This window comes from Bos indicus, chromosome 7 (genome assembly GCF_029378745.1).
Source record: "Bos indicus isolate NIAB-ARS_2022 breed Sahiwal x Tharparkar chromosome 7, NIAB-ARS_B.indTharparkar_mat_pri_1.0, whole genome shotgun sequence".
NCBI lineage: Eukaryota > Metazoa > Chordata > Mammalia > Artiodactyla > Bovidae > Bos > Bos indicus.
In genome coordinates, this window is record NC_091766.1 from 3,631,076 (window position 1) to 3,874,868 (window position 243,793).

The 243,793-nt window shown below is 52.9% G+C and overlaps 10 protein-coding genes, 1 long non-coding RNA gene and 1 other non-coding gene across 24 annotated transcripts; 5 read left to right on the forward strand and 7 right to left on the reverse strand.

The window, feature by feature from the left end:
• Nucleotides 1–1,013: 1,013 nt before the first annotated feature.
• ATP13A1 (ATPase 13A1) lies at nt 1,014–16,596 on the forward strand. Its single transcript, XM_019963759.2, has 26 exons — nt 1,014–1,414; nt 3,559–3,648; nt 3,728–3,918; nt 5,318–5,390; nt 5,562–5,717; nt 5,820–5,889; nt 5,967–6,073; nt 6,589–6,718; nt 6,836–6,891; nt 7,308–7,434; nt 7,517–7,654; nt 7,734–7,854; nt 8,254–8,411; nt 8,715–8,890; nt 8,963–9,073; nt 10,054–10,179; nt 10,959–11,067; nt 12,532–12,731; nt 12,815–12,911; nt 14,062–14,222; nt 14,295–14,409; nt 14,497–14,693; nt 15,562–15,704; nt 15,847–15,958; nt 16,041–16,184; nt 16,268–16,596. The coding sequence occupies exons 1-26, from the start codon at nt 1,034–1,036 to the stop codon at nt 16,376–16,378; spliced, it is 3,600 nt and encodes a 1,199-aa protein (XP_019819318.2). The 5' UTR covers nt 1,014–1,033; the 3' UTR covers nt 16,379–16,596.
• Nucleotides 16,597–22,155: 5,559 nt separating this feature from the next.
• GMIP (GEM interacting protein) lies at nt 22,156–31,957 on the forward strand. The gene is made up of 21 exons (XM_019963760.2): nt 22,156–22,290; nt 23,302–23,386; nt 23,885–23,960; nt 24,071–24,128; nt 24,401–24,526; nt 24,619–24,683; nt 24,793–24,900; nt 25,336–25,416; nt 25,501–25,671; nt 25,755–25,892; nt 26,278–26,465; nt 26,715–26,821; nt 26,894–26,983; nt 27,315–27,392; nt 27,466–27,620; nt 27,812–28,000; nt 28,097–28,234; nt 28,337–28,533; nt 28,862–29,249; nt 30,983–31,049; nt 31,182–31,957. Exons 1-21 carry the CDS (start codon nt 22,272–22,274, stop codon nt 31,553–31,555), a joined length of 2,898 nt encoding a protein of 965 aa, XP_019819319.2. The 5' UTR covers nt 22,156–22,271; the 3' UTR covers nt 31,556–31,957.
• A 362-nt stretch (nt 31,958–32,319) lies between these two features.
• On the reverse strand, nt 32,320–32,928 carry LOC139183903 (uncharacterized). The gene has a single exon (XM_070792204.1). It carries the CDS (start codon nt 32,926–32,928, stop codon nt 32,320–32,322), a length of 609 nt encoding a protein of 202 aa, XP_070648305.1.
• On the forward strand, nt 32,464–36,305 carry LPAR2 (lysophosphatidic acid receptor 2). Of its 2 annotated transcripts, XM_019963762.2 has the most exons (4): nt 32,468–32,915; nt 33,101–33,261; nt 33,897–34,638; nt 35,418–36,305. In XM_019963762.2, exons 3-4 carry the CDS (start codon nt 33,897–33,899, stop codon nt 35,729–35,731), a joined length of 1,056 nt encoding a protein of 351 aa, XP_019819321.1. In that variant the 5' UTR covers nt 32,468–32,915; nt 33,101–33,261; the 3' UTR covers nt 35,732–36,305. The 2 variants fall into 2 exon arrangements, with proteins under 2 accessions (XP_019819324.1, XP_019819321.1); XM_019963765.2 differs by lacking the exon at nt 33,101–33,261 and having other exon boundaries at nt 32,464–32,915.
• A 3,217-nt stretch (nt 36,306–39,522) lies between these two features.
• Nucleotides 39,523–97,255, forward strand: PBX4 (PBX homeobox 4). Of its 6 annotated transcripts, none has more exons than XR_011567441.1 (8): nt 39,526–39,785; nt 61,303–61,376; nt 86,426–86,670; nt 86,923–87,113; nt 87,357–87,492; nt 90,963–91,129; nt 91,467–91,573; nt 96,563–96,580. XR_011567441.1 is itself a non-coding variant. In XM_019963768.2 (8 exons), the coding sequence occupies exons 1-8, from the start codon at nt 39,634–39,636 to the stop codon at nt 93,698–93,700; spliced, it is 1,149 nt and encodes a 382-aa protein (XP_019819327.2). In that variant the 5' UTR covers nt 39,527–39,633; the 3' UTR covers nt 93,701–95,006. The 6 variants fall into 6 exon arrangements, 5 of the variants coding, with proteins under 5 accessions (XP_019819325.2, XP_019819328.2, XP_019819327.2 ...); XM_019963768.2 differs by lacking the exon at nt 96,563–96,580 and adding an exon at nt 93,614–95,006 and having other exon boundaries at nt 39,527–39,785; nt 90,963–91,119; XM_019963767.2 differs by having other exon boundaries at nt 39,528–39,785; nt 90,963–91,119; nt 96,563–97,255.
• LOC139184329 (U6 spliceosomal RNA) lies at nt 52,722–52,828 on the reverse strand. The gene has a single exon (XR_011567906.1). It is a non-coding gene; the product is annotated as a U6 spliceosomal RNA (small nuclear RNA).
• On the reverse strand, nt 87,488–94,971 carry LOC139184024 (uncharacterized). Its single transcript, XR_011567442.1, has 4 exons — nt 94,889–94,971; nt 94,383–94,450; nt 93,114–93,160; nt 87,488–89,182 (listed from the first exon to the last, which is right to left on the reverse strand). It is a non-coding gene; the product is annotated as an uncharacterized lncRNA (long non-coding RNA).
• A 13,388-nt stretch (nt 97,256–110,643) lies between the features above and the next one.
• Nucleotides 110,644–120,193, reverse strand: CILP2 (cartilage intermediate layer protein 2). The gene is made up of 8 exons (XM_019963770.2): nt 119,518–120,193; nt 118,536–118,634; nt 117,184–117,456; nt 116,454–116,609; nt 115,102–115,380; nt 114,110–114,218; nt 113,752–113,909; nt 110,644–113,528 (listed from the first exon to the last, which is right to left on the reverse strand). The coding sequence occupies exons 1-8, from the start codon at nt 119,579–119,581 to the stop codon at nt 111,193–111,195; spliced, it is 3,474 nt and encodes a 1,157-aa protein (XP_019819329.2). The 5' UTR covers nt 119,582–120,193; the 3' UTR covers nt 110,644–111,192.
• A 9-nt stretch (nt 120,194–120,202) lies between these two features.
• On the reverse strand, nt 120,203–129,742 carry YJEFN3 (YjeF N-terminal domain containing 3). Of its 2 annotated transcripts, XM_019963772.2 has the most exons (6): nt 129,229–129,432; nt 124,576–124,684; nt 122,560–122,670; nt 122,237–122,350; nt 122,004–122,154; nt 120,203–120,445 (listed from the first exon to the last, which is right to left on the reverse strand). In XM_019963772.2, exons 1-6 carry the CDS (start codon nt 129,285–129,287, stop codon nt 120,240–120,242), a joined length of 750 nt encoding a protein of 249 aa, XP_019819331.2. In that variant the 5' UTR covers nt 129,288–129,432; the 3' UTR covers nt 120,203–120,239. The 2 variants fall into 2 exon arrangements, with proteins under 2 accessions (XP_019819331.2, XP_070648543.1); XM_070792442.1 differs by lacking the exon at nt 124,576–124,684 and having other exon boundaries at nt 129,229–129,742.
• A 127-nt stretch (nt 129,743–129,869) lies between these two features.
• On the reverse strand, nt 129,870–138,130 carry NDUFA13 (NADH:ubiquinone oxidoreductase subunit A13). The gene is made up of 5 exons (XM_019963774.2): nt 137,985–138,130; nt 131,998–132,076; nt 130,708–130,779; nt 130,255–130,324; nt 129,870–130,063 (listed from the first exon to the last, which is right to left on the reverse strand). The coding sequence occupies exons 1-5, from the start codon at nt 138,076–138,078 to the stop codon at nt 129,944–129,946; spliced, it is 435 nt and encodes a 144-aa protein (XP_019819333.1). The 5' UTR covers nt 138,079–138,130; the 3' UTR covers nt 129,870–129,943.
• A 64-nt stretch (nt 138,131–138,194) lies between these two features.
• TSSK6 (testis specific serine kinase 6) lies at nt 138,195–140,202 on the forward strand. Its single transcript, XM_019963771.2, has one exon. It carries the CDS (start codon nt 138,931–138,933, stop codon nt 139,750–139,752), a length of 822 nt encoding a protein of 273 aa, XP_019819330.1. The 5' UTR covers nt 138,195–138,930; the 3' UTR covers nt 139,753–140,202.
• Nucleotides 140,203–143,052: 2,850 nt separating this feature from the next.
• On the reverse strand, nt 143,053–241,511 carry GATAD2A (GATA zinc finger domain containing 2A). Of its 6 annotated transcripts, none has more exons than XM_019963775.2 (14): nt 241,169–241,509; nt 224,727–224,786; nt 202,239–202,327; nt 179,592–179,860; nt 156,335–156,467; nt 156,102–156,233; nt 154,775–154,864; nt 154,009–154,140; nt 153,705–153,872; nt 151,853–152,132; nt 149,283–149,581; nt 148,568–148,642; nt 148,055–148,250; nt 143,053–146,468 (listed from the first exon to the last, which is right to left on the reverse strand). In XM_019963775.2, the coding sequence occupies exons 3-14, from the start codon at nt 202,251–202,253 to the stop codon at nt 146,338–146,340; spliced, it is 1,920 nt and encodes a 639-aa protein (XP_019819334.2). In that variant the 5' UTR covers nt 202,254–202,327; nt 224,727–224,786; nt 241,169–241,509; the 3' UTR covers nt 143,053–146,337. The 6 variants fall into 6 exon arrangements, with proteins under 6 accessions (XP_019819334.2, XP_070648541.1, XP_070648540.1 ...); XM_070792440.1 differs by lacking the exon at nt 241,169–241,509 and adding an exon at nt 227,210–227,443 and having other exon boundaries at nt 179,592–179,855; XM_070792439.1 differs by lacking the exon at nt 241,169–241,509 and adding an exon at nt 227,210–227,435.
• Nucleotides 241,512–243,793: the final 2,282 nt, after the last annotated feature.

Consider the following 243,793-nt stretch of genomic DNA (forward strand, 5'->3'; position numbering starts at 1 on the left):
TAAAAGACGCTTACACCTTAGAAGAAAAGTTATGACCAACCTAGACAGCGTATTATAAAGCAGAGACATTACTTTGCCAACAAAGGTCCATCTAGTCAAAGCTATGGTTTTTCCAATAGTCATGTATGGATGCGAGATTTGGACTATAAACAAAACTGAGCGCTGAAGAATTGATGATTTTGAACCACCACGGTTGGAGACAAGTCCCTTGGACTCCAAGGAGATCCAACCAGTCCATCCTAAAGGAAATCAGTCCTGAATATTCATTGGAAGGACTGAGGTTGAAGCTGAAAATACAATACTTTGGCCACCTGATACAAAGAGCTGACTCTTGGAAAAGACCCTGATGCTGGGAAAGATTGAAGGCAGGAGAAGGGGACAGCAGAGGATGAGATGGTTGGATAGCATCACCAACTCAACAGACGTGAGTCTGAGTAAACTCCAGGAGTTGGTGATGGACAGGGAAGCCTGGCGTGCTGCAGTCCATGGGGTCGCAAACAGTCGGATACGACTGAGCTGAACTGTATCCTGTCTTGAAGCTCCTCAAGCTAAACCCAAGCCCCGAGGGAGGGAAGCCTCACCCCCTCCCCATCCACACAAGCTCCACCCTATGATAAACCCCGCCCACACAGCACCGGCGCTTCTTTGGTTCCGCCTCCGCAGCGTCCAGGCTCCACCCTTCCCGAGCCAGACAGTGCAGACTCCGAGGAGAATTCGCTTCTTCCGGTTTAGGTTGTCATGGTGGCGCCCAGCCCACTTTGCCTCGTCTTTTCCGGTCTCAATCCGGCGTGGCAGAGTAGGTAGGCGGTGTTAGTCATTTCAAGCCCTCTCTATCATGGCGGTGCCCTGCGTCTCCTTCCGGGCACAGCCTGTCATGGCGATGCCCTGAGTAGCCAAATTCAGACACAAACATCTACGTTTCCTGGGCTCTTCTTCCTCCCATGTGTCATGGCGGCCCCCAGGGTTTACCGGAAGTAAAACATCGGAAGTGAGCCGGTCCCTCTGCCCGGAAGCGAGCGCGGCGGTGGGAAAGATGGCGGCGGAGGCGGTGGTGGGCAATGCGGTTCCTTGCGGGGCCCGGCCCGCCGGGCAGCCCAAGCCCAGGCCGCAACAGCGCACGCTCCTTGCCGCTGGGCCGGCACTCATACAGAGCGGCGACGAGCTGGTCGCCGCTGTGTGGCCGTACCGGCGGCTGGCGCTGCTGCGGCGCCTCACGCTGCTGCCATTCGTGGGGCTACTCTACCCGGCCTGGCTGGGTTCCGCAGCTACCGGCTTCTGGGGCTGGGGCAGCAGCTGGGCGCAGATCCCCGAGGCCGCGCTGCTTGTGCTCGCCACCATCTGCCTGGCGCACGCGCTCACCGTCCTCTCGGGGCATTGGTCCGTGCACGCGCACTGCGCGCTCACCTGCACCCCGGTAAGTGTGCGCACCCGAGACCGGCCACAACCGTGGTCAGGCCTCACCGCGGATCTCAGCTTCTGCGTTCATGTCGGTCCCCAACCCAGCCGGGGCTGCCTCAGCCGGTCCCAGGTGTCGCCGGGCGCCCTGCATCCTTTTGCGCTGCTCGCTAAATTCCGACAGGTTACTGACTTAGCTGTACGACCCTGGCGCAGGTTACTTCCCTTCTCTGAAATTCTTCCCTGGTGAGGTCAATTAGATTCGGTAAGGTACCCTGTAAAAAGCTTAGCGCAGAGCCTAGCAAATGTCACCATTTGCTAGCTCCCATACTATCGAGTATGAGTCTCCTAGAATCGGTCCTGCCTTCTTTGTTGTCTGTCTCCTACCTTGTTTTTCAAAGTGTGAGACTAGACCTGTAGGATGGATATCCCTGTCTATGCATCTTGAGAACTGAGCATCAGTCCTGCTGGCCAGTGCTGTGAGCCTCCACCCCACAACGACTAAAATGAGCTTGAAATGCAGTTAATTGCAGCGTTTAAGAGAAGCAGTGGGTATTTGTGAGCAAGTGACTTAACTGCTCAGAGACCGTTATGTCTGTCTGCAAGGGTATGATGTTAAGGAGGGCCGCCCTCAGAATACAACAGCACGCTATTACATGTGACCTTTAGCATTGAGGTCTGGATGAGCGCTGCCCACTCAGCAGCTGACTGTCCACTTCCCTCTGGGCCTGCCTCATGATACCAGCAGGTGTGGAGCCATGAGGACTGAGGTCAGCCTTCAGCCAGCCTCCGCTCTCATCCCAGACCTGTTTGCTAAAAGAAGAGAGAAAGGGAACAGCACCAAGGGTTCCAGAAGGAGAAAGGGAAGCAACAACCCCACCCTACTACCTGTCTGACTCCAACTATGGACTGAATTCTCTCTTTTGAGAAACTGAAATATCTTATCCCAGAAGGGAGACTCAAACTTCTGGGATTGGTAGTTTCCAGTCAGTGCAATGAAAGACCCCAGTGAGGGACAGAAGAATGGAGGGAAGTTGGGGGAGGTGACACCCCCAAACTTCCAGCTGCCTGTTAGCCTGCAGCTAAAAAGTGAGACTTACTAACTTCCTCTCCAGAAACGGAGAGCTCAACAGCTGGAGGTTAGGACCGGCAGATCTGAGTTTACATCAGAGATCTCAGATAAGGGTGCTTCTCCTCTCTGGGTTTGAGTTTCCCCTAGTGTAAAGTGAGACCCGTAACACTTAGCTCAGGGTGCCAGTGTAAGAAGAACCTGAGATGCCGTCTGCAGAGCACGCGGCGTGCGGCTGGTCCCGTGTACTGCTTTGCACCTTTCTACCTGGCGGTCCCAGGGTTGGGAGTTCTGTCTTTTGTCCTTAGTTTCTGCCTGCTCTGGGGACCATGAACTCCTGGAGGGGCAGGGCCTTGCTTCTTAGGATCACTGCTGTGTCCTCCACGTGCGCCCCCCCCCCCAAAAAAAAAAAAACAGGGCAACGCAGGTTCTGGTGGAGCAGCCGTGGAGTGGATGCAGCTCACAGCAGAGAGCGCTAACACGGCTCTATTCGGTGCCTCTGTGTCTTAAGTGCTGGAGAAATAACAACAAACAAAACAGACAGAATGCGTTGCTTTCATGGTGTCAGTGGGGGAGATGGAACTCCACAGTCAGTGCAAAAGGGAAAACCAGGGCACGGGTTCCGTGAGGGAACTTGAGGTGGTGAGGAGGAGACATTTGAGCAAAGGCCTGAAGCCGGCGGTGCGACCATGCGCTCCAGGCAGGAAAAAAACAGCATGTGCCCTTTGCTGAAGCGAGGATGAGCCTTGTTGTTCCTTGTCACTCAAGAACACAGTGAGAATAGTAATGGGCGGCAGGGGGTCAGCGGGAGCAGCAGGCCAGGTGGGCTGGGATGGGGCCTGACTCACACAGATTGAGAGCGTACCTCGTGCCAGACAGCGTTTTTCCTGTTAGAGTTTGTCTTCGTCAGCAGAGCCCTGGACGTTTGGCACTGTTCATGACTCTGGCTTTATGATATGGGCGGGACCAAAGGCCCAGTGAAATGCTGTCCCTTGTCCCAGTGGTAACCTGGGTGTGGCCAGCCCAGTGGCATGTTCCAGAATGTGGAGCTGGGACTTGAGGAGGGCTCAGCAGTGGCACTTTGCCTCTCACAGGAGTACGACGCCCGCAAAGCGACCTTCGTGAAGGTGGTGCCTACTCCCAACAACGGCTCCACCGAGCTCGTGGCCCTGCATCGCGATGAGGTAGGGACCACCAGCTCCAGCAGGGGCTCAGATGGGGTTCCCAGACCAGGGGCCCCTGCCACAGACTCACCTCCCACAGGGCGAAGACGGGCAGGAGGTGCTGTCCTTCGAATTCCAGAAGATCAAGTATTCCTACGATGCCCTGGAGAAGAAGCGTTTTCTCCCCGTGGCCTTTCCAGTGGGAAACGCTTTCTCATTCTACCAGAGCAACAGAGGGTTCCAGGAGGACTCAGAGATCCGTGCCGCCGAGAAGAAGTTTGGGAGCAACAAGTGAGTCCCAGCATGCTTGTATATTGCCCCTGCTGAGACAGGGCTGGGGCTCTGCCCTATAGTCACAGGCCGAGTCCCTGCTCCAGTTAGTGGCACCTGCCCCGTTTATGTATGCTCAATGGTCTGGGGGAGTCTGCCTTTCAACAAAATGTCCCAGGTGACTATGTGGCAGGTGCCCCTTGAGAAAGATGTTCTAGTCTGGCCTCTCCCAACTTGCCTGCTGATAGGATCCCCTGAAGGGCCCACAGCTGGGAGCCTGGCCCGGGGCTGTTCATCCTTGCCTTGTGTTTCTAATTCTCTTCTTTGTTTGAGATTTTGTCTATAGATGTGAATTCTTGTCACTCTCTTACGTATCCCAGCAGCGTATGAGTGATAATAAGAAAAAAGATGGTGGTGATCAGAACAGCTCGTCTGTGCCAGGTGGAATGCAGACGCTCTGTTAGCACTCTCTCCTTTCATCTTCACCAGAACCACCTGTGTCAACACCAGGCTGGGTGGGACCAGAGCTGGGCTTCAGAGCCCCCATCCTGCTGGTGATTGTCCTTGACTCGAAAACCCTCAGAACCTCTAGGAAATTATTTCTTGACCTAGCTGCTTTTCAAAAATTACAAACGTTACCGCACCCAGCAATCTAATCGGAAGTCTTGCCGGAAGCATTTATTGATTCTCCTCCCACCCCACCCTGGTCAGTGTGCCAGCAGCCTGGGGTGTCCCGTTTCACACCCCCTTCACTTGGGTAAAGGCACCCTGGACAGTCCGGGTCGGAGCTCAGTTTGTATCACAACGTAGCCACTGTGCAGTTTCTTTTTCTCAAGTCCCACATCCTAGACATCACTGCAGTTCTGCAGGGCCAAACAGAGACAGCCCAAGTTGACCTGGTTCCCTGGGCAGAGCCAGCCACCACCCAGAGCACTGCAGAGCGCACCTTTCAGCCCTCCTCCAATTCCAGGGCTTTCATCCAAGGAGTCTTTGGGAAATCGCAGCTCAGACCGCCCCTCTCGATAGTAGGGTGGGGTTCAGGCGCGTTGTTTCAGGCCCCAGGGTGCCCCACAGCCCCCAGCTGCCCAGCCTCCTCTGCAGCCTCAGGGCTCCCAGCCCACAGTCAGCCTTTCCTCCCCCCAGCCTTGTCCCCCAACCACCTGACAGGTTCTCGTCTTCACCAGCCCAGCCGAGCGTGTGGCCGCTCCCTGAAGTGCCTGTAGTGCAGATTCAGAGGTTTCATCAGGGCTCTGCAGAGCAGAGGGCTAGGGCAGTCAGCATGCCCGCCTCGGCGCTGCACAGTCAAGAAGACGGGCTTGAACGGAGCGTCCCGTTGCCCAGGGAGGCCCTCGGTGCCCCCAAGTGGAGGAGTCAAGGTGGGGCTTCCTGCCTGTAACAGGGTGAGCCGTCTGTCTTTCAGGGCCGAGATGGTGGTGCCTGACTTCTCGGAGCTGTTCAAGGAGAGGGCCACGGCGCCCTTCTTTGTGTTCCAGGTAAAGCAGCAGTGCCTGTCCTTCTCCCCACCTGTTCTTGGGGCTCTCCCAGCCCACCTCCAAACGTGAGAACTTCCCCTGCCCTCGTGGGCAGAGCGGCCCTCGGCCTGCCGGCCAGCCCGCCTCGGGCAGTCTCCCGCATCCCTGGGAACAGACGCCCGTGCCCCGCAGGTGTTCTGCGTGGGGCTCTGGTGTCTGGACGAGTACTGGTACTACAGCGTCTTCACGCTCTCCATGCTGGTGGCCTTCGAGGCCTCCCTGGTCCAGCAGCAGATGCGGAACATGTCAGAGATCCGGAAGATGGGCAACAAGCCCCACATGATCCAGGTGCAGCCAGTGGGGCGCTGGGCGGGTAGGAGGGTCCCTGTGGTCTTGGGGGGTGCAGCACGGGAGCATCCCCAGAACTGACGGCACCCCGTCCCCGCCCAGGTCTACCGAAGCCGGAAGTGGAGGCCCATCGCCAGCGACGAGATTGTTCCCGGGGACATCGTCTCGATCGGTGAGGCCCAGTCCTGCTCCGCCCCGAGGGAGCCTTTGCCTCGGGCTTCAGTCCAACCCCCCCGCCCTGCCCCACAGGCCGCTCCCCCCAGGAGAACCTGGTGCCCTGCGACGTGCTGCTGCTGCGGGGCCGCTGCATCGTGGACGAGGCCATGCTCACCGGGGAGTCAGTGCCCCAGATGAAGGTGCCAGCTCGGGCGTCGGGGGGTGGGGGACATGCACCTCCGTCTACTCTGGCCTGTCAGCATCACACTCACCAGGGAGGAAACGGGCCAGGGTCCTGCCCGGGCTTGACCCAGGAGGGACGGAGCCTGGGAGACAAAGGGGGCACAGACGGGGCTCCTGGCTTTCCTGGTGGGTTAACACCCTGGACTAAGGGAAGCCTGGTGGTGAGGAGGAGAAGGAGGAGACGAGAGGCAGCAGCATCAGTGGGGAGTCAGGCACTCTGGGGTCTCAGGCTGAGGTGGGCTGAGGGAGAAGTAGAAGGTGTGACTCCAGGGTGGGGCTGGGTACAGGGTCCCAGGGAGTCAGTACTGTGCACGAAGGTAGAAGACAGACCGGGGCCGTGACCCTGGTAACACGCACCAGGCTGGATGCGGAGCCCTGTAAGGGTCGTGCAGGCTCCCTGCAGACTCCAGACCAGGGACGAAGGCCAGGGTGGGATGAGCCGTTGACTCTGCCATCCTCCCCTCCTCCCCAGGAGCCCATCGAGGACCTCAGCCCCAGCCGGGTGTTGGACCTTCAGGCTGATGCCCGGCTCCACGTCGTCTTCGGGGGCACCAAAGTTGTGCAGCACATCCCCCCACAGAAAGCCGCCGCAGGCCTGAAGCGTAGGTGCCTCGGGCGTGGGGGGTCCCCGCCCTGCCACCCCATACCCGGGTCTGCTCAGCCCCGAGAGAGGCCCAGGGGGTGCAGGCACTAGTGACGCCTGCTCTCTATCTCCCCAGCCGTGGACAATGGGTGCGTGGCCTACGTCCTGAGGACCGGATTCAACACATCCCAGGTGTGGCACCTGCCCCGTCCTGAGGGGGGTGGTACCTGGGCCGACCGGCGGGCAGCTGAGGTGGCAGCCTTTCCAGACCCCAGAACATACAGCCCATAAGCGCTCTGGTAGCAAATGCTGGGCTGGGGGCAAGTGCAGAGACAAGCCCCAGAGCAGGTCCGCTTTCCCTGGCTGGGGCTCTAGTGGAGACCCCAGACTGTGACCCCACACAGCTGGGGATCACAAACAGTCTGGGCCAAGTGAACACTGAAGTGGCTTAAGGATTCCTTAGGAAAGATGATGGTCAGCTCTCCTTCTGGAGAATTCAACCCCTGCCCCAGTCACAGCCACTTCCTTCCCTGACCCCCATCTTCAGTCGCGGGGCAGGAGAGGCTGCCGCCCTCCCAGGAAAGACCTCTGCCCCTCTGTCCCTATAGGGCAAGCTGCTGCGCACCATTCTCTTTGGGGTCAAGAGGGTGACGGCGAACAACCTGGAGACCTTCATCTTCATCCTCTTTCTCCTGGTCTTTGCCATTGCGGCAGCCGCCTACGTGTGGATCGAAGGTAAGAGCCCTGACCCCCTGCCCCCGCCATCTGCTCAGCCCCAGGCCTGAGGCCCCCAGACTGGCAGGCCCTGTCTGTGCAGGTACCAAGGACCCCAGCCGGAACCGCTACAAGCTCTTTCTGGAATGCACTCTGATCCTCACCTCTGTCGTGCCCCCTGAGTTGCCCATTGAGCTGTCTCTGGCCGTCAACACCTCTCTCATCGCTCTGGCCAAGCTCTGTGAGTCTCTGGGGCAGGGACGGGGTGCCAAGTGGGCTGGGGCCCAGCAGGACCCCTGACCCTGGCTCCCACCATCCAGACATGTACTGCACGGAGCCCTTCCGGATCCCCTTTGCCGGCAAGGTGGAGGTGTGCTGCTTCGACAAGACAGGGACCTTGACCAGTGACAGCCTGGTGGTGCGCGGTGTGGCTGGGCTCCGGTGAGCATGGGGCGTCGGGGTCACCAGGTGCCCACCAGGAGTGTTTCTGGGCACTCGGGACAGAGAGCTGCCTAGCCCAAGCTTTCAAAGTGAGGGCCTGGCACAGGCCCTCCCACTGAGGCCCACTCCAGGGGTCCCCCCAGCAGCTCTTAGTGTGAATCACAGTGACACATGGCGTGGCTCAGGCCTCAGGCAGCCACATGATATCTGGGGGCATCGTGAAGCAGGCGCAGACGTTACAAGGACCAAGGCAACACCCTAACACCCTGTCATCGTTGCCCCCTTCCCTGTGACTGGAGTGGAGTGTGGGGGCCCATCCCTCGTCCTGACTGGCAATCTCCAGGGGCTCCTCTGCCCACTCCCGTCCACTCAGTAAGCAGCGGGTCCTCCTCCTTGCAGGGACGGGAAGGAGGTGACTCCTGTGTCCAGCATCCCCATAGAGACACACCGGGCTCTGGCCTCGTGCCACTCCCTCATGCAGCTGGACGACGGGACCCTCGTGGGTGACCCCTTGGAGAAAGCCATGTTGACGGCCGTGGACTGGACACTGACTAGAGGTGAGGGGCTGGAGCCTCGGGCACGCCACCAGCTTGTACATCCCCGGACAGGCAGCGGGTACCTGTCAGATGCCTGTGTGTTCAACTCAGGGGCAGGCGGGTGGGCACAGGCTCGCCTCTGACTTGGGGCAGGATCCTCTGTGCCCAGATCGCCCAGCTTTGACCCCTCCCCGAGCCAGACCCCGTGTGTGGAGGTGCGGGGAGGACAGGGGCGGAGGGAGGCAGGGCACGGCGGGGGCGGGTGGGGGCTTGGCGGCCTCTTTGGAGCGAAGGCCCTCAGGACTCGTGCTTATTTGTTTCCAGATGAGAAAGTATTCCCCCGAAGTATTAAAACTCAGGGGCTGAAAATTCACCAGCGCTTTCATTTTGCCAGTGCCCTAAAGCGAATGTCCGTGCTCGCCTCCTATGAGAAGCTTGGCTCCACTGATCTCTGCTACATCGCGGCCGTGAAGGGGGCCCCCGAAACCCTGCACTCCATGGTGAGCCAGCCCCGGCCAGGGTCGGGAGGGGGGTCCAGGGCGGTCGGTGATCTCCCCCTGCGTTCCCTGCAGTTCGCCCAGTGCCCACCTGACTACCACCACATTCATACGGAGATTTCCCGGGAAGGAGCCCGAGTTCTGGCGCTGGGGTATAAGGAGCTGGGGCACCTCACTCACCAGCAGGTAAGGGCCCAGGCCCCCCCACACCCCAACTCCCCGTGCGGATCACCCTTTACCCACTGTGGTGCCACCACGAGCGATGGTGGCAATTTCATCGTCTTCCTCCCTGACCTCTACCTTTGGAGGCCCCAGGTGGCACTCCATCTGCGGTTTCTTCTTCTCCCCAGCATGCCCCCTCCCCTACGGGACCCCATCCCATCCCCAAATCCAGGGCTGCTCCGGGAGGACACACCCAGGTCTCACCTCCTGTGCTCACACCCGCCTTGAGGAGGCCTTGGGGCACCTCGGGTTCCCCAGCTTTGCCCCTGCCCCGCCCAGCCGCCTGGCCACTGTACTGTCTTAGGGTATCCCCGGCCCTTGGTCACAGCCCACATCCTTGTAGCCTCTCCTCCCGCCCCCATCACCAACGCTGCTCCTTTGTCTGCTTCCACTTCGCCCTCATCCGAGTGGCTTTCATCTGCTTGCACCCAGTGGCCATGAGATCCTTCCCGAAAGCACAGCAGGTCACACCTCTGTGTCCAGGCCTCATTCACAGACCTGTCAGAGCCCCCGAGCCCTGCGCAGCCCACGCCCCTCCGCCCCACCCCCTGCCTTCGTCTCTCTCCTGGTACTCTGAGGGCAGAGGTTTTCTGCTTTCTGTACGAGGTGAGGAGGGGCAGCTTGCGCTCAGTGGTTATCAAAGGGGAGTCCAGACTCTCTGGTCCTAGAAGTGGACTCACAGGGACTTTGTGCCACGCTGTTGTCTGTGATAGAGGGTAGAGGTGCTGCTGGGGAGCCAGGACCGCCCAGCCACTGCTCAGCCCCTCTGCCACCAGAGCGCCTCACCCTCCCCACATCTCTCACCTTCTGACCCTCAGGTCCGCTTCCTGCAAGGAGGGGGCTGTCTCTGACCCCCATTCCCAGCTTGTTGTCATGTCAGAGCTTAGGTATTGGGGAAGGAGAAGAGAAACAAGTCTTTAGGGCCCCGGTGTGTCCATCCACAGGCCCGGGAGGTCAAGCGGGAGGCCCTGGAGTGCAACCTCAAGTTCGTCGGCTTCATCGTGGTCTCCTGCCCGCTCAAGGCTGATTCCAAGGCTGTGATCCGTGAGATCCAGAATGCCTCCCATCGGGTACAGCCACCGGCCCCCTTCCTGCCAGCCCCTGGGTGGCGGTCTTGGCTGCTCCTTACAGAGGGGATGTGACAGTGGAAGACAGTTGGCCCTCCATGGGGCGCCCAGGGGTGGGCGTCTGGGCCTTGGAGCAAAGAGCGTGGCTCTTGGCTGAGCTCCACCGTGACTTACACTCATGCTGACCCATCTTGAGGATGCTCTAGGACCCATGCCCACCCTTCTCACCTCACTTCATCAGGCCCCCAGCATCCCTGGGAGATGAGGGCTCTTCCCCCATTCCACCCCATCTTAGGGAGACATTGAGACTGGCTGAGGGGATGTGGAGACCACACCCAGACAGGCCGCGTCCGTCCCGGTGGCTTTGCTCTGTTAGTCCTGGCAGTTTGTGTCTTCTAGTTGGGGGTTCAGGATGCGGTTTTAGGGTGTGGGCGATGAGCTGGAAGTGTCAGGGGGTGGTGATATGATTCGTCCTCACCTGGCCCTCAGCAGTCGGGGCCCGTCTTCCCATCACCAGGCTCCAAGCCAAGAGGGTCCACACCAAAGGCTGGTTCTTGGTATATATTATGATTAAAGGCTGTGAGTGTCCTCACAAAGACACAGATACGTATACTATTTGCAGAAGCCGCTACCAGACGTTACGGCTCCTGGAAGCCCAGTCCCCAGTAGGAGGCCAAGAGCTCCCTCTGCGGCCTTCCTTAGAAGAGACTTAGCCCCCGTGTCTCCAGGCTGCAGTTCTGACCACTGAGCCCTGCTTTCCTGAGCGTCTGCCTTCTCCCCAGGTGGTCATGATCACAGGTGACAACCCACTCACTGCCTGCCACGTGGCTCGGGAGCTGCATTTCATTGAGAAGGCTCAGACGCTGATCCTGCAGCCTCCCACGGGGAAAGGTGAGGCCCCTTGTCTCGTGAGCTGGGGGGCCTTGAGTCTAAGAGCAGCTCCCACCTGGTGGCTCACCCCTGTGCCCGGCCTAAGTGAGCACGCCTGGCATCCTCCGGCACCTGTGATACAGGCCTGTTGGTCACAGCCCTGCCTCATAAGCACACTCGGGCTACCCAGCCAGGGAACTCCACAGCCCGCCCGTGCAGCAGCTTGCAGATGACCCCTGGCTCCAGGACCGGCGGTGACTTGCAATCTTAAGGCGATGGGTTATACTCACAGCAGCCCACGTTTCATAGCCTCCCCCACCTTGGGCCCGGCTGGCTGCCTGAGTGCTCCCATTGAGAGCATGGGGACTGCTGGTGCTCGTGTTTGGCGTGGCCAGACCCAGGCCGGAGACCTTGGTTTGCTTCACCAGGTCAGCCCTTCTGCTCCATGTGGAAGGGCCTGCCATCCCCGCACCACGTAGGAACCCAGCTGGATCAGTTGTTGGGGGTCCCTGCTCTGTAGATAAAGAAACAGAAGTGAATCCTTCCACCTGGGTCATTTGGAGACACTGTGACTAAGGGTTTGAACTCAGGTCCGGAGCTCGTGGTCTCTGACGTCTCCTGAGTAACCGAACTGGTTGTGAGCGGTGCTTCAGAATCAGACTGGTCAAGAGGCACATCCAGTTCTCGCACCTCCAGCGGGTGGGGTGGAATCTGTCAGATGCCCTAGGGTGGCACCCAGCACGGGGCCTGGCTTGGGAGCAGCACGCAGCAGGGGTGTCACCAGGCAGCAGGCCAGACGGAGGAGGATGCTGGCGTGGCCCAGCCAAGGGGGCTTCCGGAGCCGCCTCGCCCTTCTCTCGGTCTGTGTTGTATCCCAGATCTCAGTTCCAGTCCCAGGCACTGCGCTCTTCCAGAGCCTGGGAAATCATAGGTGGGTGGCCCAGAGGTACTAAGACTGTTAGTTTTCCAGCCAAGCTACTTTAGCAAAACAGCTAGAACAGAAGCCAGGTGGAGACTGCTTTTCCTCCAGGCTGAGACAGCTGAGGGCCAGCTCAATGCTGCAAGGGCTGGTAGACTGCCCTCAGCCGTCCTTGCCACTCAACATCTGGGCCTAGACCTACCAGCTAGAAAGGGGAAGTAGATAGCAAGCAGTGTCTGGCCTGAGGAAGTGACATGGGGTGCCCTGGCCTAGAAGAGCAGAGTTGTACGTAAACGCTATCTGGGTTTGGATCTGGCCTCTTCTTGCAGTCTTTAGTGGCTTAGGCCTTAGGTTTTCCGATTCTTTGTATCAGAGCCTTCCATGGATGATCTCTGTGGGGTGCTGAGAGTCTAGGGTGCAGGTTGGTGTGGACCTGGATTAGGAGGGGTAGGAAGTAAGAAGGTACTCCAGAGGAGGAGGACAAGGATTGCATATGTGGGGTCCACGTGAGAGGGTCCACCTGACAGCTGAACCCCCCGCCCTGACCCTGGGCCCTGGCTCTGCAGGTGGCCTGTGTGAGTGGCGCTCCATCGACGGCAGCATCTCAGAGCCCCTGGCCCAGGGCTCCCCCAAGGCCCTGGCCCGGGAGCATGCTCTGTGCCTCACGGGCGACGGCCTGGCCCACCTGCAGGCTGAGGACCCCCAGCTGCTGCTTCGCCTCATCCCCTACGTGCAAGTGTTCGCCCGAGTGGCCCCTAAACAGAAGGTGGGTACAGGGGGTGGCAGAGGGCAGGTGGGGCGTTGGGCATGGCACAGAGCCCTCATTCACGCTATTTCTTCCCCAAACAGGAGTTTGTCATCACCAGCCTGAAGGAGCTGGGCTACGTGACCCTCATGTGCGGAGATGGCACCAATGACGTGGGTGCCCTGAAGCATGCCGATGTGGGTGAGCCTGGGGTTGGGGGAAGGGGGCTCTTATGCCATCACTGGCTTACCATCAGGGGCACGCCACTGAGCCAGTTCTGTAAGGCAGCCGTGGTGAAGAGATGGGGCAGGGACCGGTGGGGCTGGGGATCTGAAGGGCTCCAAGGCCAGGAAGGGATACACGTGCCTGGGAAAGAGTGTGGTGGGGGCCCAGGCAGGTTCCATGGGACAGACCCAACTCGGTTTGTTCAGCCCTCCCCCCAGGCACTGTGTGAGCACCAAAAGCCAAGGCCAGGAGAGTTTACCACCTTGATTCTGTGTCAGCAGAGCACAGATAGCAAGTTGGTGTTTAAAGACAGTTTAACTTCGTTTCTTTCATGCATGCGTGCTAAGTCGCTTCAGTCATGTCCGACTCTGCGACCCCATGTAGCCCACCAGGGTCCTCTGTCCATGGGATTCTCCAGCCAAGAATACTGGACTGGGTTGCCATGCTGTCCTCCAGAGGATCTTCCTGACCCAGGGATCAAACCCAGGTCTCCTGCACTGCAGGCGGGTTCTTGACCACCAGCACCACCTGGGAAGCCCCACCTTCTTTCAGTGCTTCTCAGATACTTACTTGGTTTATCAGCTTCATTTCTCATGACCACAGGACTCTTGGCAATGAACTTCTCTGGGAATCACTTTGGACCTATATAGTGTCATATACAGAGAAGGCAATGGCACCCCACTCCAGTACTCTTGCCTGAAAAATCCCATGTCTGGAGGAGCCTGGTGGGCTGCAGTCCATGGGGTTGCTAAGAGTTGGACACGACGGAACAACTTCACTTTCCCTTTTCACTTTCATGCATTGGAGAAGGAAATGGCAACCCACTCCAGTGTTCTTGCCTGGAGAATCCCAGGGACGGGGGAGCCTGGTGGGCTGCCCGTCTGTGGGGTCGCACAGAGTCGAACACGATGAAGTGACTTAACAGCAGCAGTGTCACATACTTTATTTGGGTATTGCTTTTTTCTTGTTGTTTTTCTATAAGTAGTTTGTAGAAAGTAGGATGGATTCTCTCTGAGGTGCTCACTCCTTGGGTTGGGTGGGCAGGTGAAATGGGGGGGATCGGTACTGGGCGAGCTGCGTTGAGCAGAGGCTCCATGCTCTGGCTCCTGACACACTCTTACACCAGGTGTGGCCCTCCTGGCCAATGCCCCTGAGAGGGTCGTCGAACGGCGGCGACGGCCCCGGGACAGCCCCATCCTGAGCAACAGCGGAGTCAGGGCCACCTCCAGGGCTGCCAAGCAGAGGTCAGGGCTCCCAGCCCCTGAGGAACAGCTGGCCTCCCAGCGGGTGAGTCTCCAGAGGAGGACAGGCACCAGTGCCCCCTTGTGGTCAGGTCTCACCCATCTGCCTGCTTCGTAGGACCGCCTGAGCCAGGTGCTGCGGGACCTAGAGGACGAGAGCACGCCCATGGTGAAGCTGGGGGATGCCAGCATCGCCGCGCCCTTCACCTCCAAGCTCTCTTCCATCCAATGCAGTGAGTCCTGCTGCCTGCTCCGCCCGCTGCCCCATCCCTCAGCCCGTGCTGCCTGGCCCCCACGCCCACACCTGCCTTCCCCCGCAGTTTGCCACGTGATCAAGCAGGGCCGATGCACACTGGTGACCACGCTGCAGATGTTCAAGATCTTGGCACTCAACGCCCTCATCCTGGCCTACAGCCAGAGCGTCCTATACCTGGAGGGCGTCAAGTTCAGTGACTTCCAGGCCACGCTGCAGGGGCTGCTGCTAGCTGGCTGTTTCCTCTTCATCTCCCGCTCCAAGGTGGGCCAGGAGCTGAAAAGCGGGGGCTTCTGCCCCAGCCCCAGGGTACCCTCTGCTTCTCTGAGCCATGATTCCTGCCCTGGAGGTCTTGAGAGGCTTCTCGGATTGCTGGTTGGCCATCAGTTGACAGTTGGGCCACCCAGGGCACGCTGTTAAAGGTGGAGCCGCAGGTCTGACTTACCTGCACAGCAGCCCTTGGGGTGGGAACTGTCACCTCCAGGTTTCAGGTGAGATCGAGGGCAGGGTGGGCGCCCACTTGGGTTCTTCAGAGTGAAGCATCTCTGGCCCAGCATTGTCCACAGGCTGGGGTCTCAGGTGGGCCACACAGGTGAGGACAAGACAGATGGGGAAACGATGATTAAGACCACTCAGAAAGTGCAGTGCTGGGAAGAACACCAGTGGGGCCACACAGGCTGTGAGGAATGGCCTCGGGGCCGGCCAGGGAGGCCTGTACCGACACTCAAGTTAGCACATAAAGAGCAAGAGAAGCAGCCGGGAACCCCACAAAGATCGCACGTGGTCAAGGGCTGGTGCAGGAGGCCCTGGAGGCCAGAGGGCATGGGCGGTGGTCTACACTGACCGTGCCTGCGCCATGAGCAGTAGTGGGGGCGGGGGGGCTTTACGTTTATTCTAGAGCAGGGGCATGGTGGGTCATAAGACCCCTGTGATAGCCGTGCAGCATGTGGGCATTGAGCGAGGCTGGGGTGGCATCTGGACTGAGGAACTGGAGGAGTGAGCAGGGGACTGGTGCCGACCTGCAACCCCCAGAGTTCAGTGACCACTCTATACATAAGGCCTGCCGGGAAGCAGGGTAGGTTGGGTGACCCCAGGCTGAGCCTGGGCCCTGACCCCCAGCCTGCCTCTGCAGCCCCTGAAGACACTGTCCCGAGAGCGGCCCCTGCCCAACATCTTCAACCTGTACACCATCCTCACTGTCACGCTGCAGTTCTGCGTGCACTTTGCGAGTCTCGTCTACCTGTACCGTGAGGCCCAGGCCCGGAGCCCTGAGAAGTGAGTGCCCGCCAGGGCCGGGGGGCAGGAGGGACACGCGCAGACGTTGGCCTGGGGTGGCCAGGCCAGCAGAGTCCTGGCTCTGAGGGGCAGGGGGTGCAGCAGGGGTCACAAAGAGGCCCAACCCCCCGTGTCGCTGCAGGCAGGAGCAGTTTGTGGACCTATACAAAGAGTTTGAGCCGAGCCTAGTCAACAGCACAGTGTATATCATGGCCATGGCCATGCAGATGGCCACCTTCGCCATTAACTACAAGGTAAGGCCCAGCCCCTAACAGGCACCCCCTGCCCACCCTCTGGGCCCCCGTGACACAGCTCTCTATCCGTCGGTCCCCACAGGGCCCACCCTTCATGGAGAGCCTGCCTGAGAACAGGCCCCTGGTGTGGAGCCTGGCCGTGTCCCTCCTGGCCATTGTGGGCCTGCTCCTCGGCTCCTCACCTGAGTTCAACAGCCAGTTTGGGCTCGTGGACATCCCTGTGGAGGTGAGTCGCTCTGTAGACATGGTCCCAGGACTCGGCCTGGACCTGTCTGGGCACCTGACTCACCAGCACTCCCTGCCCCACAGTTCAAGCTGGTCATCGCCCAGGTCCTCCTCCTGGACTTCTGCTTGGCGTTCCTGGCCGACCGCGTCCTGCAGTTCTTCTTGGGAACCCCAAAGCTGAAAGTGCCTTCCTGAGACAGCAGTGCTGGCCCCTGCTGCCACTGGGCAGGAGCCCCACGAGGGCCCCAGGAGGGAGCACTGCCCCCACAGCAAGGCCGACTTGGCCTTGCCCACCAAGACTGAGCTGGGACACCCCCCGCCCTACCTGCTATGGCTGTCTGAGGGCCTGGCTGGCGGAACCAGCCCCGGGCCAGCACCTTTGGTAAATAAAGCAGCATTGATGATTTTAAGAAGTCTCACCTGCATCTCTGTGCCACGGAAGGGGTTGTCAGGGTCTGAGTGGTCCCCGAGGAAGGTCCTGGCCCGAGGTTCTAACCTTGCTCTGCAATACATGTGGCACTTGGACAGGCCAAGCTCGGGGCCCAGAGCATTCCCTGTGTACTTTCTAGTTTCGTAAGCATTTCCGTGTCTCCATGGCCTCGCAGCTTCACTGTTTTTGACACCTCAGGCACTCAGGTCTTAGGATCATGGTGATTTTCCTTTTTAAGTAACATGCAAAATAACAGCATGCCTTCGTCTCGTGGTGTCAGATACAAGGAAGTTGAAGTCATTACAAGTGCTGAGTCAGGCCGCAGCCCTCAGGATCCTGCAGCACACGGGTACCAGCACTAGGTCACATCCCAGCCGGGGTCTGCCCTGCAGTCTGGCTCTCAGTACTGACACTGTCTTTCCTTCCAGAAAGCGTTCACCCACTACAGTTGAGGAGCTGTGGGCTTGGTGGCATGAAAGCTAAGAGCCACAGTCAGAGATTTCTTAGCTTTTCAACAGCCAAAAAAACCTAGAAAAAGCCTTTTATTTCCAGTCAGAAATTCCAGAGTGTGCGGTGTGGGTGCCTTTGATAACTGACAAGCTGCATGTGACGACCTCAGGCCACGGAGCCCAAGCCCAGGCTTCTGGACAACTTGCTTCCTCTCCCCGCTCATGCTCAGTGAGGGACTCTACCCTGTTCTGCTCCTGCCTCATGGTCATCCTTAGCCACCCCACCCAACAGGCTTCTCCATCAGAGGGGGTGTGGCCCACAGCCCACCGAGAGCCCTGGAAGCCAGAGCGAGGAAGGGGCTGGGACCGGCTGTGAGCATCACATGGGCCCTGGACACGCCACGGTGTCCAGAGGGGAAGAGGTGCCTGCTGTTCTCTGCTCATCTCCCAGCCCATGGCGTTGCAGAGAGCTGGACACCAGTTAGCGACTGAACAACAACAGAGGTGCCAGACCCCATCCAGCAGAGGATCCTTGAGACCATTTGAGGCACTCGGGTGGGGAAGGAGAACACTCTGGATGGGGGAGTTTGCTGGGAATGATCAAGGGTTCTTGTACCCTCCGTGCATGAGAGAGGTCCAAGGGGTGCTCTGACTGCCCTGACAATGGGCCCTCCCGGGCGTTCCCCAGTAGTGTCTCCAGCCCCAGCATGTTAGGGCAGAGGTCCCCAAGCCCTGGGCCTCAGGAACCAGGCTGCTCAACAGGGAGTAAGCGGCAGGTGGGCAAGAGAAGCTTCATGTGTATTTACAGCCGCTCCCCATCTCTCGCATTACCACCGGAGCCCCACCTCCTGTCAGATCAGTGGCAGCATTAAGAGTCTCTGAGCATCATGAACTGCGCGTGCAAGGATTCAAACCGAGATCCCTAGGTTGTGCGCTCCTTCCAAGAACCTAATACCTGGTGTTCTGAGGTGGAGCTGAGGCGGCGGTGCTAGCACAGCAAGCTGCTGCAGATCCAGGTTGTCAGTAGTAGAGAGGTTCCACAGAGACCATACATCAATTGCTTGCAGACTCAAATCCCTATCAGTGAGTGGCAAGTGCCAGTTAAGCTGCATCTCTTAGCAGGATTTATAGTGGCCAGTGAGTTGATGTACTTCGATTATACAGCTACTCTGATGGCAGGCTTAAAGTCAGAATCCGACACTGTTTTAGTCTATGTGTGGCCTGCCCGTTTTATTTGCCACTTCTGTCTGTGCCTCTTTCCCGAACTGCACTCACAGTTTTGATAAGCCCACAAGCTGACCCTAGCCAAAGTGTGTAGAAACAAATGTCCCTGGAGAGCTTCTCTGTAAGGGAGGAAAGACCCAGTGGTGAGACAGCAGAAGACTCCAAGACTGCCCCAAAAAAAAGCATTTGAAAGAAAAATTTTCAAGAGTTCTAGTTTGGGAAGATCCCCTGGAGAAGGAAATGGCAACCCACTCCAGTATTACCTGGGAAATCCCATGGACAGAGGAGCCAGGTGGGCTACAGTCCATGGGGTCACAAAAGAGTCAGACACACCTTAGCAACCAAACAGCAGCAACCAAGAGTCCTAGCAGAGTTAATTTACGAGTTCATTGTAACAGGTGGCTCACACTCTCTTAAGACCATGTTGTATAATATGGGCAACTGGCTATCCAACAAAGCCATGAAGACTTCGAAACTGCTTTGCCACATGGAGACCAAGCACCCTGTGTTAAAAGACAAGCCTTTGGAGTTTTTCAAAAGAAAAATTAAAAAAAAGTGAACCGAAGAACAGAAGCAATTATTGAAGGCCACCACTTCATTAAATGTGTCTGAACAGAAAACATCGTTCTTAGTGGCTAACCCTAGTGCTAAAGCTAAGCCCTTTACTGTTGGTGAAGAGTTGATCCTTCCTGCTGCTGAGGACATTTGTCATGAACTTTTAGGAGAGGCTGCAGTTCAAAAGGTGGCGTGTGTGCCTTTTTTGGCTATTGCCTTAACTAGAGGATACCATAATTAGGCTTCCCTGGTGGCTTAGACCTGCAATGTGGAGACCCAGGTTCCATCCCTGGGTCAAGGAGGTCCCCTGCAGAAGGGAATGAATGGCAACCCACTCCAAGATTCTTGCCTGGGGAATTCCATGGACAGAGGAGCCTGGCGGGCTACAGTCCATGGGGTCATAAAGAGTCAGACACGACTGAGTGACTGGCACTTTCACTTTTCAATTTCATAACTAAACTAACTGATGAAATAGAGAATATTAAGGCACAGTTGTTAGGATTAACAAATCGACATGGTACGCAATCCAGGTTGACTAATCCACCAGTGTGACAAGGCAGCAGGGTTTGTTCTGTATGTTTTTCATGAGAATATGTTACCTGCACTTCAGTTGCCAACCAACACCACAAGTCTGAGTAATTATGTATCAGCTCACTGTATCAGTATATGCATGAACTGAAGGGCTGCCGTGACTAAAAGGCTTTCTGGTTTCACTGCTTGGGTCAAAGAGGTCACTTCTGAGTGTGAGTCTACACGCTGTATCATCCATAAAGAAATGCTGGTAGCCGAAAAATGTCACCTGAACTTAATATTTTGTATGATGTGATTAAAATTATCAACCACATTAAAGCACATGCCCTTAACTCACATCTGTCCAAGCAGCTTTGTGAAGAGACAGACACAGAGCACAAGCATCTCTTGGGCACAGAAGTGAGATGCTTTCTCATGGCAGATCACCCAGACTTCCCTGGTTGCACAATGGATAGGAATCCACCTTCTAATGCAGGGGGCATGGGTTCGATCCCTAGTCCAGGAAGATTCCACATGCCAAGGAGCAACTTGGCCCATGTACCACAATTACTGAGCCCTCAGCTGCAACTGCTGTAGCCCATGGGCCTAGAGCCTGTGCTCTGCAATGAGAAGCCCGAACACTGCAACGAAGGGTAGTCCCTGCTCGCCGCCACAAGAGAAAGCCCACACAAAGCAACGAAGACCCAACACAGCCAAAAATAATAGATAAAAATAAATTATGTAAAAGTAGACCCCTAGCCAGAGTTTTTGAGTTATGGGAGCTGCTCTAGAGATTTCTTCTAGAAAAACAGTCACCACGGGCAGCATATTCCAGTGACAGAATGGGTTGCAAAATTTGCTTATTTGTGTGACATCTTCAACCTGCCCAGTGAACTCAATCTGTCACTTCAGGGGCAAACAACTATATTCAAGTCAGCAGATAAAGTGGCTGCATTCAAACCCACACCAGAATTATGGGGGCAACGAGTGAACACTGGGGATTTTTGACGTGTTTCAAACGTTAGCAGAGATTTTGAAAGGGACTGAGCCAGGGCCTACTTTCTCCCAGCTGATGAATGATCACCTACCACAGCTTTCAAGAGTTTGAGCACTACTTCCCAACCCCAGAAAACCCCCCAATTGGGAAGGAATGGATCCTCAACCCATTTGTGAAAAAGCCAGGTGAACTGACTTTGTCCATGCTAGAAAAGGATCAACTGCTTGAGATCAAAAATGACGGTGGCCTTAAAAGTATGTTTGAGGTCATTTCAAATTTCTGTATGTTCTGGATGGACTTTCCTGGTGGCTCAGATGGTAAAGAATCTGATCCCTGGATCCAGAAGATCCCCTGGAGAAAGGAATGGAAACCCACTCCAGTATTCTTGTCTGGAAATTCCATGGGCTGAGGAGCCTGGTGCGCTACAGTCCATGAGGTCGCAAAGAGTCAAACACGACTGAGCAACTAACTAGTAGTAAAGAACCTGCCTCCAGTTCCATCCCTGGGTCAGGAAGATCCTCTGGAGGAGGGCTTGGCAACCCACTCCAGTCTTCTTGCCTGGAGGATCCCATGGACAATATGGTCCATAGTCCTTAAGGTCCGATACAACTGAAACGACTTAGCACGCACAAGTGTTCTGGATTAAAGTCAAAGCAGGATATCCTGCAATTGCCACAAAAGCGCTGAAAAACCTGCTTCCATTTCCACTTCTATTCCATCTCATCTTTGTGAAGCAGGGTTTTCTGCAGTGACAGCAACCAGAATGAGATTCCAGAGTAGACTGGACATAAGCAACACAACTCAGATGTCATTGTCTCCCATCAGCCCCAGATGGGACCATCCAGTTGCAGGAAAACAAGCTCGGAGCTCTCACTAATTTGCATTATGATGAGTTGTGTAATTATTTCATTATGTATCACAATGTAATAATGAAATAAAGTGCACAATAAATGTAATGCTCTCCAATCATCCTGAAACCATACCCGTGCCCTGACCCCCTCTATTCATGGGAAAATTGTCTTCCAGAAAACCGGTCCCTGGTGACAAAAAGATTGAGGACTGCTGTGTTCAGTCAGTTCAGTCGCTCAAGTTGTGTCCAGCTCTTTGTGACCCCATGGACTGCAGCATGCCAGGCTTTCCTGTCCATCACCAACTCCGGAAGCTTGGTCAAACTCATGTCCATCGAGTTGGTGATGCCATCCAACTATCTCATCTTCTGGCGTCCCCTTCACCTCCCGCCTTCAATCTTTCCCAGCAACAGGGTCTATTCCAATGAATCAGTTCTTCGCATCAGGTGGCCAAAGTATTGGGGTTTCAGCTTCAGCATCAGTCCTTCCAGTGAATATTCAAGACTGATTTCCTTTAGGATGGACTGGTTTGATCTCCTCGCAGTCCAAGGGACTCTCAAGAGTCTTCAACACCACAGTTTAAAAGCATCAGTTCTTCGGCATTCAGCTTTCGGAGACTTCAGATTCAACCGGAATGGGGCAGAACATCAGACCACCACCAGGGGGCTCCCACTGAGTTCCAAGAGACGGGCAGGGGTGTCACTGGGTCGTAGAACGGGAAAAGTTTGGGACAGGCTCCTCTGGCCACTGTAAAGGGAGTATGCTGGGGTTAGGGGGCCCCATAAAGATCTGGGAAGAGGAAACCCTGGCCAGGATGGAGTTGTTTCGGCCGGTCACTCAGGAGTCCTGAGTGCACCCCCGGCCGCTCCGGCAGGGGCCGTGGTCCGCGCGTCTTTGCCTGGAGGGTGTGGCCTAGCAGCAGAGGCGTGGTTGGGGGCGGGGCCTTCGCGAGGCGGGGCCGCGCGGAACCCCGGCAGCGGCGGCCGAGGCAGGAAACCGGGGCTTGGCCCCGGCGGCGCCGGCGCGCGATTCCATCCCAGTCCCCATCCTAGCCGAGCGACCCTAGGGCCGGAGCATGGACTCAACAGAGCCGGGTAGGCGGTCCGGGACTCGTGATCCTCGAGGGGCCTCTCCCGACCGTATCCTACTTCCTAAATCAGTGAGAGTCCCCTCCTGACCCTCTCTGTCCGGAAAGCTGGGAGAGGAGTTCCTGAATGGGGAGGACGCGGGAATTCTCCACTGTGGGGACTCCCAAGCTGAGAGGGGGTCCGGGACACCAGCCCCTGACCCCCTCCCCCGTAGGAGTTCACCCCGGATGTCTGGGGGAGGGGGCCCAGGAAGGGGAAGTGGCCGCTTCTGCTTCTGATATTTGTGATGGGGGCAGGGTGTCACGACTGCTGATGGAGAGGGCAACGCGGCAGGATCCCCACCCAGCTACTCCATTGCCCAGGGAGGGGAACATGCTGGTCTGCGCCCCCTAGAAGGGGTGCCTGCAGCAGAAACGTGGCGAGGTCCGACTTTGTTTCCGCCAGTCTTTGTGTCTCTGATTTGCATATTGAGTGTCATTTGGTCTTTATGCCTCTCCGGGTTTCAATCTGCCCGTGTGTGTTTCTGCCGCGGGCCCTGTGCTGGTCTGTCCCACGTGTATTTCCATCTGTCTGGCCTGAGGTCCATGTGGCTCCATTGTCAAGCTGTCTCTGTCCCTGGAGATAGTGTGGCTGTATCTAGGACATCTGTTTTGTCACTTTGCTTCTAGGCCCATGCATGTGTGGGTGTCTCTGCTTCTCCAAGCCGCGGTCTCTGTGTTGGGTTGTGCCTGAGTCCGTCTGCCTGTCCTGAGTCGGGCCCCACCCAAGCCCACACTCCCGCCATCCCAGCTCAAACACCCACACCATCCTGCACTCCCCATGGGACCAGAACTCTATCTCTCTTTCTTTCGTTTCTCTTTCCCTCCACCCTCCCACCCCACCTCCCCTCCCCCATCCCCCCACCCCCGATCCCACCCCCACCCCTGCTCGCCATCCTCACCCTCCAAACGACCTGCCAAGGTGCAGTGGGTGGAGAGAGGCTTCTGTTGCCCCATGTGTGATACTCCCCTCTCCAAGGGTTACCCCCGGCTCCTGAGAGCAGGAAGAGGTACAGTGACATCTTCCGAAGCCTGGACAACCTCGAGATCTCACTGGGGAACGTGTGAGTCTGAGCCTGAGTCACCCCAAATTCTGCCAGGATCCCTAAATCCCTAACCATTTAGATGCCCAAAGCCCCTTTAGGAACCTGCAGCTTCTGGATGCACTTACCTAATAACCCAAGAAGCCTAAGAGAGGGCCTTCAACACATCTGAATATCCCCAAATTCAACCCCCTAAACCCACCAGCAACCCCCAGAGCGATCCTAGGGCCCCCACGTATCCTTGTGATGCTTGTGATCCCTTAAAACATTGGAGAGCTTTATAATGCTACTCTAAACCCCAAAGTTACCCAGGATCCTTCAAATTCTATCTCAAATTTCATTAAAAAAAAAAAAGCTCACTTACTTCCCTCCCTAAAGTCCCATCCCTCAGGACCCCCAGATATGACAGATGTCACAGAGGTGATATCTAGGACCATCCCCAAACTGCCCTGGGGTCCCTAGCACCCTAGGTGGGACAGACTCGGTGGAGGGTGGCATCCTGACTCCCTGACTTCCCAGGACTCTTGAGATGCTGGCTGGAGACCCTGTGATTTCAGGAGATCCAGAACCTGACAAGAACCCCACAGCCGCTTTGGTGAGAGATGGAACCCAGGGGACAGGGAGAAGGGGCCTCAGAGGACAGACCGAGGAAAGTGGGGCACTTGCACTTCGTGTTCCTGAATGCTGTCTCCTCCCACCCCTCAGACCAGTGAAACCAGCCGTTGGAGTGGCCCCTCCCCAGAGGATCCTGCACCCCTTACAGGTAGGGGGCTCTGGGCCCAGAAGCATGGGGGCAGAAAGGAGTCCTTCATCACCAACTGCCTGTTCCGTGCACCAGGGACATGGCAGTGCACACAGCAGACATGAACCCCTGTCCTCAGGGAGCCCCAGTCTCAGCAGAGAATTCGTGTAAGATAGCAACCTGGATACGTAAAAGCAAGGCAGTGTTTGGAGAAGCCATAGGATGTAGAACAGGGTTCACTGGTCTGGTCTGAGGGCTCAGGGAAGTTTCAGAGGTCCACCCATCTGCCCCAGGGGAGGAACTGGACTTGCGGCTCATCCGAACCAAGGGGGGCGTGGATGCAGCCCTGGAGTATGCCAAGACCTGGAGCCGCTACGTCAAGGATTTGCTGGCCTGGACTGAGAAGAGAGCCAGTTACGGTGAGGGCTCCTTGGGCCCAGTCCCAGGCCCTGCGCTCGACCCTGCAGTACTCGCACCCCACCTAACTCAGACCCCTGCTGTCTACCCCCAGAGCTGGAGTTTGCCAAAAACATCATGAAGATTGCTGAGGCTGGCAAGGTGTCAATCCAGCAGCAGGTAGCCCTGAGCAGACACTGGCCCCCAGAGCCCAACCCCTTCAGAATCCCAGCTGGGCCCTCCTAGATCCTCAGCATCCTCTAACACCAGCTGCCTCTCCCCTCCCCAGAGCCAAATGTCATTGCAATATATCTACCTCCTGTTTCTGGAGCACGACCTCAGCCTAGGAAACCTGGCCATGGAGACACTGGCCCAGCAGAAAAGAGACTACTACCAGGTGAGGGGGCCCCTCATGCATCATTTCTCTACAAGCATCCGGGGAGGCATCATTACCATCAGCACCATTTGCTGATGAGGAAGCCGAGACCAGGGATGCTGCGGAACTTGCCCAAGGTTACCCAGCAGAGATTCAAACCAGGCTTCCTGTGTGATTACAAAACTGCTTTTGTTTGTCCGCGGGCCATGGGGCAAGATGCTGAGTGTACTCAGGAAGAGAGCCTTGGCATCCCCAGCTCCAGACCCAAAGGATGGAAGTGACCACCGAGATTCTTTGCGGAGAGGCCACGGGGGTAGGGGAGGGCAGATCTGGGGGAGAAGACCCAGGAGAGGGTGTAGACCTAGAAAAGGGTCCAGAGGGTGAAAGACGTGTGGCCCCGGTGAATGGGATGACCAAGCAACCCAGGCAGCATTCCTCATTCCCCATCCTTCCCAGCCCTTGGCTGCCAAACGGACTGAGATTGAGAAGTGGCGGAAGGAGTTCAAGGAGCAGTGGATGAAAGAGCAGAAGCGGATGGTGAGGCCTAGGGTTGCGGGCTGGGAAAGCGGGTTGGGGGAGGAGATGAAGAAGCCGGAAGACTCGTCCCTCTTCCGCCCCTAGAACGAGGCGGTGCAGGCGCTGCGGCGGGCCCAGCTCCAGTACACGCAGCGCAGTGAGGAGCTGCGGGTGCGTTCCCAGGTATCGCCGGAAGACCTGGCTCTCCAGGCCTCACCAGGCCCCAACAAACAGCAGGAGCGGCGGCGGCGCTCTCGAGAAGAGGCCCAGGCCAAGGTGGGGACGGTGCCCCGCTGCGCTTCGGCGCCCCCAGCCCCACGGATCTCTCCCATACACGCTCCCTGCCTCGGTTTCTCCAGGCACAGGAGGCCGAAGCGCTGTACCAGGCCTGCGTCAGAGAGGCCAATGCGCGGCAACAGGAACTAGAGGCCGCCAAGCAGCGGATCGTGTCACACGTGCGCAAACTGGTGCTGCAGGGGGACGAAGTGCTGAGGCGGGTGAGACCCTAACCCGACGGCTGCCCGCCACGCTCATTAGCACCACTGGGCCTCACCTGCCCCTAGACCGCCTCTGGTGCACCAGGACTGGCTCCCTCTCCTGGGACAGCCAGTTCCCGCCCCCAGACCCTGACAGCACTTCCTTTCTCGTTCCCCACTCAAGGGGTCCTCCCCCGAGGTTGACCCACCCGGGTTCTGATCACACCCCTATGCCAGCGGCAGGCTCAATCCCTCAGCCACCTCCCACTGCCCTGCCCGGCCCCCAAGCCTGGACCAGCCTGGATGGAGCTGGTGTCGCTCAGGGTCAGGCCACGCCCCAGGCTCCCAGGCTCTGCCCCTCTCACACGCGGGCTCCGCCCCTCTCACACGCGGGCTCCGCCCACAGGTGACCCTGGGATTGTTCGGGCTTCGAGGGGCTCAGGCAGAGCATGGCCCCCGCGCCTTCGCTGCCCTGGCCGAGTGCTGCGCTCCCTTCGAGCCCGGCCAGCGATACCAAGAGTTCGTGAGGGCCATAAGGCCCCACTCCCCACCGCCCCCGCCACCCGCCTATTCTTTCCAGGAGTTCACGCACAGGTGGGTCCCCAGGAGCAGGGTCAAATAGGAAGCCAGGGAGACGCGGCGGCGCCAGGCATTTGGGTGGGGTTGTCCTAGTCGTGGGAGGGTTGGGAATTTGGGGTTACTGCACTGGGGGCGATGATGCCCATGGCCATAAGGGCTTGCAGACCTAAGTCCTTGAAGTTGGGTCCTAAAAGGGATGCCAGGGGTGATGTCAGTCCCAGGCCAGCTTCCTGATTATCAGAGCCCTCAAACCTCTCCTCTCAGTTCCCCCCTGGACACAAGAAAGAAGCTCTCTGGAGCACCCCCTCCACAGCTGGATGAGAGTGCAGCTGAGCCAGGCCCTTGGGAAGACACAGGCACAGGCTGCCAGGGTGAGTACCGTGGAAGGCGGGCAGGAGTGGTGTGGGGAGAAGGCCACACCTGACTGGCCTGCCCCTCCCTAGGAGCTCCGGGCCCCACTGTGGGCAGCGATGTGGACAGTGTGGGCGGCAGCAGCGAGTCTCGCTCCCAGGACTCTCCCACTTCCAGTCCAGGTGGGACCATCCTCGGCCCCTGGCCAGGCTCCGACCCTCAATCTCAAACCCTCTTTCTTTGACCTCTGACCTACCCTGCATCCCTGACCTATTTTCTCAACCTCTGACCCATTCTCTTGATCCAACTTGGAACCACCACTACCCTCAGGTTACTGACCTATATTCTTCAGCCCCTAACCCCTGATCTGTCTGACCCCCCTGACCTCTGACCCTTTCCCCAAGGGCATCCGTGGGTGCTTTGGGAAGGCTGAAGACCAGGAAGGTCTCCTTAGCCTTGGAGCTTCCCCCATGACCTCTGTGACCCTCACCCTCTGTAACCTTCTGACTCCAGGCTCTGGCACAAGGCGGCTGGTAAAAGTGTCATCCATAGGCACCGAGTCTTCAGATGACTTTGAGGAGCGAGACCCTGGTGAGGCTGGAAGCAGGTGGAGGTGGGCTGGGGATGGATTAGGCACTTCTGACCCCTGTCTCCCTCCCTGCAGACCTGGGAGATGGGCTGGAGAACGGGCCAGGGACCCCCTTCAAGAAGTGGATACTATCCAACGCGGCCCAGACCCACCGGTTGCGGCGGCTGCGGGGCCCAGCCAAGTGCCGAGAGTGTGAGGCTTTCATGGTCAGCGGGACAGAGTGCGAGGAGGTACGGCCTGGGCTGACGACCTAATGACTTCTGCTGACCCCCAGTGACCTCTCTGACCACAGGCATCTCCGTGACCTGAGATTCCTAAGACCTTCCCATGAGAGGCCTGCCCTGATCTGATGCTCCCCTATGAACCCCCTGAGTATCTCTATGACCTTCTCTCCCCACTGACCCTCATTACCGTCCCTCAGTGCTTTCTGGCCTGCCACAAGCGCTGCCTCGAGACCCTACTGATCCTCTGTGGACATAAGCGGCTACCAGCCCGGACGCCCCTGTTTGGGGTCAGCTTCCTGCAGCTGCCCAGGGACTTCCCGGAGGAGGTGCCTTTTGTGATCACCAGGTGCACGGCCGAGATAGAACAGCGCGCGCTCCACGTGCAGGTGCTGCCTTGACCTTTGACCACCCCCAGTAGTGACCCAGCCCTCTCAATGGCCAGACTGCAAGCCAGGTGTCCACTTCCCACCCCTGCCCTGCAGGGCATTTATCGGGTCAGCGGGTCCAGGGTCCGCGTGGAACGGCTGTGCCAGGCTTTTGAGAATGGCCGAGCATTGGTTGACCTGTCAGGGAACTCACCTCATGATGTCTCGAGTGTTCTCAAGAGATTCCTCCAGGAGGTGGGTGCTCAGTGGCTTGGGACTCATGGGCCAGATGGGCTCAGGCTGAGGACCCTCTGCAGCCCACCCACACCCATATCCCCCCTGCCATTCCACCCCCAGCTCACTGACCCCGTGGTCCCCTTCCACCTCTACGATGCCTTCATCTCTCTGGCTAAGACCCTGCATGCAGACCCTGTGCACGACCCTGGGACCCCCAGCCCCAGCCCTGAGGTTATCCGCTCGCTGAAGACCCTCTTGGTGCAGCTGCCCGACTCTAACTACAGCACCCTGCGGCACCTGGTGGCCCATCTGTTCAGGTGTGCACTGTCCTTGATCTTGACACGTGACTTCTGATCTGAGGCTCAGACTGTTGTGCCCTCCTTAGACATGGGACCACTGACCCCTGACACTGACTTCTGACCTTTGTATGTGTTTTCTGAGCTCTGAAACTTAATACATGACTTCTGACTTTGGATGCTGACCCTTGACCCCCATCTCCAGGCTTGTGGCTACTGGTCGCAAACAATGACCAGGACCTCTTACCCATGACTTGAGCAAGTCGCCACTAGCCTGGTTTGCAGGTCCTACCCAGTGACCAGTAATCAGACACTCAGGGCCCTGATCCTTCTGCTCCTTCTGCTCCAGGGTGGCTGCACAGTTTGAGGACAACAAGATGTCTGCCAACAACCTGGGCATTGTATTTGGGCCGACGCTGTTGCGGCTGCCCGACGGTCCAGGGCCAGCAGGTGCCGGGCCTGTCACCTGCCTGCTGGATTCCGCACACCAGGCTCAGCTCGTCGAGTTCCTCATTGTGCACTATGAGCAGATCTTTGGGCCTGACGAGCTCCTCCTGGCCACTGAGCCCCTGCCCCGAGACCCCAGCCCACCCCCTGCGACCCTCCCAGCTAGCCTCCAGCCACCACACTTACAACTTGTCCTGGACCCCCTGCCCTTATCCCTAGCCTCAGACCGGGACCCAGACGCCATGCTCCTTGGTGCCCTGGAGAAGCATCCCGAGGCCACGCTCCCAGAGGTAGGAACCTGCTGGGCCCACAGACATGGGGAGAACCTGCTCTCCATGTAATCCTCCCACTCTCTCTCCTGTCTTCCTTCCTTCCTTCCCCTTTAAAATTGTCTATTTTATTCCCTTCCTCCTTTATTATTGACCCTGCGCTCATCCTGAAAGGAAAAGTAAGGAATGGAGTGGTGGGAAATAATGGGATAACAACAGGGTACAGCCTTGCAGAGATCCTAACATGAATACTATTGATTCCTTCAACAGAATATTTATTGAACACCTACTGTGTGCCAAGCATTGTTCTAGGCATTACATATATATCAGCAAAATACTCAGAGTCCACCCTCTTGGTTGCCTCCCTTCTAGTGAGGAAAAAACCAACAATAAACAAGATATATGATACAAAGTTATACAAAGGTATATAGGATGTTACAAGGTGATGAGTACTCTAAAGGAAAGAAAGGGTTGGGTAAAGTAAGAGACGTCAAGGGCACCAAGGTGAGAGGTGGTGGGCAGTTTGTAACGGTAAATAGGAGGCTGTGGGTGCGTCCCATGAAGAAGATGAGTCCGCTCAAAGACTAGAAAGATGTGAGGGGGAAGTAAGCCAGGTGGAGAACAGGGAAAGGGTGTTCCAGGCAAAGGGAACAGCCAGTACAACAGCCCTGAGGTGGGACCATGCCTGCTGTGTTCAGGACACAGCCCTATGCTGTAATGAATGAGTGAGGGGAAGGTGGTAGGAAGTGAGGCCAAAGAGGGGTGTGCAAGCCTCCATTGACTGCATACCTACAGTGCAGGTGAGTTTGCATAGTAAGTGCCCTAAGAGGTACCTACTGTTAGTGAAAACCATATATAGATGGGACTCTTAGGGGAGGCTTCCTGTCCCTCAGGTCCTGATATACTCACCATTCCTGAGAGCTTGGATCTCCCCTGTAGCACCCCAGAGCCGGAAAAGGGGCTGTGAGTGAGGTGTGGGACTCAGAACTTCAGAAAGTGCTCAGGACCGAGAGAGAGCATTCCAACTGCTATTAGCATTTAGCGAAAGGATAAACTAAAAGGTACACAGATAAGCTAAAAAAGCAGGCCTAAAATTGCAGAAAGTATAGCAGGATGGAGATCAGTAGTTCACCCCTTCCTAACGGAGAGATGGCTGTCACTTTCCAGGCTGGTCCTCTGCTGCCTGTAATGCGGGAGACCTGGGTTCGATCCCTGGGTCGGGAATATCCCCTGGAGCAGGGAATGGCAACCCACCCCGGTATTCTTGCCTGGAGAATCCTGTGGCCAGAGGAGCCCAGTGGGCTATAGTTCATGGGGTCGCAAAGAGTCAGACACAACTGAGTGACTAACAACCAACAACCTCTGCTGAACAAAGACATTCCCACTTTACAGAGCCCACAGTTGAGATTAATGACACCTCTTCTCAGGAGGGCAAGCAGTACATTCTTGAGGGCATCATCTCTCCCCAAATAACAAAACTGAAACGAGGAGCTTTGGCATGTTCAGGAGTCTCCAAGAACTGGGATTTTATTGCTGGTTCTAGAGTCTCCAGTGTTCTTGCCTGGAGAATCCCAGGGACGGTGGGGCCTGGTGGGCTGCCGTCTACGGGGTCGCACAGAGTCGGACACGACTGAAGCGACTTAGCAGCAGCAGCAGCAGAGTCTCCAAGAACTGCGATTTTATTGCTGGTTCAAGAATCTCCAAGAACTGGGATTTTATTGCTGGAGGTCTCATTCCTGGGTTTCTTCTTACAGATTTCAACTCTGCAGAGTGAGCAGGAAGAGGAAATAACCGAAGACATCAAAAATGAGGGAGGGGAAGGTGAGTGTGTTGGAGGTTAGCCCAGGGTTCTGGGGTTGCTCCTGCCCTGGGGTCGCTGGACTTTGTGATGACAATGGAGGGTGGTATCCAGAGGACTTTGGGGTGCTTAGCATTGACCACCCTATCCCACAGTGTCCAGCCAAGGGTCTGAGGACTCACCCCTGGGGACACAGCCTCGTGGCCACTTCAGCCGCCAGCCAGTGAAGTATCCCCGGGGAGGTGTGCGGCCTGTCACCCACCAGCTGTCTGGCTTGGCCCTGGTGGCTTCCAAATTGTCCGAGGAGACCTCCGTCACATCAGTGCCCCAAGGGAGCTTGCAGAGGCGAGGACCCAGCCCTGCCGCTACCATCCGTGAGGACAGCCCTCTGCGCCGCACCCCTCTGCCCAAGCATTTTGAGATCACCCAGGAGACAGCCAGGCTACTCTCCAAGCTGCACAGCGAGTCTGTGCCCACGGCCACCTGCTGCCCAGACCCCCAAACTGAGGAGGCTGAGGATCGCCTCTGACTATTCCAGCACTCTGATCAAGAAGGCCAGGACTGAGAAGATGGGCCCAACTTCCCAGGAGTTAAATGTTGGGGTGTCTGGAGAATTCCTCTGAGGAAAGACTACATGGCCTAGTGGAGAACTAAAACTCTTTTGGCGGTACCAGCTTACCCTCTACAAGACACAGGTCAATGTCAAGTATCAGGGCCACTCAGGTTCAGAGGTTACTCAGGGTCAATATAGGTCATGGGATCCTTGAGACAGGGGTGCTTTTTGCTACTTTGGTTGTGGCCACTCCCCCATCTCTGTCTGCCTCCTTAGCTGATCCCAAGTGACCAGATCTTGGAGGGTGTGGCAACCCAGACTCAGCATCCTGGTGGTGCCTGGGGTCTGGTGGCCTCTGAATAAACTGTGTCTTTTATATCCTTGAGTGTCTTTCTTTGCTGGGGGAGGGTGACACAGGAGAGGTCGGTAAGGCAGCAGTCTTCCGCTTCATTTTCACCGACTACAGAAGCCAAAGCCCTCTTATTTTCACCTCAGAACACCGCCGAGCACGTACAGGCGGTAGAGGCTGGGCCTGGACACCTGGCTGAGTCACAGGGGCCGGCCCTCCCAGAGCTCCGCGTGCGATCCAGTCCTGGGAAATCAAACAAAGTGCAGATAACCGAGACAATAGGGCTGTGTGCTCTGGGACGTGGGAGTCCAGGGCTGCCACGGGCGTGGGCCGGGCAGGGAACAGCGCTGAGGAGGGAGGCATTCCGAGAAACCTGAGTGCGACAGGACAGTCAGCTGGGGCCAGGCGAGCGGTAGCTCTGGGCCGGCGAAGCCAAGGAGGGGCTGGGGTCCGGGCGAGGGGAGCGGGGTCGGATCAGGGCGTGGCTTGGAACTCGGCGACGGATTGGACGCGAGGGAGCGGGCGGGGGAGGGTCGGCGCGGGGACGAGGACCAAGCGACCACCAGGACGCGGCCCCGGGCGGTGCCAGGTCACGGCGGGAACTCTCGGCCAGCCCCGCGAAGGCCCACAATTGCAGGCGCGAGAGGTGTGCGGGGACAGGAGGCGGGGGTCCCGCGCCGGAAGTGGAGGGGGCGGCCGAGGGGCTGCGAGACGGAGAGGAAACGGGGAGCTGCGGTTCCGGACGCCCCTGTCCCCGCCGCGGCCGCGGAAGCAAGGCTCCTCCAGGTGGCGGGGACGGGGCGGGGCTCGCCCAGGTGGTGGCTGCGGGACGCCGCGACGGGGGCGTGGCGGCGGGACCCCGCCTCCCGCCCTTCCCCGGCCGCTCCGGCCCGGCGCTGCCAGACGCTCTTCTGCTCCCGCTCTGGTCGCCCGGCCATGGGTCTCGGGCGCAGGGCCGCCCAGTCTGCGGCGTGACGGGCGGCTCAGGTGAGGCCGGCATCGACTGGGGGTTGGGTGCGCGCGGGCTCCGGGGAGGGCGCGGCACGTGCCCGCGGGGCCCAGGCGCCTCACCCTCTTCTCCTTCCTCCTTCTCCTCCCCCAGCCTGGGTCCCACCCCCACCCCCCCTAGGCCAGGCCTGCCACCGCCTTCCTGACAGCCCCTTTTGTCCCAGAGGCCGCCAGCGTCTTCACTCCCACCCGGAGCGGCCCGACGCACCGCCTGCTTTGGGAGCACTCGCGCGCAAAGCAAAGCCCGCCGCCCAACTCATGGAGCTGCCTCACTGTCCAATCTGATCGCCCAGATCACCACACCCCAGCACCGACCTCCTGCCAGGTCCGAGCAGTGGCCCCACCCTGCGAACACGCCCGCTGGTTTCTGCTCCCTGCACTGACCCCAACACCAAACTGATCCTCCCTTGTCTGCTTTCACGGCTCACACCCCTTTGTCCTGCCCTAATCTACGCCCCCCACCACCACCCAACACAAGTTGGTTACAGATTGGCCCCGGGTGGGCAAATGAATTTTGTTTTGCTTTTTTCAGTTAAAAACAAAGCTGCCCAGTCATTTGATTCAGGGGCTATCTTTACAAGAAGCTTATTTGTAATTAAGCAACAGCCGCCCACCCCCCAACTCATGGAGCATTCTTTCCAGGTCAGCCCTGTCCACTTTGCCACTTTGCCATGAGGCATCTTCCCTGGCGGTCAGACATCTAGTAAAGAATCCGCCTGCAATGCGGGAGACCTGGGTTCCGTCCCTGGGTTGGGAAGATCCCCTGCAGAAGGGAAAGGCTACCCACTCCAGTATTCTGGCCTGGAGAGTTCCGTGGACTATACGTGGACTTTCGCTTTCACTTTCATCTGAGTTTGAGACGCTTGCCCTTCCTGTCTTAACCCTCCCTCTGGCTGCTGCTCCCCTCTGTGTCCTTCCACCAAGGACTGCCCGTACTGACTTCCCCTTCTCTGCCCCCAGATGGTCACCATGGGCCAGTGCTACTACAATGAGACCATCGGCTTCTTCTACAACAACAGTGGCAAGGAGCTCAGCTCCCACTGGCGGCCCAAAGATCTGGTTGTGGTGGCGCTGGGCCTGACTGTCAGCGTGCTGGTGCTTCTGACCAACCTGCTGGTCATCGCAGCCATCGCCTCCAATCGCCGCTTCCACCAACCCATTTACTACCTGCTTGGCAACCTGGCCGCAGCTGACCTCTTTGCCGGTGTGGCCTACCTCTTCCTCATGTTCCACACAGGCCCGCGCACAGCCCGGCTGTCACTCCAGGGCTGGTTCGTGCGGCAGGGCCTGTTGGACACGAGCCTGACGGCCTCCGTGGCCACACTTCTGGCCATTGCCGTGGAGCGGCACCGCAGTGTGATGGCCGTCCAGCTGCACAGCCGCCTGCCCCCAGGCCGGGTCATCATGCTGATTGTGGGCGTGTGGGTGGCCGCGCTGGGGCTGGGGCTGTTGCCGGCCCACTCCTGGCACTGCCTCTGTGCCCTGGACCGCTGCTCTCGCATGGCCCCCCTGCTCAGCCGCTCCTACCTCGCCGTCTGGGCGCTGTCCAGTCTGCTCGTCTTCCTGCTCATGGTGGCTGTCTACACCCGCATCTTCTTCTATGTGAGGCGGCGAGTGCAGCGCATGGCCGAGCATGTCAGCTGCCACCCCCGCTACCGTGAAACAACGCTGAACCTGGTCAAAACTGTTGTCATCATCCTAGGTGAGTGGTACCCTGCTTCCCAACTGCCAATCTGATCGAGCGTGATGGGAGGGGACGATTTGAGTGGGGAATGTTCTTCAAGGAAGTGATAGCTGAGATGAGGCCAGGGAAGAGTTCCAAGCAGAGGGAACAGAAAGTGAGTGCTGCAACAGGACCAGCCCAAAGACAGAAGAAGGCCACGTGAGGAGAGGTCAGCACAGCCTTAAAGGGTACAGACAGGAGTCATAGCTTGTTCTGAGTTCCGTGGGAACTTAAGGGTTCTTAGCCAGGAGTAATGGGGTCAGTTCAGCTGTTAAATGTAGAATGAATGGTCTGGGTTGAAGACACATACCACCCCCAAGAAGCAGAGCAGCTCTTCTCAATCATTCCTTTTCCCCCACCAACTAACTGGCCAGTCCCACGGTGACCTCCTTCCCACTAAAGAATCTTCAGTGTCCAGGGTCCTGTCCACTGTGTGTGTGCGTGCTCAGTCGTGTCTGACTCTTTTCAACCCCATGGACTGTAGCCCGACAGGCTCCACTGTCCATGGGAGTTTCCAGGCAAGAGTACTGTAGTTGCCATTTCCTACTCCACCTGTCCATCATGTCCCAGTTAGGAAAGGCAGACAAATCAGAGAAAGGTTCCCCTTCTTAGCCATTCTGCCCATCATGCTGCAAAGGCAGCAAGACAGGAAGCATTTCCTTGTAAACCGCTCAGCTGTCGCCCAAGATCTAGAGATTCCCCCCAGCTTTGAGCGGTTGCAACAGCTGGCCCTGCTCATGTCAGGCTCTATCCCACAGGGGCATTTGTGGTCTGCTGGACGCCGGGCCAGGTGGTGCTGCTCCTGGATGGTCTGGGCTGCAAGTCCTGCAACGTCCTGGCAGTGGAGAAGTATTTCCTACTCTTAGCCGAGGCCAACTCACTGGTCAACGCCGTGGTGTACTCCTGCCGTGATGCTGAGATGCGCCGCACTTTTCGCCGTCTCCTCTGCTGTCGTTGCCTCCGCCCATCTACCCACGAGTCTGTTCGCTACACAGCCTCCACTCCCACAGGCACTGGCATTCGCATCATGCTTCCTGAGAATGGCCATTCCCTGATGGACTCCACCCTTTAGCTAACCTTGGATTTCAGCAGGGTACAGCAAATGCCACATCGCTGCCCCGGGCCACTGTGGATGCACCTGCGGGCCAGACTTAAAGGCAGACCATCAGTCTGACATGGCATGAACCACTGCCAGCCCTACCCAGGCACACAGCTGTGCCTGTCTCTGAGCCTGCGGGTTAGGGTCATCTATGCAACTGGGAGAGAGTTGAATGGGGTGCAAGAATTGGGCTCTGAAGTCATCTCAGGTTGGGGGGCTTTTTAACAGACACTTTTCTATTTTTTTTCTGCACATGCCTGGTAACCCCTGTGGACTGCTTTCTTGTCTGTGGTGGTGTAGACGATAAATGTGAGAGAGACGAGGACTCTCGGGCCACGCAGCCCGGGGAAGCAGGGTGACGAGGACGGACTATGGGAGCCCCGTCTGCCTGAGGCTGACTGTTTAGGGGCACAGACGGGAGTGCCAAGTGTGAGCTGGGAAAGGTCTGTGACCCCTTGCAGCCTCCAGGGGTCTTGCCTGTCCCATGAGAACTGAGGCGGTCTACAAGGAGGGCATGATTTAAGGAGTAAACTTTTCTACTCTGAGATCTCCAAAGCCTCTTCTGTTGTCAGCTTGGTCTGTCTGTCCCTGTGTCCCAGAATTGTCCACCTTGGCTCAGACTGAGCTGGAATCCTTCAACATGGCATCTCCTCGGCCCTGTTCTCATTCCCCCTTGGTCTCTTTCCTTTTGTCCTCTGTCTCCTCCACCTGTTCCCCTGCCTCCATCTTGCCACCTGCCTGTCTCCATCCTCTGGAGCCCAGAGTGGTTCCTGGCCTGTGTAAGCCTGCTGCTTGCCCTTTGGTCTGAGTCCAAGTTGTTAATAGTCAGATGTGTCTATCCCATTGCCCACTCTATCACCTACCTATAATAGATGGGCTAGGGGTTGTGGGGTCCATGGACCAGCATGCACGATTTTAAAGTTGCCATTTCTCAAGCTCCTCTGCTGTGCCTGGCACACAGATATGTACTTTACTCTTTGCGACCCCATGGACTGCAACACGTTAAGGCTTCCCTGTCCATCACCAACTTCCAGAGCTTGCTCAACTCATGTCCACTGAGTCAGTGATGCCATCCAACCATTTCATCCTCTGTCCCCTCTTCTCCTCCTGCCCTCTGTTTCCCAGCATCAGGGTACTTTATGTACATTATTTAATTACCATCTGCTTCTTGTGGCAAAGGTATTATACATATTTTTCATATGGGGACAGTGGCCCAAAAAGATTGAGATTTGGCCCATGGTCACATAGCTTCAGAAGGACACCGAGGGGGCTAGAGAGGCCCCTGTAGAAAGGGCTTCAGTTTTCCATAAAGTCTGGAATTGGTCACAAGCTCAGCCCGGCTTTGCCCACTTCCCTCTATGGTCTCAGATGTGCCAGACCCATGATGAACCCCCTCTCAGATGCTCATAGAGGCAATCTGCTAGGCACAGAGTGAACCAGAATCTGGATTCTCTGCTTCCATACCTACCCAGAATTTGAACCCAGGCCTCCCATCAGAGACCAAATTCTTAAACTACTAAAGCATGCATTGCCAAAGAACCAAAAACATGTAGGTCTTTCTACATGGAATGGGGCTGGGTTTCCCTTTGGGAAACTCTCCCGGCCCCACAACAGCTCTGTGAGGAGGCAAGAATAAACTGGGGTGCTAGGTATCCCGGGGTCCAAGGTGGGCAGTGTGGTTCCTTGAGCCTGGGCCCTGAGTTGCCAGAAGTGATGACCTTGGCCAGCGCCTTCTACCACACAGATGAGTACGCAGTCCTTGTCTCCATGGAGCTCCATGCCTGTTGGACAGGAGTATTTGTTCCAGATGCAGAGGCAGTCGATCAATTCCTGTGGGGTGGGAACCACCCCCAGTGGTCTCCAAAGGTAGTTCTGTTTCATGTGCTCTGAGCGGGCTGCTGTTGCATCAGCATCTTCCAGGTTCTAACCCACACAATTCTGGTCTCCTTTGGGATCTTGTGCCGTCAGTTTTTCCCTCCCCTGTAGGTTCTCTCCTGTCTACTAGGTGACCAGGTTTTTTTTGTCTCAGATGGTACTCATAGCTTTCAACCCCCTCCCCCCACCACTATTCTCTGAAGGACACCAAAGTTACCGACCACTTTTCAGGTCTTTCGTGTGGTCACTGCCCACTCTAGTCACTGACATTTCCATGGTCCCCACGTGTTCTAGTACTTCTGTTAACTTCTGTTTCACACCTAATGTGAAAACCATGTAGTGGTTTTCACATTAGATGGTGTTTGCATTTCCTCTCCAACAGTAGTGGGAAGAAGATTCTGAAATGTTCCCCGGAAGTTGAAGTTCCTTTCTGAGCCTGTGTCAGAAATCTGTCCCCAGAGCAAACAGGCTCTAGGAGGTCCCATGACTTTGGAGAAGTGATTTATGTCCAATAATAAATTCTTTTCTCTCACACAAGAATCCTCCGATGGTGGGAGTCCTAACAGCTAGAAACAAAGGCCTGTGAAGATTCACTCTGATTTGGGGATGCATCACAGGGTAGGTCCTCAGAAAGCATCCTTCCCGTGCTAGCGGAATGCTGTAGAGCGAAAGAATGAATAAACAAGCAAGGTCACTCTTAAGCTGAATCTTGAAAGGTGAATTGGTTTGTGCAACTGAGAAAATCACTCAGTTTTAACCTCCCAGCCACCATCACCACATACTCCTGTGCCACCCATGGAACACTAGAGCTGCAGCAGGGGGAGCCAGGAGGCTAGAAGCCCCAGTGACCTACCTGATGGGACCTAGGCTGAGGGACGCACTAGCTCACTGAGCAGGGGTCTGGGGCTCAGGATTTCTGGAGATTGTGTGTGTGTGGGGGGGGGGGCGGGCGGGGGCGGGGGCGGGTGTTGATGCTGTTCTGAAAGGCAAGGGAAGGTTTGAAAACAGAGGGTGGCTTGAAGGAAGAGTGGAGTGTCTGAGAAGTTAGGATCTGAGATGTATAGGTTCCTGAGGGATGCTCTGAGACATGGGAGCCTATGAAAAGGGGAGAGGGGTGGGCTCTGGCTCTGAGCAGGAGCGGTCGCTCTGAGAAAATGCGGAAGGCAGAGATGTGAGAGGTGGGAGTCTCGAAGCAGAGCAAAACCGGCGTCGCCCTCTCCGGCTGGAAGAATGTGTGCTTAGTCGCTCAGTCCGATCCCATGAACTGTACCCCGCCAGTTCCTCTGTCCATGGGATTCTCCAGGCAAGAATACTGGAGTGGGTTGCTATGCCCTGCTGCTAAGTCGCCTCAGTCGTGTCCAACTCTGTGTGACCCTATAGACGGCAGCCCACCAGGCTTCCCCGTCCCTGGGATTCGCCAGGCAAGAACACTGGAGTGGGTTGCCATTTCCTTCTCCAATGCAGTAAAGTGAAAAGTGAAAGTGAAGTCGCTCAGTCGTGTCCGACTCTAGCGACCCCATGGACTGTAGCCTACTAGGCTCCTCCGTCCATGGGATCTTCCAGGCAAAAGCACTGGAGTTGGGTGCCATTGCCCTCTCCTACTCCAGGGCATTTTCCCAACCCAGGGATCGAACCCAGGTCTCCCGCATTGCAGGCGGATTCTTTAAGGTCTGAGCCAGCAGGGAAGAGGGAGGGGGTTAAAATGGAAAGCGCCGTTGCTCAGCAACCTCCAAAAGAGTCCTAGGCCGTTGAGAGGGGCTGGTGGGGGCGTATCTGTGGGCGGGGTGAGGCTGCTTGGGCGGCGATGGTTGGCTGGTGGCGATAGTAGGGCGTGTCCCTGGGCGGGGCGCCATCGCCTGCCTGGCGGCGGTTGGCCGTAGGCAGAGGCGAGGGGCGGGGCTCCGGGGTGCGCGCGCGGGGCGCACGGACGGCAGCAGTTGGCTACGACGTCCGCGCGAGCTCTCCAGTCTCCCCAGCTCCTGGTTGAGCACCCGCAGCTCATGGACGCTCCCCAGCGCCCGCCGCGCCCCGCGCCGCCACCGCCTGCCCCGCGCCGCTCGCCGCCTGGGCCCCCACCGGGCTCCAACACAGGCGACGTCCTGCAGCAGATCATGGCCATCACCGACCAGAGCCTGGACGAGGCGCAGGCCAGGTGCTGGCGCGGATTCGGCGGGGGGCCATCTAAAGTCGCTTCTCTGAAGGGGGCGGGCCGAGGGGCCAGGACCGGGGCAGCTGGGGTCGTGAGGGGTGAGGAAGGTGCAAGGTGAGAGATGCTATGAGTCTCTGGGCGGAGAGAGGGAGGGCAGGGCGCATGGGAGGGGGAGGCTTGAGGAGGACTGAAGCCGGATTCTGAGGCCGAAGGGACGTGAGGGGTTAAAATGGAACGGATTGAAAGGGGGCTTATGGAGCTAAGCAGTTGAGTGATAGATTTTAAGAGCTCGTCCTGAGGTGAGAGGGATGAGTTTAAGGAGAGTTTGTGGATGGAGAGGTTTATGGTGAAAGGTGGTTTCAAGGTTTATGGAATTGTTTTGGAGATGAGGGGTTTGGAGATGATTGTTTTGGAGATGAGGGGTGTAAGGGCTGAGAGGTGGGTACACACAGGATTTGTGAATAATGGACAACGGAATGAAATCGGTGGTACTTACGAAGATGGGTAATTAGGGGGGCTGGTAATGGAGAATGAGTTGTGGGAAATAAGACTGGGGAATAAAGAGAAAGGCGATGGCACCCCACTCCAGTACTCTTGCCTGGAAAATCCCATGGACGGAGGAGCCTGGTAGGCTGCAGTCCATGGGGTCACGAAGAGTTGGACATGACTGAGCGACTTCACTTTCACTTTTCACTTTCATGCCTTGGAGACGGAAATGGCAACCCACTCCAGTGTTCTTGCCTGGAGAATCCCAGGGATTGGGGAGCCTGATAGGCTGCCGTCTGTGGGGTCGCACAGAGTCGGACACGACTGAAGCGGCTTAGCAGCAGCAGCGGCAGCAGTCATTTGATTTGGGAATGATCCAGTAAAAAAGTTAGTGGGGAAGCTGAGTGGAGACAAAGGATCCCCCCCTTTTTTAAATTAATTTGGCGAATATTTGTTAGATACTATGTGTGGGGCACAGAGCTGGGTGCTGACATAGTCACTGTTCTCAAGCTAATGGTTTGAGAGAGAGAAAATAATAACAAAACTAAGTTGTGAGAAAAACTGTAAGTAAAGGGATGGAAAGCTGTGGGAAGCCAGGTGGAGAGGGCTCCGCACCTTCAGAAGCCCCAGGGTGGGAAAGGGCAGGAAGAAAGCAGAGCTAGGGACTGAAAGTCCCCAGTAGATTGGAGAGAGTCTGGAACCAGGATCACATGGGGATAACAAGCCTCGGGAAGGAGTCTGGGTTTTATTTCAGGTGTAGTGGGAAAATCAGTGGTTTTTATGTCTCACCTCCACCTACCACTTGTCAGCCAGCTAGGATTGGTTAGAATGTGCTTCACAAGGCAGCCCATTGTGTTTGGGGTCTGCTTGAATTATTAGAAAATAGCAAAGCACTTTTTGGAAGGTGAGGTTTTGTTGAATGGGACCTGTTTGGGGTCCCTGGGGATGGGACCAGGGTCTGGAGGTATGAATTGTACAGTGCCTAGAACCTTCTAGGGAGGACAGATTACAAAGCCAGGTGAACAGCAGCCCCAGAAACAGAGAAGGCAAGTAAAAGATGGATGTGGCAGGCATTCTTCAAACTTTCTTTCCTCTGCTTCTTATAACATGTCAATTCTTTCCAGTTTCAAGGCCTCTATCTGGAAAGTTAAGAGTGTCACATATACATACTTCCACCCCCACCCCCACCCCCTGGAGCAGTGTGCTAGGTGCTACAGACACCAGGATGGCTAAGAGGTTCTCTTATAATAAGCTCATTCAGAAGTAAGGGGTGGGGGAGACTGACTTATAACAGTCATCATAACAGCAGTGTGCTGAATAGAGGTGATTCCTGGCACAAAGAGCTGAGCCGGGAGAGGGTGCCCTTCTGTGAGGCCTTGTCTGCTAAGCCAGTCTGAGAGCAAGGGCATTGTTGTGCTTTCCTTGGTATTCCCAGGGCTGTGAACAATACCTGGCACCTAGTATTCAGTCGAGTTTTGTGGCACTTAGATTCTGAAAGGATTGGTTGGAGCTAGGGAAAAGGGAAAACGGGCTTTTCACACCCAGGAACCACAGAAGCAGTGTTTTCTTGTTTGCCAAGTTACCTGTGTTCCTTCTGTTCTAGGCCTGGAGCTGCTTAAGCAGCTTGAACTCTGCTCAGACACGGCCTTCCTCAGGCTTGTGGCACCCCAGCACAGCCCCGAGGCTGCTGCTTTTCTCTTGTCAATCTCGATTCTCTACTCCCTTAGGTAGGCTTTAGAATGGAATGCAGTCACTACTTGATGTTCTCACAGAGAGTCCTTTTTCTTTGAAGCTTAAGAAACTGAAAAGGGAGGGTATGGTACTTGCTTTACCACCACATAGCTGTTAGGTAGCTGATTCCTGTTTTCTTTCTGCGGTAGAAAGAGCGCTGGGGTTTCTATTTTGAGACTTTGGGGAGCTTCACATCTGATCTGCTTCTTGCGTAGCCTCTAGATGAGTTCAGGGCCCTAAAAGTCACCCAAGTCCAGACACCAGTCTTTAGTCCTCTAGTGGGCAGGCCACTTACTCCACTTCGGAGAAACACAGCTTGGGTGGGCCTGTTCCTTGAAAGGAATGGCTACTGACTCCAGTATTCTTGCCTAGAGAATTCTGTGGACAGAAGAGCCTGGCGGGTTGAAGTCCATGGGGTTGCAAAGAGTCGGACATGACTGAGCGACTAACACTTTAACTTCATTCCTCATAGTAAACCCAGCAGCCAGGTAGATTATCAACCTGGGCAGGGGAGCAAACTGTGTTTTCCTGATTGGCCAACTGGGTGAGACCTTTCTGAGTCATTTTGACCCTGCGCTCTCTCTGTGCCCTGCCAACCCCTTCATAGCCCCTGGAGTCCATTTAGCTCAACTGGCTGGCAAGAAAGAATTTTTCATCTCAGATTTGAGGCCCTCTCAACCGGCTTTGTCCGTGCGTGTGTGTTCAGTTGCTAAGTCATACCTGACTCTGCAGCCCATGGACTGTATCCTGCAGGGCTCCTCTGTTGTGGGATTTTCCAGGCAAAAATGTTAGAATGGGTTGACATTTCCTTCTCCAGGGGATCTTCCTGACCCCCAGATCAAACCCAGTTCTTCTGCACTGCCAAGCGGGTTCTTTACCACTGAGCCACCAGGGAAGCCCACTTTGTCACCATTGAATGTGTTTAAAGAAGGAAAGCACACCTGTCCTCCTCAAACCTGGGTTTTTCTTACACCCTTCTACGTTATTAAGAAGGCAGCTCCATGTGCCTGTGTGTGATTCATTTTGTCGTTATGGCTTCAGCTTGATGGAGTCTTGAACAGTGAACTGTGTATTGTTCTTCCTTCCGGCTACACAGATAGTAGGTGGACACCGGGGACCTTGGAATGCACCGTCTTAGTTGAAATTCAGCCCTCATCAGCTGGAGACTTCCTGTGTGAGGGATAACCAGTTTCCCTGAATGATCTTCTGACTTTCTTGGGTGATACCCTGAGGTTTTCCTGGAGAGTTTTACAGGTTCTGATTTGGACCTTTCACTGACCATGTCCTCATTCATTTCTTATATGGAACCAGGAAGGCAGAAAATGTTCTCTCATCTGCCAAAGATTTTCTGAGTATATCGCTCTATCACGTATAGCCTTATTTTTTATAATAGTACATTTTACATTTTGAAGTTTACGTAGTTTTTTCATGTGCTTCCTTTGAATACCTTTATGAATATCTTTGAATGCCTTTGTGAATACCTTTGAAACCCTCTATGAAAGGTTTATGAGATTGCCAGATTCAGGTTGAAGCCTCTTTTGTCAGGACTGCCAGGCTCCAAAGTTCTTCCTTCCTCCCAGAGTTCTTAACCAGTGTTTGAATCATGGGCCCCTTTGAAAGTCTGGTACAATCTCTGGGTCCCCCACCCCACTACCATGGCCCCAAACACTGTGTTTGTATACCACACCTTTGAGAATCCTCAGGCTTCAGGTGCCCTGGGGTCTGAAAGCTGCCAGTCATCAAAGGCTGGTGGACTTACTTTTTGTCTAGTAGTGAGATTCCTAAGAAGTCAGGGTGAAAACTCTGGACCTGGGAAAGCTGACAGGTGAGTTTTGGAAATTTAATAAAAAGGGGCCACACTCGCCCTCTGTGATGGCCCACATTCTGTCTGCAGAGTGTGCTTCTCTCTGAATCTAAATAAACCTACTTCTTACCTATCACTTGTCTCTCACTGAATTCTTTCTGCAATGAGACGTCAAGAACCTGAGCAAAAGTAGTCTATAAAAACTAACCACGCCAAATTTCGCCACTTGCCCTCTGTGATGGCCCGCACTCTGTCTGTGGAGTGTACTTCTCTCTGAATCTAAATATATCCACTTCTGACCTTAAAAAAAAAAAAAAAAGGAAGTAGAATGGTCAGCGGTGTCACCCTAGAGGCCCAGCTTCAGGCCTGATGTTCTGGGAGAAGCAGCTAAAGAGGACTGGCCTTCAAGTCATTTTGCATGTTGGAAGGATAGAAGGATTGTGCTGCCAGATTGGCAGATTTGGCTGCTGTGGTCACTTCTTGACCATTTGCTTGCAAGGAAACGCAGGTACTCGCTACACTGTCCATTGTGGTAGCCCCTTGCCATAAATTAAATTAAAATGCATTAAAATTGAGGACTTCCTTTGCATCCCAGTGGTTAAGACTCTGCACTTCTATTTCAGGGGCACAGATTCAGTCCCTGGTTGAGGAACTAAGATCCCACATGCCATGCAGAGCAGCAAAAAAATAATAATAATTAGAAATAATAAAATGCATTAAAAGTAAATAGAATTAAACATTCAGTTCTTCAGTCACACTAGCTATATCTCAAGTACTCAGTAGCCACATGTGGCTAATAGCTATTATATTAATGAAGGTAAAAAACGTTTCCATCACTGCAGAAATTTCCAGACAACTGTGCTTTAGAGCAATGCGTCTCTCAGCTGCACCTGCAGCAGATCTCTGCAGAAATCCTGTTGCGTTGCAGATTCTGATGTGCCAGGTCCCAGTGGGGCCAAAGAGTCCACATTTCTAACCATCTCCCAAGGGTGCTGATCCCTGACCACCCTTGGAGAGGTTGGACTCTCAAGAGTAGGAATGAAAAAAAAAAAAGAGTAGGGATGAGAGTGTGTCACTTACTTCAGTTTTCATGGATCATTTTACCTTGTTTTGTTGTTCATTCGATAAGTAGTGTCCGACTGTTTGCGACCCCATGGACTGCAGCATCCCAGGCTTCTCTGTCCTTCACCATCTCCCAGAGCTTGCTCAAATTCACAGCCATTGAGTCAGTGATGCCATCCAACCATCTCATCCTCTGTCATCCCCTTTTCCTGCCTTCATCTTTCCCAGCATCAGGGTCTTTTCCAATGAGTTGGGTCTTCACATCAGGTGACTGAAGTTTGGAGCTTCAGCTTCAGCAACAGTCCTTCCAATGAATATTCAGGGTTGATTTCCTTCAGGATTGACTGGTTTGATCTCCTTGAGTAGATGGTTAATCTGACAAATGGAAATTATTTTTTGAGCCCAAATTGTGTGTGGGCATAAGGAATTTAAAATTAACCACCAGAGTCACATATTAGCATTGTTTTGCCTACTTAATATAGAAAGAAAATTAGAAATGAACCAAATAAAAATCAGAAAATAGTTGATGTTTTCCCCGCTAGATGATACTTTTGATCTGGGGGCTGGGGCCCTGTTGTTTCAGGGTCTGTTTAATTTCCAGTCCAAGGAAATCAGGTTTTAGAGGCTCCAGGCGTTGTTTCTAATATTTCCTGTACATAGGAAATGGCAACCCACTCCAGTGTTCTTGCCTGGAGAATCCCATGGATGGAGAAGCCTGGTAGGCTGCAGTCCATGGGGTCGCACAGAGTCGGACACAACTGAAGCGACTTAGCAGCAACAGCAGTCTATAAAACCACAGCTCAAATTTGTGTTAGTTTGTAGAATTTGAGTATAATAGCAAATGACCAGTGAGGAATGGTACTCAGGTTTTTAGGGCAAAAAAGCTTTAAATATAACAAATGAAATATGACAAAGAGGGACTCCTAGTGATCCAGTGGCTAAGAGTCTGTGCTCCCAATGCAGGGGTCCTGGGTTCAATCCCTGGCTGGGGAACTAGATCCCACATGCCACAACTAAAAGACCCTGCATGCTGCAATTAAGACCTGATGCAGCCAAATAAGAAATTCATTAATAAATGAAAATTTTAAAAGGGATTACAATGCAACAGATGAGATTATATGATTAAAAAAAAATCACTATTATACATGTGTCAGGAGCTAGCTAAACGGCCTATGGAGTGGTGTACCTGAAACTAAAAAGGTTATATTTAGAGGTTGGCTTTTAGGCAACGTAACGGACACTTCAATTAGGACCTTCATAGCTTTCCTTAGGAAGAAACAATTTTTAATTTGATTTTTACTTCTATGACTTGTAAGATATTTTCTACTGGTCAAAATTTGTAAGACTTGCTTAATTCCTCCAGTATTTCTGCAGATTTTACTTATAATATGGATTAAGTTCTGAATATTAAAAGATGGTGATGACATAAATTTGACTATACTTAGAACTTACTCAAATGGCGAGGCATGTGCTGTCAAATGAATGGTGTGGCTCTTGTCTCGGTACCTCTGGGATACTAAATATGGGAACACAGACCATTAGAAGTAAGCATGTTAGTGCATATCAGAGAGCATTCAGCCTTTCAGCACACCCGTCAAAGAATGCAAGGAGTCAGAAGAGGAATTTATGGTTCGTAATTTCCTAAAGCCAGATAGCATTAGCAAGAGAGGATCTATTAGTCCAAACCCGGGAAGTAAAATTTCAGCGCTAAAGTTTTCTGTTTCACCACCCTTAAGGAGGTTCTGTAAATGCAGGTCACCTTGGTGCCTGGCAGTCTGTGCCCTTAGCCTGCTTGCAGGCTTTAGCTCTGCTCCTAGCTTACCGCACTGAGCTTGACTTGGTCTAGTGCCAAGGGAAAGTCTTGCTGCCCTTGGTGTACTTTTCCCAAGAGTTGGACTTTGCTGGTTTTAAAATGATTTCCTGAAGCTATCTAGGATCACAGCAAAATCCCTTTTGAAGTGGTTTTATCAGTAAGTAAAGCAATATGTGAGTGATTCAGAAAAGTTTCATAAATGAGCAGGTTTCGGTCATTTAAGTGAAAGTGTGACTTTCCTGGTGACTCAGACAGTAAAGAATCCACCTGCAAGGCAGGAGACCTGGATTCTATCCCTGGGTTGGGAAGATCCCCTGGAGGAGGGCATGGCAACCTACTCCAGTATTCTTGCCCGGAGAATCCCATGGACAGAGCAGCCTGGTGGACTATAGTCCCTAGGGTTGCAAAGAGTCGGACACGCCTGAGTGACTAAGCGTAGCACAGCACTGAGCACCTCTTTCAGAATACAGTGGTTGATGATGATGACGACAGCCATAATTTCTGTCTCTCATTTAAATCTCCCAAAAACCCTAGGAAGTGGGTGGTTTCACTGAGCTTCTAGAAGAGGAACTGGACCTGAGTAAGAACTTGCCTGAGGTCAGATGACTAGGGTGTGGGTGGTTGGAGATTTGGCCTTATTCTCTTGAACTCTGGTGCTGACCTGCTGTGCTCCCTGCTTCTCCCAGTGCCCCACGGGCTCCCTAGAGCATGACATCACTCAGAGCAGCTTGGAGCGGATCCAGTACTATGGAAGATTAGAAAGCTGGACTGGAGCATCAGAGGCTGTTTTTTAAAGTTCATTCTTAAGCATTTAACCTCAACTGCTCAGTAACCTTTCCTTTTGTGCCAGGTTCCAGGGATACAGCAGTGAGTCCCAAAGGTTCACAGTTCAGGAGAGGTAGACACTGCAGAATGCAGTGCAGGGGCGACTAGAGAGAGGGTGATGAGGAGTTGATCAGCCAGGGCAAGAGAGACTACCTGTCAGCAAGAAGAGAGCCCATGGAATGTGCACCTGGGACACCAGAGTCCAGCTGAAGTCAGGCTGGGTGTCAGAAGCATCCCCCGAGGAGATGACTGTGGCCTGGATGAGAGGCTTTGCCTAGGCCAAGGAGGCAACAGTATTCCAGGCTGGGGCAGGCATGAGTGCAAGGAAGGCATGGAACATGTGGTTCTATCAGACCTGAGTGGAGGGCACAGCCTTCAAGGAGGGGACTCAGTGGGGTGACTGCCTGTCTTCTCTGCTGTCCAGTCAACCATGAATTCCTTGCCAAGCACCAAGCAAGGAATGAGCATGAAGTTTATTCTGTTCCTTGTATAAGTACTTCTTGAAGTACTCCAGCCTTTCTAAGGTGTTGGTCCTGGATCAGAAGAAAGTTGAGTAGTCATTGGCTCTTCTCTACCATCCATTCTTCAGAAATGTCTTAAGACACTCATTTCTCTTGCAGATTGAGCCTTCCAGTGGTTTAAGGACTCTTGCTCTTAGTTCTTCTTAAAGCAACTTTCTTCTTTATCACTTTCTCCTGCCCAAGTGTAGTGTTTCCCCACCCCCTCACTTTGGCCATGTCATGAGGCTTGCAAGATCTTAGTTCCCCAACCAGGGGTTGAACCCAGGCCCCAGCAGTGAAAGCGCCAATGTCCTAACCACTGGACCTCTAGGGAATTCTCCAAATGTGGTGTGTTCTGGCCATCATCCTCTCTGATTGTCTCTCTCATCATGCAGCGTTATTAAACTCCTTAATATGTTCTCTTCATACCTAGAGCGGATGAGTGTCCAGGAGCTCAGCCCTGTAACAGAGACCAGGAAGGAGGGGCTCCCAACCGAGCCCTGTGTGCCTTTGGCTTCTCTCTCTTCTTTGGCCGTGGAAGCCACAGTCCTCACCCTAGTTTTTGATTCTCCACTTGCCCTACTTCAGCCTAGAGCTGTCGGAGCTCTGCCACTTTTCATTTCTCCTCTATTAGTTTGACGTCTCTGCCTTTCCTTCAGTAAAATTCAACAAATCTTTGCTCAGTTATTGTGCCAAGCGTGGTGCTGGCCTGGACTTCCTGAAATGTGTAAGTTGAGGCCTTCATCATGCCCAGGCCAGACTTGGTAAGCTCTGTCAATAGAATAGAGGAGGGAGTAATGAATCCAGGCTGGGATAGGCCAAGCCATTGGAGTCTTGGACTTGACAGAAAGGTAGGACTTCCCCAAGACCCCTGGAGAAGGGAACGGCTACCCACTCCAGTATTCTGGCCAGGAGAATTCCGTGGACTGTAGAGTCCATGGGGCTGCAAAGAGTCGGATGTGACTGAGCAACTTTCACTTTCACTTTTCACTCTCAAGACCAGTGGAGGGAGCAGGTCAGAGAGATGCTGGTGAGGAGCCTCAAACACTTTGCTGAGGGGTTGACCAGATAGTGAGTAGCCATTTCATCTTGTGCCCAGAGAGATTCTCATCTCTCCATGGTTTTCAGTAAGAAATTTCAGGGCCGTGTCAATCGTGACCAGTCCACGTGTAAATTAGGAAATAAGAACATTGAAATGAGCTTTATGCAATCTTAAACTTACTCTACATAAAGGTTGCTCTTTCATTCAAGTCCTACAGAGTTTTTCTTGTGTTGTATTGAATACTTTTCCTTGTTTCCTGGTGCCAAAGTTAGCTCCTGATACAAGGCTTCATTTTGCTAAAACTGCTGTAATGATTTCCATGGTTGAACTTGGGTATCAGGACATAGTCTCAACTCCTATTTACTTAGCTTTTTTTGTTTCATTGAGTATACCTTTGTTTTTTGAATGACTGTACAAATGATTGATGGCACCTACTATAGTCTGATTCTTCCTAGTTTACTAAGAAGTTTATTTTAAAATGCCAGGGGCATCTGCCTCCTGGACTGCATTCGCTTCTGGAGCTCAGCACCCTCTGTGAGTTTCTAGGTTTTCCATCAAGATTTTATTTCCTCAGGGTAGGGACCATGTCTTCTAATTGTTGTTCTTCACCTCGGTCTGTCTCCAGGAGACAGCTGGAGCTGTCAGCTAAAACAGTTCTTCAGAAACGAAAATAATTAAGGGGATGTGATTCCGTCTTTTGTTGAGGTATTCGATCATTGTTGTTCTCAGGGAAGTTTTTTCAAGAAGTATCCTATTCTAAGGGATAAGATCTCTGGATGTATCTCTAAGTCAAATTTCTCAATAATTTAAAATGAGACCTTGTTCAGGAAATAAGAGAGAAAAAGATACATTGTGTTTTCACTTATACGTGGAATCTAAATAATAAAGCAAGTGAACAAACAGAACAGGAACAGACCCACGGAGAACAAACTGGTGGTTACCAGAGGGGAGAGGGCAGGGAGGCTAAATGGGTGAAGGGGGTGAAAAGGTGCAAACTAGAAGCTGTGAAACAAGTAAGTTATAGAAACCTGTATGCAGGTCAGGAAGCATCAGTTAGAACTGGACATGGAACAACAGACTGGTTCCAAATAGGAAAAGGAGTTCGTCAAGGCTGTATATTGTCACCCCGCTTATTTAACTTATATGCAGAGTACATCATGAGAAACGCTGGGCTGGAAGAAGCACAAGCTGGAATCAAGATTGCTGGGAGAAATATCAATAACCTCAGATACGCAGATGACACCACCGTTATGGCAGAAAGTGAAGAGGAACTGAAAAGCCTCTTGATGAAAGTGAAAGAGGAGAGTGAAAAAGTTGGCTTAAAGCTCAACATTCAGAAAATGAAGATCATGGCATCTGGTCCCATCACTTCATGGGAAATAGATGGGGAAACAGTGGACACAGTGTCAGATTTTATTTTGGGGGGCTCCAAAATCACTGCAGATGGTGACTGCAGCCATGAAATTAAAAGACGCTTGCTCCTTGGAAAGAAAGTTATGACCAACCTAGATAGCATATTCAAAAGCAGAGACATTACTTTGCCAACAAAGCTCCATCTAGTCAACGCTATGGTTTTTCCAGTGGTCATGTATGGATGTGAGAGTTGGACTGTAAAGAAAGCTGAGCGCCGAAGAATTGATGCTTTTGAACTGTGGTGTTGGAGAAGACTCTTGAGAGTCCCATGGACTGCAAGGAGATCCAACCAGTCCATTCTAAAGGAGATCAGTCCTGGGTGTTCGTTAGAAGGAATGATACTAAAGCTGAAACTCCAGTACTTTGGCCACCTCATGCGAAGAGTTGACTCATTGGAAAAGACTCTGATGCTGGGAGGGATTGGGGGCAGGAGGAGAAGGGGACAACAGAGGATGAGATGGCTGGATGGCATCACCGACTCAATGGACATGGGTTAGGATGAACTCTGGGAGCTGGTGATGGACAGGGAGGCCTGGCGTGCTGCGATTCATGGGGTTGCAGAGTTGGACACAACTGAGCGACTGAACTGAACTGAACTGAACTGAGGAATGTTATGCACAGCACAGGGAATATAGACAATATTTTATAGTAACTTTGTTTTGAGTATAAGCTATAAAAATATTGAATTACTGTGGTGTACACCCCAGTCTGGGCTTCCTAGTGGCTCAGTGGTAAAGAATCCGGCTGCAAAGCAGGAGCCCCAGGGGACCTGGGTTTGATCCCTGGGTCAGGAAGATCGCCTGGAGAAGGGAATGGCAACCCACTACAGTATTCTTGCCTGGAGAATCCCATGGACAGAGGAGCCTTCGGGCTACAGTTCATAGGGTCATAAAGAGCTGCATACCACTGAAGTGATTTAGCACGCACACACACCCAAAACTAATGTAGCATTGTAAGTCAACTATACTTTAATAAAAAATTAGTAAACAACTATCCCAAAAATAAATGAAACAATACTTTGTTCAGGAAGGCAGGTCATTCCATAATTTGGAAAAGTAAGTAATAGCTAACATTAGAGGCTGTAGTTTGCTGTTGGTAGAAGCCAGGATGTGACTGATGCTCTATTCATCGCCACAGTCCTCTCTCCTTATACAGTGACCACTATATAGAAGTGCCTCATGTCTGTCCTGTAAATATTGAATAAGTGGGGTTGGAGGGTGGTAAAGCTGAATGCTTCATTTTCTGGCATGGTTCTATGTGATAATAGTTTTGTTGCAGGTTGGTTTTAAAAGGATATTCACAGATTTGTTTTTTAATTTAGTTTATCCTCAGAAGTTTCTTTATTTAAAGGATTTATCATTTCTCATTCATTGGAACTTTACTTCTTCATAAATATTAACATTTTGTTTTGTTTTAATGCAGATACTTGGTTGGGCAGAACATGTCCTGTGCTCGCTAGAGGTGCCAACACAGACCTTGTTCTTCTGCCTGCAGTCCCCATTCAGCGCCTTGCTATCTGGCCAGTTATCTGTTGCTATGTAACAAGTTACCACAAAACTGATGGCTTAAAACGACATACCTTTGTGATCTCAGTTTCCATGGGCAGGAATCTGGGCACATATGAGCTGGGTCGTCTGCTCAGGGTCTCACAAGGCATCAGGCAAGGTGTTAGCTGGTCTGTGTTCCTATCTGAAGCTCTGGGTCCTCTTCCAGTCTCATAGGGTTGTTGTCAGAACTGTTCCTTGCAGTTATAGGATGGACGTTCTTATTTTCTTGCCAGCTGTCAGATGGGGTCTGCTCTCAACTCTAAGAGACTCCCTAGAGTTCCGCGTTACGGCCCTCTCACAACATAGCAGCTGGCTTCAGGGACGGCAGGTTGCATCCCCCAGTCTACTAAACTGGAGTCATAACATAATGTAACATAACCGCAGGCAAGACTATATCATCGCCGTTGCTGCCCTGCAAGTCACAGAATCTGCCCAAACTCAAGGAGAGAAGATCCCACTCAGTGGGGGTCACCTCAGGGTGTGTCCATCGCAGAAAATAATCCATCCTTTCTGGTGACGCCGTGAACTCCCTGGTCTGTCATACTTTATGAGATCATTAATGGTTTGCTGTCAGCTGATCACCTCTAGGCCAGGAACATGCTGGAAGATGAGACATTTGTATAAGGTGAGACTGTTCATAATAAACCACAAAAAACATTCTGTGAAATCACTTTGTGTTCATTCAAAGGTGCCTTTATACTGTATCTTTTTTTTAAAAAAATATGGAATGCTTCATGAATTTGCGTGTCATCCTTGCACAGGGGCCATGCTAATCTTCTCTGTATCGTTCCAATTTTAGTCCATGTGCTGCCGAAGCGAGCACTGTACTGTATCTTAAGTAAGATGTTTTATAAGCAGGAAACTGACCTGGGAATACACTTCCCTAGAATCCCCTTTGAGAAGCAAAGCAGCCAACTTTATTCTCTTTCCTCTTCCCTTGGATATTTAGAATTACATCACAGAGGATAACAAGCTCTAACCAGAGTCCATTTTTGTGATGATAATAACTGCTTCTATGGAAGGAAACCATTTTGGCATAATATCCTATGTGATCAACCACTGTACACTGTGTAAGAAAGACTAACATTTGCGTTCAGCTTTACAGAACGCCAAATCTCATCGCCCATTAACCTTCTCATATTTGGCTTCAGAGATGTGTATCTTAGTTCTGCACCCCAACCCTAACCTTTTGAAAGGCATCCCGCAGGGGCACGTGGTGAATTTGGAAAGCATTTGAAAATGAGGGCATGCTCCCTTGGATCAACATTATAGTGAGTTGTGCAGATGTTTGACCTTTCTCATGGTGTTAATCACATTTGGCTTCCATGATGAAGTTACTGGTTTTCAGGTACATTATGTGTCCTTGGCAGCATCTTTTAATAAGGGATGCTTGGATGACAGCATTATAGGTGTCATAATGCTTTTAAACATTTAAAGCAGCAGTAAATATTAAAATAATAGCTTTTTGTTGTTATTCAGTCGCTCAGTCGTGTCCAACTCTTTGTGATACCATTTACTTCAGCATGCCAGGCTTCTCTATCCTTTACTATCTCCCGGGGCTTGCTCAAACTCATGTCCATTGAGTAGGAGGTGATGCCATCCAGCCATCTCATCCTCTGTTGTCCCCTTCTCCTGCCTTCAGTCTTTCCCAGCATCAGGGTCTTTTCCAATGAGTAGACTCTTCGCATCAGGTGGCTAAAGTATTGGAGCTTCAGCTTCAACATCAGTCCTTCCAATGAATATTCAGGATTGAGTTCCCTTAGGATTGACTGGTTTGATCTTGTAGTCCAAGGGATTCTCAAGAGTCTTCTCCAACACCACAGTTCAAAAGCATCAATTCTTTGGTGCACAGCCTTCTTTAAGGTCCAACTCTCACATCCATACATGACCACTGGAAAAACCATAGCTTTGACTATATGGACATTTGTCAGCAAAGTAATGTCTCTGCTTTTTAATATGCTGCCTAGATTTGTCGTAGTTTTTCTTCCAAGGAGCAAGCATCTTTTAATTCCATGGCTGCAGTCACAATCTGCAGTGATTTTGCAGCCCCAAAAATAAAGTCTGTCACTGTTTCCCCATCTATTTGCCATAAAGTGATGGGACTGGATGCCATGATCTTAGTTTTCTGAATGTTGTTTTCAGCCAGCTTTTTCATTCTCCTCTTTCACCTTCATCAAGAGGCCCTTTAGTTCCTCTTTGCTTTCTGCCATAAGGGTGGTATCATCTGCATATCTGAAGTTATTGATATTTCTCCCATCTGCTTCTCCTCTTCAGATTGGCAATCTTGATTCCAGCTTGTGGCTCATCCAGCTGGGCATTTCGCATGATGTACTCTACACGTAAGTTAAATAATCAGGGTGACAATATACAGGCTTGATGTACTCCTTTCCCAATTTTAAGCCAGTCTTTTGTTCCATGTCTGGTTCTAACCATTGCTTCTTGACCTGCATCCAGGTTTCACAGGAGGCAAGTAAGGTGGTCTGGTATTTCCACCTCTTAAGGAATTTTCCAGTTTTTTGTGACCCACACAGTCAAAAGCTTTAGTGTAGTCAATGAAGCAGAAGTAAATGTTTTTCTAGAATTCTGTTTCTTTTTCTATGATCCAATGAATGTTGGCAATTTGATCTCTGGTTCCTCTGCCTTTTCTAAATCCAGCTTGTACATCTGGAATTTCTCAGTTCATGTACTGTTGAAGCCTAGCTACAAACAATCAAATTTGTATGCTGACTTCTCACATATATATACACCCTGGAGATTACTGTTATCCTCACTGTCTCTCTTGTGTTGCCAAATCCCCTCCCTAGACTGGCTTTTGGGCATATAAACATGTGCTAGTGTCTCCCGTCTTTAAAAACACGCAAAGAAACAAAAACCTCCCTTGACTCTCCCTGTCTTTGACCTGTGCCTGGGATTTGGGTGGGTGTTATTTTGTTTTTTTGGCTGTGCTGGGTCTTCATTGCCTCTCATGAGCTCTCCATTGTGGCATGCCAGCTTTTCTCTAGTTGCAGTGCGTGGGGGATCTCTAGTTGTGGGGCACAGGCTCTAGAGCACATCGGCCCGGTGGTTGCTATGTGCTTTTCCCGAGGCATGTGAGATCTGGATCAAACCCAGATCTGGATCTGCATTGCAAGACAGATTCTTAACCACTGGACCACCAGGGAAATCCCTAGGATTTGTTTTTAATCAGGTATAATAAGATGAAAGACAGAGACAACTTCAAAAGAAGAGTTTATCACTTAAAATTCCTGAGAGAAGGCAGTCCACGCCGCGCAGGGCTACATGGGGAAGTGCCATATGGGCAGACGTGAGGAGAAAGCATGGCCTGGAGCCTTTATTATGATTTGCACGAAGCGGCGCTAGTGGTAAAGAACCCACCTGTCAATGCAGGAGACATAAGAGACATAGGTTCGCTCCCTGGGTCAGGAAGATCCTCTGGAGGAAGAAATGGCAACCCACTTCAGTATCCTTGCCTGGAGAATCTCATGGACAGAGGAGCCTGACAGGCTACAGTCCATAGGGTCACAAAGAGTCGGACATGACGGAAGCGGCTTAGCGTGCACGTGTGAGAAGGAAGCAGTGAGGCTGGGTAGACAACCGAGCAAATTTGGGACTGGATAGTTTCAATAATTTCAGCAGTTTCTCTCTCCTCATCTGGTACCTGGCACCTGGGGTGATTTAGGGCTAGGGGCATCTTGACTGGTGCTGAGAGTTAAAGCAGTAGTTAAGAGTATGGGCCTTGGATTTGAGTTTGCATATGAAAGACACACTCTCAGACAAGTATGTGTGGATTTAGCTAGCTCTGGGAAAGTCCGTCTCTCCCTGCCCCAGGATGTCAAAGTCAAAGCATCATAAAAGACAGAACATGCCGCAGCTAAGACCGGTGCAGCCAAATGAATGAAGGAATGAATAAATTTTTAAAAAATAAATAAGAAAAATTCTCCCCTCCAGTATATAAAAAAATGTACACCCTTTCTTTTAGCACTTGCTGCATTTCTTTGCTGCTTTTTGTGATGATGTCAGAGTTTGTGGTTGCTACTTCCACTTCCTCTCCCACCTCCACCCACCCTCTCCCAGCCTTCTCCTCCCTCTGCTGAGTCAGTGACCAATGACCTCCATGTTGCTAAATCCAACGTCTCCTCTCCTGCTTCACCTCTCAGAGGCATTTCTCACAGAATACGCTTCTGTCTTTGAAACTGTTCTTGGTTCCTCCCACCTGGCAGTTTGGGCCCCAGTCTCCTCTGCAGGACTTTCTCATCTGTTTGGCCTCTCCAAGAGCAGATGGCTGAGCCTGGGGCCTGGGTCCCTCTATCTACATCCTCCCGTGGTGAGTCCCTCAAGTCTTGTGACTTAAAAGTGCCATCTCTATGCCCAGGGCTCCGTCTTTATATTGCAGGAAGGCAGGGTGGACCCCTTCCAGGGCCAGAGAGTGGGCTCTTGTCTAATACTAGGAAATGAATTGTCCAAGAGGATACATGAGCTGACAGAACAAGAGACTCTATTGGGAAGGGGTGCCTGGGCGGAGAGAAGGAGGGTCAGGGAACCCAGGAGGACTGCTCTGCCACGTGGCTCACAGTCTCAGGTTTTATGGTGATGGGGTTAGTTTCCAGATTGTCTCTGGCCAATCATTGTGACTCAGGGTCCATCCTGGTGGTGCACGCATCACTCAGCCAAGGTGGATTCCAGCGGGGAGGATTCTGGGAGGTTGGTAGGACATGCTACGTCTCCTGTTGACCTTTTGCATATTCTTCCCGTTGGTGGTGGCTTGTTAGTTCCATATTTCTTACCAGGACCTCCTGTTATAAAATAACACATAAATGGTTACTATGGCGCCTGGCCAGGGTGGGCAGTTCCAGTCAGTGTTTCTCCTAACATTTATGTTGTTTATCTCCAGCCTTGAGTCCATGCCTGTGTGCGATCTGCCTACCTGATTCCTCCTCTTGGGAAGCTTATAGGGATCTCAGGTATAACCTGATCAAAACACAGCCCTCCTTTCCAGACCCTCCCCAAAACGTGCTCAACGCTCAAACCCCCAAAGCCCTCCAGTCTCAACGGCTTCTTAGATATGACCCCTGAAGCACACGCAGCAAAAGAAAAAGAGATAAATTTGATTTCATCAAAATGAAAAACTTTTGTGCCTCAAAAGGACACTATAAAGTCCAAAGACAGCTTATAGAATAGGAGAAAAAAGTTTGCAAATCATATTAGCATCTAGTATCCAGAATATATGAGGAAGTCTTACAACTCAACAATAAAAAAGAACCTAATTTAAAAAGGAACAAAGGGGACTTCCCTGATGGTCCAGTGATTAAGAATCCACCTCGAAATACAGGGAACTAGAGTCTGATCCCTGGTCAGGGAACTAAGATCCCTCTTGCCACAGAGCTACTAAGGCCTCACCCTGCAGCTACTGAGCCTATGCACTCTGGAGCCGGCAGGCCACAACAAAAGGCGGAGTCATTGGAGACCCCAAGTGCTGCAACTAAGATCCAATGCAGTCAAGTAAGTAAAGGATTTGAATAGACATTTTTCTAAAGAACAGCCTGCTGTACACCTGGAAGTACGCAATATTGTAAACCAACGATTTGTGTTGTTGTTGTTGTTTAGTCACTAAGCTGTGCCCGATTCTTTTGTGACCCCATGGACTGTGGCCCACCAGACTCCTCTGTCCATGGGATTTCCCAGGCAAGAATACTGGAGTGGGTTGCCATTTCCTTCTCCAGGGGATCTTCCCAACCCAGGTATGGAATCCATGGTCTCCTGCATTGGCAGGCAAGTTCTTTACCACTGAGCCAGCTGGGAAACCCATAAATCAATTATCCTCCAGTAAATGTTAAAAATAAAAAGACCAAATACACCAGAAAAAAAGAAGAAGAAGAAGGCTGATAGGCCTTCCCTGGTGGCATGGTGGATAAGAATCCACTTTCCAATGCAGGGGACCCAGGTTTGATCCCTGGTCCAGGAAGATTTCACAAGCCTTGGAGCAACTATGCCCGCGTGCCACAACTTCTGAGTCGGCTCTCTGGAGCCCGAGAGCCGCAGCTACTGAGCCCCAGTGCCACTGCTGCTGGAGCCTGTGGGCCTAGAGCCACGCACCGCAGCCAGGGGAGCCCACACGCCTAGAACCCGTGCTCCTCCAGAGAGGCCAGCACAATGAGAAGCCTGCTCAGCGCAACTAGGGAAAGCCTGCACTCAGCAGTGAAGACCCAGTACAACCGAAAAAGAGTGACTGATAAATACTTGGAAAGATGTACAGCGTCATTAGCCATTAGACAAATGCAAATCCAAACCGCAGTGAGATACCACCTCACACCCACAGGGGTGGCTATAATTTTTTTTTTTTTTTTAAGTAACAAGTGTTGAGGATGTGGAGAAATTGAATCCCTCTTAAGTTGCTGATAGGAAGGGAAAATGGTGCAGCCACTTTGCAAAAGTTTGCCATTTCCTTAAAAAGTTAAACGGTAGAGTTACTATATGATCCAACCATTCTCCCTAGGTAAGTGGTCACACAAAAACTTACACATGCATGTTCATAGCAGCATTGTTAATAATAATCAAAAGGTGGAAATAACCCAAATGTCCATCAACTGATGAATAGATGAACAAAATATAATCTAACAATGGAGTACTGCTGCGGCTGCTAAGTCGCCTCAGTCGTGTCCGACTCTGTGCGACCCCACAGATGGCAGCCCACCAGGCTCCCCCGTCCCTGGGATTCTCCAGGCAAGAACACTGGAGTGGGTTGCCATTTCCTTCTCCAATGCATGAAAGTGAAAAGGGAAAGTGAAGTCGCTCAGTCGTGTCCGACTCTTAGCGACCCCATGGACTGCAGCTCACCAGGCTCCTCCATCCATGGGATTTTCCAGGCAAGAGTACTGGAGTGGGGTGCCGTTGCCTTCTCCGAATAGAGTATTAGTTGCCCGTAAAAAGGAAGGAAGCACTGATACACAGCATCTTGGATGAACTTTGAAAACGTGCTCTATGTCACCAAAGACCACATGCTATATGACTTCCTTTTATATGAAATGTCCAGACAAATCTGTGAAAGCAGATCAGGAGTTGCTGAGCGGGAGGAGGCGGAAATGTGGAATGACTAGTAATGAGAACAGGATTTCTCCCTGGGGCGATGAAAGTGTCCTGGAATTAGGTAGTGGTGAGAATTGCCTGTCATGAATTAGCTACAAGTCACTGAATTATATATACCCTTAAGGGTAAACGTTATGATGTGTGAATTATATCTCAAAAAAATCAGCACTAATAAAAGTGCAATACATATCACATGAAACCACCCTGTAAAATCCTCCGTCGCTTCCTGTGTTTGTTTTCTATTGCCAGCTGTGACAAAGGAACACATTGTAGCTTACAAAGCACAAATTTATGATCTTCCGTTTCTGTGGGTTCCAAGTCCAACGTGGCTCTTGTTGGGCTAAAATCAAGGTGTTAGCAGGGGATTCCTCCTGGAGGCTCTGGAGCAGTGGCCACTTCCTGGCCTTTGCCACCTGCGTTCCGTGGCTCACAGTCCCTCCGTCTTCAAAGCCCACAACACAGTGTCTCTGACTCTATGTCATTGCCTCTCTTTCACTGACCACAGTTGGGAGAGTTTGTCCACTTTAAAGAACACATGATTAGATGTAAATCAGCTATGTGTGTGTGTGTGTGTGTGTGTTCAGTCGCGTCCAACTCTTTGCGACCCCATAGACTTGTAGCCCTCCAGGCTCCTCTGTCCATGGGATTTTCCAGGCAAGAATACTGGAGTGGGTTGCCATTTCTACTGTACTTCAATTTGAAGAAAAAAAAAAGGACACATGAATTAGATTGTGCCCATTTGTGTAATCCAAGTTAATCCTTCCACTTCAAAGTCGTTAACATCAATCTTCTTGAGAGTTCTTTTCTTGTAAGTGGTTCTGAGATCACCATACCGACATCTTTGGGGGCCATTCCTCCGCCAGCCACAGTTTCCATCACAAGGTGAGCAAAAGCCAGAGTCCTTGCCCTGACTTACAAGACTCTCCGGTCAGGCCCGCCTGCCTCTCTAACTTAGCCATACGGCTGTCTCCCTCTCCCCTTACCCGACAGCGTCCTGGTCTCTTTACACACTCTTTACTGTTTCTGGCTGTGCTGTGTCTTTGTCGCCGCACGCAGGCTGTCTCCAGTTACGCAGAGCCGGGGCCACTCTCTGGCTGTAGTGCTTGGGCCTCTCGTTGCAGGGTCTTCTCTTGGGGGGCACAAGCTCCCGGGCCTGTAGGCTTCAGTAGTTGCTGCACGTGGGCTCCAGAGCGCAGGGTCAGTAGCTGTGGTTCCATGAGGCACGAGGGGGCTTCCTGAACCAGGGATGGAACCGGTGTCCCCAGCATTGTAAGGCAGATTCTTACACTGGACCACCAGGGGAACCCCACGCCTGGGGCCTTGGCACTGGCTGTTTCCTCTGCCTAAACATTTACTCTTTGGCCCTCTTCCCACCTGACTTCTCCTTGTCACTCTGATCTCGGCTTTGATGTCACCTTAGAGACATGCAAACTCCAATAAGCCTTCTAGTCACTCTAGTTTAAGTCACCAGAAAGCACCTGCCCCTGCTGATGGGGTATGTTTGTTCGTGTGGCGTCTCATCATCTCCATCCTAATTGCTCGGGACCTCATCGGTGTCTGTGTGACACTGGAATCATGTGTGGCACCTAGAAGCTGCTCAGTTGCTGCTTTTCAGTCACTGAGTCGTGTCTGACGCTGTGTGACCCCATGGACTGCAGCACGCCAGGCTCCCCTATCCCTCGCCATCTCCCGGAGTTTGCCCAAGTTCATGTCCGTTGAGTCAGTGATGCCATCCAACCATCTCATCCTCTGTCACCCTCTTCTTCTCCCCCTGCCTTCAATCTTTCCCAGCATCAGGGTCTTTTCCAATGAGTTGGCTGTTTGCATCAGGTGGCCAAAGTATTGGAGCTTCAGCTTCAGCATCAGTCCTGCTAAATTAACATTGCAGGACCCTAGGATAGTTCCGTTGGGGTTTTACTTATGCCCTGAAAGGCATAAATAAATAGGGCAACATGTGAACAGCTTTCAAATTACTGGACTTTGAAATTTCATATTTGTGTTATTTGAATTTGCAGTGTTTAAGGAGAAATGTCTTAAATATTTTAATATTACTGTTTGGATTTGGTACAAATTGCATTTATTTGAAACACTACAGTTCTGTCCTTTCATAGGAAATTTCAGCAGAACTGGCAGGCTCGATATGGAGGATCTTTACTCTCGTGCCCAGAATGACTCTTCACCTTCTCACACACGCCTCTGTCCCCTCTCTTTCAGAAAGCACGCTCTGAATTGCCATCGGATGAAGCCTGCGCTCTTCAGCGTGCTCTGTGAGATCAAGGAAAAGACAGGTAGGCCATTGAGAAGGCCCTTCCCGTGTGGATCCAGACCCACAGCCACTTCGTACCTCTGGTCCCGGCTCAGTCCTAACACGCATCCTGAGCCATCTTGCTCGTCACATCCCTCTCTGGCAGCAGTGGTTCAGATGATTCACTTCTGACTTGTCACAGCCCCACTTTCTGGTGTATTACCCTCATTTATTTCATAGTTTGTAACCGGAGAAGTACTGTTGCCAGCAAGTAACAAGCAGCTGCATTCTGTGTATAAGATGTCAGAGGCATTGTGGCATTCCGTTGTTTTACAAAAGGATCTACCATGACAGAATTCGGAAAATAGAATAATTGTGTTTTGGTTGTTTTAAGCATCCAAAGTAAGCCCCATGGAAGTTTCTGCCATTGGAAGTTCTTTTGTTTAAAAAAAAAATCTTTTTATTTTGAACTAATTTAGACTTGCAGAAAGTTGAAAAACTAGTACAGAACATTCTCATATACCCTTCTCCCAGCTTCTTCTAGTGGCAACACCCTCAAAACCGTTGTTGTTCAGTCACTAATTCGTGTCCGACTCTGCGATCTCATGGGCTGCAGCACGCCAGGCTTCCCTGTCCTTCACTATCTCCCAGAGTTTGCTCAAACTCATGTCCATTGGGTCGGTGATGCCATCTAACCACCTTATCCTCTGTCACCTCTCCCACCTCCTGCCTTCCATTTTTCCCAGCATCAGGGTCTTTTCCAGTAAGTCAGTTCTTCACATCAGGTGGCCAAAGTATTGGAGCTTAAGCTTCAGCATCAGTCCTTCCAATTCAGGCTTGATTTCCTTCAGGATTGCCTGGTTTGATTTCCTTTTTATCCAAGGGACTCTCAAGTCTTTTCTAGCACCACAGTTTGAAGGCATCAATTCTTTGGTGATCAGCCTTTTTTATTGTCCAGCTTTCACATCCGTACATGACTAGTGGAAAAACCATAACTTTGAGCAGGCCTTTGTCAGCAAAGTAATGTCTCCGCTTTTTATATGTGTCTAGGTTTGTCATAGCTTTTCTGCCAAGAAGTAAGCGTCTTTTAATTTCATGGCTGCAATCACCGTCCACAGTAATTTTGGAGCCCAAAAAAACAAAGTCTGTCACTGTTTCCATTGTGCAGTGATTAAAACCAGGAAACTGACGTTGGTACAATGCTCTGTAACTGAGCAACAGGCCCTATTTGAATGTCCCTGGGTTTGGTCCTAAATGCCCTTTTTCTGCTTCAGGATCCACGTTGCATGTAGTCATCGAGTCTCCTCAGTTACCACCCATCTGTGAAGTTTTCTCCCTCGTTGTTCCTCATTCATGACGTTCATACTTGTGCTGAGGACCGCTCAGTCATTTTATAGAGAGTCCTTCAGTTGTGTGTCCGTTGCTTCTGCATAATTAGACTGAGGTTGTGCGTCTTTGGCAGAAATCATGTCTGAGGTATGTGCTGTCAATAAATCCTACCACTGATAGTTCTGGCCTTGATCACTTGGTAAAGGTTAGTAACAGTTTGAAGGTTGGTTGGTTTGTTTGTTTTAACTTTTGATTGCACTGGGTCTTCGTTGTTGCTCACAGGCCTTTAATTGCAGCAAACAGGGGCTGCTCTTCTTTGCACGGGCTTCTCGTTGTGGGGGCTTCTCTGGTTGCAGAGCACAGGCTCTAGGCACGTGAGCTTCCGAAGCTGCAGCTCACAGGCTCAGCAGTCACGGCTCGTGGGCTCTGGAACATGGGCTCCGTAATTCTGGCACACAGGTTTAGTTGCTCCACGGCATGTGGAATCTTCCCAAATCAGGGATCGAACCTGTGTCCCCTGGGCTGGCAGGGGGATTCTTATCCACTGGCCCACCAGGGAAGTCCCCTAAAGATAGTTTATAAGAGAAGCCAGCAAATATGGTGAAGATATCTTTAAAACTAAAGTCCTCAATAGAAGGGTTGTCACTTGATTAGAGTGAGTTGGTCTCTTGAGAGCAGTTATTTGAACATTGCATGTCACTTTAGAGCACAGCTCTTCAGTAAGACTGGGGCTTGTAGAAAGTACATATGTGGTACAAAAGTATGTTTCTTTTTCTATTTGTTAATTCAGTTATTTCGGGGTCCTCGTTGCTTTATGTGCGCTTCCCTTGTTGCGGAGCACAGGCTCTAGGCGTGCATGGGTTCCCGCAGTTGCAGCTGGCGGGCCCAGAGCATGCAGGCTCCGTAGTGATGGTGCAGGGTTAGTTGCCCTCCGGCCTGTGGGATCTTTCCAGACTGGGGATTGAACCCATGTATCCTGCATTGGTGGGTGGTTTCCTATCCACCAGGGAAGTTCAAGATTGGTGCAAGATTGATGTATACTTGACATGGACAGTGGCAGAGGGCAGTGACATGGCCTGAATTCCTTTTTGCTTCTGGTTCCATCACCTTGGCACGTGACTGAAAATGCTCCTGTCCCTAGTCCTTCCCTGTGAAGTGGGGACAGTGATAACACTTAGCTCATGATGACTGAAGACTGTGTGAGTTCGTAGATGTAAGGTTATGGGTGCAGTGCTGGCCTCCAATAGTTATCTGATGACTGAAAGAGAAATTCAATTTTAAACCTATTTAAGTTTCACCCAAATGCTGTAAGGACATAATATTCTTTTTTTCCTCCCACAGTTTGAATATTTTTTATTGTGATAAAATATACATAACATAGAATTTACCCCTTCAACCACTTCTAAGTGTACAGTTTAGTGGTATTCAGTACATGCACATCGTTGTACAGCCATCACCACATCCACCTCCACACATTTTCATCTTCCTAAACTGAGACTTTTCGTAAGAACTAGCCTGTGGTATGAGTGTGTGTGCTAAGTTGCTTCAATCCTTGCTGACTCTTTGCAGCCCTATGGACTGTGGCCCGCCAGGCTCCTCTGTCCATGGGATTCTCCAGGCAAGAATACTGGAGTGGGTTGCCTGCCCTCCTCCAGGGGATCTTCCTGACGTAGGGATCAACCCCATATCTTTTACATCTCCTGCATTGGCAGGTAGGTTCTTTACCACTAGCGCTACCTGGGAAGCCCAGCTTGTGGTGTATTTCTTTTTTAATTATTTTACTTTCCATGCACTCTGTAACCCAGAAACTTACATTCCATTTGGTTTACAAAGCCACTATAGTTTGAGTGGTCTGCGTTTGTTCTGATAAGCTTGTTTATGCGTGTTTAACTTTTTATTTGGAAACAATCACAGATTTACATAAATGTTCCAAGAATAGCACAAATTTTCTCTCTGCACTGTTGGAGGGTAAGTTGCTGCCGCGATGCCTCATGACCCCTGCACACTTGAGCACATTTCCAATGAACAGGGCACCGTCTCCTGTTTACCCACAGAACAACCATCATGGTCAGAAGAGGAACACTGATACGTCACCCACCAAGGAACCCTCAGATCTTGTTCAGGCTCTGCCAGTTGTCCCAGTGATGTCTTTTAGAGAAAAGGACAAAAAGAGTCAAGGCCTCATGTTGCCTTTAGTTGTCACATCTCTTTGGTCTTGTTGCATCTGTGATAAGACCCCTGTGTTTCCTTGACTCTCATGACCTTGAGCATCTTGAAGATCGCAGGCGAGCCCTCTTCCTTTGGGCTTACATGGTGTTTCCCCATGATGAGACTTCTACTACACATCCTCAAAAGGAAGCCATGCCTCTTGTCACGCAAAGACTGGTCAGTGGTGCCCACAGTGGCTGTCCCCTCTTGGTGACTAACTCTGATAACTCAAGTAAGGTGGTGTCTGCCAGAGTTCTCCTTTTTAAAGTCGCTCCTTTTCCCTTTGTAATAAGTATTCTGTCGGAGGTACTCTAAGACTACTCCTTATTAAATTTCCCATTTATTCATCTTTGGGTTTTGTATCGCTATTGATTCATGGAGTATTATTTAACACAGTGAGTTACTATTATCTCTTCTCTTTCTCTCTCTCTGTTTTTGGCCATGAGGTACAGCTCGCAGAATCTTAGTTCCCCAACCGAGGGTGGAACCCATGCGCCCTACCGTGGAAGCATGGAGCCCTAACCACTGGACCACCAGGAAACGCGCTCACTTCAGTGTCTTTAATCGCAGCTCAGCACCACAGGGTTCACTCTCTCTCTCTCTCTGGATTGGTCACCCACCTCTCTGACAGTCAGAACCCTGCGCCCGCCACCCTTGCTGCTTTACTCGTTTAATCAGTCACCCCTCCCGTCTCGTGTGTATCCCTCCTCCTCCCCACGTGGATCCCTTTTCACCACCTCAGCCCCTGACCCGGATCCCCGCCCCACTCCTGCCAGCTGCCCTCCTCACCTTCCTCAGCCTCCAACGGCCGGAGCCAGGTCGCCCTGCCCTGTGGACAGGCCTTTGCCCGACAGGCCTATAATGCCCCACCCCTGAGCTCCTGCTCAGGTGCTTCTCACAGGTGTCTGAACGTCTAGTGGTCTGTCTTCTCTGTTCCTTATTCATGTATGTTTTTACTTGTGTTCCTTATTTCTATTATGGGGTGCAGACATTATGGCTTCCAGTAAACAAAGGTTGGGCTTTTGGGGGGTTTATAAACAAGTTTGCTCTCAACGCCTCACAGCACCTCCCTCCAGAACTCTGTGTGAACCAGATAAGCAGCATTCCTGAAACTGAAAAGCAGCACAACCCAGGAGTCCCGTGGGCTGGAAGACACTGCCCTCGGGACACGTGGTGTGTGTCCAGCGCCTGGAGCTCCTGGCAGTCACGTGCTCCTTAGCACCACGTGGACTGTGTGATGTCGATCACCTTCCTCAAAATCGTGCAGCGTTGGTGCCTCTCTCTGAAGCATGCTGTCGCCCAGCCAGCCCCCACCTGCCCCTGGAGGGGAGAAACAGCCCTCTGGGGGCTCCCCACAGCCCCCAGCAGTTGGCCCTGTCGTCAGAGCGCCTCGGCTGTGTGGATCCTTGAGGTTTTTATTAACAACTTAGCTATGCAAATAATAACCAATCGTTAAAAGTCGTTTCATCAGCTGTCATCTCAAGAAGCTGTGGCTCTTGACAAGCTTTTCCCGTCAGCGAGATGCTGGGACTGATCAGAAAACTGCTTCCAGAGTGCCGCGGCTGCGCTGTCTGGGCGTATCTGCTTTTGCTTCATCTGATTCTGTATGTACGGACGTGACGACAGCCATTGGTCAGCTTCCAACTCAGCAATTTCAGGAGAAAAAGAACAGCTCGACACTTACTGCCATCAGGACTGGCTGAGGTGTCCATTTTAGCCCACGCCGTTGCCCTGGCCCATCCTCCCAGGCTGTAGGGGTCACACTCAGGACTTCTGACCCCACCCAGCCTGAGTCCCAAGGCAGCTGTGGGGCCCAGAGTATAGGCCACGTGTCAGATCTGGGCTTTTTTTTTTTTTTTCCAGAAAATCATGCTTCCTTTCCACTGATTGACTCAAACATCAAGGTGCCTGGTACATTTAGGGGCACAGCATCAGGATGGAGCAGCACCACTCAGCCTTGAAAAACACAAGCCATCACGACTGCCGAGAGCTGCCTAAACGTCAGGCTCAGTGTGGCCAGGCGTCTTTTCATATTAGTAGGAAGCGCAGTCATGGGAGTACTGTGTGTCCAACACGCGGGCCGCCGGCCTTCCCGTCTCAGGGCGGACCACAAAGGAAAGAAGCGAGATCTCAGTTCTGCCTGAGCTTTCCCCAACGCCCTGACCAGGAATGACTGAGTCCTGGCCCAGAGAAAACTGCTGGCGGTCCTGACCCTGCACTGGGGTCCTGGGGGCCTCTGCCCAGTGAGCAGTCCTGGGGGTTGGGCCTCCTGGGGCGCTCACAGCAGGAGATGGCACATCAGCTGCTGCTTTTTTTTTTAAAGGTTGATTTTATTTTTTGGCTGTGGTGGGTCTTCGTTGCCGCCCAGGGGCTTTCTCTAGTTGCAGAGAGCAGGGGCTGCTCTGCATCGCGATGCACAGGCTTCTCATCATAGAGGCTTCCCTTGTTGCAGAGCGCAGGCTCTGTGATTGTTTCACAGCACGTGGGTTCTTCCTGGACCAGGGTGGATCAAACCAGTGTCTCTTGCATTGCAAGGCAGAGTTTTAACCACTGGACCACCAGAGCAGCCCCACATCGGCTTTTTTATTTAACCCAAATTTGCCTCTGGCTAATGTCTGCGACAAGTGTTTAGGATAAGAACTAAAACCAAACCTGCACAGAGGATTTAAAGGCCCGTACCCAGGTGGCTCAGTGATAAAATAATCTGCCTGCCAATGCAGGAAACACTAGATTGATCTCTGGCTCTGGAACATGCCCGGGAGGAGGAAATGGCAACCCACTCCAGCATTCTTGCCTGGAAATCCCATGGACAGAGCCTGGCCAGCTACAGTCCATAAGATCGCAGAGAGTCAGACACGACTGAGCACAAACTCGAGGCACTGATGGGGTGTGGGCCACAGCAAGGCAGCTCCGCGAGTTTCAGCATCATTGCCCCAACCTTCCAGTGGCCCCAGGCAGACGTTTACTTTACTCCTATTTTGAAGGTGAGCATAGCGGAGTCCAGAGAGAGGGTTGCACCCCAGTAACCCATAGCCAGGCCCCGTGCTGCCCCTCCACACGCTGTTCTGGCTCAGGGAGGGAACCCTGCACCCACAGGCCCCAGGCACTGCCTCCATGTCTGCTGCTCTCGTTGGCTCCACGGCGGCTCCTGGCCTCTGGCATCTGTCTCCTCCCGTGAGTGCAGGGTCTCTGACTGGCCGTGTCCTAGGTCTCTGGCATCTGTCTCCTCCCGTGAGTGCAGGGTCTCTGACTGGCCGTGTCCTAGGTCTCTGGCATCTGTCTCCTCCCGTGAGTGCAGGGTCTCTGACTGGCCGTGTCCTAGGTCTCTGGCATCTGTCTCCTCCCGTGAGTGCAGGGTCTCTGACTGGCCGTGTCCTAGGTCTCTGGCATCTGTCTCCTCCCGTGAGTGCAGGGTCTCTGACTGGCCGTGTCCTAGGTCTCTGGCATCTGTCTCCTCCCGTGAGTGCAGGGTCTCTGACTGGCCGTGTCCTAGGTCTCTGGTATCTGTCTCCTCCCGTGAGTGCAGGGTCTCTGACTGGCCGTGTCCGAGGTCTCTGGCATCTGTCTCCTCCCGTGAGTGCAGGGTCTCTGACTGGCCGTGTCCTAGGTCTCTGGCATCTGTCTCCTCCCGTGAGTGCAGGGTCTCTGACTGGCCGTGTCCTAGGTCTCTGGCATCTGTCTCCTCCCGTGAGTGCAGGGTCTCTGACTGGCCGTGTCCTAGGTCTCTGGCATCTGTCTCCTCCCGTGAGTGCAGGGTCTCTGACTGGCCGTGTCCTAGGTCTCTGGCATCTGTCTCCTCCCGTGAGTGCAGGGTCTCTGACTGGCCGTGTCCTAGGTCTCTGGCATCTGTCTCCTCCCGTGAGTGCAGGGTCTCTGACTGGCCGTGTCCTAGGTCTCTGGCATCTGTCTCCTCCCGTGAGTGCAGGGTCTCTGACTGGCCGTGTCCTAGGTCTCTGGCATCTGTCTCCTCCCGTGAGTGCAGGGTCTCTGACTGGCCGTGTCCTAGGTCTCTGGCATCTGTCTCCTCCCGTGAGTGCAGGGTCTCTGACTGGCCGTGTCCTAGGTCTCTGGTATCTGTCTCCTCCCGTGAGTGCAGGGTCTCTGACTGGCCGTGTCCTAGGTCTCTGGCATCTGTCTCCTCCCGTGAGTGCAGGGTCTCTGACTGGCCATGTCCTAGGTCTCTGGCATCTGTCTCCTCCCGTGAGTGCAGGGTCTCGACTGGCCGTGTCCTAGGTTTTTGCCATCTGTCTCCTCCCGTGAGTGCAGGGTCTCTGACTGGCCGTGTCCTAGGTCTCTGGCATCTGTCTCCTCCCGTGAGTGCAGGGTCTCTGACTGGCCGTGTCCTAGGTCTCTGGCATCTGTCTCCTCCCGTGAGTGCAGGGTCTCTGACTGGCCGTGTCCTAGGTCTCTGGCATCTGTCTCCTCCCATGAGTGCAGGGTCTCTGGCCGTGTGCTAGGACTGCCCTGGTACCCGAAACACAGTGTACACAGCTTGTATTTTTGTTGAATTAAGAGCAGTTTCTGGTGACTGATACCTATTAAGTGAAATCCTTTTACCTTGTACATCTCATGGGATTCAGGAAGATTGGGTTAGGGTTAGCGCTCCTGAGGAGAACTAATAAACCCTTTTTGGAGATCTTTGAAGTTAGCTGGGAGGACCCAGCACTGGCCCAGTCCTCTTCCTGAAACCCTTGGGGCTGTGTGCAGGACAGGACTCTGAGGTGTTTGGGTTTCAGGTGTGTGGTGCTGACAAGGACTGAAGCAGAGCCTGTGTGAAGTGCCTGAGCCTCGGAGCAGGAACAGCCACACACTCTGGTGTGGGTCAGGCTGTACCTGCAAACTAGCTCGAGTGCCAGCTTGTGTAAAAAGCTTTGGCTCTTGGAGCGCCTGGAAGAGCTGCCAGGCATCCCAGGCAATCCGCACAGAGTGCCCTGCCCTGTCTCCTCCAAGCCTGCCTGTCCCCTGTGCTGGCCTGGAGCACACCTCTGTGCTTCACTTCGTCTCTGAGGAGCGAGACGTCCCAGCTCTGCCAGCCTTGCTCTGGAGCCGAGGAGCACCGGCAGCTGCTGTCAGCAGAGTGGGTGTAAACACCACGCAAAGGACGACCCTTCTCACTGCTGCTCCCTGGGCCTGGGTGGGAGCTCTCAGGCATAGTCATCCAGCATTTTTTTGATTTTGTTTTTTTACTTATGTTTCCCTTCCTCCTCAGCCACTCAGAGCTGTTGCAATTGTAACATCGTGATCGGTAGTTTCAGCCTTCTGGTTGGGTCTGTCCCAAAGACTGCCCTTTGGGCAAGTGTGTGACTTCTTTCGGAATCCGGGCCCCTTCTGTGATCGGCGGGACCTGAGGAGTAGTTCACTGTGGCTGCGCAGGGAGCAGATCTCCTAGAGCTGGGGGTTATTTTTCAGGTTGCTTGGAGTATCCTTTCTTGGCCCCACAGTCTCAGGGTGACTCGTGAATTGAGCCTCCAGTTCTGACCAGCCTATCATAGCTCCTCTGCAGCCATAGACTGTTCATCTATGAACGGTTCATCCCCCAGGGACAATTTACATTTGAATTGACTAAAATCAAAATAAGGCGTTCTTCAGCCACACTAGCCACATCTCCAGTGCTCAGCAGCCACATGCCTGGTGGTTCACATATCAGACAGTACAGATGTAGAACATTCCATCACTGGGGAAATTCTACTGGACAGACAGATGGATTCGTATAGACAAATACACAAATCAAGAATTAAAAAAAAAACCTCTAATGTCCATGATGATGACCAGAGAAACAAAATATGGTCCATCTGTTCGATGGACTGCTGTTCAGCCATGAAAAGAAATGAAGTTTTCTGACACAAACGACAACATTGATGAACCTTGAAAACTTAATTCTAACAACAAGGCCCTACTGTATAGTATAGGGAGCTTTATTTAATATCTTGCAATAACCTATAATGGAAAATAACCTGAGAAATATATATATTATACATATAACATATATAGTACGTTAATAGGATATATATGTTTCTATATTATATAAATAATGTATATATAACAGAATCACTTTGCTGTTTACCTGAAACATTGTAAATCAACTATAGTTCAATTAAAAAAGAAAAAACCTCTATGCTGAGGGAAAGAAGCCAGACGAAAATGTCCACATAGCATGTGGCTCCATTTATGTGAACTGTCCAGAAGAGGCGGAAGGAGATGGTTACTAGTTACCAGCGGCTGGGTGGGAGGCTGGGGAGTGACTGCTGATGGGCCCGGGGTCTCTCTGAGGTGGTGAAAAATTAGGCAATGGTTGTACAACCTGGTGAAAGTGCTGGAAAACCAGTTAGTTAGTCACTGGGAATGGGTGGATTGTATGTCACCTGAATTATTTATCAATAAAGCTTTTATACAAACCACTCAAGATTGATGGATTTTAGTCAGGGGCCCACAGCTTAAGGACTTAGTACACAGATTCTTATAAAGCATCACTTTCTTGCAGTGTCTGTACCTCTCTTGCAGTTTCTTCTTAGGGCTTAACCATTCGCTGAAATTATCCTGCGGGTTTGTCTCTGGTGTGTCTCCTGATCCCCTTCCTGGAACGCCGGCCCACGAATGCACAGACGTGCCTGCAGCGTATCCCAGCCCAGTTACGGGCTTGGCCCACAGTCAATATCGGTAAACCTGGTCATGGTGTGAAAGTGACTAACCTTTCTTGACAGAGAATGCTCCTTTTTATGGTCAACCCTCTCCAGTGTTCTTGCCTGGAGAATCCCAGGGACAGAGGAGCCTAGTGGGCTGCCATCTATGGGGTTGCACAGAGTCAGACACGACTGAAGCGACTTGGCAGCAGCAGCAGCAGAACCTGCTTGACAGCAGTCCCTGGGCCAATCCCTCAGACAGCAGTCCCTGGGCCAATCCCAGGGAGTTAGGTCCAGGGCGGGCCTGAAAATCTGATTTCCAGCCTGGGAATGGGTTGGACATGGTTGTGCGTGTTGCTGGGCTGTCACTCCCTGTGCAGGACTCGGCAAAGTAAAGGTCACACCTTGGGTAGACCAATTTCAGAAGCTTCTAGATATCGTTCTGCTGAAATTAGAGCATTTCTTGGGATAAGAAATAAGTTTGTTTAAGGTAGACAGAAGCCATCCATAAGTGCTGTTTTTCTTGGCTGTTTCTCTTAAATGTTCTCCAAGCCTCACAGGAGAGCGTGGACTAGTTTTCTAGACATGTTACTTGGCTGCATTTTCTATGACAACACTTCTCTGTCTTGTCCTTTTGCCCTGTTGCCACAAGAAGACAAAGCTAAAGCAAACTCCATGCCGTTTTTACTGAACATCAGCAGTTCAGTAGTTTATGACAGAATCACAGGCCTTTAATTAACAACTGCAAGCGTGTATTGAAATGAAAACGACTTGCATATTTGGTTGAGATTTCAGCGCTTAGGTTGTGATGTATTTTAACTAAGGATTCATTAGAACTGATGGGAATTTTCATAGTGTTATACCCCTTCAGTCTGATGAATATCTAACGTTCATGTCAGCTGTGATTTCAGAAACTGATGAGTGTTTGCTAAAGGAATATCCTTTGATTTTTTGCTTTTTTTGGCCTCACCACTCGTCTTGTGAAATCTTAATTCCTGATAAGGGCCCTTGGCAGTAAAAGCGCAGAGACCTAACCAATGGACCACCAGGGCACTCCCTAAAGAAATATTCTTTGGGAAGTCCTATGGGAAAGATGGGAAAGAATCTGCCTTCAGTGTGGTAGACCCAGGTTCGATCCCTGGGTTGGAAAGATCCCCTGGAGAAGAGAATGGCAACCCACTCCAGTATTCTTGCCTGGAAAGTCCCATGGTCAGAGGATCCTGGCAGGCTACAGTCCTTGGGGTCACAAAGAGTTGGACACAACTGAGCGGTGAACACTTTCAGTTTCATGGGACTGAGAAAGTCTAGTGATTTGAAACAAGGCTGCAGGGACTGCCCTGGTGATCCACTGGCTAAGACTCGTCAGGGGACCTGGGTTCAATCCCTGGTCGGGGAACTAGATCCCCCATGCTACAACTAAAATACCCCTCATGCCTCTCAACTAAAGATCCTGCATGCTGCTCTAAGACCTGTGCAGCCAAAGAAATAACATACAAAAATTTTTTTTTAATCAAACAAGGCTTCATCTAGAATCTTGCTTAAAGAACTGACCTGGGAAACATTGCCTCAAAGGTAAATGCAGACAGTTCTCAACACCAGCAGGCTGTGTTCCAAGTTATCCCCAGGAAGCAAGAATCTAAAGGCCCCTTGGCAGTGCGGGTGGCCAGCTGGTCCGAATGCCATTGCTCAGCACCGACCCCACCTGGAAGCCAGTTTGGAGGTGAGGTAGAGGATGAGAGGGGAGTTGTCAGTGGCATCAATGACTCCCTGGGTGACTCCAGCCACACAGGGATGCCCTTCAGCCTGTAAGTAGGTGACGTCTCCCATCTTTACTTTGCCTGTCTGTCCCATTCCAGGTTCTGGTCCCATCCACTTGACTGGCACCTACAGGACACTGTCTGACTTGAGGTAGTGCCTCAAAAGGGTCCCCAGTACATCCAAGTGTGTGTGCATGTGTGCACACGCACGCTTTAGGGAGATGCCCCTTATCAGGTTAAGGAGGGTTCTTTCTGTTCCTGGTTTGCTAAGGGTTTTTATCATTAATGGGTGTTGTTTTAATCGATTTGTTTCTTTTTGCATCTTTTGAGATATGCTTTTTCTCTTTGGGGTTGCTGTGGTGCTTTATGTTGATAGATTTACATTGCTTTTCATTGACAATGGTGATTTTTACTGACAGAGTTTGGAAGCCCCTGTGTTCAGAGGGGAGTCTCCTTGGCTGTGGCCCCTGTATCTGAGCTCACACATGCACACAGATGCTGCTGACTTGGGGCTGCTGGCCACGTTTTACTGTCTCAGCTCTGGTCATGGACGCGTGGGGCTGTGGCTTCTGCCTGCGAGCCCCCACCTTTAGTCTCCATCTGTGAGCGGCTGGTTTTCCTGTGTCTCTCTTTTCTGAAAGTGTTGCAGGAGGGTGCTCTCTCTTCCTTGAGGGCCTGGTAGTGCTGGTCCCTAAAATGCCCTGCCAGCCTTTGGGGAGAGGTTTCTTGGCACAGGTCCCTATTTCTGGGCCATGATTCTGTGAGGCCAGGAATGTTACGGGAACCAGAGCCCTGGCAGTGAAGGAGCCAGCCACAGTCCCTGGGTCCCTGGGGAGCAGGGTGGTCCCACACAGCCGTGCAGAGACCACTGTGGCCTTCAGAGCCCCTTCAGGCAGTGGGGCGGTGGTGTGGGCAGCTGGGCAGGTCAGTCTCCCCAGGGGACTGACCTGAGCCAGGACCTGCCTGATGGGACATCTCTGCTTCCACGTTGGGAAAGTGTCTCTGAGGCAGGAATGGCCTGGGAGACAGGCAGGCGGCCAGGTTGGAGCTGAGTGAGTGAGGAGAGTGGGCAGCAGCAGGCAGTGCCAGGGAGCTTCCTGGAACAGAACCTGAGGACGTGGGGGCCGGGGGGTGGGCCACCTGCTGCTCCTGCTCTGGCCCCGTGCCTTCAGGGTGGGTCCCTGGGCCCCTCGGGGGCCTCCCACTGCCCAAACCGCCCTCTCGTTGTGCTGCCCCCCACCCTGCCCAGCCCACCTCTTCACCCCAGTCGCTGATGCCCTGCCTTCCTCAGGGCATCACCCCCACCTCCGCCTGTTCCCATGCTGTTGCCTTGGCTGAGGTGCTCAGTCCTGGGTCAGAAAGCCTGGTCTGCCTTCTCTGTGAAGGAAGCGCCCGCAGCCTGGATTCCTGCCACATCTGTGATGCCACCAACGTGGCGTTGTTGGGGTTTGAAGGGCCTTGCTTCCTCACTACATGGATCTTCCCGTGACAATGGATTGCTCTTCCCTTACAACCCGGGCCCGACCCCCTCTTCCTCGCCTAGCGCCTCCGTGTTCCCTCGATGGGAGCACCTGAATGAGCCTTTTTACCACACATGGGGCTTTCCCTCAGCATCTCATGTCCAGACTCCTTCAGGGGAGCAGCACCATCCCCACCCCAAGACTGAGAATGGTCGTGACACGCAGGGAGGCAGGCCTCCCGCACATGTGTGAGAGGAAGCAGCTTTGCCCCCGAGGGTGTCACTGCAGGATTGCCCCTCACCTGGACCTTGTGCGTGGGGCTGGGGTACCCCCGGGCCGCACCCACAGCCTCTGGGAGCGACCCAGGCGCAGTGTGCCCCTGGCCACAGGAAGCGTTCTGGCTCACCGCTGCCCAGGACCAATGCGAAACGCAAGGAAGGAAACCAGGAAAGGGAAACAAAAAATGCAGCAGAAATCTAAAAGAATAAGCTCAAAAATCTCATTAGATCCAATAGACATAACTCTACCCTGTCACGCTGCTGACCTTTACGGAGACAGAAGGCAGACCAGACACGACCTTTAGAGGAGTCCTTGTCTGCATTAGAACGGAAGGAAACACACTAAAATCTCCTGCTTTGTACTGCACGCATGGAAGAAAAGTTGTCAGGGAAGGGAAGGGTCCACAGGCACTCCAGGGACGGGGGGCCTGACGGCAGTGAAGCAGAGGCATGAGGACCCGTCTGGACCCGCACGCGTGGGCTCCTCCTCAGACACGTGTTAGGCTCAGCGACACACAGACGGAGGAGCAGAGTCCCAGACCACAGTCTTGGTAAACAGTTTTATTGGAACTCCGCTGCTCATTGGTGTACTATTACCTGGAGCAAGTTCAGTTCCTAGTCTGGGCTCTCTTACTGGTTTGTAGATGGAAGAGGTGTCTCTTCCTCTGCTTGAAATGAAGTGTTAGTCACTCAGTCGTGTCCAATTCTTTGCAGCCCCATGGACTGTGGCCCGCCAGGCTCCTCTGTCCATGGGATTGTCCGGGCAAGAATACTAGAGTGGGTAGCCATTCCCTTCTCCAGGGGATCTTCACGAGCCAGGGATGGAACCCAGGTCTCCTGCATTGCAGGTGGATTCTTTACTGTCTGAATCACCAGGGAAGCCCTGTCCTCCACTTACAAGGCCACGGTCCTGTGGATTAGGGCCCTGCCCCTATCACCTCATTTGACCTTAATTACTTCTTCACAGGCCCTATTTCACACGGACATTTGGGGTTTCATGTGTGAATTTGGGGAACACAAGTTAGTCCATAGCAGTTCCATACTGTTTCTTATAAAAAAACATAATGTGTTGACATTCATAATTTTATTTTACCTTACTGTGTGGTTTTTAAACCCACAGTAAACTGGGAACATATGGAAATTTGGTGGTTTGGCGGGGAGTGCCTCTGCTTTAGATCCCAGCTCCTCCTCTGAATGCCTCTGACAGTGTCCCTGAGCTGAGCTCCCGGTCTCCAGAGCCACCCGCTCCAAAGTCTAGGGCCCTGGGGGAGCGGAGGAGCACCCCTGGGACCGGAAATGAGCTTGTCGTAATTGATAGTAACGAGTCATCTGCACGCTAATGTGCCCATGTGACATGTGCTAATGACCGCAGTCAAGCCAGGGACAGGGCGCTGGGAAACGGCTGGGCCGTGCTGAGAGCGGCAAAGGGCTCCACACGGGGGCCGCTGACAGAGCCCAGAGGTGCTCAGCAGAGCTGTGTCCACAGCTGGGACCACGGTATGTTCGCAAAAACGCACAACTTTGAAGACACAAAACTTCTAACGTGTGTACGCCTGCCGTAACATACGCACAGTTGAGACCACGGGGCCTGGGGTGCGACAGACCCAGTGTCTCCTTGCTGCTGTTGTTCAGTCGCTGAATTGTGTCCTGCTCTGTGACGCCATGGACGGCAGCACACCAGGTTTCCCTGTCCTTCACTATCTCCCTGAGTTTGCTCAAACTCATATCCATTGAGTCAGTGATGCCATCCAACCGTCTCATCCCCTGTCACTCCCTTCTCCTCCTGCCCTCAATCTTTCCCAGCATCAGGGTCTCTTCCAATGAGGTGGCTCTTCACATCAGGTGGCCAAAGTATTGGAGCTTCAGCTTCAGCACCAGTCCTTCCAATGAATGTTTAGGACTGATTTCCTTTAGGAATGACTGGTTTGATCTCCTTGCTGTCCAAGGAGTCTTCAGCACCACAAGAGTCTTCAGCACCACAGTTGGAAAGCACGAATTCTTGGGTGCTCAGTCTTCTTTGTGGTCCAGCTCTCACACCCATACATGACTACTGGAAAAACCATAGCTGTGACTATATGAGCCTTTGTCAGCAAAGTGACGTCTCTGCTTTTTAATACATTGTTTAGGTTTGTCATAGCTTTTCTTTAAAGGAGCAAGCACCTTTTAATTTCATGGCTGCAGTCACCATCTGCAGTGATTTTGGAGCTCAAGAAAATGAAATCTGACATTGTTTCCACTTTTTCCCCACCTATTTGCCATGAAGTGATTGGACCAGATGCCATGATCTTAGTTTTTTGAATGTTGAGTTTTAAGCCGGCTTTTTCACTATCTTCTTTCACCTTGATCAAGAGGCTCTTTACTTCTTATTCACTTTCTGTCCTTAAAGTGATAACATCCGCATATCTGAGGTTTGATATTTCTCCCAGCAATCTTTATTCCAGTTTATGAGTCATCCAGCCCAGCATTTCACATGATGTACTCTGCATGTAAGTTAAATAAGCAAGGTGACAATATACAGCCTTGACATACTCCTTTCCCAATTTGGAACCAGTCCATTTTTCCATGTCCAGTTCTAACTGTCACTTCTTGTCCTGCATACAGGTTTCTCAGGAGGCAGGTAAGGTGGTCTGGTATTCTCATCTCTTCAAGAATATTCCAGTTTGTTGTCATCCACACAGTCAAAGGCTTTAGAGTAGTCAATGAAGCAGAAATAGATGTGTTTTTGTTTGGAATTGTCTTGCTTTTTTCTATGATCCAGAAGATGTTGGCAATTTTTTTCTCTGATCCCTCTGCTTTTTCTAAATCCACCTTGTACATCTAGAAGTTCTCAGTTCATGTACTGCTGAAGCCTAGCTTGGAGAATTTTGAACATAATCTTGCTAGCATATGAAATGAGTGCAATTGTATGGTAATTTGAACATTCTTTGGCACTGCCTTTCTTTGGGATTGGAATGAAAACTGACCTTTTCCAGTCCTATGGCCACTGCTGAGTTTTCCAAATTTGCTGGCATATTGAGTACAGCACTTTAACAGCATCATCCTTTAGGATTTGAAATAGCTCAGCTGGGATTCCATCACCTCCACTAGCTTTGTTTGTAGTGATGCTTCCTAAGGCCCACTTGACTTCACACTCTAGGATGTCTGGCTCTAGGTGAATGACCACACCATCGTGGTTTTCTGGGTCATTAAGAGCTTTTTAGTAGTTCTTCTGTATATTCTGGCTACCTCTTCTTAACGTCTTCTGCTTCTGTCGTTTCTGTCCTTTATTGAGCCCATCTTTGCATGAAATGTTCCCTTGGTACTTCTAGTTTTGGCAGCCCACTCCAGTACTCTTGCCTGGAAAATCCCATGGACGGAGGAGCCTGGTAGGCTGCAGTCCATGGGGTTGCTAAGAGTCGGATACGACCGAGCGACTTCACTTTCACTTTTCACTTTCATGCATCGGAGAAGGAAACGGCAACCCACTCCAGCGTTCTTGCCTGGAGAATCCCAGGGACAGGGGAGCCTGGTGGGCTGCCGTCTATGGGGTCGCACAGAGTCGGACACGAATGAAGCGACTTAGCAGCAGCAGCAGCAGACGTTCCCTTTATATTGTGTTCCTCTATTTCTTTGCAATGTTCACTTAAGAAGGCTTCCTTGTCTCCCCTTGGTACTCTCTGGAACTCTTCATTCAGTTGGGTGTATCTTTCCCTTTCCCCTTTGCCTTTCACTTCTCTTCTTTTCTCAGCCACTTGTAAGGCCTTCTCAGACAACCACTTTGCTTTCTGGCATTTCTTTTTCTTGGGGATGGTTTTGGTCACCACCTCCTGTACAGTGTTATGAACCCTCTTCCATAGTCCTTCAGGCACTCCATCTACCACATCTAGTATATAGAATCTGTTTGTCACTTCCATTGTATAATCATAGGGATTTGATTTAGGTCATACCTGAATGGCCTAGTGGTTTTCCCTACTTTCTTCAATTTTGCAATAAGGAGTTCATGATCTGAGTCACAGCCAGCTCCAGGTCTTGTTTTTACTAACTGTATAGAGTTTCTTCATCTTCAGCTGCAAAGTATATAATCAATCTGATTTCGGTATTGACCATCTGGTGATGTCCATGTGTAAAGTCATCTCTTGTGCTGTTGGAAGAAGGTGTTTGCTATGACCAGTGTGTTCTCTTTGCAAAACTCTGTTAGCCTTTGCTGTGCTTCATTTTGTAATCCAAGGCCCAACTTGCCTATTACTCCAGGTATCTCTTGACTTCCTACTTTTGCATTCCAGTCCCCTGTGATGAAAAGGACATCTCTTTTTTTGGTGTTAGTTCTAGAAGGTCTTGTAAGTCATCATAGAACCATTCAGCTTCAGCTTCTTCGGCATTAGTGATTGGGGCATAGACTTGGATTACTGTGATGTTGAGTGGTTTGCCTTGGAAATGAACCAAGATCATTCCGTCATTTTTGAGATTGCAACCAAGTACTGCATTTCGGACTCTTTTGTTGACTATGAGGGCTAGCTACTCCATTCCTTCCAAGGAATTCTTGCCCACAGTAGTAGATATAATGGTCATCTGAATTAAATTTGCCCATTCCGGTACATTTTAGTTCACTGATTAAAATGTCGATGTTCACTCTTGCCATCTCCTGTTTGACTACTTCCGGTTTACCTTGATTCATGGACCTAACATTCCAGGTTCCTATGCAGTATTGTTCTTTACAGCATCGGACTTTACTTTCACCAACAGACACATCCACAACTGGATGTTGTTTCTGCTTTGGCTCCACCTCTTCATTCTTTTTGTAGGTATTTCTCCTCTCTTGCCCATTGGTTTATTGAACATCTACTGACCTGGGGAGTTCATCTTTCAGTATCATAGCATTTTGCCCTTTCATACTGTTCATGGGGTTCTCAAGGCAAGAATACTGAAGTGGTTTGCCATTCCCTTCTCCAGTGGACCATGTTTTGTCAGGCCTTGACTAGCAGGGACATGCCCTTCAGCTGCTCCATGTAGCTGGGTGACTTGCCTGGTGCCCTGGTTGTCCCACTGCTGGTCCTCATTGAGCATGTAAACCATCAATGGCCGTGCAACTCAAAAGTCAAGGCAAAGCTCCTGCTGGAGTAGCTTGGAAGGGAGTCTGGGGAAGGCTGGCGCGTATGTTGGAGGACGCCTAGGAGCAGAGGGCTCCAGGGTCCCTCTGCTGCTGCTGGCTACCCTGGGGCCAATCCGCTGCCCAGGAGTATCCTTATTCCTGGGCATCTAGGCAGGTTTGGTTTTTCACAGTTTCAGTGTGGTCTTGTGTGTCCTATAAATATAACATCTACTGGTGTCCGTGTTCCTGTAGGGTAAGTTCTCAGAACAGGAATTTGAAGATGTTAATCAGCATTTCAAAGCACCCCTCCAAAAAAGGTCACAGTAATGCATACCCCATAACGAGGTATGAGAAAAGGGTGCTCTCTTTGTTCTCAGAGTTCTCTGTGAGGGTTTTCAGTTGAGAATAGGTCCCACAGTTTTCTGGTGTGTGTGTGTTTTTTTAATCTCCGCACCTGGTTGGGTACTTGACTTATGACGGGTTCTCAGATGCTTTGCTGTCATTGCTCAGTGAATAAGTCATGTCCAACTCTTTGCAACCTCATGGACTGTAACATGCCAGACTCCTCTGTCCTCCACTATCTCCTGGAGTTTGCTCAGATTCATGTCCACTGAGTCAGTGATGCTATCTAACCATCTTGTCCTCTGACACCCCTTTCTCTTTTTGCCTTCAATCTTCCCCATCATCAGTGTCATTTCCAGTGAGTCAGCTCTTCACTGACAATGTGTTGGAGCTTCAGCTTCAGCATCAGTCCTTCCAATGAATATTCAAGATCAGTTTCCTTTAGGATTGACTGGTTTGATGTCCTTGCAGTCCATGGAATTCTCAAGAGTCTTCACCAGTACCACAATTCCAAAGTATCAGTTCTTCAGCGCTCAGCCTTCTTTATGGTCCAACTCTCACATCCATACATGACTACTGGAAAAGTCTTAGCATTGACTATATTACCTTTGTCAGCAAAGTGACATCTCTGCTTTTTAATACATTGTCTAGGTTTGTCATAGCTTTCCTTCCAAGTAGCAAGCGTCTTTTAATTTCATGGCTGCTGTCACCATCCGCAGTGATTTTGGAGCCTGAGAAAATAAAATCTGTCACTGCTTCCACTTTCTCCCCATCTATTTGCCATGAAGTAATGGAACCAGATGCCATGATCTTAGTTTTTTGAAGGTGGAGTTTTAAGCCAGCTTTTTCACTCTCCTCTTTCACCTTCATCAAGAGATTCTTTACGTTCCTCTTCACTTTCTGCCATCAGAGTGGTATCATCTGCGTATCTGAGGTTGTTGATATTTCTCTCGGCAATCTTATTTCCAGTTTTTGATTCATCCGGCCCAACATGTCATATGATGTTCTCTGTATATAAATTAAATTAGCAGGGTGACAATTTACAGCCTTGTCGTACTCCTTTCCCAGTTTTGAACCAATTTCATGTCCAGTTCTAACTGTTGCTTCTTGACCCTCATACAGGTTTCTGAGAAGACAGGTAAGGTGGTCTGGTATTCCCATCTCTTTGAGAATTTTCCACAGTTTGTTGTGATCTATACCAAGGTTTTAGCATCTTCAGTTAAGTCAATGAGATGTTTTTCTGAAACTCCCTTGCTTAAATTGCCCATTGAGGAAGGCCTTCTTGTCTCTCCTTACTGTTCTCTGGACCCTGCATTCAGCCACGTATGCCTCTCCCTCTCTCCCTTGCCTTTTGTTTTTCTTCTTGCGTCAGCTATTTGTAAGACCTTCTCGGACAACCACTTTGCTTTCTTGCATTTCTTTTTCTTGGGGATGATTTTGGTCACTGCCTCCTGTACTGTGCTACAAATCTCTGTCCGTAGTTCTTCAGGCACTTTGTCCACCAGATCTAATCCCGTGAATCTGTGTGTCACCTCCACTGTATAATCATAAGGGATTTGATTTAGGTCATATCTGAATGGCCTAGTGGTTTTCCCTACTTTCTTCAACTTGTTATTGTTGTTCAGTCGCTCATTCCTGTCTGACTCCTTGCAACCCTGTGGACTGCAGCACACCAGGCTTCCCCGTCCTTCAGCATCTCCCAGAGTTTGCTCAAACCCATGTCCACTGAGTTGATGATGCCCTCCAGCCATCTCATCCTCTGTCACCCACTTGTCCTCCTGCCTTCAATCTTTTGCAGGATCGGGGTCTTTTCTAATGAGTTGACTCTTTGCATCAGTGGCCAAAGTATTGGAACTTCAGATTTCTTCAATTTACGCCTGAATTTTGCAATGAGCTCATGATCTGAGCCAGGTCTTGTTTTTGCTGACTGTATATTGCTTCTCAATCTCTGGTTGCAAAAATCGTAATCCATCTGATTTTGGTATTGACCATCTGGTAACGTCTATGTGTAGAACTGTCTCTCATGTTGTTGGAAGAGGGTGTTTGCTACGACCAGTGTCTTCTTTTCACACAGTTGGTTAAATAAAAGAGCAAAAGGGGAGTTCCCTAGTGGTTAGGATTTGGTGCTTTCCCTGCCTTCACCCAGGTTCAATCCCTGGTTGGGAAACAGAGATCCCACAAGTTGCAAGGCGTGGCCAAAAAAAAAAAAAAGAACAAAAGACAGACCACTAAGCAATCCTCAACAGCCCAGAGTCATACACACACACATGCACACACACACACGTGCTCCCAGCCACCCTTCACTCAGCCGTGTGTCCAGTCCAGACCACTCCTGCCCCTAACTGTAACGAGAGAAGGTGAAGGGACCTCTCCAGCCCTGGGAGGCAGGCTGTGCTGGGGGCCCTCTCTGGGGGGTAGGGGGTGCTGTGTGTGTCCCTCTCGGTCACTCCTGAGCCCAGGCCAGACCCATGGGTGCTTAGGGAGGAGCTGCTGAGCAAGCCTGAGACAGTCGCTGTGCTTCCAAGGGCCATGAAGGGCCGAGAAGAGGGAAAGTTCACAAGGGCGGGTTTGGAAGGCTGTCAGGAAAGGCCCTGAGTGCCAGGTGTCAGAGTCTAGGCTGCCGCTGTGGATGCAGAGCTGGTTGAAGTCTTTGAACAGAAGACTGGCATGATGAAGACAGCGTTTGAGGGTAGTCAGCTTGCAGGTGTGCCTGATGGACCAGAGGGCAGAGCTTCCCCACAGGCCACAGAGGGCAGGAAGGGGTCAATGCAGCAGGGTTCCAGGAGTGGCATGAAGGGAGGGGTTGGATGGTGGGTCAGGCGTCAAGGTAGAATCAATAGGATCTGCACACACAGAGGGATGAGGGAAGAGCAAGTCCATAATCTGCTCTGGGTTAGGAGCGGTTAGGAGGGGGGGGCCTTTAGAAGGATCAGGCAGCGCAGCTCCACTCTGTCCAGAAGTCCCCAGCCTTTACATCTGGCGCTTCTTGAAGACCAAGTAAGGCCATTAGAGCATTATGTCTCTGAACTGGAAGGCCTGCAACTCATAAGAGAGACCCTTTTCCTTTACTTCTTTCAGAAAGAGCCCTGTTGCAGCCCAGTGGGACTAAATGGAAAGGGTTCTTTTGTGTGAGCTGAGTCCCTGAATCTGCATGTGAGGAAAATTCCTGCAAGGATATCTCTTGAACGCCTTCAGTTTTCGCTAGTGAGTTTTTGACCAAAAAAAGTTCATCCGTTAAATAGGGAACAAGAAAGGGGCACATGATTAATGAGCAAATGTCTATATGATAGGATTACCCTTTTTTTTTGTTGTTTTTTAGCTGCACCATGCGGCTTACAGGACCAGGGATTGAACCAGGCCATAACAGTGAAAGTGCTGAGTCCTAACCACTGAACCACCAGGGAATTCCCTGAGCTCAGTTCTTATTTGAGCACTGAAGTCAAGTAGTATCTGATAATATTGAGAGCCTGTTTCTAAGAAAAGACTTAAAACGTTGTTTTTCTTGAAAGTCAGAACTACATGGAATCTATATCATCTGTCATCACCTCCTTCTGCATTCCCTGCCTCCCATCCCCTTAGGAACCACCCCTCCACCTTCCTTCCTGTGTCTCCACAGGTATGTGTTTCATCACTGAAAAAGTAGAGAAAAAACAGGTCCTCCCTGGACCCGAGCCTCACTCTGTAACCCCTGCAGCAGCCTCCTCCCCGAACTGCCTGCCTCCCGTCCTCTGAACTTGCTAGTCAGGCTTCACCCCACCATGCCCTGCAGCTGCTTTTGCAGAGGGTAACAATCTTCCCCTGGTTGGATGGCATCACTGACTCAATGGACATGAGTTTGAGGAAACTCCAGGAGTTGGTGATGGACAGGGAAGCCTGGCATGCTGCAGTCCATGGAGTTGCAAAGAGTTGGACACAACTGAGCAACTGAACTGAACTGAACTGAACAATCTTCCCCAAGCCTATGTTTTCACCCCACTGCTGCCACTTCTGATTATTCCTCCACCTGCCTCATAACTCTTTCCATCCCCTCCTTTGCCTGCCCTTTAAACGCTGATTTTCTAGCATTCAGGGGGTGTGGCCTTCTCATAGGTGTACCTGAAGGTACAGGCAGATAAAAACAGACTTCCCAGACACACGCCACACACCAAGGACTCAGAAATACCTTCTTGCACCTGAACTGGTCAGCTCAGCCCCAGCTCCCAGGTAGCAGCTCCTTCGCAGCCACCCAGACATCTGTGCTGAGCTGTGTCAGGGACCAGCCTGACACCACCTTTTCACCTGCCTGCCTGCTGTTTTGAGTGCTCTGCGTGGGAAAAAGTAGCACCTTCCAGGGTGAATGTGGGAGTTGTCACAGCATCTTCCTTTTTCTCAAGTCCTGGTGGCTCAGACGGTAAAGAATCCACCTGCCAGTGCAGGAAACATAGGAGGCACAGGTTGGATCCCTGGGTCAGGAAGATCCCCTGGAAGAGGAAATGGCAGCCCACTCCAGTATTCTTGCCTAGGAAATGCCTTGGACAGAGGAGCCTGGTGGGCTACAGTCTCTGGGGTCGCAAAGAGTCAGACACAACTGAGCGACTAAGACTTTCATATTCTGGTGGTCACAGTCTGGGGCCTCTCCCTCTGGCCGCCTCGTGGCTGACATGCACCCCTTGGACAGCAGCAGCTCGTCCCCTGCCCACCCACTGCCTGTCCAGTCCTGCCCTTGAGCGCGTCGCCTAGCTAGGATGGCTTCTGCATGTTATAAAGCCAGTCGGCTGTGTCTGTGCTCAAACTAACCCATCTCTCAGTGGGTTAGTTCATCTCTTCTGGCACCTCTGGATCCATCTTTTCCTCTCTGATTTTACAGCAGAAACCCTCCCCTCAACACACTCACACAACAGACGTATTACCAAACCAAAGTTCAGTCACATGAAAAGCAAATTCACTCTACTGACACCAGATCATGGTGAAGGAAAGTACAGCGTTTATTTCAGGGCGCCAAGCATGGGAGTGGAAGACAAGCCTCAGATCTACCCCACTTCGGTCTTTGAATGAGGGTCTTTTTTTTAAGGGGGAGAACAGAGAGGCTGGAATTAAGCATCATCTTGTGACATTTCATTATCATAGTTTCAACAGTCAGGATGTTTCTGGCTTGTGATTCACTCTCCAGGTGGTCCGTGCCTGTTAGCTCATCTTGCCCTGGAGACACAACCTGAGTTTGTACATGAATGATGAAGTATCTATGATAGCAATTTTAGCACCTTAACCATGTCATCAACAACAGAATATTAGTCATCTGACTGGTTGATTAGTGTTCAGTTAACATGTTAACAGGTGGCTCAATGGTAAAGAATCCACCTGCCAACCAAGAGACTCAGGTTTGCTCCCTGGGTTGGGAAGATCCCCTGGAGGAGGGCATGGCAACCCACTCCAGTATTCTTGCCTGGAGAATCCCATGGACAGAGGAGCCTGGTGGGCTATAGTCCATGGAGTCACAAAAGAGTCAGACATGACTTTGTGACTGAACAACACAGGGTTGAAGTCAAAGGGGATGAGAAAGGGAATAAGGTTTTAGATAGAGAAGTTAATGAGACTCAGTGAGGGAGCTTGGTTTTGGGGGGGCTCGGTTTCAGACACATGCCAGCACAGCCTTCCCAAAGCCAGGGTGCCACTAGGCTTCATATTCCTGTCCATGCACTATGAGCCTCTGGAAGGTGCCGCCTCTCCCATCTGGAGGCGTGATTCAGGGCTTCAGGCTTTGCAGCACCCAGTGCCATCTCACTCCTGCCCTGCCTGGAGCTCCACATGTACCCAGCTGTGGGCTGTGGGCTGTGGCGTGCCTGCCTGCACTCCTGGCACCCCAGCTGGGCTCCTGAGCACAGCACCTAGACCAGCATCAGCATGGGTTATTTGATGTCTGTTATGAGATAGTCTCTTTCCCCGAAAGGGCTGCATAAAGAATGTTCAGACATGTGGTCAGTACTAGCACTCTGTCGTGGTGGGTTTTGCTCCAACAACAAGCACTGACTCCATCTCCTCTCTCTGATCCAGTGTCGAGCATCCATGGCATTCAGGAAGTGGGCCCCCCTGATGCTCAGCTCCTGAGGCTGGATAACATGCTGCTGGCCGAGGGCGTGTCCAGGCCTGAGAAGCAAGGGAGGGGAGCATCGGCAGCAGCCAACGCAGCAATGCCAGGTGGCCGTCCAAACGACAGTGGCCTTGAGCACTCTGACTACAGGGCCAAGCTGTCCCAGATCCGACAGATGTACCACTCCGAGCTAGAGAAATATGAACAGGTGATCTTTCATGGGAATGCACGTTTGTCAAAGGAAAACATGGAGTACAAACTGCCTTCCCTTGGCAGCATCGAGCAGAGAGCCCACGAGCTTGGTCTCATAGCAGGGGTGGCTGATTTGCCCCCAGCCCCTTGCCATCATTTCTCAGTAGCCAGCCTGCATGAGAGGCTCGGGGGGCAGGTGGCTGGTCCCACCCGGGGCCCCGGGCCAGCCTGCTAGGTGGTCACCAGCTGGCATGTGTCCCCACCCCAGGCCTGCCGTGAGTTCACCATGCACGTCACCAACCTTCTCCAGGAGCAGAGCAGGATCAGGCCCGTCTCGCCCGCGGAGATAGAGCACATGGTGGGGGTCATCCACGGCAAGTTCCAGAGCATCCAGATGCAGCTGAAGCAGAGCACCTGTGAGGCTGTGATGGCCCTGCGCGCGAGGTTCCTCGACGCCAGGTCAGGCCCCACCCCTAACCTCTGACCTCAGGAAGAGGAAGCGAGCCCTGCGCTGGTTTGGGTCTGAGTTACGGGAGCCTCCCAGCCTAGGCAGGGGCTCTGACCACGGCTGTAGGTGCGGCCCTCATACAGCCTCCAGGAAGGCTAGGAAGTGCTGACTGCTGCTGTCACAGCCTTTAGGAGATCAGAGACGGGGACGAGGCCCCGTGGACGATCACCGGCTGAGGCTGTCTGTCTTCTCAGGCGTAAGCGGCAGAATTTCAGCAAGCAAGCCACAGAAGTGCTGAATGAATACTTTTATTCCCATTTGAGCAACCCATACCCCAGTGAAGAAGCCAAAGAGGAGCTGGCCAGGAGGGGTGGCATCACGGTCTCCCAGGTGATGGTCCTTTCCTGCCACACCTCCCTGAGCCCGAAAGGGACACCCAGGGAGGTTCATCAAATGTGTGACACAGGAGTCGAATGTGGTGTGCAGCCACAGCCAAGCATGTGCAGTGCAGCCTCGGAACCAGCCGTCTGGGCTCAGGTCCTGGGTCTGGGCTACCGTGGGCCTCAGGCAGGAAGCCATACCTACCCTCCCGCGCTCCCGGGGGCAATGGGTGTGGAGTGTGCGGTCCTGATAGTACCGAGTAGTGATCCTTAGTGAATTGCAGTCAGGGATTTTTTTTAAACCTTACATTCTTTGTTTATTGATGTATTTAGTTTTGGCTGTGCCGGGTCTTCCTGCTGCGCAGGCTTCTCTCTAGCCGTGGCGAGCAGGGGCTACTCTTCACTGTGGTGCCCGGGCTTCTCATTGCGGTGGCTTCTCTTTTGTGGAGCACGGGCTCTAGGGCAAGTGGGCTCCAGAGCGCAGGCGCAGTAGTTGGGACACATGGGCTGAGTTGCTCCACGGCATGTGGGATCTTCCTGGATCAGGGATTGAACCAGTGTCTCCTGCGTTGGCAGGCAGATTCTTTACCACTGAACCACCAAGGAAGCCCAGTCGTTAAGATTTCATATTCTCATATCAGACGGGTGTGCTGTGTTCTGTAAGATGGATGGGGTGCAAGCTTAGGAGAAGACAAAGAACTTGGAGCAAAATTAGGACTTAGAGCGAGAGTAGCTCTTGTGCAAAAGCACCACTTCAGTTATCCTGGAGCACATTCAGGCATGGGCATCACCTGCCAGTTGCTCAGACAGTCCAGTGTGTGAGTCTGGGGGCACAAGACAGGCAACAGCTGGCTCCAGATGGGAAACAGGGGCGCAGGTTGGAGAAGAGACTCAGACAACTTCGGACCATATTGGGATGACTGTTCATCTCAATGGGATTGGGGTGGGGTCGGGGCTAAGGCGAGAGCCCAAGAAATACGTCAGAAGGTTTTGTTGTTTCTCTTATTGGTTGTTATCTATGCTGGGTCTTTGCTGCTTTGCACGGGCTTTCTCTAGCTGCAGAGAGTGGGGGCTACTCTAGCTGTGCTGTGCGGCCTGCTCATCAGGCGGCTTCTCTTGCTGTGGAGCTCCACAACATGGGTGCTCCAGCCTGGGCTGCTGCTCTGAGGCATGTGAGACGTTTCTGGACCAGGGATTGAACTCATGCCTCCTGCATTGGCAGGTGGATTCTTAACCACTAGGCCACCAGGGAAGCCCTTTCGAAAGGTTTCACAATGAGAACAGTTAAGTGCAGGCAGGCCGCAAGTGAGAGACCAGACCAGGCAACACCCACAGGGCAGCGTGGGGGTCGGCGCCCGCCTGTGGCCACAGAGAGGGCCGTCAGGGGCCCGGACTCAGTAAGCGGGACCGCCCCCGCCCCCCGTGCTGAGGGGAGGCTGAGTCTCCAGCCCGGCCAACCTGTGCCTTCAGTCACCACCCTCTGCCCCAGTCCCCGCCGAGTGCGGCAGCACCTTAGGGGCAGCGGCGCTCGGGAGGCCTGCGGGGTCACACAGGCAGCGAGGCCTCACAGGTGTCCTCACTCACCTGGAACTGCCGTGGTGTCCTCAGTGCAGAGCTGAAGTGAGGGCTGCGCCTCTAGGACCTTGAGGCCCAGAAGAAGTGGGAGGCCTGGCAGCCCATCTATCCCCACAAGCAGTTGTCTGGAAACAACCAGATTCACTTCAGGGCCTGCCACCTCAGACAGCAGGTGGGTCTGGGGTCTAAATTTCATGTGAGGAGAGAGCTCGTGACAAACAAAAGTTTGAAAAGCACTGGCCACATTCCAGCAACTCCTGCTCAGTGGCTGGGCCCTGACATCCCCACCCACCCACCAGCAGCAGAATTCTGTCCTGGGACCCCTCCCCGCTGTGGTGGTGCCTCGGTAGAAATGGCTGACAGCCGAGTAGGGCTCCAAATGTGGTGCAGGCTGTGAGGTTCACTTAAGGAGAAAATAGTGGAGCAACATTAGGCAAAGGGTGCTGCAGACGAGACCACCGATGTTTTCAGCATGGATCAGCTGCAACTGCAGGCTGAGGAGGCCCGAGGGGGAAGGACAGGAGAGTGAGCCCATGGACAGGGCAATGGGTGGAAACCTCAGTGGCTACAGCTACATGGACCAAAGGGGCCAGAGGGACTGGGCAGGGAGTGGCCGGTGACACCGAGCTGTGGCTAGCCTTGCAGAGAGGGCATCTCGCTCCTGTCCAAGGTGCTGGGACAGACCGTGTAGGGAGGGCGGACCCCAGCCTGAACCAGCTCCCCCGCAGACACCCACTTGGGAAGTCTGCTCTTTGCCCCTCTAAAATGCCAGTTGAATTCACCATGGAAAACCACTCGCCGACATTCTTCTGCAAACTTCAGCACAGACGTGTGGGTGCATTCCTTGGAGGTAAGTGGGAGCCAGGTGCTTACCTGGCTTGGCTGCGAGCAGGTCACACTCAACACTGAGGGCAGGAGAGTTGAGAGCAGGGAACACACACAGGGCTTTTTCTGTCCATGATTAACATTGAGAGGATTGTAGAGAGACGTTAAAGAAACTAATTTTAAAGGAGAAAAGGTCATCCACAGTCCTGCCATGCAGTTCAGCTGTGTGTTTCTGTTCATGAAAATGCACACGTCTCATGTGTGCATGAAACTGCAGCTCCAGGCGCCATACTTAGGGATACGCGGTGCTTCTGGCTGTGCACGTCTCCGTGCTCATACAGCTGAGTGCTGTCCAGCCTCTCAGCCAGCCAGGGACGTTTTCGTTGTCACAGCTCTTGAGGGCAGGGAAGGGCACACCTGGCCTCCAGCAGTGGAGACCAGGGATGCTGCTCAGCACCCTCAGGACCCGCCCAGAGAATGATCAACAGGGAGGAGCCCTGACCCAGAGGGCTCGTGCAGACATGCCATCAGAGCTGGGCCCTGTGCTTGCAAGATGTGTGTGACTGCAGCTCCCTCCCAACCGGCTTCGAGGACTGAAGGCTGCCCGTGCGCTGCTCCGTGCTCAGCTCCTTCCCCTGCTCCATCAGGTGGTCCTTTATCCTTTGATAAGTTTTGGATTCGATTGTGTTCTTTGCTTCAATCGCATTCCCAGAAACGCGGCTGCTGGTGCATGTGTCCCGCGTCAGGGTTCAGTCTGTTGCCTGCAGTGACCACACACTGGTCTCTCCAAGCGTGTGACACATGCCTGCCCTGCTCCCACCTCCCTCCTCATCCCAGGCTCCAGCAGCGCCTGGTCCTCAAGCAACGCAGCTCCTCCCTCTCTGTAAGCCACGCTGACTCCAGGGCGCCCCCAACACACAGCAGACATTCCCTGTGCCCAGGGTTTGTCAGTGCCGGCTTCACAGTCTCAGCCCCTCACCCCATCCTGGGGCCGCGTGCTGCCACTCAGCAACGCCCCCTCCTTGCGTGCCGCATTGCTCCAGCAGCCTTCCAGCTACTTCTGTCTCTGTGTGTCCACAGGTCTCCAACTGGTTCGGCAACAAAAGAATTCGGTATAAAAAGAACATGAGGAAGTTTCAAGAAGAGGCTACCATCTACACAGCCAAGACGGCAGTGGACGCCACCGAAGTCAGGGGCTCAGGGCGCCAGGCCAGCCCCCCATCGATGTCCCACTCCAGTGAGTGAGGGTCAGTGGCCCCCCGAGGCTGCGCACACCGAGCCGCTTCCAGGGCAGCTGCCGGGCCCTGCACACGCCTCTCCTCTGCTCACATTGTGGGGTTTCCGTTCCCACTGGAGATGGTCCCCATCAAGTCACACAGCCCCGCCGGCTGTGCAGGTGCTGTGGGGACAGAAGGTGCACCCCAGAAGGCTGGTCTCCCCACCCACACAGGCTGCAGGAGGGCTGGGAGCCGTGGGAGTCACGTTCATGGCCTCCTCCTGACCCAGGGGCTGGCGAGTGCCACCTGCGGCATCGCTGCGCCTCCCAGGGCGGGAACGCTGGTCCTGACCCTCCGACCCCTGCAGGCTCCTCTGGCCCATTTCCGCTGACTGGCCCCGGAGACACACTTATCCGCCTGCAGACGCTGGCCTGCGTCCAGCCCAGCCCCCGGGGAGGAGGCCTTCTGGCCCAGGTGAGTCTGTGGCACAACCCCAAGGCTTGTGGGGTCCCCGACCCAGTGACGAGCAGGCCTGGAGCCCCCGTGGTGGCTGGTCCTCGGGACCGGCTGCCTCAGCCACATCGTGGTCTCCGCAAGCTCTCATGAAGGGCATGACAACCAGCTGGGCCTGCCAGGCCCTCATCACGGGGATGGTGCAGGAGGGCAGAGCCGCCTCAGGGAGCTCAGCACCGTGGGCCGCTCAGCAGAGACCTCAGTCCTCACAAGACTCAGTGGGCACGGCAGGCTCTGCCTGTTGGGAAGGGGCCCTCCCTCCCCGAGGAGGCAGAGGGTGGGGTGGGAAAACGAGGCCTCGATGGTCTGAAGGTGCAGCCCCCTGAGCTCAGAGCCTTCAGCACTCCTCACTGTCCCGGCCACCCCCTCTGCTGGCGCCCAGCTGGGCCAGAGTGAAGGTCCATTTTGGCGACTGGGAGGAGCATGGGCCTCGGGTCACGGCTCTCAGGATGTGCCCTCAGGAACGTTCTCAGGGTGTGGGCCATCCCTCTCGCGGCCCCTGGGGCCTCCTGGCCCCCCACTGACAGCCACGGTGGGGGCGGCGAGGGGGCCTGGCCGCACGCTCAGGGCTGTCCTGCAGAGCTGTGCAGGCACAGGTGTAACACGGCCACCCAGCAGTGGGTAGGGTCTTATGCAGCCAGACTGTTTGCTTCAGAGTCAAACCTCCCTCCTCAGTGTACCCCTCTTAAAGATGCAGGGAATGGATGCCCGCTGGTGCAGTGCATCCCATCACCATGGCAACCCCACAGCCCACAGTGAGCACCTGGCAGAGCCAGCACTCTGATGCCACCAGGTGGCCAGCTCGTCCTGCTCTGCACTTGCCCAAGGCCCAGAGCCGCAACCACAGTAGGGGCAAGCCTGTGAGAGTAACACAGGGTGAGGGGTCCATGGACCGGGGGCCGGGTCCTGTCAGCCCCACGGAGTAAGTGGGAAAGCGTGGGATGTGGTGTGCACCCCCAACTGTGCCCCAGTCCCCTGGCGTGGGCAGGCACAGATGCTCTTCCCAAGAGAAGGTCTCCAGGCTGAGCACCCCCACTCCCCTACCACCCCCCACCCAGCTGGGCGCCGACTCCTCAGCCCTGAGCTGCCCTTTGGCTCCCAGGCCCACACTGGGCCCCAGCCTGTCACTTCCCAGGCCTGCCAGGTGAGCCCTCCCCTCCTCACTCATGTCTTCCTGCTGGGGTCCCAGGCCTGCGGTGCCCACCCCAGGGCAGAGCATGTCCCCCTGCGGCCAGCATCCCCGCCCCAGGCGCTTTCAGACTGAGGCTGAGAGCAGCAGCGCCGGCCTCCCAATTCTCTTGCCCAGCACTGTCCTCTGGCACATGTGGGAGGTAACAGCTGTGGGGAGAGGGGGAAGGGAGCAGGGTCTTGGGCCTCGTGGGGCTGGATGCATTAGAGGGTGCAGGCAGGAGGGTTCAGCCTGTTCAGGAAGGTTTGAGAATGAGGAAAGAGAAGGGGAGCTTGTGCGTTATTGCTCTCGTGGGCTGCACGCAGGACTCACCTTAGAGCAGACAGCCATTGTCAACAGTGGTTTCCAGGGGGAGGGGTCTGTGGATGAACACCCCATGGTCACGTGTGCCCAGTACATCCCCACACCGCAGACAGAGTCCCCCCAGCCAGCGGCCATGGGCCCTTCCGTCCTAACTCCAGTCAGGTGCACGTCCTGCTGGGTTCAGGGTTCCTGAACCTCTTGCTGCTCAGCACATCTCACCACAGTCTTTCAGGGCCCACTGTTAGCTCCAGGCCTGCCTGGGTCTCCCTCCCCCTCAGAGCACGTACCATGGTGCCCCGTCCCTCCCCTGCCAGCGCCCGGCTAGCGGAAGCAGACCCTGCCAAGGAAGCACGTCCATGTGGAGGCCAGCTGCGACTCAGGGCAGACCCCTGCGTCCCCCCGTCTCCTGGCTCCTCTCGCAGCTCTCAGCACGTTCTAAGGGACGTGGAGGCTGGACGGGCCACCAGTCTTCACGGCCCCCCTCTGAGTCTCTGTCTCTGCCTTTTCAGGCCAGGGGCGGCTGGCAGGTGAAGCAAATGCCAACCGCTTCACCCGTTGGCAACCCCGGCAGTGTCACCTCAGATGCATCTAATTAAGTGTTGGGGCGAGCAGAAAAGAGGACGGTGTGACCTGCTGTGGTTCCCTGGCCCTCGAGTTCCTTCAGAAAACCCAGAGCTGACAGCAGAGGGCTCTCCCTAAGCCACCAGCCAGAGACACTGACGCCATCGTCCGCTTATCAGCTGGGATTTGAAACAGCTTGAGATGCTGCTTATTCTCCCAACTCTTGTCTTTATATTTATACATACATATATATATATATAGTAATTTTATGGTTAAGACTATGAACTATTTCTACAGGAAATTCTGGTACCAATTCTGCCATTAAAATTTTGAACTGATTTTAATTTTGCCACCATTCACCCCAGATTTGTTGCTGGCAGCCGCTGACGACACAAGCGCAGTTGTGTGAGTTGTGACCTTTTGCTCACTGGTCCGTCCAGGTGCCAACTCGCCCAGGCACTGCCTCCCACCCTGACTTGTGTTGTGTTATGAAAATGCAGTTTTGATTTAAGTCTGTTGTGAGCTCAGGGTTTTACCGGAATTAGTTTGGCACTTTCTTTCTTCTGTTAATGCAAGTTATACCATTTTCAGTTGAAATGTCATTCAAGACAATAAACTTCCCAAGCGCTTTCATGCCTCTGTGCTCTTGAAATCCCGCTGGCCTGAGGTTCGGCGCTCAGCGTGCCCCGCCTCCCAGGCGTCCCTCGGTCCCCTCACCTGGTTCCTCTGCTTCATCCTTCGGGGTGGGCGGGGCTTCGCTCCGTCTCCTCTTCCTCTTCCCCTCCCTGGGAACAAAGACGGTAGAGCTGGGGTACTTCCCTGGCGGTCCAGTAGCTAAGACTCTGGGCTTCCAATGCAAGAGGCCCGGAAAAAAAAAAAAAAAAAAAAGAGGCCCGGGTTCTATCCCTGGTCAGGGAACTGGATCCCACGTGCCACAGCAGAGCTCACATGCCACACCTAAAGGTGCGCCATGCCACAGCTGAGGCCTGGTGCAGCCAAAACAAGAAGGTAGGGCTGGGCTGTTGGGAGAATTAAAAGAGCCTGGACTGCAGACAGCCCAGGGCCCTGAGCAAATATGTTGTATCTGCCCATTAGTCTACATCACCAGGGCCCTGACCCCACACTACCAGCTGACTCCATGACCAGCCCCTGAGTTTCTGTCCAGAGGGTTTCTTCTCTGCACACAGTGTGTTCCAACTCCCCCACGCCTCCACACAGCTCACCCCAGATCCTGGCCAGTTGACTGCGTCACCGTTCTCCTGACTCTTGGCCTCCAAGCCCCGCCATGTCTCCCTCCTGTCTCCGCCCCCTCCCTCCTGTCTCCGCCCCCTCCCTCCTGTCTCCGCCCCCTCCCTCCTGTCTCCGCCCCCTCCCTCCTGTCTCCGCCCCCTCCCTCCTGTCTCCGCCCCCTCCCTCCTGTCTCCGCCCCCTCCCTCCTGTCTCCGCCCCCTCCCTCCTGTCTCCGCCCCCTCCCTCCCTCCTGTCTCCGCCCCCTCCCTCCCTCCTGTCTCCGCCCCCTCCCTCCCTCCTGTCTCCGCCCCTCCCTCCCTCCTGTCTCCGCCCCCTCCCTCCTGTCTCCGCCCCTCCCTCCTGTCTCCGCCCCCTCCCTCCTGTCCCGCCCCCTGCGGTGCCACCACTGTGGTGTTGATGCTCTAGTGAGGGGTGCAGACCGGAAACGAGGTGCAGGAGTGAAAGTCCGCTGGACCCAGCCATGCAACATGGCAGGATCACAGCCTGCACCCCAAAAGGCTAAGCACAGTGGTCTCCAGGAATCAGAGGACCTCAGCCCCCTCCCTTCTGGCTTCCATTCACCTGCCCACCCTTACCTAACTGTCACAGCCACAAGGCTGCTGCTCTTACCTGACCTGTTACCACACATCTCCATTTCTGTTTGAGAACCAAGAAATAGATTTCTTTTTTCTTTTTTAATATATTTTCTTGGCCGCACTGCACGGCATGTGGGATCTTAGTTCCCTGAACAGGGATTGAACCCATACCCTTTGCATTGGAAGCACAGAGTCTTAACCACTGGACAACCAGGGAAGTCTCAAGAAATAGATTTATAGTGAAGGTACTACAATCTCAGCTGACCCCATCCAGGCCCTGGCCCCTTCGCCACCAGCATCCCTGCAGACCCATCTTCAGAGTTAGGGTTGGGTCCTACCAAGATGGTTTGTGATGGTCTGTGTGTCCCTGCGTGCATGTCCCCACTTGGCATGCCCTGCCTTTCTCCACATGATGTATCTTGGAGTGGCCTGCCTCTGCATCTGGGAAGATCTTCCTCCAGTGAGTGAGCCCCTCGTTCCTGGTACTGGGTCCTTAGGGTAGTTCCATCTTTGCAGCCCTGGGCCCTCACTGCCCCTCAGCTCAGCAACTCCTGAGTGATGAGTGCTGGTCAGCGAGCCACCCCTGGCCTGGCTCTTTGCACCATCACCGCCTCTTTTCTCGCCTTCAGTGCACTGTTGCAGCATTCAGTCGTATCTGACTCTTTGTGACCCCCTGGACTATATAGCCCACAGGCTCCTCTGTCCATGGGATTCTCTGGGCAAGAATACTGGAGTGGGTTGACATTTCCTTCTCCAGGGGATCTTCCTGACCCAGGGATGAAACCTGTGTCTCCTGCATTTGTAGGCTGAGCTGCTTGGAAAGCCGCAGGGGCCAGCCATCAGGACCTCCCCCAGCACCTGTGACATTTCCACTGCACACTCCCTCAGCAGAAATGGTTAAGATGCTAGGAAGCCCCAAAACCACAGCCTGGGGTAGGGGGAGTCTCAATCGAGGCTGTTGAGCAGCCCACCCAAAAGAAGACCCCCATGAGCAGTCACTTCCCAGTCCCCCTCCCCAGCCCCTGACAAACACTAATCTGCTCTCTGTCTCTGTGAATTTGCCTGTTCCAGACATTTCACACACACAGGATCACGCAGCTTGAGGCCTTCTGTGTCCCGCTTCTTCCATTCGGCCTGTTTCTGGGTCGACCAGGGCACTCTGAACCACAGGGAAACTAGACGGGAAGTCGCAGAGGGAAGGCAGCTCAGCTCTGGTCCTGCAGCTTGGTGCGTCCACACAGCTGGGCAGAAGAGTCGTGTTCAGGATAGAAATGTGGAAGCCGGGACAAGGACTTACTGTATAGCACGTGGAATGCTGCTCAATGTTATATGGCAACCTGGAGGGGATGGGAGTTTGGGGGAGAATGGATACATGTATATATGTGTGGCCGAGTCCCTTTGCTGTTCACCTGAAATTATCACAACATTGTTAATTGGCTATACACCAATGCAAAATAAAAAGTTTTTTAAAAATTAAAAGAACTTCTTTTGTAAAGTGAAAGAAATAAAGGAGATATTGCAAAACTTCAAAAAAAAATTTGGAAGTTGGGAGAGGCCAAAATACAAGACAAAAATCAAGAGAGGATGTCACAAGTCAGAAAGACAGATCTCAGGAGCAGAAAGTGAAGCCTCACCAGCGTGGCCGGACTGAGCCGCATGGGCTCAGTGGAACCACAGGGCCATAAGCCAGTTCAAGAAGCAATCAGAGGCAGAGAGCACAGTCAGCTCTTGAGAACATTTGCAGCAAAAATGTCGCCAGGGGCCGTGGGGTGTGAGAGGGAAACACCCGTGGGGAGAGCTGCCAGGCAGGTCCTGAGGGAGGGAAAAGTGGGATGCACCAGGGGAGGTCGTCTGAACCCTGGAGAGGAGGCAGAGAGCACAGGTGCTGGAGAAAACCCTGCAGGGGTGTCCCAAGGGAAACAGTGTTGCAACTTGTTTGTCCTGGTTGAGGCCTGTGTATGTGAAATGTCCGGTGCTCACCACTCACTTGCCTCCTCTCCTGGCCATGGTGTGAATGCAGCTCTGGGTTGGTTTAGCCTCCAGCTTCCGGCTGGGTCTCTTAGAGGGTTTCAATTTGAGGAAACTCCCTATGTCAAATTCTGCACCTAAAGTCGCACTTTACTAACATTTCATATTATATTACTCAAAAAATGCCTGAAATATGGCCATACGACAGTAATCGAACTAGAAGGATTACAAGAGCTCAGAGGAGTCACCCTGCTGGCAGAGCGGGAGCTGATGGCACCTGCATGCAACAGGAGGGGACGTTGAGGCTCGGAGGCTTGGTGACCTGTGGCCCAGGCCCCCAGTCAGGAGAGAGGTAGGCAGACCCAAGGCCTTGAGCCTGAAAGCTGATCAGGGGAGACTGCTCATCAGTACAGCGGCTCAAGACGGCAATTTTCTAGAATCTATTAATATTAAAAATGCACACACACTTTCCCTCAGCAGTTTGCCTTCTAATAATTTTTCTACAGGAACATGTTTCTACAGGAACAAAATGATGCATTTCCTGCTACATTTTTTGTAATTGCAAAAAAAGGAAAAGAAATATTTGTCAGTTGAGAACTATTTGGGGCTTCCCCAATGACTCAGCAGTAATCTGCCTATGATGCAAGAGATGCTGGTTTGAAGATCCCCTGGAGGAGGAAATGGCAAACTACTCCACTATTCTTGCCTGGAAGAAATCCCGTGGACAAAGGAGCCTGGTGGGCTACAATCCATGGGGTCACAAAGGATCAGACATGACTGCATAACTAAGCACGAAGCACAGTTCAGTTCAGTTCAGTTCAGTTCAGTTGCTCAGTCATGTCCGACTCTTTGTGACCCCATGAATCACAGCACGCCAATCAGGCTATTGAGTCATGTAGTGGAATAGTATACAACCATTTAAAAAGCTGAAGCAGTTTTTCTCCACAACGTGTTACTGTAAAGAATAGGAAGATAACCATTTGCATACATTTTTTTAAATGAGGTATCCAAATATCTTTGGAAGGAGTCACAGGTCACAGCCAGGACCACTGGGGAAGGAACCAAGGATCAGGGATTGGTGGGAAAGCGGTCTCTCTTTTCTCTGTATACCCTTGGGCAGTCTGCATTTTAGAAATCCCTAAGGGCCTGGTGGGCTGCAGTTTGTGGGGTCGAAAGAGTCAGACACGACTTAGCAACTAAACAAGAACAAAAAGAGGCTTGTGCAGGGAGAGGAGAGGGAGCCCTTGGAACACTGACCACGCCCCAGTCAGTTCTGCTTGTTACCCCCCCACTAATCCTTAGCTTGGAACACATGATCCAGGATCTTACCTGAGAGGAGGCTCACAGAAGGATCTGGAAGCCACCGCACAGGAGATTCAGGCTCTGTGTCCCACCATCGTCCACCAGGGGTCGCCAGGGCCCTGCAGAGAGTACAGAGCTGGAGGCCTGGAGACCTGCTGCTCCTGGGCAAGGGACCCCAGGATGGAAGACCCCTTACCTGGTAGCTGTGGGGTTCAAAGGCAGATCCACACAAAGGGTCAGGCTCAGGGCAGGAAACAAGACCTCCACGGTCACTATTCTGCTCAATGTGTCCCTTGCAAAGTGTCTGACCACCCTCACTCAGGCACTCTCCCTCTCATGATATTTGCATGTGTGTTTGTGGTTTGCATATAATATGCACGATTTGCTTTATTTGAATTAAACACGTGTGTGATTTGCATATTTTTGCATGCCATTGTGTAGTTTTTTAGAGATCTCTTTTTTGTGAGCCAGTTTGTTGGGAGATGGAGACTGGGAATCCATGTCCTGGGCAGCCTCTGAGAGGTGAGTGGACACCTCCCCTAGGTTCTGTGGAATCTCATCTCCATCACCTGGTTGGGAGCCCCAGGAAGGCACAGTCTGTCTGCTTAGAGCTCCACGCACCCTCTGAGACAAAAGCCACCATAACATGGGCAGGGCTCCAAGCTGCTGGACACAAGAGTCTTGAGGGCTACTCTGAGGTGTCTAGGCCAGAGATGGGTTTAAATGGAGGTTCTGGTTCATTGGATCCAGGCCAAACCTGGGAATCTGCATTTCCACCAGCTCCCAGATAAGGCTGGCATTCTGGCCAGATGTCTGAGCAGAAAACCCGCTAATATTCTCTCTGATCCACACATCAGAGAAAGGCTCTGACCAGAGAAAAAGGCTTAATCCCAAGGCTCCCACCAGAGAAAAATTCACTCTAATATTAACCATAAAGGCTTCCCATGCGGCTCCTGCCGATGTAGGAGACCTAGGTTCAATCCCTGGGTGGGGAAGATTCCCTGGAGAAGGAAATGGCTACCTACTCGAGCATTCTTGCCTGGGAAATGGACAGAGGAATGTGGCAGGCTATAGTCCATGCGGTCGCAAAAGAGTCAGACACGACTTAACAACCAAACAACAACAGTATTCATCATGATACTCAATTAGCAAAGAGTCTGAGGTTGATTGGTGATTTAAAGAAAGAAAAAGTCTGGTTGTAGGTTAGAGTTTTGCAAGTAGCAGCCGTGTGCCTGGAATGTGTGATCCTGACTGGGGTAACTGCCCCTGTCTGGGCGTGGACCAGCATCAGGGTCTTTTCCGGTGAGTCAGTTCTTCGTATCAGGTGGCCAAAGTATTGGAGCTTCAGTATCAGTCCTTCCAATGAATATTCAGGATTGATTTCCTTTAGGATTGACTGGTTTGATCTCCTTGCAGCCCAAGGGACTCTCAAGAGTCTTCTCCAACACCACAGTTCAAAAGCATCAATTCATTGATACTCAGCTTTCTCTGTGGTCGAACTCTCTCATCCATACATGACCACTGGAAAAACCATAGCTTTGACTACATGGACCTTTGTCGGCAAAGTGATGTCTCTGCTTTTTAATAGGCTATCTAGGTTTGTCATAGCTTTTCTTCCAAGGAGCAAGCGTCTTTTAATTTCATGGCTGCAGTCACCATCTGCATCTGATTTTGGAGCCCAAGAAAATACCATTTCCATTGTTTCCCTATCTCTTTGCCATGAAGTGATGGGACAAGATACCATGATCTTTGTTTTTTGAATGTTGAGTTACTCCAATATAAAATGAAAATTAAATTTTGAAAAATGCACAGCATGAGACCTGTGAGTTCCAGTTTTATTTGGGGACTGACTGAAGACTGTAGCCCGGACAGCCTCTCAGAGAGTTCCCAGCAACCGCTCCAAAGGGGTGGGAGGATGTCAGCGTGTATGTGATCCTGGAGAAGGAGAATGTGCAATCAAGCACATATCTCAGAAGAGCTGCTACTCACACAAACCAGATGTCTCAGTTAATGATTTCAGCGCTCTTCTAAGTATGAAAAGATGCAAGAAACTGAGCTCATAAAAGTTTTCTCCTGAAAATACCTACCTATCTGAAGGGCTACTCAACCAGTTTCCCCAGAGCCCTGAGAGCTCCATTCCTAATCTCTTCCCTGAACTCCTTTCAGGGTTTGTTGAAGGTGAGCAGTCGCAGTGGCTCATGACCTATGACCTTGTAGAACCAGGTGATGAGGGACCTTCTTCAGGCATGAAGGGTAGCACTTTGAATCTCAAACACACATCCAAATGTGTAGGAGCCTGAGGTCAGGGAACCAGAGGACCTGAATTTTAGGGTAACTGACAGATGCAGGAGCAGTGTGGAAGGGCCTCCTACTGGCCCATGATTGCGCTGATTCATGCAAGAATCACCAGCCAGCCTGGGGGTGCTGAATAGGTTCCTGGGCCCACACTACTGTGAGCTGGCCAGAAATTGGGTTCCTAAGGAGGGCATGAGGGGCACCGTGGGCACTGTGGGACTAGTGCGGGCCACCCAGTGGTAACCGATTCTGGAATGGGTGCCCTACTTCGATGGCAAGTTTAAGGACGATTAGAACTTCCTCAGTGGTCCAGTGGTTAAGACTCTGTGCTTCCACTGCAAGGGGGCATGGGTTCGATCCCTGGTCAGGGAACTAAGATCCCACATTCTGAGCAACCACACACACACACACAAATCGAAGACCAATTAAACTGAACCCCCACCTCCAGTCCCTCTGGTGTCTGGTATTGCTGCCTCCTTCCATCTGCATCTGGAGCAGCCCAGGAAGGCGGGGAAATACACAGCATGAGTTAGACTTCCTATGTTGGCAGATACAGTTTTGCTGTGTGAATGCACACAACAATAAACTTCGCTCTGGGAAAAAAAAAAGAATCGCCAGTGGAGGTGGGCTGGGAGGGATGCTCAAGAAAGAGGAGATATATGTTACTTATAGCTGATTTTGGGCATTCCAGGTGGCACAGTGCTAAAGAATTCACCTGCCAGTGTAGGAGACACGAGAGATGCAAGTTCTATCCCTGGGTCAGGAAGATCCCCTGGAGGAGGAAATGGCAACCCACTCCAGTATTCTTGCCTGGGAATTCTCATGAACAGAGGAGCCTGGTGGGCTACAGTGTGTGGGGTCACAAAGAGTCGGACACCACTGAATGACTGAGCAGAACACATAGCTGATTCACATTGTATGTTGTTTTACAGCAGAAACTAATACTCTTGAGAGTCCCTTGGACTGCAAGGAGATCAAACCAAAGGAAATAAATTCTGAATATTCACTGGAAGGACTGATGTTGAAGCTAAAGCTCCAATACTTTGACCACCTGATGCAAAGAGCTGACTCATTAGAAAAGACCCTGATGCTGGGAAAGATTGAAGGCAGGAGGAGAAGGGGATGACAGAGGATGAGATAGTTGGATGGTATCATCGACTCAATGGACATGAGTTTGAGCAAGCTCTGGGAGATGGTGAAGGACAGAGAAGCCTGGTGGGCTACAGTCCATGGGGTCGCAAAGAGTCAGACACAACTGAGCAACTGTACAACCACAAGTGGACACCGACATCAGCAAAAATAAAAGTTTGAAGAATGAATTGGAGCTATTCTTGCTAGCCTCCCTCAACTGAAGCACTGGGGAAACTGAGGCATACAGAGGTAACCCTGAGGATATGAAGTGGCAGAACTTGAACTTGAGTTCTGGCCCACTGGGCTGGTCCCTGGGGGGGATCCATTCTCTCCTGGCAGGTGTCCATGGTGTGAGGTGGTCTGACCATGCCCTGCCCTCCCTGAGCCTCAGTTTTCCCCTCTGCGAAGTGGAAATATTAATAGAAGTAATTCCTGCCCCCGCAGGCTTGGTAGGAATCACAAGAGCGCTGAGGACCCGAAGCATGGTGTCCATGCTCTTGGAGAGTCTGGTCATCTTTTCCCCCTTCCGAGGGGAACACAGAGACAGGAAGACAAGAGGGCAGAGGTCTGACCAAGGGCAGCCCGGCTCAGGATGCCACAGTGTCTGTGACCGCCTGTGAGGGTCAACGGTGGACAGACCCAACTCCCTGCCTCTCCTTCACGCGGCCACCAGGGGGCGCACTGACAACGTGAAGCAAGTCCAGGCCTCGGCTCACTTTCCTCTCAGACTCCGATTCGCTTTTCCTCCTCCTCCAGGTCTTACAAACGGTGTCGTTAAACGTCATTTCCCTCCTCACTGGCCTCCTTCACTACCCCTCCCAGAAACATGCTCCCACCCCAGGGCTTTTGCATTGGCTGTTCCCTCTGCCCGAGGGCCCTCTGTTTCCTTCTTTGCCCCGTGAGCTGCTCTACCCGCCCCCCAAGATCCCACCCGTCTGCTCTGCTCCCAGCCCACTTCCTACAGCCCCTCTTCCCCAGACCTGACTCCTGAGGGTCCCTGACACACTACTGCCCGCTGCCCAGCCTTCTTTCCAGCCGCCGCCCCCTCACCAGCGTCCAAGGGCCACGGGCACTTCAAGGGCCACAATATTTTGGCTTCTCCTGTCTGGCCCTTCTTTCCCCTCTGGAATAAAGATGGGGCAACTCCAAAAACAGCGGGGGAGGGAATTCCCTAGGTTCGATCCCTGGTCAGGGAACTAAGATCCAGCAAGCTAGGAGGCGCGACCAAAAAATATATATATAAAATAAAAGAACAGAGATGGGGCACCTCTGCAGCGGGAGCTGCGGCTCCCGTTGTTCCCAATCTGGGCCCATGCCCCGCCCCAGCCTCCCCCACCACCCCCACCCAAATGCCGCCAAGTCACCTGGGGGAGGACGGGACTGGGCTGTATGTCCAGGGAGGATCTTCCCCTCTGTGGTCTCAAGATTTTGGTTTATTTTCTTTCTCTTTTTTGGCTTCCCAGCTTGCCGAATCTTAGTTCCCTGACCAGGGATTGAACCAGCGTCCTCAGCAGTGAAAGCTCAGAGTCCTGACCACTGGACCACCAGGGAATTCCCTCTGGTCCTCAGTCGTACTCCTGACTGGCCGATGGGGACTTTCCAGACCAAAGCGAATCCTGGGGAGCGCTGAGAGATGATGAGAGCTGTGGTCTGTGTGGAGGGGAGGTCTGTGACCCCCCAGTTACCCCGTATTGCTAGATCGTCAAAGTCCCCCCGAAGCTTCGGGTTTAATTTCGCCGTCTCTCCTGGGGTGGAGTGAAACCAAGAGGCTGGGCAGGCACGCGTCCCCGGTCCGCCTGGACTGCTCCCGCCCTCACCTGAATCGTCTCCTCACCCACAGGCAGACTGGACTCGGCCCCTCCCCTCCTCTGGTCCCTCCCCAGCCCTGGGTCCAGCTTGAGTATGACGTGAGAGGCTGGTTTTGTGCTCAGGGGTCTCCATGGTGACCCAGCAAGGGTTCACGCAGAGCCCCTGCCCCCCACCGACTGAGCCGATGTGAGCAGGGCAGCGACAGAGCCTGTGGGAAGCTGGGCCGCTCAGGCCGACCCAGGCACAGGCTGCAGCTCCCCCTTTGACCCCCAGGGGGCATCCCAGCCCCAAAGACAAGGTCACCAGGGCCCTATCCTAGTTCACCAGCGGGGGAATGTCTCCTATTCCAGAATTGGCTGAGCTATCCCGGGACACCAAGCAAACTCACTGAGCCTTGGTTTTCCCATCTGTAAAGGAGAGCAATTATAGGAACAGCCTCACTGGGAGGGGTCGGTGAAGCGATGCAGGTAAACGCTTCAGCATCTAGCATGTGCTCAACGGATGTGTGGGCCATCTGCCCATCCCAGGGCTTAGGCAGTTGGACAGGGAGATAAGCTCTGAAGCATGGCCGTGGGGCAAGGAGCACCTTCTGGGGGAAGGACACTTGGGTCCACTTAGGGCACGCTGACGCCAATGGCATGGGGGAGGTCTGGAGGCCCAGGAAGGGGCTGAACCCATGGAAGGGTGTGAGGTGGGATTTACTCAGGCTGCATGACCTCCCCTTCATGTGGTCAAGGGAGCCAGAGCTTCTGGTGGGAAAACAGTCCAGTTATAGGCCCCTGGCTGCTGGCTATGACAGGTGTAAAGGAGTGAGCTCCCCATGGTCAGGGGCATACAAGCAAACAAAAGGTTTCCAACAGCATCTGGGCCAGGGGACAAGCCAAGAGGCCTGATTCTCTGAGGACCCATTAAGAGGCAGGTCACATCCTGGCCGCAGGAGACTGAGGGGAGTACTGCCCGGCAGCTGGATGCCCCTGTCAGAGGCAGCAGGTTCCAGAGAGCTAGAGAACGGACATTCCTCAGCTCCAGGCGCCCGGCAGGCCGCTCCTGCCTGGTGAAACGTAAGCTGGGTCTGGCCGCGTGGACTGCGTGTTTTTCCAGTGGCTTCTTCAGCCACAGCCTGACCACAACCTAGATTCCGTCGGGCCGGCCATTTCCAAGTGTTTGTGTTTAGCTGGGCCAGACGGCGGGCCCATGGTTTTGGCCTCCCAGAAAGCCTGGAGAAGCACCCCCAGCCTCCTACTCAGACAGCCCTCTGGCCCAGAAGCCGCTCATTAAAGCTGCTCATTAAAGCCACTCAGCAGAGAATAACGTGGGATATGGGAGATGGGGCAATCGTGCTGAGGGCCAGGGGGAGCTTGTGTGTCCCATGAGCTGGGGTTCCCCCTCACGAGGACCCCAGGGGCAAAGACACGACCCTGGGCAAAGCTGACTTATTGGAACCCCTCCACGCTGGCCTTCAGACTTTAGGGTCAGCTTACGACCATGTCAGCTGCCACAACTGTAAGTCAGAAGCGAGCACGGTATGTGAACAGCCTTGCCTCCATGTGGCACTTCCCTCTCTCAGCCTTAGCTTTCCTTGGCTGTAAACTAGAGATGATAATGGAACCTGTCGCTGATGAGATCCAACCCAATGCCTGGCAGGTGCTTCACAAACCTGAGGACTCTTCCATGCTTCCAGGCTGGGTCTGGCTGCCTCCCCCATCAGACCGAAAGCTCACTGAAGGGAGAGGCTGGGTCTTCAAGAGGAGGTAGCGAATGGAATTTTGTCTGTGTCCCTCCCCTGCTCAGAACCTTCACAGACAGAAGGTGAAAAACCAGCATTCAAGCCCTTCGGATATCTGATAGTGGTTTGGCAAACTCCTATTCACTCTTCAAAGCCCATAGCAAATGTCCTCTTCTCCAGAAAGCCTTCCTTCAGCCCTTCTGTGTTTTTTTTTTTTTTTTCCTGTCCCTGACCCTCCTGTTGGCCCAAATCAGACCCCTACAGGCTGAGATATCTGTGTGTGGCTCCAGGTCCCTCTTCAGAATGGGGTTCTAGAAAGACCAGCCTAAGCGCAATCAAACATCCCCGTGCCCACAGGTCTGCATGGAGACATCACGTGAGAGCACACGGGTGCACATCTGTGTGTCTGTCTGTCTGTCTGGCCCTGGCTCTGTGCCTGTGCCGGGCCCCAGGAGGGGCAGCCAGGTGAACTCCCCTCAGACCACCCAAGACAGAGGCACCTTCACCAGAGGCAAGCGGCGTGGGCTAAGCAAGGCCCCTGGGGGCTCTGACTTGGCTGGGAGCTCATCCGTCTCCCGACTCTCAGCAGCAAAGAAGCAGGGGTGTGAGCTGTTGGCCTCAGCCTCCACCACGCAGGCGCCGTGCCCTAAGACCCACCATCAGAGCTCAAGCGCCATCTGGGGCAAAGGACGGGCTGGGGCTCCGGGGGGCGGGGCGGACTGAGTCCTGAGTGGGCTCCCGTCACCACTGCCTTGAGGGAGGCCCCACCAAGCGGCCTTCGAGGACATACCTGAGGTTTGGCAACACCCGGCCAGACAGCCCCCAGGGCTGAGTCAGCAGGAAGAGATTCAGGACTTCCCAGGAAAAGCATCTGGGACTCCGAGGCGCCCCGGCCCCAGCCCCAGCCCACGCCCTCCCCAGGGCTGCCGGAAGGTGGGAGGTGCCACTTGCGCCGGGCGGTGCCCCCTGTGTTTTGTGGGACTGAACCGTGGGTGTTCGTGGAGGCTTAGAATCAGCAGTCTGGGCGTCTGAGGGTCGCGTGTCCTCAAGAGCAGGGTGTTACAAGGGCGACTGTGAGTGTTGATGCCCCACTGTGTGCAAATGCGCTTGGCGGCTGGCACCTCACAGGACCCCGTTGCATAGGCTTTTGCCGGGCGCATCCGCCTGGGCGGCTGTGATGGTGCCACAATGACCGGAGAGGCTGTCCCATGCTGCGTGACCAGCAAATCCAGCCACGTGCACTTCGAGGGGGCAGACTGCAGGTGGGACTGTGATGAAGCGTGACGGGGGAGCCAAATGAGTGACGGGAAGGTGGCTGGGTGGTGTGGGCCGGAGCGTCTGACGGGGGAGGACAGGGTCAGGGCTTGCCAGGACAGTGTGACCTCAGGACTGCTGGCGGGGACACCTGACCCCACGTGCCACATCTCTGGGGCTGCATGGCACCTGTGACCCGGGTAGGGCGGAAGGTGCTCCCTGCACGTCTGTTGCTCCCCCGACCCCTGGGGTCGTCTCCCTCCTCCCTGCCTAGATCTCCTACCCCAGGCCCTGGGGTCTGGCTTCAGCTCCTGCCCCTGGAGGGGTCAGACCGCTGGACATAGGCATTCAGCTAGACTGTTCTTTCTCTGTTGGCCCTCTGCCTCTGTTTCCACCATTAAAATGCAAACATTCCCCTCCACCACCTGACTGAAGCCAGGTCTCCCCGCCAGGCTGGCTCCAGTCTTTGGGGTCTGTGACTGGGTCATGTCCAACCCTGAGGGCTAATGAGGGAGACAGACAGGGCTAGGGAAGTTGGGGGTGGCTGCGCCAGGGCCACGAGGCCCTGAACGAGGAGCCAGCAACGTCCAGCCAGGCCAGGAGGCCGCCCGAGGGGAGGGGGCTCCGGCTTGCAGGTTTGGACCCTGCAAGGGCTGCCGTGTGGGAGGCGGCAGACCCCAGTTCCATAAAAGAAACACTTCCGAACATGCTTTCCCACAACAGTTCTAGAAGAGTCTTTGTTATGAGAAATTATATGATCTTTCCCTCCCCATGTCAGCACCTTCTGTAGCTCCCCACCAACCTCCAGAGACTCTCCAGCTCCTCACTCAGCATTCAAGGCTTTGTTCACCTCCCCTGGGTATCTCCCATCTCCAGGCCCACTTGAGGTCTCCCTTCTCAGCCTTCACATGCATCTTTCCAGCTGCCTGGTATGCCCTTCCTGCCTTGCCCACCTGGAAAACTCCTATACATCCTTCAAGACCCACTGCCTATGTCCCTTTCTCTGGGAAACATTACCCCTTCTCTCGGTCTCGGGTGTCCCCATTTCCTGTGTGACCCTGGGCAAGTCCCTTCAGTTATGAAATGAGAGGTATATGTGTGAAAAATCACCCTTACGAAAAGTACATTTGGGGGCCCACGACAATAAATATATATTATAGCGTTGGTCGCTCAGTCGTGTCTGACTCTTTGCAACCCCATGGACTGTAGCCTGCCAAGCCCCTCTGTCCACGGAATTCTCCAGGCAAGAATAAAATGGCCCTAAGGTGAGTTAGGGCTGGGGGAGGGGGCAAAGAGGGCTTGTATCCAGTCAGTGCTCGATGCATGCTCATTTTCCTTTCTCTTCCTGGATTCTACCGGTTTGAGAGCCTCTTGTTCTAAGCACCGTTCCAAGATTTTTCTCCCACTCACAGTACTAGGAATCTGAAGAACCCCTGGTTCTAAAATTAACAGCCTAAAATGCCGTGGGCAGGACCAAGGACCTCCTTGTGCCCTGAGCTGAACCCAGGGTGGCTGAGGCCGGGGTCTCTAGGAGGAGGCCTTATGCCTGTCCACGCCCCAAGCTGACGGGGTGTGGTCTGGCAGCCCCAGTTTTAGGGGGAGAGCGATGGATTTAGCAGGAGGCAGATGGCAAACGTTTCAGGAGGGAAGGGGCGGGACTCCTGGCTCAGAACTAGAATGGGGTCACTTTGTAGTGTCAAGAAGCCCAGAGCTATCAGCTAAGAGCCATGGTTTCCTTCTCTTGGAGCCTCAGTTTCCTCATCTGAATACTGGAGCTGAGTGCTGTTCTCTTGAAGGGCTGTCAGCACGCGCGAGGAGGCTCTCGGGCTACAGCCACTGCCAAGCCTTCTCTCGGGCCCGACACTTGGCCAGCAAGTGTCCCGGCCCGCTTGCCTCCAGGAGCCCCTGCTCACGCCTGGCCCGGCCACTGCAGCTGGGGAGGGAGTTTCAGGATGACACCCAGCCACCCCTGTCCTAGGAAGTGGGGGTCAGCAGCCCGCTCCAAATTCAGCTGCCCCAGGCCTGGCATCGGCTGCGGCCCCAACACTTTCTCAATAAAAGGTATTTGGCAGCAGAGCCTGACACCTCATCACACTCGGTCTGAAAGCCAGCTTCTCCTGCAGCTGCAGGGGGAGCACCCTCCACTCCTGCTGCTTCCCAGGACCCCGACATTGCCTGGGGTGGGAACCTACCCCTCTGAGCCCCCTGCCAGCAGAGGGTGTAGACTGGATAAGGAAGTCCGGGTACACGCACATGCCCCTGGCTTCCAGGGGCCTCCCAGCATCGCCCCTCTCTTGTCCGTCACAGCCGACCCAAGGGAGGCTAGGGTGCCGGCACCAGGGCTCCAAACCTTCTGCTGGTCTCCAAGCAGAGCTCCAGGGCCCACCCTCAGAGACTGGGGCCATAGTCCGGGTTTGCTGGATTTTTCCAGATCCTCCAAGCCCCCGAGTCTGCCCCCTAGGCAGAGGAAGGAGTTCCCCTGAAAGATCTGGCCTGAGCAAAGGTGTGAGGGAGGGCTGGAGAGGTTGGGGGTCGGCGCACGGAGAGTTCAGTAGATAGACAAGAGCCGGCCGGCCATGGGCGCCGAGTGCTGACCCCACAGTGTGTAGGGCTCTGTGTGTGAGCCTCTCTCCTCCCCAGGGCCAGGCCCTCTCTGGGCCCCTATTGTTAGCACAGAGCTGACACCTCTTAATGCTGTAAAGGCAAATCGTAAGGGAGACTGGAGTGGCGGGGTGGACAGGTGGGCAGGGGGGTGTTAGAAGGGGAAGTGGGTGAGAGGGTGGGGATGCAGAAGGCCTCAGCGTGCCCTGGAATAAGGGAACACTCTGCACTCAAACTCAGCCAGGCACCTTCCGGGCCCTGAGAAATGCCACATCCCTGCTTTCTGGTGGCTGACATCTCCAGGCAAAGGGAGTCTTAGGCATGTTCTGAGAGGGCTGTTGGGCCATCCAGGGCGCCAGGATTCACTCCAGAGCCCAGGCAGCTCTTCACCTCTCCTTGTGGGACCTCGGTTTCTCCGTCTGGAAAGTGGGGGTGTGGTCAGAATAGCCCCTGTCCCATGGGGTTGCCCGCCAAGCGCACAGCGTGCAAGGGATGGTTCGGTGCCTTCTGCGCGTCCAGACTGAGAGGCTTGGTGAGGGCAGAGGGCTCGGGACCATGGCCTTGGGCAGCGCAGTCACCATGTGGTCAAGGTGTGGCCAGGCCTCAGCTGGGTGGGACCCAGGGCAGGGCAGCTGTGGCCCCGGCCGCGGAAGTCCAGGGCGGCCTCAATTCCTGCCTCCTGGTGCAAGCGGCCCTGGCCAGGGTTCCTCCCTGCCCACTGTAGCCCCTGGGCACATGGCCAAGTGGGAGCCTCTGACCACAGCCAGGCAAGGAGGAGAATGCCAGGGCAGCAGCTGCTACTGTGTTCAGCGGTCAGGGCTGCACGGGCTCGGGCGGCTCATGGGTCAGCTCCGCTCACACGTGTTGCAGACACACTTCTGTGGGCATCAGTTGGGGCCTGTGTGCCTGCCTGAGACCTCATGCAGGCCTGCAAGCTGCTCTCACACTCATGTCCGTATGTGCTTCGGGCCTGTTTCTGCCTGCCCAGGTGCCTCTGGATCTAGCGGTACCAACCCCCATCCTTCCCTCACCAAGACTGACACAACGAGGAGGAAATGAAGCATCTTTAATTGAATCCCTGCCTCAACCCCCTAGAGAATCTCCAAGCACCAAACATGTGAGAACTGGGCCCCCCAGCCCCAGAGCCAATGCGCCCTCAATGCGCCACCTCCAGACCCCTCCCCACTCACACCTGTGGACAGTCTTGCAGGCTTTGTTCCAATAAATAACCCCAAGAACAAAGCTCAGGGTAGGGGACCCAACAGAGCATCCAGCTCAGCACAGAAATCTGAAGACGCGGATTATCTGAATACACATGAAATCAGAGCTGGTATGCAAGCTGGGAATAATCCCCTTTGGGCCCCAGTAGGTCACCATGCCCCCACGGTCACCCCACAACACTGGCTCCCACAATCAGGACAAACTAACTCCATTTCATGTCACACAGTAACAATTACCTGCTGGGATTCTCCACCATCAGACCTGACTCTGAATCCTGGGCAGGGGAGGGGAACCCAGAAACCTTAAGAGACAGCAAGCCTCTGGAGAAGGGGGCTTGGCTTCCCAAGGACAGGGGGATCAGGAGCAGGGCAGAGGGACAAGGCTGGGGGCCAGGTCACTGCTGGGCCCTGCCTCGGCGGGTGCGGAGTGGACTTGAGGCTCGGGCCTGTACGCGCGCCGACTCGCCCATCTCCCTGCGGATGTCCCCAAGAGCCGCCGATGGGGACTCCAGCAGCCTCTGGAAGAGGCTGGGCCGGCCCGCAGTTGGCTCCCGGCACTGGAAGGTGACGGCTGTGCCTGCGTCAGCCTTCATCTCCCTGGAGAAGCCATCGGAGGAGCCGTCGAAGCAGCGGCCGATAGCGATCTCCTTGGCCAGCCTTGGGCTCTGGTCGGTGACCGTGTAGACACCATAGTTGTGACCCAGAGGGTCCAGCGGGGCCAGCATGGAGAAGGAAGCCAGGTCATCAGTGGGCGCGAGTGGTGGGTGCCGTGTCAGGTAATCCTGCAGGAGCCCGTTGACCGCCACACGCCGGCAGCTGCCCTGCGGCATGATGGTCACCAGCGTCCTGTCCACCTGACGCTGGTCAAACAGCATCCCGCTGCACTTGAATTCCACACAGGCGGCAGAGGAGCTAGGGCGCTGGGGGTCCCGGACACTCCGGGAATCCCGCAGCCCGTAGAGCTGGCCCTGGGTCCGGGGATGGCTGCCTCCCAAATTATGGGAGCGGACCATGTACTCCTGGGGTCCTTGGATCTTCACCTTGAGGAAGCAGGCCCGGAACTCCTGCGGGTTGGGCCACCAGGCCAGGAGATCTCCGGTCCAGGAGGCTGGCGCGCCCTCGCGGAAGGGGACCACGTTGTACTCGTATTTGTCCGCCTCCACACGAGCGAAGCGGAAGTGACTGGCGGTCACCGGGGCCTCCTGGCACTCCCGCAGGCTGCGCCACGGGTACACGGGGCCGTTGGCCTCGGTGGGTTCGCCGGGCCTGGGCTTGGCGAGGTTGATGCGGAAGCCGCTGCGCTTGAGGGCAGGGTCATCGTGGTCCGTGCGGCGGTAGTCCAGCCGGTCCAGGTAGGGCTGCGCCACGCCAACGGCGGCCGGGAGCGGGCGCGGCCGCGAGGGCGCGGGCTCCAGCTCCTCCCCGCCCAGGGTGGCCGTGACCACGGCGGTGTAGGCGTCTGGCTGGTCGGCGTCGCAGAAGGCGGGGAGGCAGGCGCCGTTCGGGCCGGTGACCGCGCTGTCGAAGCGGCCCCAGGCGCGAGGGTTGGCCGAGAAGCCGGGGGCGGGCTCCAGATTGACCAGCGTGACCACCACGCCCTCCACCTGCTCGCTGGGGGTGAACTTGTCGTTGGCATAGGCGCGCACCTTCACGAAGCAGCGGCGGCGCTCGGGCACGTCCAGGTTGAACAGACGGCGCTCGCGGATCTCCACGTTGCCCACCAGGAAGACCCGCTCCTCCCGGCGGGCCCGCTGGGACGCCGGTCTCTCGCGCTGGAAGCCGCTCTCTTCTTCCCACAGGCCCGTGTCAGGGTTTAGCGACCACAGCTTCAGGGCCTCCATGTGGCCCGGCATCCGGATCTGGTCAGCGGCCACGCGCACAGCCACCAGCCCCGTCTGCAGCTGCTCGGCGGAGCCGGCCGCCCGGAGGTCCACCGAGAACATGCCGTACGTGCGCAGCGGGGCCAGTTCCCCGTCCCCGTCCACGAACAGCAGGTCACTGGGCGCGGCGGCTGCCGAAGTGAGATTTCGGGGGTCCACGAAGGTCACCTGGGCCTCCACAGCCCCCGTGTAGGGTTGACCGTCAGCTCTGCGGAAGGCCCCGGGCGGAATGATCAGCTCTCCTAAGGGGGCCTCCTCTCCCATTTCCCCGAGGGATATGGTGTTGCTCTGGCGGGCGTCTAAAATGATGGGGGCTTTCTTTCGCATGGCCTTGACCTCATGGTACACGCCAGCACCTCGAGGGTCAAAAGGCAGGACCCTGACAGTGTCCACGAACTGGCCACTGGGGTCCACAAAGGTCATCACCAGCCGCTGAGTGGAAGGCGCCACCTCGAGAGTGAAGTCACCCTGGTAGGACGTGAAGCCAATGGGCTCCCGGCCCAGCAGGATGCGAGCAAAGCGCAAGGGCTCCCTAGAATCAGCGGCCACCACGCGTCCCCGGATCAGCCCCCGAAGGGGCAGACATTTCTGACAGCCACACTCAGCCACGACCTTGACTGGGAGAGTGTAGCCAGAGCAGTGGATCTTCCTGCTCTCCAGGCGGCGCACGGAGCAGCAGCGGGAGCCTGCGTCCCCACACCGGGGGCTGGAGCCTGCAGGGCTGGGGCAGAGGGTGTCAGGGCAAAGGCCTACGTCCAGGTAGGTGGGCCCTCTGCCTGGCTGACCACAGTCATCTGGAAGCTTGATCAGGTGTTCTCGGGGCCGGGGGTCACAGGCTGGCTGGCCCGGGGCTGTGGAGCAAGGAAGCAGGCAGATCAGGGTAAATGGGAGAGCTCCAGGGAGGCCAAGGCTGGGGGCCTGGATTGGGGTCAGAGGCTCAAGCCAGGGGCTCAGCGACTGAGCAAGGTCAGAGATCAGTCTGAAGTTGGGATTCCATGTGAGGCTGAGTTTTAGCTGGAGGTGGGACTCAGTTTGGTGTCAGGGATTGGGGGGAGGGTTACTGAAGATGCTCACCAAGTACGGTGAGTCGAGCAGCGCCCGATCGCACGGCCCCCGCGTCATTCCATGCTTTGCAGTGATAGGTGCCTGCCTGGTCTGGGCGGAGCCCATGCAGCTCCAGGTGGGCCCCATACCTGTGTGTCCGTCTGTCCAGCAGCGTCCCGTTGTGGAACCTGGGTGGGGGGCGGGTGAACAACACCATGGGTGTCCTTGGCAGAGGGGAGGGGCTGCATCCACCCCCCACCCCTCCATGCAGCACAGGGAGGTTGCAGAGCAGCTTCCTCTGGGTCTCCGAGGCACCACGAATCACAGGACGCCCATTCCACGCCCACAGCTGGGCGAGAGACCCATGAGCACGAGGCAGGGCACTCACCAGGAGTATTTCTTGGGCATGGGGGTGCCTGAGGCTTTGCAGCAGAAGGTCACATTCTGGCCAGCCTCTCGAACTTGAGACTCGGGGTGCTTCACCAGGTAGGGCTTCTCTGGGGGCAAAAGCAGCAAAGGTCAGGGTCCAGCTTCTCCCAGTGATCCTTCCCAAGAGGCAGGTGCCATCCAGTCTCTTACTGTGATGCCCTGTTTCACCTGGGTCTTTTCTGATGACTCTCGCCCCACTCTCTTTCACCTCACATCTGCTGGAGACTCTACCCTTAATGCAGAATCTATTTTTTTCCCCTTTAGCCACGGACTTTATTGTTTGAATATTTGCAGCTATTATTCTATACACAAATTTTAATTTCTTATAGAACTCTGTATTCCTTATGGCTGGGTCACTTCACTCTCCATTTTATGGCACATTTCCATCAAGAAGTGTTTCCCTAGATCGCAATCTGCCTGATTGTGGGTTGTTGCTATTGTTCAGTTGCTAAAGTGAAAGTTAGTTGCACAGTCGTGTCCAACCTTTTGCAGTCCCATGGACTATAGCCTGCCCGGCTCCATGGTCCATGGAATTCTCCAGGCAGGAGTACTGGAGTGGGTTGCCATTTCCTTCTCCAGGGAATCTTCCCGACCCAAGGATCAAACCCGGGTCTCCTGCATTGCAGGCAGATTCTTTACCAACTGAGCCACTCGGGAGTTTAGTTGCTAAGTTGTGCCCAACTCTTTGCGATGCCATGGACTGCAGCCTGCTAGGCTTCTGTGTCCATGAGATTCCCAGCCAAGAATACTGGAGTGGGTTCTTAATGCCTAATCTTAATGCTTCCCTTTGGAACTCACGTCTCACCCCCACATCTTCTCCAAGGACTGTGACATCTTATTTCTTGCCCCATTGACCTCGCTGTGCATCATGTCGTCCCAAGTGCTTGGTGTCACCCAGAGTTACCTCCCCAGGTCCTCGGCCCCTCATCCCTCTTGCCATGAGGCACTTACCCAACTTATTAAGGACAACAGTGGCCACTGATGACATGGAGCTGTTGGCCTGGGCCTGGGTCATGCCTGCTGAAAAGCCGTCCATTTGGGCACTGACGTTGGCTTGGCTGCTGGCACAGACTCCAGGCATCCGGAAGGTTCCATGGGCATCACTAGTGGCTATGGTGCCAGGCCAGTCTCTCAAGGAGACCCTGGCTCCTGGCAGTGGACGCCCAGATGGGGTGACCACCGAGCCCAGAAGAATGTGGTCGGGGCACCCACAGGTGCTGGGGCCACACCCTGGAGGGACACAGGGAGGCACAGAAGGCTCTTGACCCCTTCCTGGGGAGGGCTTTCCTCTCTATCAGTCCCTCAGCAAAGGCACCTAGGCACCCTGCCCACCTCGTTCCCCTCAGAGAGTCCTCAGCGTGGACCTGCTTGGAGCAGCCCCTGGTGTAAAGGACATGGGGCTGAGTGGTCAGGGCTGGGGCGAGGGGGGTACCCGGGGTCCTGGTGTGAGGGAGATGCCCCGGGGAGGAGACAGGATAGTTGACTCTCACAGGCCAGAGAGGCTCCTTCTAGCATGAGAGGAAATGTTCAGGCCGGGGCTGGGGGCCCAGCAAGGGGCTGCGTCTTGGGCCCAGAACCTTTCCCTCCAGTCCCAATCCTGCGGTTTCTCCATAAAATGGAAAATTCCACTGGAAACTTCAGGGCAGAGGCATGGAGAACGCACAGCCAAGCAGAGTAGGGTGGGGACCCCACCACCCCATTGGCCACACTGCTCCCCCACCCTGCTGCGGGCTCTGCTGGGGCAGTCTCCAGACCGTGTTTGTGGAGCCCAGGCCTGATTGGAATTTCCAGTCGCCTCCTGGCTGGCCTGGTGTCCGGCCCTGGGAGGGCCTGGGCATCGTGTCTGCCAGGGTGTGAGCGCGTGTCCGCGTGGGCGTGGGGGGACGGGCGGGGCCTGCCAATGCCATGCAAGTGTGCACCCCGAGTGCATGAGCCAGCTTCTGCGTGTGTCCACATCCACCGGGATATCCGCACACCCCAACATGCACACGGAGGAAGCGCCTCCACAGATCTGCCCATGACTGCACATGACCCCCGTGAAGTCCACCCGTCCAGATGTACACTTTTACCAGTGCTCCTCGGGGGCGCAGAAGGGAAGGAGAAGCCAGTCTCCACGTGGTCCAGGTTCCGCTCCTCCAGGCTCCGCCCCTACGCCCAGACTCCGCCTCCTCCCTCCAGGCACCTCCCCATCAGACTCCACCCTAATTAGCCCCTCTAGGTACTTCCCTCAACTGGCCCCGCTGCCATCACACCCAGGCCCCGCCTCTAGTCCTCCCATCTCCTCCAGGCCCCGCCCCTCCTACCTGGACACCGAGGCCTCACACACTTCTGCGCCTCCGAGGGACGCCCGGGACACGCATCCCCCGCGGGGCTTGAGCAGCGGCGGCGGCGCAAGCGACGGCCTGGCCCGCAGCTCCCCGAACAGGGACCCCAAGGGCCCCACGAACCCCACGTGGCCTCTGGGGAGAGGGCAGAGATGGGGGCGTCAGGTGGCCGCCCACCCCAGAAACCCAGAATCTGGTGACAGTGTGGGGCTGGAGAACGTTCGTGGCACGTGCATCTGAGTCAGAGAGAAGTCCTAGCCTCTCCCCCCCAAGGCGAACCGGTCGAATGTGCAGTGGAGGTACAGTTGTCCACCCCCAGCACACCACCGCCCCACCCACCCCGCCCGCGACCTCTCTTTCCTCCCCTCCCAGCCGAGCTATTCTTTCTGCGTCTCACACGTGTCTGGGGCTCACAACACGCTTTCACAGGACGAAGCTGTTGTAGAGCAAATGAGGGCAGCAAGACGGATACGCGGTCCTGGGGGCCCCTTCCTGCCCCCGCTACCTGGGCCCCCGCCATTTCAGCCCATCCCTTCCAAAGCCCCCTCTGCTCCCCTGCTCCAGCCCTCTCCTGTGGCCTTGGTCCTAAAGGACCCTCCTCCTCCTAGCCACGCCCACATCCTCTCGGTCCTGCCCTCTCCCCAGATCCGAACATTCAGGCCTCCTCCACCTCCCGCCAGTCCCTGCGGCCCCCTGAGCCCGCCCTCACCGAGCGGGCAGCGGAAGCGCACGTGGTAATTGGAGCATCTGCGGCCTCGGGGCTGCTCGCGGTTGAGGCACCAGAAACCGCGCGTGGGGTTCAGGTGTACGCGCTCGCCGACATCCGAAGGCAGCGCCCAGTCTGTGGTGCGCGCCTCCAGCGCCAGCGGCCTTGGGCACACGCGTGCCGGCCCGTAATAGAAGCGGATCGCGGCCAGGCTCTCGAAGTCACCGTCGCCGCCCGGGTGGTCGACGTTGAACCAGGACGTCCACTCGCTGGCCTCTGCGGGGACCACAGGCGCTGGAACCCGGGCCGCCGCCGGTCGGGCCCCATCAATTCATGCGAAAACCCGGGCCTGCCCACCCCCATCTCGCGTTTAAGCCGGGTTGGTGCATGGGCCAGCCCAGCCTTCCCAGATCCAGAGCCCTCGAGCACAGAAGGAGCTGCAAAGGGATTAAGGGAGGTTGTTTTCCTCTTGCAGCCCCCCTAGTTCTGCTGCTCTGCTCAGTACCTGAGCTGGCCCAGGAGTGCAAGCTGGGCTCTTGCCACTGTGTCACCAACCCCCACCCTGAGAATTCAGAACTCTTGAGAGGTAAGGAGATGTAAGGGCAGCAGGAGGAGCCGCGCCTGAGACCAGCCCTTCTGCTGCCCTTCCCCAGGCCCCCATCAGTGCCAAATGGGATCTTGCTTGTGCTGTGTTTAGTCGCTCAGTCGTGCCCAACTCTTCACGACCACATGGACTGTAGCCCGCCAGGTTCCTTTGTCCAGGGGATTCTCCAGGCAAGAATACTGGAGTGGGTTGCTATGCCCTCCTCCAAAGGATCTTCCCAACCCAGGGATGGAACCCAGGCCTCCTGTGTTGCAGGCGGATTCTTTACCGCCTGAGCCACCAGGGAAACCCGCTAAGGGACCTTGCTTACTAATGCCCACTGAACCCATCAGGCACCCTCAGTTTCGGGGAAGCCAGAGGTGGGAAGGGTCTGGCCTCGCACAGGTTAGCTTCTGTTTCCATCAGCCCCCCAGGGGGTGCTCACTCCTTTGCTGATTCAAGAGCAAGTCAGATAGAAGCTTCCTATCTGGGAAAGAGTACCAGAACTCTTGCTTCCTTGACTGAACTGAGCTGGTTGTCCCACCATGCCACTCCATCCGCCCCCCCTGGTTTCCTCCTGGACAAACAGCCTAGACTCTCCCTGCTCCTAAAACTGAAGACCTCTTAGGGCACCACTTCCAGGGGCCGCCACACCCAGGGACGCCTCCTGCATTCTTCACCCAGCTTGCATCCCCCTTCTCACATGACCCCACCAGCCAGAGCTCACACAGAGCCCACAGCAGAACCAGGACTCAGACCCAAACTGGCTCACCTTCCCAGTCCTCCAGGGCTGGCGAGGGCTGGCCAGGGCGCAACGATGAACCTTCAAGGCCCCACGCGGTCACCGTGGGCTCCTCGGCGTCCGGAGTACCTATCAAAGGGGTAAGGCGTGGCGGGGTGGGGGGAGACCTCTGTGAGCTCCTGGTATGTGAGGTGCTGCCACAGTCTCTTCCATTTCATAGAGGAGAAGCCACACTCCAACCTCAGTGGACCCCAAGCACAGCAGCCTCCCCTTCTCCAGGAAGCCTCCCCACCCCCAGGCTCTCACAGCCCATCCCTCACTCAGACACAGCCCCTTAGGCTGGGGAAGTCTGTCCTCTTCACTCCCCCAGACACAGTTCTCCCACTGTGTTCAATGGCCATGAATTCAGTTGGCTGTGCCTCTCTCTGCCCTCATCTTGATCTGAATTTTCTTTCATCCCTTTGCTGGCTCCCTCAGTCTACCTTACATCCCTGCACTCGGGGCCCAGGCTGCCAAGGGGAAGTCCTTGGAATCTAGCCTGGCTTCTCTGGCCTTGAGGTGTCTGAGATAGCCAGGCTGGGCAGTGACAGATAAGTCCCTTCCCTCTTGGAGTCTCAGTCTCCCCATCTGAAAAATAGGCCCAGTGCCCGGCTCTACTGAGTGTTCCAGAGATGGGAGTTTCTCTTCTGAATGGTATGTGTGTGTGTGCAAGAGGGGAGGAGTTCAGTGAGAGGGGACAGTTCTGACCCCTTCATCCTGGCGACAAGACTGGATGATTCAGGGCCCAAACGCTGTGGCTACGATGGATACCCTGCAGTCCCCTCTTGCCCCCAGGTGGTCCCGGAGGGAGCTCCATCTTGTCCTTGCCCCCTCACTCCACTCCCGAGGCGGGCAAGGCGGCTGCAGCATGGGGAAGCGAGTGGGTCCCTTGCTTCTGTCTCCAGGCTCCGGCTGCTTGCCAGACGTTCGGGCGCCTGGAGGGGGGCTGGGCGGGGGTCTAGGGGCGCCTCACCTCGGGCCCCCGCCAGGTGTGCGGCGGCAACACAGAGGCAGAGCAGTGTCGGCAGTGACGACATGGTCAGGTCCGAAGGTCGGAGGGAGGGTCCCAGCTCCGCTGCGCACTCGGGTCGGACTCCCGCGGGTCTGGCGGCCGCTGGGGCTGAGGATGGGGGAGGGACGCGGCCGCAGGCCACGCCCCATGCAGGCCACGCCCCGTCTGGGCAACTCCCGGGCCCGAGGTGACTTGGGTGACCACCCCTCTGGGGCGACCCCCTCGGTGCATCCGGCTGTACCTCCGCCCTAGGGCTGGCCTGCGTCCCTTCGTCGCCGACTGGAAGTCCCTTCCTGAGCCCACCCTCCCTTCTCCACGTCTGGAAGTGCCTCCTGGAACAGAGCCTGAAGCCGTCCGGACATTCAGGCTTTAGGCAGCCCTTTAGGCGGCTAGAAATCCTCCCCCGGGTCTCACTTCGAATCTGTTGGCTTTAGGTCGCCCCGAGCACGCTGGTAATCAATCTCACCCGGAATCCACCCGCCACTCTTCTGGCTCCGGTTTTCTCGGAGGCCAGCAGGAAGTCCCATGTGCGTCTGCCCTCCATCCCTCCCGCCTTGGGCCACCGGAGGACCGGTGGGCAGTTCCCCCCCGAGGCTGCCCGCCCCCGCGGCAGACGCGGCGCACAGAGGAGGCCCAGGCGAGGGGGCAGTGGTGGCACGTCTGTTTATTGGCGCGGGCGCCCGTTAGAGCGCCGCGACGCAGTCGGTGCCCGTGTACCCCGGCAGGCGCAGAGCGAACTTTCGGCGCACGTCGTCGGGCACGAACCTGCCCGCCACGAAGTGGTGGCGCCCAGAGAAGCGGCCGGCGCAGCGCTTGGGCGCCGCCAGCGATACGAGCACGTCGGGTCGTAGCCCGTCCTCGGCGTCGCCGCCAGTCTCTGGGTCCCAGCCTGGGGGAGGAAGGATGGGAGGCGGGAGCCGAGGCTGGGGGGGTGCTCGCTCTCAGGAGAACTGCCGCCCACCACCCACTTCCCTTCCCCAGCCTGCGCGGCCTCGGCTCTGACACGTGAGTCCTGGTCAGACCGGCCTCCCGGTAAAACTGAGCGTCTGCCTTCAGCCCAGTTTCTCCTCCCTCCTTGGATATGTCTCCCTCCCCCTCTGACCACAGCCTTTGCCTTCATACTTGTCTGTCTCTGCTCCCGTCCTGCGACCCAATCTTCCTCCTCCATCTGACTCAACCTCTACCATCAGACTACATTTCTACCTGCGGCTCTTCCCAATCAGACCTGTGTGTCTGTATCCCTCCCTCCCTAACAGCCCTAAGCTCCCCCTCTTAGACCTTTCCACCCAGACCTCGCAGCCTCCTCTGACCAGATCCCCACCCTCTACTCAGAATACACTTCTCATCTCCATCCTCAGTCAAGCCTCCCCCACCAGACCCGTCTCTTTGTGCTAGGTTCTTGCCTCTGAAGATATGCCCTGCCCTTAGCAACGTGAGCATCCATCCTCCTCCTTCTGATTGGAGACTGTTCCCTCTGACCTGCCTTCATCTTCAGACCAGATCTTGCCTTTCGGCTTGGCAGGTCCCAGCCCCTCCCTCACTGGGGATATAGCCTCTGCCATATCTCAGATGAGCCTTCACCTTCAGACTTGGGCTCTTGCCTTCTCTGCCCCCTCCAACCCGTCTGGGACCACTGACTGAAAGCCTCCTCCCTCTGACTTTTTATTTATTTAAAATGTGTGTTTCTTTATTTTTTGGCCACACAGTGCAGCATGTGAGATTTTAGTTCCCTGACCAGAGCTCACACCCGTGCCTCCTGCATTGAAAGTGCAGAGTCGTAACCAGTGGACCACCAGGGAATTCCTCCTCCCTCTGACTTGAATCCTGCCTTCTCTGACCCTAGCTTCCACCCTCAGACTAGGGGCACTAATAACCCCTCCTGAGCTAACAGGGCGACCCCCTCTGTCCTAGGCTGTCTGTTCAGACACCAGCTTGCAGCCTCTCCCCCTGACTAGCCACCCCACCTCCTCCTTTGGCCACCATCCCCAGCTCTGTGGCATCCTGTTGCTATGACCCTGGGCTCTTGTAAGCCGGAGGATGTCCCCCGAGTCTGGTTGCCCCCACGGAGGGTCCGGCTGGCTAGCAGCTGTTTGTTCCGTCTGCCCGTTGCCTAATGGTTCCAACAGGCATGGGGCGGCGGCCAGGATGGGCGAGGCCTTTGCCGAGTGAGCTCACGTCTGCCTGGGCGACTGGGCCAGGATGGGCAGAGGGCACGCCGTGCTGGGTGTAAGGGGGAGGGGAGCCAGGGTCACCTGGGCGCCAGCCTGGGCACTGCCCATCCAAAGGATGGACATGACCCTCGGCCTCACCCAGAGTGTAGAAGCCATCCTTGATGAGGAAGCATACTCGGGTGGGCAAACAGGCTGGGACCACCAGAAACCAGGGGAGAGGGTCCTCTGCCCAAGCCTGCCTCCCTGCCCCTCATGCCCTCCCTCCACCTGGCGTGCCTGAGGGGATGTCCAGGCTCACGAGGGGGATGGACAGTAGCTTGAGCGTGGCCAGCGCGCGTGTGCAGGGACCCCCGACCTCGGCCGGCTCCACACCAGGCCCCAGCACAGCGTCCACCACCAGCCTGTAGGCGTTGTTGATGAGCTGGACCTGGGAGAGCGAGGCAGAGGCAGGGTCAGGGCGGCCTGGGGGCTCTGTCCCCCACCACCCCTCGGCTGCCACCCAAGCTGACCTCTGTGGGCAGATAGGACAGGAAGGGGATGTCCATCTTCTCACACTGAGTAGTCAGGTCCCGGTGCAGTGGGTCTGGCGAGCGCGTGGGGTAGAAGATGGTGGGTTCGTACTCCTGTGGGAAGCAGGAAGGGGGTCGGCACTGGGACCCTCCCCAGCTCCCCACTGGGCCTCGGATGCTCCCAACTTGGCAGGAACTGCCCGACGCAAGCACTGGGCATATTCTCTCTCCCCCCAGACACTGAGCAGAGGAGCAAGAGATATTTTCAGGGCTGCGGGGTGGGGGGGTGACACTGGGAGGCCAAGGGCGTCCTCGCTACTCACGAACACGCGCAGGTGCCGGGCGCACGCCAGCCCCACCGCTCCATTCTGCTCTGGGCCGCACACGACCAGCGCCGTCCTCTGCTTCCGGGGGAGAGCGGGCAGAGGGAACACCTGGCAGGGCACGGCAAAGGCAAAGGTGAGGAGTTCGGAACGCCTCCCGAGGCCGGCGGGGAAACTGAGGCCGGGGTGGAGGAAGGAGTGGGGCTCGGGCCAGGAGGCGAGAGGGTGAGACCGGGGAGAGGTGTTCTGGGGGTGGCACGGGGCCCCTAGGGGCCTCAGTTTCCTTGTTGGAGACCCAGAGTCCTTGCCTCGGGCTCTCTCAAGCTTGAGCAGAGAAACGTGCCTCCTGCCACCACCCGAGCCGGAGTGCGGTTTGTTTATTCTCGGCCTGAGCTGCAGACATTCTTCCACCTTTTTCCGCTGCAGTGGCTGCCCCTTCCCCCGCCCATGTTTCCAGGCCTGCATCCCTCCAGGAGGCCCCAGGGTTGGGGGCGGGAGGCGGGGGTATTTTTCCAGCCAGCCGTGCCCTGCCTCTCTCCTCTGTCCCGCTCCCTGTCTTTCTCTCTGTGTCTCTCAGACTGTGCATAGGTCGGCCTCAGCTTCTTTGCTAACTCCCCATCCGTGGCTCTGGAGACAGACCCCAGGGTAGAAGGCTCGGTTTTCCACCTTGCTTCCTACATGACTCTGGGCAAGACATGTTACTTCTCCTGAGTTGTTACGTGTTGTTCTTCCAACTCTTCTGGGCCCAAGCCTTTTAAAGTAATGATAATAATATTATACTTGTTTCTCTCCAGTCTCTGTCTTCACCTCTGTGTCTCTTTCTCTCCGTCTCTGTCTCTCTCAGACTCTGCGTCTCTATTTGACGCAGGAGCTGAGTCTCAGCCCAGACTTTCTGCGCGGCCTCAGCTCACTCCTCCCTGCACCTCTATCAGGTAGGAGTAACAGTGACTCTGATGGGCTTCTGAGGTCTCCAGGGGGCCAAACTATACTCTAACTTCGAACCATACCAAGGGAGTTCTTTCCTCTTGGAGTCTCCTCCCCAGGGTCTCACCAAGGTCCTGACTCACCCTGATCATACCTATGACCCCACCACGCCATGCCCAGAGCCCCAGACCTGACCTAGTCAGGGAGAGTCATAATGTCTGGCTGGCTTTCTTCTGGACAGACACAAAGCTTTCAATGTGAAAACTGGATGGTTGGTCTTCAACAGCCAAGCATGAGGTTACTTTACTGGGTTTGCTTTTGTGGCTTTGATTTTCATTGTTCTTCTTTCCTCTGAGCATCGCACTCAGGATATGTTTCACTTGGAAATAGGAACGTTTAAGTTAAAAAACAGTGGCATCCACGTAAAGAAAGATACGAAGTTTTTTCAAAAGTATACAGTGGTGATCAGAAGAAGAGGAAGAAGGGGAGGAAAAGGAAGAGGTTACCTGCTGGAGCCCTGACTCGATTGGGCACTTTTCTAGAATTTGTGTTTATTCACTGGTCTCAGTTTATTACCCTTTTTCAGACGAGGAAACAGGCCCAGCGTGGTCTGGCAGCATGACACGGACCACTGGACAGCAATTGGTCTCTTGCAGGCACTTTGAAGCCTGGGGGTTTGTCGCAAAGCCAAATACAGCTCTACTCCTCACCACCTCTGGGCCTCGGTTCCTGGACCCGTGGCAGGTAGCTGTTTGGGGGTGTTCAGACTTAGGAAGCTGACGTCCCCTCTGCTCAAGACCTAAGAGGTGGAGGTGGCAGACAGGCAGTCAAGGGCCCCAGACCCATCTCCGTAGTTGCTTCTACATCTCTGGGGACCCCTGTCTCTGTCCTGATGTTCAGCAACCCCCTGGCCAGGGCCAGTGACGGACCTTGGTCTCCTCATCTGAGTGATGGGCTGGGGTGGCCCCAAGCCAAGAGGGCTTTCTTGAGGGCAGAAATGACCATCCTGGCCGGGGGGTCATGCAGCTAGGCCTCTGCTTTGGTGAACCGACCGTCTGCTCAGGGTCGAGGCTGAGAAGCAGGCTCAGGTACCTTGGTCACAGCCACGGCACTAGCATGGCCACACCACTCCACCAGCTGCTGCCGCCCAAAGCGATAATCCTCCAGCAGCTCCCGCTCCAGGGCCGCTGCCTCCGCGGTGCTGAGGGTCAGAGCGGGGAGACAGAGAGAGACGGAGAGACAGACACTGAGCTGGAGCCAGAAATGTGCCACTAGTGTTCCGAGCCAGGCCCTAACACCGCCCCCACTCCCGCGCCCAGAGTTGAAGACCCTCTGTCAGTTCCCTCATCTGTCCTATACATGGTTGAATGGAAGCCTGCCAGGGAGGCAGTGGGAGTTTGGAACACAAGCCTGAGGCACGGGAGCCCTCTGGTGGTAGAGGAAGCACATGGCAGTGCATGTTCGTTCCATTGCCCCAGAGCATGGGCGCCTGTAGTCCTGTACGGATGTGAGAGCTGGAGAATGGATGCTTCCGAATTGTGATGCTAGAGAAGACTTTTGAGAGTCCCTTGGACTGAAAGGAGATCAAACCAGTCAATCCCAAAGGAAATCAACAATGAATATTCATTGGAAGGACTGAGGCTGAAGATGAAGCTTCAATACCTTGGCGACTGGATGAGAAGAGCCGACTCACTGAAAAAGACCCTGATGCTGGGAAAGATTGAGGGCGAGACAAGAAGGGGGTGACAGAGGATGAGATGGTTGGATGGCATCACCAACTCAATGGACGTGAGTTTGAGGAAACTTTGGGAGACAGTGAAAGACAGGGAAGCCTGAAGTGCTGCGGTTCATGGGGTCGGAAAGGGTCAGACATGACTTAGTGACCAAACATCAGTAACAGTGGGGGCCTCCCCCAGATGCCTGAAGCCCCCAGAGCAGGAGGAACCCAGCGCAGGTAGCAGAGCATGAAGGACTTAGCTGTTGGGACAATGTGTGGATTTTAGGCAGTGGAAGCCACTGAGGAAACTCTAGGACACTGGAGGGGGCAGACTGGACTGGAGGTGCCTGGGAGAGGCGGGTTTTAAAGGCTGCAGAGGATTTTAATGGTTCACATGAGGTGGTGGCTGTCGGGACTGCAGCCAGGAGACTCATTGGTGATTCTTCTTTAGATGAGTGATAAAATTCAAATGACTGTGGACCTCCCTGGTGGCAGAGAGGATAGGAATCCGCCTGCCATTGCAGGGGCACAGGTTCGATCCCTGGCCTGGGACGATTCCACATGCCCCAGAGCAACTGAGTGTATGCGTCACAATTACTGAGCCTGCACTCAAGAGCCCACGTGCTTAGAGCCCATGTTCTGCAACAAGAGAAGCCCAGGTACTGCAACAAAGAGTAACCCCCACTCACGGGAACTAGACAAAGTCCAAACAAAGCCAGAGAGACCCAGGGCAGCCAAAAATAAAAGAAGTTAAAATAAATTAATTTTTAAAAATTCGAATAATCGTGGCCAGAGAGATGGAGCCAATGTAGTTGAGGTGAAGCTCCGCCCCCAGCTTGCTGAGTGACAGGTCTGACTCCTCTCTGAGCCTTGCTTTCTTCCTCCTTTGCAAAAGGCAGGACAGGCTAGATAATTTTTGAGGTCCAGTGCAGAATGCAAATGTGGGGCCCCTTGATCAATAATTATTAAGAATTTTAAGATGGTGATGGCAGAGCATTAAGCCAAGTGTTGGGCTCTTCTAAGAGCAGGGCCCAGCCCCAGTTTAGGGGGCCTTCCAAGGGACATGGGCTTGGTGGCTTCCGAGAGGAAAAGCTGGCACTGAGGATGGGAAGATGTTCCTCGTGCCAGAATCAGGGGCTGGAGCAGCTGAGCAGAGTCTATAGCCTGATGCCAGCTTCCCTAGCCAGGACCCCTCCCAGGTGAGGAAGAGCACTTGCCCCCAGCTTATTAGCACACCCTTGAGTATAATAATAATAATGATGATACATATCATCATAATAATAATTATTACTTTAAAAGGATCGGGCTCAAAAGAGTTGGAGGAACATATAACAACTCAGAAGTAAAATGGCTTGCCCAGAGTCACACTGGAAGCAAACTGGAAAACTGAGCCTTCTACCCATGGGTCTGTCTCCAGAGCTGTGGATGGGGTATGAGCAAAGAAGCCGAGGCCGACCTACAGATAAGCAGAGGCTTATTGGGGTGAATCCTGAGGCTCCCTTCTTAAGTTCTGTGAGCAGGAGACTACAACCTGCTAGCTAACTTTGTAGTGTGACCAGGCCGGGCAGCAGGAGGGCTGGAGGTGGGAAGCCAGGACTGCTATGGGATGGGAAGTCAGGGAGGGCTTCCTGGAGGAGCTGACCTGGAGTGCCGTGGGACGTAATCCAAGTGGCAAGAATAATGAGGCTCATTATTCTTCCGGTGGTGGAAGTGAACTTGTCAGATTCAAGGGACAGGAGAGAGGCAGAGTGAGTGAGGCTGAGAAACTTGGTCAGACACACTGCAGGGTGTCACATGATAGAGATGGGGCTCAGGGCAAGGTGACATGCCTTGTGACCCCAGCAAGCAGAGCCACAATTCAAGCCCACGCTTGTCTGCGGCTGACGCTGTAGGTTGAAGGGCCAGGTAGGGAAAAGGAGCTCCCGGTGGGGCCATATGAAGAGCACCCCCAGGGCAGGCAGGCCCAGGGGCTTCTCTGATGCCACAGCGGATAAGAGTCCGCCTGCCAATGCAGGGGACACAGATTTGATTCCTGGCCTGGGAAGATTCCATGTGCTTCAGAGCAACTAAGCCCCTGCATCACAACTACCGAGCCTGCGAGCTCAGGGGCGCACGCGCCACAACTGCCGAGCCTGCAAGCTGTAATTACTGAAGCCCACGCACCTAGAGCCTGTGCTCTGTAGCGAGAGAACCCACCAGAATGAGAAGCCAGTGCTCCATGACAAAGAGTAGCCCCCACGCGCTGCAACCAGAGAAAGCCTGTGTGCAGTAACACAGCTCATTCCCCATCTTCAGCTTGAGACAGCTCTGCTGCCCCCCTGGGAGGGCTGGGGAAGATCATCCATCCTCCTCTTTTTTTCCTCTGTTCTGAAGATTTGGCCTCTGGCCTCCATTTGGAGGCTTCCTGGGGTTCCCTGGTGGCTCAGATGGTAAAGAATCTGCTTGCAAGGCGGGAGACCTGGGTTCGATCCCTTGGAAAGATCCCCTGGAGGAGGGCATGGCAACCCACTCCAGTATTCTTGCCTGGAAAATCCCCACAGAGGAGCCTGGCGGGCTACAGTCTATGGGGTCACAAAGAGTCAGACATGACTGAGCGGCTTTCACTCCATTATTTTCCTGCCTAGCAGGTCACCAGAGTGATAACCGGGACTCCACAGGCAAAGGGCAGTCCGGGAACCTGAGGGCTGGGGCAGCAGCTGCTCCGAGTCGGGCAGGGGATATGGCAGAGCTGCTATGGGGCTGAGGAGCAGAAGGTGCTCAGTTTATGAAGGTGCCTCTTGCTTCTTCCCACCTCCGCCCCCAGGAGAGGAGCTGCAAGGCCCCAGGATTTGCCCACCAGCCCCAGAAGGAGCAAAAGCCCCAGAGGGGGCTCTTTAGAGGTGCAGCTGTTGAGGCCAGGGTGTCTGTGCCAGACGCTCCCTGCTCTCTCAGCTCCATCTGCTTCTCTCCACCCTCCCGCCTCTGCCCTCCAGCCCTCCATCACTGGCTCACCTGGCTACTACTGCAATCCCGTCCCCTCAAACTCCACAGGAGCCATGGGGGTTTTGAAAACTTGAATGCTAGACTTCCCAAACCTCCCCCGCATTCAGAGAATATTTATTCAAATTCCTCACCAGACTTACATGCTCCCCAGTATGTCTCCCACTTTGGCCTTCTCTCCCCGTGCTCCACTCTGACCCAACACACAGCACCTCATCACTCCCCGGGTGGCATTTGAGGCCTCTCCGTCCCCCACACTAGGTGCAGTCACAGCTCCAGCTTCTAACATTTTCCTCCCCCTGCCTCGCATGTGCTGGGTCTCTAGCTGAGTCTGGGTACCAGCCAACTGCTGCACAGGACCTGTCTTGAGGAGAGGGGCTGAGTGGCCAGCGGGCTGGGTCTGGTTTAGAGAGAGCCTGGCTTGGGGCCCGTATCGCACACTTAGCCGAGGACACGGGAGGGCGACTCAGGATCAGGGGGAAGACACAACCGCAGCTGCCGGCTCCAGACCCCAAATTCATCAGCCCACTGGCAAGTGGCCCGTGTATTTAAAAATCGCTTTAATCCGAGCTCAGCCAGCAGCTTCCCTCCCCAGTCTTCAGTTTTATTCTCTGAACAAGGGTGTTAGTAGCAGGGGGGACTACCAAGGAGGGTGTGAGCATTTGAGGAGCTGAAAGCCTGCAGCTCTTCCCAGATGGGGAACAAGGCGCACGGCTCCAGGGTCCCTGGGAAAGATGGAGAGGAGGTGGGCCTGCTTAGGCTCTGTGTATTTGGCGGGGATGGGGTTGAGGGAGCAACCAGTGGTGCTGATGAATAATTCATGAGGGGCGGGCCTGCTGCAGATACCGTTTCCCTAGCAACGCAGCATTGGAGGTGTTGGCAGCCGCAGGTTTAATCCCTCCAAGGAAATTCGAAATTCTGGGATGGGCCTGGCATTCTCCCCACCCCCTATCCCGGCCATGCCTCTGCCTCCCATCTACAGCCCCTGGTTCCCCAGGCCTTCTTCCAGCCATGCCCCTGCTTCCCTCTGGTCCCTCTCCCTGGCTGACCTGAGGAAACACCGCTCTTCGGGCGCCTCCGCTAGATCCGGGCCATCCGTGCTGCTCATGGCGGAGGCGATCTGTGTGCCGCAGGCAGCCACCACTGCCCCAGCCTTTTAAACGCATCCTTGGGCAGAGGGGGCGTCCCCTCGCCTCCCGCCCACTGTGTGTCCGCCAATCAGGAGACGCCGCGAAGGCGCTGCGCACGGCCATTGGCTGTAAAGTGCAAGTGGACTTAACCCCTTTGTGCCAGGAGTGGAGCTGCCTATGGGATGGCGGGAATCCCAAAGTTCCGAATACTGGCAGGGAAACAAAGTCTGGAAGGACAGCGATGGGCTCATCACCCCCGCTATAGGGTCCTGGCCTGGGTGCAAGTGGGCCCGCCTCTGCTGCGCCCCTCTCCAGCCCGGCACATTCCAATACAGGTCGCCCATCCACCCACCCGGTACCCCAGTGGGGAAGATCCCCAGGCTGAAGAAGCTGGCTGCTGACCAGCAGGGTTTCGAGAAAGGCAGGGAAAAGTCCAGGCACATTCGTCAGCCGCCACTGCAGGGCGATCCAGGGGCCACCCCACTGGCATCTTCTGCTTAGTCCCCACACCTCCTCTGACACCCCCACCCCCAATCACTCAGTCCCTGGGACACAAGCAGGCCAGTCTCCAAAGCGTTTATTCTCTCCTAGTGGGGAGGGGACGCGGGTCCAGCAGTCTCTGGGGCGCAGGCCCCTACGTGTACCATATGAACCCATAGGTGGCGCTGAGAACCTCCTCGCTTGCTCGCAGCCCGTAGAGCTCGCCCATCATGGGAGTCACCCAGCGCGTGGTGTGGAACACGGACTCACCCACCTGTGGGGATGAAGGGGTATGGGTAGGTCTCATGAGCCTGCTGGGACCCCACCAGGACTGGCAGCCCCTGTGCCTCTACCCTGAATAGCCTCCCCCTTCTGGCACCTGGCACCACTCCCCCAAAGCCCTGTATTTTCTGTGGGAGGCTGTGTTTCTGCAGCGGCTTGGACCGTGGGGGGCTGAGGACCCACCTTCCAGCCCGGCACATCCTTCATGACAGTTGCCTCCTCCTCCAAGTTCTCCCGAAGCATCTGGAGAACCCTGCAGGGAGACAAGGTGGGAGGTGGGGGACAGGGCTGATCCCTCCCCGGGCCCCTGCCTAACAAACCTGCCAGACGTGCCCCTCCTCCAGCTCCCCGTCACCTCCCACAGCTCTCAGCCCTGCACACACGCTGATCTCTCCGCTTTACTTCCTTCCCCTGGCAAACTCTTGCAGCCCTCCAATGCCAAAGCCCCCTCCTCCAGAAACATTCATTCTCTGTCTTGGGTCTCTCCTGCAAGTCAAGTATGGGGTCCTCTCCAAGGACGATGGCAGCCCCTGGAGTACAAGGTCATGGCTGTGGATCCCCACGTGCATTCTGGCCTTGTCCCACGGTGCAGGCTGGGGCACTCTGACCTGTGACCTCCTGACCCCAGCGGCCTACCTCCGGTCCTTCTCTGCCTGTAACAGAGGCATCAGCGCGATGCGGGCCTCGAAGTCCTCGATCTGTAGACGCCTGTGAAACCCCAAAACCGACACTCAGATCAGTTCACACTGGGATGGGGGCAGACGATGAGGCCCTTGGACAGGCATTACCCTGGCACGGGGCTTGGGGGCGAGGCAGAGGCAAGCAAGGGGGGAAGTGGGTTCAACCCACCGGCAGCCTGCGATGGGCATGGGGGATGTGGGGAAACGCAGCTGGCAGAGGCGGCAGCAGTCCACAAGACTGCTGGCTTCACACTTTCTTTTCAGTTCAAAACTTTTTTTTTTAATCCTAAAAATAGCCCGGGCCTGATGATTGCAGTGAACTGGGGGGAACATTCATCATGAGGTTCTGGGCCTTACAGAACCACATCCTTTTCATCTCAAAATAACCGTGGGGGGCGGGGGGCGAGTATCATGAGCAGCTTCTTTCTTCTGCCTGCTTTTCGGCGTCTCTTAACTCACCAGCCCTGTCTGCTGGGGGGAGTGGGGAGAGCAGTCCCAGTGACGCAGCCCAGGGGGTGGCCCCTGACCCTGTCCCCCCATCACCACGAATCCACAGCAGCACAGGGAAGGGTCCCAGGGAACTTCCGCCTCCACCTCAGCCCCCAGGGCCTGGTCTCGCCTGTCCAGGGTGGGGGCCTCGTGTCCAGCACCCCCCAGGTGCCCTGAGTTCACTGAACAAAGCGGAGTGCCCTCCATGTGCTGGACCTTCTCCAGCACTGCCCCCATGGAGGGGTGAGCAGGGTCAAGGTGGATGCTCAGGACACAGTGGGGGAGGGTGGGGGGGACTGCTGGTTGGGAGCCAGTGAGGAGGAGCCATCTGACAGAGTGCTGGGCAATCTCAGAGGTGGCCAGGGTCCAAACCAAGGCCACGGCAGACTGGGACCCTCAGGCCGGTGTGGCTGGCCCGGCCATTGTCTTGCATGATCTGCCTTTGAAGCCCTGGTATCATTACCCGGGCACCACTGACAAACACCCTCTGAGGGACAGGGCCTGTCCCCCTGCCCCTGCCTCTGCCTGATGGGCTATGCAAACCAGACCTTGGGGTACCTGGGGGTGGAGGTCAAGGGTACCTAGTGAACACCCGGAGGAAAGCTTCTTACTTACTAGTCAGTCATTCCTTGACGGTAAAGCCCAGAAATGGACTCGCTGGCTCAGGCCCTGAGCTCCCTGAGGTGCTGATGGGGGCCTGGAGGAACCCCGAGTCCACGGCGTAAGTCCCCACCCGCCTCTCCAGTGCGGGGCCTACCTGCGTTCGCGGTTCCACTTCATCATGCTCCAGTACCCGAACAGCAAGGCCCCAATGCCCACGGCGAACATGCTGTAGCCTGCAGGGAGAGGGCACTGCTCAGCACCTGCCCAAGGGACAGGCCACCTTGACCCTTCTAACCCACAACCCCCCCATGGCAGGCGCTCCAGAAACAGGAAAGAGGGAGAAGGCGAAAGCCCTCATGGAGCCCCGCCCAGACAGCCAGGGCTGTTTCTAACGCCTGTTCTTTGACTACTTGTTTTGTCTCTATGGAGAATCCGCCCACCCCTCCCGCTGACACCTGCTCCCCAGCAACTGTAGACCCCACGCTTCGTCCCAATCACCCACTCTGCGGACAGGGCACACCAGGCTGCTGCGGCTGCCACACCTCAGCCCCATGCCAGGGTTCCTGGAAGGCGCAGGCTGGGCAGAGGCTATGGGGGAGCCTGGTAGTCTAAATGGTTATGGCTGGGTGGCCTCAGCCCACCAGTGCCCAGAAGGCTGCTTGAGTTCCTTCAGCCAGCTGGTCCCCGTGGCGAAGGATGGTGTCCACGCTGGGTCCTGGCCCCACAGAGGGCCCAGCAGCCGGGGCCACCTCCCCGGGGGTTGCCCACAAGAGGCTGGATGGGGCTGCCGGAGGCAGGCGGTGCCCTGCAGGGGCCACCCGGCCACCCCCTGGGCTCCCAGGATGCTGCTGCCTTCCAGCCTCGTGGGACTGAGCCCCCTTCCTGGGACCCCAGGAGACAGGGGCTCAAATGAATATTTACTGAGCCCCCGGGGCACCTGCGCTGTAATTCTGACTGACAGGCTATGGGCCTGCTGGGGTCTTCAGGGAGGTCTGGATGCCTGGGGCCTGGTTGGGGTTGGCTCATCCCACACCCCCTTCTCTTTCCAGCCTTGGTCTCTCCTCTGGATGGAACTCATGGTTGTTGGGATGAGCTCACAAGCTCAGCCAGACTGAGCCCCACATTAACACCCAGTGAAGGGCCAGCAAATGGTGGGTAAAGCCACTCCCTGGGCCCTGCGGGGGACGAAGTGCAGGCTTGTCTCTCCTTTAGTTTGGCTAGCACAGGACTCATCTGGCATCTCTGCTGGACCCGGAGAGAAATGAGAAACTGGCTCAGTGTTTTACTCCTTTTAGTTCAACCTGTTAAAACACAGGCTCAAGGCAAGACATTCCCGAGTTATGGGGGACAAGGCAGTGGGGCACCCTGGTCCCTGCACTGAGAGGCCCGAGTGCCCAGGACCAGCCCACAGTGCGCCCGTGGCTCGCACACAGTGGCTGACCACCCGTGCTGGGCACGCAGCGCTCTCTTTGCTGGGTGATGCGTGTTTGGCCACAGCTGCCCATTTTCTGCAGAGAGGCTCAGGGGTTTCCCCTCCTAACCCAGCCCCAGAGGACAGACCTGGACTGTCCTCGTAAGGGCCTCCTACCCCCAACACTGGGCGCCATGTGCGGGTCCAAGAGTAAGGCAGGGCGCTAGAGGACGATATGGCAACCCACTCCAGTGTCCTTGCCTGGAGAATCCCATGGACAGAGGAGCCTGGTGGGCCACAGTCTGTGGCGTCACAAAGAGTCAGACACAATGGAGGGACTAAGCAACAACAAGGAAAGGCGACCTTCCCTCCAACTCATCTAGTCCTCACTGACAGCCTGAGGCTAAGGCCCCAGGCCCTCCGGGGGTGTCCACGCCTCCTCTGGAGGGAGACGACAATGGGGCGGGTGGGGGGGGCCATATCCAGAAAAGGGTGCAGGCCACGAGTAAAGATGGCCTGAATAAACAGAAATGCATCCTGTGTTCATGGATCGGAACTCAACATTGTTCAGATGGCAGCAGTCTCCAAACTGAGGTACAGATCCAACCCAGTTCCCATCAGAATCCCTTCTTCCCCCCAACAGTCCCACAGAAATTGACAAGCAGCTCGGAAAATTCATGTGGAAATGCAAGGGCCCAGAACAGCTGAGATAGTTCTGGAAAAGAACAAAGTTGGAGGACTCTTCAAACTTAGCACGCAGCTGTGTATACAAGACCGTGTGCACTGGCGTAAGGACAGACGTGTGCATCGGTGGAACAGAGCTGACAGTCCAGAAATAAACCCTCACAGTTATGGTCAATTGATTTTGGACAAGGGTGCCAAGATAATTCAATGGGGAAAGAACAGTCTTTTCAGCAAATTGGACAACCGGGTAGCCACATGCAAAAGAATAAAGTGTACATCTCCCGCCCTCCATACACAAAAATTAACTCAAAATGGATCAAAGACCTCAATGTAAGAGCTAAAACTGCAAAACCCTTCGAAAACAGGGAAGTCATTCTGTGACCTAGGATAAGGCAACCATTTCTTAGATTAGACACTGGCCACACAAGTGACAAGAGAAAAAACAGATGAATTGGACACTGCTGAGACGTAAAACTTTTGTGCTGCAAGTGACTCTACCAACAAGCTGACAAGACGACCCACAGAATGGAAGTATTTGCAAACCATGTATCTGATAAGGGAATGGTATCCAAAATATATAAAGAAGTCTTAAAACTCAATAATAAAGACTAACCACCTAATTGAAAAATGTGTCAAGGGTCTGAATAGATATTTCTTCAAGGAAGCTACACAAATAGCCAGGAAACACATGAAAAGGTGCTCAACATCATCAGTCCCTAGGGAAATGCAAATCAGAACCACAGCAGACACCACCTCACACCCACTGCTGCTGCTGCTAAGTCGCTTCAGTCGTGTCCGACTCTGTGTGACCCCATAGACGGCAGCCCACTAGGCTCCCCTGTCCCTGGGATTCTCCAGGCAAGAACACTGGAGTGGGTTGCCATTTCCTTCTCCACTCACACCCACTAGGATGGCTAAATTTTTTTACTGGAAAACAATCAGTGCTGTCCAGACGCAGAGAAATGGGAACGCCCATACACTGTAGGTGAGAACGTAATTTGGTATAGCCGATCTGGAAAACAGTTTGGCAGTTCCTCAAAATGTTAAATGTGGAGTTGCCATGTGACCCAGCAGCCCCGCTTCACCTAAGAGAAAGGAAGCATGTTCACACAGAAACCCACACAAGAATGTTCACAGCAGCCAAAAGATGGAAACAATTCAAATGTCCGTCGAATAGTAAATGGACACACAAAACGTCCAGCCATACAAGGTTATTCAGCCATAATGAAGAAGGAACACTGAAGCATCCTACAACATATACATTAAAAATGTGCCGCGAGGACTTCCCTGGTTGTCAAGTGGTTAAGACTCTGCCTGCCAACGCAGGAGACACTGATTCCATCCCTGATCCAGGAAGATTCCACACGTCGCAGAGCAACTAAGGCCCTGCATGACTATTGGGCGTGTGCTCTGGAGCCCAGCAGCCACGACTACTGAGCGCATGCGCTGCAACCACTGAGCCCACGCACCCTAGAGTCCATGCTCCGCAACGAGAGACAACATCGCAACAAGAAGCTGTGCACCACAACCAGGGTGGCCCCACACTCGCCTCGGATAGAGAAAAGCCCACACAGTAGTGGAATCCCAGCACAGCCGAAAATAAACAGAATATATATTAAAAAAAAATGCTAAGAAAAGTTAGACATGACACATCGTTAACTATGCCGTTTATATGAGAGGCAAATCCCTAGAGAGAGGAAGCAGATCCGTGATTGTCAGGGGCTGGGGGAGAATGTGGAGCGACTGCTAATCACAGCATTTCTTCTGGGGTGATGAAAATGTAAACTTAGATCATCCCAATGGTTGCACAACAGGGAACAGACTAAAAATCGGTCTGTACACGTGAGATGGGTGATTATATGGTATGGCATGTGAATCTCAATTAAAATGTTAAAGATACCAGAAAAAAAGGGCCCCTCACTGGTACAGGAGGGTGTGGAGAGAGGAGAGAGGGGTGTGAGTGGCCAGGGGAAAGGTGGGGTAACAGTCACTTCAGTAGCTGTATGGATCAAGGGTGGCCTGAGCCAGCCTGGCACGTGTGGCATGCTGGCGGTGAGTGGTCCAGGCAGAGAAAAGGGGAGTGGGTGCCGAGCTGGGGGTCACAGTGCCTGGACAAGAGCAAGACCGATGGAGAGAAAGCAGCTGCGGATAAGGCTGGAGGACAGAAAGGAGGGCAGGGTGCAGGCTGAGTGAAGCCTCTACATCTGCTGTTCCCTCTGCCTGGGCAACTCCTTTCAGAGAGGTCCTCTCGCCCATTCTGGCTCGGTAAGGCCCCAGTTACCCTGGGCCTCAGCACTGGCCACAATGGGCAATTACAAGCAGTGTGTCTGTCTCCTCTGCTGGGTGAGCTCCTCAGCATAGAGCCCAGCACTGAGGACGCGTTCAGCAGTTACTAAACGGAGGCGCACTGACTAGACACAGGCACATAAACAGAGCCCACACCTCGGAAAGGGTTATGCTCCTCATCCCTCTGCACCCAGGAAAGACTGAGGTGGTCTGGACGTGCAACAGGGGAAGCCGCTGTAAAGGGCTGACGGGAAGAGACACAAGCGCAGGCGGGGGTGTTTAAGACCCACAGCAGGTGCTGTGAGAACAGGATACAGGCCACGTGTGGGACTGCAAAATGAGACAGAGGCTGGCTGTGGGAAGCCCAGGGAGACCCAAGGGCTGGGGTTCTTGTGCGGTCTGGTCTGGACACAGGTCACAGAAGGACACATGTATAGACAAAACTCATGCCACACACCCGAGGAGCGTTCCAGCCTGGGTGCTAAGTTAAGATTGTGAGAAAAGATGACACAGATCGCATTATATTTGTTGAATCTAGGAGTGAGTCTACAGTCCAGTGCCCAGTGCTCCAACTCTAACCTGTAACTGTTTTGTATGGTCCTCAGGCTAAGCACACTTTTAGGTTGGTAAAGTTGTAAAATAAGCGACAGGGGAGAAAGACTGTCTGGCCAAGAAAGCAGAAAATACTTACCTGGCTCTTTACGGAAAAAGTTTGCCAACCTTTGTTCCAAATTACAAAAAAAGCCAGTAGGGAGCAAGGGAAGACTTGAGTTTTTAACCTGACATTAACTTTTCTCTGTCTTAATTATAACATTTAAAAAAACCATGCCCGTGAATTTTTTTCTGCTTTTTAATTGAGGCATAATTTGCAAAACATGCACATGTTTTAAATGTAAAGCTCAATGAGTTACAGCAAAATATTCATTCTTGGTTGACATTCTTTGTATTTGTTAATCTTGTGTGCAGTGTATGGGCGTTTTTTACTTTCTCTTACATATTTTTGTGTTGACCCCAATAAAAAAATTTTAAAACGTTATTTAGAGCCCTTGACAATTAGAAGAATCCATATTTATGGGATATCCTGCAGGTGGGGGCTACCAGCGAGGAACCACTTTGCAGAACTTTTTTTCCGCCCTCCCCCCCCCCCCCCCCGCAAAAATAATCTTTCAAATTCCCTGGGTATTCCAGGTTCGGCCCCAGCTTTGCTCTGGGTGGCCCAGTGGGGAGTCGCATCCTCTCTCGTGTCTCATGGAAGCTAAACTAACTTCAGTTTGTGCTCAGTCGCTCAGCCATGTCCAGCCCTTTGCGACCATACGGACTGTAGCCCGCCAGGCTCCTCTGTCCATGGGATTTTTCAGGCAAGAATACTAGAGTGGGTTGTCATTTCCTCCTCCAGGGAATCTTCCTGACCCAGGGATCGAACCTGCGCCTCCTGTGTCTCCTGAATTGCAGGCGGATTCTTTACCCGCCTAACGACCGGGGAAGCCCTCTCTCGGTTTAATCAATGAATTGTAAAATGGAAATAATTAACGGGACCGACCTCAGGGCTGTTACGAGAAGGAAGCAAAGGGCTTAGTAAACGGTCGACAAACTGCAGCAGTTTTCATTATTGTTAGTACTGAAGCTTTTGGGGATCCCAGGGCGCCGCCTCCTGTCATACGGAGGGGGAAACCTTGGCCCGCTAGACTCCCTGGCGTCCCGACCCCGCCGCGGCGCCTAAAACGCCCAGACCCTGACACCCGGGGCAGGGCAACACTGACCCGACAGTCCCCGACGCGGAAGGTTCCGCTTGTAGTCGATAGGGCCGTAGCCCCCCACCGGGGGCATGTCCTGCTTCACCTTCGACGCCGCCATGCTTGCAGGACCTTGCACTTCCGGTCGCAGGAGGAAGTTACGCAACGGCGATCGACACCATGCTGAGTGTGGCGGAAGCTGCGGCGCAGGTCTCGGGCTCGACTGGGAAACTTAGGGCGCCGCTGCACCTAACCCAGTTCGTGCGAGAGCTCCGTAGCGGGGCCTGGGATCGACTGCGCGCCCCAGCTGCGACCAAAAAGTCCTTATTTTCTCTTCTCCTAGATGGAGGCATGGCTTGGTCGGTGTTAAAGCCTGCAGCCCGTCTGGTCGCCAGAGCTCTTGCACCAAAGGACCTTCCCACTCACCTTCCCTCTGGGGCAATGTGAGGCCAGTTAGAAACCCCCAGGCTCCCGAGGGAGCCAGGTATCGTCCCATTTTTCTCCCTTTGGGGCCCCCTGCGGGCAGCCCAGGGGTCTGCAGGGTTAGGACTGGATTACACGAAGTTCGGGACGGCTGCTGCTCAGATTCGGACTCCTGAGGAGCCGCCCCAACCCCAGGCTCTGATTCCACTCCGGTGACGGTCGAGACGCCTTCCTAGTGTCCTCTCATCGGGAACTGGATCATTCAGAGCGATTATGAGTCACAAAGCCGTAGGGCCTTGGGGAGAGCACCACGGGGCGGGGTCAGGGCCCCCACCCCCCACCCCGAGGCAGGGTGACGCCCGCGGTCACTTCACAAGGCAGAAATTGTTACCTGGGCAATAAAAGGCACCGCGGAGGAGGGGGCCGGGGAGTGGGCACATGGGGGTGCGGGTGTGCAGGTGCCAAGCGCCATGGGTTAGGCCCGAGATCGGAGTCCGGCCGCCCCCCGACAGCAGCCGCCTCCTGCTCCCCACGCGCCCCAGGCGCCACCATGTCGGGCGACAAGCTTCTGAGCGAACTCGGCTATAAGCTGGGCCGCACGATAGGAGAGGGCAGTTACTCCAAGGTAAAAGTGGCCACGTCCAAGAAATACAAGGGCACAGTGGCCATCAAGGTGGTAGACCGGCGGCGCGCGCCGCCCGACTTTGTCAACAAGTTCCTGCCACGCGAGCTGTCCATCCTTCGGGGAGTGCGGCACCCACACATCGTGCACGTCTTCGAATTCATCGAGGTGTGCAACGGGAAGTTGTACATCGTGATGGAGGCGGCCGCCACCGACCTACTGCAGGCAGTGCAGCGAAACGGGCGCATCCCCGGGGGGCAGGCTCGCGACCTCTTCGCGCAGATCGCCGGTGCCGTACGCTACCTACACGACCACCACCTGGTGCACCGCGACCTCAAGTGCGAAAACGTGCTGCTGAGCCCTGATGAGCGCCGCGTCAAGCTCACCGACTTCGGTTTCGGCCGTCAGGCTCACGGATACCCCGATCTGAGCACCACCTACTGCGGCTCTGCTGCCTACGCGTCGCCCGAGGTACTGCTGGGCATTCCCTACGACCCCAAGAAGTACGACGTATGGAGCCTGGGCGTCGTGCTCTACGTCATGGTCACCGGGTGTATGCCCTTCGACGACTCGGACATCGCCGGCCTGCCCCGACGCCAGAAGCGCGGCGTTCTCTACCCGGACGGCCTCGAGCTGTCCGAGCGCTGCAAAGCACTAATAGCCGAGTTGCTGCAGTTCAGTCCGTCGGCCAGGCCCTCCGCGGGCCAAGTAGCGCGCAACGGCTGGCTGCGTGCGGGGGACTCCGGCTAGAATCCGGGGTTCCCACCGTTCCCGCCGCCCGGAGCATTGCGCAAGCGCAGGGCACGCGCAAGAAGCGCGCTTCGGTAGTTCCGCGAAGCCACCGCGCACCTCTGTGCACGCGCCCTTCCCCCTTCCCTACTTCGACGCCGGGGGCCGCAGTCGCCCCTGTTTGGAATTCAGCTACTACAACACGATCCCAAGAGCAGGAGGGCGCGTGCGCCCCCTCGGTTACCGGCGAGAAGGCCCCAAGAGGGGGCCAGATGAGAGGAGACAGAAACGTTGCGCGGGTGCGGGGTGAGCGACCGCTACGAGGTGGGCGGTGGCTGCTTGGAGAAGCTGCTGGCGAGCGGACGCGCGCGGAGGGCGTCAATCCACAGCCAGCCTCGCATACCGGTGAGGGAAGGCGCGCTCCAGGCGCTGCCCTCCTTGGAACTTGCAATAAACTCGCTCTTTCTCGCACCTAGTTCCAGCAATGGCCCCCTTTTATGGAGCAGTGGGGAGGGGATCACTCCCCGGGGCAAGGCAGGCACGAGCACCCCATTTTAGAGAGACTTGTGGAGGTTCTTGCTCCAGGTCTGAAAAGGGAGTTAGGAGGATTCAAACAGAGACCTTTCGGGCTCCCCATCCTGGGCAGACTCGAAGGGGCCTTGGTGTCATCTTCAGCAACGTAATGGCCCTGGGAATGGACGTGCTGGATTGGGGACCCCAATCCAGAAAGGACCCCAGCACCTTTCTGGTGTTTAAGGATGGGACAGCAAGGGGCGGGGGAGCGTCTGTCCAGACAGAAACAGTGTTTACAAAAGAGGAAATTGAGGCCCACACAGGTATCACTTGCCGAAGAACAGCCAGGATTGGCACCCAGCTATGTCTGAAGTGGGGTGGGGAGGTGGTGGAAGCTCCCCTTAGTGTTTGGTACCTTCCTTGGTGAGGCAAAGGAGTGTGCCGGTCATTCTTTTTTAATTGTAGAACAGTTACAATACACTTTACAATACTGTGATGGTTTTCACACTATGAATCGGCCACAGGTACACACGCCCCCCCCCACCCCTATACCCGCCGTCCCACTCCTCCTTTCATTCATGCTCTGTTCATCCAGGCATTTTTTGAGCAACTGCTGTGTGCAAGGCACTGGGACACAGCCAAGTGACTTGGATCCATCCGTGCTCCCAGTGAGGGAGCACGTGGCAAGTGTAAGAATGGCGTGAAGATAAAATAATTTAAGTTATGCTAAATGCCAGGTGGGGGTGAGCAAGGAGGGGCTGAAGGGAAGGAATCAAACACTGGAAACAGGAGTGCTCCCAGGAGAGGATGGAGCTGGTGTGTCTGAATAAGGAACTCCCATAGCTGGAATGGAGGTAGAGAGGTAAAGGGGTATGTGTCTGGTGTCTGGAGAGGGACCCCACAGGGTCTGGGGAAGGCTGGGGGTCATTTCGCTTGTGATGAGGTTACTGAGCGTAGTGACAGTGGCTGTTGTCATTTGGGTGTATGGGAAGCAGCTCCCTCGGTGCTCCTCCTGTCTGCCTCCACCAGAGCCCGGGTCCCTGAGGAGAGTGGTCCTTTTCTGCTCCCTCCCTCTCCATGGCTCTCAGGGATTATGCACCAGCTCTCCCTCCACTCCCTTGGGGATTATGCGCCAGCTCTCCTTCCACTCCCTTCAAACAGGATGTGGTCCCAACCACCTCATTTTACAGAGCAAGAAGCAGGGTGAGAAGAGGGAAATGTCTTGCTCACTCAAGAAAAAGCTCACATCCTTTCCCCGTGCCCCCAAGGCCCAGGCACACCGCTTTCCTCTGTCCTCAACCTGCCTTGCTTGGTCTCATCTCTGACCATTTGCATGGGCTGACGCCACTCCCAGCGCTTTTCCCTTCTCTTCATGCAAGACTTGGCCTAAAAAGGGCACCTCACGAAGCGCCCTTCTTTCCCTCCTCACCGCCCTCACGAGGTGTGCTCCCAATGGTTGCGGTAGGGCACGTGCCTTGTTGTGCCCTCTGATTACTGTGTGTGAGCAGTGGGCCTGGGGTCCTTCCCCTCCTGGCCACACCCATGACTCAGTTACGAGGGGACAGGGTCTCAGGAACCAGGCTGGTGGTGTCCCATCTGTTATCTGGAGAAGATGCTTAAGACTTGCCCTCCCTCTGTTGAGGAGCCTGGGTGCCTGATCCAGCAGACGCACTTGAAGAGGGGGCTGTGGAACCCCAGAAATGGGCTTCTCTCAGTGTTGAGGGGTGTGGGTGCAATCAGCACGTGTCAGAGGTGACAGGCTTGAGTTTAACTTCAGTAGTGTCTTGTACCTGTTCTGTGCCTTGCCCAGGTGAGACCAGGCTGGCCATGGCCACAGGGGAGGGAAGTCAGACCCCAGGCTGGAGGCAGAGATGCCCCAATAACAAGCGGCAGCAATAGATAGATAGATAAATGAAAAAAGCACCTAGGAAAACAAGGGGACGCTTTATGCATATTGGAGTTCAAAGTGCTCACAGGTTTCATTTTGTGAGTAAACCTTTGAAACAGTGTGTCAACCTCTGAAAACAAATTTGCACCAGGAATTGTTTTCAAAACCAGGTGGCTCCCACACTGCACCATCTGTCCTGCAGCAGACACCCAATGCTGAGCCAGAAAAGCCCACCACTCTGGGATGGAGGCTGTTGATGGCTAGAACCCAAGCCAAGGGGCAGAATTCACTGCATTCTCACTGCATGCACTCCCGGGGCCTGTGGGTAAACAGGCCACAAAGCGCCACCCAGAGGTAAGGCCGTAGCATCCAGTTGGGTACGTGCTGGTGTGCCAACTCATGTCTGACTCCTTGCAACCCGATGGACCATGTAGCCCGCCTGGCTCTCTGCCCATGGGATTCTCCAGGCAAGAACACTGGAGTGGCTTGCCATGCCCTCCTCCAGGGGATCTTCCTCACCCAGGGATCGAACCCGCATCTCTCATGCCTCCTGCACTGGTAGATGGGTTCTTTACCACTAGTACCACCTGGGAAGCCCCAGCAACCAGTTCCATTCTGTTCTGTTCAGTCGCTCAAGTCGTACCCGACTCTGCGATGGACAGGGAAGCCTGGCGTGCTGCAGTCCACAGGGTTGTAGAGTCAGACACGACTGAGCTATTCACCTCAAGTATCCAGCTGGGGAAGACTAAATCCCCATGGCAAGCGAGATCTGAAAGAAGCCCATGGAAACAAGTGTCTGATCCTTCGCTTACCTGTTAAGAAAGGATCATCCTGCCATCCCATCTCCAAGCTGCCCCAAAGCTGGGAGGAAAACAATGCGGGACCCCAAGGCCGAGCAGTCAAAAAGAAAACACAGCCAACACATCATCCGTTTCTTTATTGTCCTTCAGATTCTAAAACTTCATGACACAACACATAGCCACTGATTCCAGCGTCTTTATTAGAACTTCTATGCCGCCTTGGTGGTCACTTTGTTTTTTAACATTATTATCAAAGTCACAATAAATACAAGTGACAACCTCCTCCCCCTAATCAAAACAAACCACCTCCCAAATACCCTACACTGGTGTGACTATTACTTTTTAAGGATTATAAAACTTTAGCTGTCCTTTAAAAAAAAAACTCAGTCCAACTTCTTTAGGCAAACGCCATGTGCAGCATAACCAGGCATCGAAGAAAAACCCTATGGCAGAGCAGCAAGGGCCGTCTTTCCATTACCCACGCCTGTGATGAGAACGTATGATTTATACAGAGGACTCCTCCCGTGTCTCCCCAGCCACAGCAGTGACTCGTGGGCCACTCGGGAGCCATGCAGGGGTGTCCTGTCGCCTCTTTCAGTGACCTTTTGCTTCCAGACCACAGCCACCACCCACCCCTACCTCCCAGAGCAGTCACTCTTGACCTTGTCAACGGTGTGGGTCCCAAAAGATACACCCGGGACCCTGAGGACTAGGGTCCCCACAACAGTCGGGATGGCCAGAGCCATGGGCAGCTGAGTGGACGCAGTTACACCACGGGCACCTGCGGGCCTCCGCACACAGGCATTTCAGATGGGAAAGGGAGCCTGGTGAGCCCTGCACCCCAGTCCACGTAACAGCCAACGTTCTGAAGAGTTTCCAGGTGCCACTGGGGGTTCCTGCTGCAGATTACTGGGCAGTTACAATTGTCATTTGGGACTGGGGGCTCCCACGTTCTCTGGTTCTCCTGGGAACCAGATCCTCTCAGCCTACAGACTCCCAGAACCGTGGCCCATTTTGAGGGGTCGGCTTTGGGGCTGGGAGAATACCCTTAATGTTAACATCCTTCCCATACTTGAAAGGTATTTAATGCCCTTTCTTAATAACATCATAAATTTCACCACAGAACCATGCACTTGAGGCTTATAGGAGTGACAATGCAAAGGGGAAACTAAAGGGAAAAAGAGGGGGATAGAAGTTTTGAGACAGGGGAAATGAATCAAGATTAAGGCATCTCACCTCCTGGATCCCCCCCTTTTTTTCTTGATCCCTTTTTAAAAAGCTACATTTATGTCACAGTAAGTCCTACCAATGGGAATGTTCCTGCAAATGCTGGGCTGGAGGAGGCAGAGAACGGGTCAGGGCCCAGCCACCGCGTCCTCTGCCCACGGCGGTCAGTCTGTACTCAGCTCACAAGGTCTAGGCAGTAGCCTGGAGAAGTCTGGCCAGATGAGGTGAGGAGAGGTGGATCCTGAGCATGGTGGAGAGTGATGGGGCGAGGATCCGGGGCCAATGCGAGTGGCTTGGTTTTGAGCCCCGGATCACAGACCTTGTCAAGCCCTGTGGGGCTGCAGCCGCCCTGGGCACACCCACTGCAGAGGTGACCCTGGCCAAGACGCCCGAGTTGCTGCATGGCACTGAGGTCAGTTTGCCCGGGTCTGCCAGCTGGGCACTCCTGGTAGGATTTGGGAGTTTTGGCCCATGTCATCGAACAGAGAGAGCTAACAGCTCAGAGTAGTATAAGACAGGTATTTATTTGCCAGGCACACAGAAAAATGCGAGGAATAGAAATGCTTGCATACTCTTGATTTTTTGGTGTAAAAACACACCCTTCCCCACTCCCCCCTCCCCCAAAGGTCAATTTCCCCTTTTCCCCAAATCCCTGGATCTTGGAATGAAAGCCACCATTCTCCAGCCCTCCCCTCCTTCAGGCCACCTTCATTATGCACTCAAAACAAAAATCAATGAGAAATTTAGGGCTTTAGACAACAAAAAATTCAAACATTTTGCAAAACTAGGTCTTCTATTGCATGTCAAAAATGTCTTCTAAACACGGATATTCACACAACATGAGGGGGGGTTAAATGAGCCTTTATTAGAACGGTGCAGCAGTGTATTTGAGGAAGGTGGCCCTACAAAATAAGAATTTTAAATTAAGTCCCTAACTGCATGGACAGGAAAACCAGGGCTGGGGCTGAAGTGAGGAGCAGCGTACCCCGTCTCCACACGTGTGTGCATGCACACATGACACCCTCACACCTGCACAGAGCTGGCCCATGTGCAGCACACACACAACAGCTTCTGCCTTTCCTCATGGACTGATTTTTAAGGAGAGGGAGAAAACAGAACAGAACACAGCTAAGCGCAGACCTGATCCTTTGAGACGTTTCTGTAGACGCTAGGGGGTTAAAAAAAAGTCTGAAGGCAGACCCTGGCAGCATGGCCCTGCTTTTCAAGGGAGCTTCTAAACTAGACCCAAACGCAAACCCTGAAGTCTGGGGGTGTGTGGGCGCCCCCCCACACGCACGTGCCTGACAGGAGCACAGGCCAGGGCTCAGGATGCTGTCCATCAAAATAAGGAGGAAGAGAAAAGGAAACAATTTAATAAAGTAAATCACCACCACAACAAAAAACACAAGGGCCGGGCCCCTTCGACTTCCTGCTCCAGCTCTGGGTGTGGCTGCCGACTCTCCCCTCCCTACTCAGGCCCCAGGGTCCCAGGCTCCCTGGCTTGGTCTGGGTTGCAGTTTGTTCTTCTGCTTAAGTGTGGAAGGTCGGAGGATGTCTCCGGGATGAGCAGCAGCAGAGGCCTTCTGCTGGAGTGAGGGCTGGGGGGTCAGCACCCCACCCCCCAGGGCACTGGGGTTGCGCTTGGCAGGGAACCCAGGGAACCCTGGGTCTGCACCGTTTACATTAAACTCCATCATCGTGAGGTGATTTTAAAAAATCTGTCAATCTAGGGATTGCCATGAAGAAAGGCAGTCAAAGATTAGGAGGCTAAGACGGGGGCAAAGCAAAACAGAACAACGCTCCGCCCCACTTCCGCAGCGCCGGGCAGCCCGAGCGTGTCACAGTGTCTGGGCGCGCCGTCCACGAGCCCTGCCAGGGGCTGAGGGAGGGCCAGGAGCAGAGCCGGCCCCGAGGTCCGCTTTTCTGCTGGTGTTGGGCAAACTAAAGGCAAAGAAAGGAAGGAAGCCCACGGGAAAGGTCCCCAGTATGAATCCTGGTCCACCTGTGGAGCGCCCCTCCGTGACGCGACGAGACTCTGTAGCCAAGACTGGAGCTCTCACTTCGGCAGCGTGGCCTGCGCGCGCTCACCCTCTTGGGGAGCGGGGTATCTTCCCGAGCGGAGGGTGGTGGGGCCAGGTGGGAGGGAGGGAGCCTGTTCTCCACTGGGCCTGGCTCGCACTATTTCCACGTGGCTGACTGGGGGATGGAGCGGGGCGGGATCATGTCCAGGAGGTACTCCCGCTGGCGGTCCACGGCTGAGGAGGTCTTGTGCACCGCCAAGCTCGGGCTGACAAACGCGAGGGCCCCGCCTGCGACAGGACAGAGCAAGAGGCCACAACGGCCCCGGTCAGGGGAGGCTCCGGGGAAGACCCCCGGCTCGGCTGGGCCCACTGGGCACAGGTGGCACACAGGCCAGCTTGGGGAAGCCCCTAAAGCCTCCAACCAGCACACTCTGGGCTCTGGGCTGGCACGAAGCAAAGACTGTTCTGAAGCCCCGGCAGCAGCGGGGACCCAAGTTAATCTATTTTGTGGAACAAGACTTCCAAACTGAATGCACCACAGAACCCTCCATGAGCATTCAAGGGCAGCGCTCCAGAAACCCGGAGGTCCTGCCAGGTCCTGCCCAGCTTTCCTCAAACCACCATCCAGAAACCCAGGGCAACCAGGAGTGCCGCTCCTAAGCCATGACACTTTCGTATCTAGTCGTACAAGTATTTGAAGAGAGCAACTATTTATGCCCTCATGTTCTGCTTCAAACGCTACCTGTAGTGCGCAGTTTTCCCATGGGTGCTACCACTGTGCACACATACGTAGTCTCCTGTGTGACTTTTCCCATATACTTTCAAAATTCCGCCCCCAAAATTTTCTGACCAGCCTATGAGTTTTTGCTGCCATCAGTCTGGCATGTTCACAAATGCTCTCTGCTCTCCAGGAGAGCTGGATTCTGCTGCAGTTGGATGACCCCTCCCCACCCTCCAGCAGGCTCTGCTCTTTGGGCGTGTTTCTAACTCGAGGTCAGCCGCACGCACAGCCGGCTTTTCTGTGCTGTGTTTCCACTGACAGTCCTCTCCCAGTTCTGACTATTGAGATGGACTCTCATGATGGCGCCTCTTCTTCCTACAGGGACCTGGGGGTGGGCTGGGGAGGGAGACGGGAGAGAGCTCTCACCCTTCTCCTCCTCTCGGCCCTCTGTGCCGAGACGTCACTTTCCAATTACTGATGGACACAAGAGATATTTAACATTCATCTCAAGGCGAGCACAAGAGTAAGGAAAAGCAGGAAAGTGGTGTGGGGGGCGGCCAGAGGACAACCCTGGGAAGGGGGAGCTGTGGCAGACGGGCGCAGCCACCAGGGGTCTCCGCCTCCCCAAGCTGAGTCTCAGATGCCTGCTCCTCACAGGGCTCTGCTGCCCACCTCCCCAGGGGCCCCCTCCTCCTGCCTCCTTCTATCCTGCACTTTGTACCATCTGACCTGCCCAAGCGGGCAGGACTTTCCCACAGAGTGGGGCATGAAGGACACCGGGTCAGCACACCGTGAAAGGTACGCTGTAGCAGCAGAAACAAACATTCTCTGTGGCAGAAGGAGGAGGGCTGACAGGCACTGCCTGAACTGGTTCTGTCCCACATTTTGGGTCAAGAGCTGAGAGTCTAGGTATGGGGGTGGAGATACCAAGTGTGATTAGCATTTATCCAGGGCTACCACTAGTTCAGGGTGTCCTATTCAGCAAACAGAGAGGTGAGGCTGTAGTCTCGGAGGCAGCTGCTCTTAAGAAAGCAAGTACAGGTTCAGGACCCTGGCGCCACAACCTGGGCGTGTGCATGCCTCTGTTAAAAGTAAGGACGAGAAGGGCCCGCCCCTGGGGAGGTCCCCGCTGAGCCCCTCCAGGGCCGCCCACCTGTACTCAGGGGCGCCTTCTTCCAGTTGGAGGTGGTGCTGCCCTTGCCAGCGCTCACGGCCCTCTCAGAATGTCTGCCCGTCCTGCCGACGAGGGTGGTGGCCGAGGCTGCGTTCTGCAGTTTGGGCGACTGGCTGAATGTGTGCAGGATGCCTCGGGGCGTTGTGGCCGAGCCCCGGGACAGCTGGCTGGAGGCCTGTGGGGGAGAGAGAGGGCCACAGCTCACACAGGGAAGGGGGCTGCGGAGGGCACGGTGCTCAGCGCAGCCTCTCCTTGATCTAGCTGACCTCTTCCCACCCACACGGGATCCCGGAAGTCCAACATCAGGAGACTAGGTAAGTTGCATCGAGACAGGAGGGGAAGGAGGAAGGGAAAGAGAGCGAGAGACAGACAAGACAGACGGACGGACGGACGCAGGCAGTGTGACAGTCGGCGACTGACGCGGTCACGGTCGGGGGCGTGAGGGCTGGTTGGTTGTGCGGTGCGGGGGGCTCCCGGCGCCCCAGTTCTGACCTGTAGCACAGCCCCGTTACTCCAGTCGCGGGCCTCTCCTGAGCGGAACGCCAACTTCCGCCGGGGTTTTATGACCTACACAAACGGGGGTTGAAAGCGAGGTCAGCGCCGCCCAGAGGCTGAGCTCAGCGACCACGCAGCCGAGGGGCAGCAGCTGTGGCCGCGCGAGGCCGAGTCCCCACAAGGACAGCGGTTTCCTGAGGCAGCACCGCCATCCACTGTGCAGGGGTCTTGAGGAGATGAGTTTGTTAGATGAATTATCAATGACTTCCAAGGACACAAAAAATTGCCAACAGGGAGCTTTGGGTCTACAAGGGGTGGGAAAACAGAACATTAGAAAAAAAAGGGCAGCCAAAAAAACTTGATTTCAAACTTGTTTCTCTCCTTAATTTAGCTAGAACATTTCTTCCAGCGCCCCTTTTGCAGCTCAATGTGGCTTTCAGAAAAGTCCTTTCAGACAAGAAGTACTTGTCAGCCGGCAAACTGCGAGTGAAAGCTACAAAATCTAAAGAAACTGCAAATTAGTATTTTCACCACCAAAAGCCACCATTAAATGCAATTTAGACGCACAGTTAACAACCAGGCAGAAGATCGCCGAGTGTGGGAGAGAATGCCGGAACATCCTGCCTGCCAGCGACAGCTCCTTGCCGAGGGAGCGAGGAACAAGACCCCTCTCTGGGAGGGCACTGTCCGTCCACCCCCTCGCGGCTCTCACCTGCTTCAGCACAGGGTGCGGGGCACTGGCGGGCTCGGCCTTGGCCTGCGCGGGGGCGGCACCCTGCTGCAGGAGACGCTGCTCGATCTCCTGCTCCTGCTGGAGCGCCTTCACGAAGGCGGCCTTCAGGCGGCTCGTGTGCTCCACCTTGAGCGCCTTCTTCTGGTTGGACGCCATGCAGTTCTCGCACATGATGGTGCCGCCCTTCTCCTCCCGCCAGCGGCACGTGAAGTCTGTCTTGCACTGTGCGCACATGTAGGGCTCCCGGGAGAGCACGACGGCAGCCGACATCCTGCCCGCTGCAGGGGGGAGACAAACGCGGCTCACATCGGAGGAGTGGGAACAGCACAGCCAGAGCCTGCACCACCCCCAGGAGGGATGTGCACGCTGGCAGAGCCCAGGCAGCGCCCTGGGTCAGGGGGTCCAACTGGCATCGGGACACCGAGGCCCCGACGTTCGTTCCCTCGGCACACACACGGGTGCCAACTGCGTGCAGACACAGGACCAGCCTCCAGAAGCTCTGCTGCAGAAACAGCGCTGACGCGCTTTAGAAAACACCGTGGGCTCGGCATCCTCCATACCAACTCTCAGACACCCGGCTTCTCCCGGCCATCCTTCCTACCCACAGGGCTGGCATTTCCCACCCTCCTGCACGGCATCACCTGTGGGGGAGACGGTGGCCACTCCAGGCCCCACCTTGTAAGGTGATGGCACCCTTGCCAAGGGGCGAGGTAACCGCATCTATAAAGTGCTCACGACAGACACTGTGCCTGGCGTCCTGTGCGCAGCAGGGCGTCCAGGCCGCGTGACAAGCTCTTAAGGGGACACCCCTACCGCCCTGTCTCAAGAAGAAACAGCCTGGGGAGCTGAAGTGACTGTGCACGGCTGGCCAGACACACAGCCAGATGCCCTGGGGAACGGGAACTTGGTGGCACTCAGCTCCAGGAGGGGTGACCAGGGCAGCCACAAAAAGCGCCTGCTGAGGTGTGAGGTCATGCTTTCTTCAGTGTGTATACACACACACATGTGCCATCCAAAATGCATTAAGGGGTAACTCTGCCTTTTGTTTCTATCTCTTCCATGGGCAGCACTCAAAGTTCAACAGCCTCCTGGGGTCATGCACCATGATGTGGAGAGACCCCGGGCACCCCATCCTGCCTGGGGCCTGGCTGAGTTGCCTCTACCTGCTGAGGGGCTGCAGTGGGGGATCTGACTCTAGGGGGCTCCTGCCACTCCACAGAGCAGACAGGACGCCACCTGCCCAAGCTGCCGGAGGCCCCAGGGTCCACCGTGGGCCCCAGCTCCGGTCCCCAGCCTGGATCTTCTCCTTCCACACGCCCACCCCGAGGAGGTGGCCCCTGCTGCCCAGGCAGCGGTGGCTGCCCTCGGTGTCAGAGCCCCCTCAGGCAGGACTCAGGGCCTCCTCTCACGGCTAGGGCCTGTTTTCTGACGACAGGGGATGGAGACTGACCCCTGACGAGAACAAGCGCAGACAGACTAGTCTGGGAGAGCAGGTGCCCAGCACAGGCCAGTGCAAGGCCGGCGGGCACTGCAGCCTCCTGCCTGCCACACCACACAAGCCTGGTAGCAGCTCTTTTGCCAACCTGACCTCATCCCAAAGGAGTCACTGAAGGAGTGCAGACACGTCCGAGCTGTGTCAGAGCCCACATCTCTCCTCCCTGGGCCTGGCCGTGGGCCCCCAGATCCTCCGGTGCAGTCCACCTGGCCACCCCCGGCCCTGAGGAGGTTTAGCGCTGTCCACTCTTCAGCACGGATGAGCCCACGCGGGGAGGCAATCCAGGCTGGCTGGCCAATCGGCATCACCACGCACCCAATTTAAGGACAGAAGAGCCCTCAGTTCCGCATCCGCTGGTGACTCCCTCGGGGCAAACCTGACTTCCTACTTTCCAGCATCCTTTTTCCTCACTACCCCGTGTGTGCGCTTTCATTCCTAAAACCTCTTAACATGCAGGTGGCTTTCCAGACCTTCCAGAGAAGGTGATAATGTGAAGCTGGCCCAGGCACAGGCATCCATCCCTAACGTGGGGACTCAGTGCTCTGCAAAGCTCCACCTTTCCCCAGCTCTCAGAGGAGGCCCCATCAGAAAGAAGCTGCCTACTGTACATGTAAGAAGTGATCTAGGAGGAGAGGGAAAATAAACTGGGAGACTGGGATTGACGTATATACACTACCATATGTGAAATGGATAATAAGGACCTACTGTATAGCATGGGGAACGACTCAATTCTCTGTAATGACCTTCATGGGAATAGAATCTAAGCAAAAGTGGATATGTATATAACTGAAGTGTTTTGCTGTACAGCAGAGAAACCTAAACAACACTGTACATCAACTACACTTGACGAAAAACTTAAAAAAAAAAAAAAAAAGAAAAGAAATTATCTAAACCTCAGAGCAAGTGAAGAACTGATGACGAGAGATCATCCACAATGTGCTCCAAGACAGCCGTGCGTACACAGCAGACGTGCCCACACGTGCTATGCATCGGAAACATGATGGAAACCTCAGCTTCAAGACGGAACACAGCCCTGGGCCCATGGCCTGCTCACCTTGTGTCTCCAGCAGGTTCTGCACCACCTCCTCCAGGCCGACCAGGTAGATGAATTCGTTGTTGGCAGCGCTGGGCAGGAAGTTCATCTCGGGGGCAGGGGGTTTGGGTGGGGGGATTTCAAGCAGCGTCTTCTCCAGCTGTTTGCGCAGTGCAAGCTTGGCGGCCGCCTGCCGACTGGCTGGAGAATCCGCAGCGGTGACCACAGAGGCCACGCTGCTGGGGGTGGAGTTGGCCTGAGCAGAGGTGGCTGTCGTTCCTTTCAGCGATGCTGGGGAGGGCTTTGGGGAGGCAATGACCTGGTCAGGGTGCCTGAGGGGCCCACCCTGAGGAGAACCCCACAGTCTGCACCATCAGCTACGCTAAGTCCTTACAAAAGTTAACTCCAGGTCAGCACCATCAGCTACTCTAATAAGTCCTTAAAAGTAACTCAGGAGCTGCCTGCCATCAACAAGCAACAGAAAAAAAGACATCACACTCGACTGCTCTGAGATGACCAAGCTTACGAATAACTTGTTGAGGTCTAGCTGATACCCAGATGACTTAAAAATCTGTAACCTGCTACACTCTATCAACTAAGGACACTCCTAAAGCCACCAGCATCACGGCGGGTGCCCCTGTGGTAGCCATCCCCGCCCAGGCGCATGGCCACTGCCCTGCCACTGTAGCCTGGTCCCCTCCAGCACAGGCCCGGGTGGCCCCCTTCCTTTGGCTGCAGAGGTGGCGCACTGTGGCACCAACGGCATCTCCCTCACGAGTACCTCTGTGTGCCCCCGCCCTTCACCCTTCTCCATCCTCACTGCTCCTGTGTTCCCCTCACCATCTTCTCGATCCTGGTGGCTGACCTTCCACCATCTCCTCGCTCCAGCCCACTTGCCACCCGACACTCAAATGCTCTCCCCCAAACTGGGAGCAGACCATGCCAGGACCCTTAAGCTTTCCGGGACCGAAGACCTTCTGGAAACAGGAAAGCTGTGTATACTGTCTGCAGGAAAATGCACGCACCTGACAACTGGTGTGCAACAGGCCGGGGGCCTCGGGGAGCCCATGACACTGGCCCGGGGGTCTCCAAAGGGCAGCGAGATGCCCCAGCACAGAGGGTGCTGCCACCGCACCTTGACCCGGCCACCGGCCTCTAACCGGCCAGCGCTTCGCTGTTCCCCTCGCCGGCTCCCTCGACCCCTCAGGGAGCAGAGCCGCGGATCACCACTGCCTGCCTGGCTGCCACCCTCCTGACATGAGGGCAGCATGACACACAGCAGGGATTTGATCAGCGTCTACGGGGTAGATCAACGGCCTGCCCAGGACATCTCCATTTGGGTAGCAGGACTGTCCTTGAACCTGACTTCAGAAGAGCACTGCTGGCCATGCTCTTATCTGAGAAAGGCAGACACGGATGAGCCACGCCAGAGGAGGAAGAGAAGCTAACTCGCACATCAACAAAAGCTCATGCGGACCCAGCCACTTCATCTGTCAGTGAGGATCTCAGCCTGCCGCCCTGGCTCCACCTTCCCCCACTCTGTTAGGTGAGAACAAACCCTCACCACCTCAGAGGCTCTGTACAGAGATGAAGGGTCACGTGGCTAAAAATAGATGCACTGGCGATGCAGGGACATCTGCAGACATTCCCCTCACGTGCCTGCGCCTGGCAGCGGTGGTAAAGAGGGCGGGGTGGGTGGAGGGGCCGGGGGAGCCTCTGGTGACCCCACCCTCACCCCCTGAGCAGTTATCTGCCTCTGCTAGACTGCAGAGGACAACAGGAAACTCCTGTCCACAGCCTTCATGACCCATCAAGGTCCAAGGAGCCACAGCACCATAGTCCACGGGCCTGGACTATCTGTCACACGACTCACCTGTGGGATGTTGACGAGCAGACTAGTGTTGGGGACATTGGCGACACGGATGAGGCCCTGCTGAATGATCCTCTGTCCCTGAATTTGCACACTGGGCACAGAAGCCCGGGGAGCCAGCAGGAGTGGCGGCGGCCCTGTGCTGGAATGTTGTCTGATGTTGTGGATTTGCTGTCGGGTGTGGGGCAGAGACAAGACAATGAGAGGCCAATAAAGAGAGACTGGGGGGAAGAGACCCAGTCTGAGCACCGGGGTCATTCTTGCGGGAGGGACGGTTGCTTGGGGCTGTTCCGTAAGCCGTGCTCACCTGGGCCCCCCTGACGAGCGGGGGCATGACGACCTGGGAGTTCGCCTGAGGCCCTAACTTTGAGGACGTCTGCTGCCCGCCACGGACCAGGGGTGGTGGGATGACACTGCCAGGCATCCGAGCTGAAGAGGTCTGTCAACAACAACAACCCTCAGATCTCACACAGCTTTTTAAACGGGTTTGTTGTTTTCATAAAGGTACATACGCATACCCACCAAAATAGGGGTGGTAGAAAAAAGCTAAAATGCCTACTTACTCTAAACACACAAAAGAACGAGGAACACAGACTCCCAACAAGAGCCAGGCCAACCTGGACTCACTCAGGATCGGGCACCCCCACGATAAGAAGCTAGCTGGGATCCACACTACCCGCTTGCTGGTCTGAGTTGCGGTCTCTGGCTTGAGTGAGGGCAGGTGGGCCTGGCCTGACCTCTGTCCTACAGCTGAAGTGGGAGCTCTGCCCATCGCGCCCTGTGGGCAGAGGAGGCTGTGACAGGCTCAGAAAGCTGCGCTGTGGTGGGGGCCCAGAGCGCCCAGGATCTCGGCCGTCTCTCCAGTCTCACTAGAGGGTCGTGGGAGGGGCCCTCCGAGCGTCTGTGTGATTCATGATGAACAGGGGCCCAGTTTGGGTACGGGGACGCAAATGTGACTGGCGTGGGTGCTCCCACTGGAAGGCCTCATTCTAGTCTTACGAGAAGGAATGAGCAGCCTTTTGCAGAAACCGGATCAGGGCTGCTCAGGAGCATGATGCAGAGTAAACACTGACCTGAAGTGATGGCTTGCCGGAAGGAATGTTCTGGGTGCCCCGTACGAGCGGGGGAGGGGTGGTCACGGAGCTCCCAGTGGAGCCTGCGGGCTGCAAGAGATCAGGACAGGCAGGAGATGAGAGGGCTACCAACCATGCTCCTCCCCACACATGATTCTCAGGAGCATTGCTTTTTTCTTTAAGAAGCATCAAGCTCTCAAAGGTTCTGCTTGCCTGCCACGTCACTGCAGCGGGAATTAACATGTTTGAAACACACAGGATGGATTTTCCAGGGCCCTTTACCCCTCTGCCCCAGGGTGCTTGGCATCACTGAGATTCGGGTGCCATCTCTGCCCTCCAGGGGACGATAAAAGGCTAGCGGGAAAGGCTGAGGCTTATTATATATATATATCAATCCCCACCCTGGTGAGAAACTGTTTGGTCCAGGCATACAGTCCACCAGGGACAGTGACAGACTTGGTCCCCATCACCAACTCTTCAGCCATCAACAAGGAAACAAGTAACGAGCAGGCTCATCCATCAGGGTATTAGCAGATGCCAGGCTTGGCCCACTTGTTTACTAGGTGTGGAGTGGGAGCTCGAGCAAATCCCCAAGTCAGACCACGACTGTCCTCCTGTCTCGCTCCCTTCAAGGCGGAAGCAGTGTCTACACACTGTCAGCTTGCACTGCCCGAGATGCATTCACTTTCTGGTTCACCGAGAGAGTCATCAGAACGTAAGGAAGGGGAGCCGTGTCACAGACCAGGAGCCTCTCCAGAATGGGATAACAAAAGAGGCCCACAAAACCAGCCTGACCTTGCATTACAGGGTAAGCCCCGTTTAGAAGCCGCACGAGGAGCGTGAGGCGTGGGGAGGTGGCGGGGCAGAAGCCCCGGGACACGGCCTCTGGGGTTGGGCATGGGCACCCTGAAGCAGGCGTTCAGCAGTCTGTCCAGAAATCCAGAGCGGCCCCTGCCGGCCACACAGGCACCCACAGGGCAGGACGCCCCACTGAAAGGGGTTCAGGACAGAGCTGTGTTTCCAGCACCTTCAGAGACGTCTGCTCTCCATTTCCCTGATGGGAGTCTACAGGGAATGAGGTTCTCATACTCAGATCCAGAATGTTCTAGGCTGAAATGTAGTCTGATCTCCTCTAAGCTAAATCCAAAACATGAACTTGAGCCTGCAAATTTCCAATTCAGACCTTGCCCCTTTGCCCCCAAGGAAACCTGACTCCTCACAGGCCCAGCTCCTGGGGCAGCAGGGAGCCAAGCAAGTGCCCGTGCCTTCCTGTCCCTGGTCCTAAACACCGCTCACTGACCCGAGGAGTGAACAGCCACGCACATACCTTCTGGGTGGGAGTTTCTTTTTGTATTTGACTCTGCCGCAACTTCTTCAACAAAACCAGTTTGGCTTCTTCTAACCTTAACTCCTCTTTTAGTTGCTTGATCATCCTTTCTCGTTCTTCAGGACTGCTTTTCTACAAGGTCAAGAGGACACGGGTTGAGGGAGAGGCTGGGGCCAGGGAGCACCAGCTGGCCCCACCGCGAGGCAGCTCCCCAGTGCGGGGACAGAGCTCACCATGAGGGCCTCGGCACTGGTCTCCTTCGGGGGCTCCTCGGTCAGCCCGTTCACCCTCGGGCTCGCAGGCTGCTCGTTGTCAGACAGCACAATCACATCAGGCGAAGGGGGCCTCCTCTCAGACTTCATGTCACTGTGGGGCAGGGAGGAGGGCTGTCACCCGAGCACCCCGCCTGTGGTGGGCAGCACTCCCACGGACGCCGCGATTCAGACACAGACACAGTGAAGTGGAGGCGAGCAGGCTGGCCTCCCCACTCCTCCCCACAACCGCCTGCCCGGGCTGCCTTTTCTCACTGCACTCACCACGTGGCCCTCGAACCTGCCAGTTTACGTCTGAGCCCTTTAAAAAGTCAGGACTGTTCCCGATAACCACTTCTGTGTCCCCTGGGCTGAGGATACCTATATGTCTGCAGGAAAACAGCACATTTTGGAACCCACCACAGCCCCTTTCCATACCATGTGGCTCAGCACTGAACCAGAACACTTGCTCCTGGATCTTGGGCCTGCTGGTGGAGCGCCTACCTTCCCATGCTGGAAGCCACCTGATGGGAAGGCCAGCCCCACTTGAATCAGCCTTTCTTTGCTGAACCCAGACTCCCTGACGACCCTCACGCCTGGACAGCCCACCTGCCCCTCCCCAGGTGACAGAGGTGCTGAGGCACACACCGTCAGCCAACGGCCTGAGTCCCCAGCGCGGGGCGTCAGCACCCACAAGGCAGCCCAGGCAGCCTGCTGCGGGGTCCCTCCTGGGCTACAGGGGGGCTCTCTGTCCTGCCAGTGGCAACGTGGCAGTAGTGGCTGCATGCTTTGAAACTGACTGGAGCATGGAACACATTTGCTCTCACGGACCGCTGTACTACCCACCCACTTAATCTGCTCACAAACTAGTTCCCAGCCACCCCTGCCCATTATCCTCTGCCCTATTTCCCCAATCCTAACACTCAAGTTCCTCAGAACGTATATGCGCATCTGGTAACGCTCAGTTCAGTTCAGTCGCTCAGTCGTGTCCGACTCTTTGCGACCCATGAACCGCAGCACGCCAGGCCTCACTGTCCATCACCATCTCCTGGAGTTCACTCAAACTCACGTCCACTGAGTCAGTGATACCATCCAACCATCTCATCCTCTGTCGCCCTCTTCTCCTCCTGCCCCCAATCCCTCCCAGCATCAGAGTCTTTTCCAATGAGTCAACTCTTCGCATGAGGTGGCCAAAGTACTAGAGTTTCAGCTTTAGCATCATTCCTTCCAAAGAACACCCAGGACTGATCTCCTTTAGAATGGACTGGTTGGATCTCCTTGCAGTCCAAGGGACTCTCCAAGAGTCTTCTCCAACACCACAGTTCAAAAGCATTAATTCTTTGGCACTCAGCTTTCTTCACAGTCCAACTCTCATATCCATACATGACCACTGGAAAAACCACAGCCTTGACTAGATGGACCTTTGTTGGCAAAGTAATGTCTCTGCTTTTGAATATGCTATCTAGGTTGGTCATAACTTTCCTTCCAAGGAGTAAGCATCTTTTAATTTCATGGCTGTAGTCACCATCTGCAGTGATTTTAGAGCGCCAAAAAATAAAGTCTGACACTGTTTCCACTGTTTCCCCATCTATTTCCCATGAAGTGCTAAGCTTCCGCTAACGGCATTGCTGACCACATATATAAGGACCAACGGGTCTTCGAGACAGTGCTTAGTGCCAAGCCAAGCCGCTCCATTTGCTGAGGACATAATGTAAACTCTCCCTTAAGATCTAGCCTCAGCATCTGTGTTGAAAGAATCAGATCAGCAGGAAAGCCAGCCAAGGACTGAATTCACCCACTAGGTGGCACTATGACCCAAAGAACAAACTCGGTTAGGTTAACTGGGAATAACAACAGCTCAAAGTTGTCCCATTCCTTCCAGCTGAGTGGGGAGCAGAGTTAAGAGATGGGAAACTGGTATTTTAACAGCCCACTGAACGGCCCTTTCCACTCTCAGAGTGAGCTATGTCTTCAGGGAAGGGGGGGGCACAGAGGACCGCACTCCGGGTTCACTGACGCCCCCAACCCCTCAACCCGCAGGGCTCTCCCTTGGGCCATCCTTATCCCAGCTCTCAGAGCAGCAGAGCTGCCGCACCGCAGCAAGCCCAGCCCTGATGCGATAGAACCACCTCAGGTACAGCTGCTGGGTGGGCTTCCACGAGCGGTCAGGAGGCGCCCATTTCAAGGTACAGAACCCCCTCTCTGGGGTTAGCAGCCCACGTTTTCAAGTCCAGGAATTGGCTGGCTGTCTATAAAATAACCCAGGATGTCTTACTAGGGCCTCAACAAACCAAAAACCAATGCAGTTCAGGAACCACTACTCTTTCAATTTCAAGTCTGTGTCTCCCTGCTGGCTGCCAACTCTGCCCAAGATCCACATAAAAGATGACCCCGGGGCTCCAATCCAGGTTCTGTGGGCATGCGCACAGGCACTGCGCAGACACAAGGCTCTGGCACGGGAGCTGCAGCCGCTGGTCGCAGCCCAGGCGGGCTCCCAGGCGGCTGCACAGCAGAGCAGCAGCCTCGGCAGAACCACATCTAGAGTTACAGACTGCCCGTGCTTCCTGAGCAAGGGCAAATGGAGGCACCAGTAACCTACGGGGATTTATCACTTTTTACCATCTCATGGAGCACGTGCCCATCTCCCAAAGGTGAGATGCCTAATACAGCTCAAATCTGCCTGAGGTAAGAGGGCAGGGTTAGGGGCTGGACCACATGGAAGCTGAAGCTTCCTGAGATGACCACTGTGACCAGAGCTCTCCCAGGTCCCATCTTGGACCGAGACTAATCAATAACTCGTCCAAGAGATGACATCACCTCCCATCAGTGATCACTCAGCATCCCAGCAGCCAGCAGGGAGTGAACTTCCTGTATGCTAATCAGGCCACCAAAAAGTCATGTGACAAAGGCATTTCCCTCTTTGGTCATGTGACCCTTTAACTGTGCCTTCCAACGTGAAAACCATGGCAACAGCCAGTTCTAACCAGTTTGTGACATGCAGCCTTCATTTTGAGAAGTGAGGTAGGGTTCAGGTGCTGTCAGGAAATGGAGGCGCCAGCTCTCCCTGGGGCTGCGGGGCTGCAGGCACTTCCTGTGTGGCACCGGCCCTCAGGGGACTGTTCGCCTGTTACAGGGACCTGGGTTGCCTCTTCCAAACGCAGAAGGGCCACCAGCCCCAACTAGTTTCCAACAAGGAAAACTTTCCTAAAGCTCAATTCTAACACAAAGGTGCTTCAAATTTCTCAGTACTTTCCCAGAGAGTTCTTTTAATTCAAGGAAAAGGACAATCATTTGACAACGGCTCAAGATTATCATGGGCATTCTTTTTTTAAAAAAACGTATTTTAAATTATAAAACCATCTAGCCCAACATGCCAGGGAAACAGTGTAGTGGCCACGTGTATTATTTCGGTCCAGGGAGGCTGCCTGGGCACCACATTTATTTGAAAGCTATGATTTCGGGGCAAATGCATTCAGCCTAGCCTGCCCATCTTGGGAATCCTGATATAAATTATTATGATCAGAAGAGATTTTATGTGACCTGGAAGCAAGCCAGGCTGTTCGTGAAAACGTTCTCACTACCCTCCTCCCTTGTATGCCACCCGAGGCTAAACAAACAAAAATTCTGTTACATGCCCGGAACTTCCGTGAAGTTTCCTGGAGATTAAAACTTAACTCAAAACAAGATCTCTGCATTCACAGCACCACCATCCCAGGTGCTTACCCATCAGTGGTCAGTGCGGGGTTAACATTGAGTGTCTCACTGGCCTGTGCCGGGGAAGCAGTTTTCATCAAGGGAACGCAGCCCTGACCTTTGCTGTTCTCTATATGCGCCTGCCTGATGTCCGGGAAAGGTGCACTTGATCCACACTCACTCATCTATTTACTCACTCCTAGCTGCTGGAAGCCAACCTAAGAAGCGGGTGGTGTGTCCAGCAGTGGGGAGAAACCCCTGGATAAAAGCAGTTCTGTCTTTAGGGTCAGCCAGGAGGGACAGATCCAACACCAGGAGTGACAGGGGCACGCGGGAGTAGACCACCGCCCACCCGGCTTCACCAGAGGGCATCAGTGCCCCAGACTTGTTTGACCGAAGCCTGCGTTTTTGTAAGATCCTTGAGACGCTTGCACACACGAGTGAAGTCGGGGGCAGCTGTGGGCCCAGTGAGGTCTCAGGACAACAAACTGCTCCTTGGGGCTAACGTGGGGCAGAGAAGCAGGGCTGCTAGCCAACTAGTCCCTGCCAGAACCCTCCCTCTCCCCCACCTTTTGGCCCCGGCTGGGTGAGGAGAGGCAGGTAGTTGCTAACTGTTTAGGCGGGTGGGGGAGGCTTTGCTAGACCAAGCAAACACTCGTCTTGGCCCCACCAGACCCTCTCCCTGGGCATTCCTCCCACTAGGGCCCATTCACACCCTCCAGGCCCACAGGTCTCTCCAGTACCAAACCCCTGAACCCCAAGCTCCTGCTCCTGAGCTGCCCCCACCTTCACCACCATCCACTCCAAGGAATGTCCCTCCATCATATTCTCATCCCCCCTGTGACAGACCCAACTCACACTGGAAGATGCCCTTCTTGAATGGCGCCTGGAAGGAGTCAGCACTACCCCACTGCACTCAGGGGACCGTCCCCCAGCGGCACACAGTCGGGGGAAGGCTGCTTAGTTCTACCCCCAAACTGCCCACCCTCAGCAGGGAGCTCAGGGCAAAACACTGGGGCCTTACACTGAAGGGCGGCAAGAGCCTGAGCAGAGGCCCTGCCCCGCTAGAGCCCAGCTCGCTCAGCCCTCAACTCCACAAGCTCGTCCAAGGACAGCGCCCTGGCCTTCCTACAAGGGGCCACCCTCCCTCAGCCTCCCAGGGTGACACTGCCACTGCCTACTCGACAGGTGGGTGCCCCAACCCAGGGCTGGGGCCAGGGACCGGTGTTCCCACTTAGACCCTCTCTCCAGAAAGGTGGGGCACTGCAGCTCCCGGTGACGGCCAGGATGTTCCCAGGGCGCTGTGACAAGGGCAAAAACAGGGATCCAGCCCTGGTGCGATGCCACAGCCCCGGAAAAGGGGCTGAGGCCCCCTGAGCCAGAGGGGCAGGACTCTCCTCCTGGCACCATGCTGGCTGGTGGACAGGCCACAGGGCCTCCTCTCAGAGCAGGCACGGTGCACCAAGCCTGCGCGTGCTGAGGGAAGGGGGGGGGTCACACTCCTGCAAAACTGCCCCACTTGGTCCTGCCGCTTACAAGTGAGAAGCCCAGGGTAGGACATTCCCTCTCTGTGCCTCCTACAAGGTTGGGGACAGTAATTCCTGCCCTACTGCCCCTCAGCTTTGCTGGGTGAGGTGAGACCTCAATGCCAAGAAGGTTCAGATGCCTTAGGAGGTCACTGGGGCAGTTCGGACCCCAACCTCCCCTGAGGCAGTAAGGAGCTGCTCGCTGTGAAGGTGAATTCGGCAGACAGCGGACAATCAGGTAACAGCCAAACCCAGTGAAGACAGGTGTTGAGTCTGCTCTCTGGGTGCTCAGGTGACGTCCCTGGTGTGCACCGACCTCCTCCTCTTGCCTGTACCTGGCTCCATGAGAGTCTGAGTTCACGAAGAATCCACAACGCCTGTAGACTGATCACCGTGCGCCTGTGGGAGGTCTTTCCACATGCACAGATACTACGCTGCTCAAAGAGGTGCGAGGTCAACTCAGAAATCAAAGGATTTCTGAATCGTGTCATTATGTATTTTCAAGCACCAGGCCCTAGAAATCCACTTCCCGCGAGCCCAGGACTCTGATCGATGTTAATGAGGCGTCCTAACACTCCTAGTTGCCAAAACGCTGTGCAAAGGACCACTGCACCACACCCTTCTGAAGCCGCCCACTCAGGCTGCAGTGCGCCCTGAAGGCAGCTCACTCCCTGCGGCCTCCAGTGAGGAGCAGAGAGGAAGCAGCAGCACAAGCTCTAAAGCAAGGCCGCAGGCTCTAAAGATCCCCCTTGGGCCCTGAGAACATGTGCTCTGACGGACCACCCCCCACAGAAGGACGCCGAGCTAGCTGTTGGCAAGAGGGTCACAGAGACAGACAGAGATGGCCCCAGCCCCCCAACACGAGCAACAAAGCCCCTGGAGAGGAGAACCCAAGAAGCTACGCTCAGCTGGGACCAGTCAGCCAGCAGAGCTGACAGCCGATGCTATGGCATCACAGGTACTTTAAGCCACTCGACTCCTGGGGCTGGCAGCCCAGCTCTGCCCCCGAGAGCCAGCCAATGCCAGTGCGGCTCTACGGCCTCCCGCAGACTGTCCTCAACGAGGCTGGCCACTCCAGACACTACACTACCCTGGGAGCGAGAAGGCGAGAAAGAAAGGGCTTATCCAAGTAGCCACCCCCGCTGAACTTCAAAGCCCCTTCTCCTCCCCTGAAAGGAGGAGCGCAGTTCTGTGAACACAGAGGGTGCCCCGGGGCAGATGCCCACTCAGGAGGAGACTGGTGTACAGCTCAGGGACGGCCCGGCCCAACAGAGAAAGGGGTGCATGGGGAGTCCCAGGGGAGCAGGGGGCCACCCTCAGGCCTGGGAGCCACCACTGGCGGCTTCGGGCACTGCCGGGAAGGCTGTCTGAGCCAATGTTGGAAAGCAATTCCATAGACTTAAGCCAGGGAGCACCCCTATTTCAGAAGCACTTCTAGGAAACTTCTAAAGAGAGAAAAGTAAGACGTTTATCACCAGTTTCCAGGTTAGTCCTACTGCCTGGTAACGTTTCACTGGCAGTTTCCAGTTGCACGCTGTTTGTCTCAGTGGACACACACCACTGGGATCTTTCACAGTCATCTGGGCGTGAGAGCTACTCACTGGGACCCCACACGGACCCTCCCTTCCCAAGAGGTCCCATCCACTCAGACACACTCAGCGTTATCAGAGAGGGAACTGCCATATGCAGACACAGGCTGCGCCCCGAAGCCCAACACTTGCCTGCCCTGGGGACTGGCAGGCACTGACGAGTGCGGGGTCCCTGCAGCACCCCCGGAGCCCACCTGCTCCCCGCCTGCCCCAGCTCTTCTGAGACTCCCTCGGCTCCCCTTCTTGGCATCCATTACCACCTCTCCCAGCCCTGTAACTTGACACCCGGTTGGCTGGGATGTCAAGACAAAAGCCCAGAGCCTGCTTTGTGGGGGCCAGGAAGTCAGAATACATCGTGCTTCTAGGCCACAGAGGCCATGGAGGTGAGCAGCTGAGATGGGAGTTTTGAAACCCAGCCAAAATTCTTCCTGGAGACTCCAAGTCCAGCTATTGCTCCGGGACTCCATTATGGCCAAGGATCTCAGAAGAAAGGAAGGGAATACGTGTGCCCAGGGTCTGGTCCCAAGAGCCCATCCCCCACCAAGGCCCCCAGAGCAGAGGGGGGCAGAGGCAGCTGCAGCGGAAGAGCACTGTGCCATCAGTACAGCCAGGAGGCATCCGGCCTGTCCTGCCGGGGGCTCCTTCTAGGAACACAGGAGCCCCTGAAGTCACTCAGTCTGGCCAGGGGAACCAAGAGGACCTTCCTGGGACTGGAAGCAGAGATGGGGGCCAGGTATGGGGGCATGAAAAATCACTGGAGAAACAGTCAAGGACAGGCAGAAGGGAGTGTTCCCTGAGCCACAACTGGCAGAGACCCACAGAAAGACCCTGACCTCCAAACGGCAATGGGGCAGCCTGCAGGGTCAGCCCATCCACAGTCACTGCAGCACGGCCTGCCAGCCAGGAACACGCTCCAGTCGGGGCACCACCAGGAAGGCTAAACTCGATTCAGCACGTGCTCTGCTCAGAAATCTGGGAAGGGGCACTTGTCAGGAAACAACCACAGTCACAGAACTGAAATGCTGGCCTGTGTCAGATTTGGACGTTTGCTGACCTTTTATGGTGGCCACCTCTGTGCCCACCACCAAGATGCATGCCTCTGTACGATCCTCTCAACTGTCACCTATACCCACAGGCGAGGAGGGGGTCTTCAGAGTGACTTCCTGAGGTCACGGCCCCAAGGCCTGCAGATAACCTGGGCCCACAGCAGGTCTGCTCAACTCTGGCACACCAAGGTCTGCCACGCGCACCCACACTGCACTGGGACCCGAGCCCCCATCTGCTCAGAGCAGCTGGACACCTGGAGCCTGCAGAGGGCTAAATGGCACCCTAGAAAAGAGGGTGCAGGGCGAGAGAGGGCGGGTTTCACACAACCGTCAGGTGAGGACTCTACTCAGGTTATCAAATACCATTTTTGACTAGGTTAAAGGGGAAAATATTTTCATTTACACCTGCAAGATCCTGGATAGTCAGCAGCATCTGCATGCTGAGTCCCTGAGGTGATAGAGAGATAACAGAGCAAGGACGCAGGTGTGGCCCTCAGACTTATCTGAGAACCAGCTCTTGCTACATGTGGACCGCTGTCTACTCGAAGAAGCTGGGTGATGTTTCAGCACTCGGGAACTCACGCTTCCAAAGGGCCTGGGCCTGGGGAGTGAAGGTCAAAGGAGCGTGGGGCCCTCTACCAGCCACACCACCATCGCCAGCATCTGTTCTTCCCTCTGTCACTGTACCCATGTGCCAGGCCAACCCTCCTCTAGGGAGCAATTCAGGAGCACTCCGCAGCATGGGGGGACCCCCTACAGCAGATGAGCCCAAACACACCCCCTAGGATCAGCTTCCTAATCGACTCACAGCAAGAAAAAAGCCAGCTGTGCACAGATGAAACCACACTCAAGAAACAAACACTGCTTTCCAGCTTGCAACACCTTCACAAACTCTTGTGATAAATGGAAAGTGCTTTGTTTGCCTGTAAGTTTCTTGTGTTTCGAACTGCTGGATCTTCCCCCACCACGCCCTGGCAAACCCCAGGGGATGTCCTCCCAGCAAGGCTCTGGAGTCCGCCACCCCCACCAGACCTGCTCCAGCTGCTCTGAGCAAAGCTGCTGTGAGGCTCCACCCAGGTTAGCCATGAGGGCTGTGGGGGGCTGGGCCAGTTACCAAGCCTCAAAGAGCTTTAGTTTCTTCATCTGCAGGATGGGATGCCACTGACCTTGAGAGGATGCTGTGAAGTGCAGCGGGCACAGAAAGTGCATCCAGTCAACGGATGATCACCCCGCCTCCCTCCTCCAGGCTCACATAATGTACTGTGCATGCACACTCAGGGCAGCTCCCATCACCTTTTCTGCTACAATGTAGCTCTGAATCAATTCATTTGGCCACCTGCCCTGCAATTCGAGGTCTCTGCTGACAAGGCCCCCAGCTGAGGGCCTGTCTTACCCCACTTTCTGGCCCCCTCAGGCCGTTCACCACCGTCCTGCCTGTGATGTGAGCTCCGAGTCCTGCCAGGCAGCTGTGCCTGTGCCCACCCTGGAGAGCCCGCCAGGGCCCCCCAGAGTGGGCCTCAGGACCCCTTCGGGGCTTCTGCCAGGTTGTCGTAATATGGAGACGACATTTGCCTTTTGTACCAAATCAGAACAGCTGCAGCAAACTGTGCCAAGATCCACATCGTCGTCATACTGTAGGCAATGCCTTGGATGAAGTACAAGCTATTGATTTTATTAAAACTCAGCATTTGAGTACACATGTCTTTTTAATATTCTGTGACAACATAAAGCACTCCTGCTGCATACCAAAGCAGAAGAGCCATGTAGGGGAAAAAAAAAAAACCACATTTGGGCATCTGCCACGTTCGAAGGAAGGATGGACAGACATGCTGTCCGTGCATGTCCACGGACAGACATGTCCATTCAGACGTGGGTGTCCGGCATGCACTTTCCCCAAAATGGTTAGAGCAAAGCTGGTTCACCGACAGGAAAACAACCAATAATGTATCACCAATGATACTGTCTGAGCTCCCAACAAGCAAAATGTAGAATTTTGGAAAACTTGTGAGCCCAGCAGCTTCCCAACAGATCAGATAATTAACTAATCTGATTTTCTGCAATACTGAAAAATAAAATGTATCAGAATTTGAAAGATCTCTGTAACTTAGTCAACTAATATTTTCTAATGTTCAGTGGTATGACTACACACTCAAATATGAGTAAAGGATCATTCAGGGAGAGAAGAAACAGAACACCCTGATGCTTCACCCTTTATGAGCTGTAAACAGTCACTTCCTTCCAGAGGGCACAGCACAGAAAGGGAAGAAGAAAGTAACTTTATGGTGAAGACACCCGACAGACACCCAGGAGATCAACACCACAGTGACAACTCACACCGATGGGACGTGCCCTGGACACGGGTGTGATGAGAAGGGCACCTCCCCTCTGTGGTCCTCTCCAAAACCCAGCACAACCATGAGAAAAACAGCAGACGAATCTCAACTGAGGGCCACCCTACAGAACACCTGACTCCCAACCGTCAAGGTCATGAAAACCAAGAAAGTCTAAGAAACTGTTTCAGCCCAAAGGAGACGAAAGAGACATGACGACAAAATGTCATGTGGGATTGTGGGACAGAAAAGGTAAAAACTGGAAACAGGAAATCAGAACAGACAACACAGGCTGTGGTTAATAGTAACTGCTGCTGCTGCTGCTAAGTCGCTTCAGTCGTGTCCGACTCTGTGCGACCCCATAGACGGCAGCCCACCAGGCTCCCCCATCCCTGGGATTCTCCAGGCAAGAACACTGGAGTGGGTTGCCACTTCCTTCTCCAATGCATGAAAGTGAAAAGTGAAAGTGAAGTCGCTCAGTCATGTCCGACTCCTAGAGACCCCATGGACTGCAGCCCACCAGGCTCCTCCGTCCATGGGGTTTTCCAGGCAAGAGGACTACTTGGGACAAATGTTCCCCAACAGTCTGTTAGCAATGGACCACTGGGAAGGGGTGTGTAGGAATGGTCTTCACAACTTTTCTGTTAAGTCTAAAGCAATCTTAAAATTTTTTAAAAATTGTTTCTGTTCAAAGTACAAGAGGGACTGATAGATTTTAATGTAACCGAGTACAAAAACTAATCAAGGTTTTAGAGTCCACAGTGCAACTAACTGTTGGGAATGGCCACTCTGTGTCTTGCGCTAAAAGCAGAAACACACAATTATGCAAAGCGACAAGCAAACACTCCTCCTGCCCCAACCTGCCTGTCTGTGTGAGGCTGGACTTCCTTCACATGCTTCACCCCTAACAACTTAGCACGAGAGACTAAACGGAGAAGCAGATAGGAGAATCCAGCTGTCTGCTTATTAGAGAGAGCTGCAAAATAGCTTTTTTTTAAATGAAAAATGTTCTTTATGCTAACATGGAATTGGTTCATTATTGTTCATTATTATTATTTAAAAATAAACAAGTATTTTCAAATTTTTCTAACACAGTAAATGTCAACATATTTTCCACACAACTAAGCTTCTCTGGGGTCCAGAGATGGAAAAGGGGCCAGGTCAGCGCTTCCAGCAAAGGGTTTTCTGTCCCCATCGAAGGAAGATGCCAGCCAGTCTGAGCAGAGTCCCCCCAAATGGAGTCCTCCTGACATGCCACAACCCATGTGTTTCTTTCTTGTTGCCAAAGCTGTGTTTTGAAAAGCAAGGTGTGCTAAAAATTTAATAGGACTCACCTCACATGTAACACTGTAATTTCTCTGTAAAACCTATTCGGTTATAAGACCAGGATGCTTGTCTTATAAGAACAGGTAATCTTGTTCTTGAGGCCTTGAAAAGCAACAACTGTACCAGCCCCACAGTTTGCCAGTTCACAGAGAACCTGCCACTGCCCGGGGCGGCTGGGAAGCCCCGCATCTGCGGAGGGGCAGGCGAAGCACTGGCGTCCTGTGGAGGCAGGTTGGGGACCCCAGTTCCCACGCCGGGAAACTGCCCTGCATCTCACGCCGCACTCCCTGCTTACACTGTCCTCCAGGCAAAGGCACCTCCCTCCTCCAGCACCTCTGCTCTCACAGCAGGCATCCGGCATGCTTCTGGGCTTCATCCACACCCAGAGCGCCAACTCTCCCTGCTCCAGAGGGTGGTCCATGGCCTGCACTTCCACCCCAACAACCCGACCCTACTCCCACCACGATGGGCCTTCTCTGGCCCTGACTCCAGGCAAACCCAGTGGGCTCCAGGGACCTGGACACCTGAGCACCCCTACTTCTGGGCCGTGAGATCCCAGAGCCTGCCCCCAGACTGCTCTTGCCCATACTGCCCACGGACGGGTACCCAAGTCCTCCTGAAGGAAGGGCACACAGCGTGCCTGGACTGGCTGGTCTCCTTAGAGCACTACCGTGCTGAAGCTGCTTTTGAAAGCGGTCAAGGGCCTGCCTCAAGAAACTCTGTATGTCACCAGGTCTCAGACCCCTAAGACCCAAAGCTTTTCCGTGTGATTACATCACAACTATTTTCAAGATTTAAGCTCTAAAAATAAGCTCTCTGACAGCTTGGGACCTAAGGGATGGGACACGTAGCAACGTCTGGTATGTCTCCCATTTCTCCACCCATCAGACACTCCCTGCCTCCTCTGCACTCCCCTCCCTCAGGTGGGCCCACAGAGTTACAAGAGAACTCAGTTCCCCCTCCCTCACTCTTGGACACCCGTGAGTCCCAAGGCTCCTTCCCACCAGCACTGGGACAAACCTGACTGAATGATGCTGGAACTTCTGCGGTTTGAGTATGACCAACCTCACTTCAGAGCAGAGGGTGGACTCCGAGGGTGGAGAGGCCTGTCCTGGGCTACCCCGGAGTGTGAGTGAAACTGAGCTGTCAGACCCACATTCTTTTTTTTTTTTTTTAAACCACCTGCCATTCCCACTCCCTTTCAGGCTCACAAATTACAATTCAAATGCTCATCTTAAGGGAAAAAAAAACCCAGAAATCTCTTGGCAATCAGGCCAGCTCTGCCTTCCCTCAGGGCACACTCTGCTGGGGAAATGTCCCTCTCCTGGTGTGTCACCCCCGCTGGCCCGGGGTCAGACACAGAGCTCCCTTCAGCCCACTTCTTCACTGGGTTAGGTGGCTGAAGGGTCAAGATGGGATCCCTCGGGCTGGCACATACGCCATCCCTACCCCCAGGGCTGGTTAAGGTTCTGGTACACCTGTTTTCATCAGGTCAGAGATACCAGCTGCAAGATAAAAAGCAACGCATACAAAAGCAGAGCCTCCACAGCGGAGGGCTGGTCGGAGACCCTCCCTCATGAACCCCCATAGGTAGAATGCGTCAACGACCCACTGCTGTGAGGACACAGCTCCAGCAGGAACACACACCATGCGCGGACATCAGAAGCTGTGGCTGCAGAATGAGACTGAGTCATTTCAAAGTAAGGAAGTGATCTGCTTAATCGGCCAATCTGCTTAACTCACATGTGTGTGAGGCCAAAAGTTCCTTGTGCGTGCAAAGTCGCATCAGTCACGTCTGACTGTTTGTAACCCTATGGACTGCAGCCCACCAGGCTTCTATGTCCATGGGTTTCTCCAGGCAAGAATACTGGAGTGGGTTGCCATGCCCTCCTCCAGGGGAATCTTCCTGATTCAGAGATCAAGCCAGCATTTCCTGCATCAGCAAGCAGGTTCTTTTAACACAAGCACCACCTGGTAATTCCCAGCTGCTTACCTAGATGATGTACACAGGGGCCTCTGGTTCCTGGTGGGGCAGTCACACAGTAATATCCCCAGAAGGCTGGCACTATCCAGTGAGAAGCCATGCCCTCCACAGCCAGAGGGGGGCGCCGTGAAGGCGACAGGGAAGTGGCAAAACTGTGGGGCTCCTTAGCTGACCAGGCTGGCTCACAATATGCCCCTAGGTCACTCTGAGAGTTAGAAAACAAGGCACCTCAAGTCCGTCACGCTGCCATCCAAAAATAATGATTTTTAGAAGTACAGGTGAACTCCCTCAAATTTCAATTACAAACCTGTGATAAGATGTGGTCGGATAGAGAAGAACTGGGATGAGCAGCCCCGAGGGAAGGGGAGAAGCAGAGGACGAGGAGGAGATGGAGAGAAGTCACAGAGGTTCAGGGAGGCGGCAGCTGAGGCCAGGAGTACAGAATGAGGAACTGATTTCTGAAGGCACACACCCCTCGGTTCCACATGCTGAAATGCAAGCAAGCTATGGACTTCAGTTGAAGCTGACAGAGCTGCTCTGCAGCCTGCCTGGCCTCTCCTGGAAGTCGCCCAGCGGCAGACAGAGAATTAGCAAATGAAAGGCCAGCCCACAACAGGTGGCTGGGGAGGGGCTGGGCTCCACGGAGTATCAGAGCCCCCACCTAAGGGACATGAGGGCCACAAAGAACAGGTCCAGGCTACAGGACTCCCAGAGCTCTCATACACGGTACGGGAGAGACGGGGGTCAACCGCTGGCAACTGTGGAGAGCCGAGGTGAGGGCCACCACACCTACTTGGGCTGTGAGAACCAGAGCCCTTTGCAGAGCCCTCACAGGCCCACAGCCGTGTCACATTCCCCCAAATCACTCAAGGACGCGCATTCCAGCAGACAGCTGGCCGGAGGGTCAGGCACAGCTGCAGTGGGGCACAGTGGGGAGGACGGGGCAGGAGGGGGCTCGGGGCTGCACACGGCCATGGAGGACCCCCACCACCCCGCACAGAAGCTGGCGTGGCAACTGCACTGGCCTCAACCCTGTCACGGAAAGGAGAGGGCTGGTGGTCACACACGCAGACCAGGACGTGGGCTCAGACCTCTCTGGAGACCTCATGGCTAAAACTGTGAAGACGTGACACTCAGTGAGGATCAAGTAGCCAAATCTCCATACAAAAGTAAAACCACTCAGACGTTTTAGAGGAAAGGTATAGCAGCAACTTCTTTTAAAACAACTCAATACTGACCTACCCTGTGACCCCAGCAATCTGATCCCTATTTAACAAGATGATCCACGTTCACGTGAAGATTTCCACAGGAATGCTCCCAGCAGCCCCAACCTGGAGACTGCCTGGTATCCGTGGACAGGTGAGTGGGCGACTACGCATATCCACACAGGAGTTGCTCAGTGAGATGCTGATACACACCACAGGGATGAATCCCAATCACACGGAGTCAGAGACGGTAGACCCTCCAAGGACACACTATTTCTAGGAGGCTTGAGAAGAAGCAAGACTGATGGTAAGTGGGAGAATACATCCCGTCAGGAAGGGCAGTGTATGTGCGGAAGTCTCCAGTGAACCATCTGGGGTGCGAAGGGTCTGTACCCTGGTAAGCCTTCGGACTACACAGGTGGATACACACGTGAAAACCGCGGCAGGAGAGGCATCCGCAGCCGGTACCAGCAGCGCTCCTGGCCGAGCAATGCCAACCCCAGTGTCTACTGTGTACACCCTCTCCTAAAGACTGCTGGTAAAGCAGGTGCGAACAAACAAGGGCTCCACAACCCATGAACAGTCAGGGACACACACACCTGGTCCCGTGGACTCACTTCCTGCTCAGAACAGAACAAGGCCATCCACACAAGCCCACGCTACAGACGACAGGCACAAGCACTATCATGCTACCCTCAGATTCATATTCACTTTGGAAGAGGACTCGAGCATGAACCTGGGTGTGGATGGCATGCTCCCACAAACCACTCACCACTATGGGTGGCTAAGTCCTGTCTTACCGGCAAATGATCTGAGAACCCTGGCTTCTATACAGAGTGTCGCCCACCACTATCAGAGTCTCAAAGAAGGACGGGGCAGTGATTCTGTCATCAAGGATACCCGCTTCAAAGGTGGCCTGCTTTGCGGGCACCTTGGTGGGGATAAGAACACACATCCGAGTGCCTCGCATCCACGCCACAGGGCACACCACTGGTCCAAGTAAAGCTCTGTCCCAGAGCAAGAGAGACACACGATGCAAAATGGGGAAGGAAGAACAGGTGAAGCAGCTGCCTGAAGACCACGTACCCAGTGGAAGCCAGCAAAGGCAGCCACCATGGCACCCACCCCACATATCCACTCAGGGCCCACAGGGCTGGTTGGAGAGAGGTAGAAATGGGGCTCCAAGTCTGCCCCTGCTGTGCCCGAGACCGAGGAACCCTAGCTTTGTTTCCCCCCAAGGTAAAATAAGGAAATAGAGATGGTCTGCTCAGGTGCCCAGTGACTTTCAGCCCTTGCGAGCCACACTCCTAAAATCAAGGCTCCCAACACCTCTGCAGGTTCTCTGACCATACTGTGCTGCTAAGTCGCTTCAGTCGTGTCCGACTCTGTGTGACCCCATAGATGGCAGCCCACCAGGCTCTGCCGTCCCTGGGATTCTCCAGGCAAGAACACTGGAGTGGGTTGCCACTTCATCCTCCAATGCATGACCACACTATGGTACCCTAGAAAACCCTGTCCCATCACTTCTGCCCCCAAGGACCAGCACAGGACCTGCCAGAGAATCGAGGGCGAGCTGGCAACTCAGAAAAAGGCACACACAGACGTTTTCAGTGAAACGTGGGGGTGTAAGCATGCGGCTCCCACCTCACACACTCAGGGGAGCCGAGGGACCCCGTCCTAGCCTTTCAGGTGGAGAAGGCCTGGCAAAGAGGCTTATTATTTTACTGAGTTAAATGTACCTCCACCCAAGAGAGGAAAAACAAAGCTATTCTCACCTGTGTGGGCCTAGATTACTTCTGAAGATCAATTTGTGACAGAGTCTCCTCTATAGCAAAGTGTAGGAACGGAGTCTATTTATCTTAGAGAGGAAAAAAGAGAGAGAACCCCCAAACAGCTTCCTCTGTCTGTCCCAGCTCCAGCCACATCCAACAGTCTGGACTTGGGGTGGGGGGAGGGCAGCACAGGTTCTGACCTTTGGGCTGGTCTCACAAGACCAACAGGCTCGACTTCCACCTCTGTGGGATTCTGTTTTTCCATGAGCACATTTATGGAGGCCATAAAGGAAACTGAACTATTTTAACCCCATTTTTAAATTTTAAACACCCATCAGTTCAGTTCAGTCGCTCAGTCGTGTCCGACTCTTTGCGACCCCATGAATTGCAGCATGCCAGGCCTCCCTGTCCATCACCAACTCCTGGAGTTCACCCAGACTCACGTCCATCGAGTCGGTGATGCCATCCAGCCATCTCATCCTCTGTCGTCCCCTTCTCCTCCTGCCCCCAATCCCTCCCAGCATCAGAGTCTTTTCCAATGAGTCAACTCTTCCACACTGAGACATAATTTACATACCGCAAAATTCATTCACTATAAAAGTATAATTCAATGATTTTTAAGTAAATTTAGAGTTGTGCAACCATCCCTACAATCAAAGCTTAGAAAGCGTCCCTTACCCCAAAACGCTGCTGTTACGATGCCCGTGCACTTGTCTTTGTGCAGATGTACTTTCTCAGGTACGTTCCTTGGACAGATCGTTGGGTCATGTGCTAACTTGGTCACATCTAACTTTTTAAGAAACTCCCAAACTGCTCATGTCATTTTACATTCCCACCAGCCACGTATAAGGGTTTCAACCTCTCCATATCCCCACCAACACCTGTTATTGTCTTTTTTAATACAGCCACCCTTGAGACTTGTTTCATGCCTAGCCTACGATCCACCCTGTGCCACGTGCATATGAGATGTTATTATTTCCCAGTATTCTATAGACACCCTTTTGCCAAACAGAATCAGTGCTCTTCAAGTCTTCCAGAATCTTGCCAATTTTCAGCTTAGTTGCTCTACCAATTACTTAAAGAGAAGTATGAAGTCTCTGACTACAATTTATGAATTATCTATTTCTATTAGCAAGACTGTCAGTTTATGCTTCAGCTATTCTGGGACTCTATCGTTCAGTACATGTACATTTGTGACTGTTACAACTTCCTGCTGTGCCATTAAAAAAAAAAATGACCCTCTTTGCGACTTCCTTGGTGGTTCTCTGGTTGAGAGAGGTGTGGGTTCGATTTCTGGTCGGGGAACCTTGTGGCCAAAAACCAAAACATAAAACAGAAGCAGTGTTGTAACAAATCCAACAAAAACTTAAAAATGGTCCACATTAAAAAACAAAAAAAAAAACAAAAACAAAAAAATCCCTCTTTGGCTTTAGGAATATTTTTTGTCTTAAACTCGATTGTGTGTGCGTGTATGCACACACGCTCAGGCACATCCCAACTCTTTGTGACCCCATGGATTGTAGCCCTTTAGGCTCCTCTGTCCACGGAATTTTCCAGGCAAGAATACTGAGTTGCCATTTCCTCCTCCAGGGGATCTTCCTGACCCAAGTATCAAACTGGCATCTCTTAACAAATCTCCTGCATTGGCAGCTGGATTCTTTACCACTGTGCCACCTGGGAAGCCAAAGTTAATTTTATCTGAAATTAATACAGTCATTCTAGTTTTCTTATGGTTATTTATGGTGTCTCTTCCTTATCCTTTTATGTAAGGATCTAAGGAGTGTCTCTTATAGACAATATATAATTAAGCTTTATCTTGCCTTTTTATCTGGTCTGACAATCTCTGCCTTTTGATAGAAGTATTTAAACCATTCACATTTACTATATTTTTGATCTGGGTGGATTTACACATTTATCACTTTGCTATTGGTTTTCTACATGTCTTCCTTCTTTTTTGTTCTTCTGTTCCTCACTGACTGCTTTCTTTTGTGTCAAATATTTAATGTACCACTAAATTCTTCAGATTTTTTAAACAATATTTTAAAGTGATTTTCTTAATAGTTGCTCTGTGTGCTGTGCTTAGTCGCTCAGTCATGTCTGACTCTTGCGACCCCATAGATTGTAGGCCGCCAGGCTTTTCTGTTCATGGGATTCTCCAGGCAAGAATACTGGAGTGGGCTGCCATTTCCTTCTCCAGGGGATCTTTGCTCTAGGGATTACAATCAGCATTTTACTAAGACCACAATCTGCTTCAGATTAACACTAACCTGATCCTGGTAAAATGGAAAACCTTTATTCCCACACAGCTCCATTTCATTCCTTCTGTACTACTGTTGTCCCATATATTATATATCTCTATATGTTATAAATACAACAGATTGTTATGTACTTTTGATCAACTGCCAAAGAGCTATGGTCATTTTTGTCAATTCTACCCAGTGTTATAGTTAATGCTTTAGATGATGTTATGTCTTTTAACTAAGAAGAAATGAGGGAAAATGTTTTACAGTAGCCCACATTTACCTTTTCCAGAGCTCTTTACTTCTTCCTGTGAACGTAAGTTACCACCATGTCATTTCCTCTCAGCTTGAAGAACCAGCAGATCTGCCAGCAACAAATCCTCTTAGTCTCTGTTTATCTGAAAATGTCTTTCTGCTTTCGCTTCTGAGGGACAGTTTTGATGCACTAAGAATTCTGGGTGGATAGTTTTCTTCTTTTAGTGCTTTGAATGCATTCAGTTCCGTTTTGGTTTCCATTTGAATGTCTCAGGTGAGAAGTCAGCTGTTAATTATATTAATGCTTCCCTTTTATGTCATGAGTTGCTCTTCTCTTGCTACTTTTGATTTTTCTCTTTTTCTGTGGCTTGTGACAGTTGGACTATGATGTGCCAGGCACAGATCTCTCTGCATATATGCTACCTGAGATTTGTTGAGCTTCCTGGATAAGCTTCTCCTCAAATACATTTCTAGGGATTCTTCCTTCAAGCAGGTTTTCTCTCTTGCCCCAAATATGCCTGCAAATGTGGGCTAACAGGGCTATTGTCCCTCCCCAAGTGTTCATCTTCAAAACTGTCACTTCAGCCACCAAGGCTGTTGCCCGCCACTCTAAACTGAGTGAGTTCCTTCTCACCGTTACAGCCTGCGGTGGCTAGGCAGAACCTCCCTACAAACAGAGCTGGGCAGAGGCCATGAGAGCAGCATCAGGTTAAGTGGCACAGATTTTCACCATTTTAACCCCAAATTTCAGCAGTTTCTTAAGCATAAACCCTTCTCAGATTGTTGCATGCTTCTGGTCCATTTCCAGGATGCTGAAATAGTTGATTCAGGGAAGGAGGGAGGGCTGGGCCGTCAATTCTGTCCTGCTTTAGAGCTGTTTTTGGGGGGGGAAAGGATTTGACAATCTCTCTTTACTCAATCACTGCTGGAAGCTGCCTTCCAGTCTTGACTCATTTTGAAAATAAAACATACACACTGGAAGACTATGTCAGAAAAAAATGCCAGAGATGAAAAGAGGAACCGAAGAGACAGAGGAAACTCATCCTGCTGCCTCTTCACCAATCTCCACATGCTCGAAATCCCCCAGAGCAGTTTGTTTTTTAAGTTGTATCTTGATTTAAATTCACCAGCCACTTCCTTAAAGAAAAAGGAAATTCTCTCTGCTAGAAGCCACCAGAAACTCCCTCTAGTCTTCAATATGCCTAAACTGGATCATAAGAATAGAACAGCATGGAAGAAAGAAGCAGGTTTTAAAAAGAGCCAGACCAAGGGGAAAGGGGTGTACTGGATGAACTGGGAGACTGGGATTAAGACATATACACTACTGATATGCTATATAAAATAGACAACTGATCGGAACACACGACACAGCACAGGGAACTCTACTTAATGCACTGTGGTGTCCTAAATAGGACGGAAGCCCGAAAGGGAAGGGATGTATGTGAATGTATGGCTGGCTCATCTCACTAAGCAGTAGAAGCTAACTGAACACTGTAAAACAATTATACTACAATAAGAATTCATTAATAAAATGAAAAGAGCCAAACAGAAATTCTAGAAAAATACTACATGGCACTGAAAAAAAGATTATCCCAACATTCAGTAACACAAGTAACCCGGGGACTTCCGCGGTGGTCCCCTGGTTAAGAATCTGCCTTCCAGTGCAGAGGACGTGGGTTCAGCCCCTGCGGGGAACTAAGATCCCACAGGCCGCAGGGGAACTAAGCCCACACACCACAATGAAAGAGCCACATGCGCAACTAAGACTCAAAAATAAGTAAAACATTAAAGGCAGCAACATAAGTAAACTTCACAAACACTATGCTGAATGAAAGTAAGCAAAGGCTAGAGACTACATAACTCCAATTATTTAAAGTGGAAAATCTAACCTCTGCTGTTCGAAGTCAAGAGAGTGGTTACTCAGAGGGTAATGACAACAAGAGGGTATGAGGGGGTAAATAACATTACATTTCTTGATTCGAGCTACAAGAAAGAGATCGGTTTGTGACATACCAAGTGGCACATGTCTACTTTTTATCACGTATGCTACACCTCCATCAAATGAAATTCTCTGTATGGAGGTTCCCAAGGGATGAGCCAGATGCTCTCAAGGAGGATCCAAAGACTACCAGCTTCTAACACAGAAACCATGGCCACCCACCCCAAAAATGATTAGTTCTAGAATGGTTCTGGGCTAGACTTGATCCTATTAGTCTGTCAAAACTCTCCCAACAAACCAGACAGAACATTCTGTGTGGGCACTCAAGGAGACACTAAGCTCTCTATGCGACATCTTATTTTAAGTTTAAAACTGAAGAGTACTTGTCACCAACACTTCTCATGCCATGCACCATGGTCAATTTCTGCGTACACATCTGTTACCTAGAGATGCAAAGCAGACATTATCACCCATTCTACAAATGAAGAACCACAGACTAAGGTCATCCACCCAAGGTCAGCCAGGGAGTGTGAGCTGACCCCCACTCTGCCAACACCAGACTCTCCACACCTCACACTGCCTCACGTCTGGAGACACCAGGATGTGTCTCGTCCCGAAGGAGGACCCCTGCTCTGTGTGCCTGGGCTAGTCTGCCGCTTGCTCTCCACATTCTTCTATGCTCCTTCACGTAACCTCACAATGCCCTCACAATTCCCTGGCCTGCCCTACAGGGGAGCATGGTGATTACAGGGAAAAAATGCAGACCAGACAACTAGAAACAGAGCTTCCCTAGCAGCTCAGTGGTAAAGAATCCGCCTACAATGCAGGAGACTGTCTGCAATGCAAGAGATGCAGGTTTGATCCCTGAGTCAGAAAGATCCCCTGGAGAAGGCAACGGCAATCACTTCACTACTCTTGCCTGGGAAATGCCTTGGACAGAGGAGCCTGGTGGGTTAGGTCCATGGGGTTCCAATAGTCCAGTCACAACTTAATGACTAAACCACTGCCGCCTAGAACATAAGAGGGACCCAGCAAACCTCCATAAATGCGGGCTATTCCCCCTCTTCACCCACATGTGACACTGTTGAAAGGAAAGCAGACCCAAACTCACAATTTAATTTCCAGAACTTTAAGAGAGGCCTCTGGTTTCAAAACAGGGAGGGCAGAAGGCAGAGTCAGACAGAAAAGGCCTTTCTGGGTAGCAAGAACACAAAGCATACCATCCCAACTAACGGGCTTCCCCAGCAGGAGGGAGTTAAGTTCTCCATTTATCTCGAGGAGGTAAAATTTTTAAAGCTGAGAAATATCGAGTCAGACCATCTCTGAAGTCCTTAGAACACCAACCGTCTGGACCCCCAGTGAGTTTAACACAAAGCCTGCAGGCTGGGGTCCCTCTGTGGGATCAGTCAGCACAAGAAAGAGAAGAGCACCCAGGCTCTCCAGAGCTGCACCTCCCACCTACTGCCCCCTCCCCGACCCCAGGCGAACAGAGCCGGGAGGGAGAGAGCAGAGGATGTGCTGGGGAGGACAGGAGATGCACTCAGGCGGCTGAGGGGCTGCCCAGAGGCTGTAGCCGCACGCACACGCCCACCAGTGCACGCACATGCCCACCAGTGCACGCACATGCCCACCAGCGGGGGGCTCACGGGACAGAGGGGTGAACACCGCAGAGAGCAGAGCTCACCTGAGCTCAAGGGAGGACCCAGGAAGGGAGGGGGAGGGATGGGGCGCTGCAATTCTTTTCATAGGGAGAGAAGAAATGGGGCGGTAGGTGAGCTGAGTCTTATTTCTTTAAAGTTGAGGATTGGGGAAGTTACTCTTGAAGCCGTCAGTACTAATTAAGGGGAAACCAGTGAAGCACACGGTACCAAACTTGGGAAGAGAGGGGCTTCCCTTCCCACATCCCCCGCCTAGGAGGAGTGGTGGCTCCAGACTGCCCACAGCCCGGTGACCCAGGCAGGGGGCGGCAGCATCTCTGGCCCCCGGTGCCCTAGACGTGAAAAGCAGGGAGGCAGGACCAAATGAAAAGCTCAAGTTTCCCTATAAACCAGAAGCACAGAACTGGACACAGGTACACGTTCAGTTAAGACCTGCTGCCCAGCAGGGGAGCTGACGGAGGCTACCGCTCCATCCTGTGACACCCACCCCACACTACAGATGCCTGGGCCCCAGGACGAAGGTCCCTTGGCCAGGACAGTGGGCAGGTGTCAGAGCTGTAGCCCACAGCCGTCTCCACGACCACCCACCAAAAGCTGCCTCCCGCAGGCCCGACGGGCAGCTTCGCCTCCACCTGCTCACCCCGGCCGTCCCCGGTGCCCGGCCCCTCTTGCTCACCTGTGCGTGGTTCGCATGTCCACAGGCCCGTCGCCCACCTGCCCTTCGCCTCTGCCCATGGCCGTCGCCTCTGTCCCCCTCAGCAGCCCTTGGGCAGGGCCTGCTCCCGACTCAGGCGTCACTCGCGTGTCTCCGTCAGCGTTTAAATCCGAGGCCAACACTCCTCTCTCCATTTTTATCTTCTTGCTCTCCACATCGTCCTCCACTGGGTCCCGCTCAAGCGCTCGCTTCTGACTCCGTGTTCGGCATGCTTCTTCAGTCATTCTGAACTTTAGGGGAAGGGGAAAACACGACATTTAAACTTGGCACGACCAAGTAGCTATCTTCTCAAACTTTTCCCAATGTCAGCTTGGAGTGTTTGCCTTACCACATGACAATGGCAGAAGTGGGCACAACAAATGAAGGGCCCACAAAGCGTGCCCAGAACATTTCTTCACGGCCTTGAGCAGGAGCAACAGAGCATCTGGGAAGCCAAGCTATGTACTGCCCTGTCCGGGACCAGAAGCCTACAGGGACCGGGACAGGAACAAGGGAAGGTGGCTGCTTGTCAGAAAGAAGGGGTAATCTCTGCATTCCAGACTCAAGAGCAAATAGAGGAAACTGTTCTAGGTCTGACCCTCTCCGGCGGGATCAAGCGCACTGGACGTGAGCGATCTGGAACCCAAGAAGGGGCACATGCTGGCCCAGGAGCAGGGCCACAGCCCAAGCCCAGCCCTGCCCTGCCCTGGTGAGGGCTGACCCTTCTCCCCCTTCAGCCAGGGGCAGCCCTCACTGCCTGCTCACCTCACCCCCCACCCCCCGCAACCCGATCACATTTAACCCTTTGACTGCCAACAAAGTGAACTCTGAATGGGGTGAAGCCTGGCCCAGCACCCCGCCAGCACCCTGTACCTGCAGCACACACATATCTTGATTGAAAGAAGAAAGAAAAGAAGAAGGGGAAAAAAAAAAAAAAAACGCTGAGTCAGGTTTTGATCCCATGACATCACTGGGCTCCACATGACCCTTCCCAGGATTCAGTCTGAGAGACAAAGCACTTTCCAGAAAACCAGTCTGAACCGGTTCCAGACAACAAGCTGAAGTGTTGTTAACCCTCACAGAGACAGTGAAGGAAGACCGCAGTGATGTTTGCAGGGAGACTGCTGGCATTCCACAACCCAGTCTGGGACAGGTACTTGCTCTTAAAGGGGCTGCTCAGAGACCAGCCTTGATGTTCCAACAGGGCAGGACACTGGAAACCAGAGTTCCAATGGTCAGGATCTAAGAAGCCACGCGAGAGTTCATCACAGGACAAAAAAGAATCTAGCTGCCAGGCCCCTCCACTCCCGGAGTACCAGTTCACAGGACAGTCAACGCCCACACCTACCAACACGTAGCCCCTTGGGGAACCCCAACCACCCCCGCAGTGTGCCCACACTGAAGACCTCCTGGCTGTGTCCACGCAGGCAGGGCACCCAGAACCTGGGTTTCTCCCCAGCAAAACCCCTGGGAGGCCTGTCCTGGGTAGGGCCAGGCAGGATCAGTTCAGAGCCCAACTTCTGGAATCTGGGGGGTGGTACAGGGCAGGGAAGGAGCCACATCGCTGTATGTGGGACACACTCCTGAGGCAACTCATCTGCCACCTCTTTAAAGGAGCCGACTTCACAAAGGAGCAACAGCGCAAGGCACTGCCTTGGACTCAAACGGAAAGGAAGGGAAGTGACAGCTGCTCCATGCTCCTGGCGCAGGAGGCAGAGCGCCCGTCTGACACGTGTTAGGCCAGCGTGGCCGAGCCTGGGCACTCAGACATCTGCTCCCACAGGCAGTCCAAAAGGGTGGAATCAAGGTTTACCGACAACCATGTGACCCCCCAGGGTGCTCCCCATTCCAGGCAGAGCTTGAGAACTCTGAAGCTCAAGGGCACAGGCTATCAGCTTGGCCTCGATCTGCCCCCGAACCCTCCTGGCACCCCAGCCTGCACCTGCCACCCCACCTCAGCCCCCTAGATCGCACAAACTGTCAGACTGCTGAGTCTGTCCTGTTTCCCTGTGAGCTACAGACAAGTCAATGCCCTGAATGGAAGTCACCCTCCCTTCCTCTCCTTCATCGTGGGAGGGACTGGTCACTTTCCTTTGGGGCACTGCCTAAACAACAGGAGCTGCTCCAACATTTGGGGAATTGGATGAGAGCAGAGATTTCAGTGGTCACTTTGAGTAGTGGGTACCTGTGCTTCCAGGACCAGAGAGGAGCCTACTGGGCGTAAAGATGTGGCGCGTCCAGGATCTCAGGCAAGGAGGTCCCCCAGTGCTGTCAGAGAAAATTCTGTCCCTTAGGGAAGAGGCTCTCGGTCTGGCCAGCCCAGAGGGCCCCCCCGCCAGGACAGCCTCCAGAGTGGTAAGCCCCAGGCTCCAATCCATAAAGCTCATCTGAACCCCAGTTTCAGCCTGAAGCCCTTCCTCCCAACTGTCAATATGAAGAACAAGGTTGGGGCTGGGGAGAGCTGGGGAGTGAGGACAAGGAGGTCGCTCTGCATGAGGCCATCAGACCAGCGAGGCAGTGCCCCAGTGACCTCATTTCACCGTCACGGGTGTGGGACAAGTGGTCCCAAGGGGCTGCTCTCTCCAGACTCAGTCTGGTCAGGGTCCCCAGCCGAGGACCTGGGAGACCCGTCTGCTTGTGCTCAGTGTGCAGCGTCAGGGCAGCTCACTTGGAAGCCGAGGGGCTGGAACTCTGCCAACCCCAGACACTCCCTGGGCCTCTGGCAGGCTGCTGGGGTTGGGGGCCCCGGCTGCTGCACCCTTCCCCCATGACACGAAGGACATGCACAGCTGGAGGGGGCGGGGACAGCACTGGGGTGGAGGGGGATGAAGTCTCAGGCTCTGACCTCCCCCTCCTTGGGTGGAGCCTCCTCCACCACTACGAAGGCGGTTGCCTTAGTGCCCACATGGGGCCTGCCGTCAGCCAATCTCCATCCCGCCAGGCAACTGCTCCTGGGGAGGGCAGGTGCGAGTAAGGAGGGGCCCCACCCTCCTCTCAGCAGGAAGGACCTGTGACCCAATCCAGCACATCAGGGCTGGCGGCCACCGCCCTGCAGGCACGGTGGGGGGGTGGGGGGAGGTTGTGAGGAAGAAACCAGCCTTGAGGAACGAAGTGTGACCTAGGAATGAAGCAGGACGGATAATTTCTGCAAGACGCAGCGAAGAAGAGCACTAGGGTGCTTTCTGAAGAGCAGCTGAAGAGGATATATCGCCCCAGCCGGCAAATTAGGATCTGCTTCAAAACTCCTGGAGAGTGAGGGGAAGAGGACGAAGGGATGGATAGCAGAGTAGCAGTGACAGGTGACAGCGCCTAAGTTCCACCACAGGCTGGAGGAGACCCGCTGGCCCGCAGAGAGCAGCCCCTCTAACTGAGGCAGGATCCGAGCCGGCTGCTGCCTGCACGGCAGAGCCCAAGAGCAGCCAGCCAGCCGAAAAGAGGCACCACCAGGGCGCAAGGCTGCCCGGGGCACAGGCTGCCACCTGGGGAGCAGGGCCAGGACCCAGGGGGCTTCCGTCCCCCTTCTCACTCTCTCCAGGCAAAACCTGGCTGGTCAGCAGGACGCAGCCCAAGTAGTCCTTGGGCCCAAGAGGGACAAGCTCCAGCTACACTAGAGGCTTCCCAAGCACCCAGCACAGACAAATCCCAGCATGGGGGCTACACCAAGTCCTAGGCAGAATGCTAACACAGGGCTCTGGGAGGGGTGCAGATGTCAACTGCTTCTACCAAAAGATGCTTTTAGTTAAATGTCACCTTCCAACTGGTCTGAGGACCTCAGGTGGAAAATATATTCTAAAATAACTCCAATAAATAAATAAATAAATAACTCCAAAAGGGTGATTGTGCAATGGCAGGAACCAATATTTTTAAACAGGACTCTGGGGACCAGCACCCCACACAGGCTGGTTCATTTGGGAGAGGAGAGGTTTAGAGAGGTGTAAGTCAGAGTCTTAACCCTGAGGTTATCATTAATACTCTCTGTACTAGGAAACACTATGTATACTGTTACTAACATAACAGCAAGAACATTACTAGTAATACTCTTGTTTCAGGCATGAGCAAAGTGAGACTTAGGAGTATGTGTTTGGGAGAAGTGACAAGAGCTGATGCTCTGAAAAGCAGATGACGTGGGGTGCTTTTTCCAGAGCCCAAAGAAGGGCGTGAAATCAAGGTGGTGGCAGGAAGAGGAGGCTGAGTGCAGACTGACCTCAGGTGGAGCACGGAGGACAGGGTAAGTCAGGGGGAGAGGGGTCCAATCTGTTCCAAACGATCATGTGGTTGATCTGGGGACACACTGGGGCAGAGCAGCAGGGAGATATGACCAAATGATGGGTGAACTTCAGAGGATTTGGACAACATAACAAACCAACGGCTGGACAGGAGGCGAGAGAGGGCTGTTTTGTTGCTGTTCTTAATTTTTGTCTGAGCAGCTGAGAAAAGATGGACTTGACTTTATGGGACAGAGATGGAGCAGATCTGGAGGAAGAACGTGGGAGTGAGATGGGCCGGCGCGCACAAAGGCTAGGAGCGTGAGGACAGGTGGGGCCTGCACACGGCGCAGCCGCTGTCCTCAGGGACATGCAGAGAGAAGGGGCTGAGCTTGTGCAGCGACTGCCACGGAGCTGAGTGACAACAGGGTCCAGATGCCAGCCGCACTGGGCAGCGGCCAAGCTCCACACCCTCCACAACCCCTGGCTGACAGGCACACGTCTCCCCATCCAGCACAGAGACCTTACTCTGCTCTCGGCCTGAGCTACTTCCTGATGCCTGTCTCTCAGAGACAGTGGCAGAGTTGCAGCAGCTGTGTTCTGGAAGGAACTCACACCAAAAACACCAGCTCTTGAGTTTTAAATCATGTCAAACCTCATTAAGGCCAAATATAAGGGATGCAATTTAACTTGGGAAATAAAAAATTGATCCCAACGGCCAGCCCCCACCAGATACAGCAGAGAACAAGGATGAACCTTAGGGAGCAACTGGCAAGGGAGCTTGTTACTTCCTGAGCCTCAGTTTCCCCTCCACAACTCACACATGTGCTGGGTGAAGAGAAACGGTGACATCAGTAAAACCTTGAGTGAGAAAATCAAGTTGCAGAATGGTATGATACCATTCACAGTTTTACAAGGCTTAGTTACAACCTGCAGAAAAAGATACTAAAAGCGCACTAAAATCGAAACTGAAAGAAATTGGACTAAAATCCACAACACTCACCCTCTGAAACTTTCACTGTCTATATTAAGCATTTCTGTACTGAATTATTCCTCTTAACAGTGACAATCAGCTTCTTTGTAGTCAAAGAAAACAAAGATAAAAAGAAGAGTTAAACATGCCCACTGCAGAGGGTGAGAACTGAAAGAACGAGAGGCACGAGGTGCGGTGAGGGGAGTCGGTCCTCGTGGAGGGAGGAGCCCAGCTCCTCCAACAGGCAAACAAAGAGCCCAAGAGGAACCGCGACCTTCAGCGGACGGAGAGTGGATGCCGCTGCCACCTTCCCACTTGTTACTGGCAGCTTTCAAGTCCACCTTCTGGCCCACTTGCAACTTCTGAGTTCTAAGCAGTAAACCTGAGCCCGTTATTTCATCCCCACAGCCCACCTTCCACCTGGGTCACTAGCTGTCCCCAGGGGACATCAGGCCACAGCATCAGAGCAGGCTCTCCCTGAAAGGACCCCTCACTGAGACAGCCCACAGCAGCAAATCCCACAATGCTCAGGGGCGCCACCTCCCCCACGGCTGATATCCCCCATTTGTCTTCATCTTCATTGTGAGCGAGCAGTATGGGTTCAGGACGGGCTGCTGAGTTAGACCTACATTAATAAGCCTCATGAAGGGGGTGACTCTTGGAGATGGCTTACATGGCAAAATGTAGCAAGTCAGTCAAGGGCTTTAATTAAAAACCCCTGCATTCTGACTTTCTGGAAGGCAAGCGTACCGAGATGGAGCCTCACAGATTGAGGCCAAGGCAGGAACAGGAATCCAGGGAGATGGTTCAGGTAGAGGAACAGCATAGGCCAAAGCAGCTGAGCTGGGAATCTCAGACAGAGGGAGAGGGGCCACAGTTAGTCCTGTGCAAAAGACATCCTCAAAAAGAAACCCAAGTCATACTGACTGACTGAAGCTGAGTTCTGAACCCTTCAGTTCAGTTCAGTCGCTTAGTTGTGTCCAACTCTTTGAGACCCCATGGACTGCAGCACACCAGGCCTCCCTGTCCATCACCAACTCACAGAGTTCACTCAAACTCATGTCCATGGAGTCAGTGATGCCATCCAAACCATCTCATCCTCTGTCATCCCTTTCTCCTCCCGCCTTCAATCTTTCCCAGCATCAGGGTCTTTTCCAATGAGTCAGTTCTTCGCATCAGGTGGCTAAAATACTGGAGTTTCAGCTTCAGCATCGGTCCTCCCAATGAATATTCAGGAGTGATTTCCTTCAGGATTGACTGATTTGATTTCGTTGCTGTCCAAGGGACTCTCAAGAGTCTTCTCCAACATGACAGTTCAAAAGCATCTGAACCCTTGCTGCTGCTGCTGCTAAGTCGCTTCAGTCGTGTCCGACTCTGCGACCCCAGAGACGGCAGGCCACCAGGCTCCACCGTCCCTGGGATTCTCCAGGCAAGAACACTGGAGTGGGTTGCCATTTCCTTCTCCAATGCATGAAAGTGAAAAGTGAAAGTGAAGTCGCTCAGTCCTGTCCAACTCTTAGCAACCCCATGGACTGCAGCCGACCAGGCTCCTCCGTCCACGGGATTTTCCAGGCAAGAGTACTGGAGTGGGCTGCCATCTGAACCCTTAGTGGTCTGAAAACTTAAAGACACTCCAGAAATGTGCATGTTTTCTCTTCTATATCATCAGAAGGGCCCCTGGCCCGGCCACCTGGCTAAAAGTTCCATGGGCCTTCAAGGGACAACAGGCTCTCCCTGCTGCAGTCCAGGAACGCGGGTGGGCACCGACCACACCCACACACGTGAGGGCAGGTGCCACTCACCAAGAGTCTCTGTGGGTAGAAGGCCAGCCAGTCATCCCACACGGGGGGAAATCCGAGTACAGTGGGCCTGCAACCAGGTTCAACAGTCTTCTACTTGGCATCCTTATCAGCTGCCCACCATGGAACATTCCACCGTACAATCTAAAGGCCTTTTGTTAATCATGCTTAAATCTTCTTTTCCCCTCACCTTGGAGAGACAAGCACAAGGTGGGCCTGAAATGACACCAGTGGGACAGCCGTCCTCATGCCTCCGTGGCGGCCCCACTTCAGAGAACTAAGACTTGCCCTGCCAGTGGCTACAGAGGCACCCGCGGGGAGGTCTGGCCAGGAAGAGCCCCGCAACGGCAAGGTCTGAGCCCCCTGGCGTCAGCTGCCACTGCCGCCTGCCTGGTGTGTCCCCAGCTCCAGAGGAGCGCCAGCCAAGGGGCCGGGGTGGGGGTTGGGGAGCATGGGCTCCCTTTCAACACTGGCACTTTCAGATCCCAACCCAAGGTTAATGCTCCTCTGTTTACAGAAATGTGGGGTCTTCGTTTACAGACAAGATGGCTTACACTGGGCATTTATGTGCTGCGCATGGGTCATCTCAGGTGCAAGGTGAGTGCTATCATCAGCCCCTGATTTACAGGAAAGGAAACTGAGGCAGGTGAAAGTCACACAGCAAGTGGGAGGGACGGCGCTGGGAACGGAAGCCCAGGCTCCTCTGCGCAGTGCCCACTGAAACACGCCCATCAACCACCCAGAGTCAGGCGTGTCCAAAGGACACAGGAAGCTCCTCACAGGCAGGAAGTGGGGTCGGACCGCTCGCTCTGGCCCCTGAGGTCCAAATGAGATATTAAATGTTCACAACTTTATTGAGTGTTATCAGTGAAACCACGCCTTTTGCTGTTTGCTTTCAGGGCACAGAAATTCTGCTGGAGTACAGGATATACATTCCTAAAAACTGCCACACGGTGCAAAATCATGCAGTCAAAACACAGGGCTTGTACAAATGATGGAGCAGTACCACAAAACTTCATCAGTAACAGTAAAAAGAGAGGCTGGAAACTGATATTTAAACGGTAATGTGTTAAATAGCTAAGAAACACACAAATGCTGCCTGAAGCCTATGTCTCACCTGGGGGAGAGCTGGTGTTTGCTGTGACTGTGGGTGGGGTGCAGCTTCTGAGTTACTACAACAGTAACTCAGGAGGAAGGAGGCTGTTTAACCCAGAAGGGGATGGGCGTGGTGTGGTGCACATCTCAGGTCCGTGCACTCTGCTTTGGGTCCCAGAAGGTGCTCTTTTAGCTGCGAGCAGTTTTCTGGATTCATCTCATACAGGAGTCAGCAAACTTTCTTAAAGAGACACAGTAAGTATTTTCAGCTCTGCAGGCCATTCAGCCATGGTCACTCAAGCCCTGCAACTGTGACAGTTTGTTCTCAAATGGGCATGGCTGTGTTCCAATCAAACTTTATTTACCCAAAGAGGCCACCAGCCTGTGGGCCATAGGCTCCCAAGCCCCCAGACCTAGCATTTCTCCTGGACAAAATCTCATGTAACAAAACCGCGTGCCCTTGTACCAGCAGTGTTAGAACACATCTGCTTTTCCAAACAAGCATTACAGCAGAACTGACTACAGAGAGAACTGGTTTCAAAAAAAGGATGTGAATGTATTAATTCAATCCAAGCCCAGGACTCAAGGTTAACCCTTTTGACAAATCAGAAGAAATTTAGTTTCAAGAAGTGTCAAGTGCATCCTGGTTACTGCAGGGTCAGTCTGTCCCAACTACATGGGTCAAATTTACATCATTCTAAAAGCCCTACACACTCTCGAGATAAATAGGCCCCTTATAGAAGGAAATTACATGCTATAAACTCAATTACTGAAGCAGATGAAACTTTAACCCAGTTACAGAAACAAATGGTTCCTAAGCACACGTGCCTGAGGACCGGGGGTTGGGGTGGGGGCTGGCAGGGCAGGATTAAGCCAGGAAAAGAAAAAAAGTGAAGTCGCTCAGTCGTGTCCAACTCTGTGCGACCCCATAGACTGCAGCCCACCAGGCTCCCCCGTCCATGGGATTTTCCAGGCAAGAGTACTGGAGTGGGTTGCCATTTTCTTCTCCAACGGATCTTTCCCACCCAGGGACTGAACCCAGGTCTCCGGCATTGCAAGCAGACGCTTTACCATCTGAGCTGCCAGGAAAGAAAGTGCAAATCAAGTCCACTGGAGCCGAGTTGCTAAAGACCTGGGGTGGAGAGGGGAGGGGTCCCTGGGAAGAGCCTCGGGATCAGGTTTCTCTCCAGGTAACCGACTTAACTTTACCCTGGAGGGCTGGCGCGGGAGGGTGCAGTCTGTGTCAGAGAAACCCTAAGAAGCGCACTTCAACTGGTTTGGCGGCAGCGGGGGACAGGGTGGGGTCCGGGAGGACACAGGTTCACACCACACTGCCCCCCACTGTCCTACTCCAGGGCAGGTTAGGCAATGCCATCACAGCCCTGCTCCTTGCATCCTGAATAAACCTCGATGCATTCTGCCTGCAACCGTACTTCCACAGCTCAGCCCCAGCCTGGAGACACCACAACAGCTTCGGGAACAGCCACTGGGCTCAGCCTTCACCCAGTCAGCACCTTGGTCCTTCAAGTCTCCTGACCTTTATGTGAACGCTAGGTCTGACTGGCAGGCAGGCACACCACCTCACTTCCAACCTGACAGCATTGTGTCCATCCCGCTGGAGCTCCCTGGACCTGGGGACTCAATGCAGGTTTTCTGAGCCTCCTGCTTAATGTTAAGAGAAGCCAGCGTTGTTTGCCAGATAAACAACCACTTTACAAAAATTAAAGTCTTGACCAACAAACACTTCTGTCATATTAAAGGAGCTCACTTGCTCTTTTAAAGGTTTCGCACAAGGTAGGCGATGTCATCGCTGGCCTCTAACGGTGGCCAGCGGTGCCTAGTCTCTGGGTATGCAGAGAGAAGGGCGTAAAAGAGATGAACACGTGGTGCTCCAGACGTGGGAGCATCTGACCCTACTTGATGGACACCCTACTTACTGGCAGAGGAGGGGCTCAGGAAACCGGGGTGTCAGCAGATACCTCCCTGTTCCCCAAAATCCAATACACCAGGCTAGCTGAACACCAAGCAACCTTGCATCACACAAATACACACCTGTGTACCCACACTCAGACACGTGCCCCTACACACACTCATGTCTGTACAGTTTTCATCCCTTCCTCCCACTTCCAAATCTTATCCAATCATCTTAGAAAAGGTCTTTCTTTTCTGTGTAATTCATTTATGAGCAAAAGAACAGCAGTTCTTATGCGTGATCACTGTCCACTGGGCTCCAGAACCAACTGTCGGGAAGGAAAACCATTCTGAAAATGAGATGAGACACAGGGTCCAGAACCACCAACTTCTGAAGCAAGTGAAGGAGCCCACAAGCCGTGCAAAATCCCTGCAGGGCCCTGTGTAGACCCCTGCACACCTCCACCACTTCAACCCACACTTCCTCTGAGACAAATACTTTCACACCTGGGTAGAACAAGAGAGCGTTTTAAAAATCACTAGCACCTGCAACCACGCTCATTTTTACTACTTTGTGCACACAGTAATTTAAACTTCCAAAGAAGGCAAAGAACCAACTGCTGTTTACTGCTGTTAATATCTGAGTGATGCCTGAACCTGGAAGGGAACTTCGGCAGTACTGAGGAGCCTGGTCAGTTACTAGCAACCAGGGATACCCTTCTCCTAGTTCACAGCCTGTCTGATCCAGGACATGGATGTCAAACACTGATTCTGTGCCAGTCAGTGACCTCAAGGGGCCAGTGACCTGGGGGTCCCACCTCTGTGGAAGGCAGGAGCAGCACTTTGGGGATCACTGGCCTTCATGAGAGCAAAGACCCAGTAAGGACTGTGAGATACATGTGTCTATCATCATTTTGTTACAAGCCAACAATGGAAAAGAAATCCGCTCTGCTGGTCTGGAGCAGGACGGGGAGTATCTAGAAATGTTTCATTAGAGGTAGGCCCCATGAGCAGAATCTGGAGTTGTAGAGATGGAAGAGGAGAAAGCAATGGTAGCAGAAAAGGTAAAGTGGCAGAAATACATAGGCACGTGAAAACCCATCTCCCAAGTAGGTACATGAAACCAAATAAAAGGGGATCAAAACTTTTAACAACTTTTTAAAGGCATGAGGTTGCTTAGAAGGAGAAAACATCCCCCCATGACAGTAAGGCCACTTACATGCTAGCAGTGGTGACTGGGCCTCCCAGGCTGCGGTGTCTGGGACTGGGGATGGGGCGGAGGTCCTGGCCAGCCACCAGCCTGTGAGCGTGAGGAGGGCTGGAACCTTTCATTAGATCCTGAAGGACAGGGGAGGAAGTGCTGAGAGCGCAGAGTGTGCTCCCAAAGGCCTGAGTGCGCACGCAATTTCAATCAAGTGCCTCCAGTCACTCCATCAAACTAATCAATCTGAGTACCGACGCTCTCCACAGGGGACTCTCTGACCCTAGTCCCCAGAGGTGTGCTCTACCTAACCCTTCAGGGAAGAGACAACATTTAAGAATGCGGGATTCAACTCAGATTAGGGAGTGAAAGGTGAAGGTTAAGTTCAGGAGCATCTTAGTCTCCTCCTAACAGGGCACTTCTTTCATGCCAAGTGTGCCCAGACACCACGTCCATCTGAAATGATAATGACACATCAAATATACGGCCATCACCACTCAGGCATCATGCAAGGCACAGTCAGACCAAGGCAGCCGTCCTATCAGGTCACCTTCAGCCCTTGGTGCAATAACCACTCAGATATGTAGATATGCAGACTGTTAACACTGAAAAGAGAAAAAAGCCATATATAAAACACCCTGGGCTCTTACAGTTACAAATAAACACACATTTACAATCTGATTAGTTTTGGGTTGTGATGCCCTCCTCCAGGGGATCTTCCCAACCCAGGGATGGAACCCAGGTCTCTCTCATTGCAAGTGGATTCTTTACTGTCTAAGCCACCAGGGAAGCCCAAGAACACGAGTGGGTAGCCTATCCCTTCCTTCAGGAGATCTTCCTGACCCAGGAATCGAACTGGAGTCTCCTGCATTGCAGGCAGATTCTTCACCAGCTGAGCTACCAGGGAAGCCTTTTTAAGGTAGAGGACATGTAAATGCAGCTTCTGAAATAATGCTTTTTTGGGATATATTTAATAAAATTAATCCGGAAAGCAGAAATTTTAATATACTCAGGTAGCAACCACCAACATTTTACAAATAAAACCTCAAAGGTCTTCAGATTCCTAAAGGCCAACGCCACGCAGACCTGGAGAAAGATGGTGGCAGCACCTCACCCCAGTACTGCTTGAGGGAACAGAGCAGGTTTGGGGACCAGTCATCTCCAGAAAAATCGATGGTCACTGACTTCAATGGGGCAATGCCACAGTAACAGCCAGCCCTCTGGTGGCCTGCCCAGCCACTCAGACTCACCCTGGAGACACACAGGGCCAGGCCTGGGACAGCCGAGTCTCCAGACCGCAACATCTTCCTCCCTCCCTGGAGTCACGGGGAGGGGCAGCCAGAGAAAGCACAGGTCCCGTCGGGTAAGCTGGGGTAGGTGGGGAGTATGTTTTTATCTTTCCCAGACACAGACCATCTCTTGAAACTTCTGAAAACAGGGACCACCACGGACCAGCCAGGCCACGCAGATACCACTGAAGTCAGTCCGCACCTCAGTCTCATGCTCTGGCCTGAGTATCCCTTCCCAGTGACAGGAGAGGAAAGCCTGTCCACATGTCCACGTTCAAGCATACAGCAGGCAGGACAAACCACACTTAAACTGACCATGCTTTAAGAGGGGGAGAGACAGCAGCAAATGTTTTTAAAACTTGATAGCACCCCGGGCTCACTCTGGAGAAGGGGGCTTGGATTTTGTGTTTCTGTTCTCAGAAGTGCTCAGTAACTACCCAACACCGCCCACCTGGAAGTGGCCCCACAGGGGTTTCTGAGCCTCTGATAGCTGGGGCCTGCACCCGAAGCCCAAGTGCAACCCCAGAGAGAGAAACAAACGTTACCAGAAGAGAAGGCGACACGGAAATAAAGACGCTACCTGTGAGGGGGATGTGAACGATATTAAATACGCACAGGGAACCGGTGGCCAGGGGCCCTCTGGCGCAGGACGTCACTGAGAGATGTGTCACTGAGCCTCCTCAGCCCACAAAGGGTTACGCCTGCCAATTCCCTGCCATCTGCAATGTGCCCAGCGGGTGTCACATCACCAAATGGGAGGCCTTAACCCTTCCAGGGCTGCCTCCCTCAGGACCTGGCTGAGAAAGCAGCCCTGACCACCAGCTCCACCGAGCTGGAAATGGCAGGAGGTTTTACACAGAAATTCCCAGGAAGGGCCAGAAAAGCCTTCTGCATCCTCAGGAGGAGATGGGAGTGGAAAGAGGGAGAACCAAACACGCACCCAGCAATGTGGTGACATGGGCCTGGAGGCCCTGCCCGGGCTCCCTTGTCAGCTCCTCCCCACACGCATCCTGCGGCAGCAGGGCCGGCAGCCCCAGAAGGATCAGAGCCAGCAGGGAAACCTACGTCTAGGACTAAATAAGTTTCTGGTCTCAATGAAGCCCATGGGCCTAAGAAACAGTTCCTACTGATGAACAGTTCCTCCAGCACTTCCTGCACAGCTGCGAGAGCTGGAACAGTAATCTTCCTTCTCTCCTCCATCCGGTAAGTAGAAATCTCCCCCTTGGGCAGAGGGTTGTTCTGGGTACAGACACCTATCACAACCTCCAAGAAATAGCTAGGCTGACCTAAAGGATATCACAGGAGTGGTCATTTTGTACAACATGCTACTCAAGGCAAAAGCAAGATCTCGCCTCAGCGAAGGCCCTGAGAGCCCCTCTGACCTGTCTACTACCACCCCTCTCACGTACCCCCTACCCCTCGACCCCATTCTTTCAGCTCCAGCCACTCAGACATCCCAGCTGCTCCTCTGAAAGCCAAGTTTACTCCCACCTCAGGGCCTCTGTCCTTCCTGCTAGGTCCTTCCCGGAATCTCTGTACAGCATTCTCTCCTTCAGCAGAAACAGCAAAGTGACATGATCTCCCCCCACATATGTGACTCGGGGGGTCTCTACTCCCTTTCCCACCTCATCACCACTAGACATGCTAATTACTCATCTCTCCATCTGTGTCCCCCTCCTCTCAACCCCCACAAGAACACAGACTGTCTCTCTGTTCGGTGATACTAGCCCAGGGCCCAGGACAGAATAGGTGTTCAATACATACTTGTTAAACAGACAGGAAAAAGTACTTTCAGTGCTCCCAACTATGGCGCTACCCTCCCTCGTTAAACAAGTCCCAAACTCTTCATGTCAATAGAAAATAAAATGATCAAAACCAAACAAAACAGGGACTTCCCTGGTAGCCCTGTGGTTAAAAATCCGCCTGTCAGTGCAGGTTCGATCTCTGGTCCAGGAAGATCCCACAGGACACAAGAGCACTAGGCCAGTGAGCTGCAACCACTGAGTCCTCGTTCTAGACCATGGGAGTCACAACTACTTAAGCCCACACAGTTCAGAGCCCGGGCTTGGCAACAAGAGAAATCACCGCAACGAGAGGCCCGCACACGGCGCTAAGGAGCAGCCTCCACTCGCCGCAACTTGAGAAAGGCCATGCACAGCAACGACGACCCAGAGCAGCCAAAACATAAGTAAAATTAATTAATAAAACAAAACGCTTACTTCATACCATACATGAAAAACCAACTCAAAATTGGCCAAAGACCTAAAGATTAAAAGCTAAACCTATAAAACTCTTAGAAGAAGAGTATATAAGGGTAAAATCAGGACCCTCAATTTGGCAAGAAATGCTTAGATACACCAAAAGCTCCATATCAACAAAGGAAAAAAATAAATTAGACTTCATCAAATTTATTTAAATTCTTTTGTGCAGAAGATTGTGAAAAAAGTCAAGAGTGGGGAAAAAATATTTCAAATCATATCTCTAATAATGGTCTCATGTCCAGAATATATAAAAAACTATTAGAATTTAGCAAGAAACCCAATTCAAAAAAACAGGCAAAAGATTTGAAAAGACATTCCTCCAAAGATGACATACAAATGGCTGATAAGCACATGAAAAGATATTCAGCATCACCAATCATTAGGGAGACGCAAATCAAAACCAGCTCTCACCCATTAGGATGGCTATTTAGAGAAAAAAGGAAAATAAGTGTTGTTGAGGACATAAAGAAACTGGAACCACCATAAACTGTTGGTGGGAATGTAAAATGTTGCTGTGATGTGGAAAAGTCTGGCAGCTCCTTGAAAAGTTAAATACAGATAAATACAGAATTACCCTTATGACCCAACAATTCTACTCCTAGATATATCCAAGAGATGTGTTCATTAAAAAAAAAAAAAAATTGTATACAAGTGTTAAAAAGCAGAACTATTCACAACCACCACCAAGAACAACCCAAATGTTCACCAGTGGGTGAATCAACAAAATGTGGTATATCCATACAATGGAATATTATTCAGACATAAGAAGGAATAAATTTCTGATCCCTGTCACAATGCAGATGAACCGTGAGAACACAGTAAGTATTTAGCATGTTTAGCAGACACAAAAGCTCACGCAGTATATGATTCCATTTTTCTGAGATGCCCAGAACCATGCAAATCTAGAGACAAAAAAAAAAAAAAAAATCTAGAGACAGAAAGTAGACTAACGGTTGTTAGGGAACGGGGGCACAGAGGTGGGGGAGTAGAGGCTAATACATACAGGTTTCTCTCTGGGGTGATGAAAATGTTCTAGAATTAGAGGTGATAGCTGCACAATATTATGACTATATTAAATGCCAATGTACACTTTAAAAGGGTTAAAATGGTGAATTTCATGTTGTGTGAACATTATCTTATTAAGGCAGGAAAACAAAAACAAAATAATCTTAACCTCAAGAGCCACAGCCCCTCTAGAGCTGCTTAACTACTAAAAGGGAAAAGCAGGCTTACTCTGATCCCAACAGGACTTGAAATGGTCCTCAAGGAAAGACTCCTTTGTGTAACAAGATCGCCAACAACCCAAGAGCCACTGTCCACTGGAGTGTAGTCCCTCATCAGCTTCTCACAGCAGCCAAGGAGGCTGCAGCAAGCCCGTGATCCAGAGTGGGACCACATGGGACACAAATGGGACAATTTACCAAAAGGGAACCAACTCTGTGAGAAGCCAAGACCTCCAAGGGCAGTGGTCACACAGGCCACCAGTGTAGAGCAGAATTTAAGTCAGGCCTGTCACTGGTCCCACACTGGGCTTGTGTCAGCGCCTCAGACTCACAGACACGTCACTCACTCATTCACCCTAACACCTGCTTAGTTTCTACCACGGACCAGGGGCTGACTGGGGGCTCCAACAAAAGGCCTGCCATCCGTAGCAGCACAGTCCGAGGAAGCCCCTGGGGACACACACAGATGTATGGGGCGGGCCGTGAACACAGCAGGCTGAGACATAGGGCAGAGGCCCCTCCCACACTGGAGCTGTCATAAACCCTGGACCACACTTATGGCTCAAATTTATAAAGCACTTCTTTTTTTATAAGACAAAGTCACGTTGAAGACCAGCTAACTACCTACTTTATCCAGACTAATTGGCTATGGCTGCTCTGGACAGACACCACCAATGGAGAGGTGAGATTGATTTCTAATGAATAATATATTAATTTGTGTCAGAAAACAACATATGGGACATCGCGGCATCAGGGTACTGAAGTGAAGCAGCACACGCAGTGATCGATGCGCTCTGGGTTCTGGGGGCGGCAGGGGGAGGTGCGCACAGAACAGCCAGGGCTACCAGCGCCACCCTCCACCAGGCCGAGCCCAGAACGCCCGGCTCACCTCCACCCCTCACTTTCCTCACCTGTGAAATGGGAACACACCCACTCTATCACTAACACGGCTCCACGAAGGTACAGTCAGTGCTGCTATTACAGAAGTAAGAATGCTTCACCAGGAAGCTGCACCGCTGATGGGCCACTGTCACACCCCCACAGCAATGCCAGAACCTCTGCTGAAGGGCTTCTGCTTGAACTTAAACCAACCACAAGCGGCCACCATCCTCACTTTCGTAAGTGGTACTTTTCCTGCTCTGGGTGACATGCATCATAAAGCTCCCTGAAGGAAGGCCTGGGTTACACTCATCTTCCAAATTTATTTTATGGAAAATAAATTATTTTATGGAAAACTGCAACCATGCCCAAAGCAGCAGCATAAATTGCACATGCCCACCACCCAGATCCCACGGTCATCAGACAACCAACCACAGTCTTTCACCCACCTCACGTCTGCTAGGCTCTTTAAGAAGCAAATACCATTCAACAAGTATTTATGAATGAACAGTATTTATCACTACAGGACACAAAATCACAATTCCATGATCACACCATCAACAATTAAACAATTACTCCTCAATCTTTGTCAAAGTCACACTTGTCTAAAATACACAGGTTCCCCCATTGCATTCTTTTCAATCATATGTTGAAGAAATCAGGTCATCTGTCCCATTTCCCTTGACTGGGCTTTGCAAGGGGCCTCCTTGTGGTATAACGAAAGTGTGAAAAGTTGTCAGTCACCCAGTCATATCTGACTTTTTGTGGCCCCATGGACTGTAGCCTGCTCAACTTCTCTGTCCATGGAATTCTTCAGGCAAGAAAACTGGAGTGGGGAGCCATTCCCTTCTCCAGGGGATCTTCCCAACCCAGGGATCGAACCCAGTTCTCTTGCACTGCAGGCAGATTCTTCACCATCTGAGTCACCAGAGATACACACCAGGAACACACCCCCAATTTCCTATAAACTAGATTTTGAGGCCAAATCAAGCATACATCCCTCTGAAAGCACATGCACCCTTCCTTGGGGGTGGGGGTGGAGGGCTGGCAGCTACTGAGGACCACTGAGGACCACTGAGACCACCATTTTATTAGGTGTCTGCAAGTGTATGAACTTATAATTTCATGTTCCATACTCATTAGCCAGAGCGTCAATAGCTACACTGTCTGTTAGCCACATGTGGCTATTTAAAAAGACTTAAATCAAATAAAACTAAAATTTGACTTTCTCAATCACAATATTCCAGGTACCACATCAGACAGTATGAGTAGAGCGTACTGGAAAATTCTGGCAGCTCGAATCTACCTTTGAGGGAAAGTAGCCCTCACCCACTATTTTGTTCCTTGCAAGTTCAGCTGTAGAAGTAAATGCTTTTCTTCACTCTACCAATTTTTCAAAATGAGTTGATTCCCTAACACTTTTTGAAAGGCACTCATGAGTTTCTTCCTTTCCTCTAATCATCAATACAAACCCTAGATTTTTTTTTTAAACACATTTGATGCTCCAACCCAGGGAACTAATTTTCATTCACATTCCCTTGCCCCACCCTTGGCCGGGAGTGGGGGCCAGGGGGGTCCTGTGGGTCCTTCTGATACAACCCTGGCAGGATCTTTCACAACTGGGACATTGCCAATGCAAATTCAGAATTAAACATTTTCACTTAAGTGCTTTGATCTTTCACTTACATGTCTTTTGTCCTTAAAAAAAAAAAAAAAATTTTTTTTTGACCACACCACAGGGCTAGTGGGATTCTAGTTTCCTGACCAGGGATCAAACCTGGGCCCCCTGCAATGGAGGCACGGAGTCCTAACCACTGGACAGCCAGGGAATTCCCAATTTTGGTTCTTAAAGACATCGATTAACTTGTTTTCTCCTACAATATATAATAAAAAGACTACTGGCATTGTTGACCTGAAACCAAAAATATGATTCCTAAAAGCAGTTAAAGATTTTTTCCTAATTCTTACCTTTATGGCATTATCTCGTACCTTGTGATCAAAAACTACCATTTTTCCAATTGTATTTATTTATGGCCGCACAGGGTCTTTGCTGTTGCACGCGGCCCTTCTCCAGTGGCAAAGCATGGACTCCAGGCACACAGGCATCAGTGGTTGAGGTGCATGGACTTAGTCATCCCGCTGCATGTGTCCCCTGCCTTGGCAGGAGGATTGTTAACGATGGACCACCAGGAAGTCTCCAAAACTACAATGCTTTAAAGCCATGTAAAATAAATCCTCTGAGAGGTTAAATTACCCACATGAGTAACAACTGGTATGTACCTAGATTCATTTCAGCTTGCTTTTGCGTATGGCTTTTAGGGGTTCCTCTCCCCCAACATGACATAACTTTATTTTCTAATTATATAAAACAAGCATCTGGTGCGACACAGAAAGGAAACCTGGAGGAGTCTCCCAATAATCCTATCCTCTTTTCATCATGCCTCTGGAGGTGACCATGTAGTTCATCTATGGTTTGTATATCCATTCTAAACAATAAAATAAAAACAAATACACATTATGTCTCCATCCCACCCCTAACCTTTTATCATGGGGAATGAAAGTGAGTACAATACATCTACCCTTCAGTTTGTTATTGTTTCTACTTAATTCACCCTAGAAATCCCATCACAGTGACATGAAGCCATCCCTTCTTTCCCTCAGGGGCTCAGCTCCGCCCCGCTGGCAGACCCAGCCCCATCAGTCCTGGCCCCAACTGACAAACAGCTAGGTGAGTTCCAGATTGCTACTTCAGAATGTTGTAGAGAAGAGCCCAGCCACAATCCTTACTTTTGACAGTATCTTCAGGATCCTTTTTGAGAAGTGAACTCACTGGAGCAAATCCCTCTCTGAGGTGTTGCGAACCTCCCAACGCAACATACGGTGGTGCCCGGTTCCCACCAAGAGAACAGTCTCCACCTCTCGAGACTAAGGGTCAGAAGCGTCCTAGGGAAGCTCCAGTGAGCACTATTCTCAGTACTGGGAAAAACTGGAGTCTCTTTCCTGCCTCGCTTACAGGTCATCTGCATTTGCTTTTCCCTGTTTGTTTTTCTGCACGTCGTACCCGTTCTGGTCCTTAACACCAAGCATGAGGCCAGTCTCTGGGCACACGAGCAGTGTCTGCAGCTGCCGAACGACAAGACACCTGACCGGCAGAAGTCAAGGGTAGACACCAACTCCATCAGCCCAGGCAAGCAGACCGAGCCTCAGTGTGCACACTGACAACCACGTACAACGCGGGCTGTGGTGCGCGGGCTGTGTGCGCGTCGGAAGACTCTCCAGGACGCGGCCCCTCTCCCGCCTTGCTCTTTCTCCGTGCCCACTGAGTCCCAGGCAGCAGGAATGAGAAGACCCCAGCTGACCACAGGCCACGGTTCAGTGGAAAGTGGAACAATCAATCAATCAATCTGTTCGGCTGACTTACACCCATGACCAAAAGTACACAAGCTGATGTATTTATACATTTTTTAAAAATAATTGCTCAAGGGTGCTTTTGCCTGTTTGACATTGACCATCACCGGCCACCGCCATCTGCAGACCATATTTTCCCATCAAGCCCTTCACACAGCAGGTACAGAGAGGCAGGACCACAGGGAACACCTGAGGTGGCTTCCAGAAATTCCCTCCCAGATCCCCAACCTGACTGCTTTCTAATGTTATGGCTATGTCTTCCTTGCTGGCCCTGTGATAGGAAAGGAGGAGTTTTCTTTCATTCATTCTCTCACCAAGAACGTATTGCTCGGACCATGTGCTTCCCAGGAAACAAGGGGCCAGGCAGGGACTTTCCTGGCAGTCCAGTGTTTGAGATGGTGCACTTGCACTGCAGAGTGCAGGTTCAATCCCTGGTCAGCGAACCAAGATCCTACATGCCGAACCGTGGTCAAAATTGAAAACAAAATAAAACAAAGGGCCAGACAGGTATGAGGTCATCCAGCCTAGGACCTCAAAGAATCCTGAGCCAGCCCTCTGCCTTCAGACAATGCCCTAGGCTACTAGACAAGTGATGGTCACTCACCTCACCCTGGGCTGCAGTGAGACCTTTTCTAGACATAAAGTACCATGAATTTTTTAAAATGCTAACGTTCAAAGAAAGCCTGCTGACAACCATGGGCCAAACCCACTTTCTAGGTGGCCAGCCTACTGCACGCTGCCACCAGCACCAGGTAACGAGCACCATTAACACCAATGATCCTCAACTAGCTCTAAGAAACCGGCACAGACTCTTTGAGACATTTTCACCAGAGCTATAGTGTCCCTGGGTAGGGCTGGGGGGGTAGGGTGGGGGTGTAAAATGGTGCAGCTGCCATGACAACAGTCTGGCATTTCCTCAGAATATTAGACTCGTGATCCAACAATTCCACTCCAAGGTGCACGTCCAGAGGACCTCAAAGCACACCTCCACAAATCTGCATGCATAAATCTTCACAGCACTGTCCTAGTTACCAAGAGGTGGGGATAGCCCAAATTTATCCCAGATGATAATAGATAAACAAAACGGAGTTGAGCCATGCAATCGAATACGCTCACCCACAAAAACAGACGAAGCACTGACTCACGCTACAGAGTGGACGAACCCTGAACCCTGAAAACATGCTAAGTATGAGAAGTGAGACGCACAAGGTCATATAGACTGACTCCATTGATAAGAAATGTCCAGAACAGGCAAATTCAGAGATATAAAGGAGAGGAGTGGCTGCTGGGGGCTGAGGAAGAGGGACTGGAGATGGACTGCTAATAGGTATGGGTTTTTTTGGGGGGTGAGGAAAGTGTTCCCTAACTACACAAAGGTGACATCTGCACAACTCCTGAACACACGAAACATCACCGAATTGTATACTACACACGGGTGAATTAGATGATATACAAATTATCTCAATTAAAAATTTTTAAACACCAGGAAAATTTATTTTTGCTGGGGAAGCATTCTGGAAATGTTTTCCTGACCCCAGGATTACTTGACCATTCCCATACTTTGTTGCTCTATGTAGGTAAGAGCTGAAACCTCACAAACCAACACCCAACCCTTGTCACATGTCCTGCTCACCCAGCAGAGCTGTCCCTGCAGCCAGGTCTCGCCCCATGCGGTTGTGCCACTGTTTCAAGGGCATACACCCCTCGGAAAGTCACCGGCCGGCCGGCCCACAAGAGGAAGCGGCTCACTGACCCGGGAGGAGGTCTCCAAGGTGTCTTCATCTTCTAAGACGTCTTTCAGTCCTACCTTCTCCAGTTAAGTAGCCCTGGCCCAAAACATCACTAGCCAGACCCTGATAGTAACAGACAAAATACTACCCGGCTCTGGGCTCGGTCCTGTTGGGTCCTAAAAGCCCTGGACAGTCTCCACCTGAGACCCCAAAGCAGTGGGGGGGATGGCTCAGTTTCCCCACAGACGCAGAGTGCAGGAAGGTCAATGCGCTCCAAGCACGGGTGGTTAAGGATAAACTCTAATCGTGGCATTGGAAAACCACAGGAATGGCCAGAGGGCAGAGGCCACCTGGCCAGGATTATGCTCTGCCCCTGATCCTCACAGAGGACAGCTCATTCTACTGCGGCCTGGGCTTTTCAAACAAGTGACCTGTGAGACATAAGAAGAGAGCAAAAGGCCATCCGGAGAAGGCAGGGCCTGGGCAGCCCCGAGGAGATCTCCCAATGTGCAAAACCCGAGGTGCCGGCCTTCTTCCCTCGCTAGGAGGTGGCCATCAGCTTCCGAAGCAGTGCTGTGTCAACGTCCAAGGACCTGAATGGGCCTATGGGGTAAGCCAGCCTCCATTCCACAGATGCGAGATACCTCGCACTCACCTGGCTTCTGGGCATGGGACAGCGGTCCTACCAGCCGGCCATGGTGGGAGCTATGTCAAAAGGCAACTTCTGTCAACGTGCTGGCCAACCTAAAACAAAGAACAGAGGAAGAAACATTGAGTTTCCAAAAAAAGTTACTGGTACATAGTGACAATTTTAAATGTCTCCAATCCCTGGAATTACACAGCAAAATTCTAGATTTCAGCCAGAGCTCTGTGACTGCACCCTTCCACAGGAGGGCAAGCTGAAGAAATCAATTTCTATCAGTCTCTGTCTGTATGACCCAGTATGGTGCACCAACCAGTCAACACGAAGATCTCAGACACGAAAGATCCCATCTTAAACAATATGGATAGAGACAATAGGTGGTACACAACCACAAGCCAACATACTGAACACACAAAAAACGGCTCAAGGTCGTGATTATAATAGTAATGACATTAACAGCAAAACAGACATACTAGCATTTAATAGATGTTCAGTAGTGAGTTCCAGGTACTACGTTAAAATTCAGTTACCTCTTTGAATCCCCTGGACAGTTTCAGGGTTAAGTTACAAAATCATTCCCATTTGACAGCTAAGGGATCTGACATATGTGATATTCAGGAACTTGTCCAAGGTCACCACATCTCCCTCTTCCGAGGTGACCTCTCCCCTCTCCAGTCCCCACACCTAAACACAGACCCCAAGAAAACCACCCACTATTACAGGCAGGGCAGAGTTTGCCCTCATGAAGCTGGGGACATGAGGTGCCCAAGGATGGATAAACTTCATCTCCCACATGGAAGTGGCCTCACTGCCACAGGGCAACTAGAAGTTTTACCCAGGGATCAGCTCTAAAAGGCTTACACGGCCCAGGCAAAAAGGGGCTGCCTCGTTTTACAGACCCAAAAACTAAGGCTCAAGAACGTTCAGGAACTCTCCCAAGGTCACAGAGACAGCATGAGTTTCCCTCCTTTGTGAGGTTAGATGTCCAGTGCAATGGGCACACAGGCTCAAGCCAGGGAACCAGCCAAATCTCAGCCTCCCCGGCAGCTGTCAGTTGTAGCTTGCCAAATATTGTCAGTGTCACCTCTGCTGTCATTCTTTGCACCCACATGACTACCAGGAGCTCACTCTGGTATGAAACCTTTATATTTAAACTGGGTTCACAGAAATTCACAGCTCATGGATGTCGAGAAACACTCCCACAGGAGAACTTGCAAAATAAGCAAACATCATATGGAAAGATCTTTGGGCACCAAGGAGCACACAGAGCCCTCCTCAGTGGGGCCCAGAGCTGGCTACAGCCACCATTAGGGCTAGCTCCTAGGGAGAGGGGCCCTTTCTGTCACTTTTTTAGACCCTATTCAGTCTGGGAAATGCAGTAGATACCATTAATTCCCTGGAGCCAACACCTCTCTCTGCCTCGGAGAGGGAAACCTCAGGAGTAGTCCGGGGCTTTTCCAAGCACCTGCTCTCTTCAGGATCATGGTCAATATACAAAAGTCAGAGGTATTTCCACGCAATGGCAACAAACAATCAAAATTCAGAACTTCTGTGGCGGGCCAGTGGCTAAGATTCCCTGCTCTTAGGGACCAAGTTTAATCCCTGGTCAGGGAACTAGATCTCACATGCCACAACTAAGACCCTGCGCAGCCAAATAAGTAAATAAAGTTTTTTAAAGCCCAAGGCTCGGACTGCCCTGCTGGTCCAATGGTTAAGAATCTGCCTGCCAATTCAGGGGACACAGGTTGGATCCTGGTCCAGGAAGAACCACACGCCAAGGAGCAACTAAGCCCGAGCACCACAACTACTGAAGCCTGCACGCCTAGAGCCCATGCTCCGAAACAAGAAGAGTCAGCACAGTAAGAAGCCTGTGCGTCACAACCAAGAGCAGTCCCTGCCCACGACCCGAGAAAAGCCTGTGCACAGCAACAAAGATCCACCACAGACAAGGAACGAGGTAATAAATCTTTGGGGGGAAAAACAAACGCAAAGCTCTAAAAAAACAGTAATAATTAATACAGCATAAATGTAAACTACCTAAGGATAAACCTGATTTTTAAAAACATGGACAAGACCTGTGACCTGGATTACAGTAAGATGTCACCAAGATTAGTGAGAGAAAACCCAAATAGAGAGATGACTATTCCATGGATCAGAAAGTTGTCAGTTCTCCCCTAAATTGATGCAAAGCCCCAATCAAAAATTTGCCAGCATGTTTTGCTGGGAAAAAAACAGGCTGATTCCAAAATTTATATGGAGATGCAAAAGACCTAGAATAATGAAACACTGAAAATGAAACAAATCTGGAGACATACCATCAAGTATGTAACCAAGAGCGTGACATGCAGGTAAAAGCAGATGAGCAGATAAATGAACAGAACATACCCACGCTCATGTGGACAGATGATCTGCAACACCCAGTACCCCAACTCTGAAACCATAAGACACACTGGACATCTTCCTAAGGGGCGAATGCCAAGTCCCTTAACCTGCTATAGTAGTGCACACAGTGCATAATGGACACTATGCAACATATAAGACGTTTTCAGGTCATCTCAGACTATCACCCTGAACCACAACCTTCCCCACTTTCAGTTCAGTTGCTGAGTCATGTCCGACTCTTTGCGACCCCAAGAATCGCAACACGCCAGGCCTCCCTGTCCATCACCAACTCCCAGAGTTCATCGAGACTCACATCCATTGAGTCAGTGATGCCATCCAACCATCTCATCCTCTGTCATCCCCTTCTCCTCCTGCCCCCAATCCCTCCCAGCATCAGAGTCTTTTCCAATGAGTCAACTCTTCGCATGAGGTGGCCAAAGTACTGGAGTTTCAGCTTCAGCATCAGTCCTTCCAATGAACACCCATGACTGATCTCCTTTAGAATGGACTGGTTGGATCTCCTTGCAGTCCATGGGACTCTCAAGAGTCTTCTCCAACACCACAGTTCAAAAGCACCAATTCTTCGGCGCTCAGCTTTCTCCACAGTCCAACTCTCATATCCATACATGACCACAGGAAAAACCATAGCCTTGACTAGACGGACTTTTGCTGGCAAAGTAATGTCTCTGGTTTTTAATATGCTATCGGTCATAACTTTTCTTCCAAGGAGTAAGCGTCTTTTAATTTCATGGCTACAATCACCATCAGCAGTGATTTTGGAGCTCAAAAAAATAAATCTAACACCGTTTCCACTGTTTTCCCCATCTATTTGCCATGAAGTGATGGGACCAGATGCCATGATCTGAAGTTTTCTGAATGTTGAGCTTTAAGCCAACTTTTTCACTCTCCTCTTTCACTTTCATCAAGAGGCTTTTTAGTTCCTCTTCACTTTCTGCCATAAGGGTGGTGTCATCTGCATATCTGAGGTTATTGATATTTCTCCCAGCAATCTTGATTCCAGCTTGTGCTTCCTCCAGCCCAGCGTTTCTCATGATGAACTCTGCATAGACGTTAAATAAGCAGGGTGACAATATACAGCCTTGACATACTCCTTTTCCTATTCGGAACCAGTCTGTTGTTCCATGTCCAGTTCTAACTGCTGCTTCCTGACCTGCATATAGGTTTCTCAAGAGGCAGGTCAGGTGATCTGGTATTCCCATCTCTTGACGAATTTTCCACAGTTTATTGTGATCCACAAAGTCAAAGGCTTTGGCATAGTCAATAAAGCAGAAATAGATGTTTTTCTGGAACTCTCTTGCTTTTTTGATGATCCAGCAGATGTTGGCAATTTGATCTCTGGTTCCTCTGCCTTTACTAAAACCAGCTTGAGCATCTGGAAGTTGACGGTTCACATATTGCTGAAGCCTGATTTGGGAGAATTTTGAGCATTACTTTACTAGTGTGTGAGAAGAATGCAATTGTGCGGCAGTTTGAGCATTCTTTGGCATTGCCTTTCTTTGGAATTGGAATGAAAACTGAACTTTTCCAGTCCTGTGGCCCCTGCTGAGTTCTCCAGATTTGCTGGCATATTGAGTGCAGCACTTTCATAGCATCATCTTTCAGGATTTGAAATAGCTCAACTGGAATTCCATCACCTCCACTAGCTGTGTTCGTCGTAGCTTTGTTCGTAGTGATGCTTTCTAAGGCCCCCTTGACTTCACATTCCAGGATGTCTAGGTGAGTGATCACACCATCGTGATTATCTGGGTCATGAAGATCTTTTTTGTACAGTTCTTCTGTGTATTCTTGCCCCCTCTTCTTAATATTTTCTGCTTCTGTTAGGTCCATACCATTTCTGTCTTTTATTGAGCCCATCTTTGCATGAAATGCTCCCTTGGTATCTCTAATTTTCTTGAAGAGATCTCTAGTGTTTCCCATTCTGTTGTTTTCCCCTATTTCTTTGCATTGATCACTGAGGAAGGCTTTCTTATCTCTCCCTTGCTATTCTTTGGAACTCTGCATTCAGATGCTTATATCTTTCCTTTTCTCCTTTGCTTTTTGCTTCTCTTCTTTTCACAGCTATTTGTAAGGCCTCCTCAGACAGCCATTTTGCTTTTTTGCATTTCTTTTCCATGGGGATGGTCTTGATCCCAGTCTCCTGTACAATGTCACAAACCTCCATCCATAGTTCATCAGGCAGTCTGTCTATCAGATCTAGTTCCTTAAATCTATTTCTCACTTCCACTGTATAATCTTAAGGGATTTGATTTAGGTCATACCTGAATGGTCTAGTGGTTTTCCCTACTTTCTTCAATTTAAGTTTGAATTTGGCAATAAGGAGTTCCTGATCTGAGCCACAGTCAGCTCCCGGTCTTGTTTTTGCTGACTGTATAGAGCTTCTCCATCTTTGGCTGCAAAGGATATAATCAATCTGATTTCGGTGTTGACCATCTGGTGATGTCCATGTGTAGAGTCTTCTTTTGTGTTGCTGGAAGGGGTGTTTGTTATGACCAGTGCATTTTCTTGGCAAAACTCTATTAGTCTTTGCCCTGCTTCATTCCGTATTCCAAGGCCAAATTTGCCTGTTACTCCAGGTGTTTCTTGACTTCCTACTTTTGCATTCCAGTCCCCTATAATGAAAAGGACATCTTTTTTGGGTGTTAGTTCTAAAAGGTCTTGTAAGTCATCATAGAACCATTCAGCTTCAGCTTCTTCGGCATTAGTGATTGGGGCATAGGCTGGATTACTGTGATATTGAATGGTCTGCCTTGGAAACGAACAGAGATCATTCTGTCGTTTTTGAGATTGCATCCAAGTACTGCATTTCGGACTCTTGTTGACCATGATGGCTACTCCATTTTTTCTAAGGGATTCCTGCCCACAGGAGTAGATATAATGGTCATCTGAGTTAAGTTCACCCATTCCAGTGCATTTTAGTTCACTGATTCCTAGAATGTCGACATTCACTCTTACCATCTCCTGTTTGACCACTTCCAATTTGCCTTGATTCATGGACCTGACATTCCAGGTTCCTATGCAATACTGCTCTTTATAGCATCGGACCTTGCTTCTATCACCAGTCACATCTACAACTGGGTACCGTTTTTGCTTTGGCTCCATCCCTTCATTCTTTCTGGAGTTATTTCTCCACTGATCTCCAGTAGCATGTTGGGCACCTACTGACCTGGGGAGTTCCTCTTTCAGTATCCTATCATTTTGCCTTTTCATACTGTTCATGAGGTTCTCAAGGCAAGAATACTGAAGTGGTTTGCCATTCCCTTCTCCAGTGGACCACATTCTGTCATTCCCCACTTTACCTCACAGCAAATTCAGTCTTTCAAGACGCTCAGATTAAAATCTGGTGTTACCTTCTTAATCCGTTTACCCATCATCCAGTCCATCAGGAAATCCTACTGATTCTGCTGTCAAGCACATGTGGGGTCCACCCACCTCTCACACCTCCACTGGCCACACCATCCTCCAGCAGTAGGGCGGAGGTCTGCAAACTGGAGCTCCTGCTTTTACTCCTCAGCTCAAAACCCCCCGAAGGCCCTGCATTCTCACTCAGAGTGAAGTCCTGTCCTCTCCTGATCCCAGAGGCATGTCCACCCCACCTCCCAGTCATGCTGGCCTCCAACACACCATGCACCCTTCTGCCTTGGGGTCCTTTAAGGTCTTCAACAAAATCCCAGATACACTATCATTTTAAACAATCAAGTCTTCAGTTTGCAGCCAAAGTTGAAAATGGCCTTTGAAGACATAACTACCATACAATAAGCCCTAAATGTCAACAAATGCCCAGTCCATATTCAGCTTCACACGATTTCTCAGAAATGTCTGTATACAGTCAGTTCCAACTGTACTTGTTAGACCATTTGTGCTAGCTGCTCTCTCTGCCTCAATCACTCTCACTCCGAGGACTGACTTCTCCCTTTACCCCCAAATCACTGCTCAAATGTCTCCCTCAAAGAGGTCCACCTTGCTCACTCTGCCCCTTCTCTCCCACACCTCAAGCCCTCCTCAAACTGCACACAACATAGTTACCATGTCTATGGACTTTCTCAGAGGAAGAACAAAGACGCCACAAGGAAAGGGCTATCTGCCTGGGGCCTAATTTCATTTCAAGCACCTGCAGCATGTCTGGCACTCAATAAATGTTTATGGAATGAATGAGCAGAGATGGTTTAACACTAAAGGAGAAGGAATCAACCTGAGGAGTTCATAAGCAATCACCCCTTGATACAATTAGTGCAAAATTCAGGAAGGAGCAGAAACCAAGCAGAGACCCCTTAGCACCAACAGAACTGGGAGCACCTCTCTAAAAGAAACCGTAATCAGTTTTCACGGATATATCCTTTGGGCTGCTGTGCCATTGACCCCACATTGGCCGGGGTTTAGAGAGTTTTTACTATTTTTATTTCCAACCCATACATTTAAAACAGTATCGAGTAACCCTTAAGTACACAATTACCAACTCATAAGAGACTCTTCCGCTCCCTTGATAAATCATTATGGTTTGGCTCTGACCCTGCACCTAGGTACTCCACTTAACATGCACACACTCAACACCCCAAACCTTCGACCTACCCGAACGATTTCCCAACCTGAGGAAGATCTCGCTTGGTGAGGAGGCAGTGACTGGTGATTTACATGAAATCAAGCCACTGCACTTCAGGGAACAGAAGCCCACTGCTGCCACTTCCTTTCCAGGTCAGGCAAGTGAGGTCCGCGCCCTTTGAACTTGAGGTGAGGAGGCCCTGGCCAGACACTGGCTGCTGTCTAGGGAGCTCCAGTGTTCCTCAGAGACACTGAAGTTGCAGTGCCCACGGCCAGCCCAGGGACAGCTCTCAGGGGCCAAGGGCACCTGCCGGGGAAGCCTGGGCTCTCTGAGGGGCTCCCCCGAGGGCCACAGCGCCCCTTCCGAGGCCTGGTCCTGTGGAAGCCTCACGCCTCTGGTCTCCTCCTCAGCACTGTCTGCACTCAAACACTTGTGCTGCCTCTGAAATTCCTCAGTTGTGTCTCATCCAAACATTTAACCACCGTAGCTCCAATCCAGGCCCAAGAACATGGTATTAAACCCAAAAAACCGCCAAGGTGAAACCCAACAATCCCATTCACTGTCTCCCACCCCTAGGTCCAAGCACCACCTCCGGAAACAAAGGGCTACCCTAGACCCTTCTGCCAACAATCGAAGCAACTGCACTGCTACTTGTCAAGGAGACGAAATCCCCAGCCAGCCCTATGAGAAAGGGAGAAACTGAGGCAGGCCAACAGTGGATTACCCCAGGGAAGCCCAAAGGTCACACTGCTCCAACATGTGCTGCCTGGCTAGGGAAAGATTAACTTGGCTCAGAGTCAATTCCCTAATCCAGGATCACAAACTCCGGCCTGGGCCTGCTCTAGGAAATGGGTTTCCTAGGACACAGCCGCATCCACCCAGGGTCAGCCTGTCTAGGGCTGCTTTCGTCCACAGGGCAAAGCTGAGCAGCAGTGACAAAGACAACGTGGACCCCAAAAGCCAACGAGACCGAGCTGGTGGGCTCCGCTCAGCATTCCCGGGACACAGGTGACTCGGTCAAAGCTGCCTGCCTGAGACAAGATCAGAGCGCAGGCGCAGCGAGGGTGTGCTCTGGCTCCACACCCCCCGGGACCAAGCAGTACCTGCTCTCCCCCAGGCCCAGAGCCTCATTAACCCTGTATCCCCACAGAGGCAGGGAGAGCATGACTAGGCAGACTGGAGAGGGAGACTCAGCCCCACGAGGGCCACGGAGCTGACAGTGAGGCCAGCTGCACAAGCCTATCCTTGGCAACCAGAGCTGGACGATCTCCACCGTCAAGCCAGAGCACCCACTGGGGTAACAAGCAGTACATGCCCCCCAGACCTCTGAAGGGCCCCTGCCTGTCCCCCCTCAGCCACAGCAACCATGGCCTCACCAAGAGACAGACTGTGTCCCCACACCATCCCTTCCTGAAGCTCCTTAAAGCTCCCAACACCTCACCACAGCCTTTAGGACCCTGCCTGTTTAGGCAGGCGACCCCAGGAAGTCACCTGGCATGCATGTATGTATAGGCATGCACGTACGTGTGGGTACATACACCATACTCCTGCCTCCAACCACACCGCTCTTGTTTCCTTTACCCACCATATCTGCCTTCCTCTATGACCCGGACTTTCCACATGCTATTCTCACTCCTAGGAAAGTACTTCCTTCCCCCAACTCATCTGTCAGACTCAAAACACGTATTACTCAGAAACCCTCTCCCTTTCATCCCCAAGGGTTAAAACCCCATCACTTGGCGTGGCTGACCTTGACATCTGACAAGCATCCCACTCGGTTCTCTCCTCCAAACACTCCACGTACCACAAGAGGAAGGGCTCTTGTTCATCCTATCCAAGGCCCAACAAGGAATGCAGAAGAGACGACACCACGGCGTTCTGCGCCGGTCACAAGCACCCAGCCACTGCGCTCTCGCCACTGTGCTCAGGCGCCGAGCCGTGCCCAGCTCTTCTGTGACCCCATGGCAAGAACACTGGGCTGGGTAGCCCTTTCCTTCTCCAGGGGATCTTCTCAACCCAGGGATCAAACCCACGTCTCTATGTCTCCTGGATTGGCAGGCAGATTCTTTACCACTGAGCCACTTGGGAAGCCTGTTTTCACCACCAACTTGATGGAAAAACATAACAATATAAATAACATTAGGAATAAACAACACGTGGAGACAGGCAAGGCCACAGCATCGCCACAGCCCCTGGGGGCCAAGGCTTCTCGGGGGAGGCGCTCCCGAGACTCCCTCACACGGCTGTTTGGAGAAAGGTGCTTGGAGACTCCCACAGTCCTCACTGGCCTTGTGTCAGAAGCGCCTCCCTGTCACTGCTGAGAAGTGAGCGCTACACCCCAGTACCCATTCACCAACATCCCCTCCCTCTTTCTTATGGCCAAAACTCTATTTTGTTGTAGTTGTTCAGTCACTCAGTCAACGTCCAACTCTTTGCAACCCCATGGACTGCTGAAAGCCAGGCTCCTCTGTCCACCCCCTCCCGGAGTTTGCTCAAACTTACGTCCATTGCGTCGATGAGATCTTCTAACCATTTCACCCTCTGCCGCCCCCTTCTCCTTTTGCATTCCTTCCATCCCTGGGTCGGGAAGATCCCCTGGAGAAGGAAATGGCAACCCACTCCAGTATTCTTGCCTGGAGAATCCCATGGACGGAGGAGCTTGGTGGGCTACAGTCCACGGGTCGCAAGGAGTCGAACACGACTGAGCGACTTCACTTGAAAAAATACCATCAACAGTCTTTCCAACAGACCCATGCCCTCCTGAAGACTTGACTCCACAACCCCCCTCCTCTCTCCTAAGCATTCTGGATATCCCTCCCTTTCACACCACCAGACCACCCTGATGATGATGGACAGAGTCCTCCTGATGAATCACACACAACCAACTGCTCGGCCCCGACTCTCCTGACAATTCAAACACTCTGGGGCCAAATCCGACTGTGCCCCTGGGGGCTCACTTACCCCTTAGGACTCAAGATCAGCCTGAGGACCAAGCGACAGAGCCTGGCTCCAGGCAGGCTCTCCAACAGAAGCAACTAGTTCTTTGACTATGATTACTGCTGTTCCTCAAAATCCTAAGCCTCCTTATAATGAGGGTCCTTGGAGAAGGCAGTGGCACCCCACTCCAGTACTCATGCCTGGAAAACCCCATGGACGGAGGAGCCTGGTGGGCTACAGTCCATGAGGTCACTAAGAGTCAGACACGACTGAGCAACTTCACTTTCACTTTTCACTTTCATGCATTGGAGAAGGAAATGGCAACCCACTCCGGTGTTCTTGCCTGGAGAATCCCTGGTGGGTTTCCGTCTATGGGGTCACACAGAGTCACACACGACTGAAGCGACTTAGCAGTAGCATTTCAGTGTCTTCACGCTCACTCCCTAGCAGCTGCCCAAGCAATCCACCTTGCAGGTGCATTCAAAACATCAGAGAAACCACCTCCCCCCATATTTAAAATGCACAGGAATCAAATGTCCACCTCTAGACAGACCTGAGACTAGTGTTTGAAGGATTTAGCATTAGTGCGTTACGTTATGAAAGGACACCCTGAAGAAAATGTCAGAACAAAAGACGAAACAACTTCGGTGTTGGCAGCGAGGACCTACGAACCCAAGTCCCCCTTGTGTGCACGCCCGTAAATACGCGCCACCCTGAGGGGTTCTCTGACAAAGGGCCACGGGAAACAAGGGGTACCTTCAGCCTCTTCAGGCACGGGGGGGAGACCTCAGGTGTTCCAGGACACTGCCCCCCTAACCTCCTGCAGACCCCAGTCCTATGTCACCCCACCGAGGGGAGAAGAGCATCCAGGCCCCACCCTCCTAGGGACCAAAGAACACCCACGGAATCATGCTCCCAAGATGATGTTACAATGAGCCTTCTAGAACTATGCGTATCTTTTTAAAGCCCCTAGTATCTGACATAAGGCAGACCATCAAAATGGGAGTGCCTTTGTTCATTTCTCTCTAAGCTGACATTTGGAGGATAAAAATAATGCTCTCATAAAGATGCAGGATATTTCTATATTCACAAAGGTTCCCTTTTGTTTTTCTTCCTCAATGTGGTATTAATAAAATATATGTAACACTGACTGACTTAGTCATTTTTCTGGTCTTAGTCATTTGAAGTGCACAGTTTAGTGGCATTAAGTACACTCACACTGCTGTGCAGCCATCAGCACCACCCATCTCCAGAACTCCTTCACCTTGCAAAACTGAAACTCTGTCCCCATTACACACTAATCACCCATTCTTCCCTCCCTCACACCCCGTCCAGGCACCCACCATCCTACTTTCTGTTTCTATGAATCTGACTACTCTAGGCATCTCATTTAAGTAGAAATCATGCAGTACTTGTGCTTTATTGTCTGGTTTATTTCACTCAACACAACGCCTCTTCCGAGGCAGAACAACATCATTCTAACATTTTGAGGCCTGTGTACAGAACAAATCCCATGGGGCTGGTATACCCACAGCTACAAGTACAATTCTAGAAACTTGCTTCCCAGACCAGGCCCAAGTCCCCGACATGCTTCACTATCACTCAGTCCTTCCCTCCACTCCCCAAATAAACTGCACAAAAAAATACTGGCAAGGGCTTCCCTGGTGGCTCAGGAGTAAAGAATCCACCTGCCAATGTAGGAGACACGGGTTTGATCCCTGGTCTGGGAAGACCCCATATGCCATGGAGCAACTAAGCCCATGTGCCGTAACTACTCAGCCCACACTCCGCAACACGAGAAACCACCACAGTAAGAAGCTCAAGCACCACAGTTACAGAGTGGTGCCCACTTGCCACAACTAGAGAAAACTCACACACATCAACAAACAGCGTAGCCATAAAGAAAAATAATTCTTTTAAATTGCACAACTGATTAGAATGCTGCAAAGTTTGAAAAAAGAAACCACAATGGCAACACCCACCAGTGAACTGTGGCCCTGCACTGGGCTGTGCTTACTCGCTCAGTCGTGTCCGACTCTCTGCAACCCCATGGGCTGTAGCTCACCAGGTTCCTCTGTTCGTGGGATTTTCCAGGCAAGAATACTAGAGTAGGTTGCCATGCCCTCCTCCAGGGGATTTTCCCAACCCAAGGATCAAACCTAGGTCTCCTGCACTGCATGCAGATTCTTTACCATGTGAGCCACCGGGGAAGTCCTACACACAAGCCTGCACTACACAAGCCAATTAAAAATAAACAGAGATGACATGAACATACACCGCATCTTCCTGACAACGTACCCGACAATAAAGGTACGCTCAGAGAGCGTCAGGATAGAGGGGTTTCTAAGGGAGGGTGTTTCAGGGGACCGTCCAACTGTCCACTGCCCCCAGCCCTTACAGGGTAAGTGGAGCCCAAGATGGAGAAGCAGAGCCCCCAAGGTCTTAGAGGAGGCGGGCAAGAGGGGAGCGGGGCAACACCCACTTCTGTGGCCGTCAGTGCTTCCTCCTCACAGAAGGGCCAATGCGGAGAGGAGGTGCCTCGCTGGCTGGGAAGAGTCCTGCTCCACTCGGCCAAGAAGCCAGCATCTGGGGAGCAGACAGAAAGGAAACTGCACTAGGGACATGGACACCTGGAGGAGCGGCTCCAGGAGAGAGGCACCGGGGCCCCTCCCCTACCAAGGCTTCAGGAGAGTGCCTACCTCCAGGGGTGCAGCGGTGAGACCAGAATTTTGAAATATGCTTTGCTTTGTCCTCTGCTGCAAATCGGAATTTGCCTTGGTGGTAGACTTTAGTCTACACTGATGGGCTGTGAGGTACAATGCAAACGCCATGTGAATCTCTGCCTTAAGATAAGAAGTCCAAAGAGCCTGTGGGTTGTGCCCTCAGGGGGACTTTGCCTGTACCTGAAACTCACCCCAGAGTAAGCCAGGGACCCCACAAAAGGCAGGACTCTGCCACACAAAGTCCACATCCAACACTGACTGAAATGTCTTTGCTCCATTTGCAAACAGCAGAGTGCCTGCTTGGGTCGGGCTCTACGCCAGCCAGCAGGCACACACGGCACACACAGAGCCTTCACACGGGTGCACAAGCACGAGCACGTGGGCACACACACCAGCCAGCACACACTTTATCTTCCAGGCAAAGGTACACTTCAAAGCTGTCAGTTGTTGAGAGCGCAGACCACACATTCTAGAGAAACACGGTGCTAAGTGGCCCCAAGGAGCCCACAAGTCCATCTCGTCCCAATGACACAAGTCCTGCCAACATAAGCCAACCTAAGCAAGAAATCCTCTGGGAAGTCGCTTCGAGTCCCAGGTCCCCAGCCCTCCCAGACCAAAAGGGGTGAAGAGGGGGGAGGAGGAGGAGTGCCAGGGAGGCAAGAGCGAGGTGTCCAGTCACCTCCCCTTTACTGGGCGCACCTTGCAGGACCCCTCTGGCCTCCTCCACGGCCCACCCCACTGCCATGCTCTGTCACCAGCCGCCTCACACAGACCTAGGTCCCAGTCATTGCAGCTCTGTCCCCAAGGCCCCAGTGACATGACTGCTGGAAGTGGGGGCTCCGCGGTCCCCCGTGGTCCAGGACTCCTTCCAGTGTTCATCAAGTTTTGGTGGCATGGGAAGGGGAGGGCCTGACTCTTCATTGACAAAGCCACCGCTGGGCACACAGATTCAAACTGCTGCAGAAAAAAAAGCCCACTGCCGACAAAGGCGGGAACATCCAGAGAACCACCTTTAGCACACTGACAAGAGATTTTGTTACTAAAGGAGGAAAAAAAAGTGTAACAGTGGCTAACAATTATTAAATTCTTTATTTGGTGCCAGGCATGGTGCCAGTACTTTACATGCCTGATTTCATTTAATCCTCATAACCACAGAATGAGGTACTACCAACGCTACCCGTACTCCACACAGGTACCGCTAACACTACCCACACTTCACACGGGGGGACTGCCAACGTCACCCACACGTCACACCGAACACTTGACAGGTGAGAAAACAGGCTGAGAGAAGTCATGGTGATTGGCCAGGGTTACAGGGTTAAATGGGGATCCAGACCCAGGCTCCAATCTCAACCATGACACCTTGGGGAGCAGCCTGTCTCTAACTAAGGCCATCCTAAGGCTGGATCCTTCCCAAGGTTCTGGGAGAACGTCCTAAAGCAAAGGTCAGTACAACCTCCGTTCCTCTTAATAGAGCACACTAACTTAACCCTTTCCTGAATTTCAGGAAACCTCGCTGTGCAAACCCCATTCCACGAACCATACAGCAAATTCAGGGACTTATGTGGGTCTTCACCTTCTATGAGAGGCACTAAAACCCTCGGAGGGTGCTGAAGCACAGATTTCTAAGCGCCTACCTGCCAGGGTACACACAAGCTAAGGGAAGAGGACCTGATCAACACTGCCAGCCCGGGCCGTAAATATAAATGAAGACCCTTTCGTCTTTTCCATTGTGTGAGATGTACACATACGCCAACCACACTCAGCATCCACCAAGCAGACCTGGGGCCCGCGGAGAGGACTCGTGCAGACTGAGCTGCTCTCCTTCCATCGGAAGAGCAAAGTGCTCACAGTGGGCAGGAGACAGAGCAGACACAGACCAGGGAAGGAGACAGGTCCTCTGGTCACTGACTCGGCAGTCTCCCCAGCCCACGGAGCATGGAGCCGGGGGCAGCCCGGGCCCTGAAGGGAGGGATTCCTGAGGTGGCTGGAGGCCGGGACGCATGCTGGCCCGCCCAGCTCTGTGCACGAGGCACCAGTCTGATGCCCTCAGCCTAACTCTCCTGATTCCTCACTCCCACCCTTAACCTCAAAACTGGGACCCCTGGCCATCATCAGGCAGATGCCACTCTCAGAACCAAGTCATTCTTTCCAAGGGCCAAGTCTCCAAGGCCCCCTTCCTTCCTGCGTCCACAACGCCTCCCTACTCTCAAAACCCGTACTGTCATTTGGCAGGACATCCACCTGTCTTCTTCCCTGAACTCTGCCAGAAGAGTCAGGATTTGAAAGCATTTGAGCAATGCATGAAACAGGGTAACTTTTTCAAACTAGAAAGTAGCAGCTGTTGGAAAAATTCATGTGGATGTTTCAGGGAAGTGTCTTAATCGCTCTAGGTCTGTCTGGAAAAGTGTCCAAAGCCTCAAGCTGGAAAATTCTCAGACTTTAGAAAATGCTGATTACCAACCAGCTCTTGGGGCACAGGAATCACACTGAGCCTCTTCTTGGTCCCTCTTAACTACTACAAAGCTCTTTCTCAGACGAAGTTAAGGGCCGTGTCCTCCTAATTTCAATCCACTCATCACTACTTCACTCTTGGGAACACAGCAGAACAAACTGTTCATATACGGGACCATCCCTCAGATATTTTATTCTTTTATCTGTTATTTACCACACTTTCATCTAACACAAAGCACTGCTAGTTTGGGGAGGAGGAGACACAAGGACAAATCAAGTTCCCACCCAGCCCCCAGAGAAGGGTCAAAGACACACACCCCTCAGTTCATGAGGGTCCTGGGTCCTGATGACCACACACGACCCCCCATACCTCAATCCACTATGAATCCCAGTGAAGCAGAGCGCGGCCATCCAGGCCCACAGGCTGAGCTGTCTCACAACGCCTGGCTTCTCCCAGGAAGGAGACACGATCTCAGACCACACTTCTCTAGGACCCAGCTCACCTCACCTTAGCTCAAACTCAGCACCTGAAAACTTAAGGCCCACCATCTCAGGGCCTGTGCCACCCTCCAGCCCCCACTCGGGAGCCACCACCTGGACACGCTCCTGCCCACCCTTCCTCTTTCCCAGAGCACCGCGCCCTATCTCCCCATGAAGAGTTAAGACCCCCGAGGACAGGAGCCAGCCATCTCACCCATCGCCAGAACCCAGGGGCACAGCACAGGTCAGGCAGAGAAGGGACCCCAGTTGCTGAATGAACAGATGACTTGTCCTCAGCCCCTGGTATCCAGTTAATCCCTACCCTATATTCACGCACAGGATCTCTGGCACCTGTCCCTGCTTTTTACTCCCCATCAGGCAAATTCAAGGCAACGTCAGCTCATGCCTGCCTCTTATCAGTGGCCCTTTTACCTCACTGGCTTCCCTACCCAATTCAAGTCAGCATATTCCTCCTCACAAACCGGAGGGCTCTCCCTGCTTTTAGTATCAAGTGTCATCAGCCCTCCATTTAAGGTCATCAACGATAATCATTTTTCAAACTTATTTCCCACTAAGACTTTCCATAAACCCTGAGGTCCAGGACAGTGATTTGCCAGTGCCATCCCTCCCTGACACTCCAGTGCAGGGAACACTCCCTCCAACAGTCCAGTCCCACACAACGAACCTGCTTCACAATAGCTGTTAAGACCCCCAAGACCAAGGAAATCGTCTCTTCTCAGAATGGTGTGCATGGCAAGCACAGATCAGATGCCCCATCTTTCTCATGTCATGACATGTAACAAAAATTATATGTGCACAGTGCACTTCAGTACTATGAGGGCAACTCACTGAGGAGCTGGGCTGGGGCCACCTGGGCCTGAGGACATCTGGACATCTCTGTCACCCAGCTCAGCATCTCTCCTTAGGGAATCTCAGAGCCCGCAACTCGTGCCGTGGCCTGAGTGTGTGCCCAAGTATGAGTCACCAACTCACTGTGCAGTGATGAGACGTCTGCACTGCATTTCACTCCATGGGTCACCTACTAGAGTAACTTAGGCTCTTAAATGTCAACGGGCTAACTTTTTAAAAAATAACTTAAAAAAAGAAAAAGCAGCAGCCAACAATGGTTCACAGAAGACTGGTTACAATTTAAGTTTCCTTCTCCTTTCTGCAGTAAACCAAGGCAACAAAGTGGGCATGCTCCCACCATCTTAAATTCACAGAAGGTGCGTGCAGGTCTCTCTTGTGCTCACCTGATGCAGAGCACCTTCCCCAGGGACCTTCCACTTTCGCTGCATGTCATGGCAGAGCCACCTGATTTTATCTCTGGAAAGTTAAGAGGAACCCCTTCCATCCTCCCTGAGGGGGCTGAGTGGGTACGTGATGGCACCAGCAACAGGAAAGGACAACTGTCCAATCCTGAGCCAAGATTCCCAAATCACCAACATTCCTCCTGGAACCCCTCAGCACCCCCTACCCCAATCTTCTCTCATCCAAGAACACATTCAATCCCTATAACCAGCTCACCTGTGAAACAGCTTAAAGATGACTTCAGCAGGCAGAGCAGACTCCCCCCACATATAAAGGGTAAGTGAGAAATAACCTCTCTCAAAGCTTTTCAGCAGCCAGCCTGTGCTGTTCTAGACTCACCCTTACCTGAGTGTTAAGGACTGTCCCTCCTGCCCTAGACTAGCAGAGCCTGATACAGGATCTGATGTCCAGCTTTTCTGAATCCTGAAATGGTCACTCAAAATGATTCATCTGGAGGATGCCTAAATAATGAGTGCCATCTCTTGTTTTTTAATAGATAGGGAAAAGCAGTTTAATGCTCTTAAAACTAACAGCCATCAACCACTCAATTCCAGAACAAGAAACATAGCTACAGTCTGTTTCGTTTGCTGGCTTTTAAATGCAGCCCAGAGACTCCAGAAGCAGCCTTAATTCTTGCCTGTGTCCTGTCCCATCCTCACATTAGATACCGTGATGACCTCAAAAGACAAGGTCCTGAGGAAGGAAATTTGCCAGTGGACCTACACTACATAAATAAAGGGAAGAGAAACCTAAAACAAAACAAAAATTGTGAAACTAACCAAGCCATAAAGAAGTAAGGATAAGGCATCAGACCAGGAGGCTCCAGGAGGGAATAGAGCTCTGCCTCCTTCTCTCTTCTGCAAGTTAACACAGGGCGGGCCACTCCCCCTCTCAGGCCTCAGTTTCCAGTTTGTAACATCAAGCCCCGCCCCACTCATCTGGAAGACAGTAAGCCGCCTGCTGGGTTCAGCAAAACAGTACACAGAAGCTAGTCCCAGGTGAATATTAAAACTTGTCTGCTGCCCAAGGACCAAAAATAGTTACATTTCTAATGCTCTTCCTGACAAACCGAAATTGACAGTAGGCTGCAATGATATTTCAATCCAGACTCGAGTCTGTTAATATCCTTAACCAAGAAAACTTCAAAAGCAGACCAGGGCATGACTACTACTGACAACTGAGACTCCCACCTTCTCCCCAGACTTTAGTATCAGGAAATGTTACTTGTGGGGTTGAAAGAGACAGAAAGCCTCAACAATAAAAACCTTAAAGGTCTGGGGAAAGAGGCAGGAGACAGATGACCAACACACAAACTGCTGAAAAGGTCAGCTAATCAAACAAGTGTCAAGGAAAACACTAACCAAACCCTCAAAATCTCCCCAGTGCACGAAAAAGAATCCCAGGGAGGGATCTGACTCCAGAATCCTCTGAAAGAATCACTTGCCATTGAAGGAATGCATTAAGCTTTTACATACACAATAATACAGGAAAGAAAAGAAGTTAAAGTGCTCTGTCAATGATAAGCAAGCCCTGAGAATATCACAGGTCTGGAGTGACTCAACCAATGCAACCAACACCTTCAAACCAAGGATTGTTTGCCATGCTCCTACTTTCCCCACAGCACTGAACAACTGGGGGAGAAAAAGAACTTTCCCCCATGGGCGAATAAAAGTTGCAGCAGCAAAATTTTCACAACTGGCTGGCTAGCAGTGAGAGCCTGCCCAAAACACACAAGAATACTAAATCTGTTGTCACTGCCACAAAAGCCCAACAAATGTAAACTCAAGTAAGGAAAAACTGGCCTGGAAACCTGCTCACCTCCAAGGTCCTGGTGAGAACCTTCCTCTTAGGTAAAAATGTGTTGGGTCAAGTTTAACAGCCACTGACTCAAAGGGTAATTGCATAGAATAACTGGAATTGGAGGAAATGTTATATTGGGATTATATGCAGAGTTAAGACCACAAGGCGTTTTTTAATTCCCTTCTGGGCAACCTGACTGACCTTTTTAGGTGAGATCTCCTTACAATGAGTTCAGAAGACCTCCAAATTGTTAGGCTGTGGTAGAATTTTGTTATAAAGAAAATCTAGCTCCTCCATCTGAGTGTTTCATTGTGCCTGATAACTGAGATGTAAAACTGGAGGGGGATATTCCTGTAATTGTCCTCTGGGCAGAGGAGGATTTTGGTTTTTGGCTTGTTTTTGGATCTTAGTTCCCCAACCAGTGATGGAACCTACGCTCCCTGCATTGGAGGGCCAGGAGTCCTAACCACTGGACCACCAGGGAATTCCCTCAGGGGAGGAGTTTGATCTCAGAAGTAAATGGAGGGCTAAGAGTTAGGATATCCCTAACTACTTTTTCAAACATTTCTCAGTTGTCCTTGCAACCATCCCATGAGGTTAAAAACACAGTGCCCATCTACAGGTGGGGAAGCTGAGGCCAGGTGGCCAGGCAACCTGCCCACAGCTGAAAAATGGTAAATTGTTGTCAGATCTTCAGATTCCCAAGCAGCCTAAGTGCAGAAGACAGACAGGGTTCAGGCCCAAACTCTCCCATTAGTCACTGCAAGCACCATCAAGCAACCCATTTCCAATCCCTGGCCAAAGGGAACTCGATGATAAGGCCAGACGTACAGAAGCCCCTCTTGGTTCTCAACGGCAGGACCCCATGAGGATCTGCCTGGTGAACATCTTACAAATGGAAGAGCAGCCCCCTGAAAATAAAAATGTGAGGTTCAGAAAGCCCAGGGTCAGGAAGAGGGGCTGTGTCCCCTTTGCCCCGATGAGACATCACCAACCCAGGCGTTCTGTACTGCCAGGGAGGCACCAAAGCTGACGGAAGAAACATTCAGTCTGAGACTAGAAAAGCTGGGGCCCAGTCCCAGATGTAGAAAACCCAGCAAAAGGTGACCCTGGCAAGCATCACCCTCTGTAGGGGCTTCACCTTCTTCCATCTCAAACGTGCAGACAGGCTGCGGTTCTCAGGGGCAGACAGCGACATCTGTTCCACAAGCATGGCGGTGCTCCACACGTGAGAAGCAGCGCAATGAGCTTTTAAGCTCTGCCTCATCTATTGCAGCCACAAGAGCACACTCAGTGGCCCTGAGAGTGTGAGCAGGTACACACTAGGTGCTAAACTATGCCCCTTTGCATTTATTATCTCACTTCCAACTCAGTCATCATGGGAGACAATACTTCCTCCTTTTCAGAAATGAAACACGGGGAACTTTCCTGGCGGCCCAGTGGCTAAGACTCTGAACGCAGGGGCCCCGGGGTCGATCCCTGGTCAGGAAACTAAGAGTTCCCACGCCACAACGAACACCTGGCACAGCCAAATAAAGTAATTAAAATAAATATGTTTAAGAGAAGAAGAAATGGGAAACAGAGGATGAGGCTCACCAAGGTCAAGTCACTACGAAGAGGCTGGGTGGAGCCCACACCCAACCTAAGGCAGAGCCAGGGTTGGCCCAGGACACCTCTAAAGGGACCTGCTGCCCGGGAACCCTGCCCCGCCCCCCGCCCCCCCCCCCCCCCCCCACAGGAGGAGCTGGATGAGCATGTAATCCAGCAGTACTAGAGAGCGCTCAAAGGCATTACCTCGTTTAGGATGAATTAGGTTTGAAGGTTCAAATCAAAAGACCTGGCCATCAAGGCAGGTCAAGTAGTGTCAAGTGTAGAGATGGAGACACAGCAAGAATAGCTGAAGGATTCTTCAGCCTCAAGTGAAGACTTTCTTTCCAATCCCACGCTGCCTCCGACTCCGCCTCTGCCCTCTACCCCACCCCCAGCTATGGCTGGACCTGAGGCCAAACAGCCTCAAAGTTTACAACCTCATCAAACCTTCCCTCTAAACTCCTGCCTCAATTTTGTTGAGAGCCCCCTTGCAGGTACAGCCCACCCCAGCCAGCACATTCTACCTCAGATTTCCTCGGACACATATCAAATCTTCAGTCCTTTCACATAAGGAATCCAAGAACTGGGGATCAGGACAGGAAAGCAAGATCCCTGTCAAACTCACCTGTGAAACAGGTATCCCTGTGAAGTCTGAGAGCGAGAAAGTGGATGCAGTGCACTGAAGCTGCAAAGACCCTTTCTCACATACCCTGGAGTGTTCCAGAGGATTCCCAGTCACTTCCTAAGGCGACCTGCAGGTTTTCAATTACAGTAAGTTTCTTTGTCTTCTAAAAGACTAACCTACATTTTCATCAGACAAAAAAAGAGGTCACAAATACAGCCTAGAAAGCAAGGGGAGGGGCAAGAAGCCTGTGGTCTGACACTCCTCTTGACTAAAAAGTCCTGCATCACGTTTGCCAAAACCCACAGGTATGCAAGATGGTCCCCAGCTGCTACTCATTTCCAATAACAGTCTCACCACCTTCCACCTCACTGCCACCTCTTCAGGTCCCCTGCCTTTCACCTCCACCTTCTTTACACACAGCCTTCCTAATTCAAGACAAAGATGTAGCTTTGCACAGTTGGCACATGAAGTAAGTTTCATTAGCTGAACAAATAGCAATCTGAAGCCAGACTGACTAACTCACCTCCTAAAACAGTTCATATAACTCAAGAGCATCCATTCTAACAACCAACCACATTTAGCTGGCAGCACAGTTCTGTAAGCCTCAAACTATGACACTGCCAACTCGTTCTTCTGGTTCTGCGGCACTTCCCAACCCGACAACTATTATAAGGAAATCCCAACGATGCTCTATTACCCCAGGACGACGGCTCATGAAGACCTCACCTACTCCCCTGTTTCATAACCTTCCTGGTTTTCTACAATGAGCATAAATTATCTCAATTATTGGGGGGAAAAAAATAAGCCCAGGGAAAACAGTCTTGTCCATTCCATTTGATGGCACAGGAACACCCCAAGTCCAAACAGGTAGTTATCAAGACAAGTATTTGAGTTGCCCATGCCTTCAGAGGTTAACATGCTCACACTGACAGTCCTTAACTGGATTCAGTAGTAAGAGTATTACACTTTTGCGTCTCGGAAACTGACACATTCAGGACTCTGCTGGTCATTTTTTATTTTCTCCCAACAGAACACCAGAAAATGCCAACATTTCAGAAACAGCTTCACTACTCTCCCACTCGTGTCCTTCAGGTGCATCTTCTAGTCCTCTGCGATCTCAGGCCCAAGGAGGTCTAGCTGTGAGCTTCAATGCACCCTCATCACACTGGCCCTTGCCTTGCCCTCTTCAGCTGGGTCCCGCTGCTCTTATGGCAAATTCCGGACCCCCTCAGCCCTGGAACCTGCCCTTTTGTCTCTCTCTGCCCCAACCACACTGATCTTCCTTCAATCCCAAACACTCTCTCTGCCAGAAATGCTCTCCCTTTTCCACTTATTTAGCTCCTACATGTCCCCTGATCCCAGATGAAGGAAGGAGGCCCCCTCGAGTCCTGCTTACCAGTTCACAGCATCCTTCTATCCTTGGCCCGTGTTAAGTTTCCCAAGTTTATGAGATTTGTTACAATTGCTCTCCCATTAATCTCACAGTAAACTCCACTGAGCAGGGAGAGATTCCTAGCACAGTGTCGGAGGCACAGTATGCACTCTGATATTTATTGAATAAATCAATAGAGAAATCACTACTTGCAATGCCACAAAGTCACAAAATAAGTGATGCAAAACAAGTGAGAAAAACTACTTACAAGAGTTGAGAACTGGAACCTTTTAAATGCTTTATCATTCAATACTTAAAAGTCTTCTTTCTTAAAAAAAAAAAAAAGTAAAATACAGACACCAAAAAGTTTAAAACAAAAAACTACTGCTAATCCTAACCCAAAGATTTTGTTGACATCTTGCTACAAATCCTTCCAGGATTTTTTTCTATCAAAAGCAGCATTATTTCTTTCCTCTCTATCAAAATATAAGATTGTAGGATCTGCCAAATGATACTGCATTAATAGAGATGACTTGACATTTAAAAAAAAAATGATGTCATCTGAATGGAAATAACAATGCATCCAAATCATTAATACATTAATCCCATTCTCTACACCACATCCAAGATGACAGGCAATCCTCTGCAAAAACCAGCTTCAGAATTTTAGGGGCAGCAGAGGGGATGAAAGCTGAAGGGTGGGGGACTTAGCGAGGAGAGGGTCTAGCAGATCACTCTCAAAATCCCCAATCTAAACCGCTTCCTCCAAAAAAGGGCCAACTTTTCTGAGTTATAGGCTATAGAAGCGAAGCAATGGGGTGACTCTGTGGCTTGGTTCTTAAAAGCCACCTGGTAACTCTGCTCTCCAAGGACAAAGCAGGGCTAGAAACAGAGTTACCAGATCATCCCCCAACTCCAAGCAGAGGTGTACCGGAGCTTGGACAAGTACATGGCTTTGTGTTGTGGGAGCTCCCAGAAAATCCTCATACACAGCTTGCAAACGGGAGCATTCCTGGGCTCTGGTGCCCCACAGGGCAGGCGCAGGCCCAGCTCTACCTCTCTACTACTCAGCAGTCTTGGGCAAGCAGCCTGGCCTCCTGAAGTCCTGGCCTCCAGTTATCTCACCTGTAAAATGAAGACTATACTCTCCCTTCCCAAATCCGATTATTAGTGACACTGAAATAATATGTCTGTGAACTGAGCTTAGCATACAGTGGGCACTCAAATCGGGGCCAGTTTGATCTTTCCTCCACAGTTTGCTGTCAGGTCTAACAAGCTACCACCACTCTGGTGCCAGCGAACATTTCACGCAAGATTGAAGGCAGGAGGAGAAGGGGACGACAGAGGATAAGATGGTTCAATGGCCTCACCAACTTAGTGGCCATGAATTTGAGGAAGCTCCAGGAGTTGGTGATGGACAGAGAAGCCTGGCGTGTTGCAGTCCACGGGGTCGGAAAGAGTTGGACATCACTGAGTGACTGAATTGAACTGAACTTAAAAGAAAACTTGTAACCACTATCAGAAGAAAAAGAATATCAACAGGACAGTAGGTCCAAGACTGAAGGAACTGCACAGAAGGCTGTCTGTCCGGCAGTTTCTCTGTGCTACCACAGCCAGAAGGTGTCACTGTGTGAAATGGACACACAAGAACCACAGACTTAACCAGTACTGTGTACTCCGAGAAAACTGAAAGAAGTAAAAGGGTAAGGAAGAGAGAAAAATTAAAGGCTCAAGTGACTCACTCGGACTTTGATCTAGAGAATCCAAAGCTCTAAAGATAAGGATGAACCACACACGTAAAAAGGTAGAGTCAAATACACAAAATTAAGCAGTCCCTGCAAAATTCCCAGGGCAAGGGAGAAACGTGCACGCAGGTTTCCCAAGCCATTCAGTGCCTAAGGGAGGGGTCCCCATTCATTTCTGGGTCCCAGTGTTTACACACACACCAAGTGTCAGTCACGCTCTAGGCTAGGGCCCTGCCCATAAGCCTTTCCTTGTTGAAGTGATCAATTCCGATTCTTGGCAATAATCCCTTTAAAAGGCCAGCTGCTGCTGTCTAGTCACTGATGCCAACCCTTTCCAGGTGGGAAAAAAAAAATCAATACAGCCAACGCCTAGATGGAGAGGCAAATTTAAAGTATAAGGCCCTGAGAAAGGCCGGAACCCAGAGAGGGGGAAGGGTCCCGTGGCTCCCCGGGGTCAGGCAGGAAGGGCGCGAGCCGGGGGGAGGGCCAGCCCTGCAGGCGTGGGCGCGCGGGGACTCTTATTCTGACACGGGATCCGCAGCCGCCGTCGCCGTCGCCGCGGGGTTCAGCGCCGCGGCCCGGCCTGCCCGCGACCCTCGTCTCCCGCCCGGGACCCCCGCCCCGCGCGCCCACGTGCCACTGCCCCCATGCCCGTCCCGGACGCTCGGAAGCTGCACCTGGCCCCGACTCTGACCCCCAGAGAAAGCGCAAGAGGAAGAGGGGCGACGCCGCGACTTTCTGGGACCCCCGCCCGGCCCGGCCCCCACGTGCCCGGGCAGCGTCGGAGCGCGGAACTTTCCAGGGCAGCGCGAGGAGGACGCTCCCGGAATACAAGGAGTAGAACTCGCTCGCTCTCACTTTTCCACGCTCGCATCGGGGTCCCTCACAGCCCCCAGACCTTCCGACCCTGACCACCCCACACCGCCCCTGCCGCTCCAGTCTCCCTCACGCGACCCCGGCCCTGACCCCAGCCCCCGCCCCCCGCCAAGTTTGGTCCGGAACTTACCGGGCCGCGGGCCGGCCGGGCCCTAGGACAGTGTGCGGATTCAAGGGGCCGCGGGGCCGGGGTCAGGGTCGCCTGCGGGGCCGGGCGGCCGAGGGGCTGGGGGCGCTTGGCCGCGCGCGCTCGCTCCGCCTGTGGGGCCGCCCGGGCCCGCGGCGCTCGCTCCGCCGGTCCGCCCGCCCGCCCGCGCCGCCGGCCAGATAATGCGCCCCTCGGCCGCACACATGGAGCCCGGCGCCGGCGTCACCGCCCGGGACATGCGCACCAGGTCAGCGCGCCCGGCCCGCGGCCCCCAAAACACCGGGGAGCTCTTAAAGGCGACGCCGCCCGCCCGCGCCCGGCTGGGCGGGGCTAGACGGTTTGTGGGCGGGGCCTGGTATTGGTGGGCGGGGTCAGTTGACCGGCACCGCCCCGGAAGCACCGCCCCTCCCGACCGCCCTCCACGGGACGCCCTGCCCCGTGCGCCGGTTTCCCACGAGGGCTCGGGCGGGCTCCTGTAGCAGCGCCGAAGGGTCGTCGCCAGCTCACCCGCGCGGCACAGCCGAGCGGGCCGCGCCCAGGGCTGACTCACGGCGCGCTCACTGCTGATCTCGCTCCAACTGGGCTGCGAGACATCCAGCAACTGCTTCTGAAAACCGAGGTTCGAATGCCACCCCCGCGGGGTCGACACACAGAAGTTCCCCTCCAGGGGATCGGCAAAACCATAATTCCTCCAGCTCAGTAAAGAGAGTTGTACAAAGTAAGCGCCAGACCCACCCACTTAAAAACACTTAAGAGATGACTGCTTTCCTTCTCCAGTTACCTCCCAATCTGCCCCGTGCCTCTAGGAGAAGGTGAAACCTCCCAAGAAAGCAAATCTGCGCCCTTCCCTCTGCAGTGACGTGGAGGAAACACGGCAAACAGTCTAACCCGAGAGGATGGGCTTTGGAGATATCCAACTACATAAAGCAAAATACAATTTTAATAGGGAAAATAAAATATCTTGTATTCCAAGAAGCTCTCAAAAAAAAAAAAAAAAAAAGAAGCTCTCAATATCAAGGTTAGGTTCTGAAGAATCACCAAAAAGGCCCTTCCCAAGTTCTTTTTATGAAAGTCAAGTCGCTCAGTCGTATCGACTCTGCGATCCCGTGGACTGTAAGTCTACCAGGTTTCTCTGTCCATGGGATTCTCCAGGCAAGAATACTGGAGTGGGTTGCCATTTCCTTCTCCAGGGGATCTTCCCGACCCAGGGATCGAACCCAGGTCTCCTGCATTACAGGCAGACACTTTACCCTCTGAGCCACCAGGGAAGCCCAGGGAAGCTCTTTTTATGGCATTTATACAAATAATTCAGGATGAGACACCTAGTTAACACATCCTGATACATATTCATCAAGTGAAACAAAGTTTCACCAAACATACCTTTACCACTTGAAATGTACTGATATTTTTCTACTTCATTTTTTCAAAGAGAATCAATATAATTCTGACCCACAACTGGTCTTGACCCCAAACTTTAAAAACAATGTAGAATAAGTTTTACAAATAAAAAGTTTTCTGCCATGTTTCACACCCCCCCCCCGCCCCCGCCCTCAATAAGAAGTTCAAAAAAGCCCATTTTAATTGTGAGTTCCATACCTAACTGGCAACTTTTTGTTGCTGATTCCACCCCCTGCTGCTAAGTCACCTCAGTCCTGTCAGACTCTGTGCTACCCCAGAGACAGCAGCCCACCAGGCTCCCCCGTCCCCCAACCCACCCAAAAAATCTTCCAAGGGCTTAAAGCCAATATCTGGTACAATCTCTCCAGGGCCAAAAGAGAAGCATTCCTCAAACTAAAAATGATACAAAATACAAGTTGTTGGCCCGCAGACACCTTGCCTGACCCAGTTTTGTCAACAATTTGCTTTGCTACAAAGAAATTTAAATGTTCAAATTCAAAAACCAAACAAAAACATTTTATTCTCAAACAGGTAACTGGGTAGAGGAATGCAGAAAAATCCCTGATCCCAGAGGCAAAGGTAAAGCAAATATGATCTTCACTCTAATTTGGCAGCTCTGTATTTTGAGAACTGCTTTACTCAACAATTAATCAGGTGATGTATATTAAAGCAATACAAGCAAAATATTACCTCACTGCTCCTCAACTGGGTCGTGATTAATCCTACTTAATTAAATACAGACACAGCAAAGTGTGGTCAGGTGGGAGATCCAAGACTTGAGCCTGACATAGGGATCCCAGAATCTGAGCTGGCAAACCCTGTGTCAATCACCCAGGTGACAACCATCCTGTTTTAAAGAGGAAGGCATCAGCTGTGACGCAGTAATGACACGGCCCCATGGACTGAGATGCGAATTAGTGACAGGTGGTCCTCCAAAGAATAGTGCCAACTTCTCTGGCTGGCAAAGGGTGATAGGAAGAGAGGACCAAGTGTGTAGATGGAAAAAGTGATGGTGAATCCAGACCTGTTTGGAGTCCCAGATGCTCAGGTGGGTGAATGCTGATGCTGCTTGGCTTTGAGGCCTTGTGCCATAGTACTGGACTAAACAGCAAACAGTTCAGCTGGTGATTAAGAAATATGCTGCAATCACCTGCAGATGCCATTCTAAAACTGAAAACACTAAGAGACAAGTAGGGCTAGAACTATGTTTCTCTTGAAGTTTTTTCCCTCTGCCCTAAGAACAGGCAGTCACTTAATACTTATAGATGCCAGTTAACATAAAAACACTTCTGTTATTAGGTTAAACAAAATTTTCTGCCAAATTCACTTCATATCGTTCAGATCCTTGCTAATAATAGCCAACCCTCCTTCCACCCTAACCACTGAAGAAATATTCTAATTATCGCTCTAATGTACTATTAGATAAACTTCCAAACACCATCTGAGCTAAATTCCTGTACAACAGAGGGACTGACGAAAAGAAATTTGGGCCAAATTCCATGTTCGTGTCCTCATTTATAAAGCAGAAATTCATCAAAGGCTCCAAAATAGTGTGAAACTGAAAAGGAGTAGCATCACCTACTGAATGTTTAAGGTACTGTACTTTTTGGGTTTTAATCAGAAAATTGAAGTTTCTGCTGGACAAAAATTTAAGATGTCTTACGTGATAAACAAGAACTGGATTTTGTAGGCTGGGGAGCCTAGAGGCACCAGCTCAACAAGTTCACAGGCTGGTGGCACAGAAAGACACAGAATGATTTCAATGCAGAAAATGCATTTGTAGGAAAGACAGGACTCACAGAGGAAAGGACTGCTCCCCTCCCTGGGAAGGGCTCTGGGAAATCTTTGCAGATGTGACATTTGAGCCAGCTCTTAATGGATGGACATCCTAGGCACCGAGAATAGCAGAGGCAAGGGGCCAGAGCTGGCTACTCCTGGAGTGGCTTCGGCGCAGAAAGGGCTGAAAAGGGGTGGATTCATTATCCTTTAAACTTTCTAGTTGGCTTTCTCTCTCAGAATGCTTAAATTCACAAGCTAAGCAGCCCTAGTTATGAAGACTTTAACCAATTTTCAGATTGCCGCTATCAAACAGTGATACTAAGCTCCAACTTGTATTCTAAGAAGCTCTCCAAAGAATAAACAGGTTGTTCATTCAAGTTTAAAAAAAAAAAAAAGGGACTTCCCTCATGGTCCAATGGCTAAGACTCTGAGCTCCCAATGCAGGGGACCCGGGTTGGATCCCTGGTCAAGGAACTAGCTCCCACATGCTGCAACTAACTCCCAGTGCAGCCAAATAAAAAATAAATACATATTTTTTAAAAGGCACCCTTATGACAAAGAGCACTAGACTTCCCTGGTGTCCGGTGGTTAAGAGTCTACCCCTGGTCCGGGACGGTTCCACATGCTGAGGGACAGCTAATCCTGTGCACAACTACTGAGGCCCGCAAACCCTGGAACCTGTGCTCTGCAAAAGAAAAGCCACAAGGAGAAGCCAGTGCAACACAACCAGAGAGGAGTTAGCTCAACGCAACTAGAGAAAGCCCGCGTGCAGCAACAAAGACCCAATGCACCAAAAATTAATACATAAACACAGACATAAATAGTTAAAAACAAGATTATTTAAAAAGAAAGAAAGCAAAAGAGCACTGACTGCTTTCCACACTTTGCATTTTTAGTACTCTAAAGTCTAAAACTATTTTCATTGAGTTTAGAGACAATATAACCACAGTCTCTAAGAGGATTATTTTTAAGTTTCTTATTTCACCCCAAATTCATATTCAGATGGTGAGATTACAAAGCAATTGGGTTGGGAAAGGAAAAGATTCGTTTCTATGTGAATTTCATTTCCCTAGTACGTTGATATTTTTTGTACGTTCTTCAAGGACCAGAAAAGAGTTAAAGAGGATGTACTTTAAGAAAAATACAAGACTCCCAACACATTACAGCTGCTACCACAAATGTCACTGTTTAAAAACAATCACAAAAAATAAAAAAATAAAAACAATCACAACACTTTTACACTAGTCTTGGAGTTTGTGGGAGATATCAGCTCCTGTTTGCCTCATCCCAGGAAAGCTCTCTGAAGTGCAGCTCTCTGGAGATGAGCCGCCTTGTCAACACGTGTTTGAATATCCTTTCTAACCACGACTCTGAGCACTTCGTGTCAATGCAACATAGAGTTCAGGCTCCGTGTGTTAGTCTCTGTGACCCTGATGATACCCCTCTATTACAGGGTTCTGAGCACAAGTGCTTCCCTCAAGGGTTAAATACAAACTGCTAAGAAGTATCACTGTGACCCGTGAACCGGAAGTGTATCTCCCACTCTGTCTTCATCTGCATGTGTCACCAGTTGGCAAGGAGTATCTCTTTTGTGTCTATACATGGCTGACAAAAAAAAAAAGCACACCTAATTTAGATCTATTTTAAGTCTTTGAAAAGTTAGTCAGTGAACCATGTTTTCTATGAATTAAAGAATTAAAAGGGAAAAAAATCAGAAGACGACCAGGAAAAAAAAAAAAAAAGTGCTATATGACAGTCTTAAGTCTAGAAATAAATCTATTCAAACCCGCTTAACAAAGAAACTGTTAGTCACATCATTCATTTGCTAATAAACATCCTTGGTTTAGACATGAAGACAAACATACTTTAAAACCTTAGTATCCAGTTCATACCTCCATCTCCCAGTTATTAAATGGCTGATCTTCCAACCTGACATAGGAAGGAGGAAAACATTCCTCCCAAAGTTTTCCTAATAGGATGAGTACTTGCCGCCTCCACTGGTGCCCAGCATTTTACTATAGAAAATACATGAGGTGGGTCTTTCTAGTTTTCTCCCTCACAGCTTGCCCTATTCCATGCTGACCTAGTCAAGCCTACAATTTTACCAACTCCTGGTTTGAGACCAGTAAAATCTTTTCTTCAAATTTGGGTCAAAAATCAACCTTCACCATATGTAAAATATATAGACAATGAGGATTTGCTGTATGGTTCAGGAAACTCAAACAGGGGCTCTGTATCAACCTAGAGGAGTGAGATGGGGTGGGAGATGGGAGGGAGGTTCAAAAGGAAGGGGACAGATGTATACCTATGGCTGATTCATGTTGAGGTTTGACAGAAAACAACAAAAATCCTGTAAAGCAATTATCCTTCAATAAAAAATAAAATTTTTTAAAAATCAACCTTCAGTATAGATACTTTAAGAGGATAAAAATAAACTTGAAATCTCTATAAATATAAAATATAAAGCCTAAACCTTGAAAATGTCATGCAAGTTAAAAAACTGTTCTGCATGTTAAGAATTTTAGACCAGCTTAGGGCTTCCCTAGTGGCTCAGTAGTAGAGAAGCCACTTGTCAATGCAAGGGACGCAGGTTCAAGCCCTGACTCAGGAAGATGCCACATGCCACAGAGCAACTAACCCGGTGCACTGCAACTACTGAGTCCGCACTCTAGAGCCCGGGAGCTGCAACCACCGAGACAACATGCCACAACTCCCGAAGTTGTCCCGCGTGTCCAGAACCCGCCTTCCGCAGTGAGATGCCAGGGCACTGCAACTAGAGCACAGCCCCACTCACCACAACTGGAGAAAAGTCTGTGCGGCAATGAGGACCCAGCACAGTCAAAAATAAATCAATACAGTTTTTAAAATAAATTTTAATGACAATTCTCAAAGAAAAGAAAACATTCAAAAACAGGGACTTTCCTGGTGGTCCAGTGGCTAAGACTGCGCTCCCAGTGCAGGGAGCCCAGGTTCTATTCCTGGTCAGGGCACTAGATTCCACATGCCACAACTAAAGCTCCTGCGTGCTGCAACTAACACTCAGTGCAGCTGAAATATATAAATGTTAAAAGAAAAATCAGAAGCAGTCCCCATTATCTGTCCTCCATGTAGACTGCATACTATTACAAAGACAGTCTGTACAGTCTGATTTCACTAGCCACCACCGGTTTCTGATTGAAAATACTTATTCAGAGGTCAATTTAAATACAACTTTATAGTTCAATCTTGAATCCTACTATGACACATTTTATAAGACTCTCTACTTTTGAAGGTGACTGAGCTTTTCTTGCCAAAGGTGCTCCATTCAAACTGATTTTTAAGTGAGCATAACCACCTCAGGTCAAGAGAATTCACCAGACTGTTTTTCACATCCAGGTGCTTGATGATGCCCATGCTGTTCCTCTCCCGTGAATGCCCAGTCACCTAAAAAGGAGCTCTCCACATTTCCCCTTCCCTTGCAGGCTCTCCAATCCATCCCTCCTTCCACATTCCAGTTGCAGCATTTTGCTGCACTTTCCAGTTCAGGAACCTCTCTTTTCCTAGCAGCATATGAGGGCCACTGTATCCAGCCAGGCGCCTAACCCTTAACAAGTTAAATGAGCACTCCCATCACACTCGAAGGTAAGGGTTTTACTGTAACATACTGCAGGCGCATAGTGTGTAAGTTTGAGCCTTTTTCCTAGTCACCCTGTCATGCTTCAGAAGGCACGGCAAGTCCACAGGATATACCAAGGTGATGCAGCGGTGGTGGCAGCAGCAGCAGGGGCAGTCTAAGGCTACAGTGAACTAAGGGAACCCATTGGGAAAAACCAGCCAATCCAGGACCCTCCAGCTCAGGGGTCCCCAGCCTCTGGGAATGCCTGATGATCTGAGGTGGAGCCGATGTACCAACAGAAACAAAGTGCACAATAAATGTAACGCGCCGGAATCATCCCAGAACCCTCCTCCTTCCCTCCGGTCCTCCATGAAACCAGCCCCTGGTGCCAAAAAAATTGAGAACTGCTGCTCTAGATCACTGGCCCTCAGTCATAAACAGCAGCCTGTGGCCCCAACATGGACTGGTTTGCTCTTAGGCAGTGTTAACTGCCATTGGTAGCTATCGGGTGCCAACCTCAAGAGGAATAGCCAGCCTTGGTATGCTTCTATAACAATTACCTTTACTGTTGTTCTTTAGTTGCTAAGTCGTGTTTGACTCTTTGCGACCCCATGGACTGTAGCCTGCCAGGCTCCTCTGTCCATGGGATTTTTCAGGCAACAATACTGAAGTGGGTTGCCATTTCCTCCTCCAGGGGATCGCCTGTTTTGGCAGGCGGATTCTTTACCACTGAACCACCCAGGAAGCTACCTTTACTAAGCACCTACAACAGTCTGGCTGCTTGCTTCGTGCTTACCATCCCCACCAGCAAATGAAGAGACTGAGGCTCCAATGTTAGGCCACTTTCCTAAGGGCACAGAGCCAGCAAGTGGCAGAATCTGGCCTTCTGGCTCTAAAGTTTCTATTGCACACAGGGCCTCCCATGGCACTTTTTACCAAGCAGTAAAGACAAATAACAGCAAACGATTATCCAAGAACACACTCTTGCAGAAGGACCTATCTACTGTCGCTTCCGTAAGTTCTATACACATCTCCAGAGCAGCCTTTTGCAGGCAAGCTACTGCAGGGAACCTTGTGATAATGCAACAGGAAACTGTCCTGTTAACCACCCTGCCAGACAGTCCTGAATCTGTGGGTACATGAGCTGGGCCCCCAGCCCTGCTAAGTGTAGGTCCACTAGCTCCCAGCTCTGACAGAGCAGCTTACTGAGCAAAAAGTGAGAGCCTAACATGTTTTCTATGCTCACACTGGAGCCTAAGAACGCAGCCTGGAGGGCGGGGAACAGGAAGTGAAGAGAGAGCAAGCATCCACTTCCCAAGGGCAGCAGAGCCCAGAGGTGGGAGTCTGATCACGTGCACAGTTGCAATACTTGTCCACGCCCACTTCCGGCCTCCGCTTTCCTCTTCACCTCAGAAGTCAGTACTTGGGTGGAGAGAAAGGAAAAGAAGACTACCAGGAACTCCTTGTAATATGCTCCCTCTCCCCTGGAACCTGGGCCCTGAATGAGTATCCACCCCTGCTCTCTGGCTCCACCCCTCACAAATACACTTACTTAAGAAAAACACCTGTCACATGATTGCTCTACGTGGACTAACATCAAATCTGGACCACAACACAGGAAAATCAAACTAGTGCTTCCCCAGTCCCAGTATAAGAAGGAACCGTAGGGCAGAGGGAACTCCGCCAAGAATACTACAAGATAAAGCAACTTAGCTCTTCGAAACTCACCTTTCCATTGCCATAAACAACAGCCAAGTACTACCCTTGTCTGATTTTTTTTAAGAGATTCCAAATGACGCAAGAGGACATTTAGAGTTGTGTATCTCTTTGCATATCTGGGCTTCCCAGGTGGCACTAGTGGTAAAGAACCTGCCTGCCAGTGCAGGAGAGAGAAGAGACATGGGTTCAGTCCCTGGATTGGGAAGATCCCCTGGAGAAGGGCACTGCTGCCCACTCCAGTATTCTTGCCTGGAGAATCCCACGGACAGAGGAGCCTGGTGGGCTACAGTCCATAGGGTCGCACAGAGTTGGACAAGACTGAAGCAACTTAGCATGCATGCATGCATCTCTTTGCATAATAGGCACTGCCATGAAGAAATACCACGGGATTCCAAAAACACATTGCCACTAGCTTCAGGAGAAGCAAAGCTGAAAATGCTCTGGGAAATAACCGTTCCAGAATCCCTTTTGTTTCTCCAAGACTATAGCCCCAGTCATCCTGGATCAACTAGTGCCAAAAGCCAACAATCAACTGGGAAAACACCATAATTTCTGCCTTCTTTCAGAGGGAGGAAACAGAAAAAAAGAGTCCAGTGAGGAAATTAGAAGGGTAGTAAGGTTTCACTTCCAAACCTTCAAGAAACCCTACCCCAAAGTCTCAACATCCAGGGATATTCTCAGAGAAGCCCTGAGATAGTCGTTCATTTATTTGTCTCTGACCAGGACTTAAGGTCCTAGAGGCCTGACTGCATCTCTCTAGCCAGCTCACTGCCAGACTTCCAGCACCGAGCATGGTGTGCCTGGTGCATCACTGGCGCCCACTTATTGCTGAATTATCTGCTGGCATAGGAAGTTATACCAGCCAGAAGATCTAACACTTTCTATTTTCCAATTCAATTTAAGTTACATTAAAAAACAAAAACCCTACCTTAGGGCCACACAGGAAAACTCGTAGCAAGTTAAGCCCTTACTTGAGTGTTCAAACGTCCCTTATATGCCAGTTTGGAGGGATAAATTCATATCCAAGCAACACACCCATATAGACAAAGGCAGACAGTGTGCAGAGAGGATAATGTCAAACTTAAAACTAGAAATTCAAAATAACAACATCCATTCATTTGAATAGAACAACTCCATAGAATAGTTTCCAATTTCGAAAGAGGTCAGCTTCTTTCTTATCATCAAAATCCCGCAGGGATTTAATGCCCCCCAGTGCTGTCTCCAACAGGAAGGAAATCCTGACTTCCCCAGCTATTTCAGTTACATAAATCAACAGTTTATCATCCAGAGTTAGAAGCTGGGCAGTGTTGGGACCCACATGCCTTTTAGAGCAGCCTACCAACGGATAACCACGTTACATTACATCTAATGAATGTACCTAGATCAATATCATTTCTAACTATCCAAGGGTTTTTATTGCTGTAAGGATCTTTCAATTCAAAAAAAAAAAGGTTTAAAAAACTTCCTGTTAGATAAAAGAGATGAGATGGTGGCGCCACCATCCACCAAAGTGAAGTCTGTGGTACATAAGAGACATAATTTCAGAAGGGATAATAATCCCTTTAAAGTTCTTAACCTTGTGTTTTATATTTTAAAAATAATAAACTTTGCTCTTTTCCCATATAATGGAATAAATGTCCTTAAGATAATTAAGACAAATTTAAGACTGGCAGATATTTCTGAGCTTCAACAGTTAAATTCACTGTGTGTGTATGAAAAAGAGAGGGAGAGGGGGAGTGGAGGGCAGAGGAAGGGAGAGGGGATATTTTTTGGAGGGAACCCTTTTCTTCTAACTTGGGAGCAATGCAGTGGAGGCCTAGCTCAGATTTCTCACTCACTATTCCCCTGCAACCCAGGGTGTAGCTATCAGAGACAAGTGCCATCTGTCCCCACATGAATAAGTGAAAAAGGCTGAGCCCAACTCATCAGGCCCAATTTTAAGGCTTTCACTAATTGCTAAGAAAAACAGCTTCTCAGAAAAAAAAAGTGTCCTGCCCATTCATTCCAGTCCCCATCCACAGAGGTTGAGTTAGCACCTCCACAGTTCTCTGGATATTTGGGACCTCAAGGTGAATTCTGATCTCACGGGCACTACGCTACACACTCAATGTACTATTATTGTGTGGCAACAAATGCCTTTGTACATCACGTTTGCAGTCTTTTGTCCCCAAATCTGATCCATTACCCGAAAAGAATGGTTTGTCTTCCAAGGTTCTAATATAAGAAGAGATCACTTATCGGGTTGCATATCCTTCAGTAAAGCGGTCCCAAAATCTGGCCTAGGATCCTATATGGTTCACCTTCCTTTTCTTCCTACAATTCAAGTTTGTAATAATCTTCTATCCGGCCTGTGGTCTAATTATAGTAATATATCTCCTTGTCCTTAACTCACAGGTTACCCCGTTTTACAGAGGGAGAAAGCAAGGCCAAGGCAAACACAAACCCCTGCCACAAAGCCAATCTATCTCACAACTGCTATCTGAACGTGGAAAAATGCTAGACCCAGATAGGCAGTGGATTTTGCAAGAGACAAGTTTCTTTCTCTTTGCTCTTCAGGCATATTTAGCCTTGGCAAAATATCAAATGCTTCCTGGTCGGGGAGTCCAGGCCAGAACCATAGTCTCCTGAGCACAACACCCAACCTTTACTGCACACCAACCACGTGCTAGATGCTGCGCTGGCTGCCTCCGGCTCATTATCCCAGATTCATTCATTCACACATCTAGGAAGCACTTCCCATCTGTAGGCACCTTCACACATATTCACGGAGATGTGACCCCCCTCAAATATTTAGTAATGTGCTAATCTTGTGCCAAAACTTATCTAAGGCCACACAGCTAGGAAGGACAGGCCCAGAATCTGAATCAGGTCCTTCTGACTTCAAAGCTCCCCCTTCCCTAACCCTGCTGGTCCTGTGGGTTTCATTTCAAATAATAAACATGTGCCAGCACTTCTCTGCCCTATCTCAGGACATCTTAAGCCCTGAGTTCCCCACCATCTTCCTTTTCCCTTCAGGGCAGTGCCTACAGCTGACCAGGAAGAGGCAGCAGAGAAGCAACCAGGTCTGGGGCAGCTTCCTGCCTGGACTTGACTACTGCAGGAGCAGAGGGCCCAGGAAACTCTCCAAGCCCTTCTCCACAGAAGAAAATAGCTCGAGTTGAAACTTGTGTCCACATGGTCCACCGACAGATTTAGAACTCAAATTATAGCCTCGGCAGGAGTCTTCACAAAGGACGCAAATTAAGCAAGACCCAGATGGAAATGAACAGGAGAGAGACAGTCTTAAGTCAAACTGTAAAGTGAACTGCAGTTCTAGCAGTCAGAGGGAAGAGCTGGTTGAAATGCTAAACCAAACAAGTTCAGCCTATATTTCGGAACTCCAGGAACATTTCTCCCCACGTTTTTAGCCTGAGACTTGTGCATGGACACGAAGTGGTTACAAGTTACTCAGGTTTCAAATTGAGTTCATTCCTGTCCTTTGGACCATCTCTCAATGCCAGCATTCATCAACTTGGGCTCCAGAGAGCTCTGCGTTTGGCAAAACAGATAAAATTAGCTACTGGAGTGAACTTGGAATCCAGGGTGGGCCACTAAAATAAAGTACACATGAGATTTGTAAAAGCCACGTAAAAACTTCCTTTGAGCCAAGCTGAAGTCACCTAACTTAGAGAAATGAATTCAAATCCCCTGTTCTCTGCCTCCCTTCCTCCCTTGATCGAAGGTGACCCATTTCCTGCTTCTTGCCTTGCCTTTCAAACCAGAGTGTCCCACAAACTGAAGATCCACTAGAGATCAAGGGGTAAATGAATCGACCTCAGGAGAGAAAACACAGCAGGAAGACCTGAATGAGCGTTGTTTTTTTTTTTTCTTCTCCTTTTGCAGGGGTGGGGGTGAGTTCTAGCGTGCAGAGGAGGACTGAGGATGGGACAGGAAGTGGGTCAGTCCCACAACATGAAGGTGTGATAATGGGGTACAGTGCTCCAGCCCTGTCCGTCCTGTCTCTGCACTGGCCTGACCACACTGTAGTGGCCCCATAACTCAAACATGGAGTAACCACAATTGTCATTTGACAACAGCTCTTGCTCCCCCAAATCTAGCAGGCCTTAAAGGATAAGAGAAAACAGCGTTTTGTTTTTTGCCTGTCTCCCAATTTCCCTTCCAGCCACAATTTCCCTCCAGGTCCTCTGAAGCTGAGGTAAAAATTCAGAGAATACCCCTAATCTGGCCAGAAAGAAGACTGAAAGTGGGAGGGGCATATTTCTGATCTCTCCTTCCAGAACAGAAGTTGAGTACCAAAAACAGAAACAGGGGTCTGAAGTTGGGGTCTCAAAGGAAAAGTGAAGGAAGAGTTTTTGCATTAAAGAATCAGGAGGGAAACCTTAGGAAAGGGGAAATGTCCTCAGGCAAGTGGAAGGAGAACCCCTGGGAATGGAGGGGGACCCTTCAGAGAAGTGAAGAAACTCATTCCCTCTTCAATCAGAGAGAGGGTATCTTGAAAGAGTGGAGGCACACTTCAGGGATGTGAGGAGCCTAATAAAGTGGGACATTTCATTTTAGGAGGAGAACCTCTGGAGAAGCCAGGGACCCCTCCAAACACTGCGGCACCCATAGATTAGCAGGAGTCCCCACAAAATGGAAACTGTTTTGGAAAAGTGGGGAACATTTCTTCAGACAAATGAGGATCCAGTCATTAATACGAGCACTTTGGAGTAGTGGGCCCCTCAGGAAAATGGAGGTACTCATCAAAAAGTTAGGGGTCCCATCAAAAGTGGGGACAACTCAAAAAAGTGGGGAACACCTCCAAGAAGGATTCTGACAGAAGCAGGAACACCTCAGATTAGTTGAGGGGAGCCAAGGGGGAGGCCACCCAAAGAACTGGGGACAGAGAAGCAGGGAGAGCAACGCGGAAAGGTAGGGAGGAAGGGGAACCTATGAAAAGTAGGGGACGCCTCAAAAAAGCAAGGGCAAAAAAGGAACACAGTACACAGTGGGACAACAGCTCCGAGAAGCAGGGTTCTCCTTAAAGAGGTGGGGGTCCCCCAGAGAACTGAGGGGCAGGGTCCCCTAGAAACAGGGGTATCTCCTCAGAGAAGTGGCGGCCCCTCAGCGAAGATGGGGGTCGGTCCCAGAAAAGGAGACGGTCCCACATAAAAAGCAACCGCTCGGAGAAGCAGGGGTCCCCTTAGAGAAGTTCAGAGGAGGTGCCTCAGAGACGCGGGGCCCTCAGAAAACGGGCCCCTTAACGAAGCAGGAGGTCCCTCAAAGAGATGGGGCACCCTCAGGGAAGGGAGGCTCCCCTCAGAGAGGCAGGGTCCCTTAGAGAAGCAGGTTCCCCCAGACAAGAGGGTCCACGCATGGAAGCGGCCCCCTCGGAGAAGCGGAAGCCCCAGAGAAGCCCGGGGCACCGGAAGCCGGGGACCCGCCACCAGCGGCGTCCGCCCCTCACTCACCGAAGTTGCTCGGCGCCTCTGCGGGCGGCTGCTGGGCCCCAGACGGCCTCGGGTGGCAGGGTCGGATCCCGTCCGCTCGGGTCTCGCGGCGGCAGCTCCCTCAGGTGGCGCCCGCGGCGGCGCCCGCGGCGGCGACAGGACGACGGACGATCGACCGACTGACTGCGCGGGCGGCGCGGAGCGCGTTCGGGCAGCGGGGGTGCGCGTGCGCGCGCCGGGGCGCTGACCCCGGGCGGGAGGAGCCGCCGCGCCGCGCTCGAAGCCGCCGCTTGGTCTCGCCGCTCCGTCTCACACTGAAATTGCCCGCTTCGCAGCCCGGCTTCCCCGGTTGCTAGGCAGATTTCGCCTCTCACACTTCCGGGTTGAGGCACGTCTCACCGAGTGGCGGCGCCGCAGGCCAATGAGGTCCGGCCAGGGTTCCCGGGATCCGCACCCCGGAGAGGGTGTGGCCAGCCTAGTGACGGACAGCATTCGGCGGCCAATGAGCATACGGGCCGGCTGGCCCTCGGGATCGCGCCGGGAGCTTGGGCGGGCCCGAGGAGGCGGGACAAGATGAATGACATGCGATTTGCCAATGGGAGAGTGGAGCGGACCTCAGGTCCAGTGAGGGCTCTTCGGGGGCGGGGCTTTAGCTTCGGGGCAGGAACACCGCGAGGGCGGGGCGTGAGGACGAGTCAATCCGTGGTCGGCTGCTCGGACACTGGCGGGGGGTTCTGCCCGGCTACCCGGCGGCCGACAACTGTCTGGGCAGGGGGTTCCCCGCAGTGCTCAGCAGGGGCGCCCCACCCACAATGCACCGGAGGCGGCTTAGGCCGGCCGGGCGTGGAGCGGTTACGCCGGGCAGTGGGCGGGGCCGCATGAGGCGCGCTCTAAGGACTCTGGGCGAACTGTGGCCAGCTCTTGTTCCCTAGGGGATTCGTTGCCCTGGGCTCTCTTCTGACTAGAGTCACGGGTTCGACCCTCTTCTGAGGAGAACTTTGAGGAATCTTACCCCTGGCCCCTCTTCTGAGAAGAGTTTTAGCGATTCTTGCTTTGCCCACTTTTCTGAGAATTGCCAGGATAAGAATGATTGTGTTCTAAGAAAACTTGTAGGGATTCGGGCCCCTGTCCCCTTTACTAAGGACAATTTGGAGGCCCTCTGCCTTTCCTGGAGAATATTTAGTGAACATACCCTGCCTCTTTTCTGAGCCCTAGTGGTGGCCACTGGCCTTCTTCCTCCCTGGTCTGAGGGCCAGTGGGGGTTGCATGTCCTTGGCCTTCACTTCTGAAGATAACTTGGGAAATTCATAACTTGCAAGTCCTTCCTTCCACCAGAGGAGAAACTTGGAACTTAAAGCACCCTTCCTCTCTCCAGAGAGAAATTGCAGGAAACTGATGGCGCCTCATCCTTTTTACTCAATAATTGCCGAGGAGTTGTGCTCCCTGTGCTTTTTCTAAGCACTGTTTGAGTGTTGGAGAAAGAGTTCCTCTTTTCCTAAGAACTGCAACCATTTGACTCCTCTGCCCTAGAAGAGTTATCCATTTAGCTCTCCTTCCCTTTTTTCTTTTTTTATGAGAATTTTTCCAAGCAGCTGTCAGTTCTTTCCCAAGGGTCGAATCTGTGGCGCTTCCTAATTCTGTCCCCTATTGGGCTGTTCATTTCCACTTTTCTGCTCTACTGAGTGGGACCCTTCCAAGAAGCAGTCCTTTTTCTCACCTGTCCCCAGACAAAACTAAGCAGTAACTAAACTCTGCTGTAGCATCACCATGGCCTACCAGGTGTCTGAGGCTTTCACCTCTGTCTTCCCTCAGCCCTTGTGAACTCCTCCCCTGATTTATCCCCAAGGAGCCCAGTTAGACCCTTTGCATGCAGCCAGACATCCATTGAATTGAAGGGGTGAAGAAGGCAGCCACGAGAAAGATCCACAACACTCTGAGGATTCAATATGTCAAACTGTTATCGCCCCCACCCCACCCCACCCCCACCGACCTATGCACAGAAATATGCAAGACGCTGGGATACCTCAACTACAGTATGGAACTTGGGAGCCAGTATGAACACAATAAAGGGAAATAGGCCTATTGGACAAGGCAGAGTGTTACACTAAAGAGATACCAAGAATAGGTTCTAGGAATGTAGAGGAGGAAGTGATTAAATGAAATAATGGATGTGAAAGTGCTTTATAAACCTTGAACCACTGTTCCCTTGTAGAAAGGATTATTGTTATTGTTACAAGTGAGCTGACATTCCTGGGAGAAAAGTAAAAAATAAATGCTGAGAAAGTGATGGGAGGCTTGGCAGAGAGCCCTGTGGGGCCTGATTCCCTGAGTGAGCTCAGCCTGGACCTAAGTGGTAAGGCTGACAGAATCCTTGGCTAGGAAGGGAAACTTCTGGAAACATGAAGACACCGTGTTCCCAGGGTGCCTTGTTTGTACCTCTGTTGTAGCACTTGCCACATTCTGCTGCTAAGTCGCTTCAGTCGTGTCTGACTCTGTGTGACCCCATAGACAGCAGCCCACCAGGCTCTGCCATCCCTGTGATTCTCCAGGCAAGAACACTGGAGTGGGTTGCCATTTCCTTCTCCAATGCATGAAAGTGAAAAGTGAAAGTGAAGTCGTTCAGTTGTATCCGACTCGTAACGACCC

Bases quoted from the DNA above. Each gene is read 5' to 3' on its own strand.
- LPAR2 (XM_019963765.2), top strand. From the start codon at position 33,897: ATGGTCACCATGGGCCAGTGCTACTACAATGAGACCATCGGCTTCTTC. The intron at 34,639-35,417 runs GTGAGTGGTACC...TCTATCCCACAG, and splicing joins AACTGTTGTCATCATCCTAG to GGGCATTTGTGGTCTGCTGG.
- TSSK6 (XM_019963771.2), top strand. From the start codon at position 138,931: ATGTCGGGCGACAAGCTTCTGAGCGAACTCGGCTATAAGCTGGGCCGC.
- NDUFA13 (XM_019963774.2), bottom strand. From the start codon at position 138,078: ATGGCGGCGTCGAAGGTGAAGCAGGACATGCCCCCGGTGGGGGGCTAC. The intron at 132,077-137,984 runs GTCAGTGTTGCC...CTCTCCCTGCAG, and splicing joins TCCGCGTCGGGGACTGTCGG to GCTACAGCATGTTCGCCGTG. The intron at 130,780-131,997 runs GTAGGCCCCGCA...GGGGTTTCACAG, and splicing joins AAGTGGAACCGCGAACGCAG to GCGTCTACAGATCGAGGACT.
- GMIP (XM_019963760.2), top strand. The intron at 23,387-23,884 runs GTGAGTCTGAGC...CTGACTTCCCAG, and splicing joins GAGATCTCACTGGGGAACGT to GACTCTTGAGATGCTGGCTG. The intron at 25,672-25,754 runs GTGGGGACGGTG...CGGTTTCTCCAG, and splicing joins GAGAAGAGGCCCAGGCCAAG to GCACAGGAGGCCGAAGCGCT.
- YJEFN3 (XM_070792442.1), bottom strand. From the start codon at position 129,432: ATGGCCGTGCGCAGCGCCTTCGCGGCGTCTCCTGATTGGCGGACACAC. The intron at 122,671-129,228 runs GTCAGCCAGGGA...GTGCCCTGCCAG, and splicing joins GAAGAGCGGTGTTTCCTCAG to GTGTTCCCTCTGCCCGCTCT. The intron at 122,155-122,236 runs GTCAGCTTGGGT...TCGCTCTCCCAG, and splicing joins TGTCCTATCTGCCCACAGAG to GTCCAGCTCATCAACAACGC.
- GATAD2A (XM_070792437.1), bottom strand. The intron at 154,141-154,774 runs GTCAGTGTTTAC...TGTTGTTGACAG, and splicing joins CCGGCAAGCCATCACTTCAG to ACCTCTTCAGCTCGGATGCC. The intron at 152,133-153,704 runs GTGAGTCGTGTG...GCCTCCCCAAAG, and splicing joins TGCTCGTCAACATCCCACAG to CCCTCCCCAGCATCGCTGAA.
- PBX4 (XM_019963766.2), top strand. From the start codon at position 39,634: ATGGACGCTCCCCAGCGCCCGCCGCGCCCCGCGCCGCCACCGCCTGCC. The intron at 86,671-86,922 runs GTGATCTTTCAT...TCCCCACCCCAG, and splicing joins AGCTAGAGAAATATGAACAG to GCCTGCCGTGAGTTCACCAT. The intron at 87,493-90,962 runs GTGATGGTCCTT...GTGTGTCCACAG, and splicing joins GTGGCATCACGGTCTCCCAG to GTCTCCAACTGGTTCGGCAA.
- CILP2 (XM_019963770.2), bottom strand. From the start codon at position 119,581: ATGTCGTCACTGCCGACACTGCTCTGCCTCTGTGTTGCCGCCGCACAC. The intron at 115,381-116,453 runs GTAGGAGGGGCG...GTGTCCCTCCAG, and splicing joins TGTGAGGCCTCGGTGTCCAG to GGTGTGGCCCCAGCACCTGT. The intron at 113,529-113,751 runs GTGAGCATCTTC...CTTGCTCCACAG, and splicing joins TGCTCGACTCACCGTACTTG to CCCCGGGCCAGCCAGCCTGT.
- LOC139183903 (XM_070792204.1), bottom strand. From the start codon at position 32,928: ATGCCGGCCTCACCTGAGCCGCCCGTCACGCCGCAGACTGGGCGGCCC.
- ATP13A1 (XM_019963759.2), top strand. From the start codon at position 1,034: ATGGCGGCGGAGGCGGTGGTGGGCAATGCGGTTCCTTGCGGGGCCCGG. The intron at 3,649-3,727 runs GTAGGGACCACC...CACCTCCCACAG, and splicing joins TGGCCCTGCATCGCGATGAG to GGCGAAGACGGGCAGGAGGT. The intron at 15,959-16,040 runs GTAAGGCCCAGC...CGGTCCCCACAG, and splicing joins CCTTCGCCATTAACTACAAG to GGCCCACCCTTCATGGAGAG.